We start from the raw sequence: 288,358 nt of genomic DNA on the forward strand, positions 1-288,358 counted from the left end.
TGGGATTTTGCGCAGGACATCATAGGTGCGTTGTGTGTCTGTGTGTATATATACACTCACCGGCCACTTTATTAGGTACACCATGCTAGTAACGGGTTGGACCCCCTTTTGCCTTCAGAACTGCCTCAATTCTTCGTGGCATAGATTCAACAAGGTGCTGGAAGCATTCCTCAGAGATTTTGGTCCATATTGACATGATGGCATCACACAGTTGCCGCAGATTTGTCGGCTGCACATCCCAAAGATGCTCCATACAAGGCAGGATGGATCCATGCTTTCATGTTGTTTACGCCAAATTCTGACCCTACCATCCGAATGTCGCAGCAGAAATCGAGACTCATCAGACCAAGCAACGTTTTTCCAATCTTCTACTGTCCAATTTCGATGAGCTTGTACAAATTGTAGCCTCAGTTTCCTGTTCTTAGCTGAAAGGAGTGGTACCCGGTGTGGTCTTCTGCTGCTGTAGCCCATCTGCCTCAAAGTTCGACGCACTGTGCATTCAGAGATGCTCTTAGGCCTACCTTGGTTGTAACGGGTGGCGATTTGAGTCACTGTTGCCTTTCTATCAGCTCGAACCAGTCTGCCCATTCTCCTCTGACCTCTGGCATCAACAAGGCATTTCCACCCACAGAACTGCCGCTCACTGGATTTTTTTTCTTTTTCGGACCATTCTCTGTAAACCCTAGAGATGGTTGTGCGTGAAAATCCCAGTAGATCAGCAGTTTCTGAAATACTCAGACCAGCCCTTCTGGCACCAACAACCATGCCACGTTCAAAGGCACTCAAATCACCTTTCTTCCCCATACTGATGCTCGGTTTGAACTGCAGGAGATTGTCTTGACCATGTCTACATGCCTAAATGCACTGAGTTGCCGCCATGTGATTGGCTGATTAGAAATTAAGTGTTAACAAGAAGTTGGACAGGTGTACCTAATAAAGTGGCCGGTGAGTGTATATATATATCTCTTTTAAGTATTTAGACGTGAAAATATATATTAATTCTTTACAGATGTCGACATGAATCTCTTTTAAGTATTTAGACACGATTCTTTTAAGTATTTAGGCGTATAAATATATATTAATTCTTTACAGATGTCGACATGAATCTCTTTTAAGTATTTAGACATGATTCTTTTAAGTATTTAGGCGTATAAATATATATTAATTCTTTACAGATGTCGACATGAATCTCTTTTAAGTATTTAGACACGATTCTTTTAAGTATTTAGACGTATAAATATATATTCATTCTTTACAGATGTCGACCTGATTCCAGAACCTACTACCACGGAACACAATCAGATGACCGCTGAAGACCTGTTGTACCAGACCCCCACACCGAGAAACAGTCCTGTTTCTAGAGCCCCTAAAAAACCACGAGGGCCTGCGAGCAAGAAAGGAAAAGGTAGCAATCATATGAAAACGTGTTTTTGCACAACCGCTCTGAGAAAATCCCCCTCGCCACTACTAAGTCCTATATCTTTATTTATAGCTTGAAAACTGAAGCCTAGAAGGATTTTCACAAAAGAGAATATACACCTGCTAATGGAGAACCCCACAGAAGCTCCAGAAGCTGCCACGGCAGTCATCCGCCCCATATCGCTAGCCCGTAAGTGTATATTTTGATATACGTGCACAATCTCTGTACAGTCAATGATACACGTGCTTCTCCAATGAGATCCTGATCCCACACATATCTGACACATGTATAATCTTTCCTGCAGCTATGCGCAGCGACACGCGGCGGTCGCGCACATATCTGACACATGTATAATCTTTCCTGCAGCTAAAAGCAAAGTCATGAGAAAAACACCTCCAGCACCTCTACAGCCGCTACAGCTCTCCGAGAATGGCTCAGTACCAGTGTGGACGGCAATACAGACGGCTAATGGGGTTGTTAGAACACCCCCCGGTATCAGCGAACTGTGTGGTGCAGGGCGCAGGAAACCCTGTACCGGCGGACCAGCGTGAAATATTCCATTCAAGTGCTGGACAGTCATCGACCAGCCGTGTGAATGACCCCTCGCTACTATATCCAGAAGTGGTAGAGGCACCCCGAAAACATAAGCGAAAAACAAAGCATATTACAGACCCACCAACCACATCCAGCGCCGTGGGTACCACCGCAACGATGACTCGTGAAGAGCTTGATCGCGAGATTGGTCAGCTCGCTGATGGTAAGCAATCATCCGTAGAACCGCTCATTATACGTATGGCCCACACTATGCAGCCGCCAGCGGCATATCTAACTGTACCGGCTAATTCCTCTGGTGCCTGCCCCTCAGCCGCCTCTAATTTGGGCGGCACATCTCATGACTGTGTATCTAACTCTGTTAATGTTAAGAAACGGTTAAAGAGGTCTTTACCAGTGCCTGTTAAGGTGTGTAAAAAGCCAAGGATTCAAGCGACATCTACAAATCTGTCGCGTGAATCCATCGGTTGGGGGGTTGCTGAAATGTATGTGTTTCAGGAGCAGTTCAAGTGCTTACGCTACAAACTCTGGGGCCCCAACATGTTTTTTTGTGATACTTTTGAAAAATTATTATCAACACGAACCCCAACACACGCTAATAAGGCCGAACTATATGCACTCCGGAATCTGCAGCTGGATGGCGAGACAACATCAGCCGCTAGACCATTATGACTGAATATGGTCAGCTACGGCTTGCATAAATCACCCAATCCAACACTACCCAGGTATAATAGGGCTAGAGTTATAAAGAGGGCTCTAAAATTGTTGGTCAGCACTAGACGCGCGCTATGCGCTAGGAGGCGTCGTGGCCAGCACTCACATAGCCGAGACAACTCTGCAGATGCCATGCATGCATCTACACAAAATTCACAAGCCTCAGACGTTGACACAGCCGCTGATGGTGTTGTGTTGTACCCCGATCATACAGTATTTTTACAACACATCTATCATCATCAAAGGGCTCTCCGCAATTTCAACGGGCATATACATACAAATCATTTTAGATTTGTAAATTTGGAGCGTGTACAATCATTTGTAGAGGGCGTGAATATTGTTCATGATGGCATTCAGTCATTACTGGATAGAATCATCAGGGATATTGAACCTGATGACTTTGTACAGTTAAGACTTGAAGGTGGCGATATTCTAGACCCTATTTTCGCTACAAAACAGACCAGGGAAGATTTTAATTCTGAATCTTTTTTAAATGCCATTGCCCGCACACTTCAAAGTAACGCTGAATGCATAGCAACCAATTTGCTAAAGCTAGTCGTCACCATCATTAAAAACCGCCGTGGTGGTGTAAAACAAAAAAGGCGGTTGAAATCTATAGCAAGCAGTCGGATCATTAAGCAAAAGAGGCAATGGCTGTATGATTTTAACAATTACACGACAAATCTGTGTTTGGCTGCTAGTGTGTGCGCCCTGATGGACGACACGGCTGTCGCTGATGCTGTTTTACTAAGCCGCTCTAAAAACATACACACAGCACTGGGCATCCCTGATGATCGACTAGTGAGTTTTAGCGACATCCCGGCATTTGAAAAATATTTGGGCATCACCATTAAAGTACTGTACTATAGTCAGGGTGATTGGCGTTACTTTCAGAGCGACAATACAGCTAATGGTAAAACCGTATTCATATTGTTCCATGATAATCACTACTACAGTATAAAAAATATGAAGGGTTTTATCGGCGCTGATTACTTTTGTGAGCTATGCAATTCAGTGTTTCATCACAAGAACAAGCATTCCTGTCAGTATTTTTGTAAAGCCTGTCAGAGAGAGGGTTGTGTACAAAGCAGCGTCGCCCAACAGCCCCGGTGCCCTGTTTGCAGGGCTTATTGCCGCTCGAGCGAGTGCCTAGATTATCACACACAATTGGCTGTAGGCGATCCAGCATTCTGCAGGCTTAAAACATTTTGTGATAAATGCAACCGTTTTGTTCTCAGAAATAGCGAAACTGAGCATAGATGTAATGGTTTGCGCTGTCCTGTATGTCGCAGACATATAAATAAATTTGATGCCCATCTTTGTTACATGCGGAAGTATGTAGCACAGGATGAGTCAGATTGTTATATCTTTTATGATTTTGAATGTATGCAGGAGATAGGCACGCACATCCCGAATTATATTTATGCTACAACGCTGTATGGTCACCCCTCCTGGGAGTTTGAAGGGGATACCTGTACCCATGACTTTGTACAGTTCTTTACAAGCGGTAAATTTTCAGATCATACATTTATTGCCCACAATGGCGGTAGATACGACTCATACTTTATTGTTAAGGAGCTGATTTCTGAAAAACTACAGGTACAGTTGATAACCCAAGGTGGCCGTCTCTTGTGTGTGACGCTACCCGATCTGTCTATAAGGTTCATAGACTCTCTAAATTTTATCCCCATGAAACTCAGTAAATTACCACAGGCCATGGGCTTTTCAGGAGGCAAAGGCCATTTTCCACACTTTTTTAATACCAGAGAAAACCAAAAATATGTAGGCCCCATACCAGATGTAAAATATTATGGGGTAGAGTACATGTCACCTGGTGAGAAGTCAGAGTTCCTGGAGTGGTATGAGACACAGGTAAATACAACTTTTGACTTCAAGGCCGAGCTAAAATCTTATTGCAAACAAGATGTTGAAATTCTGAGACACGCCTGCGAGATCTATAGAGAGCGTATTATGCAAATGACACAGAAAAATGTCAAAAAATACTGTAAGCGTCAACAGCAAACGATTGTAGTGAGCAGATGTGTTGATCCTTTTCAGCTCCTCACCCTGGCCTCGGTGTGTATGGCAATGTACCGATTTAAATTTCTTCCAAAAAAGACCATCGCCATTTTGCCAGGTGATAATTATCACAAGGCAAAAAAGCGCTACTCGTCACCGGCTATACAGTGGCTCATGTATGTAGCCAATCCGAGAACATCGACATACAGCACGCTTTGAGAGGAGGTGAAAAACAGGTCGGGAAATATTTTCTAGATGGTTATGCCTATGTTAACGGCCAACACATAGCCTTTGAATTTCAGGGTTGTTTTTACCACGGTTGTCCCGTGTGCTATAATGAAAATGACACGAATAAGGTCACAAACACGTCCTACGGCTAGTTATATTACACCTGTTTAGCTAAAAAGCGTTACTTACAGTGCTGCGGGTACACAGTAAGAGTGATGTGGGAGCATGCGTGGAATGAAATGGTTGAAAATGATTCTAGCCTTCAAACATTTCTCCACCAGATGGAATTTCCCGTCCCGTTAAACCCCCGTGATGCGCTTTATGGTGGCCGAACTAACGCCATTAAGCTCTATCACCATCTGGAAGAAGGGGAGACTTTACATTACTACGATTTCACCAGTCTGTACCCCTTCGTAAACAAAACTAAAACATACCCTGTAGGCCATCCAGACATCATCTATGACAATTTTGGATTCATTAAAAAATACTTTGGCATTGCTAAAGTCAAGGTCTACCCACAGATTTATTTTTTCCAGTTCTACCGGTAAAACTCAACAAAAAATTAATGTTTCCCCTTTGCTACACTTGCGCTGTAAATTCCCATGCAGGTGTTTGTGCTCATAGTGATGAAGAACGTGCCCTGACAGGCACCTGGTGCACTATAGAGCTCGAGATGGCGATAGAAAAAGGGTATCGGATCGCGCACATCTATGAAATATGGCATTTTCCTAAAACCACTGATGAACTGTTTGCTCCCTACATTAAATTACATCTTAGGGATAAGCAGGAAGCCTCTGGTTACCCTAGCTGGTGCACTGAGGAGGACAAGAAAAGGCAGTACATTGACTCCTTTCTTGAAAAAGGTGTCCAATTACGGCCTGAAAATAAAGCTGTCAATCCTGCTAAGAGACAGATCTCCAAGCTTTTCTTAAATTCTTTATGGGGAAAGTTTGCTCAGAGATCTAATCTATCATGTACCAGCATTGTTAGGGACCCAGATGAGCTTTTTAAGTATTTGTTCCTGCCTTACTATGACATCTCGATGTTACATTTCCTTGATGATGACACCGCAACCATTAACTGGAAATACGCAAAAGGCCACCACACACTCAACAAAAACACAAACATTTTTATAGCGTGTTTTACAACAGCGTATGCCCGGTTAGAGCTCTATTCGCTGCTGGACCGGCTGCAGGAGAGGTGCCTTTATCACGACACAGATTCAGTTATTTTTGTACAGCGAGATGGTGAGTGGCAGCCGCCTTTAGGCAATTACCTGGGGGAACTGACCAGTGAAATACCCGATGGTACACACATCACAGAATTTGTATCCGTAGGCCCCAAAACTTACGGATACAAACTCAACTCCGGTAAAACTGTCTTAAAAGTTAAGGGGATAACACTAAATGTCGGTAACTCTCAATCTATTAATTTCAACAGTCTAAAAGATCTAGTTCTGGACTACCCGCGCAATTCTGACACAGATACACAGAAACGTATTGTCGTACAGCAACCGGTCATTGTGAGAAATAAAAAGTGTTGGGAGATTGAAACGAGGCCATTACGCAAAACACAAAAGTGCGTTTAAACAAAGCGGCGACTAATTGACGATTTTACCACCCTGCCTTTTGGGTATTAACCGAGTGTTGTGCTGATGGATACACGACTGCAACACCCGTTCTCATGCATTCTAGCAGGACCGTCTAATTCTGGAAAGAGCTATTTTGTAAAACTGCTGTATAATATTGAAACTAATTTTTCACAGAAGCCTGATAATATTGTTTGGTTTTATTCGTGTTGGCAAAAACTATATGATGAAATCTCTCTCTCTTTTTCCCACGCCAGATTTGTGGAGAGTCTGCCGAATACATTCGTAGATGACGAATTATTCCCGCCGGAGAAGGTGAATTTGGCTATTGTTGATGATCTCATGGAGAGTGCTAGTGAAAATTGTGATAGAAAAAGCCTTTACCAAGTATGTGCACCACAGAAATCTCAGCATTTTCTACCTGGTACAAAACATATTTTGTCAGGGTAAGAAAAGCCGTACGATAAATTTAAACACAAAGTACATGGTGCTTTTTAATAACCCCTGAGATAAATTGCAAATTTTAACTCTAGCTCGTCAGATGTACCCCGGAAAAACACGTTTTTTCCTAGAAGCTTTTGAGGATGCCACGCGGGATCCTTATGGGTATTTGCTTGTAGATTTGAGAGCCAATACCCCTGAGGATCTTCGCTTAAGGACCGGATTGTTTCCACCAGCGTTGCCTGCTGTTTATGTTCAAAAGAAAAACACTTCTAAAAAGTGAATTTTACCCAGGTATCAGACATTCTACGCTGTGTGCGTTGTGCTGTAAAGATGTCTGAGAGACTCCGGCGTTAACTGGGCTCTCTTAAAAACTCTGGTGAAAGCAACCCCCGCTGTCCAAAAGTCTATTTTGCGCAATGCAAGCAATGATTTAATTACAGCCATAGGCGAGATTGCTTTAAACATCTTAAAAGGCAGGATTCCGCTGAAAGAGCACCAAAAAGGCATATTAAAGAAGTGGCGTAAAGCTATAAGAACCCTGAGCGACAGATCTCAGCCCAAAAAGAAAAAGAAGCGGCTACTAAAGCAGACCGGAGGGTTTATCGGCCCTCTTTTAGCTTTTGCAATCCCTATAATAACAAGTCTGCTTGCAGGAAGATAATGGAGCATACAGAGAAAATGTATCTAGTCCCCAAACAGGAGCTAGACAAACTAAGAACCGGTGCTACAGATAACATACGCGCCAGCGTTATTCGTCGCCTTGATGGTGAAATTAGCGACATTTTACAACGTCGCGACATTCCCGATGATGTGAAAATTAAAATGTATAGCTCTGTGTTACAGCGCTACTTGGTACATACAAGGCACAGCTCAAAAGAAGTAACGGCTTTAAATCTCGTTAGCACTCCTGATCTTGGTCAGCAACAATTGCCAAATACCGACTCTGATAAAAATCAAGAGGTCGCTGAAATTGTCAGCCATATAAACCAAAGATATAAAAAGAATGCTGAATTTTTACTAAACAGGTTACTGCAGAATAGAAATGTTACAGCCTGGAATAATAAAGCTGAATTTATTTTCAAAGGATCCGTAATACCAGGGTCTAACTTACTGGATTTGGTACGTAGTACAACGCAGAGTCATGCTCTGACCGGCAGAAATGTACCGCCGGGTTGGGATTCATTTATGCAGGCTATGGCCGAACTAAATATACCTTCTACAGTTGTTGGTAACCCCATTACTAGGAAGCTTTTAGATGAATTAAAAATTTCCAGCAGTGAGACACATGCTGTAGCTACGCCGCAGAAGCTAGCTCCGACGCCACGTACAATTCAATCTTTACATTCCCCGTCATTAGGTACCACACGCGGAACTCTGCTACCTAAAAAAAGGTCTCTACCGATGCTACAAACCATGTGGCTCACGATGTAAAGAATGTAGTGGATAAATGCTGTACATGGCTTGTAACACTATATTATTTATTTTGTAAGAAGTGTAATGATGTATGTTCATTGTACTTGTGATACTATTTATTTTGTAAGAAGTGCGTTGATGTATGATCATTGCACTATTTAATGTGTTTGCTTTTATACTCTAAGAATTTTATAGTATTGAAATGTCTTTGAGTTGTATTTATTTTACAATAAAATCTTTTAAATTTTTACAATATCGTGTCTTTGCTTTTTATAAACGTATAAAACACCGCGCCTCATACTTGCGGGTGTTGTAATATGGCCACATACATAATGTGCACATATAAATGAGACTGGTGTTATAAACCACGTGTAAAAATGAGAATCCTAGGATATAAAATTATATAATTGCACCGGTTTGTTATAAAATACAATTTTGCACTATATGTGTTCATTGATAATGAAACACATCTTACAGAATAATCCCAAGCCAGTAACGAAAAATCTAATATAAAATAAAACACAATGCGCTGATTACAGAATAATCTCACAGCAACATATAAACATCTAATATAAACACAAACAAATACTGCGATAATAATCACAGTATCAAATTAACAATATTAAACACTGTGATAACAATATCAAACTATATCAAAAGGGGAGAGCACAGGGAACAGATGCTGACAGCTGGCAACCAGGGAGGGGAGGGGTTACACACTTTGATACACTTTGATAGGGGCGTGTCCACCTGTCAAATTGAGTTTGACGAAACCACCCGATGCTACACTACTGGTGTCTAATTGCTCACAGGGGAGCCGGAATTACCCTAAGTCCCACCGCAGCAGGCAGCTGTAGGGGTCATTGGTGAAGCATAAAGAGGAGGTAGCGCCCCCCTATGGTCGATATCCCAGAGTTAGGGATGACCAGGGAACAGTGTGCATCTGGCCAACTCAGGGACTTAGCTGGGGTGACCAAATGTGTGACCGTTGAGAACGGGGTAGCTCCAGGAAAGTGGTCTGACACCTGTTTAAGTGGAGACTTGTTTGTCGAGGGTGACAGGGTGAGTAGTGGTGACTCCCATTCAGACAGTGAGTATGGAAGCCACCAACTCAGCGCAGCGGGATCAGGTGCCTCACCAGGAGTCCGAGCTTTTGGCAGCCAAGGCTCAGCTCGGAGAGAATGAAGAGCAGGAGCACAAGCTGGGAGCAGGATAAAGTTCTTCAAGAGCTCAAGATCAAGCAGGAGGCTAAGGCCCAGCTCCAGAAATACATGGAAGACCGAAAAAACAAGCTATCCGCTCTACAGAACAAACTGTTGCACTCTTTCAATTTGATCGCAAAGAAGGAGAGTGAGCTGGAGAGGCTGACCAAAGAAGTGGCCTCCAGGGAGGAAGAAATCCAGCAGGGGAAGTGCCACGCAGATGGCCGCACAAGGGAGGTCGAAGTCTTGAAAAACCACTCTGACGAGATCAAACACGATGTCCAAGAGACTTCGCTTTTCCAGTGCGTGGTAGAGGTACCTGAGGACGTGGGAGAAGCTTGTGCCAGTGAGGCTGTGCTTGAGGCATTTAGGAAGGTGGTGGAAGCGTGTAGTGTAAACTGGGCGCCAGACTCTAAGCAGTTAATTATACTGTCGACTAGAGAAGTCACATGCACCTACGCGGTCTTCGCACAAAATAGATGTTCCTGTTAAGGAATAAAGAAACCGCTCGACATCTGGAGCATGCAAGGAGAGCTCAAAGTCGTCCGGGGTTGGTGGAAGACATCGTTCAAGTGCCCAGAAATCTAGTGAGGAAACTCATTGGGAGACTTGGAAAAGTGATGCAGGAAATTGTAAGTCTGGTGTGGCGAGGATCCCAGCTGATGCCGAAGCCCAGGTAGCTGTTGAAGGTGGGATGGTTCCATTCTTTGTGGTTGGATCAAGGTAGGGCCTTAAAAATATTCAAATACTCCTGGCTTATCGCATGGCGTACCTAAGGGAGGTAGAGCAGCTAAGACTTGAGAGGGTGAAGATCAATAAACAGCTGCGGGAAATGCAAAGAAGGCAGCCACTTTCAACCCGAGGTCTGGAGAGACGAAGGGGTCCCCTAAAGGATTAAAGAGTTAGAAGTAGTGACTCCACTGCTAGCTCAGCGCTGAGTGGCCTAGGCAGGAGACCCTGTAGCAGACGTGGTGACAGAGAGTCAGACCAGACAGAAGGTATGAGGCCTAGGAAATCAACACTGTACTGACCGCCAGGGATGAGGGTGGTCTGACAAAAGGGCAACCCTATCAGAGGAGATGACGGAGTTGGATAACGTACTGTTCCAAATGGGCTCAGTAACAGGACCCGATTTTGACAGACGGATTTATTTCCAAAGGCAACCGAGAAGGGTCTTTGGTCAGGTAAGAGAAGGTACCAAGCCCCACAGCTTTAGTCAGAGGTATGTGAGGAGGCTAATTGCCGCATAATCAATGGGAGGTATGTGTCACAGGGATGGCTGCTCCCTGTGATGTATCCCAGAGTATTTTTCTTTAGTGCACGTAAGCACTAAGGTGTCATTTAGTGCATCTGGGTCTGGGTTGTGGGTAGCTATGAGATGGGTGGGTCTGGCTACCCACATACCTCACCTGTGGGTGTGGTTACAGCCTACATAATGGAGGCTGTTATTTGGCACCGGTGGTGTCTTGGGAGGTAGAAGGCCTCCTGTGTGTGTGGCTCCAGTCAGAGCCTGCGTGCTGGACATTGCCCACCTTGTGTGCCCACAGACCTGAGAGAGCAGAGAGCCTTGGCTAAGGGTACTGTCACACAGTGCCATTTTGATCGCTACGACGGTACGATTCGTGACGTTCTAGCGATATCGTTACGATATCGCAGTGTCTGACACGCAGCAGCGATCAGGGACCCTGCTGAGAATCGTACGTTGTAGCAGATCGTTTGGAACTTTCTTTCGTCGCTTGATCACCCGCTGACATCGCTGGATCGTTGTGTGACAGCGATCCAGCGATGTGTTCGCTTGTAACCAGGGTAAACATCGGGTAACTAAGCGCAGGGCCGCGCTTAGTAACCCGATGTTTACCGTGGTTACCAGCGTAAACGTAAAAAAAACAAACAGTACATACTCACATTCCGGTGTCTGTCCTCCGGCGTCTCAGCTTCTCTGCACTGTGAGCGCCGGCCAGCCAGAAAGCGAGCACAGCGGTGACGTCTGACGTCACCGCTGTGCTTTCCGGCCGCTGTGCTTACACAGTGCAGAGAAGCTGAGACGCCGGGGGACAGACACCGGAATGTGAGTATGTAGTGTTTGTTTTTTTTTACGTTTACGCTGGTAACCAGGGTAAACATCGGGTTACTAAGCGCGGCCCTGCGCTTAGTAACCCGATGTTTACCCTGGTTACACGGGGACTTCGGCATCGCTCCAGCGCCGTGATTGCAACGTGTGACCGCAGTCTACGACGCTGGAGCGATAATCATACGATCGCTGCGACGTCACGGATCGTGCCGTCGTAGCGATCAAAATGGCACTGTGTGACAGTACCCTAAGGACATTGTGTGTTGTTTTGTTTGTCTGCTTCAAAGGCAGTTTACTTTTTGTTGTTGCTACTGGGTTTAAGCAAATAAACCCGCATGGACTTACTTAAAGAAACATGGCTCCTGTCTTCCTCCTGCCGCACCTGAGTACGATCTCTACAATATATATACATCTACAGAAACATCTGTAACAAAAGTTTCTGTACACAAAGGTTAATGACTTTGTTGCATAACAAGATCTATAATGTCCAAAAGCAGACAAATAGCACAAAACAGAGGCTCATCACAAGTGAGCTGGCGCCAATTAAGCACGGGGCTCGCGAGATGCAACAAACTCAACTGAGTCGAGTGCCGACACAGCTGGAATGGCACCAGCCCTGGATGGGAGTGTGTTTTATTTTAATGGGGGCAAACACTCAGATTGAGAAGGGGGTTGTCTGAGTAATGGACAACCCTTCTGATATTAGATTGAATTGGTGGTGCACATTCCATGGTGAACATCTGCAGCAATTTACAATAAAAGTGAAGTGAATGAGGCTGGAATTTTATATGCAGTTGATGGTGCAGATTTTGAGCCAAAGCCAAACATGGATTCAAATCAAATGGTTAAAGGCAACATGTCACCAGGTTTATGTTATGTAATCTGAGAGCACCATGATGTAAAGGCGAAGATCTTGATTCCAATGATGTGCCACTTGCTGGTCCCCATGGCACACTTAGTAGTCGTAATCTCCGGTTGATTTTATTAAAACAAAAACACACAACTTCGTAAGTGACACATTACTAGAATCAGGTTGTCAGCCCCTGCATCATGCTGCTCTCAGATTATATAACAAAAACTTGCTGACAGATTCCCTATATTATAAAAGAAGGACTTTTACTTTTTCTTACTGCAATATATTTCAGATTTTTCCAGGCTTATAAATACACTTCTGGAGTTTAAATACCCATTTCCCTTTTTTTCTATTCAGTCCGACGTTTTGTCTTTCACTTTTAATATTACAAATATATAATTTAATAAAATTATTTTGTCCTACTTTTTTTTTTTTTTTTACAAAGCACATTTATTTAAAACAAAAACAAAACCTAGGAACAAAAATCCACAAATATATTTCAGTACATCATTGTTCGACCATATTATTTTTTTAACAATTAAATGTCTAAAATAAAATCTAAAAATCCAATGATTTTTATTGGTAATCTAATCTTCATCCTCTTCATCAAAAGAAAGTAAGCTGGTATTCCGAACTAGCTTTTGGCTGGATTTAGAAGACGATGATTCTTTGCTTTCGTCAGGTTTCTTTTTCTTGCTGGAGGATGCATTTAAACCTATAGACTTCTCACCCGTGGAACGTTTTGCTGGTTTTTTAAACAGAATCTTTCCATCTGCAGGGGCTGGTTCCTCATCTATAAAATAAGAAAGGCTCAAGAATTAAATACATAACTAAAACACACACATACTGTCAACATGTTTAGTTTTTTTTTTTTGCTTTTATTTTTTAAAGAGGTTGTCCACTACCCTAAGTAACTGGTTTTGCCATAAATGCTTAAGGATAATGCCCATATACATTTTCTGTCAAGTTTCAGGTTTTAAGCTTCATTTCCTGTGTCGTGACCATCAGCTCTGCTGTCATAGCAATCACTTTCTCTTCAGAGTCCTCTGCACCCTTCATACTACAATTTCCCAACATTCCTTGTGTTGGACTGCAAGCCAGCAGTGGGCACAGACCTGTAATGCCACCTAAACCCCTCACAATCTTCAAACCAGCTTCAACTCCTCTATGAGGACACTGCAGAGAATAGAACTAATGCACAAAGCAAAAGTACACGAGCCCTGACAAAGATTATCCACTACTTCTCCTCATTGATAAGAGTGATGGGATGGATGGAGACCTGAATGTATTCTTATTATACAGAGAATAAGGCAGCATATATACATTACACAAGGAATACAGCAGTGTTCGTGACCTCAAGCTGAAGCACACTTGGGTTATGCAGCAGGACAATCATCCAAAACACACCAGTAGGTCCACATCTGAATGGCTTAAGAAAAACAAAATTAAGACTTTGGAGTGGCCTAGTCAAAGTCCTGACCTTAATCCAATTGAGATGCTGTGGCACGACCTTTAAAAAGGTGGCTGAATTACAACAATTCTGCAAAGAGGAGTGCGTCAAAATTCCTCCAGAGCGTTGTAAAAGACTCATTGCCAGTTATCGCAAATAGAGATGGGAGAACCCAAACAGTAAAGTTCGGCTTCCGTACCGGACTTCTGGAGAAGTCCGTGATACTGTTCTGGTTACATGACAGCGTGACAAACACCGCTTCTGATCGGCGCTGAAATCATCCCCGCTGGTCAGAGAACCATGGTTCCCACGCTGTCAAAAGACAGCGGGAGCGCTCAGCTGTGATTGGAGGTATAAAGTTTACCTCTGGTCACTGGTGTCAGTGGAAGGGACTACAGCTCCCATCATTAAACACCTGCTGCCGCTAATAACAGCGAGAGCAGGAGCAGTGGATGGGAGTATTCATCAGCCGCTCCTGTGCTGTAAATAAATAATTAAAGAACAAAACCGGCGTGGGTTCCCCTGTATTTTTGTAAACCAGCCAGGCAAAACTCACAGCTGAGGTATGCAACCCTCAGCAGTCAGCAAGGCTAGTTATTAAGAATAGAGGGGTCCTCACTCCATATTTTTTAATTATGTAAATAAATAATTTAAAAAAAAAAGACATGGGGTCCCCCCCATTTTTGACAACCAACCTTGCTAAAGCAGACAGCTGATGGCTGGTATTCTCAGGCTGGTAAGGGTCCATGGATATTGCCCCCCTCCCCAGCCTAAAAATAGCAGCCCACAGCTGCCCAGAAAAGGCACATCTATTAGATTTTTAACAAAGATTTTACCGTGTCAGAAAACTCTTTGCAGGTGGTTATTAGATGTGACCAAGGCCCATTTTTCCACAGACAGATCCTGCATCATTTGTGTCAAACTAGTCATTTGATCCGCCATGGTATGGAGCGGATCCATAGAAAGCAGAGCAGACAAAAAAAACCCTTTTTCTGGTCAGTTATAATATCACGCTGCTGCAATGGAGGTAGGTGCAGGCTCCACTAGATGGCAGTAAAGTGGAAGCAAGACGGCACCTAAACAGAACTGACATGCAGTGCAACAGTGAGGCCACCACAGGTGGCAGCAGATTAAATCAAACAAGCGGGTAGAATCCTAAACTGTAGCGTAGTACCAAAGGCATAAGCAAACTCACGGTCAGAGACAAGCCAGGGAGTCAGTAACTGTCAGGAGAAGATAAGACAAAAGACAGAAGCAGGTCAGGATACAAGCCAAGTCAAAACCAGGGAGTAAGCACACTAAAGGGAAACACGGAGTCAAGATGGGAACAGGGTAAAACAGAGACACGGGTTCAGACAGCAAACACAGCAGGACCAATCAGAGACAGCTACAGCAGCACTAGGCAAAACCTATAACTGATATTGCCTGCAGGAAGCAGCAGCAATAAATAGCCAACCTGAACCCAGACTGAGGCTGAGAAAGGTTAACTCTTGACATGACCAGACCGGGAAAAAGGGAAAACAGGACTCAAAACCCGGTCTGGATTGTGATAATACTTTTTAAAATTGTTGTCCTTATAAATGTGTATTTACTACGGTAATTTTTTTTTCCTTTTTAATTAGTCCATTTAAGGGACTTTTATTTACTGATCTAATGCATTGCAATACACATGCACGGATATTCATACACCTGTTAGACCTGGATTCTGCTTAGGTCTAACAAGCCACCATAGCTGGCCAACCTGGAGGTCATTATTTTACCTCTGGCTGTCATGACTACGATCGCGTTATGGTGGTGCTGATGGGAGAGATTGGGAGCCCCCTCAATCTCTCACCCTTGTAAATGCTATGATCGCTATTGATCATGGCATTTAGAGATCATGGCATTTAGAGGGTTAGACAGCCAGGGGCAGTGCAGGCACCAGCCGTAGCTATTCCAGCACAGGCTCAGCTATTAGTTAAATCGAGCCCCCGGTGGAGATTGTGTGGGCACAGCTCCCGTGCTCGTCTAATCGACAACACATACTTGTACGCCCATTCATAGGACATATCAGTAAGTCCAATATCAGGAAGGGGATTAAAGACAACAATTGTTTTAAAGATACTAATGATCGATGGCCATCAGATTTTTAAGGTTATGTGCACATGTTGCGGATTTCTTGCAGAAATTTCCTGAAGAAAACCGGAAATTTTCTGCAAGAAATCCGCATTTTTTTTTTTGCGTTTTTTTTCCGTTTTTTTCGCGTTTTTTTAGCATTCTGCAAGCGTAATTAGCCTTGCAGAATGCTAAAGTTTTCCAAGCGATCTGTAGCATCGCTTGGAAAACTGACTGACAGGTTGGTCACACTTGTCAAACATAGCGTTTGACAAGTGTGACCAAATTTTTCCTATAGATGCAGCTTATGCAGCATCTATAGTAAAAGATAGAATGTTTAAAAATAATAAAAAAAATAAAAAAATGCTTATACTCACCCAGACATCTCCTCACCGGCGTCCGTTCCTCTTCCTATAGCTGGTCTGTGCGCACAGGACCTTCCGTGACGTCACGGTCACGTGAGCGGTCACATGACCGCTCACGACCAATCACAGGACAGTGACGTCATCGGCAGGTCTTTCACCGCACACCAGCTACAGGAACCGAAGCGACAGCGTGCAGTGGAGGCGGGAAGACATCGAGGGTGAGTATAGGACTGTTTTTTATTTTAATTCTTATTTTTTGACCAATTATATGGTGCCCAGTGCGTGGAGGAGAGTCTCCTCTCCTCCACCCTGGGTACCAACCGCACATAATCTGCTTACTTCCTGCATCGTGGGCACAGCCCCGTGCGGGAAGTAAGCAGATCAATGGACCCCTAGGTGTGCGGAATCCCCTGCAATTCCGCATTTTAATGAACATGTTGCTTTTTTTTCTGCGATGCGATTTTTTTCGCGGAAAAAAAGGCTACATTTGCACAAAAAATGCGGAATACACTTAAAATAATAGGAGGCATATGTAAGCGTTTTTTTCGCGTTTTTATCACGTTTTTATAGCGAAAAAACGCGAAAAATACTTAACGTGTGCACATGGCCTAAATCTTACGGACATTATGGAAGGCAAATTTAAGACATATGCTGCCAGACAGTGTATGTTATTACCCTTACTAGCTCCAACAACCAAGTTGATAATTATCTATCCTTGACACTGTGCCATTTTATAATCCAAGAGATAACACAACAAAAAACATGGATTATCGTGATCTGTTAGACCTGAATGCCAGGACCTCCATAGATCCTGAAATCGAAGGAGAAGCAATACACCCAGCCACTCAATGCACTAGGAAATACCAAACCAGCTTATTCACTAAATGAGAACAGTGTTACTGTTCTGTGTACATCAGCCGGTTGTCAGGACCACTACACAGGGAATACGTCACAGTCCCTTGTTTTTTGTGATCAATAGGAATCACAATCATACCATATGGAAATTATTTAGCAGGTGTAATATTTTTTTTTTTTTTTTTTTTTTAACTTCTCCTTCATACCATAATAGTACATGCAAAATTTTACATTTAGGGGGGCTTCGGCTAAGGAACTTTTTTATATGTTTTGTTTGCAATTAAGTCAAGCCGTCTAAGCTAGTCCCTTGCCAATGATAGAGGAGCTGAACCACCTTTTCTGTTGACAGATACTGCTACAAAACTATGGTAGGAACTTGCAAAAAAAGTAAAAGTAAAATATCCAGCTCATTTTTTAACCCCTTCATGACCCAGCCTATTTTGGCCTTAATGACCTGGCCGTTTTTTGCAATTCTGACCAGTGTCCCTTTATGAGGTAATAACTCTGGAACGCTTCAACGTATCCTATCGGTTCTGAGATTCTTTTTTCGTGACATATTGGGCTTCATGTTAGTGGTAAATTTAGGTCGATAATTTCTGCGTTTATTTGTGAAAAAAACGGAAATTTGGCGAAAATTTTGAAAATATTGCAATTTTCACATTTTGAATTTTTATTCTGTTAAACCAGAGAGTTATGTGACACAAAATAGTTAATAAATAACATTTCCCACATGTCTACTTTACATCAGCACAATTTTGGAAACAAAATTTTTTTTTGCTAGGAAGTTATAAGGGTTAAAATTTGACCAGTGATTTCTCATTTTTACAACAAAATTTACAAAACCATTTTTTTTAGGGACCACCTCACATTTGAAGTCATTTTGAGGGTTCTATATGGCTGAAAATACCCAAAAGTGACAGCATTCTAAAAACTGCACCCCTCAAGGTGCTCAAAACCACATTCAAGAAGTTTATTAACCCTTCAGGTGTTTCACAGCAGCAGAAGCAACATGGAAGGAAAAAATGAACATTTAACTTTTTAGTCACAAAAATGATGTTTTAGCAACAATTTTTTTATTTTCCCAAGGGTAAAAGGAGAAACTGGACCACGAACGATGTTGTCCAATTTGTCCTGAGTACGCTGATACCTCATATGTGGGGATAAACCACTGTTTGGGCGCACGGCAGGGCTCGGAAGGGAAGGAGCGCCATTTGACTTTTTGAATGAAAAATTGGCTCCAATCTTTAGCGGACACCATGTCGCGTTTGGAGAGCCCCCGTGTGCCTAAACATTGGAGCTCCCCCACAAGTGATCCCATTTTTGGAAACTAGACCCCCCAAGGAACTTATCTAGAAGCATAGTGAGCACTTTAAACCCCAAGGTGCTTCACAAATTGATCCGTAAAAATGAAAAAGTACTTTTTTTCACAAAAAAATTATTTTAGCCTCAATTTTTTCATTTTCACATCGGCAACAGGATAAAATGGATCCTAAAATTTGTTGGACAATTTCTCCTGAGTACGCCGATACCTCATATGTGGGGGTAAACCACTGTTTGGGCACATGGTAAGGCTCGGAAGGGAAGGAGCGCCATTTGACTTTTTGAATGAAAAATTATCTCCATCGCTAGCGGACACCATGTCACGTTTGGAGAGCCCCTGTGTGCCTAAACATTGGAGCTACCCCTCAAGTGATCCCATTTTGGAAACTAGACCCCCCAAGGAACTTATCTAGAAGCATAATGAGCACTTTAAACCCTCAGGTTGCTTCACAAATTGATCCGTAAAAATGAAAAAGTACTTTTTTTTTCACACAAAATTTCTTTTAGCCTCAATTTTTTCATTTTCACATGGGCAACAGGATAAAATGGATCCTAAAATTTGTTGGGCAATTTTTCCTGAGGACGCCGATACCTCATATGTGGGGGTAAACCACTGTTTGGGTGCACGGCAAGGCTTGGAAGGGGAGGCGCGCCATTTGACTTTTTGAATGGAAAATTAGCTCCAATAGTTAACGGACACCATGTCGCGTTTGGAGAGCTCCTGTGTGCCTAAACAATGGAGCTCCCCTACAAGTGACCCCATTTTGGAAACTAGACCCCCCAAGGAACTTATCTGAATGAATAGTGAGCACTTAAAACCCCCAGGTGCTTCACAGAAGTTTATAACGCAGAGCCATGAAAATAAAAAATAATTTTTCTTTCATCAAAAATGATTATTAGCCCGGAATTTTTTATTTTTCCAAGGGTAATAGGAGAAATTGGACCCCAAATGTTGTTGTCCAGTTTGTCCTGAGTACGATGATACCCCATATGTGGGGGTAAACCATTGTTTGAGCTCACGGCAGGGCTTGGAAGGGAAGGCACGTCATTTGGCTTTTTGAATGGAAAATTAGCTCCAATCATTAGCGGACACCATGTCGCGTTTGGAGAGCTCCTGTGTGCCTAAACATTGGAGCTCCCCCACAAGTGACCCCATTTTGGAAACTAGACCTCCCAAGGAACTAATCTAGATGTGTGGTGAGCACTTTGAACCCCCAAGTGCTTCACAGAAGTTTATAACGCAGAGCCATGAAAATAAAAAATAATTTTTCTTTTCTCAAAAATGATTTTTTAGCCCACAATTTTTTATTTTCCCAAGGGTAACAGGAGAAATTGGACCCCAAAAGTTGTTGTCGAGTTTCTCCTGAGTACACTGATACCCCATATGTGGGGGTAAACCACTGTTTTGGCACACGTCGGGGTTCGGAAAGGAAGTAGTGACGTTTTGAAATGCAGACTTTGATGGAATGCTCTGCGGGCGTCAGGTTGCGTTTGCAGAGCCCCTGATGTGCCTAAACAGTGGAAACCCCTCAATTCTAACTTCAACACTAACCCCAACACACCCCTAACCCTAATCCCAACTGTAGCCATAACCCTAATCACAACCCTAACCCACCCCTAACCACAACCCTAACCCCAACACACCATTAACCCTAATCCCAACCCTAACCCTAACCCTAATCACAACCCTAACCCTAATCCCAACCCTAACCACAACTGTAACCCCAACACACCCCTAACCCTATCCGTAACCCTAACCACAAGCCTAATCTTAACCCTATTTCCAACCCTAGCCCTAATTACAACCCTAACCATAAGGCTATGTGCCCACGTTGCGGATTTGTGTGAGATTTTTCAGCACACTTTTTGAAAAATACGCATGTAAAAGGCACTGCATTTTACCTGCGGATTTACAGCGGATTTCCAGTGTTTTTTGTGCGGATTTCATCTGTGGATTCCTATTGAGGAACAGGTGTAAAACACTGCGGAATCCGCACAAAGAATTGACATGCTGCGGAAAATACAACACAGCGTTTCCGCGCGGTATTTTCCGCACCATGGGTACAGCGAATTTGGTTTTCCATAGGTTTACATGGTACTGTAAACCTGATGGAACACTGCTACGAATTTGCAGCGGCCAATCCGCTGCGGATCCGCAGCCAAATCCGCTGCGGATCCGCAGCCAAATCCGCACCGTGTGCATATAGCCTAATTCTAACCCTAACCCTAACCCTAGTTCTAACCCTAATTCTAGCCGAAACCCTAACCCTAAGGCCAGGTTCACACTGCGCTAGCAGCAGCCCGTTCAGCACATACGTTAACGGGCTGCTGCTAGCGCAAGTGGCGACGTTTGCATCGCGCTAGCGCAGATAGAGCATCTGCTAGCTCTATCTGCGCTAGCAGTGACGGACCCGGAAACGCTGCAGTCCACCTCTCCGGGTCCATCACTCAATGACGGCACATCCCTAGCGCACAGCCATTTTGGGCGTGCGCTTGTGATGCGTCCGACATTGCTGTCAATGGCGGCTGTAACGGACTACGTTATAGCGCGTTTATGCCGCGGTGTAACGTAGTCCGTCAAACGGACTGCTTAGACGCAGTGTGAACTAACCCTAACCCAACCCTAACCCTAACCCTAACCCTAGTGGGGCAAAGTAAAAAAAAAAAATTCTTTATTTTATTTTTGTCCCTACCTATGGGGGTGATAAAGGGGGGGGGTTATTTTTTTTTTTTTATTTTGATCGCTGTGATAGAACCTATTACAGCGATCAAAATGTATCTGTAACGAATCTGCCGGCCGGCAGATTCGGTGGGCGCACTGCGCATGCGCCCGCCATTTTGGAAGATGGCGGCGCCCATCGAACAGACGGACCGACACCGGGAGGGACACAGGTCGGTAAGTATGAAGGGGGGGTGATCGGAAAGCGGGGGGGGGGGAGCGGACAGCGTGGGGAGCGCACAGGAGGACGGAGGGGAGCGGGGGGCACTATATGACAGGACGGAGGACCGGAGGGGAGGAGATCGGTGGCGGTGGGGGGGGGCTGATCACGATCTCCAGCCATGGCTGATGCTATTGCAGCATCGGCCATGGCTGGATTGTAATATTTCACCAATTTTCATTGGTGAAATATTACTATCGCTCTGATTGAAAGTGAAAGTGAAACGTCACTTTCAACAGCCAATCAGAGCGATCGTAGCCACGGGGGGGCAAAGCCACCCCCCCGGGCTAAAGTACCACTCCCCCTGTCCCTGCAGGCCGGGTGAAATTACAGTTAACCCTTTCACCCGGCCTGCAGGAGCGCGATCCGGCCATGACGCATATGCTGCGTCACAGGTCGGATTGGCACAGGTTTTCATGACGCATACGCTGCGTCAAAGGTCGGGAAGGGGTTAAGAAATTATGCACAAAGCCAAAAACTTTTGTTCACAAGCTCTTTAAAATTAAAACAATAAAATAAATAATTCTGCATGCCACATCACATAGAAATTCTCCCCGAGAAGCAGCACTTTTCTAAAGAGGAAAGAATGCCTTACAAAAGCACCAAGTGGCTGCATAAAAACATGTGGAAATTCTGGCAACAGCGGTAGCATACTCTTGTTGTATGGGGTAGCTAGATGTGTTGAAAGTCTCCGCAGGTTCTACTGTCCTACACACATGACGATTACACACCATTGGTAAAATGCTAGGTTTTGTTATGAAAAAAATCATACCAAAAATAATCATTTACAAACTTTTTTTTACTACCAGTATCACCCAGAATCTGTTGAGGATGAACTTTTTGGCCATAATTCCAAAACGTATGTTTTCTGCAAAGACAACAATGCACATCTCAAAAGAACACTATACCCACAGTGAAGCATTGCGAAGACAGCATTATGCTTTGGGGATGTATTTCAGCAGCTGGAATTGGGGCTTTAGTCAAGGTGGTGGGAATTATGAACAGGAACAAATCTCCGTCAATTTTACAACAAATCTTTCAGGCCTCTGCAAAAAAGCTGAAGATGAAGAGTAATTACCCTTTCAGTACAACAGTGGCCAAAAGCATAACCCCAAATCAACAAAAGAATGGCTTTGCCAGAAGAAGATCAAAGTTTTGGAAATGCCCAGCGCAGACCTGAATCCAATTAAAACTCTTAGTTGACCTGAAGAGGGCGCTGTACTCTGGCGATGCCCTCGGAATCTGACATATTTGGAGCGTAGTTGAATGGAAGAGTGGGTAAAGAGTACAAATTCTAGATGTGACATGCTAATAGGCTCCTACCCAAAAATAATGTATAGTGTCATAAATTCAAAGGATACTTCAACAAGGTATTAGTTAAAGGGTGAGCAGATTTATGCAACCACATTATTTTAGTTTGTTTTTTTTACATGAAAATATTTCAGTTTGTTTTTCAATTGAATTGAACAGATTATAGGTAACATTAAAGATAGAAAAAGTTTTGAAATGATTCTTCTTGGCATAATTGCATGAGGCCCCCCACAGTCTCCCCATAAACTGCATGAGTCCCACACAGCCTTCTTATATACAGCATGAGCCCCACAGTCTCTCCACATACTGAATGAGGCCCCACACAACCTCCCATATACTGCATGAGGCCCCCACAGCCTCCCCATATATTGCATGAGTATATAGCCTTCCCATAGCCTCACCATGTGCAGCATGTCACCCCCAAAGCCTCCCCATGTACAGCATGATACCCCCATAGCCTCCCCCTTGTGAAGCATGTCATCCCCATGGCCTACCCATGTGCTGAATGTCACCCCCATAGAATCCCCAAGTTCACCCCCATAGAATCCCCACGTTCACCGTCCATAGAATCCCCACGTTCACCCCCATAGAATCCCAACGTTCACCCCCATAGAATCCCCACGTTCACCCCCATAGAATCCCCACGTTCACCCCCACAGAATCCCCACGTTCATACACAAAAAAAAAAATCACACCACGTACTCACCTCGGTCCCGTTCCCAGGCGCCCTACTTCTGCTTCTGTCTCCAATGCGCTGACTCTCCGGCAGTACACAGGTGACGCAATGACATGACGTCATCGCTTCACCTGTTTCACACGCTGATTGGTGGAGGAAGTGGCCAGAGGCCCCGCCTTCACCAATACTGACTGCAGGAGACAGCAAGCGAGCGGGCGGGTACGGTGTGGCCCACGGACCTTAGGTTTTCAGCCCCACAGCCATCTTGTTTTCCAAGGCTTTATTATTTTTTAACAAGTATGAGGAACAGGGGAGGAAAAAGAGCGGAGGGGGGGGGGGGGGTAAGGGTGGACAGGAAAAAAAAAGGGAAGTGAAACAAGCAAATCACACAATAAAGTGCGGAGAGGCTACAGTAAGCCTTAATGAAGCAAGGGACGCAGCCCTTGGACAAACTGTCTAATAACTGTTCGTTATATAAAATACAATGTATAACGTAAGCAGGAAACAGGTACATTTTAACTCGTATAGAGGAAGAGTCAAGCCCTTGAGCTAGGCATACTTTGACTCATGAAAAGCAAGGGTCATGTCCCTTGGACGGGCTGTTAATTCTAACAGCAAGATTAGTGCAGAGGCTATATAAGTAGAGAGCTCCCAGGCGAGGCAAATATGCTATCAGGGAGGAATTAGGTGTGAGGCAGGCGCCATCTTATGTTACCTTATGGTAGTGAAAGTGAGTTGAGGTAGCAGCAGACATTCAAGGAGGAAAAAACTGGTCCCACTTATACCATTTCTGGTAGAACTTGCTAAACTCGTTATTGGATAAAGCGAATTTGAGTTCGAGGTCCCTGTGTTGCGACATTAATTTAATTATAGTGGTTTCGTTGGGGGGGTCGTGTTTTTCCAGTGGTATGCTATGGAGTTTTTGGCGACCATGCATAGGTGTAAGATTATTTTTACCAGAGAACTGTCTAGGAGGTGGGTGTCCAATGAGAGGAGAGCTAGTTGAGGAGAAAGGGTGACTGTAGGGCCTGGAAGTTTGGCGATTATCGAGATGTTTGACCAGAAGGTAGTAGCAATGGGGCAGTTCCAGAAAACGTGTAGCAACTCACCCCTGTGTCCGCAATTTCTCCAGCAGAGAGGGGAGATGGACAGGTTTATGTGTGAGAGTCTAATTGGGGTGTAGTACCATCTGGAACAAATTTTGAAATGGGATTCTAAAAGGGACATAGAGATTGTGGAGGAGTATGTGGTTGAAAAAGCCTCTTCCCAGTCGTCTGTGGAAGCGGATAAGTTTAGGGACTTCTCCCAGGCTAGGATATAAGCATTTTTTACAAAAAAGGTGTCTTTATTGAAGCAGTCGTAAATAAACTTATGGCCCCAGAATATTTGGTGGTTTAGGTTGGTTAAGATTTTTAAAGATGGCTCCGAAAATCTAAGTTTGAGGCCTAGAAAAAGTTTAACGTTTTCCCTCAATACAATGTATTCAAGGAAGGAGGATGAGGGTGCGTTGAAGTTGGACTTTAGGGAGCTGAAATTCAAAAGATTAGGAACATCCGAAATGTCCCCCAGGGTTAGGATTTTTAGGTCGGCCCAGAAGGGGGGCAGAGGTAGGTTAAAATATGAGTAGATAAATGCGAGAGGTAGCTTATGGAGAGTGGATCTGTTTTGGCTGCGGCCCTCTACTCTGGATACTCTGGACCAGGCAAGGGAAATTGCTTGGAATACTGGTTGCTTAGAGGTGTTTAGGTGGGAGCTAGCTATGGCTTTAACCCCTTCCCGACCCATGACGCCACATAGGCGTCATGAAAACCCGTGCCAATCCGATCCATGACGCCTATGTGGCGTCATGGAATGATCGCGTCCCTGCAGATCGGGTGAAGGGGTTAACTCCTATTTTACCCGATCTGCAGGGAGAGGGGGAGTGGTGCTTCAGCCCAGGGGGGGTGGCTTCACCCCCCCGTGGCTACGATCGCTCTGATTGGCTGTTGAAAGTGAAACTGCCAATCAGAGCGATTTGTAATATTTCACCTAAAAAACAGGTGAAATATTACAATCCAGCCATGGCCGATGCTGCAATATCATCGGCCATGGCTGGAAAACCTGAAGTGACCACCCCCCACCCCACCGATCACCCCCCCACCGCTCCGTTATGGGGTCCGGTCCCCTCCGTCCTGTGCTCCGCTGCCCCGTGCTCCTGCCCGCTCCCCCGTCCTGCTGTCCGCTCCCCCCGTCCTCCGATCACCCCCCCTGTGCTCAGATCCACCCCCCCACCACCCCTTCATACTTACCGATCCTCCCGGTGTCCGGCCGTCTCCTCGCTGGGCGCCGCCATCTTCCAAAATGGCGGGCGCATGCTCAGTACGCCCGCCGGCCGGCAGATTCCTTACAGGTACATTTTGATCGCTGTGGTAGGTTCTACCACAGCGATCAAAATAAAAAAAATAATAAATAAACCCCCCCCCTTTATCACCCCCATAGATAGGGACAATAATAAAATAAAGAAAATATATATATTTTTTTTTTCCCACTGTGGTTAGGGTTAGAACTAGGGTTAGGGTTAGAACTAGGGTTAGGGTTACGGGTAGGGTTAGGGTTATGGCATGTGCGGATTTGGCAGCGGATCCGCAGCGGATCGGCCGCGGATCCGCAGCGGATCGGCCGCGGATCCGCAGCGGATCGGCCGCGGATCCGCAGCGGATTGGCCGCTGCGAATTCGTAGCAGTTTTCCATCAGGTTTACAGTACCGTGTACACCTATGGAAAACCAAATATGCTGTGCCCATGGTGCGGAAAATTCCGTGCAGAAACGCTGCGTTGTATTTTCCACAGCATGTCAATTCTTTGTGCGGATTCCGCAGCGTTTTACACCTGTTCCTCAATAGGAATCCGCAGGTGAAATCCGCACAAAAAAACACTGGAAATCTGCTGTAAATCCGCAGGTAAAACGCAGTGCCTTTTACTTGCAGATTTTTCAAAAGTCGTGCGGAAAAATCTCACACGAATCCGCTACGTGGGCACATACCCTTAGGGTTAGGGTTGGAATTAGGGCTAGGGTTGGAATTAGGGTTACGGGTGTGTTGGGGTTAGGGTTGTGGTTAGGGGTGTGTTGGGGTTAGGGTTGTGATTAGGGTTATGGCTACAGTTGGGATTAGGATTAGGGGTGTGTTGGGGTTAGTGTTGAAGTTAGAAATGAGGGGTTTCCACTGTTAGGGCACATCAGGGGTCTCCAAACGCAACATGGCGCCACCATTGATTCCAGCCAATCTTGCATTCAAAAAGTCAAATGGTGCTCCCTCCCTTCCAAGCCCCGACGTGTGCCCAAACAGTGGTTTACCCCCACATTTGGGGTACCAGCGTACTCAGGACAAACTGGGCAACAACTGTTGGGGTCCAATTTCTCCTGTTACCCTTGCAAAAATAAAAAATTACTTGCTAAGACATAATTTTTGAGGAAAGAAGAATTATTTTTTATTTTCACGGCTCTGCGTTGTAAACTTCTGTGAAGCACTTGGAGGTTGAACGTGCTCATCACACATCTAGATAAGTTCCTTGGGGGGTCTAGTTTCCAAAATGGGGTCACTTGTGGGGTGTTTCTACTGTTTAGGCACATCAGGGGCTCTGCAAATGCAACGTGACGCCCGCAGACCATTCCATCAAAGTCTGCATTTCAAATGTCACTACTTCCCTTCCGAGCCCTGACGTGCGCCCAAACAGTGGTTTACCCCCACATATGGGGTATCACTGTACTCACAACAAACTGGGCAACAAACATTGGGGCCCAATTTCTCCTGTTACCCTTGTGAAAATAAAAAATTGCTTGCTAAAACATCTTTTTTGAGGAAAGAAAAATGATTTTTTATTTTCACGGCTCTGCGTTGTAAACTTCTGTGAAGCACTTGGGGGTTGAATGTGCTCACCACACATCTAGATAAGTTCCTTGGGGGGTCTAGTTTCCAAAATGGAGTCACTTGTGGGGAGTTCCTACTGTTTAGGCACATCAGGGGCTCTGCAAATGCAACGTGACGCCCGCAGAGCATTCCATCAAAGTCTGCATTCCAAAACGTCACTACTTCCCTTCCGAGCCCCGGCATGTGCCCAAACAGTGGTTTATCCCCACATATGGGGTATCACCGTACTCAGGAGAAACTGGACAACAACTTTTGGGGTCCAATTTCTCCTGTTACCCTTGCAAAAATAAAAAATTCTGGGCTAAAAAAATATTTTTGAGGAAAGGAAACACATTTATTATTTTCACGGCTCTGCGTTATAAACTTCTGCGAAGCACTTGGGGGTTCAAAGTGCTCACCACACATCTAGATTAGTTCCTTGGGAGGTCTAGTTTCCAAAATGGGGTCACTTGTTAGGGAGCTCCAATGTTTAGGCACACAGGGGCTCTCCAAACGTGACATGGTGTCCGCTAATGATTGGAGCTAATTTTCCATTCAAAAAGCCAAATGGCGTGCCTTCCCTTCCGAGCCCTGCCGTGTGCCCAAACAGTGGTTTACCCCCACATATGGGGTATCATCGTACTCAGGACAAACTGGACAACAACATTTTGGGTCCAATTTCTCCTATTACCCTTGGAAAATTAAAAAATCCTGGGCTAAAACTCATTTTTGAGGAAAGAAAAATTATTTTTTTATTTTCACGGCTCTGCGTTATAAACTTCTGTGAAGCACCTGGGGGTTATAAGTGCTCACTATGCATCTAGATAAGTTCCTTGGGGGGTCTAGTTTCCAAAATGGGGTCACGTGTAGGGGAGCTCCAATGTTTAGGCACACAGGGGCTCTCCAAACGCGACATGGTGTTCGCTAACGATTGGAGCTAATTTTCCATTCAAAAAGTCAAATGGCACGCCTCCCCTTCCGAGCCTTGCCGTGCACCCAAACAGTGGTTTACCCCCACATATGAGGTATCAACATACTCAGCAGAAATTGCCCAACAAATTTTAGGATCCATTTTATCCTGTTGCCCATGTGAAAATGAAAAAATTGAGGCTAAAAGAAATTTTGTGTGAAAAAAAAGTACTTTTTAATTTTTACGGATCAATTTGTGAAGCACCTGAGAGTTTAAAGTGCTCACTATGCTTCTAGATAAGTTCCTTGGGGGGTCTACTTTCCAAAATGGGGTCACTTGTGGGAGCGCTCCAATGTTTAGGCACACGGGGGCTCTCCAAATGTGACATGGTCTCTGCTAGCGATGGAGATCATTTTTCATTCAAAAAGTCAAATGGCGCTCCTTCCCTTCCGAGCCTTACCATGTGCCCAAACAGTGGTTTACCCCCACATGTGAGGTATCAGTGTACTCAGGAGAAATTGTCCAACAAATTTTAGGATCCATTTTATCCTGTTGCCCATGTGAAAATGAAAAAATTGAGGCTAAAATAATTTTTTTGTGAAAAAAAAGTACTGTTTAATTTTTACGGATCAATTTGTGAAGCACCTGGGGGTTTAAAGTGCTCACTATGCTTCTAGATAAGTTCCTTGGGGGGTCTAGTTTCCAAAATGGGGTCACTTGTGGGGGAGCTCCAATGTTTAGGCACACGGGGGCTCTCCAAACGCGACATGGTGTCCGCTAAAGATTGGAGCCAATTTTTCATTCAAAAAGTCAAATGGCGCTCCTTTCCTTCCAAGCCCTGCCGTATGCCCAAACAGTGGTTTACCCCCACATATGAGGTATCAGCGTACTCAGGACAAATTGGACAACATCGTTCGTGGTCCAGTTTTTCCTTTTACCCTTGGGAAAATAAAAAAAATGTTGCTAAAAGATCATTTTTGTGACTAAAAAGTTAAATGTTCATTTTTTCCTTCCATGTTGCTTCTGCTGCTGTGAAACACCTGAAGGGTTAATAAACTTCTTGAATGTGGTTTTTGAGCACCTTGAGGGGTGCAGTTTTTAGAATGGTGTCACTTTGGGGTATTTTCAGCCATATAGAACCCTCAAACTGACTTCAAATGTGAGGTGGTCCCTAAAAAAAATGGTTTTGTAAATTTTGTTGTAAAAATGAGAAATCACTGGTCAAATTTTAACCCTTATAACTTCCTAGCAAAAAAAAAATTTGTTTCCAAAATTGTGCTGATGTAAAGTAGACATGTGGGAAATGTTATTTATTAACTATTTTGTATCACATAACTCTCTGGTTTAACAGAATAAAAATTCAAAATGTGAAAATTGCGAAATTTTCAAAATTTTCGCCAAATTTCCGTTTTTTTCACAAATAAACTCAGAAATTATCGACCTAAATTTACCACTAACATGAAGCCCAATATGTCACGAAAAAACAATCTCAGAATCGCTAGGATCCGTTGAAGCGTTCCTGAGTTATTACCTCATAAAGGGACACTGGTCAGAATTGCAAAAAACGGCAAGGTCATTAAGGCCAAAATAGGCTGGGTCATGAAGGGGTTAAAGATCAAAGATTTGAGTGGCTTGCCCTCGTTTATTTCCAACTCCAAGTCGTACCAAGCCGGGGTTTTTTGGTCTGAAAACCAGTGGGCGCTCTGTTTAAGAAGAAGTGAGTGGTAGTGAGCATGAATGTTAGGAAGGCTCATTCCACCATGGTTTTTCTTCTTATATAGAGATCTAGTATCTGTTCTAGATTTCACAGCTATCTTGGGACTGAGACAGCCAGAGGGCCGGATGTGGCCCGCGGGCCGCACTTTGCCCAGGTCTGGCATAAGGCATTGAGATGTGCATGATCCCCATATAGTCTCGCACAAACATACAATCACATGTAATATCTTTGTAAATGTTAAATTTGTAACTCAGGGTAAAACAACAAAAAAAAACACTAGCATTTAGCTCAAATAAGTTACTGCTCACAAGCTCAGTAGTTATTTCCATTATTTGATCCATTTTGGAATCATAAAAAACAGAAAAAGTGAAACATTAAAGAAACTTCTTCTCATACCCATCGCTTGGCCCCCCAAAAATAATAAAGCTTATATTCACCTCCCGTGTCGGCACTCCGTCTCCTTGGGCTCAAGTGCGACTGTTGTGACCTGCTACGCCAGAGCCCAATTAGTGCCGGCGTCGCTGTCCCCGCCATTGTCCATTGTTTCCCACCATCAAACATGAAGAGGAAGTCCGGGCTACAGCTGATCTCGGGACTTCCTCTTCCTGCTCAATTTGACAGGAAGCGGGGACGCCGGTGTCACGTCACAACAACCACACACGAGCCCCGGGAGACAGAGTGCTGACACCGTGGGAACATCGCCAGCTCAGGAGGGGGTAAAAGCTTTATTTATTTTATCGGTGCCAAACATTTTGATCAAGGAGTTGTCCTTGTAGTGGAGAACCCCTTTAAACTACCAAATTTAAATGGGAAAGGAAGTGTCATAAAATGTTTTCTATCTTCCTCCTTTAAAGCTGCTATGCCTTACTTAGCCTGAAAATACATGTAGCCTGCACAACGTTTTTGTCCGACCATATAAACGGACAGCAACAATATCCAATTTATTCACATTGCATTCTACGGGAAATGGATCTTAATAAACGATCATCCGTTAACAGATCTGTATCGGAGCGTGTATATGCCAAGAACACTAGAGTTATTAAGAGACAGTTCTTGCAAAAATAGATCAGCTACAAAAAGAACAAATTAATTTATTTTTTTTAATACTGGATCCATTCTAAACAGATCAACACTGGACAAGCGAACAGATTCTGAATTGTCCAAAAAAAAAAGTATTTATTGGAATGTCAATTTTTTCAGCACATTAAATTCTTTAGAAAATATAATTAAAACTTCAGAAAACTGGCTCTAAGAGACTAAGTTTACAAACCTTTTGAACCTTTGATTTGTTGCTTGATGTTCATAACTTCCTCTGCTGACAGGTCGCCCTTCTTCAGCACTACAACCTGCGGTAGCTCATCCTCCTTGTCACTGCCATCACTATCATCCGCTATTACTGGGAGATCCTGTCGCTGTAGGATAGGGGGGAATTAACAATATCTGAACATTTTAATTTCCTTGTTCGGAAACTTTTGCCACAACTGCTAAGAAATGAACAGAACCAATTTTGCATGTATATACACTGCTCAAAAAAATAAAGGGAACACTAAAATTCCACATCCTAGATATCACTGAATGAAATATTCCAGTTGTAAATCTTTATTCATTACATAGTGGAATGTCGATTAAAATATAACACCCGCGCTGCCTCACCGTAAACAAACAAAATCCCTAAGCAGCAGGAAACAGGACAGGTAGGTGCCCCCACTGTCAATGGAAAAAGCCAGTAAATGTAATTATAGCTGATTCCGCGCTATAGGGATGTAGAATCCAAAGAATGGGAAACAAACTAGTATACCAATGCAGGCCCAATCCCTGGATGGACACTGCAGTGGAAAGATGTGGTAAGGCTGTACAGACAATATACGTGATGGGATCCTAGGCAAGATGCAAGTAATGATGTATCCCGTATGAACAGGTATGATGGTGTGATATGCTATGTGGGTATCATTTTTGTGTATATTTCTATTTTACTGATTATCATGGTGTTACTGCATCTTGTAGGATGAGTTGTTTGCCATCTGATATTCTCCCCACAGTTCTGTATTGTTATCTCTCCACAGGGTCAGTGAATAATGTTTTTTGCTAATATGCTAATGCCATATTGAACTAGCTTGTTGAAACAATGACCCCCTGTAGTGCCTTAACCCACCAGGCACCTTTGTCAGGTGGGGGAGGCCTGAAAACCACCCCAACCTGTTTGACTACTCCTGGACATAAGGAGAGGACAGGAGCTGGGGAGAGATTCAGATCCTGTGTGGACCCATGAGGTGAAGACAGCACTTCAGAGAGAGAAAGAAGGGAATATGGACTGTTATCCTCTGTGCTGGATTGTTGGACTTTTATTCTGTAACTGAGAACTGTATTCGCGTTCTGGAATATTTAATCCTTTGTGTGATGGATCGTATATATGGACCTTTCGTGTTTTGCCTAAATAAAGGTCTTGGAATTGTTCACTATTCTCTTGCTCTGTTGATTGTGTGATACCGGAGAAGGAACCTGTGACAACAGGGAAATACAGTTAAACACAAAACTGCAACAAAAGATATGGTCCCCCAAGGAATGAATTATAGTGGTCTAAGCGGGCACAATCCCCATCAAGAATGTGTGTAGGCACTATAGTGGGAAAATATAGTATGGCTACAAAAAGTAAAATCGTGTACGTATTTAACTAGCCCACAGGACACAAACTAACTGCGTCCTGATAGGTAAGTAAATAGGTACCAACATAAACTTATAAAAACAATAATGATGCTAAGTGCCCCAACAAGCCAGAACTCACCACTGAGATGAGTAACATGGAGTCCCTCCAGGTAAAGATAGGACAACGTGGTGTGCCGAGGAGTCCGTTCTAGTAATGCAGTGAAGGATTCTGCATGCAGGAGTGCAGTCAGAGGAACAGGTAGACCAGAGCAGTCGATCGCCGCACAGGAGCAGGCAGGCCAAAGCAGTCGATCGCCGCACAGCGGCACAACAGAATAGCTTCGCAGAGCCAGGGAAAGCCCCGGCCGGTGGCGTCCCTGGATACGAGCAGAAGAGCGAGTTGCTGGTGTGAGGCTCAGCGTGTGATGTCACACCTGCTACGGGGCGGCACAGAGACCAGAAGGGAAACCGACGCGTTTCGAAGGAGGTGCGTCCTTCTTCATCAGGGTTACCGGTCTCTACATGCGCCCATACTTATATACTCATACATCTGTCAATCATAAAAAGCAGGCACCGCCCAGCCATGTAACTCCTCGCTGCAAAGGACTACCATAATGTAGCTATGCTCCATGTCAGATGATTGTGAAACCACGGCAACAAAGGTGGTATCCAAAAGAGGAGCTGATCTGACACACAGTGTGGTATACTAAGTACCATGTATATGACAGTACTGCACCCAAACACAGTGCCAATAGAAATTGGCTATTACTTATAGAATTTTCAGCCCCAAATTGGGGAAGATTGTATCAAAATTCGAAGTAATAGAATTAAAAATAAACCTTTAATAAATAACCAAATAAAAACTACAACAAATATATGCAAATGGATCATTAAAAAAATAGAAGAAATTTTATAGGGTCGTATACACATATATATATATTTTAAAGTGTGGCATGTTTTATTAGCAGGCTCATTTTATTATCATTACTATTTATTTACTCTTCTATTTTTTAATGACCGCCTTACAAATGTCTTCAATCGACACCTCTGATCTTTCTGCCCAGGAAGTAGCCATGGCTCGAGTGGAGTGAGCTTTTATACCTTCCGGGATTTGCACGCCACCTGCTGAATAAGCTAAAGAAATTGCCTCCCTGATACATCTAGCTAATGTGTTTTTTTGGACACTCTAAGCCCCTTTCTAACTCTCTGAAAGGATACAAATAGGGAATTATCTTTCTTCCAAGCGCTAGTAGCCAAAATATATCTAAGAAGACATCTTCTTACATCTAGAGAATGGAATTTTCGCGCTTTATCATTGGTGGGATTAGAACAGAACGAAGGTAGAACCACTTCCTGTAATCTATGAAATTTTGAAGCTACTTTTGGAAGGTAAAGAGGATCAGGCTTCAAAATAACTCTATCTTCTCTAAACTGCATGTATGGAGGCTGTCTAGATAGGGCTTGTAGATCGCTAACCCTTCTTGCGGATGTGAGTGCGACTAAAAGGGCCGTCTTAAAAGATAGGATTTTAATTGGGACCGTATCAATAGGTTCAAATGGCGCTTCCATCAGAGCTGAGAGAACAAAATTCAAGTCCCATGGAACCAACTTCTGCTTAATGTCTGGTCTGAACTTAGTTGCAGCCTTGAAGAACCTAGAGATCCAGTGATTGCTGGCTAACCTACTATTGTACAGTGCCCCCAGAGGCGACACTTGAACCCTGAGAGTGCTTGTGGCTAAACCCATCTCTAATCCCTTCTGTAAAAATTCCAAACATTTTTTAATACAGATTTTTTTGGCCAATATGTGCCCGAGACCTCTAAAAATTTATTCCAAATTCTGACAAACGTTTGTCGTAGACACCTTTCTACTCTTAAGTAATGTATTTACTAGGTCTCGAGAAAAATTATTTGCTTTTAGTAATGACCTCTCAAATTCCACGCCGCTAGATGTAAATTGGCAACTCGTGGATGGAATTGGGCCCTGGGAGATGAGATCTGGTATCTCTGGAAGAATTCATATACCCTCTACCTCTTTTTCTGTTACTGTCATATCTGGATCTTTCTCTATTTGTTCTTCTGCTGTTGAATCATCCTTTATTGTATTCCCGTCTGTATGAGCGTCTTCCTAGGAAGGGAAATCGTTTCTTATTATCACCTGCTTTTTCTAACAGCTCATCAAGTACTGGCCCAAACAAGTGCGCCCCCTCACAGGGAATGCCACATAATTTTCATCTGGCCTGCAAATCTCCTGGCCAACACTTTATCCATAGAGCCCTGCGGGCCGCATTAGAAAGGGCTGAAGATCTAGCTGCCAATTTCACCGAATCTGCCGAAGCGTCTGAAAGAAAAGCTGCTGCTTCTTGAATTATCGGAAGGGAGGATAAGATCTCATTTCTAGGAACTTTGTTTTTAAGTTGATCTTCCAGGCGGCCAAGCAATACCATTAACGACTGTGCTGTACAAGTAGCTGCAATTGCTGGTCTCAGAGACCCTGCCGCCGTCTCCCAAATACCCTTAAGAAAAACGTCAGCCTTTCTGTCTAATGGGTCTTTTTTTTTGTTGTAAATCTGTTTATTAAATTTTTTAAGATTAACAAGACAAATAAACAGCAATCACAAGAACCCAAACCCTCCCCAAATCCCCTTCTCTGCATGCACTCGACAACCGAATTATGTTATGGAATTGGTGTATGACCATCCGCTGTAGTAGATACCACTGGGTATTTTCAAACTGAGCTCTATATTTTTCCTTAACCCCCAAAGGAAGAGACGGAATAAAGAGAGACCATGTGGTTAAAAATTTGCTGGACATCTTCTCCCTATTGGATAACGCGTCCAACCATTCCATTTTGAAAAGGAACATAACCTTGGCATGTATAAGAGAGTGTGGTGGGACAATCGGGCTCAGCCAGTGTTGCAATATGCTTTTCCTAGTTGCCGAGGCCCAAATCATGAGTGTTGCTTTGATATGTTTAGGCAGCCTATTATGTGCTTCCTCCAAAATGTTAAAAATGGCCCACTGTGGTGTAAGTGTGAAACTAATCCCACACAATCTCTGCAAATCATCATGTATGGTACCCCACAGCTCCTGGATCTTTGAACAGCTCCATAGGTGATGATATATGTCAGTATTGCGTGTTCTACATTTGGAGCAAAAATATATAGTTGAAGGAGACATCCGAGACTGCAAATGTGGGGTGATATAAGCCCTGTGTAGAATCAATAGAGCCATGTCGGTATAGCGGCTATATGTCAAGATTTTCCTTTGCGCTGTGGTGGCATCAAGGAAATCCCCTACCCCTAGGCCTGGAAGGTCTTTTGACCATTTTGCTAATCCCGTATCTCTCCCCTCCCATGACCATCTTTTACGTAATAGAGAATAAATACTACTTATAGATGCCAGTTGTGATCTTGTATTTCTGATAAAGCTAAATTGTTCCTCCCCTCCCCCATCCCCCCAGTCTGCAGGCATTTTTGTACCAAGCTACGTGCCTGAAAGAAAAGGGATTATTATTAAATAATGGAAAACGCTGTAATGCTACGTCAAAGGAGAACACAGAGAAATTAAGGTCCGTCAAATCTATTGCCTGCTTACATCCCTGATCAGCCAGAAGCTTATAGAGTAATGGTGGAGTACCTCTCAGAAACCCAAGGTTACCGAGAAATGATTGAAACGGGGAAAAACCAGCTCGTATATTACAAAGCCTTCTACAACGTCTCCAAGTCAGTATCGTTTGCCACATTGTCGGGTGTTCCTGTAGCTCAGTCGGAAGACCCTCCCCACCCAGATGTAGCATTGCCGACAATGTGATGTGGACAAATTTGTTGCTCTAAACCAACATTTGTGAAATGAGAGACACCTCTTATCCAATCGATGGCATACCTAAAGTTGGCCGCCAGGTTATACCTTCCTATGTCAGGGACGTTAATTCCGCCCTCTGCCCTTGATGTCTGCAGTTTTATGAGACCTATGCGCGATCTGCCCCCAACACCCCAAATAAACTTCCGAAATATTGAATTTAGTAGACTAAGATCTGCCCTAGACAGCAAAAGAGGCAGAGTCTGAAAAGCATACAGCAACTTAGGAAAGGCTATCATTTTTATCAAGTGACATCGGCCTGAAAAAGATAATGTAAAATGTTTCCACGAATGAAGGAGACCGACTATTGAGGATATTAGTGGTTTATAATTGACTCTATATAAAATGGACGGATCTGCCGGTAGCCGTATTCCCAAATATTCAATAGACTCCTGGCTCCAATGAAATGGGAAAAAGGGATCTCGCAATCTCCCAGTCCTGAATAACGCCAGAGCCTCATATTTGTTGTAATTGACTTTGAAGCCAGAGCATCTGCCAAACTCCTCCAAAATTTTCATGATGGCCAGAACTGCTTGGGTTGGATTAGCAATAAATAAAAGTATATCGTCAGCAAAAGCTGAGATTTTAATTGAGGTGGCTCCTACCTTAACGCCTTCGAACGCCATCTCAGTCTGTAGCGTTCTCAGGAGCGGATCTAGCGCCAAATTAAATAACAGGGGAGACAATGGGCAGCCCTGACGCGTTCCTCGTTGGATTTAAAAAGGCCTAGATAGAGTATTGCTTACGGAGATCCTAGATATCGGGTGTTTATAAATTGTTTTAACGGCAGCACAGAACCAAGGGCCAAGATTTCTAAATGTTAGCAGATCATACAAATAATCCCATGCCACCCTATCGAACGCCTTATCGGCATCCTGGCTAACCACAATAGTTTTCACGTGTTTATGCGCTCTACTGTAAGATATAGCTCCCAGAGCCGTTCTAATGTTATATGTAATCGATTTTCCATGTACAAATCCAGTTTGCTGGGGCATGATCAAATTTGGAATTATGATTTGGAGTCTGTCGGCTAGAATTTTCAGAGAATCTTAAAATCGGAATTGAGTAGTGATATAGGTGTATACCCCTCAACTTGCATGTGGTCTTTGCCCGGTTTTGGAAGAACAATAATAACAGCTTTGTTAAACCGATCTGGGAGATGACCACTGTTGACTATATTATTATACAGCTCACTAAGGTGAGATGCTATGTGGATTCCCAGAATTTTGTAGTGTTCATTGCTGAACCCATCCGGGCCAGGTGCCTTGGAAATTTTAAGTTTATTGATGACTTGTAAGATCTCCGTGGGAGTAATGGGGAATTGATGGCCTCCCTCTCGTCTTCCGTGAGTGTTGGGGCTAGGTGGCTCTTTAAGAAATTCTTATTTTCTCCTCCCTCTTTTGGCTCTAATTTATACAATCCGCCAAAGAATGACCTAAATTCATTCACTATCTCCTCATTGCTTCTTAAAATAGGACCGTTACGTTGCTGTATTTTATGTATTTTCGTCGCCTTCCTATACGGACACGTAAGGGATGCCAGTACCCTCCCTGGTTTGTTACCCCATTTAAAATATTTATGTTTTTGGTAATCTAAATTATGCAAGGCCACTTCATGCGCCAAAGCATCTGCCTCCTCCTTGGCCTCTAAAAATTTCTGTTTTGTTAGTGGTGTGTTGTTTAATTTAAATTCTTTATAAGCTTGGGTCAATGATTTTTGTGTTTCTAATGTTCGTTTCATTAATTCTTTTCTTTTATGACTAACAAAGGAAATAATCTGTCCCCTTAATACGGCCTTAGAAGCCATCCAGAATAAATGTGCATCGTCACAATGAGTGCGGTTGTCATTCTTATAAACCTCCCACGACAGTTGAAGATATTTTTTTAAATCGTCTGACTGGTATAGGTATGAGGGAAAACGCCATCTCCTCTCACTGTACAGGGATTGCCAAGCTTGAATTAAATGTCACTGGGGCATGGTCTGATATATGAATATTTTATATGTCCGTCTGTAGTATTAATGGTAGTAAAGACAAGTGTAAAAGCCAACAGTCAATCCTGGCATGAGAGTCATGCACATGGGAGTAATGAGAATAGTCCCTCTCTATTGGGTGCTGCAGTCTCCAGATATCTACCAAATCCAGTTGGTCCTACAGCGATTGTATGCATTTCCCCTGTGCCGTTTGTTGTGTAGTCCGCGGCCTAGATCTATCCATAGAGGCATCACATACCTCATTGAAGTCGCCCCCCATGACTACCCGAGATGTGTCCCAACCCGCCATGCTCTCCAAGATTTTAGCTTGAAATTGTGCGTCAGGAGTATTAGGGGCATAAATATTAACCAGGCTAAAGCTCATCCCCTCTATCACAACTCTAACCATGAGAAATCTTCCCTGTGGATCCTCCAGCGTATCAAGAACTTCATACTTAAGGCCGTTATGGATTAGTATGGCTACTCCCCGCTGCTTTTTTCAATAAGAAGCCTCGGCGCACAGATTATATTTTCTACTATACAAAGACGGGTGATTATTTTTTATCCAGTGTGTTTCCTGTAGAAAAATGATGTGGGAATCTTTTTTATGTAAAAAAATTAAGTACCTTTTTCCTCTTAATTGAGGTATTCAACCCGTTGACATTCCACGAGCACCAGTGTAAGGAGCGGATCGTGGAATCTCCATAATTGACCTGATCTGTCATCAACCCACACCCATACATTTAAACATTTGATCAATATGCAAAAGCTGTGTGGGGCCCCCACCCATCCCAGCAAGTGGGCGCGAGAGCTCCCGAATCTAAAGTAATATGTTTGTGCACGCAGAGACCCGCCCCCCTCCCACCCCCCTAACAATTTAAACTTTATAACTGTAACAATGATGCTCATACGCAGAATGAGCACCGCAAAAAGAATAAACGTGCCACTCATGGGCATATAGATAATGACATAAACACGACATCACGGAAGATTAGTGATCTGAAGCAGCATCTTTCGTTCAAGTTTTGCCAGGATCAGTTTGTGGCTGGAGATCCCCTTGAAGAAATTCCAGAGCCTTTACTGGGTCGTTGAAGGACCAGTCTTTCCCCGCCATACTGAAACGTAGAACTGTAGGGTACTGCAATCCAAAGCGGATGTTTTTGTCAACCAGGATTTTGCAGGCAGGGTTGAAAGCCTTGCGCCTAGCTGCCAAGGCGGCCGAATAGTCCTAAAACAGGAGAATTCTGTTTTTATCATAAAATAGAGATTGTTGCTTCCTGTAAGCTGATAAAATGCGTACTTTGTCTTGAAAGTCAAGGACTCTAAAGATGACCGGTCTTTGTCTATCTCCTTCACCACCCCTTGAGGGTCCCAAACTATGGGCTCTTTCAATAGCCATTGCTCCTGATATAGGTAAATACCTAGAGATTTTGGTAGCCATTCTGATGTTATCTTAACCAACTCTGAAGGGGGGATTGATTCCGGAAGACCTATGAGTTTTAAGTTATTGCAGCGAGATCTGTTTTCAAGATCGTCCACCTTATAAAGTAGATCTAAAATGTATTTCTCTTTGTTGTCCAGTTTTTCCTTAAGGGCCTTAGTAGAGTCCTCTAAATCAGAGATTCTTTGCTCAGCTTCTTCTATACGTCATCCCTGGGCGTTGACTTGTGAAACAATCATGTCTAAAGAAGTTTGGAAAGCTGCCAGTCGATTGTCTATTTCTGGCATCAAACGATCTATGATGGCATTTGCAATAGACTGTGGGTTATCACCTTTAACATCAGGGTTTTTTGATGTTGGAGAAGTGCTTATCTGGTTACGTGCAGAGCTCCTGCCAGACTCGACAATTTTGCCCACAAATTTATCCACGATAAGTCAGATGCTTTTTAAAATGAGCAGAGGTGTCAGTGATGTCGTAAGAATTGTTGATTACATCAGGGTTCAGGTAAATAGGGGCTTATTGTGGGTTTTAATTCAGTGTCTGCTGCTTCCCACCATGTAGAGTGGGTATTGCCCCAGTTTCTTGTAAGCACTTCGCAGCGATTAAAACACCGGGGTTCCACAAAACCTCTCCGTTTAACCCCATGTGCCTTCTATCTCTCAGTTGTCAGTCAGCGTTAGTGCAAGCCCCGGAATGTGGCACAGTGAGGTCAGCCCAGCCTGGCTTCAAAGTAGCTGGGCGCGAAACTCCCAGGCAAGATGGCGCCGGTCTGTTGCAGCCTCCCTCTCTGCTCCCGCTGCCAGCAGCCCAGGGCCGCTGCGAACTACCCCTGTCGCCTCCCACCTTCCTCCGATGAGTGCCGGGTATGTATTTTCCGGGCTATATCTCGGTAAGCCTCCTCACCGTTCTGGGGATCGCGTGGCGTGCCCTTCCCCCGACTTCTACTTCAGGCGGCTTACTACATGCGTCGCTGCTTGTGGCGCTGCCTGTGCCTCATAACTCCGAGGTGTCCGGAGAGCTGGATCCTTCGGTGTGGATCCTTGTCCGGTCCTTATCCTGGCCTCTCAACCCGGGGTATGAGGTCACATAAATCTGCTATGGCCTGGGAGCTCTTTTACAAAGCGGCCATCATCAGACTCCGCCTCCATGAAGTCACCATGAAGGCTACTGCCGCATCTAGCTTCGGGGCTTTATCCCATGAGGATGACGCTTCTTCCTCGAATGGATACCTCCTCTTAAACGCTGGTGGGAGCGATCCTTTCCTCTCAGGTTTCTTCTACTCCCTTGTAATTAAAGCGTTTATTTTATCAATCACCGGAAAAGACCTACGGGATTTTTTATCCAACCCCTTAAACATTATGTCCTGCATGGACCACTCTGACTGGGGCTCCTCAATCCCCATTGTATTATTTACTGCTTTGACCAGCAGATTAATTTTGTCTAATGGTAAACAGGAGTGACTCGATTCAGCGTCCATGGATGAAGAAGAAGATGGAGAAGAATCTGAGCTTAGGTCCGAGTCTGAACTAAAATCCGACTCTGGGGATCTAATTTTTTTCCCCTTTTTTAAATCTGTTTTTCAGGATTTAATAGAACCTCTGATTTCTTGTCTAACCATCTCTCTTAAGGTAGACGTAAGGTCAGGGGCCTCCTCCTCTATTAAGCGTTGTATGCAAGGCCTGCACAACCTTTTCTCATAACTATCCGGGAGTGGTTCCACACACTCACCACACTCCCTGTGTTTGGCCTTGGTGGAACATTTTCTCCCCTAATAAAGAGAGAGGGAACATAAAGAGGGGCAGAGGATCACTAAGTGAACTTTCATGTAGATCACTTACCCAGATGCGTAGTACACGGTACCGTAGTTAGTGGGGGGGTCCTTCCTGGCCGGTGATGTTTCACGGCCTGAGGACTTGCTCGACTTCTGAACGCTTTTGGCTCCACCAGCACGACTGCTGCCACTAGATTGCCGCTGGGAGGTAGCATGGGTCTCTTCTATGGGCTGAGGCTGCTGCTGCTTCTCCAGCTGCGGTGCTTCTTGCTCCGACGACTACATTTGCAGAAATGGGTCCGAGACACTCAGCAGCCACCATATCCTTTTTTAAATAAGCCTCCAACGGTACCGCACCCGGATGGGGGTCAGCAGGATCTCAACGTGACCTGCCCGGCACCGAGAGGATTGGCCTCCCCCTCCCGAGGCCGCGCCCCCGGCTGATAATAGGGTTCCCCCCCAGGCGCCGCACCGCCGCATGTGACACACCCCCAGCCGGCGCGGCTCCACCGCGCATGCCCGGCCGTGTCATCCGGGTACGCCGCTGGTCTCGCCAGGGAACGCCCCTTCCGGCCGCGATGAGTCCCCACGCACCCGGACATGCCGCGCCGTCTGGATCAAAGCGCCCACCACTGCAGGGCGCGATCAGACCTGGAAGGACCCGCCAGAACACGGCCCCAGGAGCAGGTACCATATACTTACCGGGTACCTGTGGCGAAGGGACACCAGGAAGCAAGCCGCTCCAAAGGCTGCTTCCCTCTGCTGCCACCTGACACAAAGCAGTCCCCCTGCTGTGTGGTGCTTCCTGCGTCATGGTCAGTCCAAGGTAGGGACCAGGGCTGTGAAGTCGGTAAGCCACAGTTGCGACTCCGACTCCTGGATTTTATCAGGTTCCGACTCCGGCTCCTTCATAAATGGCCAATTCGCAACAATAAATTTACTGTTGTAAAATATTAACATCGTGCTTATTCAGTTTCTCACCATCATATAAATAATCAGACCACTTAGAGCAAAAACTATATTTATTAGAATACAATTTGAATATAGCAATTAACTTTTATAAACTTATTTTATTAACTATAAAAATCTTGTAAGTAAATATGCAATAAACACTTATGCAGTTAATAAGAAGAAATCTATAAATTTGTCCTCAGAAAAAGTATTGCCTCTGTCAGATCCTCCTTCATGGATGCCCTCAAATCTGATCTAATTATTTTGAAAGCAGAGAACAACCTCTCTACACTAAATTGGGTTGGTGGCAAAGCAGTAACCACTCGGGCAACATCTCTGACAATGTCAGGATACAGAGGAATCGCTTGTTGCACTGTTATTTTTGATGAACGGTCAAATTTCTCAATTTCTTTTAGTGCACATGAACAATTCTGCTGAAATGTACTGGCTGTGTTCTTTGATGGGGATGACTCTTCTTCTATGCGGGAACGCTGTGCATGGTCCTTGTGATCCAAATATTTTTCGAAATTAAATTTTATATCAGTTGATGAGGGTGAAGATGTGGCAGGACGACCAAATTCTTCTTGTTCCTCCTGACTGTTCTGCAACCCTTTCATCCTTACTGCTATTTCAAACAGAGATTATTTTCCTTTAGTTAGCTGTTGATCATCTAGAAGAATCCGATGCATTGGGTCTACATAAACAGCTGCGAAAAGAATGTTATTTTGTAATAGTAGCTCCTCTCTCCGTTTCATTGATGTAGCAATGCCACTTGCAATTAACCCTCCTCTTTGGGACAGGCGAAACATCAGGTTCTTCCACTCCTTTAAGAAAATACCTGGAGTTAAGTCCTCTGCTTGTAATGTTTTAGTCAAGTTACTGTGCTCTAGTAATTTCTCCAGCTCAGTCACCTGATTCCACTGACTTTCAATTTAGCGTCAGTTGAGGGTTAGCCATGTCTACAAGAAAGGTTTTCAGTTCAACCAAGCGCTGAATCATTAAGTACTGCCCCATCGTGTGGCTTGATCAATAATTGCCCCTTTTCCAGCACGTCTCTTCAAAATTGAGTCAACTTTAGGGGTTCTGGCAACAGTAGCCAATTTTCTCACCTTGCCAATCAGTGCAGCTGCATGTCCTTCTTGCAGACTCTCTTATAGCCAGCTGTAGCGTATGCACAACGCAGCGCATGTGATGAATGAAAGAACGTATTGACACAGTTTCAACAAGATCATCTAAACTATCATGTTGCTGTTCATCTGAAGCAACTTCAGTTTGCTCCTCAGTTACAATACTGTGTTCCTCTATTTCAAACATTTCTGTGTCTGTGGACCCAGAATGTTCCTCTAGCTGCTGGTCACCATCATTACTCTCATTCATTAGCTTAATAGTACTTATCATATTTGAAGCATTGTCAGTTACGACAGAAAGAACTTGCTCTTTTTTAAGTTCATAGTAATGCAGAACCTTTTCGACCAAGACCTGGAGAAACTCACTGGTGTGATGAGCTTTGGTGTCTTTTACTGCCAATGTCTTGGTAACTATTTCATTTTTGTCACAAACAAATCGGACATTGATGGCAAAATAGTTCACTCTGTGACGTGTGCAGGCATCCATTTCAAGAAAGAGAAAGCATCCCTTGAGAGTTTTTTTAAGTTCTTCCTTTTGTTTAAAAGCTTCTTCGATTACTAATTTTCTAATACTCTCTCTCTCCAGAGAAACACCAAGCTTGCGGGCCATTTCCCAATTCAGACACATAAAAGCTGGTCGTGAAAATAATGAAATAGGCACACTATCCTTTACAACAAGCTCTATGATGTTTTTTAAATGTATCTACTGTCATTGTCACAGTAAATTTGTCACTGACAAAATATCTTGCAACTGATGGCTGCAAAGTTCTCTGCTCCTTTGTTTGGCTGGAAGAGCTGGGCACTGGTTCATTGGTTTGGATGCAGTCTTTCTCATCCACTGCTTTCAGTACTTCTGGATGAAAGCGCTGTAAATGTCTCTTTAGACTAGAAGCTCTGGTAGGAGCATTTTTATCTTTGCCTGAATATGCACTGATCTTGGCTTCACAGCATTTGTTTTCGTCTGGATCATTTGTCATACACTGACAGACATAATGTTTTCTATCTTGAGTGATGGTGAAATGTTCAAATACAGCTGATTTAATGTGACGCTTCTTTGACGTTCTCAGGTTTTTAATTCTGCATTCACAATCCAAATGACAATTGTTTTTCCTAAAAACAATTGTACAAAATTATTGCCAGGTAGTACAACTGATATAATTGGTCAGTAATACTGTTATTCCTCATGTACTCACAGTTAACTGATGCAAAGTTTGTTGAAAGGATAATACTTCTTACAGTCTTCCTCTTCTGAGTAGCAGCTGTGAGATGCTTGGAAGACGCACACGTAGTAAACATCTAGTCTAGAGGAGGAGCTTTACTACTAAGAATTTGCAACACATTTTCACTTTCAGTTTCATACATTGTAAGTAGGGGGGTTGGGGCAGCATGAGGTTAACCAAGTATAAGATTAGATAAGGGCAGTGGAGAACAGTGACACACAAGAAGTAAGAAATGTCTCTATCTCCAGCAGAACTGCTTATCACTGTTGTTCATAGTTTGATAGAACATATATATTTGAGTAACATTTATAAAATTCATATGAAAGTTCAATTATGAAATATTAATACATTTTTTTAAAGCTGGAGTCAGAGTCGGTACATTTCTACCGACTCCAACCAAAACTAACTCCGACTCCACGACTCCGACTCCACAGCCCTGCTAGGGACCCTTCCGCTACCGGCATCGGACCGCCAGGACTGGGTAGTCTTCTTTTTCTTCAACCTTCTTCACAAGGTCTGTCTGAAGAGGTTCGCCTGTCAGGGACAGGAAACCAACTGATGCAGGAGAGAGGTGCCGCCCTTTTATGTCTGTAGGTTTCCTGTCCCTGAAGGGCGGATCCCCTCTCTCGTGGTGCTGTCATGGGGACTGAATAAAATGAAGTTACAGGCTGATTCAACTTCAGTGGAAATGCCTCAAGACAAGTGGTCGGGCATCTAGGAAATAGCAACCACAATATTGTACAGTTTCACCTGTCTTTCACTAGGGGGACTTGTCAGGGAGTCACAAAAACACTGAACTTTAGGAAGGCAAAGTTTGACCAGCTTAGAGATGCCCTTAATCTGGTAGACTGGGACAATATCCTCAGAAATAAGAATACAGATAATAAATGGAAAATGTTTAAGAACATCCTAAATAGGCAATGTAAGCGGTTTATACCTTGTGGGAATAAAAGGACTAGAAATAGGAAAAACCCAATGTGGCTAAACAAAGAAGTAAGACAGGCAATTAACAGTAAAAAGAAAGCATTTGCACTACTAAAGCAGGATGGCACCATTGAAGCTCTAAAAAACTATAGGGAGAAAAATACTTTATCTAAAAAACTAATTAAAGCTGCCAAAAAGGAAACAGAGAAGCACATTGCTAAGGAGAGTAAAACTAATCCCAAACTGTTCTTCAACTATATCAATAGTAAAAGAATAAAAACTGAAAACGTAGGCCCCTTAAAAAATAGTGAGGAAAGAATGGTTGTAGATGAAGAGGAAAAGGCTAACATATTAAACACCTTCTTCTCCACGGTATTCACGGTGGAAAATGAAATGCTAGGTGAAATCCCAAGAAACAATGAAAACCCTATATTAAGGGTCACCAATCTAACCCAAGAGGTGCGAAACCGGCTAAATAAGATTAAAATAGATAAATCTCCGGGTCCGGATGGCATACACCCACGAGTACTAAGAGAACTAAGTAATGTAATAGATAAACCATTATTTCTTATTTTTAGGGACTCTATAGCGACGGGGTCTGTTCCGCAGGACTGGCGCATAGCAAATGTGGTGCCAATATTCAAAAAGGGCTCTAAAAGTGAACCTGGAAATTATAGGCCAGTAAGTCTAACCTCTACTGTTGGTAAAATATTTGAAGGGTTTCTGAAGGATGTTATTCTGGATTATCTCAATGAGAATAACTGTTTAACTCCATATCAGCATGGGTTTATGAGAAATCGCTCCTGTCAAACCAATCTAATCAGTTTTTATGAAGAGGTAAGCTATAGGCTGGACCACGGTGAGTCATTGGACGTGGTATATCTCAATTTTTCCAAAGCGTTTGATACTGTGCCGCACAAGAGGTTGGTACACAAAATGAGAATGCTTGGTCTGGGGGAAAATGTGTGTAAATGGGTTAGCAACTGGCTTAGTGATAGAAAGCAGAGGGTGGTTATAAATGGTATAGTCTCTAACTGGGTCGCTGTGACCAGTGGGGTACCGCAGGGGTCGGTATTGGGACCTGTTCTCTTAAACATATTCATTAATGATCTGGTAGGTTTACACAGTAAAATATTGATATTTGCAGATGATACAAAACTATGTAAAGCAGTTAATACAAGAGAAGATAGTATTCTGCTACAGATGGATCTGGATAAGTTGGAAACTTGGGCTGAAAGGTGGCAGATGAGGTTTAACAATGATAAATGTAAGGTTATACACATGGGAAGAAGGAATCAATATCACCATTACACACTGAACGGGAAACCATCCTAGTTAATGATAAACTTACCTGGAGCAGCCAGTGCCAGGCAGCAGCTGCCAAGGCAAACAGGATCATGGGGTGCATTAAAAGAGGTCTGGATACACATGATGAGAGCATTATACTGCCTCTGTACAAATCCCTAGTTAGACCGCACATGGAGTACTGTGTCCAGTTTTGGGCACCGGTGCTCAGGAAGGATTTAATGGAACTAGAGAGAGTACAAAGGAGGGCAACAAAATTAATAAAGGGGATGGGAGAACTACAATACCCAGATAGATTAGCGAAATTAGGATTATTTAGTCTAGAAAAAAGACGACTGAGGGGCGATCTAATAACCATGTATAAGTATATAAGGGGACAATACAAATATCTCGCTGAGGATCTGTTTATACCAAGGAAGGTGACGGGCACAAGGGGGCATTCTTTGCGTCTGGAGGAGAGAAGGTTTTTCCACCAACATAGAAGAGGATTCTTTACTGTTAGGGCAGTGAGAATCAGGAGAATGCTCCTGATTAGGCGGCGGATGGTCTCCTGAGGGATCTCCTCCCAGACCTGGACTAAAGCATCTGCCAACTCCTGGCCAGTCTGTGGTGCAACATGATGTTGGTGGATGGTGCGAGACATGATGTCCCAGATGTGTTCAATCGGATTCAGGTCTGGGGAATGGGCGGGTCAGTCCATAGCTTCAGTGCCTTCATCTTGCAGGAACTGCTGACACACTCCATCCACATGAGGTCTGACATTGTCCTGCATTAGGAGGAACCCAGGGCCAACAGCACCAGCATATGGTCTCACAAGGGGTCTGAGGATTTCATATCGGTACCTACTGGCAGTCAGGCTACCTCTGGCGAGCACATGGAGAAAGAAATGGCACCCCACACCATTACTGACCCACTGCCAAACCGGTCATGCTGAAGGATATTGCAGGCAGCAGATCGCTCTCCACGGCGTCTCCAGACTCTATCACGTCTGTCACATGTGCTCAGTGTGAACCTGCTTTTTCATCTGTGAAGAGCACAGGGCGCCAGTGGCGAATTTGCCAATCCTGGTGTTCTGTGGCAAATGCCAAGCATCCTGCATGGTGTTGGGCTGTGAGCACAACCCCCATCTGTGGACGTCGGGCACTCAGACTATCCTCATGAGGTCAGTTTCTAACCATTTGTGCAGACACATGCACATTTGTGGCCTGCTGGAGGTCATTTTGCAGGGCTCTGGCAGTGCTCCTCCTTGCACAAAGGCTGAGGTAGGGGTCCTGCTGCTGGGTTGTTGCCCTCCTATGGCCCCCTCCACGTCTCCTAGTGTACTGGCCTGTCTCCTGGTAGCGCCTCCAGCCTCTCGACACTACGCTGACAGACACAGCAAACCTTCTTGCCACAGCTCGCATTGATGTGCCATCCTGGATGAGCTGCACTACCTGAGCCACTTGTGTGGGTTGTAGAGTCCGTCTCATGCTACCATGAGTGTGAAAGCACAGCCAACATTCAAAAGTGACCAAAACATCAGCCAGAATGCATTGGTAAAGAGATGTGGTCTGTGGTCCCTACATGCAGAACCACTCCTTTATTTAGTGTGTCTTAATAATTGCCAATAATTTCCATCTGTTGTCTATTCCATTTACATAACAGCATGTGAAATTTATTGACAAACAAACAGTGGTGCTCCCTAAGTGGACAGTTTGATTTCACAGAAGTTTGATTTACTTGGAGTTATATTCTGTTGTTTAAGTGTTCCTTTTATTTTTTTGAGCAGTGTATTTTTAGATATGTAAAGAACATTGGCTTTATTTTTTTTTTTCGGAGTGAATGCTTTTGCTGGCTAGAATTATTGTTCGCAATTTGAACACTTTTACAATTGATAATGACACTAAAAACAGGCAGTTCACCAGAAGGAAATCTATATTTTATCTTCACGCTTCAAGATTTTACGAGTTTATTTTACTCATTAATATAGCGCCATTAATTCCACAGTGCTTTACAGACATTATTGGCACTGTTCCCATTGGGGTTCACAATCTAACTTCCCAACTAATATGTATTTTAGAATGTGGGAGGAAACCGGAGTACCCAGAGGAAAGCCACACAAACACGGGGAGACAAACAAACTCCTTGCAGTTGTTGTCCTTGGTGGGATTTGAATCACAAGACCCCAGCACTGCAAAATCACAGTGGCTCAGTGATTAGCACCGGAGAGCCTTGTACCTCTGGGGTCCTATATTCAAATTCCACCAAGAACATCATCTGCAAGGAGTTTGTATGTTCTCCCCGTATTTGTGTGGGTTTCCTCCGGGTACTCCGGTTGTGTCCCATACACCAAAAGAAATACTGACAGGGAACCTAGATTGAGAACCCCAATGGGACAGATATTCTGGAATTAATGGCGCTAAATAAGTTAAATAAATAAATAATAGTCATTAGCGCTATATACTATGATCATACAGTTTTTTTTACAGTACAGCCTAAGAGAACGTGCAGGGGGCGATACAAATGCACATTGGGGCAGATTTACTAAAAGTAATTTTTAGACAAATTTAGAGTAGACAGTTTGAAAAACATGCCAATTGTCTTCCACTGGCTCATAATGTTTGATGTATTTAGTGCCTCTCGACACCTTTGTCTACTTATTTATTAATACACCATCTATTGGTTGGTTTATTTTTAATCAGTATTGGGTGTCACAATTTTGGTACACTTAGGTGCACTTAGTTTCCACCAAGAATTGGAAATACTTTACTGACATATAAAAGTAGAATATTGTTCAGAGAACTAAAACACTAAGGGTATGAGAAGTTATCCCCAGGATAGTGGAGAACTTCCTGATCATTGTGGGTCCGAAAACTGAGACCCTCATTGGAGCACAGGTCAAGCAAGTGGAACTCCACTAAATTCATTCTTAAAGAGATTGCCCTTTACTTTAATATTGATGGCCTATCCTTAGGATAGATCATCAATGTCTTATTGGCCAACAAGTCCGACACCTGTCACCCACGACAATCAGCTGTTATCGGTGTTGGTGGCCGCAAGTACTTACTTGCGGAGTTGGCCGTCTACGTGTAGTGGCTACCGCTGGCTACTCCACATCCGCCTCCTATTGATTTGAATAGGAGGAGGATGTGTAGTATCCTGCGGCAGCCACTACACGTAGACGCCAGCTCCGCAAGTACTTCCATTTGGCAGCCACTAATGACCTATAGGCCATCAATGTAAAAGTAGTGGACAACCAAGCACCAGACACAGTCAAGCTCAGATCTCAGCTATCTCTGGCGTTCCCATTAAGTGGTCTGACCCCCAGTGCTCAGGAGCTTATTCCTTGTAGAATCAATGTACTAGGCTTCTACAAAAGTAAGACTAATTTAAAGTTAACGTAGAAGTCACATACCTTGGTGTCCACGGTTGGTCCTTCTTTATAGCCAACATCCTTTTTGAACTTTTTCAGGAAAGACGGCTCTGAGGGCTTCACATAGGACACTTGATTCCTCTTACTCATGGCTGAAAGGCATTAAACTAAGAGATTGTGATAAAAATACAATGAGAAATGGGAGTGTAGCAATCCCCAGAGTAAATAACTAATAATAGGACACATGGACAATTTAGTCTTTCTGGGCCTCAATTGTTATCAAGCCTCATCAAATTTTTCAACCTAATCATAGGTAAAGCGGCGTAGTGGTGGGCAGCCAGCACAGCATGTCCACTGTGATTTTTTTTAACACTGTGTAAACAGAACCGCGGTGCGTTTTTCCAATCCACATCATGCGCATTTCTCTTGTGGGTACGCAGAGTTTTCTGTGTGTAATTTTGCCCTAGACTTCATTTAGCTGAAGGTGAAAAAACCCACATGCATTTTTAGTGAGTTTACACAGCAAAAAACAAACAAAGCTGTAATCCGCACTTAAGAATGTCAATACCAGGAAGTTTCAAAAACAAAGCAGCTTTATTTAAAGCATGAAACACCAAAAAGACATAAAAACCACACAAAAACGCAAGTAAACTAACGTGCAAAAATTCTGCAGTGTCAAAAAACTCAATAAACATTGACCATGGGAACACAGCCTTAGAGATTGCGCTCTGACCTACCAATTTGTTGCTGTTTTTTGTATAATTCAGACATGAAAGGTTATACCTTGTTATAGATCTTTTTGGTTTTACTTCATTTTTAGAATGTGACATTTTATTGCCCAGTTCCGGCCTAGTCTAACCTGATCCCTAACCTAAACCTTGTTCGAAAAAGAGTAAGAATGTCTGATTTAGGCTCTCCGCTTCAATGAGAAACAAAGTTTTAAAAATAAAGGTGTTTTTTTTTGTATGCAACAAATTATTACCTTAAACCTCCGTAACCCTTACCCGTGTTAGTGCTAGAAAAAAAAGAAAAATGTAAAAGCAGTTGCTCTGAGTTCTGTGCATGTGATTCCAAACTGTCTTCATTCATCCTGTCACAGTAACTGTTTATGCTGAGTGCGGCAGTCAAGAGCAGTTTGTCATAGCCAGCTGCACTCTGCATAGGCAGCAACTGATGATATGTGAAGGATCGCTATGCGGCAGCAGTGACACTCTTCCTGGCTGCTGCGCTCTACACAAGGAGCACCGGACAGCACGGCAACAAGGAGAAGAGACACTTTCAATCAATTGACAGTGGGGGAGAATTTTTGTGCCCACTTCCCATTCTACGCCCCTATGTAGGTGTCAGAAGAATGGGGGCTTTGTCTCCCAGCTGCACTATTGGTGATTTATCATTTTTTTGATCAACATGGGCAAAACTTGTTAGAATTATCAACAGTCGCTGACAACCCTCCTCATCGCTGACAACCTCCTCATGGCCGACAACCTCCTCATGGCCGACAACCTCCTCATGGCCGACAACCTCCTCATGGCCGACAACCTCCTCATGGCCGACAACCTCCTCATGGCCGACAACCTCCTCATGGCCGACAACCTCCTCATGGCCGACAACCTCCTCATGGCCGACAACCTCCTCATGGCCGACAACCTCCTCATGGCCGACAACCTCCTCATGGCCGACAACCTCCTCATGGCCGACAACCTCCTCATGGCCGACAACCTCCTCATGGCCGACAACCTCCTCATGGCCGACAACCTCCTCATGGCCGACAACCTCCTCATGGCCGACATCCTCCTCATGGCCGACATCCTCCTCATGGCCGACATCCTCCTCATCGCTGACAACCTCCTCGTCGCTACCATCCATATCACTGACAACCTCCTCATCGCTGACAACCCTCCTCATCGCTGACAACCCTCCTCATCGCTGACAACCCTCCTCATCGCTGACAACCCTCCTCATCGCTGACATCCCTCCTCATCGCTGACATCCCTCCTCATCGCTGACATCCTCCTCATCGCTGACATCCTCCTCATCGCTGACATCCTCCTCATCGCTGACATCCTCCTCATCGCTGACAACCCCCTCATCGCTGACAACCCTCCTCATCGCTGACAACCTCCTCATCGCTGACATCCTCCTCATCGCTGACAACCCTCCTCATCGCTACCATCCATATCGCTGACAACCCTCCTCATCGCTGACAACCCCCTCATCGCTGACAACCTCCTCATCGCTGACATCCTCCTCATGGCCGACAACCTCCTCATGGCCGACAACCTCCTCATGGCCGACAACCTCCTCATGGCCGACAACCTCCTCATGGCCGACAACCTCCTCATGGCCGACAACCTCCTCATGGCCGACAACCTCCTCATGGCCGACATCCTCCTCATGGCCGACATCCTCCTCATGGCCGACATCCTCCTCATGGCCGACATCCTCCTCATCGCTGACAACCCTCCTCATCGCTGACAACCTCCTCATCGCTGACAACCCCCTCATCGCTGACAACCCCCTCATCGCTGACAACCCTCCTCATCGCTACCATCCATATCGCTGACAACCCTCCTCATCGCTGACAACCCTCCTCATCGCTGACAACCCTCCTCATCGCTGACAACCCTCCTCATCGCTGACAACCCTCCTCATCGCTGACAACCTCCTCATCGCTGACAACCTCCTCATCGCTGACATCCTCCTCATCGCTGACAACCCTCATCATCGCTGACAACCCTCATCATCGCTGACAACCCTCATCATCGCTGACAACCCTCATCGCTGACATCCTCCTCATCGCTGACAACACTGCCACCTGTCATGAACTGCAATTTCCTGCTGGGGATGTCACGTGTGTCAGTCACCAGAAATCACCACTAACCTGTGCAGCTGTGGAATAATGAGAAGCCGCAGGGAAAATAATGACTCAGAGATCAGGGGCTGTAGAGGGATAAACCATATGTGACACATGGAGGCCGGAGAAGCAGCGGAGCTCCGTAATACAAGCCTCCAGCAATCACACAGCAGCAGAGCTGACACCGAAACATACCTCTCTGCAGACACAGCTCGTCTACCCACAATTCACTGCGTGATGCCAAACAAACTCCATCCAGCAGACGGCGGCCGGGAAGTGACAATCCAACCGCAGCGAAGGAGTATCGGACTACACAAAGATGGCCGCCGGAGCCTCACACACACTAGGTCCGTTTCCGCAAGTGGGTGTGACTTACAGCTGCTATTACACAGTGACTCTGAAGCGCCAAATTTGAAGTATTCGCCATTTTGCTTTTTGGAAGAAGAAAAAGAGTGAAGCCGTATATCACCGAGAGAAACGCGGGAGGACGAGGACGATGGCGCCGGGGACTAAGGGTATGGCGGCAGTGTCAGGGTAGCGGTGTGGAAATAGAGCAGCAATGTACTTGTCACACCGCTAACGACCACCTATATGACGCGACCACCTATATGACACGGCCACACTAGGCTCTGTTCACATCTGCGCTTGTTAGTCCTTATTGTGGTTCCTCACCAGAAATACAAACCTAGCAGCAGAACTGGCCCCAGAACCGCATCAGCTCCCAGCGGCGCACAGGCTGGGCTTGTCATAGTGGCCGGCACCAATAGCGCAGCGTGTTTGTGAGCCCCCAGCTCAGGTGTGAACAGAGCCGTATCCACACCAATGGTCCTGGGCCAGATTCTCCCTCTCACCATTTATAACACACACACACGTTACCCTTTTTCTTTCTTTTTTTTTTTTTTTTATAACACCATCATGATCGGATCACTTTTTTAATGCAATGTTAGATGTTCATCTCAAAAGGTTTCCCTAAAAATTAAGATGCTGGAGTCCATTGTTCTGATGAGTTGTTACTAATGATGAACGAACGTGCTGGGATAAGGTGTTATCTGAGCATGCTCGGGTGCATCTGCGAACTTGAAAAACACGTTCAAGACCCCACAGCTGTTCGACAGCCATAAACACCTGAGGGGCGGCCTGTCTGTTGCGTAATCCCTGCATGCGTGCAGCAGTCAAAACAGCAGCAGGGACTCGAACATATTATTTGAGCATGTCCGAATCACTGTTGGCACCCGAGCATGCTCAGATAACACCTTTTTCCAGCACATTCGCTCATCGCTAGTTGTTACCAATTTTCCGCGAGATACCTGGTAGAAGAGGGGCTCCGACCACGACTGTTCTTTTTACTCACTATTGATGGGTGTTAAATCTTCCTGTTTTGCTCAGTGATGGCGTTGCACTCTTGTCATCAGATTAGTTGTCAGAGCAATAAACATGGTGGCAGATTATTACCCCGTTGATACAGTCTTGCTGCTGTTCTTCATCACTGTGCCCTCAGCACCAGATTACAGACTTTAAACCAATGTCTTACTGTTGTTGGCACTTCCAGCGTCTCCCAGGTAGTTAGGAAAGTGCATCAGTAATGTGAGAACCAAAAGGTGCCAGTAATTTTTAGGTTTTGTAGCATGGCTGAAATACTTAAAGGGGTTGTCCATGCTCAACTGTTTTTAGCTCATAGATGTAAATAACAACAAGCTGAGCTTTTCTTGCCCTCTCTGGATTTTGCACTACCTCTGCCCCTGTATTTGTTGAGACATCACTTCGACAGGGCTGCAGTCAATCACTGAGTTCAGCATCTTTGCTTGTCAACATCAGCTCATTGCTTGTTTTCAGCTCTGTTGACTTGACGTCCCTGCTGCAGCTGCTCAACAAAGAGAAGGGTAGCATTGGAGAGATCCTACTGGACCCAGGGAGGGTAAGATCTGGGCAAAGAGCAGCCTGGGGGGCACATTGACTAAGGACAGGGAAATCACATGTAAGTAGCTGTTCTGTGGCAGTCATGGGACAGGCCGAGATGCGGGTCAGGTGCACAAGCTACATTGCACGCCCGTCTATCAGCGCTCGCTGCTGGAGTAGCACATACTGACGTCCCTGCTGCACTGCCTGTGAATAGACCCAGGTCCATGGTAAGCAGCCATGCACGATAAATGTTAATGCCTCATTGAATGCTCCAAATATCTCTTCACCTGGCCCAGCGTGTGCTTCTGGAATAAATTGAGGCTCATTCAGCCCAGAGACTTATTCGCCATGTGAAAAGACACTTGGAACTCATGCAAATGTGACGTGTCACTCCATACATTTTACAGGGGTGGGACATTTTTCCAATGTTTGATTGACTGCTAGTACACCATGCAATAAAGCTTATAGTGGTAATATGAAAACATCAGGATGATTTCACATTGCGTTCTGTGTCCCCGTCGGAGCAAACATCCGAAGTTCCCTGCAAAACTGGGACCGGACGCATGTGCCAACGGGGCCAATAGACTGTAATGGTGACTGCAGAGTGAACGTGCGCTGTAACGTGCACCATTTTTGGCAGTGTACGCCTACAGGAGGCGGACACTCACACCTAGTAGACTGCATCTGAGTGTCCTCCTCCTGTAGGCGTTCGCTCTGTTGGCCCCGTCGGAGCATGCGTCCGGACCCCGTTTTGTGGGGGATTTTGGACATATGCCCTGACAGGTGCACCATGTGAATGCACCCTTACATAAGTGCTAAAATGAATATTGGGCAGAAATAAGTTAGGCCAATTGCTTCAGTCCTCCACAAGAGCTCCAATCTCTCTAGAAAATTAAAGGGATTCTGTCACCAGGTTTTTGCCACCTAATCTGAGAGCAGCATAATATAGAGATTGAGACCCTGTCTCCAGTGATGTGTCAGTTACTGGGCTGCTTGCTGTGGCTTTGGTAATTTCCTGATGAAACAGATTTTATCATTAGATGACTAGTAAACCTGCTGCTATGTAGTCCAACCACTGCCCCACCACTGAGTTTGCGTAGGCAGAAAGGTGCCAATCGGTGCAGTGTATAATAAAACCTGGCGCTCCACTTATATTATAAAAGCGTATTTATTTGTCAGCAACCAAACGTTTCGGTCATTAATCAGACCTTCATCAGTTACTGTAAGTATAAACAAAGAACAAAATATACAGGGGAACAGAAATATACAAAGGAAAAAACAAAATAAATAAAGTATATACAGGACCGGACTTCCAATATAGAGATGGCATGGCGATATGTTAGGGTTGGTACACAATTAGAGAAAGTACAAAAGCGTACAAAAAATCGTATAGAAACAACCAATCCTGGCACAATATAGAAGGAGATGTGACGTGAGTGGCTAGATAGTAAAGGATAGATAACATACCGTATAGTAAATGGTGTTTATAATAGGTGCATGCCCATGTGGGCAGAAGGAAAATAGCTTCTGTAATGAAAGGGTTAACCAAGTTAAGTGAGGGATCCAATGGTAGACTGTGTTCCCAATAAGACCAAAAAAACAAAAAACGCACCCCTGGTCTATAGAGAGACTAGGTATGCATTAGGCAGCCTATGGATTAAATGAGCGCATGTTTAAATGTAAGAATGCGGTTTGTGCAAGAGAACAGGAGGTGGAGGTAGAAATATATCTTTCCGCTGGCGTATGGCGTAGAGGACGCGGTGTCCACCGCTAGTCTGAAGCCAAGAGTGCCACTGCACGTCTTATATATGCTGAAGGAGCGGCGGCAGAGTGTACTGTAGACCGGAAGGGGGTGTGTCCGGCAAGCGGCGGTGATTCCTGGGAAGGGGATGACGTCTCCCCTAAGGTGCGTCTCAGAGAGCAGTGTTTGCGTTCCACCTCTATGGGCGTGTGCGGCATGGGGCGGTGCTGTCAGGAGGAGGGGATGACTTCACCGCTATGGCAGTGCCTTCCAGGGCTCGGTGCTTGCGTGTCACTACTGGTAAAGGGCCGTACTGTTCTGTAGGCGCTAGATACCAATGTTGAGCAAGTGCCCATGTATAAAGTGCTGGACGGAACTTACGGTGGCAGAATGTATAGAATGGTTTGGCCTATAACCATTATTTATTTATTTTTAACATTACTATTGATGCTGCATATTGCTACGTATGCAGCATCAATAGTATAGGAGTAAACCCGCAGCGGAAACCGCGATAAATCTGCAGGGATAACCGCAGCAGTTTTGCCCTGCAGATTTATCAAATCCGCTGCGGGAGAACCCGCAGAGGACCCCGCAAAGTGTGCACATAGCCTTAGAGTCGCCTATATTGATCTCCGGATCCAAACTTCCTATTGGCACCCACTATTCTTGCTGGCTCACCTTAATCCACCTGCACGTACTTAGTGAAACAATGTTTTTACTGCCTTTCTTTTCTCTTGCTTTCTACATAGGCCAAACCATTCTATACATTCTGCCACCGTAAGTTCCGTCCAGCACTTTATACATTTAATTTTTTGAGAAGGACCTGTATAAGACGTGCAGTGGCACTCTTGGCTTCAGACTAGCGGTGGACACCGCGTCCTCTACGCCAGCGGAAAGATATATTTCTACCTCCACCTCCTGTTCTCTTGCACAAACCGCATTCTTACATTTAAACATGCGCTCATTTAATCCATAGGCTGCCTAATGCATACCTAGTCTCTCTATAGACCAGGGGTACGTTTTTTGTTTTTTTGGTCTTATTGGGAACACAGTCTACCATTGGATCCCTCACTTAACTTGGTTAACCCTTTCATTACAGAAGCTATTTTCCTTCTGCCCACATGGGCATGCACCTATTATAAACACCATTTACTATACGGTATGTTATCTATCCTTTACTATCTAGCCACTCACGTCACATCTCCTTCTATATTGTGCCAGGATTGGTTGTTTCTATACGATTTTTTGTACGCTTTTGTACTTTCTCTTATTGTGTACCAACCCTAACATATCGCCATGCCATCTCTATATCGGAAGTCCGGTCCTGTATATACTTTATTTATTTTGTTTTTTCCTTTTGTATATTTCTGTTCCCCTGTATATTTTGTTCTTTGTTTATACTTACAGTAACTGATGAAGGTCTGATTAATGACCGAAACGTTTGGTTGCTGACAAATAAATACGCTTTTATAATATAAGTTGAGTGCCAGGTTTTATTATATATTAGGCTAGTTTCATACTAGCGTTGTTTGGCCTCCGTCGCAATGCGTCGTTTTGGAGAAAAAACGCATCCTGCAAAAGTGCTTGCAGGATGCGTTTTTTCTCCATTGACTTGCATTAGCGACGGATTGCCACACGTCGCATCCGTCGTGCGACGGATGCGTCGTGTTTTGGCGGACCGTCGGCACAAAAAAAAGTTACATGTAACTTTTTTTGTGCGACGTGTCCGCCATTTCCGACCGCGCATGCGCGGCCAGAACTCTGCCCTCTCCTCCCCGGACCTTACAATGGGGCAGCCGATGCGTTGAAAAACTGCATCCGCTGCCCCCGTTGTGCAGCGCTTTCAACGCTAGCATCATTGCGTCAGCACGTCGCATTGCGACGTGCAGTGCACGACGCTAGTGTGAAAGTAGCCTTACTAAAGGTGTTGGAACCTACCTGGGCACCACACACTATAAGCTGTGCACACGTTTATCTACTAAAACTAAATCGGTGCAGTGGGCGGGGGTTATACAGAGCTCAGCATTAGGGTATGTTTCCACGTTCAGGAAACGCTGCTTGTTTGACGCTGCGCAGCGCTGCAGCGTCAAACAAGCAGCGTCCAGATGTTCCTGCATAGTGGAGGGGATTTGATGAAATCCTGTCTCCACTATGCGTGGAAACCCGCACGCGGCGGCTCTGCGACTCCGGACATGCTGCGTGTCTTTTCAGATCGCAGCATGCCCGTACACCTTGCGGGGACGCAGCGTCCCCGCAAGGCATATCACAGGGCCCTATGGGACAGAGCGATCATCCCGGATGTGAAGAGTTAACACATCCGGCATGATCGCGTCCCATTAAGGGGGCGGGGCTTAGCGCCGAGCGGCTTAGCGCCGAGCGGCTTCGCCGCTGCGGCGATACCGCCGCCCATCCGTACCGTGGGGACATACCCTCAGAGAACTGCTAGATCTGCAGCAGATGAAATAGTGATTCTGTCAAAACTGCAGCAAGAAGCCCAGTAAGTGTTACATGGAATCAGGGTCTCTGCCCCTACAATATGCTGCAGTCAGAGAGGAAGCAAAATCCTAGTGATAGATTCCTTTTAATTGCCCTCCCCTGCCTTCATCCCCCATGCACATGAATGCTTGAACAGCTTATGTAACAGCACAGCAAAATGATATTTGGGTTCAAACGTCCTGATCCTTGTCTCCTCGATATCAGGTGGGTTTGGGCAGCTTTTATCTAATATGTTCCGCTAGTAAAGTATATCACTTATTCATGCTCTGTTTTGTACAAAGCTGTAGTAAAACTCCCATAGAGGTGGTGTGTGGGGTAATGTGTGTGATTTATTCTTTTACTTCTGCATAAACTGAAAAAATGATGGCATGTTTCTTTGGCCGTACATCAGTCTGTACATCGGCACACACAAGCCATGCAACTCCTTACTACCGAGCAGTACTGGCTTTATTCGTCTTAATGGGGTCTTCCATGCCTTTTATAAAGTATGTTACTTACCCCTCTGAAACCCCTCCAGTTCAGTGGTTTCTATTGGCGCCAGAGGTGAAGTCCTGTTCCATCAGACACCTGACAGCAGACATTTGGGGGGCACAGCAGTCAGGTGCTGATGACATCACATGTACATATTACTCCTTAGGGTCCCTTTCCACTTGCGAGGAAAACGGACGCGTGCAATCCGATAAAAAATCGGATTGCACTCGGACCAATGTTAGTTAATAGGTGTCTTTTGATTTGCGATTTTTTTCTCAGCCGAAATCGGACTGAGAAAAATCTGGATCGGCTGAGAAAAAAATCGCAGCATGCTGCGTATTGCTGCGATTCTCGGACGAGACTCGCCAATGCAAGTCAATGGGTGCGAGAAAAAAATCGCACAGCACTCGCACCATGCGAGTTCTGTCCGATTTTTACGCACCGGTGTCCTTTGAAAAGCCGGTAATTCAGCGCGGTGTACAGTAAAATCACACTGACAGGTTAGAATAGAGTAGATATATACACATATATATATGTCAGTGAGACACCTATATATGTATATTTATATTTAATGCAGCACTAGATAGCATTAAAGCCGCTAATTCAATTGCCGGCTTCTCATTTCTCCTGCACAAACCCGACAGGATATGAGACATGGTTTACATACAGTAAACCATCTCATATCCCCTTTTTTTTGCATATTCCACATTACTAATGTTAGTAGTGTGTATGTGCAAAATTTCAGCGCTGTAGCTGCTGAAATAAAGGGTTAAATGGCGGAAAAAATTGGCGTGGGCTCCCGCGCAATTTTCTCCGCCAGAGCGGTAAAGCCAGTGACTGAGGGCAGATATTAATAGCCAGGAGAGGGTCCATGGTTATTGGCCCCCCCATGGCTAAAAACATCTGCCCCCAGCCACCCCAGAAAAGGCACATCTGGAAGATGCGCCTATTCTGGCACTTGGCCACTCTCTTCCCACTCCCTGTAGCGGTGGGATATGGGGTAATGAAGGGTTAATGCCACCTTGCTATTGGAAGGTGACATTAAGCCAGATTAATAATGGAGAGGCGTCAATTATGACACCTATCCATTATTAATCCAATTGTAGGAAAGGGTTAAAAAACACACACACACATGATTTAAAAGTAGTTTAATGAAATAAACACAGCGGTTGTTGTAATAATTTATTGCTCTCTCAATCCATCAGCAACACCCTCGCTTGGCAACATAATAACCGCACAAGATACATACCTTCTGGTGAACCGTCTCGTCCCACGAAGTAATCCATCTGAAGGGGTTAACTAATATTACAGGCACGAGCTGCGATAAACCACTCACTGGTGCCTGTAATCCCCGGGTGCTGAAAGGAAAGCAGGATCTGTACTTACATTGAGTCGCGGTGAGGCGCCCTCTGGTGGATGTTCTCATAAACTGCAGCCTGGGAACTTTTTCCCACGCTCCAGGTCATATGAGGACATCCACCAGGGGGCGCATCACCGCGACTGAAGGAAATGTAGGTCAATGACCTACATTTCATTCATTCGCAGGGGAATTACAAGCACGAGCACACCGCTGCATTTAGCAGGGCTCCTGCCTGTAATATTAGTTAACCCCTTCAGATGGATTACATCGTGGGACGTGATCTGACATCTGAGGGTATGTATCTTGTGCGTTTATTATGTTGCCAAGCGAGGGTGTTCCTGATGGATTGAGAGAGCAATAAATTATTACAACAACCGCTGTCTTTATTTCATTAAACTACTTTGTAATCATGTGTGTGTGTGTTTTTTAACCCTTTCCTACAATTGGATTAATAATGGATAGGTGTCATAATTAACGCCTCTCCATTATTAATCTGGCTTAATGTCACCTTCCAATAGCAAGGTGGCATTAACCCTTCATTACCCCATATCCCACTGCTACAGGGAGTGGGAAGAGAGTGGCCAAGTGCCAGAATAGGCGCATCTTCCAGATGTGCCTTTTCTGGGGTGGCTGGGGGCAGATGTTTTTAGCCACGGGGGGGCCAATAACCATGGACCCTCTCCTGGCTATTAATATCTGCCCTCAGTCACTGGCTTTACCGCTCTGGCGGAGAAAATTGCGTGGGAGCCCACGCCAATTTTTTCCGCGAGTTAACCCTTAAATTTAATAGCTACAGCGCTGAAATTTTGCACATACACACTACTAACATTAGTAGTGTGGAATATGCAAAAAAAAGGGGGATATGAGATGGTTTACTGTATGTAAACCATGTCTCATATCCTGTCGGGTTTGGGAAGGAGAAATTAAAAGCCGGCAATTGAATTAGCGGCTTTTATGCTATCTTGCGCTGCATTAAATATAAATATACATATATAGGTGTCTCACTGACATATATATATGTATATATACCTATTCTATGTGTATATATCTAGTCTATTCTAACCTGTCAGTGTGATTTTACTGTACACTGCGCTGAATTGCCGGCTTTTCAAAGGACACCGGTGCGTACAAATCGGACAGTAATACGGATGTCATACGGATGATGCGATTATAAAAAACGGATGATGCGATTAAAAATCGCATTGTACTCGCATGACACTCGCATGAAAATCGCATACGTTCCATCCGTTTTTTCGGTCCAGATTACGGACCGTTTTTTATCTCGCAAGTGGAAAGGGACCCTTATAATTGTGCCCGCACGTCTCCCCGCTATTCCCCAGCCTCTCCCCTATGCCAAGCCCTTCACTGGCTTCCTATCGTCCAGAGACTCCAGTTCAAAACCTTTAGGGTATGTGTCCACGTTCAGGATTGCATCAGGATTTGGTCAGGATTTTACGTCAGTATTTGTAAGCCAAAACCAGGAGTGGGTGATAAATGCAGAATTGGTGCATGTGTTTCTATTATACTTTTCCTCTAATTGTTCCACTCCTGGTTTTGGCTTACAAATACTGATGGAAAATCCTGACCAAATCCTGATGCAATCCTGAACGTGGACACATACCCTTACTATGACATACAAAGCCATCCACAACCTGTCTTCTCCATACATCTGTGACATGGTCTCCCGGAACTTACCTACACGCAACCTTCGATCCTCACAAGGAATCTCCTTCTCTACTCCCCTCTTATCTCTTCTTCCCACAACCGCATCCAAGACTTCTCCCGTGCTCCCCATACTCTGGAACTCTCTACTCGAACACATCAGACTCTCACCTACCATAGAAACCTTCAAAAAGAACTTGAAGACCTACCTCTTCCGACAAGCCTGCAGTGATCATTAGTCTGCTGAAGCGCCGCATGACCAGCTCTACCCTCTCCTAGTGTATCCTCACCCATCCCCTGCAGACTGTGAGCCCTCGCGGGCAGGGTCCTCCCTCCTCCTGTATTTGTTAGTGCCTTGTTTTTTGCTCATGTTTATTGTATTTGTCTATATTTGCCCCCTTTTTACATGTAAAGCGCCATGGAATAAATGGCACTATAAAAAATGTATAATAATAACAACTATCTGTAGACGTGACATTATCAGCACCAGTCGTCTCCCAATGCAGAAGTGGGCAGTGCCAGTAACCCCTGTCTAACTTTTTTTTACGTTCATGTTATCTATGGTTTTTTTAGTAGAATTTCTTTGGAAATGGAGATTCAAACGTTTTTTTAATTGTTTTTTTTTTTTCATTTGTTTTTTAGGTGACCCTATTGATCATACCACATCTTTATCAAGGTATCTGTTATTGAACTAAGAATTGTTTAATCATTATTGTAAAGTATACATAGTCATATGTCTGTTAACCCTTTGACGTAGCACATAATAGGATATATCCTATGTCTGGTTTCTGTGTTGCGTAGTTGTGTATCTGAGCCCATACCTTACTCGGCAGATTCCGGCTGTGTTACACAACTGGAGTCTGCCTATACCACAGTAGTGACCAGAGCTAGCTCTGATCGCTGCTTTATATCCATTTAAGTGCCATTGTTAGTAATTGACAGATGCATTTGAATGGTGCTTTGCCTACCTGTGTACCTGATTCCCATTGACCAACCACCCTCCTATAAAAAGGAAAAATGTATCTTTGTGCCGTGTTAGCCTGTAGATAGAAAAGTATTAAAATTTGAGTCTTCAGTGGTTGTATGATACCTTGAGATGGTAACAAAGGCAAGGTTTCCAAACTACTCGGGTCTCTTCATCAGGCTCAATATAACCGAAAATCTGAAGAGTCATAGTTATACACAACAGGACACAGTGCAATAATTAAGACGAGAGACGTGTAGCAGACCTACAGTATGTTCCTTTCCCTTGATAGGTCTGCTACACGTCACTTGTCTTACTTACTGAACTATTCTATGTCCTCTTGTGTATAAATATGTGACTCTTCAAATATTGTGCGATACTGAACCTGATGAAGAGACCTGAGAGGTCTTGTAAGCTTACTATTTATTACCATCTTTTCCGTTAGCTATTAAAAGGAAAGAGACTGTGCTTCTTTTGGCAGGCATCTAGCCCTTACTACGACCATTTTAGGCTGGTTTCACACTTGCGTTTTTGTCTGCATGCGTTTTTTTAAAAAAACGCATGTGTGAAAAACGCATGTAAACGCGGTAAAACGCATGCGTTTTTTAGACGCATGCGTTTTTATAGAAAAACACAAGAAAACACAAGGAAAAACAAGAAAACCCTACCCCTAACCCTAACCCTAAACGTGACTGAAATACGTGGCACTGAAATACGTGCAACTGAAATATGTGGTACTTAAATACGTGGCACTTAAATACGTGGCATGTGGCACTTAAATATGTGCCACGTGACACTTTAATACGTGGCACGTGGCACTTAAATACGTGGCACGTGGCACTTTAATACGTGGCACGTGGCACTTTAATACGTGGCACGTGGCACTTAAATATGTGGCACTTAAATACGTGGCATACGTGGCACTGAAATACGTGGCACGTGGCACTTAAATACGTGGCACGTGGCACTTAAATATGTGCCACGTGGCACTTAAATACGTGGCACGTGGCATACGTGGCACTTAAATACGTGGCACGTGGCACTTAAATACGTGGCACGTGGCACTTAAATATGTGCCACGTGGCACTTTAATACGTGGCACGTGGCACTTTAATACGTGGCACGTGGCACTTAAATATGTGGCACGTGGCACTTAAATACGTGGCACGTGGCATACGTGGCACTGAAATACGTGATACGTGGCACTTAAATACGTGGCAATATGACTGTCAGAAAATGTTCATTAAACGGTTAGGGGTGAGGTTAGGGGTAGAGTTAGGGTTAGGGTTTGGATCCCGTTATCACCTTGATGGTGGTGGGTGGCTTTTCAGTGTGTTTTCTGTTTTTTTTCTATAAAAACGCATGCGTTTTTAGCGCAAACAAACGCATGTGCTTAAAAACGCATGCGTTTACATAGACAGCAATGCATTTTTTTGCCGCGAAAAAACGCATGCGTTTTTTCGCGGCAAAAAAACGCGCAAGAAAATACTGCAGGTAGCATTTTTGAAAATGAACGCATGCAGACAAAAAACGCATGCGTTTGAAAACGCGACCAAACGCATGTGCAAAAAAACGCATGCGTTTTCAATGTTAAATATAGGGAAAAAAAACGCATGCGTTTTTTGTGCAAAAAACGCTGCAGACAAAAACGCAAGTGTGAAAGCAGCCTTACTGCACCAAAGTTTGGATCTCCATTGACTTCTATGCGTTTCTGGTTCAGGTACCACAATCAAACTTGGGACTAAAGTTCAGTTGAACCTGAACATCCCCAGGTCCGCTCATCCCTAGTCTTGAGACATCTACCTCTTGCTTAACCCCTTCACTCCCATGCCAGTTTTCGTTTTTCCCGCCCCTTCCAAGAGCCATAACTTTTTAATTTTGTTTGTCAATATATTCATATGAAGGCTTGTTTTTTGCCGGATGAGTTGTACTGTTGAATGACACCATTTATTTTACCATGCAGTGTACTGGAAAACAGAAAAAAAATTCCAAGTGCAGTGAAATTGCAAAAAAAATCCCCGCCATTCCACAATTATTTTAGGTTTTCTAAGGTTTAGGTTCACTAAATCGTTAAGCTAACCTGGCAATATTATTCTCCAGGTTAGTAGGTGTATGCAGGTACCAAATATGTATAGGCTTTTATTTTTTTTAAGTAGTGAAAATATAATTCAGAGTTTGCATGAAAAGGTGTTTTTTTTTATAGCTTTTTTTTTTTTTTTTTTTTGTCACCATTTTCCAAGACCTGTAATATTTTTGTTTTTCAGGATATGCAGCTGGGTGAGGGTTCAATTTTTGCACCCCGAGCTGACGTTTTTATTGCCACCATTTTGGGGTAGATAAAATGTTTTAATCGCCTGTTATTGCATTTTGTTGCAATATTGCATCAGACAAAACATAATTTTGGTGTTAATTTTTTTTTCTAGTTACACCGTTTACTGATTGGATTAATTTATTCTATATTTTGATAATTCCTACTTTTCTGAAAACAGCGATGCCAAATATAGGTATTTTTTTAAAAATTGGTTTATGCATGCTTGTGGAGTTGGTAAGCCAAACCTTTGACTCCTTAATTTCCCTGACTCCGACTCCCTTATACATCGCTCAACTTTAAGTGATGAATTTACTGTAGTGAATGGTAACATCAGGCTTTTAATCACCATTATCTACTATATAATTGTCTAAGGCCATGTTCGCACGTTGCGTTTTTTTCCGCGGATCCGCAGCATTTTTGATGCTGCGGATCTGCAACAGTTTTCCATGCGGTCTACAGTACCATGTAAACCTATGGAAAACCAAATCCGCTGTGCACATGCTGCAGAAAAAAAAAAGCGCGGAAACTCAGCGTTGTTTTTTCTGCAGCATGTCAATTCTTTGTGCGGAACTGCAGCGTTTCTGCACCCATTGACTTGCATTGAGTCGGGCACATCCGCAGCAAAACCGCAGATGTAAAAAAGATCTGCGGTTTAGCTGAGGAGGAAACGCTGCAGTTCGGGAGGGGGGAAGAATGTGGACGGTGACTGTGTGCAGGCGGGGTCTGCGGGCTGTCCGTGCCGGGTCTGCGGGCTGTCCGGGTGTGTGTGCAGGCATCGTCCAATGGGACTACAAGTCCCATCGGGCTATGCCTGCTACAGTGACAGTGATTGACACATTAGCCAATGATGGGACAATAGTAGTCCTATCATCCGGCTAATGTGTTGAATGTATAAAATAACCCAACAAACATGCAACATGCATACTGCATGCAACATGCATACTGCATGCAACATGCATACTGCATGCAACATGCATACTGCATGCAACATGCATACTGCATGCAGCATGCATGTGCAGCGCCCCAGGGTCCTGGTCGTTGCAGTAATATCATTTGAGGGATGTTACATTTGAGGGCAATAAAGGAGATCTCTTTACCAGGTATCACAAACCATGCAACACACTTCACACTCCAGTCCACCATGGGGAGCTATGCTCCTATTTATTAGGGCACTCTTCACAATTAGGTAAAACTGGTGGCCTGGATAGGAAGTTAGGTAGTTCCTGTCAGGCAGACAGAGAGGAAGGAGGAACATCGAGAAGCTGCTGACAGAGATGGTCCCTGACAGGGGTGGGAGCCTGTCAGAGGCCTAGGCAGAAGGCCACGGAGCTGCGCCTGCCCCACGTGCGGCAGCATCCTAAGAAAGAGACACGAACAGCGAATTGTATTGTGGAGGGTGAGAAACTAAGTCATAGCAAAAGAAGAGGAAACCAGAAGGAGTTCTGCCCTTCGCAGGCTGCCTCCTTCTGAGGCGCAGGATCCGGTAGCCGGAACACCGAGGGAGCAACAGTCCTTTATGCCTTGCTCCAGAGACCGCCAGGACAGCTAATTCCAAGTTACTGATCCGCCCTATACCCAGGAGGCACGGTGGCAACTTGTGGGGGCCGGGGCGTGCTAGAGTCCCTGTAAAAAGCCTCAGGCCATCAGTCATACGGGTTTGTTCCTATTCATCTGAGGGACAGAGAGCGACATAACATCTAGAACACCAACATCAGTTGTGAAGACCTTACGAGAAGCTCAGCAAGAAGGTACTACAACACCCAGGCGTTGAGGAAGGCTACCGATTTCCACCTGGATAAGGGGACTCTGGATTTGCCTCCAAACCATCCGGACTCTACCTGCCCTGTGATCTGGTGCTCTGGACTGTGGATGCTGAAGCCTTCAGTAAAAAGGTAAAGAGACTGCAACCTTGTGTCCTCGTTCTTCACTGCGCCTCACACCATCCACCATCTACACACTGGGAAGCCCTGGGGACATAATTCACCTGTGGGAAGGAATACCATCTAGCTGCCATAACATCATCCCAGCGGACCCCTAAGCAGCGTCGGTCACCCTGACCGAATACCACAGGTGGCGTCACGAACATTTCCCCTTTTAAAGACCTTTCCCCTTTTACACAGACTTTCCTAGGGCCACGGACGGGGTCAGCCACCGTGACATTCCCGTTGAGAACCGAAGGACACGGTACAGAGTACCCCACTGCCCTGCGGGAGTGATCCGCATGCAACATGCGTGCAACATACATCATACAGTACATTGTTATGGACCTGGTGGTTAGGAGCACCCGGAATGACCTGATGGTTAAAACGGAAAACCTGGGACAAGCTCTGAGGAGGTGGTAACTCTGACCGCAATCCCTACTCCTATCACACACACTAGAAATAGCCGTGGAGCGTGCCTAACTCTCCCTAGACGCCTCTTCACAGCCTAAGAGCTAACTACCCCTAAAGATAGAAATAGAAGCCTACCTTGCCTCAGAGAAATTCCCCAAAGGAAAGGTAGCCCCCCACAAATAATGACTGTGAGTTAAGAGGGAAGTGACAAACACAGGAATGAAACAGATTTTAGCAAAGGAGGCCGAATCTTCACTAGATAGACAGAGGATAGGAAAGGGAACTATGCGGTCAGTATTAAAAACTACAAAAGCCACGCAGAGTGTGCAAAAAGACCTCCACACCGACTCACGGTGTGGAGGTGCAGCTCTGCACCCCCAGAGTTTCCAGCTAGCAAGGAAATATAATAGCAAGCTGGACTAGAAACATAGCATGTACTGAGAAATATATTCAAGAACCAATGAACAACAAATGAACTAGCAGGGACTTAGCTTCTGCTGGAGTAGACAGGTCATCTGAGAAATCCAAGAGAGATCTGAACCAGTACTGAGACATTGACAGCTGGCATGAACTAACGATCTGAGCAGAGTTAAATAGGGAAGCCAGCAGAAGCAATAAGTGAGGGCAGCTGAGAAAGCCAACCTCAAAGATCAGCAGTTCCACTCAAAGCCACCAGAGGGTGTCCAAGGACCGAACTCACCAAAGTACCATTCACGACCACAGGAGGGAGCCCGAGAACGGAATTCACAACAGTACATACAACATAGAGTACATACTCACCATCACTTGTCACTTTGATCCCCGAAGCCAGTGTTCCCTGTAAAAAAAAAATATTAAAATAATAAACAAACAATATACTCCCTGATCCGCAGAAATCCAATTAAAACGAGTGTCCCACGATGATGTCCCGTGGAGAGCAGCAGCATCAGCTGATGCGACTGCTCTCAGGGTCTCCAGGAATACAATGACGGACGGAATCCTTCCGCAGTGTATTCCTCCGCCACTGTAAAAAATAGTCCCTAGTCTCACTTGTGGCACTGCTGTGTGGGAAAATTCTCACACAGCTTTGCCATAAAGTGAGACCCTGAACTAAGGTAACCTCTTCAGTGATGCACTGCAGGAGCCATTGTCTCCTGTCAGAGTGTCACTGGAGGCCCATAGAGCCATGAGATCGGGGAGATCGTCGTGGGACAATCGTTATTAATTGGACTGCGTCGGACAAGGAGTATACGGTTTATTATTTTTAACTTTTTACAGGCGATCGAGTATGGTTAAATTAAGAATATTAAAATACCGTATATACTCGAGTATAAGCCGAGATTTTCAGCCCAAATTTCTCTAGTCACCTTCCACGACGGCATATGGAGGTTGTCTCTTTGCCCTAATGGGGAACAGGAAACACAAGAGAGGTTAAAAGCACCTCCCACCTCCCATTCACCAGTGTCTTTCCTGTCCCCATGGGACAGGGAGAGGTTCCATATGCTGTAGTGGCCAGTGGCTACAGTCATTTTACAGGTCTTACCTGTATTTCAGCCGGGCAGCTGGGGTCGCCTTGTGCCTCTCCGTGGGCTGCTCCCGTCGTCCTGCTTGCCAGGTACCTCGGGACCCTTCCCGGCCTTCCTGCACCCCCGTGAGGGTAAAGCAGGCCGGGATCCCCAGCCGGGATCCTCTCCGTAGCTTCCCGGCTTCCTCCCTCCATGCTGCCTGGTCGGCGTTCCGGAAGTGATGTCGGCGGTCGCGCGCGCGTCACTTCCGGTTTTCATATCACCCTGAAGCTGGCTCTTCCGGGTTCCGCCGGCGGCGGTGTCGGTGCAATGGCGTCCCACACGTGGATCCTGGAGGAGGAGGAGGGGAAATTCTACCGCTGGGACAGGTGCTAGGAGAGTTACTCCATAAAAGCCTGCTGAACCACCACTGAGGTAAGACTATAATCTGTTCAGTATGGACGGTTCTTTATGCCCTGCAACTGCAGAGCCCAGCACTGCCCCTGCTACTGTGAGTATGCAGGGTCTGGATCTGGGAGGTAGTTTTTATCTTAGGGGTAGCTCCTCATTCTTCTCTCCCTCTCTGTTTCAGGGAGAAAAATCTGCCCCTAGAGCTACTATTAGGAAGAAGTGTCCGGTCTGTTCTGCAAAGCTCCCTCATACCTGGGATAAAAAACTCTGCCAGCCATGCACTGACAGGATAGTTAAAGCAGAGCAACCATCTCTTCTAGATGAGATACGCTCTCTTGTTAAACAGGAGGTACAATCTTCCTTAGCAGCCTTCACTCCTCCACCCCCACCTCCGCCGCCACATTCCCCAGCTAAGAAGAGGAAGATTCAGGTCATAGAATCGGATTCGGATTCTGACCACTCTTTTTCTTCATCTGCTGGCTGGGAAGATCCAGCATCCCCTAGGGCTGAGGTCAGGAAATACCTCTTCTCTTCGGATTATATTGAGGACCTGGTGTCTGCTGTTCGTAACACCATGGGGCTTGAAGAGGAACCTGTACCACAGTCCATACAGGATCATATGTTTGGTGGGCTTAAATCGGAGAAAAAGGCAGGGTTCCCTGTTCATGCAAATGTGCTTAATATGATTGAGCAAGAGTGGGATCTCCCTGAGAAGCGCCTTAATATGTCTTCCGAGATGAAACATAGATTTCCTCTAGAAGGCGACCTTGTTAAACTTGACATTCCCAAGGTGGATGTGCAGGTGGCCAGAGTCGCCAAAAGAACAGCACTCCCCTTTGAGGATGCGTCGCAGTTAAAAGACCCTATGGACAGGAAGATTGAGAGTCTCCTGAAGAAATCCTGGGAGTCGTCTTCTTCTGTTCTCAAGGCTAATATTGCCTCTACATGTGTTGCGAGGACCCTTTCCTGCTGGCTGGAGAAATTAGAATCACACATTTCTCAGGGTACCTCCAGAAGTGAGATGTTGGATTCCCTCCCTATCTTACATAAGGCTACTGGGTTTCTGGCGGATGCTTCTCTGGAATCCGTTAGAATTGCTGCCAGATCTTTAGTGCTCTCTAACTCTGCCAGAAGAGCCCTCTGGCTTAAATTATGGAGTGGTGACGTCACATCTAAGGCCAAGTTATGTGCCATCCCTTTTAAGGGAGACTATGTGTTTGGTCCAGCTTTAGACGACATTCTGGATAAAGCGACCGACAAGAAAAAGGCGCTCCCGGAGCAAAAACAACCAAGAAAACGGTTTTTTCGTGCCCCACTGTCTCAACCTTCTCAGCCGAGGGGTAAAGGCAAGACCGGCAGGTGGAGCTATGCTAAAGGCAGAGGGAAAAATATCTTCGTCCTGCAACAACAGCAGCAGCAACAACAGTCATTTCAGCAAGATAAACAATGACTCCGACCCAGTGGGGGGAAGACTCTCAAATTATGTGGATCAGTGGGAAAACATCACCAGCTCCCACTGGGTCCTCAATGTTATCAAGGAGGGCCTATTGATAGAGTTAACTTCTCCCCCCCCTCAGGGTCTAAAGATTACCACCCCCTCAATGAGGGATCACAAACTGCTAACATTGGGTCTCAGAGACCTTTTAAGATCAAATGTGATCTCTCCAGTTCCACAATCAGAATGGGGTCAGGGACACTACTCCTGCTTATTCATGGTACCAAAGCCATCAGGGGAAGTACGTATCATCATAAATCTAAAAGGTCTGAATCAACATGTAAAATATCGAAGATTCAAGATGGAGTCTGTAAAATCAGCCATTCCTTTAATACATCAGCACGCCTTTATGGCGACAATCGACCTGAAAGATGCGTATTTTCATATCCCTATTCACCCGAGACATACAAAATATCTCAGATTTGCGATTCAGGGGAATCATCAGGTGGAGCACTATCAGTTCGGAGTCCTTCCCTTCGGCATCTCATCAGCTCCGAGAGTGTTCTCCAAAGTGATGGCGGAAGTCGTGTCATTCATTCGGAGACAAGGGGTTTGTATAGTGCCTTATCTGGACGATCTGCTGATAGTGGCTCCCACCAAAATGACCCTGGTATCTCATGTATCAACCACATTAGAGATATTGAAATCTCTGGGTTGGATACCGAACATAAAGAAATCCCAGCTTCAACCCTCAAGAACCAGAAGGTTTTTGGGAGTAATTCTGGACTCGGAAAAGCAGATGTCCTTCCTTCCAGAAGATCACAGACTACCATTAGTAGTAAAGGTCAAGAAATACAGGGAGATGAGATCTCCCACACTCCGGGAAGGAATGTCACTGTTAGGCTCGATGACGGCCTGTATTCAGTCGGTGGCTTGGGCTCAAGCCCACTCAAGAATTCTCCAGACTCATTTGCTAAGCAATTGGGATGGTCATCCTGGCTCTTTAAACAAGAGGATTCACACTCCAGGTCGAGTGAAAGCATCCCTAACGTGGTGGATGAAGTCCGAAAACCTTCGCAGGGGTGTGAGTTGGATTCAACTCCCGTTAACCACGATCAAAACAGATGCCAGCAAGAGAGGCTGGGGAGCCATGATAAATCATGTGCCTTATCAAGGTCTTTGGGACCCGTCAATCAGAGAGAGATCGTCAAACTTCCGAGAACTCAAGGCTGTGGAAGAAGCTCTCCTTGCAACAAATCATCAACTCTCTGGACAACATGTCCAGATATACTCGGACAACATGACCACAGTGGCTCACATCAGACATCAGGGCAGTACAAGATTCACCAGTCTAAAAAATATCTCTGCCCGAATCTTTGCCTGGGCCGAGAAACACCTACTGTCCCTGACGGCAACTCACCTAAAAGGTACTGCCAATTTTCAGGCAGATTATTTGAGCCGACAGGATATTCACCCAGGCGAATGGAGTCTGGATCGGCAAACTTTCAACTTACTGGTAAACAGATGGGGTCTCCCGGAGGTCGACCTCTTTGCTTCCCACCAGAACGCGAAAGTAGAAATATTTTTTTCCCTGGATACAAGAGGAAATCCCAGAGCAATAGACGCCTTGGTTCAAGATTGGCAATTTCATCTGGCATATGCTTTTCCGCCCATTCCGATTCTTGCAAAAGTGCTACGGAAGATTCGGATAGAAAAGACTCCAACTATTTTGGTTGCTCCATCTTGGCCCAAGAGAAGTTGGTTCAACCTGATTATTCAACTTCAGGTGGACGGACCGATAATGTTACCGATGAAGGCCAATCTCCTTTCCCAGGGCCCAGTTCTTCACTCGGATCCTCAGAGGTGGAATTTAGCGGCGTGGTTTCTGAAGCCAATGTACTAAGAGCGAAAGGGCTATCAAACCCTGTTATAGCTACTCTACAAAAATCCAGAAAACCGGTAACAAATGCTATTTATAATAAAATCTGGAAAAAATTTTCATCTTTTTGTCTGCCTAACCCTCCAGACCCTCTTAGGCCAGATATATCTAAGATATTGGACTTTTTACAAAGAGGCCTAGAAATTGGTCTGAAACCCAGTACTCTGAAGGTCCAGGTCTCTGCACTTAGCTCCATCTTTGATCAAGATCTAGCAGGACATCGCTGGATTAAAAGGTTCATGACCTCAGCAAACAGAATGAACCCTAGGAAACAAGTTATAGTTCCTCCATGGGATCTTAATATTGTGCTTCAAGGCCTTACAGGTCCACCGTTCGAACCTTTGTCTACCTGTTCCCCACAGAATCTCGCCTACAAGACTATTTTCTTGGTAACTATAACTTCAGCTAGAAGAGTGGGTGAATTACAGGCCTTATCAATAAGAGAACCTTATCTTCTGGTTAGAGAGGATTCAATAGTACTCCGTCTTGATCCTTCTTTCCTCCCAAAAGTGGTCTCTGAATTTCATCGTTCTCAAGAGATAGTGTTACCAACTTTTTGCAGTAATCCTGCAAACTCTGAGGAAAGAAAATTTAATACTCTTGATGTTAGACGTATCCTGCTACATTATTTGGATCAAACCAGTGCTCTTAGAGTTGATCACAACCTTTTTGTCCACTCTTCAGGACAAAATAAGGGGAAGAAGGTAGCCAAGAGTACCATCGCTACTTGGATTAAAAAAGCCATAACAGAAGCTTACCTTGCTCAAAATAAACTACCTCCAGTAGGAATCAAGGCCCATTCAACTAGATCTACGTCGGTCTCCTGGGCAGAGAGAGCAGGCGCAACTCCAGAGCAGATCTGCAGGGCAGCTACGTGGTCGTCACTCCATACCTTCTCCAAACATTATAGGTTGGATGTATTATCCAACAGAGATTTAGTCTTCGGCCGCAAGGTTCTTCAGGCCGTTGTCCCTCCCTAGTGCCAATTAGTTGGTATTCCTCCATATGCCGTCGTGGAAGGTGACTAGAGAAAATAGAATTATTCTTACCGTTAATTCGGTTTCTAGGAACCTTCCACGACGGCACTAATTTCCCACCCTCTATATTTCCTGGATTAATTCTGGGACTCAGAAGGTAACCGGTGCTATGGTTTCAGTTATAAGTCACTGGTGAGTGGGAGGTGCTTTTAACCTCTCTTGTGTTTCCTGTTCCCCATTAGGGCAAAGAGACAACCTCCATATGCCGTCGTGGAAGGTTCCTAGAAACCGAATTAACGGTAAGAATAATTCTATTTTTTGGGCTGAAAGTGTCCCTCTCGGCTTATACTCGAGTCACGGTCGGCGGCAGGGTCAGCGGGCGAGGGGGAGAGAGGACTGTCATATACTCACCTAGTCCCGGCGCTCCTGACGCTGTCCCTGCCTGTCACACTGTTTTCGGGTGCTGCAGCTCTTCCCCTGTTCAGCGGTCACGTGGGACCGTTCATTAAAGTTATGAATATGGACTCCACTCCCATAGGGGTGGAGCCACATATTCATTTCTCTAATGAGCGGTGCCAGTGACCGCTGACAGAGGAAGAGGCTGCGGCACCCGAAGACAGTGTGACAGGCAGGGACAGCGTCAGGAGCGCCGGGACTAGGTGAGTATTTTATATTCATTTGTCCACGTTCCACCCGCCGGACGCCGCTCTGTCTTCCCGTCCTCTTGCTCTGACTGTTCAGGTCAGAGGGCGCGATGATGTACTAGTGTGCGCGCCGCCCTCTGCCTGAACAGTCAGTGTGGAGAGACGCCGAGACTGGACGCTGAGGAGCTGCAGGCAGCAAGAGAGGTGAGTATGTGTTTTGTTTTTTTGTTTTTTTATTGCAGCAGCAGCATTATATATGGCACAGCTTTAAATGGAGCATCTATGGGGCAATAATGAACGCTATAGAGCATATATGGCACAGCTTTATAAGGAGCATCTATGGGGCCATAATGAACGCTATAGAGCATATATGGCACAGCTTTATAAGGAGCATCTATGGGGCCATAATGAACGCTATAGAGCATATATGGCACAGCTTTATAAGAAGCATCTATGGGGCCATAATGAACGCTATAGAGCATATATGGCACAGCTTTATAAGGAGCATCTATGGGGCCATAATGAACGCTATAGAGCATATATGGCACAGCTTTATAAGAAGCATCTATGGGGCCATAATGAACGGTGCAGAGCATTATATATGACACAGCTTTATAAGGAGCATCTATGGGGCCATAATGAACGCTATAGAGCATATATGGCACAGCTTTAAATGGAGCATCTATGGGGCAATAATGAACGGTGCAGAGCATTCTATATGGCACAGCTTTATAAGGAGCATCTATGGGGCCATAATGAACGGTGCAGAGCATTCTATATGGCACAGCTATATATGGATCATCTATGGGGAAATAATCAACGGTATGGAGCATTATATATGGCACAGCTTTATATGGAACCTCCTTTGGGGAAATAATCAACGGTATGGAGCATTATATATGGCACAGCTTTATATGGAACCTCCTTTGGGGCAATAATGAACTGTATGAAGCATCTATGCTTATTTTTGAAATTCACTGGTAGCTGCTGTATTTTCCACCCTAGGCTTATACTCGAGTCAATAAGTTTTCCCAGTTTTTTGTGGCAAAATTAGGGGGGTCGGCTTATACTCGGGTCGGCTTATACTCGAGTATATACGGTACTTTTTTCTGGCTGTGTCTTTATTTTTATTTTTTTAACTCTTTCACTACTCTAGAATTAATAATGGGTAGGCGTCTTATTGACGCCTCTCCGTTATTAACCCGGCTTAATGTCACCTTACAATAGCAAGGCGACATTAAACCCTTATTACCCCATATCCCACCGCTACTCGGGAGTGGGAAGAGGGGGGCAAAGTGCCGGAACTGGCGCGTCTTACAGATGCGCCATTTCCGGGGTGGCTGGGGGCTGGTATTTGTAGCCGGGGGGGGGGGGGCTATGAATATCAGCCTGCAGCTGTCTGCGTAGCCTTTCTGGCTATAAAATATAGGGGGACCCCCTTCCCAGGCTACAAATATTGGCCCCCGGCCGTCGGCTTTGCCCCTCTGGCGCAGAAAATTGCGTGGGAGCCCCATGCCATTTCTTTCTTTCTTTTTTTTTTTTTTTATTTAATTAATTAAACGTTCAGTAAGAAACAGGCCTTGCTATTATATATTTATGAATATATGTATAGATATACAGTATCTATAGTTGGATGACTATGGCTATATCGATCTATAGATATATTTATAGATAGTTATATCTATAGATCTATCCATATATGTATCTGACTACTTTCACACATCAGGTTTTTTCCGTCAGGCACAGTCCGTCGAGTTTTGAAAAAACGGATCGTGGTTTTTTTTTCGCCAGATCCGTTTTTTTCTCAGAATTGTATTGGCGCCGGATTGCGCCTGATAGCCACAAGTTTCATCCGTTTTTTGCCGGATCCGTCAGAACAGCTGTTTCCAGCGGACGGAGAAAACGTACAGAAAAACGTTTTTTTTTCTGTCTGGCAAAAAAACGCCCAGCGATGGATCCGGCAAAAAATGTATGAAACTGATATGTGAAATGATGAATCTGGCCTCCGAATCCAGTTTTTCATGCATTTTTCCATTGAAATCATGTACATTTTCCGTTCTCTCTCAAAAGAACGGATCAGTTGCATCAGTTTTTCACTATTTGCAACGCATCCGTTTTTTCAAAAATTCGCCCGATCCTGCCTGATGGATAGATGGATATATGGATAGATAGGCTACTTTCACACATCAGTTTGTTTCCGTCAGGCAGGATCGAGCGAATTTTTGAAAAAACGGATCCGTTGCAAATAGTGAAAAACTGATGCAACTGATCCGTTTGTTTTTTTAGAGAGAGAGCGAGAGAGAGAATGGAAAATGTGCATCATTTCAATTGAAAAAATGCATGAGAAGCCGGATTCATCATTTCACAACTCGGTTTCATACGTTTTGTGAGCCATGCATACAACCAGGGGAAGAAGGGAAGCTGAGCAATGTGGAACAGGGGGAGCCCCACATGCCAGGGCAGGACAGTGGGGAGCCACATGCCAGGGATGAGGGGACAATGCATACCCGGCTTATACTCAAGTCAATAAGATTACCCAGGTTTCCGTAGCAAAAGTAGGTGCCTTGGCTTATACTCTGGTATATACGATATTTATTTTATAGGACTTTTCACAATATATAGTATTTATAGGACATTTCATAACTTTCCCAAATTTTTATGAAAGACTATGCAGTACATTCTGCATTGAACTACTGTACCCAATTTATTATATACTTTAGGAGTTGCAGTAGGTCAATTTTATTCCAATTCCACCAAGATTGACATCGACATCACAACTCCACAGCCCTGGGGGCGCCAATGGGTGGGATGAATTGCTTGCTCCTGGCCAGCGCGTGTTAAATCCTGCTGCGATTGACAGCGGGATTCAGCTGGGTAACGGCCGTGGGCGACTGTTAAAGGCCCATGATGACTGGTTAAATCGGTCATTGTGTACGGGGAATGATGCGGGCTCAGCATGTGAATCCGCATCAAAGTCATGGACACGACATGTGACGTAAATACAGATCTCAGATCCTCTGAGTGTGAACAGAATGGGGTATAGACTTTCTATACACTTTACACTAGCACCCTGAGTATCAGCTGAGAACTTCTGACCCTTCGTTTAAGCGATCAGTGGATGTCTCAGAGCCTCAACACATACAAACTGCTTGACGTGTAGTTATGAAAAAGTATATAGTTCAGCCACAAAAGAGATGTTGAAGTTGGGCACCTATTCCAATACTGAGGAGTCTGCTATTCCATTACATGTTCTTAAAGGGAACCAGGCAGCATGTATCAGGCACTGACTGTATGATTTCAGCCAGGTATATTTGACTCTGAAACGCTTCAAATTTTCAAAGAAAAACATACTTTAAAACCTGCATTGGAGAGTAGTCTGATAGACTTCTCTCCACCCGCTGCCAATGACTGACAGGTCTCTTCCCTGTACACCCACACGGGGAGAGACCTTGCTCATATGTGAGATCTAATGCCACTCCTGACACTGTTTTTTTTATCCTTAGTGTTGCAACAGAGTACAGTTTTAGGTAATCACAGGTTTTGTTTTTATTTTTATAGCCCTGAAGGTGATGCCATAAAAGTTTTTGTGAGAATTCGTCCTCCTGTAGAAGGAAGTCTGGTTGGAGGTGATGGAGATCAAGGGCTATGTCTTTCTGTGTTGACCCCGAAAACAATCCGTCTACATTCTAAACCTGAGCCTAAAATTTTTACCTTTGATCATGTAGCAAATATGGATGCAACTCAGGTAAGTGCAGGGTCTGGTGGTAATTGGTGTTAAGCGAGCGTGCTCAGATAAGGTATTATCTGAGCATGCTCGAGTGCTAATAGAGTATAGGCCCCGTCACACATAGCGAGATCGCTAGCGAGATCGCTGCTGAGTCACAAGTTTTGTGACGCAACAGCGACCTCAGTAGCGATCTCGCTATGTGTGACACGTACCAGCGACCAGGCCCCTGCTGCGAGATCGCTGGTCGTGTCGGAATGGCCTGGACCTTTTTTTGGTCGTTGAGGTCCCGCTGACATCGCTGAATCGGTGTGTGTGACACCGATCCAGTGATGTCTTCACTGGTAACCAGGGTAAACATCGGGTTACTAAGCGCAGGGCTGCGCTTAGTAACCCGATGTTTAAAGAACCAAAGACAAATATAAATGGAATCCTAGACTACAAAACCAAGACAGAAGGATTCCTAAAATATAACTTTTAATATATAAAGTTAAAATGACAAAGTTCTATAATTGAGGACACCACAATGAATTAAATAACCAGCAGGGGAACTAATTGACCCCTACCAAATACCCTACTCTTGTCCACTACCTACTTGCGGGGGTAGGCACCCTAGATTTCTGCGGTTGGCGCCCCCGCTCCACGAAGACTGGCCCTGTTGGCCCTACAAATACCCTATAGTCCCTAAAAGGTAGTGTCACAGATACACATCGACCCAAAAAAACAAAAGTATCATAAAACATTAACAAAATAGTTTGTGTAAATAATTAGAAGAAAAAAATAAGAAAACAAACCCAGCAAAAAAACTCAAAAAATAGTTATAGCCAAAGGCTGAAGACCCTTGATAGGGTATTCATCTACAGTATATAGTTTTTATGAAATATGCCAAAAATATTGTTATCCCATTCATACAGAACAGTTCATATATAATATATAGTATTTATGAAGAATACAAAAGGAAAATACCATATCCTATTTATACAGAATAGTTCAATCAAAAAGGGCCACTCAGATCACAATATTACCATAATGAACATATTATAAAAAATTAGCAAAATAGTTTATATGGAAATAAGAAAAAATTAGAAAAAACAAACTAAACAAAAAAACAAAAATAATTATATAGCCAACAGGCTAGGGGCCCTTAATAAGGTTTCCGTATACAAGTATATAGTTTTTATAGAGTATAAAGAAGAGAGGTATTATTCTCTCATTAACACAGAGCCGTTCAATCAAACAGAACCCCTCCAGACACAATGCATACCATAATTTACTAATTTCGGTGGTCTACTAATTTTTTCTTTCCAAGAAGTAACGTATTATAAAAAATTAGCAAAAAACTGTATGAAAAACATAATAAAAAAATAAAAAAACAAAACTAAACAAAAAAACTGAAAAATAGTCCTGTAGACAAAAGCCTGAATACCCTTAATAGGGTGCTCAAACAAAATTATCTTCTTTTTGGGGCAAATGGAGAGGGAAAATTAATGTCCCATTTATGCACAAAACTCAATTATGGGGAACCACTCAAATGACAATAGTGTCAATATACAAATCTCACACAATGGTGAAGTCAGCCAAAACTAGATGCAAAAAGCCCTTATAGATTGGCTAGTTCTCATTTAGAGAGTCATTATACAGGGTGGAAACCCCAGAGTGTAATGAAGAAAAAATTCCTATCCCGAGGAGATGTATAAATAATAGTCATTTAGATGGCCTTATCATATGCAGTTCAAGCAGTTGTTTAGCCACATGAAGCGCTTTTACACAGAGAGGAAAAAATGAAGACGTGGTCCATCTGATCCATAGAAGTCCTTCAATACCGCTGTGGATATCAGTCCAATAACCATTTGGATGTCCACATCCTATACAATCAGAATAGTCTTTGATTAATAGCAGGCGCTGTGGATATCAATTCAATAGTAGTTTAAATAGCCATATCCCATGGCAGCCATATTCCATGCAGCTACAGTAGTCATTCCGCCATAACAGGCGCTCTTACTCATCTAATTAATCAAAATCCTTCAGCGGCGTAGCAGGTCAATTCAGCCACCAGCAAGCCTCTCCATAGGATAGTTATTCGGCCATATCAAGCGTCTTACTCATCTGGTACATAAGAATCCTTCAACCGCACTGCAAATATCGGTCCGGCCACCGACAAACATCTCCACACAGGATAGCTTCCCTTATAATACCCAACGCGTTTCCCCCCCGTGGGAGAACCGGGGGTTCATCAGGGGGTAATGACCGTCCAAATGGTGCACAGATGATAACCCGATGTTTACCCTGGTTACCAGCGTAAATGTTAAAAAAACAAAACAGTACATACTCACCATCTGATGTCCGTCAGGTCCCTTGCCGTCTGCTTCCTGCTCTGACTGACTGCCGCCGTACAGTGAGAGCACAGCACAGCAGTGACGTCACCGCTGCTCTCTGCTCTCACTGTACGGCGGCAGTCAGTCAGAGCAGGAAGCAGACGGCAAGGGACCTGACGGACATCAGATGGTGAGTATGTACTGTTTGTTTTTTTTGGTAACCAGGGTAAACATCGGGTTACTAAGCGCGGCCCTGCGCTTAGTAACCCGATGTTTACCCTGGTTACCCGGGTGCTGCAGGGGGACTTCGGCATCGTTGAAGACAGTTTCAACGATGCCGAAGTCGTTCCCCTGATCGTTGGTCGCTGGAGAGAGCTGTCTGTGTGACAGCTCCCCAGCGACCACACAGCGACTTAACAACGATCACGGCCAGGTCGTATCGCTGATCGTTGGTAAATCGCTATGTGTGACGGGGCCTTATCTCCGGCATGCTCTAATACTGTGTTTGAGTCCCCCCGGCTGTATGTCTCGCCACTGTTCGACAGCCGCGACACATGCAGGGATTACATGTTTGTTAGGCAATCCCTGCATGTGTTGCGGCTATCAAACAGTGGCGAGACATACAGCAGGGGGGACTCAAACATAGTATTAGAGCATGCCGGAGATACTCTATTAGCACTCGAGCATGCTCAGATAACACCTTATCTGAGCACGCTCGCTTAACACCAATTAAAAAAACCGACCCGAGTCATGTTCTCTGGGGTCTCAGCTGCCCCGGTAGCAGGGGGCAGCTGGGACCCTGGAGAAATTCCGACTCTGGGGGGCGATATACACTTTTTCCACAGTGTCGTTAAAAAGAGACGCTGTGGTTTAAGTACCCTTAACTCCCGCTGTTAAAAGGCGTATCAGCGGTCGTTAATGGTGTAGAGGAAATAATTTGTTTACATTGTAAAAAATATATATATGACGAGAAATGAAGAAATAAAGACCCACACCCTCAAAAAAGACATGAATGAGCCAAGTCGTTAAGATCTGAAAGGTCGCAGCACTCATCTGGGCAGCTTTCCTGGTTGTTTATTACCTGTAGTTGCACTGTAACTCGCATCTTACATACACGTGCACCATATGTCCGGTGCCAGTGTACGGAGCATATTTGGTGGCTAAACACACTCGGTACATTTTCTGTTGCCATCTTTGTAGTGAGGTTGGACATCTGTGATGTTTATTCTTCTATATTCTCATTTTACAGGAATCTGTTTTCTCAAGTGTGGCAAAGAACATAGTGGAGTCTTGTATGAATGGTTACAACGGTACCATCTTTGCTTAGTAAGTAAATGTCTTGCTAACATATCACATTACTTTTCCTGACTTGTTTTGCCAAGAGAATTTTTACCTTCTAAGTGTGTAAGCAAGAAATGGGATTTACCGTATATTCTTGAGTATAAGCCGACCCGAAAATAATCCAAGGCACCTAATTTTACCACAAAACTGGGAAAACTTATTGACTCAAGTATAAGCCTGGTATGTATGGCCCTCTCATCCCTATCCTTGTATGCATGGCCCCCCTCATCCCTATCCTGGTCTGCCTCACCCCCCTCATCCCTATCCTTGAATGCGGGGCCCATTCATCCCTATCCTGGTATGCATGCCCCCCCCCCTCATCCCTAACCTGGTATGGATGGCCCCCTGTCATCCCTATCCTGGTGTGCATGGCCCCCATCATAAAAACATTAAAAAAAAAACCATCCTACTTAACTTCCCTGTGCAGGGTCTTGTTCCGATGCCAGCAGCTGATTTATGCTTGTAAGCAGCACATGGCAGTGACGTCATGCGCTGTCTACAAGCATCAAAAACAAACAAATGCCCAGAAACGTGTAGAAGGACACAAAACTCTAGGAATATTAACAACCACAGGTGGATGAACCACACTACAACCGAGTATAATCCTCAATATAATGATTTTTATTAAAGAACAATTTAAAATAGACATAAAGTACACATAAAATGAGAATAACTGGATACCAATGAACAGGACACAACGAGAGATCGGCAAATGAAGCATATAGCAGCAGAGTAGAAATTCAATGCCCAATAAGGTGCTAGCAATAATATGAACACGCAGCAATGTCAAATATCAAAGTGTGAAAACTACAGCGATCACAACATCCAAAAAAATGTCTGGTGTCAAAGACATCCAAATGGTATTTAGTATGTGCAATGGCTAAGCTTAACACAAGGATCGACATGCTGCTGTGTAGTAAATAGGGCAACCCATGTATGCAGCTCAATACTATTAACCCACATTAAAACAAGTGTATAATGAGGAAAAGCAAAAAAACAGGTGAAAGCCCAAGATATAAAAATGAAAATAAAGCTGAAAAAGGGCATGATATACTCACTAAATATAATGAAAGCAGAGTGCCGATACCACGTTGGTCCCTGCCGCCCCAACGCACGTTTCGTAGAGACTTCCTCAGGAGGCGTGCAGGGTCTTGTTCCGATGCCAGCAGCTGATTTATGCTTGTAAGCAGCACATGGCAGTGACGTCATGCGCTGTCTACAAGCAGAGGACAGCTCCCGGAATACTCATTACTCTCCACGCCGGGACTTTGGGCATGGAGGGCAGTGAATATTCATTGCTCTTTAGTAGTGGGCACAGTAGTTGCAGCCGCTGGCTTGCTGCAGTGGCCGGGCGATCACGTGTGCCTGCTAGTTAAGGGAATAAATATTCACTGCCCTCCACGCCCATGCGAGTGGAGAGAAGTGAATGGACAAGGCATGGACATTGCTGCTTGTAAGATTGCCTTTAAATAAACCATTTGTCGGATTATTAAGAACTTCAAAGAGCGAGCATCAATTCTTATGAAGACTGATTTGGGGTTATTAACAACTGATACTGTTCAAATAGTCAGCGTAGGGTAATCCTACATTTATTAACAAATTGCCAAAGGAAAATAAACCCCTAAAGACTATAAAAGATACCTTTTAATCACACTGTTTAAAGGGGAAAAAAACTTTTTAAAAAACTGTTTGGTCAGTAAATTTCCTATAGTTTTGGTATACTAATTCTTATATTAGTATCTCAATTAGGTATCCTGATAAAGAAGTCTTCTAGTTATATTGAGATCACTTCATACTGGGATCATAATTGTATACCAACAACCGACTCCTACATGGGCTCACTCACAATTTTCCCTAACATCACAGCCATGACTAAAGAATGGTATCTGAGCAACTGCTCCCAACCATCAATGATCAATTTAGTGATGAACAATGCTTTTCAACATAGGGGGGAACAATGCTGCAAGGCAAAAGTCATAACTACGTGTCTCAGTGAACAAAACATTGACATTTTTGCAGCAATGGCCAGAAAGCTCCCTAGCTCTCAATCGCAGAGAGAATCTGTGGTCATTCTTCTTCTTCTTCTTCTTCAAAAAAAAAAAAAAATGAATAAACAAAAAGTCAGAAAATGTGATAAACTCCAAGCACTGATAAGGTAAGAATGGGTCATCAGTCAGGATTTGGCCCAGAAGCTGAAATCCAGCATGACCGAGCGAAGGGCGGAAGTCTTGAGAAATAAAGGTCAGCAATGTAAATATTGAGTCTGCACATAAACTTTATGTATTGGTCAATAAGGCTACTTTCACACTTCCGTCTTATGGCATACGTCACAATGCTTCGTTTTGGAGAAAAAACGCATCCTGCAAAGTTGCCCGCAGGATGCGTTTTTTCTCCATAGACTTGCATTAGCGACGCATTGCGACGTATGGCCACACGTCGCATCTGTCGTGCGACAGATGCGTCGTGTTTTGGCGGACGAGACGCACAAAAAAGCGTTCAATGTAACTTTTTTGTGCGACGTGTCCGCCATTTCCGACTGCACATGCGCGGCCGAAACTCCGCCCCCTCCTCTCCACTCATCACACTGGGCAGCGGATGCGTTGTAAAACTGCATCCGCTGCCCACGTTGTGCTAAATTTAGCACAACGTCCGTCGGGCCGACGGTTTGCGACGGCCCCGTACTGAAGGATGTGTGAAAGTAGCCTAAAAGTGTAAAAACGTATGAAATGGTGATAATTGTATTTCAGTAACCACAGAAACATCTGACTAAAAGATCTCAAAACAAAAGCAGCAAACTGTGTAAAAAGTTACGTTTTTGTCTTTCTTAAAACTTTTGGTCATGACGGTACAAAGAGTGAATGACGTGGAGTTATTTTGCAGATGTGTGATCTTTTTCCGTCCGGTGGCACAAATGCATCTTTTGATTGAGTACACACAACAAATTGTTATTCCTTTTTCTCTTTTAGTGGACAGACTGGATCGGGGAAGACATTTACAATGCTTGGTAAGATAAGGTTTTTTGTTTTTTTTGTTGTTGTTTTCCTATAACCCAAAAATAAACTTTACTTTTTATGGCTGGCGAGGTTTTCCTTGTTTTATCAAATTGGTAATTGCTAGAGATGAGTGAGAGTATACTCGTTGCTCGGGTTTTCCAGAGCACGCTCGGATGGTCTCCGAGTATTTGACTGCTTGGAGATTTACTTTTCCTTGCCGTAGCTGGATTATTTACGGCTGCTACCCAGCCTGAGTACATGTGGTGGTTGCCTGGTTGCTAGGGAATCGCTACATATAATCAAGCTGTCTAGTAACCGCAAATCATCCAGCTGTGGCAAGGAAAACTAAATCTCTGAGCAGTCATAAATACTCGGAGACCACCCGAGCGTGATCGGGAAAACCCGAGCAATGAGTACACTCGCTCAAAACCAGTAATTGCCTAATTGTTTGGACTATAAGATGGACCTCTGTTTTATAAAACAGAAAATGGGGAAAAACATTTTTCCTACAAATTAAAACTTCCTGGCGATGTAAATAACTTGAGGGGTCAATGCCACTAATTTTAGTGCACTAGCTTAGAATAGGCTTTATTGTGTGTTACTCTGCAGCATGCACATTATACAGGTATAGCTCACAGCACACACTATGCACTCAGCAGAGCATACACATACTCAATACTGCTGCATTCGCCCTACATACACATTCAGCTCTGCCACATCAACACACACTGCTCTTCTCCAATATACTCAGCTACATCATCAAAACTAACAGCTCTGCTGCAACATGCTCAGTTACATCAACACACACTTCATACATTATATGTGATTAATCGCATGAACTGACAGCTATTCAGGATCTGCAGCTTAGAGTTGTGTAGTTCCCTGTAGCTTTCTCCTGCCCTGCACCAATCAGAGTGAGCAGTTCTTTCAGTGGTCAGGAAGGACGCACTGTCAGTTTTCTTTTTGATCACCTTAGTCTTATATATTGTCTTTCTATTGTCCAGATTTTTCTATCAATTTATGAAGGACAGTCAGTGTATAGGATCAGGTCTATAAGAAACCACAAATAAACACCTACAAAGAAAGGCACCACACACAAACTAACGTATAAAAAGTCCTTTATTGATAACAGAAAGGCCACAAAGTGGTCATAAAATTGCCTAACCAGGCAAAGGTGAGACACAACAAACACAAAACAATGGTGGACAAATAGACCTGGAAGTGACAGCAAAACATGTATGAGCACTAAGGGTACCGTCACACAGTCACACTTTGATCGCTACGACCGTACGATCCGTGACGTTCCAGCGATATCCATACGATATCGCAGTGTCTGACACGCAGCAGCGATCAGGGATCCTGCTGAGAATCGTACGTCGTAGCAGATCGTATGGAACTTTCTTTCGTCGCTTGATCACCCGCTGACATCGCTGGATCGTTGTGTGTGACAGCGATCCAGCGATGTGTTCGCTTGTAACCAGGGTAAACATCGGGTAACTAAGCGCAGGGCCGCGCTTAGTAACCCGATGTTTACCGTGGTTACCAGCGTAAAAGTAAAAAAAAACAAACAGTACATACTTACATTCCGGTGTCTGTCCTCCGGCGTCTCAGCTTCTCTGCACTGTGAGCGCCGGCCAGCCAGAAAGCGAGCACAGCGGTGACGTCTGACATCACCGCTGTGCTTTCCGGCCGCTGTGCTTACACAGTGGAGAGAAGCAGAACGCCGGAGGACAGACACCGGAATGTGAGTATGTACGGTTTGTTTTTTTTACGTTTACGCTGGTAACCAGGGTAAACATCGGGTTACTAAGCGCGGCCCTGCGCTTAATAACCCAAAGTTTACCCTGGTTACCCGGGGACTTCGGCATCGCTCCAGCGCCGTGATTGCAAAGTGTGACCGCAGTCTACGACGCTGGAGCGATAATCATACGATCGCTGCGACGTCACGGATCGTGCCGTCGTAGCGATCAAAATGGCACTGTGTGACGGTACCCTTAGTGTGACAATATAATACACAAATGGGAAATAGGTATATTAAATAAAGCAGCAAGGCAAATAATTTGGCGTCAAATGTACAGAAAGAGACATATAAAATAACCTTAATATTGCACACAGAACCAGTGTGTATAAAAATGTAAATCCCAAGGTTAAGTAAGCCGTATACACCGGTCTGTGAGCAGTATAGAAAACGTCATTGCCTAACAATTAACCGCTAAAATGCCTAATAAACTAGTGTTTACCCAGATGGAAGAAAAGAACCAGGAGTCCACCACACCTCAGCACTGCTACTTGTGGTTATATTTTTATAAGGTAAATGTAAGTTTCTCTCTTTTAGGACCATCTGACTCAGACAACTTTACTCATAACCTCAGAGGGGTGATTCCTCGGAGTTTTGAATATTTATTTTTTCTAATAAATCGGGAAACTGAAAAGGCATGTATACTTTTGTATCCATTTTGATCTTAGTAATGTCCTGATATGACATAACCTCCTATGGTAATAATACGCAGTTAAAGTGTGGTAATGTGACATTATTTCACTCAGTTGTGGTCCGTGGCATGGTCCCTGTATCTTTTATAATAACTATATAGCAATGTGAGATGTTTGCCTATGACGCATGAGAAATGCTGTAAAACACAACAATGATGGTGTCCTTATGTTTTTCTCAGTCCGGTGATGGGAAAAGCTTTCTGTGTAAATGCTCCTTTATTGAAATCTACAATGAGCAGATATTTGACTTGCTGGACTCTGCATCAGCCGGCCTCTGTCTCAGGGAGCATATTACGAAGGGGGTCTTTGTTGTGGGAGCCATAGAACAGGTGGTGACTTCTGCAGCGGAAGCGTATCAGGTATGTATATTCAAAAAATACCAACCCCCCCATTGTACAGATTACACCAAGACATGTAGCCAGCAGTTAGATTGTTGAAGTATGTTTTCAGGCTGTGTGGTAAGTTAACATGGCAGATTACCCTAGCCTAAATGTGGATTTTGTAATTGATCCAAAATCAACTTTAAACTGTCTGTGAACATGCCCTTATACCTCTGCTATACATTTCTAGTTTGAACTAAGGTTATGGCAATGCTATATTTATATAGTCTTTTTACTACTTTTGCATAATAACACGTAAATTATTTGTACAGGTCCTTCTCAAAAAATTAGCATATAGTGTTAAATTTCATTATTTACCATAATGTAATGATTACAATTAAACTTTCATATATTATAGATTCATTATCCACCAACTGAAATTTGTCAGGTCTTTTATTGTTTTAATACTGATGATTTTGGCCTACAACTCCTGATAACCCAAAAAACCTGTCTCAATAAATTAGCATATCAAGAAAAGGTTCTCTAAATGACCTATTACCCTAATCTTCTGAATCAACTAATTAACTCTAAACACATGCAAAAGATACCTGAGACTTTTAAAAACTCCCTGCCTGGTTCATTACTCAAAACCCCCATCATGGGTAAGACTAGCGACCTGACAGATGTCAAGAAGGCCATCATTGACACCCTCAAGCAAGAGGGTAAGACCCAGAAAGAAATTTCTCAACAATTAGGCTGTTCCCAGAGTGCTGTATCAAGGCACCTCAATGGTAAGTCTGTTGGAAGGAAACAGTGTGGCAGAAAACGCTGTACAACGAGAAGAGGTGACCGGACCCTGAGGAAGATTGTGGAGAAGGACCGATTCCAGACCTTGGGGAACCTGAGGAAGCAGTGGACTGAGTCTGGTGTGGAAAGGCGTGTGCAGGAAATGGGCTACAGGTGCCGCATTCCCCAGGTAAAGCCACTTTTGAACCATAAACAGCGGCAGAAGCGCCTGACCTGGGCTATAGAGAAGCAGCACTGGACTGTTGCTAAATGGTCCCAAGTACTTTTTTCTGATGAAAGCAAATTTTGCATGTCATTCGGAAATCAAGGTGCCAGAGTCTGGAGGAAGACTGGGGAGAAGGAAATGCCAAAATGCCTGAAGTCCAGTGTCAAGTACCCACAGTCAGTGATGGTGTGGGGTGCCATGTCAGCTGCTGGTGTTGTTCCACTGTGTTTCATCAAGGGCAGGGTCAATGCAGCTAGCTATCAGGAGATTTTGGAGCACTTCATGCTTCCATCGGCTGAAATGCTTTATGGAGATGAAGATTTCATTTTTCAGCACGACCTGGCACCTGCTGACAGTGCCAAAACCACTGGTAAATGGTTTACTGACCATGGTATTACTGTGCTCAATTGGCCAGCCAACTCTCCTGACCTGAACCCCATAGAGAATCTGTGGGATATTGTGAAGAGAAAGTTGAGAGACGCAAGACCCAACACTCTGGATGAGCTTAAGGCCGCTATTGAAGCATCCTGGGCCTCCATAACATCTCAGCAGTGTCACAGGCTGATTGCCTCCATGCCACGCCGCATTGAAGCAGTCATTTCTGCCAAAGGATTCCCGACAAAGTATTGAGTGCATAACTGAACATTATTATTTGATGGTTTTTTTGTTTGTTATTAAAAAAACACTTTTATTTGATTGGACGGGTGAAATATGCTAATTTATTGAGACAGGTTTTTTGGGTTATCAGGAGTTGTAGGCCAAAATCATCAGTATTAAAACAATAAAAGACCTGACAAATTTCAGTTGGTGGATAATGAATCTATAATATATGAAAGTTTAATTGTAATCATTACATTATGGTAAATAATGAAATTTAACACTATATGCTAATTTTTTGAGAAGGACCTGTATATAGTACTGTGTAAAACTGTTGAAAAAATACTGCAATGTAAGAAGTGTAAGTAGTTGATTTTTTTATCAATTCACAAAATGCAAAGTAGGTGAACAAAAAAATCTAAATCAAATAGTAAAATCAGTATTTGGTGTTGCCAACTTTTGTCTTCAGCATCATTTTTTCTACATACACTTACGCCCAGTTTTTGAAGAGACTCGGCAGGGAGATTATTCCAAACATCTTGCAGAACTAACCATTCCACACAGATTTGATGTTGTGGGTGCTATATCATAATTTCCAGGGTTCCTTGTTCTTCTTTACTCTGGCTGTGCGTTTGGATTCGTTAGCTTACTGCAGAATAAGTTTGGAGCCAATCGGAAGCCTTTCTGATGGTCTCGCATGATGGACAAGTATCTGCTTGTATTTCTCAGCATTGAGGACACCAAGAAATAGGCACATCATGCTTGCTTCCGTTCTAAATGAGATGTCTGGCAGTGCCATCAGCTGAAAACTGGCAGCAACTAGTAGGACCAAGCTACATCGCATACTATACAGAGAAGTCTGTCCATAAATGGTCTTCGTGGATGATTTGCAACCAAAGACCATGCTTTTGACATGTAAACAAGGCCATTTAACGTCTTTGCATGTAAACATAGGAACTGGGGTGCAGAAAATGGCAGTGTGTACTCTCGACTGATAAGACAAAAAGTGAAGTTTGGCTGTAACAGAAGCCTATTCAGTAAAGTGATTTTGACTGGTACCATGAGTGTCTGCAGGCATTAGAGAATCATGGCAGAGGTTCCTTGTCCCCAAATGATAAGAAATTAAGGCAGATGCTTATCCATCACTAGATGGTGGCCCGATTCTAACATATCGGGTATTCTAGAATATGTAGGTAGTATATAGCACAGGCTACGTACTATATTGCACAGTGACGTATTATATAACACAACCAACGTAGTATATAACATAGCTACAAAGTATATAACAGAGCTACGTAGTATGTAACACAGCGTACGTAGTATATAACATAGCCACGTAGTGTATTGCACATGTATGTAGCATATTGGTCAGCCATGTAGTATATAGCAGAGCAGCCACGTAGTATATTGGACAGTCACGTTGTATATTGCCCAGCTACATAGTAATAGCACAGAGATGTAGTATATAACAGAGCCCACGCAGTATGTAACACAGCCCACGTAGTATATAGCAATGTGGGCACTATATGCGTGGTTAAAAAAGACTTAAAATAAAAAATAAACATATACTCACCTTCCGAAGGCCCCTTGAAGTCCTGGCGCCAGTGTGCGGTGCACACGGCAGCTTCCGGTCCCAGGGTTGGTATGAGCGCAGGACCTGTGATGACGTCACATGACCGTGACGTCATGGCAGGTCCTTCTCGCATAGCATCCTTGGCACCGGAACCTGCTGCTTGCAATGCCGAGGACAGCGTGCAACGTCGGAAGGTGAGAATAACTTTTTTTTATTATTATTATTATTTGTAACATTAGATCTTTTTACTATTGATGCTGCATACGCAGCATCAATAGTAAAAAGTTGGTCACAGGATTAATAGCTGCGTTAACGGAGTGCATTACACCGCGGTCCGTTAACGCTGGCATTAACCCTGTGTGAGCGCTCAGCGCTGACTGCAGGGCAGTAAAGCAGCGGCCATTTTGCTGCCAGACTATGGCCGTCGCTGATTGGTCGTGGGCGTTTTGCCACGACCAATAAGCGACTTGGATTTCCATGACAGACAGAGGCCGCGACCAATGAATATCCGCGACAGACAGAAAGACAGACGGAAGTGACCCTTAGACAATTATATAGTAGATGTAATACCATCAGGGAGGCATCCGATTGGCTGAAAATGTGTTCTGCCACAGGACAAACACAAACACACAGCCAATATCATGAAGAACTATCTTCAGCGTAAAGAAGAGCAAGGAGTCCTAGAAGTGATGATATAGTCTCCCCAGAACGCTATCAGTCATTTATTCTGTCTGGGACTATATGAAGATCTGCGGTTATTTCTCGAAGATGTGTGGAACAATCTCTGTGACGAGTTAATTCAAAAACTGTGGAAAAAAACCTAGAAGAATTGATGCTGTGTTGATGGAAAAGGGTGATTTAAATTTCTCCTTTTTTATTCATTTTATATCTTAATTGATAAAAAAAAACTATTAATACCGTACTTTTTTAAAAAAAAGTATTCTTACTGTACAGTGTTATATTTTTATTTCTCCCCATTGAGTTTCGTGATCGCTTGTTCTATTCAGGATAAGTTGACATTTTTGTTGATCCATACACAAGTGCATCAAATTTATTTTATATTTTCAGTGTTAAATGATCTGATAGAATGTTGTGAATACAGCAACACTGTTACAATTATTTGTTCTTTTCTATTCGCCACGACAGCACCCACTGAGAGAGGGGATCCGCCCCTAGGAACAGGAAACCTACAGAGAGATAAAAGGGGCGGCTCCCCCTCGCTCCTCAGTTGGTTTCCTGTTCCTAAAGGGGAACCTACAGAGAAGACTCTCTGAAACTAATTGCAAGAGGAAAACTTGCCTGGATGCCGCCTGTGCGTCTCTGCTGAGCAACAGGGGCTCCAGAGTGAGTAAACAGAGTCGGGCGTTCCTGTTGGTTCCCCCCTCATCTGTTACAGTCGGTGGACAACGATCTCCCTGCTGGGACATCGTTGTAAGGGATGGCCGGTGATGCGGTGTGCCTGGGCTGATCGACTTACCTGAAGCAAGCAGGTTTCCGGACCCAGGTGGCGATACCCTCCGAAGTGTGTGGAGTGGTCATCAGCTGTTTCCCAGTCCCTCAGGTATGGCGGTGACGTGGGAGAGGTAGCGCTTTGAAAGCCGGCCGGCTGAGACGCCGGCGCATGCGCAGTAGAGCCGCATCCCGGAAGTGGATCCCTGCCCCCAGGAGGTCAGCAGTCTATTTCCGGGGGAACCGCCATATTGGTTTCCTCTGGCGGTTTCTCCATGCCCCCTGACGCTGCACCAAGGTATCAGGTAAAAAAAAAAAAAAAAGGGGGAGGAAGTGTGTGTGTGTGAAAAGCCTACACTATAAAAGGCACATGAGCAGGGACAGACGGCGCGCTGTCATGTCGTCCCAAGAGGAAGTCTCTGTGCGCCCTATGGAGGACCTACTGATTCCCAGTAGTGATGCCAGAACTAAAGATGGTGGACACTCTAAGAGGAGTGATTCCACTGTGAAATCAGGAGGGAGATCGTCCCGTTCCACACCCCAGGCCAGGCAAACCCAGCAACCGGTAGATACATGTGCTTCTGGGTGAATGTTATATAGCTTCAAGAGAGCTTATAAGTATTTCCTCTGCTTATGTTTTTAGGCAAAGAGGACGGGGAAAACAAAGCATAAACAGTGTGCTATATGTACTGAGCCCCTGCCTGACTCCTATCTTAAAAAGCTGTGTCAAGCCTGTATAAATAATACCTTGCAGCAGGAGGAGTCGGTTAAAATGAATGACATACGGCTTATAATTCGTGAGGAGCTGCAGTCGTTAGGAGGGGGCCCCTCTGTTAATGTGGAAAAAAGGAGTAGGAGAAAGTCCTCACCTAAAGCTGACACGTCAGCAGAGAGTGGGGAGGTGGATTCGGATGTGTCTCAATCATCTGAATCATCAGGGGAACAGAACTATGTCTGTTTTCCTACTGACGGTGTCAACAGTTTAATAAAGTCAGTAAGAAGTACGATGGGGTTGGCTGAGTCAAAAGAACCCCAAACGCCACAGGAACTTATGTTCGCTGGTCTTTCTCAGAGGAAGGGCCAGGTATTTCCTGTAAATCAGGCCATAAAAGACCTCGTTAAAAAAGAATGGGGTAAAGGGCAAAAGGGGTTTGTGCCAATACCCTGCAAGAGACGCTACCCCTTTGATGACGAGGATATGGATTCCTGGGCTAAAGTACCGAAAGTCGATGCGGCAGTAGCATCTACATCTCGCCGTTCCACCTTACCCGTAGAGGACGCAGGTTCCTTGTCCGATCCCATGGACAGAAAATCGGATGCACTCCTTAAAAAATCATGGGAGGCCTGTGTTACTGCCTTCAAGCCAGCAATCTCAGCCACATGTACCAGTAGGTCTATGCTGGTTTGGTTGGAGCAGCTGGACCAAAATATCAGAAACGGGGTTTCTAGAGAGAAGTTACGGGCGTCAATTCCCTTGATAAAAGGTGCTGCAGCATTTATATCCGATGCCTCCGTGGACTCTCTCCGCCTGGCGGCCAGAACAGCTAGCCTCTCCAATACTGCTCGCCGAGCTTTATGGCTAAAAAACTGGAAGGGTGATGCCCAGTCTAGATCCAAATTATGTGCCATACCCTGTCAGGGTGAGTACCTCTTTGGAAGTGTGTTGGATGAAATTCTCACTAAAGCGGGTGAGCGGAAGAAGGGCTTCCCTAATCCATTTGTTCCTTCTTACAGAAGGGCATTCAGGAAGCCATCATTTGGCAGAAAGGGAGGCTTTAAAGAATGGAGGAACAAAGAGTTCAGGCAAAAGGGCAATTTGTTTAATAAACGTCCCTTCAAACCAGCTGAGAAATTCCGGGAACCCTATTCCACCAGTGGGCGGTAGACTTCTAGGATTTATAAATCAATGGAATGAAATAACTGTTAATCCATGGGCCTTAAAATTAATATCCTCAGGCCTCACCCTAGACTTTATTCGAAAACCTCCGGATTCCTTCTTGCTCACCTCCCTAAAGTCCAGACTACAACAAGAAGCTCTGGAGATAGAAATTAAGTCCCTTCTTGCCAAACGGGTTTTGATAGACGTTCCGTCATCTCAAACAGGGATGGGGTTCTACTCCCCCTTGTTTCTGATTACTAAACCTGACGGATCCTATAGAACTATATTTAATCTGAGAAAACTGAACACGTTCATAAAACCCACAACATTTAAAATGGAATCTGTTCGGTCAGCCATTAAAAATCTGTTCCCAAACTGTTACATGGTAGTACTGGATCTTAAAGATGCGTATTACCATCTTCCTATACACCAGTCACACCAGCAGTTCCTTCGGGTAGCAGTAATTATAGACGGGCAAATTCGCCATTTACAATATAGAGCAATGCCCTTTGGCCTATCCATGGCCCCTAGGGTCTTTACTAAATTGCTATTGGAGGTAATGTCTTTTCTGCGATTAAAAGACACTCTGGTCATTCCATATCTGGATGACCTACTAATTGTGGGAAAAAACTCCTTACAGTGTAAACAAAGGTTGGAGGAGGTGGCGTTTTCCTTACAAACGCTAGGCTGGATTGTCAACTGGGAAAAATCCAGACTCCAACCTGTCACTTGTCAGAGATTCCTAGGACTCCTTCTGGATTCAGTGGACCAAATTTGTCGGTTACCTGATGATAAGAAGTCTTCTATTGTTGGCAAAGTAAGCCTGGCAATCAAAAGACGTAGCATGTCTCTTAGAAATGCCATGTCATTACTAGGTTCATTGTCATCTTGTATCCCTGCGGTTAAATGGGCGCAATTCCATACCAGGCAGCTCCAGAAATTTATATTGCAGGAGGACATTAAAAAAGGACATTTGGACCGAACAATTTATTTATCATCAGAGGTAGTACACTCCCTTACATGGTGGTTAGATTGGGGAAATCTATCAGAGGGGGTACCTTGGGTCATCACCCCTACTACCATAGTAACCACGGATGCTAGTCCGGAAGGCTGGGGAGCACATTTTAAAGATCAGGTGGTTCAGGGCCTTTGGTCCAGATCAGAACTGACTAATTCCTCTAATGTAAAAGAATTAAGAGCCATATATTACTCCCTACTCCGCTTTCTTCCCCAACTACGAGGCTCTCACACAAGGGTCCTCTCGGACAACACCTCGGCAGTAGCCTATTTGAACCATCAAGGAGGTACACGGTCAGAGAATCTTATGAAAATCTCATCGGACATCATGACCTTAGCGGAAAGTCATCTGTTGTCCTTATCAGCGGTGCACATCAGAGGCATAGACAATGTTCGGGCAGATTTCCTCAGTCGCCATACCCTTCATCAAGGGGAATGGATGCTCAGCAGAAAGATTTTCAAATTAATAACAGACCGATGGGGAGTACCTCAAATAGACCTGTTCGCAACAAGGTCCAACCGTCAGGTCAAAACTTTTGCCTCCCTTTGCAGACTGGACAAACCCGACATATTCGATGCCCTTCAGGTGCCATGGACATTCGACCTGGCCTATGCATTCCCTCCATGGAACCTATTACCTATAGTAATCAGAAAAATAAGGGAGGAGGGAGCAAGAGTCCTGTTGGTGGCCCCATTCTGGCCCAAAAGGCCATGGTTCTCATGGCTCAGGGCGATGTCAACTACAGACCCTTGGATCCTGCCTCAGTCCAAGGACCTGTTGTCTCAGGGACCATTTTTCCATCCTCGGGTAAAAGGCATGAATCTGACTGTATGGAATTTGAGAGGCACTTACTAACTTTAAGGGGTTTTTCCAGTGGGCTTATAGATACTCTTATGAAGAGTAGGAAGCCGTCTACTACCCAAATCTATATCAGGGTTTGGAGAAAATTCCTTCAATTTCATACTACACAACTTTCCGCTGAGGTACCCATAATTTCAATATTGGAGTTCTTACAAAAAGGGCTTGAATTGGGACTGTCTGTAAATACCCTAAGAGTCCAGGTCTCAGCTCTGGGAGCACTCTTTAGTTATGATGTGGCAGGAGATAGATGGGTTTCGCGTTTTATATCAGCATGTGAACGATCAAAACCTATTCATATACCACAGGTGCCTCAGTGGGATCTATCTCTGGTCCTAGATGCCTTGACACAAAGCCCGTTTGAGCCTCTAGACGCGGCCTCAATAAAGAACATCTCGCTAAAAACGATACTGTTAGTAGCCCTGGTATCCGCTAGAAGAGTGAGTGATCTCCATGCCTTATCAATTGACCCTCCTTATCTATCCGTGACATCCGATAGAATAATTCTGAAAACGGACCCTTGTTATCTTCCTAAGGTAGCCACTAGCTTTCATAGATCCCAGGAGATCTTGTTACCTACCTTCTATAAAGACCACTCAACTCCAGAAGAAGCCAGGCTTCATACCCTAGATGTTAAGAGAACTATTCTAGCCTATTTAGAGAAGACTAGGGACTGGAGGAAGAGTAGGGCTCTCTTTGTATCTTTCCAGGGAAAAACCAAGGGTTCCAGAGTTACAAAGAACACGCTGTCACGCTGGATAAGAGATGCCATAGTCCTGGCGTATAAAGCTGGAGGAAGAGATCCTCCAATGCAGGTGGGAGCACACTCCACAAGAGCCGTATCGACCTCCTGGGCAGAAAGGGCGAACGTGCCGATAGATCTTATATGTAAGGCTGCAACTTGGTCTTCACCAAACACCTTCTATAGACATTATAGATTAGATCTATCTGCTGCTTCTGACCTAACCTTTGGGGTTTCGGTTCTTGATTCAGTTAACCCACCCAGTATATAGTCTCTGAAAATCTCTCAGTGGGTGCTGTCGTGGCGAATAGAAAATATCGGATTACGTACCGGTAATGCTCTTTTATAGAGCCCACGACAGCACCCATTCAAATCCCTCCCTTTTTTCTTTATTTAGTTGCACGTGGTGCCTTAATAGGGAGATGTATATAATAGAGTAATATGATATGAACTGGTAAATATGTATATATGCCTGAACCTGTTAACTAAAAAACCTGGCGGCGGTTCCTCCTTATTCTCTGTAAAACAACTGAGGAGCGAGGGGGAGCCGCCCCTTTTATCTCTCTGTAGGTTTCCTGTTCCTAGGGGCGGATCCCCTCTCTCAGTGGGTGCTGTCGTGGGCTCTATAAAAGAGCATTACCGGTACGTAATCCGATATTTTCTGGGCATAATAAAGCAGTTTGGGATTGGAAGCTAGTAAGGTTTCTAAGATGCAAACCATGGGGGGCGGTCGATGAGCAACCCACCTTTGTGCTGCAGGGGTGGGACACAATGGGGTGATAGGGGGAAAGCCCTCCCTTTATCTCCCCACTTGGATTCTGTAGTTGGTTTTTGGCTGCAACCTCTGATGTTCTTCACGTCACACAAGGTAATCTTTTTACTATGTACTAATTTTACAACGGGTGATTTTTAATATTTTTTTAAATATATTGTTAGGTACTTTCTACTGGGTGGCGAAACAGACGAGTGGCTTCAACTTCAATGAACCGGGAGTCCTCACGATCACATGCTGTATTCACAGTTACCATTGAATCAATGGAAAAAATTAATGAGATTGTTAACATTAGATCTTCGCAACTCAATCTTGTAGATCTTGCAGGATCGGAGAGGCAAAAAGACACACATACAGATGGAGTCAGACTTAAGGTTGGCGTCCATTTTTTATTTTTATTTACTAGAACAACTTGATGTGTGTGTATATAAAAAAACAAAAAAAAGAAAAGAAAGTTATGGGCAAGTGGCTGCAGTAAGTTATGAGCATTGTGGACTCGCTGTTTTTTCCCATCGCTGAGGTAGTATATCAGTCCATCGTTTTACCATAGTATTTAATGGGGGGATGGTCCTTTATCCTTATCAGTCATACACTGTCATGCTGAGTGAGGTAGAAGCAAGGTGCATAACAACGGGTAGGGGAGGGGAAGCCCAAACACTAGGGAAGGGGGGAGTGGAGACCTCTAGGCAGATCTAAAACACTGTCTGCCCTAATTGTTCCTAAATAGGTTCGCCGAGCAGGGTAGGGAGGGGATGGGGTAAATGCTAGTCAGCCCCCACTACAACTAAAGACAGAGAGGATGGCTGAACGAGGGGATGCAATAGCTTGATAAGACCATCAAGATATCACACCAGCAATCCTCAAAGAAGACGCTAGCCGACTGCTAGTACTTCCAACCAGACAAAGTGAATTTGAGCTAACACAGCGACCACAGGTATTTAAATCTTCAGCAAGGATGTTAATTAGCAGCAGAAGGTGGAGGTAACTTGGATCCTAGAGGGAGAAGGAAATCACTCCATAATAAAGGTGGAAAAATCAAGAACGTGCTTGTAGAGCTAATCGCAAAGACTTACAGCCGGATCCAGGATGGCTGTCTGTCACACCTGACACACCCGTGACATACACTTTGTCACATTAATATGAGAGACACGTAATTTGCATGAGATTAGAAAACTTTTATGCAATGTTTTCTTATTTGTCAGAGCCAAGTCCCCTTGACATTAATGGCGTCATATTTTCCAAAGAAAAAAGTGTTGAAACTGTATGGATTGATGTAATATTGGCCTGTGACTTAATTTCCCTTTTGGGTACTTTAACCTGGAAAATTTTTATGCCAGCGAAGTCTGACATTTGCCACATAATATGCAGCAGAGATCCAGGGCTAATCTGCATCTCACTGCCCACTGCAGTTTTCAGCGACTCACCGACAAATGTGCGATCACGTGAACCGCAAGCGATGAATGGTGTTTTGTGGATGGTTTTCTTGTGGTTTTCTTTTTGTTTGTTTTTTATATACAAGGCAAAAAAAAAGTAAAAATGCCCCTAACTGATTTGAAGGGGTGACTCGATCCCTCTTACTACCGCATTGGGAGGGTGAGTGACACTGATGACATCACGTCTACAAATATGCATACGGGAGCAACTGGTATCGAGGGCCTGGCCTATTCTAATAGGAAACTGATCTGTACCTTGCCCATGCCAGTCAGCGGATGTCTGTAGACGCAATGTCACCGACCCCACTAACCGTCCAAAGCAGAAGTGATAAGGGTTACAAATTGTAAAGCAAGCACAGATAAAACAATCTGAATCTTCTAGTTAATTATTCCCATCCACGGTACAGTCCAGGTGAGGTACGATTGCTGCAGCAACTGTATAGCCCACCATGCAGGAGTGTCACACCATTAGTTCTCATGCGGTCAGACCTTAAGTGGCGATGGCATCGCATTTTATGCTGTAAGTAATGATGAGCAAACGTGCTCGGATAAGGTGTATGATAGAGCGACTCACTCAGCTGACACCGAGGTAGGCACAGGAACACTGTCTCTTTTCAGTCCTTCACGGGTTTATTATATACATGCGGCATAAACCACGGTGAGGTAAAAATAAACACCGCCCTAAGGGCATAACAGGAAAGCAAAGCAAAATGGTATAACACAGTCCATACATCTGCGGGAAATCCGCCCGATCAGGAGAAATCGGCATCCAAAGATTCAGCTTTCCTTCACAGGACACAAAGCACTGAAGCTCCACTCTACAGGCCTACCCAATACTGACTGCCTCTGGAAGCCGACTATGTAAGCCCCAGACCACACCCTGGGGTGGACAGCCTCCCAGCCGCTCTATGGTTGTCCACAAAAAACCCAACCCTTTAAACAAATTGGTGGTTAACCCCTCGCAGCACCTAATGTGCTGGAGGAAAACTTCTGGGTTTTACATCACTTAAGCCATTAACCGCAGCAAATGATATCTCCCCTCCAGCATCTTACAAGTGACTTTGTCACAGGTGTTCTCCGAGCATGCTCAGGTGCTAGCAGTGTCTTGGGCGTGCTCGAATAATATGTTCTAGTCCCTGCGGCTGCATGTCTTGCAGCTGTTAGACTGCCGCAACACATGCAGGGATTGTCTGCTTACAGCTGCGGGGACTCATATATTTCGAGCACGCTGAAGACATTCGGTTAGCACCCAAGCATGCTCTCTCATCACTAGCCGTACAGAAAGTAATGTTATTGGGCTGATGTGAAAGGTACATTTTCTATTTCTATCCTTGTTTCGTATAGGAAGCTGGGAGCATAAACAGATCACTGAGCTGCCTGGGACAAGTGATTACTGCTTTGGGCGATGTAGCTAATGGAAGACAAAGGCATATCTGCTACAGAGACTCCAAGCTTACTTTCTTGCTGCGGGTATGTAGTCTCAGTTCAGTGCATGTTATCAAGTAAAATTTAGCTTGGAGGCTCTACTGCTTGATGTCAGCAGCGTAAATCTTTTTTAAATATATTGAACAATATTTAATTTTGAAAATTGTTTTATGCAGATATTTTAATCCACTTTTCATTTTATTGAATAGGATTCACTTGGAGGCAATGCGAAAACTTTTATTATTGCAAATATTCACCCTGGATCCAAGAGTTTTGGAGAAACCTTATCAACTCTTCAATTCGCACAGAGGGCAAAGCTGATTAAAAACAAGGTAACAGTGGTTCAATGGATGCATTTTATGTTGATTTATTATTCATTATTGTACTTCATAACCGGAGGCATTTTCTTTTTCATTTTTTGCTCCCCTTTTCCAGGAGCCATAACTTTTTTTTTTTTTTTTCTGTCAAAATGGCCCTGTGAGGACACGTTTTTTTGCAAGGCGAGTTGTACTTTTGAATGTCCCCATTGATTTTAGCATATCGTGTACTGGAAAACGGGAAAAAAATTCCAAGTGCGGTGAAATTGCAAAAAAAAGTGCAATTCCACAATTTTTTTTTTTCACCATGTTCACTAAATGCTAAGCCTGCCATTCTGATTCTCCAGGCCATTACGAGTTCATAGACACCAAACATGTCTAGGTTATTTTTTTTTCATTTATGTCATGGAAGAAAAAAAACCAAAACGCCATACTCTGAGACCTGTAGCTCTATTTTACGTGACTTGGGGCTGAGTGAGGGCTTATTTTTTGCGCGACGAACTGACGTTTTTGTTGATGCCATGTTGGTGTAGATGCGATCTTTTGATCACTCGTTATTGCATTTTTTTATTTTATGTAGCAGTGATCAAACATGCAAAGCAATGGCATGGAAGAGATTCCTACCAAGTGGCCATTGGGTCAGCCACACATTAAAGCCTGTAGTGAAAAATATATATGTATATATGTATGTATGTGTATATGTGTGTGTATATATATATATATATATATATATATATATATATATATATATATATATATATATATATATATATATATATATATATATATATATATATATATATATATATATATATATATATATATATATATATATATATATATATATATATATATATATATATATATACTAGCTGTACTACCCGGCTTCGCCCGGGTTAATGACTGCTGTTAGCAAAATAGAATGTGTTAACAAAAATTTATTCTGCACACAAAAACCACAAAACAAATAGATAGAAATGTAATTATTAAAAGGCAAAAACTAAGCAAATAGAAGCATTTCACAACATATATTAGCTTTGTTATACTGAGAATGTCTTTGTTGCCTATATTAACCAATCAGAGCTCAGGTTAATTAACTGTAGCAAAATAGAAGCTGAGCTGTGATTGGTTGCTATTGGCAGCCTGATAAATCCCCAGCCAACAGGAAGCCCTCCCCCCTGGCAGTATATATTAGCTCACACATACACATAATAGACAGGTCATGTGACTGACAGCTGCCGTATTTCCTATATGGTACATTTGTTGCTCTTGTAGTTTGCTTATTAATCAGATTTTTATTTTTGAAGGACAATACCAGACTTGTGTGTGTTTTAGGGCGAGTTTTATGTGTCAAGTTGTGTGTGTTGAGTTGCGTGTGGCGACATGCATGTAGCGACTTTTGTGAGATGAGTTTTGTGTGGCGACATGCGTGTAGCAACATTTTGTGTGTTGAGTTGCATGTGACAGGTTAGTGTAGTAAGTTGTGTGCAGCAAGATTTGTGCATGGCGAGTTTTGCGCGTGGCGAGTTTTATGTGTGGTGCATTTTGAGTATGTGCAAGTTTTGTGTGAGGCAACTTTTGCATGTGGTGCAACTTTTGTACATGTGGCAATTTTTCTGTGTGTGCAAGTTTTGCATGAGGTGAGTTTTCCATGAGGTGAGTTTTGCACGTGTGGCGAGTTTTGCGTGAGCCTAGTTTTGCATATGGCGAGTTTTGCATGTAGCGAGTTTTGAGTGGTGACTTTTGTGTTTCGACTTTTATGTGGCGAGGTTGGTGTGTGTGTGTGGTGAAATGTGTGCTGAGGGTGGTATATGTGTTCAAGCACGTGGTAGTGTGTGGCGCATTTTGTGTTTGTGTTCATATCCCCGTGTGTGGTGAGTATCCCATGTCGGGGCCCCACCTTAGCAACTGTACGGTATATACTCTTTGTCGCCATCGCTCTCATTCTTTAAGTCCTCATTGTTCACATCTGGCAGCTGTCAATTTTCCTCCAACACTTTTCCCTTCACTTTTTCCCCATTATGTAGATAGGAGCAAAATTGTTTGGTGAATTGGAACGCGCGGGGTTAAAATTTCACCTCACAACATAGCCTATGACGCTCTCGGGGTCCAGACGTGTGACTGTGCAAAATTTTGTGGCTGTAGCTGCGACGGTACAGATGCCAATCCCGGACATACACACATACATACATACACACATTCAGCTTTATATATTAGATATACCTGTATGTAATCTCCTGTATATAGTATATACCTGTGTGTCATCTCACCTATATATAGTATATATCTGTGTGTCATCTCCTGTATATAGTATATACCTGTATGTCATCTCCTCCTATACATAGCATATACCTGTGTCATCTCCTCCTGTATATACTATATACCTGTAGGTAATCTGCTCCTGTATATAGTATATACCTGTGTGTCATCTCCTCCTGTATATAGTATATACCTGTATGTCATCTCCTCCTGTATGTAGTATGTACCTGTATGTCATCTCCTCCTCTATATAGTATATACCTGTGTGTCATCTCTCCTGTATATAGTATATATCTGTGTGTCATCTCCTCCTGTATATAGTATATACCTGTGTGTCATCTCCCCTGTAAATAGTATATACCTGTGTGTCATCTCCTGTATATAGTATATAGCTGTATGCCATCTCCTCCTGTATTAGCCCTCGTTCACACGTTATTTGGTCAGTATTTTTACCTCAGTATTTGTAAGCTAAAATGGCAGCCTGATAAATCCCCAGCCAACAGTAAGCCCACCCCCTGGCAGTATATATTAGCTCACACATACACATAATAGACTGGTCATGTGACTGACAGCTGCCGGATTCCTATATGGTACATTTGTTGCTCTTGTAGTTTGTCTGCTTATTAATCAGATTTTTATTTTTGAAGGATACCAGACTTGTGTGTGTTTTAGGGCGAGTTTCGTGTGTCAAGTTGTGTGTGTTGAGTTGCGTGTGGCGACATGCATGTAGGGACTTTTGTGAGATGAGTTTTGTGTGGCGACATGCGTGTAGCAACTTTTTGTGTGTCGAGTTGCATGTGACAGGTTAGTGTAGCAAGTTGTGTGCAGCAAGTTTTGCGCATGGCGAGTTTTGCGCGTGGCGAGTTTTATGTGTGGTGCCTTTTGAGTATGTGCAAGTTTTGTGTGAGGCAACTTTTGCATGTGTTGCAACTTTTGTGCATGTGGCAATTTTTCTGCGTGTGGCAATTTTTCTGCGTGTGCAAGTTTTGCGTGTGGCGAGTTTTGCACGTGTGGCGAGTTTTGCATGTGGAGAGTTTTGCGCGTGGCGAGTTTTGAGCGGCGACTTTTGTGTTTCTACTTTTATGTGGCGAGGTTGGTGTATGTGTGGTGAAATGTGCACTGAGGGTGGTATATGTGTTCGAGCACGTGGTAGTGTGTGGCGCATTTTGTGTGTGTGTTCATATCCCCGTGGTGGTGTGATTATCCCATGTTGGGGCCCCACCTTAGCAACTGTACAGTATATACTCTTTGGTGCCATCGCTGTCATTCTTTAAGTCCCCCTTGTTCACATCTGGCAGCTGTTAATTTGCCTCCAACACTTTTCCTTTCATTTTTTCCCCATTATGTAGATAGGGGCAAAATTGTTTGGTGACTTGGAAAGCGCGGGGTTAAAATTTCACCTCACAATATAGCTTTGACGCTCTCAGGGTCCAGACGTGTGACTGTGCAAAATTTTGTGCCTGTAGCTGCGACGCCTCCAACACTTTTCCTTTCACTTTTTCCCCATTATGTAGATAGGGGCAAAATTGTTTGGTGAATTGGAAAGCGCGGGGTTAAAATTTCACCTCACAACATAGCCTATGACGCTCTCGGGGTCCAGACGTGTGACTGTGCAAAATTTTGTGGCTGTAGCTGCTACGGTTCAGATGCCAATCCCGGACATACATACATACATACATACATACATACATACATACATACATACATACACACACACACACACATTCAGCTGAGAAAAGACCGTTTTCTAGTCTGGACCCCAGGGGTCTTAGTTTTTTTTTTTTTTTTTTTTTCATGTGTTTTTTGCACTTTTTTCCAGGGTGCAGTTGGGCCCATTTTTGTCTTGTAAACTGTGGTGTCTGTTCACATGGGATGCATTTGGATAGCGCTGGGCAGGCCCGCCTGATCTAATAGAAGGGTGTCACTACTGGGCCTGCCAGGATGCTTTGCATCTCCATAGTGTGAACAGCGCCACATACAAGTCTTATGTGGAACAAAATAGAGCAAAGTGTATGCATGAGAAATGGGATCACCACAACAATTTAAAATTTTATACCAAAAACATCTTTATTTTAGGAAACAAACAAACACAACAACATAACATTTAAAACCCCCAAAATATGACCTGGGGTAAAGGGTCCATATAGATACCAGATAAATGCTATAATATTGCACACAACATTAAACAGCCTATGCACATTAATGTACAGATAACCAAACCACTATTCCCAGCATATGGGCGTTATATAATACAGTATAATATTACACATCAAGTTATACACTCTTAAATAGAGGTTAACACTCCATACCATACCCCATATATGAGGAACTAGCAAGGAAAATGGTGAATGGAATACAAAATATACTAGACACCAAGCAGATCCCTAGACCCTGCTGTGCACTGACCTAAGTCTTACCCTACCTAGCAGGCAGGCTGTACAAGGTTCCCGGGGTGGTGGGTTTAGTGGATTTCAATCAGGCTGTTCTGTTTGCTGAGACCCATGCGTATCGACTCCTGCGGCGTCTTCCTCAAGGTCAATATGCTTGCTAGTTCCTCATATATGGGGTATGGTATGGAGTGTTAACCTCTATTTAAGAGTGTATAACTTGATGTGTAATATTATACTGTATTATATAACGCCCATATGCTGGGAATAGTGGTTTGGTTACCTGTACATTAATGTGCATAGGCTGTTTAATGTTGTGTGCAATATTATAGCATTTATCTGGTATCTATATGGACCCTTTACCCCAGGTCATATTTTGGGGGTTTTAAATGTTTTTATGTTGTTGTGTTTGTTTCCTAAAATAAAGATGTTTTTTGTATAAATTTTAAACTGTTGTGGTGATCCCATTTCTCATGCATACACTTTGCTCTATTTTGTTCCATTGTTGTTTGGTATGCAGTTGGTGATCCCCTTAAATGGTAAATATTTGTAGATGGTGCCTGCTCAGCAGTGTTGTTAAAATACATACAAGTCTTATGTGCAGCAATGTGCCAAGCAGCCACCCCCTCCATTAGTTTGGCAGGTTGTGAGTGGCTGCCTCATCGGTTATGCTGCACCTCTGTTTTTTCTATCATAACCACATGGGTCCACTGCATCCTGATAGTGCATTTGTTTGGAGGCCTAGGCAGGTAAGCATCTCTGCCTTGTTTTGCTGTATTTTCTAGTTTTTGGAGGATCTTTGAATCCTCTTTTTGTGCTTTTGCGTCTTAGTAGAGAACACACAAATTGAAAACATGTCACACCTCCTAGTGTCTTTGAAGGGCAGGCGCCAAATGGGACCTAATTGCACCCTGACAATTTAATTTACTCTAAGAAAGAAAGGTCATACAAAGAGCGTTATGTTCCCAGTAAAAGCTTCAACTCTGCGCTCCCAAATCCAAATTCTGCAGTGTGCCAGAACCACATATGACCACGTGTTTGGCATTTCCGTAGTGATGAGAGCCCGCCTATCTTATGGGGTGCTTGTTTCCAGAAGCATGAGCTAGGCACAATGTATGGACACTACATTGTAATAGGCGCTACATTGTCAGATTGCAGTTTTCACTCGGCAATGTCCATTGTTTCTGGAAAATACCCGTGGAGTCCAAGTCGTTACTACACCTGTAGATAAATTCCAACAGGGGTGTATTTTCTAAAACGGGCTTCATTTGAGGGTGAATTCTACTCTTCTGACACTTCTGTGTATGGAGTCTGCAAACTATTATATCATTTGTTCTCTAAGAGTCAAATGGCGCTGCTTCTCTCGCGAGTCTCTACTGAACAGCCACATATGCAGTATTGCCATGTTCAGCAGAAGTTGTGTGACAAATTTGGTGCCATTTTTACCCATTTTCCTGTGTGAAAATGTAAAATGTGGGGCTCAGAATTTGTGGTAAAAATGACACACCTGTGGTTTAAATAGGATCCTTGCACCTTAGCGGAGTTCATTGAGTAGTGTAGTTTGTAAATTGTGGTCACTTATTGGGGCTCTGCTGTTCTGGCACCTTAGGGGCTCTGCGAATGTAACATGACACCCGCAAACCATAACCGCAAAATCTGCACAATAATATGGCGCTTCTTCCCTAAAAGTATTTCCCAATAACATGTAGCATATTGGCGCACTCAGGAGGAATTGCACAACAAACTGTGACGTACATTTTTCTTATTAGCCCTTTATAAAAATTTAAAATCTTGAGGCTAAAAAAACCCATTTTATTGGTAAAAAAGGAGATTTTTGTGTACTCACCGTAAAATCTTTTTCTCCGAGTCATCATTGGGGGACACAGGACGAATGGGTGTTATGCTGCTGCCACCACCAGGAGGACACTAAGTTAAACACACACAAAAGATTAACTCCTCCCCTGCAGTATACACCCACAGGCTGGACAATCCAGAGCCAGTTCGGTAACAAAGCAGTAGGAGTAAGCCAGTTAACAAACAGAAAACATGTCATAGTCAAAACACAGACTGAAAAGAACAATTGAGCCAACTAGGCTAACAGGGAGGGTGCTGTGTCCCCCAATGATGACTCGGAGAAAAAGATTTTACGGTGAGTACACAAAAATCTCCTTTTCTCCTACGTATCATTGGGGGACACAGGACGAATGGGACGTCCCAAAGCAGTCCCTGGGTGGGCCAACAAGAAGTCATAAATGCTGTGCGTGCCTACGAGCTACAGATGAGACACTGCCGCTTGTAGGATTCGCCTACCGACGGACGCGTCTGCCGAGGCCTGAGAGTGCACATGGTAGTGCTTCGTGAATGTATGCAGGCTGGACCATGTAGCAGCCTTGCAGACCTGCGCTGCCGATGCCTGGTGCCGGATGGCCCAGGACGCGCCGACTGACCGGGTAGAATGAGCCTTGATCCCCGGAGGTGCGGCGTGACCCTTGACACGGTAGGACTCTTGGATGGCGGGACGAATCCACTTGGCAATGGAGGCCTTGGAAGCAGGTAGTCCCTTCCGTGGCCCCTGCGGAAGAACGAACAAGGCGTCTGACCTACGGAGAGACGCAGTTCTGGAGACGTAACGTCTAAGACCCCTCACTAAGTCCAGAGTGTGGAGCGCCCTTTCCGTGCGGTGGGAAGGAGCAGGGCACAGTGAGGGAAGGACAATCTCCTCATTAAGATGGAAGGAGGAAACGACCTTCGGAAGAAAAGTCGGACATGTCCGCAGAACCACCTTGTCCTGGTGGAACACGAGGAAAGGAGGTCGGCACGACAGAGCTGCCAGCTCAGAGACACGTCTAATAGACGTGACAGCCACGAGGAAGGCAATCTTCCAAGACAAGAACAGCAAAGACACTTCATGCAAGGGCTCAAAGGGGGGCTCTTGAAGAGCACGGAGAACTAGCTTCAGGTCCCATGGTTCCAAGGGCATCTTGTAAGGCGGAGCCATATGAGAAACACCCTGGATGAAGGTCCTGACCTGCAATCTGTTTGCAATCTTTCTCTGAAAAAGAACCGAGAGAGCAGAAATTTGGCCCTTAAGAGAGCTGAGAGCAAGACCCAAGTCTACGCCTGATTGGAGGAATTCCAAAATGTGAGGGATAGAAAAACGGAGGGGGAAACGTCCCCGCTTCCTGCACCAGGCGAAGTATACCTTCCAGGCGCGGTGGTAGATGCGCATAGAAGAAGGCTTGCGTGCGCGGAGCATGGTAGATATCACCGTCTGGGGCAACCCCTTCTGCCTCAGTACCCAGGACTCAACGGCCACACCGTTAAACACAGGGCCTCTGAGTTCGGGTGGTAAATGGGCCCTTGAGACAGGAGGTCTGCGCGACTCGGCAGCCTCCAAGGTACGTCTGAGACCAGTTGAACCATCTCGGCATACCATGTCCTGCGCGGCCAGTCCGGAGCGATGAGAAGTACTGGGATCCGTTCTGCCTTGATCTTCCTGATCACCTTTGTCAGAAGAGGAATTGGGGGAAAGATGTATGGGAGTCTGAAACCCTGCCATGAGAGGACGAGAGCGTCGGCTCCGAAGGCTGAGGGGTCGTGAGACCTGGCCATGAAGACGGGAACCTGGCAATTGAGGCGAGATGCCATTAGGTCCATGTCCGGGGTCCCCCATCGAGAGCATATCTGGTGAAAGATTGCGGGATGGAGAGACCACTCTCCGGGATCGAGGCTGTGGCGACTGAGAAAGTCCGCTTCCCAGTTTTCCACGCCTGGGATAAAAACTGCTGAGAGTATGGAATGATGTGTCTCGGCCCAGCGGAGAATTAGCGTCACCTCGACCATGGCCGCCTTGCTGCGAGTGCCCCCTTGGCGGTTGATGTAGGCTACCGCAGTGGCGTTGTCGGACTGGACTCTGACCGCACGGCCGGAGAGGAACGGCTGAAAATGGAGAGCCAGTCTGATTGCCCGAATCTCTAGGATATTGATGGGCAGCTGGGACTCCTGCGGAGACCAGCGACCCTGAGTCGAGTGACGCTGGAACACTGCACCCCAACCGAAGAGACTGGCGTCCGTTGTGACAACCAGCCAGTGCACCGGAAGGAAAGACTTCCCCCGAGTCAGGGAGGACCTCTTGGTCCACCACCTGAGGGACTGTCTGGGCGAGAGAGAAGGAGACAGCGGTCGAGCGAGGCGGGATTCCTGTCCCATACTGCCAGAATGGCATGTTGTAAGGGACGGAGGTGAAAAACCGCAAAGGGCACTGCCTCCATTGCCGCCACCATCCTGCCGAGTACCCTCATGGAGAAGCGTAGGGAGTGAGAGCGAGGTTGAGTAAGCTTCCGGACTTCTCTCTGAAGAGTGGATACCTTTTCCGGAGGCAAAAGTACTAGACCCTGAGAGGAGTCTAAGATCATTCCCAGGTAGGATATGGTTTGGGCCGGGACTGGGGAAGATTTTTTGAAATTGATTTTCCAGCCCAGGCGCAAAAAGGTATTTATAGTGACGTCTACCGCTTCTGAACAGGACCGGAAAGAGGGGCCTTTTATGAGGATGTCGTCCAAGTAGGGCAACACCACTATGCCTCGAGCATGTAGAATGGCCACGGCAGCTGCCATGACCTTGGTGAACACCCGAGGAGCAGTGGCCAGCCCGAAAGGTAGGGCGACAAACTGAAAATGGTGCCCCTGGACCGCGAAGCGGAGGAAGCGCTGATGAGACGGTAGGATGGGAATGTGCAAGTAAGCGTCTTGAACATCTAGAGATGCAAGGAACTCGCCCTCTTCCAGAGAGGCAATTACCGAGCGGAGGGACTCCATACGGAATTGACGTACACGGACGTACTTGTTGAGGAGCTTGAGGTCCAATATTGGACGTACTGAGCCGTCCTTCTTTGGTACAATGAAGAGATTGGAATAGAAACCTTGGTACCTCTCGTTCTGAGGTACCGGGATGATGACCCCGTCTTCCCATAGCGATCTTATGGCCTGAAAATACTGACGGACCCTTGCTCTGGGAGGAGGGGACTGGAAGAAACGAGATGGGGGAAGAGAGACAAACTCTATCTTGTAACCGAAGGATACCAGTTCGCGGACCCATCGGTCGGGAACTACCGAGAGCCACGCGTCCCGAAAGAAGAGTAGGCGGCCGCCAACTCTGTCGGTGTCCTTTGGCGTCTGCCAAGAGTCATTGAGGTGGAGACCTGTTAGGTCTGGGCCCCCTGGACCCCTGTTGTCTGGGTCTGCCTCTCCAAGAGGGAGAAGGTTTGTAAGATGGCTGGGAGGTTCTGTCCTTGCGCTGACCTCTCCCGGCGCCGGGTGGCGCGGAGGGAGAATTGGACCAATTGGAGCCGAAACGGAAATATCGGCCTCGGCCCTGTTGGTTGCGAAAGGGGCGAAAGGTCCGTTGCTGGGGAAGGAATTTGCTCTTTCCCCCTGTGGAGTCTGCGATAATTTTATCTAGTTTGTCCCCAAAAAGGCGTTCGCCCTGGTATGGAAGGGACGTGAGAGATTTTTTGGATCCTGAGTCCGCTTTCCAGTCCCTGAGCCAAAGGGATCTGCGGATCGTGACAGCATTGGCCGCTGCCTGTGAGGCACAATTGGCCGCGTCTAAGGATGCGGAAACTACAAAGTCCCCCGCTCTGGCAATCTGAGTGGCCAGGTGTGAAACCTCGGGGGGTAAGTCGGCGTGTAGAGCTGTAGAGGCTAAAGACTCAGCCCAATGGGTCATGGTTTTTGCAACCCATGTGGCGGCAAAAGAAGGGAAGAGGGAAGCCGAGGAAGCTTCAAAAGCCGAGCGAGCCATCTGGTCAATTTGTCTATCAGTGGGATGCTTGATGGACGCGCCCTCGGAGGAGGATAGAACCGCCTTGGTGGCTAGCCGCGACACTGGCGGGTCCACGGAGGGTGACTGAGACCACTCCTTAGCAAGGTCCTGAGCAAACGGATACTTCAATTGCATAGCCTTCTGACCTGAGAAGCGTTTATCCGGACGGACCCTGTGGAGATCGACAATGTCCTTAAATTGAGGATGCGTAGGAAAAAATCTATGAGCCTTTGTGGTTCGCCCGAATGACACGGGATGAACCGCCTTGGACGGGGTTTCCTCCTCTAACTGTAGCGTCTGACTTAACGAGTCTATGAGAGAATCTAGGGTCTCTTGGTCGTGACGATACTCTGGGGAACAGGACACGCTGGATGCGTCGTCCAGAAAGGATTCCCTGCTATGAGCTGGGGATGAGTGACGAGAGACTTCGCTCTCTGAGCCGGAGGGCTGATCACGGACCGGAGATATTACCCTGGACTTCTTTCTAGATGAGAGAGGGCTTCTGGAAACGGTACGACCTCTAGGCCGAGAGGGGTTTTTAGGCCGCGTTACATCATCCGTGGAAGCGCCCTGGGTAAGGGACGGGTCACGGAGGGACTGTATCGTCCTTTCCAAGGATGCCACAGATCGAGCAAGGGAGGACGCCCATGCGGGGGTACTAGGCTCACTACATTCCGGGTCAGAGGCCGGAGTATCCTGTGCCGCAGACATTTCGCAGGCGGAGCACAGCGGGGTAGTGTGACCTCGGGGCAGAGATACCTTGCAGGAGGTGCACACAGCAAAAATAACAGAGTGGGTCTTTCCAGTCCGTTTTTGCCTAGACTGTGACATCTTTGCCATAAAGTGAGCGTACTGGCAGGGGAAGAGACAATCCTACTGAGTGCGTCTCACCAAGTTCTGCGGTGCTTGGCAGGGAGATCCTGAAGTCCTGTGCGCTGTGGTGCTGCAGAGCCGCCAGCGCACTTCCTGGTCCAAGATGGCCGCCGAGATGTGAGAAGGGCGCTTCTCGGGAACGAGAAGCGCCCAGAGAGAGAGAGAGAGAGGGAGGGGGGCGTGTCGTGGGCGGGCGGTGGATTCCCTGCTATGCGCGTCGGAACGCTGCCATTGCCACAGATTGTCCGTGGTGGAATCCGGACCAGGGCCGGTAAACTGTGCCACCGCCCTAACAGAGCGCCGGATTGCCCGTGCCCCGCGGCTGCAGCGCCGCATTAGAAAGAGGATAATGGATCCCTGAACGGGCGGTCCCCTGTCAGCTGGTCGGCCCCCGCACTTACCTTGTGCGATGGGGCCGATGCTCCATCCACCTTCACCTTAGTAGGGAGAGGGTGGAGAGCTTCTGCCGCCGTGCAACATCCGCTATGTTCAGTGGTGATGCAGTGGGCGGCTGCACGGACGCCATGGCATTCTGTCCGGCTGTGCCCTGGCTCCAGGAAACTTAGGTGGATGATTAGTCCCCGTGGTCGCCTGACAGGGAGGGAGGGAGATCGGAACGCTAGGGAACCGTCGCCACACTGGAAAGTGAGCCAGGGCTGGCATCCATCGTCGCGAGAAAGGATACAGGAGGAACGCTCCATGTACTTGCCCGTTGTTGGTGCGGGAGAGATCAGAGCTGAAAATTTGCCTGTCGCTCCCTTCCGTTAAAAACAAAAATTGGTGGGGTCCTGAGGACCCAAGTGCCTCCTGAGACACTAAGTAAGAACTGGCTCTGGATTGTCCAGCCTGTGGGTGTATACTGCAGGGGAGGAGTTAATCTTTTGTGTGTGTTTAACTTAGTGTCCTCCTGGTGGTGGCAGCAGCATAACACCCATTCGTCCTGTGTCCCCCAATGATACGTAGGAGAAATTTAATTTTTTTTTTCCTCCCTCCAAATGGTATCAAATTCTATGAGCCACATGTGGTGTCAACATGCTCACTACTCCTAGATGAATTAGTTGAAGGGTGTATTTTGTAAAGTGGGGTCTCTTATGGGAGTCTGGCGTGAAAGAGGCTATGCTAATGTGACAAGGGACTCTCACAAAAAATTCCAGCAAAATCTGCACTCCAGTATGGTGCTGCTTATGGTGCAAAGAAAACTAAATCTCCGAGCAGTCACAAATACTCGGGGACCACCCGAGCAACGAGTATATTCGCTCATCACTAAGTGATGCTGGTCAGAATTAGAAAATTTGATCTGGTCATGAAGGTGAAAACTGGCTTTTGGGAGTGAGGGGGTTAAACCACATGTATGAGAAAAAAAAATATGTGGTTAAAATGTAAAATTTTAACACTTGAAAAGTTTATTAATGACCCTTTTATAATAATTTTGTGAATTTCTCTGGAGTCTCCTGTTTTGTTTAGACATTATATTTTAAGCTTTTTTTGTATGCAACTTGCCTCATCAGAAAGGAGGAAGACTAGAACTCTAGTGCCACCTATTGGAAGTTGCAATTCTAAAAGTCACTATCAACCCTTTAAAGGGAACCTGTCACCAGGTTTGGCCAATACGAGTTACGGTCACCGCCTTCCAGGGCTTATCTTCAGCATTCTATAATGCTGTATATCTGCCCCCGATCCGACCTGCAAGATCGGTCTGGTCCGATGGGTGTCGCAGGTCGGGGTCCGGTGCCTCTCATCTTCTTGCAATGCCGCCCTACTGCTTGCTCCATGTGGATGATGCATCCGTGTGTCATCCACAAAGGCTCCCCGGCATCGCGCTCCTGCACAGGCGTACTTATCTGTCCTTTTAAGGGCAGAGTAAAGTCCTGCAAGTGCGTAGGCGCCGGGAAAGGTCAGATAGGCCCTGCGCACTACAGAAATTTGCTCTGCCCTCAACAGGGCAGATAATTACGCCTGCGCAGGAGCGCGATGCCAGGGAGCCTGTAAAGGAAGCAGGAGGGCGGCATCGCAAGAAGATGGGAGGCGCTGGACCAAGACTTTCGACACCCATCAGACCGGGCCGCCCTACAAGAGAGTATAATAAAAGGTATTTTTTTTCTCTTGCAGGTCTGATCAGGGGCTTATCTACAGCATTATAGAATAAGCCCTGAAGGGCGGTGGCATCGGACAAACCTGGTGACATGGTTCCCTTTAACTAGCCTTGCCATATGACTTGGGATAAAAGCCAAATCAGAATCTCAATTGGCAGACACAATGTTTTGCGTTATTGCCCCTCGTCATTGCATCTGATTTAACTAGATGAGAGGCTTAAGACTGGGATCTAAGGGGTAAGGTTTCTCTTTGTGTAGAGTGATGAGCCAGGCCTGGTATGTCAGAGTGAGATCTCATACTGCAAATTGAGATTCTTGTTTGGCTTTTATCTTGAGTCATATGACAACACTCGTTAAAGTGTTGATAGTGACTTTTAGAATTGTTACTTCCAATAGGTGGCGCTAGAGTTTGTCCCCTTTCCTCTCTGAAGAGGCAATTTGCATATTTAATTTCCCAGAGGAGCATGCAGACTTTTACATACCACTGTAAGCTTGGGCTGCGCTTAGCAATAGATCTTGTAGACAAAGTCCTAACAAATAATGTCCTGGTCATTCATAAATCCATAGCTAAAGGGTCATTCAGAAATTCACATCAGATGGAAAGAAGAAAATTAAGGTGTTCAAAAATGTCCCCTCCCTGCAGCTTTCTCTGGGCCTTTGTAAGTTTTGAAATGTTGATACATGTGACAAATTGAAGTGACCTAAATAGTAAAACCATTGCATCCAGGGCAGGCCAAGTTCAAATACGGTATTCCAAAACCTGTTTAGTTTTAGCTTGCATGGCTGTACAACCCTCCACCGAATGTGTGTCCAGTTCTTCTCTAGAGTTAATTGTAATTTCATGTCATTTATCACCTCCAGGCTGTAGTTAATGAAGACACCCAAGGGAATGTGAGTCAGCTGCAAGCAGAGGTGAGGAAGCTGAAGGAACAGCTTTCTCAGCTCCTTTCCGGACAGATGCCACAGGACATTTCAATTGCCAGGGGTGAGATGAGAAATCAAAAGCATTTCCTACTGCCTTCTTAACTCCTTCACCTTCACATTGTGCTTGGCATGGTAATGATGTCTTCTAGCTGTCACTACATAAATAATTTGTCACAGTGGTAAATGTCAGATTCTCAGGAATTGACATTTTTATTTGACTTTTTAATTAAGTCATCTTTTTTATTATAGTTCTCAGAATTTTTCAAACTTATTGAATTGCCTAAAACTTTATCTGACTATAAGCACATTGAGGTTTTTTTTTACCTACTGCAACATACTACTACATTTAGCTAATAGTGGAAATTAACCCAAAAGTTCTTAACTGCCGAAGATCACATTGGTGTAGTGGAGGTCACACTGTTGGGCTGTCTTGGCACATAACGAATATTCTGCAGATTTCCTACACTGGGCTTTTTTTTCGGAAAGTGCATAGTATATTAAATCAATAGTAATATGGGTGAGAGATTACAAAATGTAATTTGCATTCTCCAGAAAAAAATCTGCAGCGCTATTTGACTTGGTCTGCAGATTTTCAATCAAGAGACTGTAAGGCTAAGTTCACATTGGGTGTTTTTGCTATGTTTTTTTTCTGCATCAAAATCTGATTTCTTGGCAGGAAAGAATCTGTGGCAAAAACGCATGTTTTAATGCTTTCTTGGTGGTTTTTTTTTTTTTTTTTTTTTTTCTTCCATGCGTTTTTGGGCTTACTTGCGTCTCTTTGTGCATGCTAATAAAGTTGAGTTCCCCCAGAGGAGAGAAAAAAAATACTTCCTGTAGAACCATACCTCTAGATCCCGATCGGACTGGAAAAAAATCGCACAGCTCTCCGACCATTCTAGTGCTGTCCAATTTTTATACACTTGTGTCCTTTGAAAATATGTCACTTCAGCAGCCGCATACAGTAAAATCACAACATGACAGGTTAGCATAGAATAGATATATACACATAGAATAGATAGATAAAAAGATGTCAGTGACATATATATATATATATATATATCTGCCAGTAATTCATCTGCCGCACAGTAAAATTACAGCAGGACCCGACAGGATAGTATAGATAGATTACATACAGTATTCACACACAGAATAGATAGATAAAAAGATGTCAGTGACATATACATTTGTGCTCAAAGTTTACATACTCCGGCAGAATTTTTGCTTTCTTGGCCTTTTTTCAGAGAATATGAATAACATCAAAACTTTTTCTCCACTCATGGTTAGTGGTTGGGTGAAGCCATTTATTGTCAAACTACTGTGTTTTCTCTTTTTTTAAACATAAACAATCTCAAACATCCAAATGACCCTGATCAAAAGTTCACATACCCCATTTTTAATACTTTGTATTACCCCCTCTAACATCAGTGACAGCTTGAAGTCTTTTCTGGTAGTTGTGGAGTAGGATCTTTATATTCTCATATGGTAAAGCTGCCCACTCTTCTTGGCAAAAAGCCTCCAGTTCCTGTAAATTCCTGGGCTGTCTAGCATGAACTGTATGCTTGAGATCTCCCCAGAGTAGCTCAATGATATTGAGATGGTCACTCCAGAACCTTCACTTTGTTCTGCTGTAGCCATTGACAGGTTGACTTGGCTTTGTGTTTTGGATCGTTGTCATGTTGGAACGGCCAAGTACGTCCCATGCTCAGCTTCCGGGCTGATGATTGCAAATTTGCCTCCAGTATTTGCTGACAATGTGCTGCATTCATCTTTCCTTCAACTTTGACCAAGTTTCCTGTGCCTTTGTAGCTCACACATGCCCAAAACATCAGCAATCTACCTCTGTGCTTTACAGTAGGAATGGTGTTCCTGTTATCATAGGCCTTGTTGACCTCTCTCCATATGTAGCGTTTATGGGTGTGGCAAAAAAGTTCAATTTTGGTCTCATCACTCCAAACTACCTTATTCCAGAAGTTTTGAGGCTTGTCTCTGTGCTGTTTTGTGTATTGTAGGTGAGATACTTTGGCATTTTTGCAGTAATGGCTTTCTTCTGGCGACTCGACCATGCAGCCAATTTTTCTTCAAGTGCCTCCTTATTGTGCATCTTGAAACAGCCACACCGTTAGTTTTCAGAGAGTCCTGTATTTCAGCTGGTGTTTATTTGTGTGTTTTTCTTCGCATCCAGAACAATTTTCCTGGCAGTTGTGGACGAATTTTTGTTGGTCTACCTGACCGTGGTTTTGTTTTTACAGAGCTCCTGATTTTCCATTTGTTAATCACAGTTTGAATGCTGCTGACTGGCATTATCAATTCCTTGGATTTCTTTTTGTATCCCTTTCCTGTTTTATACAGTTCAACTACCTTTTCCTGTAGATGCGTTGACAGTTCTTTAGCTTTCCTCATGACTCACAATCCAGAAACGTCAGTGGCTGGTTGAAAGATGCAAGAGTCTGTCTGAATCCCAGAAACTGACTCGACTTTTATGCACTCACTGATTACAAGCAAATAGGTCACAGGTGAGGATGTTACCTTTAGTAGCCATTCAAACCCATTTGTGTCAACTTCTGTGCATGTTATCAGGCCAAAATCACCAGGGTATGTGAACTTTTGATAAGGGTCATTTGAATGTTTTGGGTTGTAATTATGATTTAAAAAGAGAAAACACAGTAGTTTGACAATAAAGGGCTTGACAATAAAGGGCTTCACCCAACCACTAACCATGAGTGGAGAAAAAGTTTTGGTGTTATCATTCATATTCTCTGAAAAGGTGTCAGGTGGTGACATTAAGCCCCGAGGTTAGTAATGGAGAGGCGTCTATAAGACTCCCCCATTACTAACCCCATAGTCCTGTTGTATAAAAACACACCTACTCAGAATAAAGTCCTTTTAATTGAAAGAATGACAAAGACGCCTTTAATAACTCTTAATTATACCATACTAATTATACCACACCTGTCTGTTGTTCTGTCCCACGCCATAATCAATGTCTGGGGGATAAACAGTTTTCAATCTGCATGGTGCCAAGATGAGACTGTCCAGGCTGAGAACCCCTGGTTAATGAGCTGCTGCGAACGCAGCATCAGTGATTAGCGGTGACGTCATTGAGGTTACCGCAGGTCAGTGAGGGCTGAACTGCAGTGACCTCTGTGAGATCCCCCGCTAGACCGTGAGAAAGTCTCACAGTGCAGAGGTGAGTTCACCGGGAGTGGTGAAATTCTCCCGCTGATCTCGCCTGGAAAAGCGCACGCTGTATACTGGGCTGTGACATGCAGTGAGACACAGCCCAGTCAATCAGGGGGTGTGTGTAGCTGGGTCACGCCTGGTTGAATGAAGGGATTCCAGAACTTGAAGTGACATTGGCGGATGTCAGCGTCCGTTTCAACTGCGGCTACGTGATGTGGACTGAGCAGTCAGCGATGGTGCCGCTCACCGGCACATATGACAGCAGTATGTATTTATAAAAACACTTATTTACTATGTTGGAATCGATGGGGGCATTATAAAATGTAGTGGACAACCTCTTGAACTTCATTGAGTGCGTTCCAGCCCTGCTTGCCAGTCAACGTTCTTCTGAAAATCGCCGGACATATGTATTCCTCTAGGACAGGTTTGGGGAACCTGCTGCCCAGTAGCCATTTACAGCAGAATTCCAGGGACCACCGCTCTCGGGCCAACTTTTCCGTGTTTGAGGCTTTTTAATTTCCCTTTACACTGCAAGCATGTGCAATCGGCGTTCAGAACTGAACATTGCGGCGCATGCAATAAGGGATTACGTCCTGACCCTGGCCAGTGCTCTTTGTGGGCGGAGTTAGTGCACTCTGCGCTCACATCTCTCTGATGAAGACAGCAATTGCAGTGTCTCTTATGATGTATATGCTTCAGCTCCAGTGTATCCTATTTGATGTATGCACTCGAGTCCTAGTGTATCCTTTGTGATTTATATGCACCAGCATATATCTCATGTGATGTCAATACAGCAGCCTCAGTGTCTCCTATGTGATGTATATAAAGCAGTCTTGGTGTCTCCTATTTGATGAATACTGCAGACCTCTCACTGCTTGTGTTCTATAAAGGTAACGTAAGCAGTGATAATTTTCCACTGTGAGGAGACATGCAGTGTATTAAGAATTTTTTCAGAACAACTTACTGCTGCAAAGTCTATACAAAACTTATCGCAAAGAGTTGATGAACAGGTAGCTCAACTCTTTAGAACCACTACAGTGCTGCTTTCTGATTCTGTGTCCCTCAGCTTACCCTCGATAAATTGATCAATTCCCTCTCAAAATTGGCTTTTTCGACAGCATGTTCCATTGTATGTCCTTGCTTTCATGGCATCTCTGGGCTTAGGCACCATCACCAGGGTGATTATTTTGCAGCTCCTCTGAAGAATACTTTTGATTACCGTATAGTTTCTAGATTCCCCAAAACTGTAGATGCTCTCTGCCATCTTGGTGATCTCAGAGGTTTTTCTCCTTTGCCAACTCCTCTTCTTCCGGGTGCGACAAGATGTGCTCCCTACTCTGTTATTCCAAGTAGCTCTCTATGAAACCAAAAGCTTCCTGGTATCCTGAAGGTAGAAAAGCCCTCAACTTCCAAGTTCTCCACAGGATGAAGGTCTTTCCCTTACTGAAAACATCTTTATGGGTGGGGAGACATTGTCTCTTTCAGAGATATTTGGTTGAAAACTGTTGAAGGAAAGAGCACAAATAGTGTTTTATCTAAGAAGATTGAAAGGTTAATCCATAGGATTGCACTCACCCGATGTAGCTGAGTTGAAGCATTGAAAGGATTCGCTGCACCAGATCCAAAAGTCCAGGAAGGACCAGCCATTAGATACAGATTGGGATGATTGTGGTAAATCTCTGCGCTGCTGAATCACTAGAATTAACAGAATATAAGCAATGTAATCACCCAGAAGATCTACTCTGAATGTCTCTGACTAAATATCAAACAATTAACAGCAAAGTCAGCCCTTTAAATCCTAGTAAAACTTAGCATTTATTAATACACCTAAAAATGAAAACATAATTCAAAATTGTATACATAAAGTGCTCATAATTAACAGTGCACTAGATAAAAAATGGCACAATCTCACCCAAATTGTTAGCTGGCCCTCAGATACTGCTCCATATACCAAGAGACCAGATGATGGGGAGAAAGGACATCAAGACCAAATAAACGACATAGGGGGGGGGGGGGGAGTGGGGAACACGGGGGCCTCTTTTACCCTGTCGTGCCCTCTGCAGTCAACTCCCGCCCTTACAAGGGCAGTACCCAAGTGTGAGCCTATTTTTCAGTGCCCCTGGTCAGATATAGCCTCCCTGAACAAAAGTGTGTATCTTCCCTACGCGTTTCCCCACCCGTTTGGGGGGTTCATCAGGGGAAGTTTAACCGGGCTAAAGAAAACCGAACGAAGTCACCTGCAGTGGCAGGGTATGACCTCTCTGTATGCCGAGATACTGTGTATAAGAAAAAATGGTCTCCCACCTGTTCACTATTCACTGCCATTATATAGAGAGGGGAGATGGGTTGGAGGGTGGTGCTAATTTTTAGCGTCTGACATCACTTCCTCCTACTATGCCAAGAGAAAAAAAAAAATAAAAATTATTTCTTTTCTTTATATTTAGTCTTATGTTTTCCATATATTTATTTGATACCCCTTATTCTAACTTACTTCTCTCATACCTTCTAGCGTTCTCTTTATAATCCGTTTCTACACATTTTCATTTTCTACAACTTGTGTAGATACCATAGCAACCGTACCATGTGACCTAAGGTCCTGGTCAGCGCTAGTTTCCGGGTGGAGGGGATGTATCGGCTATTGATGTCTTCCTTAATTTGGTGACGAAAGATATTAAAGAGATGAGAAAGGCACATGTACAACATAATCTTTCTAGAGAGCAGATGAAAGCCCTCCAAAATTTGGAACAAGATAACTCTATAGTAATTAAGCCCTCCGATAAGGGGGGCAATATTGTTATAATGGATATTGAACGGTATAAGGAAATGTGCCTCTCTCTTCTCCAGGATACCATGACATATGAAATCGTCAGGGGTGACCCTCTAACAAAAAGTATTGACACTCTTAAAAATTTGTTGTTTGGAGCAAAAGAGAATCAATTGATTAGTAAAGATGAACTGTCTTTTCTCTTGCCCAGGTACCCGATCATGGCCACGTTTTATAGCCTTCCAAAGGTACACAAAGGGTATACCCCTCTAAAAGGGAGACCGATAGTCTCTGGTATAGGGAGTATTTGCAATAATTTGGGGATATATGTTGATCACATCCTAAAACCCTTTGTGACAGCGTTGCCTTCACATATCCGTGATACAACAGACCTGTTACAGAAATTGGAGGGTAACCCGATTGACCAAGAAACGTTTTTGGCTAGCATAGATGTGGAGATGTTATACTCCTCTATACCCCATGATCAGGGGATACAAGGAGTTAAACATTTCCTTGGATCTAGAGGATGCCAGTTTATAAAACACAATCAATTTGTTTTGGAACTCCTAGATTTCTCTCTCAAAAACAATTTCTTCACCTTTGATGGAGACACCTACCACCAGCTCAGGGGCACTGCAATGGGTAATCCGGCAGCGCCAAGTTTTGCAAATTTGTTCCTGGGCTGGTGGGAGGACACACTAGTCTTCGCAGAGGTTATGGAGGAATTCACCAGATTTGTGGATCTCTGGGTGAGATTCATAGACGACGTTTTTGTCTTGTGGAGTGGTACGAGGGACAGGTTTGAGGCATTCGTGGTAGCCCTTAATATCAACAGAATAGGCCTTCGGTTTACCTCAGTGATTGAGACGGACAGGTTACCCTTTTTAGATGTTTGTATCACCAAAGCACTTGATAACAGGTGTCCTCACAACGTCCATCTACCGTAAACCCACATCAACAAACTCCCTATTAAGATGGGAGAGTCATCATCCGGTTGCCCAAAAAAGAGGCATACCGAAGGGGCAATACCTGAGACTAAAACGTAACTGTTCAGAGAAAAGGGAATTCAAATTCTGGGCAGACGATTTAAGAGAGAGATTTCATAGGAGGGGTTACCCGGATGGGGTCCTGAGACAATCATTCCAATTTGCACAAACTCAATCAAGAGAAGCTTTGTTGAAACCTAAAATGAGAAATGAGGAGAATGTGGGGCCTATTCGTTTAATTACTACATTTGACAATGGGACATCGTCAGTACGTGATGTCCTGAGGAAACATTGCAATATTCTCCAAATGGATCAGGACCTGGCGAAAGTAATCGGAGCGACTCCCCAAATTACATACAAAAGGGGAAGATCCCTTAAGGATAGACTGGTACACAGTCACCTACAGAGACCTGAGACTAGAGGAACATGGCTCCCGGTAAAACCCACTGGGTGCTATAGGTGTGGGCAATGTGTGGCATGCGATTCCATACAAACTGGAAAATGTTTTGTGAACAATATCACTCAGGAGAGTTTCACAATTAGACAGTTCATCAACTGTAAAACAACAGGAATAATTTATAAGGCCTCATGTATCTGTGGAAAAGCATATGTGGGAAAAACAATCAGGGAATTCAGACGCAGAGTGGGAGAACATCTAGGGGACATACGTAATGAGAGAGACACGCCATTGGCAAAACATGTGAACAATTGCCACGGCGGAGATTGTGGAGTTATCAAGTTTATGGGTATTGACCAAGTGAGAATGCCCAAGAGAGGGGGGAATTATGACAGACTGATTTTACAGAGGGAGTGCCGCTGGATCTATCGGCTGGACACCCAGTGGCCCCAAGGACTAAATGAACAACTTAACTACAGCTGCTTTTTATAAGCAAGTCTCCCCCTCTGACTAATCATTAATGAGAGTGTCCCCACATTTGGCGATGCGGTGTTCGTACTATGATGGTAGCTAAACAGGGCCAAGAGAGGCAACCTTTATACAGATCTATTTATGATCTTAAATAATAAGCCTTGGCTGCATCAAGCAGCATACATACGTGTGGATACTTTCACTGTTGTATTCTGTATCATAACGCTACACATTTGGATATATATGTAAATTGTAGCTTTTCGTTAACAGTGGAGTACTGTACAAAGTATACCTAATAGTAAAGGGGATGAAGGGTAATATGAAATGGAATAATTGGTTTCTGAGAGTAAATAGATTTATTTAGTTTGATACTCCTAGTTCAATAGAGATGTACAGAAACATGCTAAATTACATCCAGAGACATTGTAAGCGTAATAATCTATGGGTGGTACATTGAGATCTGAGGGTCATGTGACCAGGAGCGCCGTAATTATCCACTGAGTACACCCGTCAGCAACATACCAGGGTCAGTACCTGTGATCAGCTGACCGGGTGTCCGGTATGATCTGAGAATATACAAATAAACGAGTACCTACTAGGACCTGAGGTCAAATGGTATATAGGTCGTCATTGCGCCTGCACAATTTGCAGCAAATAACTAACGTACCACGGTCAGTATATGTGCTCAGCTGACCGGATAGTCTGATATTGTCTCTAGTACGCACGCGCATAAGCGAAATAGCACCGACCAGGACCTGAAGTCACATGGTCTGTATGGACGTCGCAGCGCTAGTGCAAACCCTAGCAAATAATGTAGGAAACCGTCGGGAATGTATAACGCTCGGTAATCAAGATGAGCTGACGGGTTCCTATTCTCTTATTGAGAACGCATGGGTAATAGTAAACTAACGCTGACCAGGACCTTAGGTCACATGGTACGGTTGCTATGGTACCTACACAAGCTGTAGAAAATGAAAACTAGCGCTGACCAGGACCTTAGGTCACATGGTACGGTTGCTATGGTACCTACACAAGCTGTAGAAAATGAAAACTAGCGCTGACCAGGACCTTAGGTCACATGGTACGGTTGCTATGGTATCTACACAAGTTGTAGAAAATGAAAATGTGTAGAAACGGATTATAAAGAGAACGCTAGAAGGTATGAGAGAAGTAAGTTAGAATAAGGGGTATCAAATAAATATATGGAAAACATAAGACTAAATCAGTGATGGCGAACCTATGACACGCGTGTCAGTGCTGACACGCGTAGTCATTTTCAGTGACACGCCGGCCGCGGCCCCATAGAAATTGCTTCTTTCCCAGGGTCTGAAGGAGAGGAAACTCTCCTTCATGCCCTGGGAACCATATTAATATGTAAAATAAAGAATTAAAATAAAAAATATTGCTATACTCACCTCTCCGACGCAGCCTGGACGTCCGCGAGGGAACCGGCAGCGTTGTTTGCTTAAAAATCGCGGTTTTCCTTCCTTACTTGAAGTCCCGGCTTGTGATTGGTTGCGTGCCGCCCATGTGACCGAGACGTGACCAATCACAGCAAGCCGTGACGTAATTTTAGGTCCTTCAGGATTTTAAAATTACGTTCCGGCGTTGTGATTGGTTGCGTCGCCCATGTGACCGCACGCAACCAATCACAACGCCGGAACGTAATTTTAAAATCCTGAAGGACCTAAAATTACGTCACGGCTTGCTGTGATTGGTCGCGTCTCGGTCACATGGGCGGCACGCAACCAATCACAAGCCGGGACTTCAAGTAAGGAAGGAAAACCGCGATTTTTAAGCAAACAACGCTGCCGGTTCCCTCGCGGACGTCCAGGCTGCGTCGGAGAGGTGAGTATAGCAATATTTTTTATTTTAATTCTTTATTTTACACACATTAATGTTGTTTCGATACCGATACCACAAAAGTATCGGATCTCGGTATCGGAATTCCGATACAGCAAATATCGGCCGATACCCGATACTTGCGGTATCGGAATGCTAAACAATGGCATCCGATCCGATTTTTTATCGGATCGGATGCCATGCAGGAGGTCTGTGGGTCCAAACAACAGAGCTCCGGTGCAGAGCGTCTAGGCCTGGGACTTCCGGTAGGCCAGGCGCAGCTCCCGGAAGTCCCAGGCCTCTGCGTTGGATCTGTGTTGTTTGGGCGGCATTGCGCTGCTCCCTGCTCCCTGCTGCGCCGACCAGAAGTCCCAGGCTGCACCGACCAGAAGTCCCAGGCTGCACTTCTGAGGCCTGAGGAGATTGCTGTCTGGACTCAGGCCCTGTGATTGCTGTCTGGACTCAGGCCCTGTGATAGCTGTCTGGACTCAGGCCCTGTGATAGCTGTCTGGACTCAGGCCCTGTGATAGCTGTCTGGACTCAGGCCCTGTGATTGCTGTCTGGACTCAGGCCCTGTGATAGCTGTCTGGACTCAGGCCCTGTGATAGCTGTCTGGACTCAGGCCCTGTGATAGCTGTCTGGACTCAGGCCCTGTGATTGCTGTCTGGACTCAGGCCCTGTGATTGCTGTCTGGACTCAGGCCCTGTGATTGCTGTCTGGACTCAGGCCCTGTGATTGCTGTCTGGACTCAGGCCCTGTGATAGCTGTCTGGACTCAGGCCCTGTGATAGCTGTCTGGACTCAGGCCCTGTGATAGCTGTCTGGACTCAGGCCCTGTGATAGCTGTCTGGACTCAGGCCCTGTGATAGCTGTCTGGACTCAGGCCCTGTGATAGCTGTCTGGACTCAGGCCCTGTGATTGCTGTCTGGACTCAGGCCCTGTGATTGCTGTCTGGACTCAGGCCCTGTGATTGCTGTCTGGACTCAGGCCCTGTGATAGCTGTCTGGACTCAGGCCCTGTGATAGCTGTCTGGACTCAGGCCCTGTGATAGCTGTCTGGACTCAGGCCCTGTGATAGCTGTCTGGACTCAGGCCCTGTGATAGCTGTCTGGACTCAGGCCCTGTGATAGCTGTCTGGACTCAGGCCCTGTGATAGCTGTCTGGACTCAGGCCCTGTGATAGCTGTCTGGACTCAGGCCCTGTGATTGCTGTCTGGACTCAGGCCCTGTGATTGCTGTCTGGACTCAGGCCCTGTGATTGCTGTCTGGACTCAGGCCCTGTGATTGCTGTCTGGACTCAGGCCCTGTGATAGCTGTCTGGACTCAGGCCCTGTGATTGCTGTCTGGACTCAGGCCCTGTGATTGCTGTCTGGACTCAGGCCCTGTGATTGCTGTCTGGACTCAGGCCCTGTGATTGATTGCTGTCTGGACTCAGGCCCTGTGACTACTACAGCAACCATCATCCAGTGAACTGTGGGGTGTCATTGGCCATTACTGAGATAAGTGAGAGGGAGGCATCAGTGATGGCGAACCTGTGGCAGTCCAGCTGTTGCAAAACTACAATTCCCATCATGGCTGGCCATTCAAAGCAAAGGCTTTGGCTGTGAAGACATGATGGGAATTGTAGTTTTGCAACAGCTGGAGTGCCACAGGTTCGCCATCACTGGAAGAATTCCCCCTCCCCCTCACTTATCTTAAGGTACCGTCACATTAAGCGACGCTGCAGCGATAGCGACAACGATGTCGATCGCTGCAGCGTCGCTGTTTGATCGCTGGAGAGCTGTCACACAGACCGCTCTCCAGCGACCAACGATGCCGAGGTCCCCGGGTAACCAGGGTAAACATCGGGTTGCTAAGCGCAGGGCCGCGCTTAGTAACCCGATGTTTACCCTGGTTACCAGCGTAAAAGTAAAAAAAACAAACAGTACATACTCACCTGCGCGTCTCCCAGCGTCTGCTTCCTGACACTGACTGAGCTCCGGCCCTAACAGCACAGCGGTGACGTCACCGCTGTGCTTTCACTTTCACTTTAGGGCCGGATCTCAGTCAGAGCAGGAAGCAGACGCTGGGAGACGCGCAGGTGAGCATGTACTGTTTGTTTTTTTTACTTTTACGCTGGTAACCAGGGTAAACATCGGGTTACTAAGCGCGGCCCTGCGCTTAGTAACCCGATGTTTACCCTGGTTACCAGTGTAAAACATCGCTGGTATCGTTGCTTTTGGTGTCAAACACAACGATACACGGCGATCGGACGACCAAATAAAGTTCTGGACTTTATTCAGCGACCAGCGACATCACAGCAGGATCCTGATCGCTGCTGCGTGTCAAACTAAACGATATCGCTAGCGAGGACGCTGCAACGTCACGGATCGCTAGCGATGTCGTTTAGTGTGACGGTACCTTTAGTTCACGGCACCCCACACAAGTTAAATAATAGCAAGACCAACAAAAGAAACCAACTGACAGATGAACAAAGAAGTCACTAAGCAGGTAATTTAATTCTAATTATACATATTTGTTATTTAAACTATACATGTCGCAAAATTATGTTTTTTTATCAAGGTGACACACCACCCAAGTTATGCTCGGTTTTTTGGCGAATTTTGACACACCGAGCTCAAAAGGTTGCCCATCACTGGACTAAATATAAAGAAAAGAAATAATTTTTTTTTTTTTTTTTTCTCTCTTGGCATAGTAGGAGGAAGTGATGTCAGACGCTAAAAATTAGCACCACCCTCCAACCCATCTCCCCTCTCTATATAATGGCAGTGAATAGTGAACAGGTGGGAGACCATTTTTTCTTATACACAGTATCTCGGCATACAGAGAGGTCATACCCTGCCACTGCAGGTGACTTCGTTCGGTTTTCTTTAGCCCGGTTAAACTTCCCCTGATGAACCCCCCAAACGGGTGGGGAAACGCGTAGGGAAGATACACACTTTTGTTCAGGGAGGCTATATCTGACCAGGGGCACTGAAAAATAGGCTCACACTTGGGTACTGCCCTTGTAAGGGCGGGAGTTGACTGCAGAGGGCACGACAGGGTAAAAGAGGCCCCCGTGTTCCCCACTCCCCCCCCCCCCCCCCCCCCCCATGTCGTTTATTTGGTCTTGATGTCCTTTCTCCCCATCATCTGGTCTCTTGGTATATGGAGCAGTATCTGAGGGCCAGCTAACAATTTGGGTGAGATTGTGCCATTTTTTATCTAGTGCACTGTTAATTATGAGCACTTTATGTATACAATTTTGAATTATGTTTTCATTTTTAGGTGTATTAATAAATGCTAAGTTTTACTAGGATTTAAAGGGCTGACTTTGCTGTTAATTGAATCACTAGAATTCCAGAATTATTAGTACATGTGGCTTTATTATTCTACGCGTTTCAGAGTTCAAGACTCCTTCATCAGGAGCACCACAGGAACATTTCAATACAGTTGACACCACTCTTTAAATAGACAAACAGTTCAATTAACAGCTCCAAAATGGTCACCTGATCAGCAGTGTCAAAAACAATGATAGGTTAATCCATCATTATTTTTATCATATTGTTTTTTAATAAATTGTTTATTCATTGTAACCTATCCATCATGTGCCCATTATGTGTCTTGTCAATGAACTTTGACACTTCTGATCAGGTGACCATTTTGGCGCTGTTATTTGAACTGTTTGTCTATTTAAAGAATGGTGTAACTGTATTGACATGTTCCTGTGGTGTTCCTGATGTAGTCTTGAACTCTGAAACGCGTAGAATAATAAAGCCACATGTACTAATAATTCTGGAATTCTAGTGATTCAGCAGCGCAGATGTATACCACAGTCATCCCAACCAGAGATATTTGGTTGTTTTAAGGGAATGACGACTGCTTCTGGAGCGCCCCCAGTGCCGCAGGGCTGAGGGGTACCCGGTACCGGGCCTCTGAGTCTCTTGTTCTGGGGTTGTCACGGTGGCTAGACCCGGTCCGTGACCCTGCTGGGGGGCGTCCAGTGAAAGTGTGGTAGTGAGGTTGCGGTGTTGTGCAGGTCGCAGTAAATAACGAGGACACCAGGGTGTAGTCTCTTTACCTCTTTACTGAAGATCTCTTGAGTCCTCAATCCGGAATACGGTTAACCAGGCTGCGCAAGTCCGGCCGGTCCGATGGCACCTCCAGAGTTCCCTTTGCAGGTGGAAATCTGTGCCTTCCTGCGCTATGTGTTGTGGTCCTCCCCTGCTGTGCTTACGGGATAGTCCCCACAACTGTTGTGTCTGTTTCTCGTGTTCCCTCACAACTCGATTAGATGATGTTCTGCTAATCCTCCGTCCCTCCCGGTGTTATGGTTGGGACGCACCCGTATGACGGGTAGGCTCGGCGCTCTTCCGGGACCCTAGAGTCACCCCTCTCCACAGGTTGCCCCCTATGTCTTCTTAGGTGATTTAGGTGAGACAGCCCGCCTATGACTGACTGTCCTGCCGTTGGTTTGAAGTATTGCCTGAAGCTATATATAGAAATACTTCCTCGGCGTTCCGGCCGCCGGCTGTGCGCCTCAGTAGGATGTTGCCTCGGTCTTACAGCACGACTCCTACTGGTATTCTCCTTGTTGCTTTGATCTCGTTTCTCACTCAGCACAATATATCTCGCTTCTGATCCTTTCTTAGGGCACCGCCGCTATGCTGAGCAGGCACGGTCCCATGACGTTCTCTCTCGTTGCCAGGCCTCTGTCAGGGTCCTAAACCTGACAGGGACCCTACCGAATCTTCCCCCACAACACCCTCTGCCACAAGGTGTTGCCTGGTTCCAACCCAGTCAGCTTTCTCATCTAACTTCCTGCCTGACCCCCAGTTTTACCCACCAGGTGAGGAGTGGCCTAATAAATAGCACCCTTAGCTCCCCCTGGAGGCCCGACTGTGAAATGTATTGGTGTATGTGATACCTGGTCAGATGAACTCCTTCAGTGCCATCAGACGCAACATCACTCCCCTTAGCGGCAGAGCGACATTGCTGCAACGACCAGGACTCTGGGGCGCTGCACTTCAGTGAAGTAATATCTAGATTAAATTATCCTCCCTGCCAATAAAGTTTATTTTTTTCTTCATCGCTTCTAAAGGCTCAACCTTGCACTTCTGACTCCATGGAGCTGAAGGCTCGGAAAAAGCATTGTTCCCATTCCTGACGCAGAATGGTTCTACATTCTATTTCAACCTTTTCACAGTTCTGAAAAAGGATGGTTTAGTCAAGCCCATTCTGGTCTTGAAGAAACATAACCGATATGTGCAGGTCCTAAGATTTCACATGGAATTCCTGCATTCTATAATCGTATCACTAGAGCCAGAAAAATTATTTGGTAGACTTTTACAACTCGTATTTTTCCATCATACATGACGGCACCACGAGAGAGGGGATGCGCCCATCAAGGACAGGAAACCTTCAAGATAAAAGGGGCGGCTCCTCTCTCCACATCAGTTGGTTTCCTGTCCTTGACGGGGAACCCTCAAGATGGAAGACGTCTGATGAAGATGGAAGACGTCTGATGAAGATTGAAGAGGATGCCGGGGCCTGGGTCGGGTGGATTTGGGCAGGCGCTGGTCTGCTGCACCCGTCACCACCCGTAGTCGCCTCGGGGGTCAATGTATACCATGCCCCCCCTGAGCGAAGCATGGCCAAAGCCCGCGAGGCGAACGCCCGGGTGAAGATTCTCCACGGGGGCCGCAGGTGCGCTCTCCCCCCTGTCGAGTAAAAATCCTGCTGTCCACGGGGGTCACCTTTTGGGTCCCCCCCCCCCCCGTTGACTAAAGGTGGCCATGCAGCCCGTGAGGCACATCGGTGCCCGGGCTTAGTAAGTCTCCTCGGAGGTAGGGGCCCTCCCTGTTGAGTTTCTAAAAGCAGGTCTCCCCCCCCTTCCCCCACCTCCCTGACGGTACCTGAGGTACAGAAGCGGTGTCCAGAAAGTGGTGAGGTAACTGCGGCATGGACGCTCCAGGAAGCCTCCCTCCAGCGACACCAGGTATCCAGGTACGGAGGTACGTGCGTGCGCTCGGCACGCGGAACGTTTAATGCGGGCAGAGGGGCAGGGGGACCAGAATCTTCGGCGCACACCGGCAGTAAAAGCCGGGTGCGCGCCCGGAAGTGAAGGAGCGTGCACCGGAAATAATAGCCGTGTGCATGCGTGGGACCCGGCGGCAGCACTCGGAGGCAGGATCAGCCTGGTGAATGGAGCGCGCACCGGAGGTGGTTCCCGGGTGCGCGCTCTGGCATCACTTTACTGCGGCCGACAATGGCAGGATCAACCAGGTGTATGGAGCGCGCACCGGAGGTGGTTGCCGGGTGCGCACTTTGGCATATTTACACAGTGCAGGCGTTGCGCTGGCGGCGGCAGGATCAACCAGGTGATTGATCGCATCTATGAGCACCGGAAGTGGTGCAGGCACGATCAGCCAGGTAATCAAATCATGACAGGTGCGCACATGCACCTGACTAACGGAGTAACCAGTAATGGCAGGATCAACCAGGTGATTCATAAACAAAAAAAAAAAAAGTGAATCTATTTAAACAAGCCAGAAACGCTGCCCTGTGTCACTAAAACCAGGTCAGGTTGAAGGTGACTACTCTTGCTAAGTGTTAATGTGTATAATGGAGAGCCTTTCACCAGAGCATTTGATGCCACAGCAAGAGATGCAGGAGAGGCGGTCTCGCTCAAGCGAAAAGAGCCAGTGCCGCCATGGCAGCAGCAGAAGCCGCTCGGACAGCGTACGGACGGATCGCCATACCAAGGAGGGGTCCCTAGTCTCAGTGAGAGACACGGCGAAATCCAGCCAACCTCCGGATCCGGTACCCGTACTTTGAAAACGTCCAAGTGGTGAGTGATCTGCGAGACAGTCCAGCACGCTAATGTCTGTTCTTTTCTCTTCTCTTATCTCCGTCTCTCCCCTCTTTTCTTACATACATTGCGGGGTGGAGTATAGGAGGTCCCCAAAAAGTGTAAGGGAAAAACTAAAAATAAGGAGTGTCCCTTATGTAAAAAGCCCTTAAACACATCTTTGGGTAAAAGACTGTGTCAGAAGTGTATCAACAGGACGGTGGCGGAGGAAACACCCTCCTTTACGGACAACCTAAGATCCCTGATGCAGACCGAGGTCTCGAAGTCCGTAAAAGCATTGCAGTCAGCTGACACAGATGCCAGATCTAGGGACAGATCCAGCCCTTCAGTAGGATCCCAAAGAGATTCCTCGGGGTCAGAGCAGGATTCAGATACAGGCCGCTGCTCTGATAGTAGCTGAGGAGGAAGACCTCTTTCCAACAGAGGCTACGGATAGGCTTATTAAAGCTGTTCGCTCTACCATGGGGCTGGTAGATGAGAAGGCCAAAAAGACAGCCCAGGAACTTATGTTCAGTGGCCTACAAAAGAAAAAACGGAGGTCATTCCCTGTTAATGAACAAATTCAAGAACTGATTAAAAGGGAATGGCAAAAGCCAGAAAAAAGGTCCCAGTTAACCACCTCCCTAAAAAGAAGGTACCCTTTTGAAGAGGAGGCGGCCTCATCTTGGGACAGAGCCCCAAAAATTGATGTGGCGGTCTCCAAAGTTGCCAGGAAATCCTCCCTGCCATTCGAGGACCTAGGTTCTCTAAAAGAACCTCTGGATAGGAAGGTGGACAGTTCCCTGAAGACAGCTTGGGAAGCCTCAGCAGGAGCACTAAGGTCAGCCATCGCGGCCATTTGTGTAGCCAGATCCCTTAAAATCTGGATAGACAACCTGGAGGAGCAGGTAGAGAAAAAAGTTCCCAGGGAAACTATCCTGGAGGCAATACCAACTATGAAAGCAGCGGCGGTGTTTCTAGCTGAAGCATCAGCGGACTCGGCTAGGCTGGCAGCAAAATCAGCAGCGTTAGCCAACACAGGACGCCGTGCCGTATGGCTTAAATGCTGGCCAGGAGATACTCAGGCGAAGATGAAGCTCTGCTCTTTGCCTTGTGAGGGGAACTTCCTCTTCGGACCGGCTTTAGATGAGGTATTGGAGAAAGCCGGGGATAAAAAGAAGAACTTCCCGAAACAGCCATTTCAGCCCTTTCGTCGCTCCTTTCGGAGAGGTCAAAAATTCCGGAGGCAGCAGTACAGAGACCGAGACAGGAGCAACCTGGACAAGCGACCCAGGGGAGGAAAGGACTTCTATTTTGGCAAGTCCCCCAGAGACACCAAAAAACCCTCCCAGTGACTGTCCTTCTCAGGTGGGAGGGAGGCTCTCTCACTTCCTTCCAGCCTGGGAGAGGATCTCATCCAGCATATGGATCCGGCAGATCGTAGGATCAGGCCTAAAACTAAAATTTCACCACTGGCCTCCAAGAAGGTATATGCAGACCCCGGTACAATCCTCTCAGGAGAAACAAGACAGTCTGGAAGGAGAAGTAACATCACTCCTAGACAAACACGTCTTGGAAGAAGTTCCTATAGAGGAAAGAAGGGAAGGATTTTATTCCCCTCTTTTTCTCATAAAAAAACCAGACAACTCCTGGAGGACAATAATAAATTTAAAAGGCCTCAACAGATTTCTTGTAATACCATCATTCAAGATGGAGACCATAAAATCAGCGGTGAAACGTCTCTATCCCCAGTGTTACATGTCCGTCCTCGACCTCAAGGACGCTTATTATCACGTCCCAATCAGACAACAAGATCGTCGGTTTCTCAGAGTGGCAGTCCAGATGGGGTCCCAGCTGCGTCACTTCCAGTACAGGGCTCTGCCCTTTGGGATAGCAACAGCCCCACGCGTATTTACGAAGCTGATAGCAGAGGTCGCGGCACATCTCAGGGAAAAAGACACTCTGATAATACCCTACCTGGACGACTTCCTGATAGTGGGGAAGAACTTTTCTCACTGTCAGGAGCAGGTCAGGATAGTGATGGACACTCTTCAGACACTGGGATGGCAACTAAATCTCAAGAAGTCCAAGCTAGAGCCAGCTATGGTCCAGAATTTCCTGGGGATAACGGTAGACTGCGTGGCACAGGAGTATCGCCTCCCAGAAGAAAAAGAGGAAAAAATCAAACAGATGATTATGGCCACTTTAAAAAAACCGGAAATGACTTTAAGAAGGGCCATGTCGGTGTTAGGATCCCTAACCTCCTGCATACCGGCAGTAAAATGGGCCCAGTTCCATGCAAGAGAACTGCAATGGTGTGTGCTGCAGAACGACCGGGAACTTCAGGGGCAGTTGGAGCAGAAGCTCACTCTCATACTCTCTGTGCTCCAATCTCTCAGATGGTGGTTACAGATAGTCATCCCCGAGAGGAGTTCCCTGGACATTCACTGGACATTCACTGGACATTCACAGCCTCCAAGGTGATCACAACAGACGCCAGTCCGTGGGGGTGGGGAGCCCACTCAGACACACTATGGGTCCAAGACCCCTGGGCTCAAGAGGAGAAAGATCTATCCTCAAACGAGTGGGAGCTCCTAGCAATAGAAAAGGCGCTAGAGAGATTACTTCCTCACTTGGCAGGGCATCATGTGAGAGTCCTATCGGACAACCGAACAGCGGTCGCATACGTGAACCACCAGGGAGGCACCCGCTCTCGGGCTCTGATGCACGTAACCACAAGACTCATGTCTCTAGCCGAAAGGCACCTCCTGTCATTATCGGCCCTGCATATCCGAGGCGTGGACAACATAAAGGCAGACTTTTTAAGCAGGAACCACTTGAGGCAAGGAGAATGGTCCCTAAAGTCCGTTTTTCAACGGATAGTGCACATGTGGGGAAAACCCAAGGTAGACCTCTTTGCCTCAAAAGTCAACAAGAAAGTCCAAAAGTTCTGCTTCCTGAACCCAGCAGACAGGCCGTTGGCAGTAGACGCCTTCAGCATAGAATGGACGTCAGGACTCCTGTATGCCTTCCCACCGATATGTCTAATCCCAGTGGTTCTGAGGAAGATCAGGGAGGACAAGGCCAGGGTAATTGTCATAGCTCCCTTCTGGCCGAAAAGACCGTGGTTTTACTGGCTGAGAGTGATGTCAGTGACGGACCCATGGGTTCTCCCGGAAGACCAGGACCTTCTAACTCAGGGTCCCTTCAACCACCTGCAGAACTCCGGGCTTCATTTGACAGCCGGGCTTCATTTGACAGCCTGGCTTTTGAGCGGTCGTTACTAGAGAAAGAAGGGTTCTCAGCTGCGTTAATATCCACCTTGCTCAGCAGCAGAAAACCAGTAACGACCAAGATCTATGGGAGAATGTGGAAGAAATTCCTCTCCAGCTCAGGGCCAATACAGGAAGGGGAGGTCCCAATAGTGGCAATACTGGAGTTCCTGCAGAAGGGCTTAGATCTGGGGTTAGCTGTTCGTACCCTCAAAGTACACATTTCAGCCTTAGCAGCCCTATTTAACTGGGACCTGGCAAGTAATAGGTGGGTGGTGAGATTTGTCCGAGCCTGTAGTAGAGCTGACTCTGTTCCATCTCCTACTCCTCCACCATGGGATCTAAATCTAGTGCTAACAGCCATGACGGAAAGCCCCTTTGAGCCGTTAAATACAACTTCTGATAAAATACTAACATTAAAAACAGCTTTGTTAGTGGCCCTTACATCGGCCCGTAGGGTGGGGGATTTACACGCGTTGTCAGCTGACCCCCCTTACACACAAATCATGGACGATAGGGTTGTATTAAAATTAGATCCGGCATGTCTCCCCAAAGTGGTATCGAGATTTCATAGGGCTCAGGACATAACCCTACCCTCTTTCTGTCCCAATCTCAGTAACAAAAAAGTGGAGAGACTCCATTGCCTAGACGTTAGGAGATGTATCCTACAGTATCTAGAGGTGACAAAATCCTGGAGGAAGCAAAGGGCTTTATTTGTTTCATTCCAGGGGTCAAGGAAGGGCCTTAAAGCCTCAAAACAGACTATAGCTAGATGGGTGAGAGAGGCCATTATTCTAGCGTATAGTAGTGCAGGCAGGGTTGTTCCACAGGGTCTGAAAGCCCACTCCACGAGGGCCATGGCGACGTCGTGGGCGGATAGAGCAGATGCTACCATCGACCAAATCTGTAAGGCGGCCACTTGGTCCTCTCCGTCTACATTTTTTAAACACTATAGGCTAGACCTATCTGCTACCTCTGATCTCACATTTGGGAGAAGAGTGTTACAAGCAGTGATCCCTCCCTAAAGAGAATACAAATCTCTGTAACTCTCTCGTGCCGTCATGTATGATAGAAAAACACAGGTATTACATACCTGGTAATGTGTTTTTTCGTGAGACATGACGGCACCCTTATATTCCCACCCTTTTGATCACGTCATTAGTTGGGTGCATTATTAGCATTATTTGTATTATACACTCCCTGGGGTATCGGTGAATAGAACCGTATAGGATGTATTATTTATGTGTACACTAACCAGCGGAGTTCCTCTCGTACTCTGTAAACAACTGATGTGGAGAGAGGAGCTGCCCCTTTTATCTTGAAGGTTTCCTGCCCTTGATGGGCGGATCCCCTCTCTCGTGGTGCCGTCATGTCTCATGAAAAAACACATTACCAGGTATGTAATACCCGTGTTTTTGCAACCCCTTTTTGCAAGTCTGATCAGCAATTTCTTTGCTTCACTGCTGATTCTCCTGAATTGCAGTTTGTGACACTGCCTTTTAGACTAGCTCCCAGGGCCTTCACAAAGTATCTCTCCATGACATTCCCTCATGCCAGACTGGTCAGTCATCGCTTTATATGAATAATCTTTTGGTGTAGTCACCATTCAGGGAGTAGAACCTGTCCAGTCTCCAACTCACCTTGGAATTCTTCACTTAAATCATCAACAGGCAGAAGTTAGGTCTAACGCCATCCCAGCACCTGGAATTTCTTGGCACTCGAGTGGGTTAAGTCTTCGTTTCCCCAGACAAGCTTTCTTCTTCGAGATGGAGTGACGCATTTTCAGATAGAAATCTCGCTCTCAATCTGTTTTTAGATGATTGTTCTGGGTAGTACTATGGTCTCAATCTTAAAAGTGGTACTTTGTGCCCAATTTTACACCTGTCTACTACAACATTCTATCCGGTTTCTCTGAATTTAATCAGTGGTCTCTTTGGACCGTCACATCCATCTCTTTATTCAAGTCTGCATAAAGCTTCTGTTGGTGGCTGACAGCCTACATTCTGCTTTCCGGGCAATCAATCCATCCATCCTTCCTTCCTCCCCAATTGCATGTCATTACCACTGATACCAGTCTCTCAGGCTGCGAAGCGGACGTTCAACCATCACGCCACTCTGGGTCCCTGGTTTCTAGCGGAATTCCTGCCACAAGATCTATCTTATTGAATTGAGACCCAATTTTATAGCCTTTTTCCCACTGGTACTCACATCTCAGTGACCACCTACTTCAAGTGCAGACAGGCCACTTTAGTTGACTTGTGTATCTTAACTATCCAGGAGGCACCAGGAGCAGAGAAACTCTTGATCCAGCAAAGTGGTCTTTACCCCCCTGAGCTCTCAGCAAGCTCTGCTTTCGCTGGGTCACTTCTGATGTAGACGTCCTGGCAAGTTTGAATCCCAATCTGTTACTAGTTCCTGGGACCAGAGGGTGATAATGTCACTCGTAGGAAAGAGTACTTTCTGCTCCATCTCTTCCCTTCTAGTCTGTGTTCTCAAGTGGGAGATGAGGGAGGACATTCATGATTGCTCTGGACTATCCTTGCCAGGCATGGTGCAAAAATCACAAGACGGATTTCATCAACCAAGGTATCATTATAATCAGTATAACTGTGCTGACCTGACAGTGTGTGTAGGTTACTGTGCACAATCCTGCTGACAGGTTCCCTTTACGGAGGATCTGATTGGCAGTGTGTGTCCGGCAGTGATTTCACATACTGCACTCCAAAAGCAACAAATTGGAGTATGTCTGCAATGGAGCGATGCAGAGCAACGCAGAAAGAAGTGGTAGAATCCGGGAGCTTAGGCATGACTACTAGGTATTAAACTTTTTTTAAGCTAGTGACAGGTCCTTTCTTTTTTTTTTTTTTTTTTTTTTTAGTAGACCACCTTTTTTCAGACTTAATAACAATGGTTTTGTTTGTAGGATTGGCAAGGTTTAGACATGACTGAAATGTGTTTTTGCCACTATGTTCACATGGGAATAATATATAGCTTTGTATGAACTATTTTCATTCTTATACCTAGCACCTTCTATGGATGAAAACTCTACGGACTACATGAACAACTTTTTAGAAGCAATGATGCTCCTGGAGAGGTCGGACACTGAAAAGAAGGTGAGATCAGCAATTACCTGTATGGTCATAGAACTGTTTAGATGTTGAAAGAAAGGGTCACAGGTTCAGTGAAAGTAGCTGTCCTGTCTACCAGAAGTGAGACAATGAACATTTCAATGAGTATAAGCAGTTGAAACACAATGTATATCAGAAGTAGAGTATAAAGTAATGGAGTAAAAAATGGAAAACATCTGTTTAAAATTATCCAACATCCGTTGGGATCATTTTCATATCCATAATGGATCTGGTAAAAAGAAAAGAAAATGGAAGTCACTGCTGAATACAACCGTAGGCCTCTAAAATTCTAGAGGTTGGGTTCCATAAAACAGGCAGGCTTCATGTTAGTCACGTTCAGAATATGGACAATTCTAGAAAATGGGCACCTACCTTCTGAGAATTTCTTTGGGGATGGATATAGAGATATATATATATATTTATAATCCTCAATGGCCTAATGCAGATTTCTATGAATTCTATATATAGTCTGTTTTCCTGCTGACTGCAGCGAACCTGCTAAAGCAAACCTGACTTGAGAAAAAATGCTATTTGTCTGCAAATATAGGGTTAATCTGCAGGTGAATGGCATTAAAATGCTGCCTTACTGAAAGCATTACCACTGGGAGGAAATTAACTTCTATCCTCCCAGGAGCTGCTGGCTTCACATGCACGCTGCAGACCAAGCTGTCAATCAAAGTGCCAGGGAGTGACCATATTTGCAGCTCACAAAATTGTGGGTGTAATCTCTCCATGCACGTCCTGATGACCGAAAGCAGCTCCCGCAATGATACAAGATCATTTCCCCTCGGGAGCCATTCTTTCATTAAAGCGACGGCTGCATTTTAACTCTATTTCTGTAGATTAACCCTATCTGCAGGTAAATAGCTGTTTTAGTTCAGGACAGATTCTCTTTAAGCAAGAGTCCGTCGGGGAGCCCACTATGTTGGAGAGTTGGTAACCTTTGTCTTCTTGGCTTCTCTGTGCTTATATGACCACTGACCAAATGAAGAATGCGCAGCTCCTTGATATTGTAATAAATCAGCAGAGGGTCTGTGTTGAATAGTGAGGAACTGTTCTCAGTACAAGCTCACCAACAGATTCTCAATTAACTCAGCCAGCAATGTGAAGGGAAACTTAGCCTGCAAAAGTCTGCAAAATTTTTATTTATACTTAGTCTAAAAATATGTTTAGCTGAAAACGCATGTATTTCAGTGAATTCAAAAGAAATTTCTCCCAAAGGTGGCCGTATCCTTTAACCCATTCGTTACGCCTTTTAACAGCAGCAGTTAAGGGACCTTATTCCTCAGCTCCTCTTTTTAACCATGCTGAGAAATAGGTTAGTAACTCCCCACAGCATCAGAACACCTCTGGGGTTTCAGCTGCTGGAGGTAGGCGAGACCTGGAGAACATGATTAGGGCTGGTTTTTCCGGTCCTCTGTCACGTGATCAGTTATTCGTTGAATAATGGTGATCACGTTAAAAAGGAAAAAAAAAAGTCCTATTTCAAATTATTTTTCCCTCCTCTGACATGATCTAACATGTCAAAGAAGAGAGAAATGATGTCCCCAGGCACCCCCCTTCGGTATCGGCAACGCCATCCCCCAGCCCTCCTCCTCCTGTTCCCGCCGAGATCTGCCGGCCAGCCACAGCAGGGATTTTTTCTATTAGTCCCTGACATTGTGATAGAATCTATCACAGTGTTCAAAAGCCCAATATTTGTCATCCCCAAAGTCAGATAAAAAAAAAAATTATAAAAAATTACTACTATTGCGTTAAAGTTTTCTATTATTAGTTTAGTTTTTTTTTTGGGGTAGGCATTCGTAAAATAAAACAATGGCCCACAGAACGTTTACCACGGAGCAGGCGTATGCCCCGCTTTGCTTCAGCAGTTCCAGGCGTGAAACCAAATCTGCTTCTGAAGCAGAATAGTTTTCAGCCAGTGACGACGACGACTCTCCCTCCACGGGATACCACAGCCTGATGATAGGGTGGAGTCTGTCGTCACTGCTGAGTCTGCAGGGCCAGGTTCCGCATTATCCATTGTCATATCCTGACAATGCATTTTCCCCTCCATTTCCCCCATTTTCAGCAGCCTCTGGAATAAAATTAGATGTCTCCAATTTTACCCCCTTTTAGTTTTTCCAAATTTTTGTTACCCCAGAAACCCTACAATTAATTGCGCACCAAATCGCTTTATATACCAGACAATATATTTTACAAAAACCCACTGCCTTTCATTCCCGTTCATTGATCACCACAAATGTCCCTGAAATAAAAAATGTTTTGGGCCTTACCCTCAGCATGGGTTTAGTAAAATATGACCTGACCTGACTAGGTCCCTAAAGAGACAGGTTTTGGAAACTTGTTGAAAAAATGAAAAATTACTGCTAAACTTTTAACCCCTCTAATATCCTAACAAAAAAAAATTATGCTTAAAAAATGATGCAGATGTAAAGTAGGCATATGGGGAATGTAATTTATTAACTATTGTGTGTGTGGTATAACTATCTGATATAAGGGCAAAAAAACTTAGTTTGAAAATTGTCAAAAATTCAATATTTTCATAAACTCAAATCATATCAACCAAAATTTACCACTAATATAAAGTACAATATGTATGTCTCGAATAATCGATCTCTGAATGTCTGAAACATTTCAGAGTTATTACCTAATAAAATGACACTGGTCATATTTCTAAAATTTAGCTTGGCTATTAAGGTCAAAATTGACTGTCACTAACGGGTTAAAGAAAACCTGTCGTCTGATTCATGATGCTCAAACCCCGGGCAGCATTAATAAGATGCTGGCTGCATTATTGAAGGCAGATATATTTTTTTCCGAAACACTTTAGTGTTTAGAGAAAGTCGTTAGAAGATCCAGCCAAGGACTAAAGATGAGACTAGTCCGACTTAATCGCCTCTCGCAGTGCTAAGAAAAGTCGGCCAGGGATGGGACAGGACTAATATCATTTTCAGCTATGGTCCCATTTTTTTTTTTTTTTTTTTTTTTTTTTAAAGTACGTTTTCTCTGAAATACCAGTGCATTTCCAAGAATAACATACCTGGTGCATCACTAATTCATGTTGCCCATGACATGTCCTTTATACAGGTGTACAATTCATCTGTATGAGGCGCCTCCTTTTCTCTTCCTATTTTTGTGCTTAAAAGAATACAAGTGTGATTACGGGAAGTGTTAGAGCAGTTGCTTGTAATAGAGGCTGTCACTCCAGGGAATTTGCTACATAAAATACGTTACAGAAATAGAATTTAAATAACTATTATTTCAGGATCATGTTTGCTTTCTCTACCTATTTTTGGATTAGCTAAATATATCGATCTATATAACTTAAAGGAAAATTAGGAATTTTTCAAAGGAAAGAAACCTTGTCACTGTCACATTGTCGCTTTAATAAATGTTTCATAGGCGCTGTTACAAAAAGTTGCTCAGCTTGAAGATCTCTGTAACAAAAAAGAGAAGTTCATCCAGTCCAACAAAATGATAGTAAAATTCAGAGAAGATCACATCGCTCGACTTGACAAAACCCACAAAGAGGGCCGAAATTCACTTTCAAATAATGAACATGAGGAACTGATTGCCGGAATGAGGGAAGAGCTGCTTGTGTTAAAGGAGCAGGTACAAGTTGTTTAGTTTTTCTTCCACAGTTTTGCTGGTATTTCTGATGAGGTCAGATACTAATGCATGACCACTTTCTTTTTTTTTTTTTTCACACATTGCATTCTTGCGGTGGAACTTAGCATTTTACAGTACCAGCAAAGAGAATTAGATTTCTTAAAGGGAACCTATCGCCCCCAAAATCGAAGATGAGCTAAGCCCACCGGCATCAGGGGCTTATCTACAGCATTCTGTAATGCTGTAGATAAGCCCCCGATATATCCTGAAACATGAGAAAAAGAGGTTAGATTATACTCCCCTGGGGGGGGGGGGCGGTCTGGTCTGATGGGCGTCGCGGTCCGGGGCCTCCCATCTTCTAACGATGATGTCCTCTTCTTGTCCTCACGCTGCGGCTCCTGCGCAGGCGTACTTTGTCTGCCCTGTTGAGGGCAGAGCAAAGTACTGCAGTGCGCAGGTGCCGGGAAAGGTCACAGAGGCCGGAACCGCAGCGTGAAGATAAGAAGAGGACGTCATCTGATGAAGATGGGAGGCGCCAGACCGTGACGCCCATCGGACCGGACCACAGCGGGACCGCCCCTGGGTGAGTATAATCTAACCTCTTTTTCTCATCTTTCAGGATACATCGGGGGCTTATCTGCAGCATTACAGAATGCCGTAGATAAGCCCCTGATGCTGGTGCGCTTAGCTCATCGTCAATTTTTTTTTTTTTTTTTAAGGGAGGGGGGGACAGGTTCCCTTTAAATCTCATGTACACACTGCTTTATTTTTCCTTTTTCCTTGCAAATTTGAACCTTCAAAGCATTTTTTCAAAGCTGCACAGGTCAATTCTTTAAGCGTTTTTGCAGCATTTTGTGATCTTTCAAGTCAATGGGTTAAAATTGCATGCAAAAACACATTTCACACAGCATCTTTGAGGCACAAAAATCAAATCTGCTGCAAGTACTCAACATGGGCACATAGCCTTAGTCTTACATCATAGTGGTGTAGTGTGGATACAGATTACTGTTCACATAATGCAGTATTAGCCACTTAGGATGCGACCAAATAGCCAGACAATATCTGTGTCCATGTTCAGCCGCTTCATCTTATAAGATCCTTAATGTACATGTAAATCTGTTTAGATTACCTTTTAGGTTTTCCTGTGTTTCTTTTTGTTCCTATCAATTCTAAACTACAGGTATCTCTAACCTCTCCTAGGATTTTTTTTTTCCAACAAGAGCGTTTGTTTTGTATATGTTTGTTTTTTAACTTATTTTATTTTGTCCTTTTTTTAATAACCAATCACCAGATTGAGCACCACCCCCGCGTAGCAAAGTATGCCCTAGAGAACCATAGCCTTAGAGAGGAGAATAAAAGCTTGCGTTCTCTTCAGTCTGTAAAACGGGCTCAAGAAATTCATAGTCAAATGATTGCAGATCTTGAGAGAGCTTTCCAGGAGGCATCTTCAGCAATTAAGAGCAATGGAGGTAAGAAAAAAAAAATGTTGCAAAATTCGTTTCATGCACAGGATATGCTGGCTTTTTTGTTTCTGTATACATGCTCCCTTTCTATCACTCCATTGCATATATATTAGAATATAGATAGAGAGATATAGATATATATAGATGTGTAAATATATATAATATAAATATTCAGCATGCATAAGCTTGGCCGATGGTAACACAGTAGACCAATTTAAAAATAAGGGGAGACATCAGTGCCGCATTGCGATTTCTTATAGCAGTCATAAATGTTTACAAAATGTGTTGTATTTTTCTGTCACCCATGACCGCACCAATAAACGGGAATATAAGGGTGCTGTCATGGGTTCCAAAAAACCCACATTACAGTTAAATAATATACGTGTTTTTCTGTCACCCATGAGAGCACCCTTATATTCCTGTTTGGTGCTGTCATGAGTTCCAAAACAACACATTACCAGTAAGTACCGGTAATATACATGTTTTTTTTCTCTATGGCTGCAAGTTAGAAGTGACTCACATGCTATAGGCTTCAATGCAAGTTCTATCCAATTTTTTTCGGCTAAATCATAGCCCTAAAATAGTGGCATGAGAGCAAGTCGCAGATAAGATAGACAGATGTTATTTGTTGCATGACTTTCCTGAGCATTGCTGTTGCATGACCCGTTGCCCCAGCTTGTTATATTCAGGTTGCAGGGTGTATTCTTCGCCTTTTGGTGGGGCATCATGATAGGGCTCAGACTATGGGCAATAAGCCTCGTGATTAGCCAGATTTCATGTAAACATTTATAACTTGTTACATAGAACTGGAAAAAAAATAAAAAGCACAATTCAGCAGCTTTCGGTAAGCAAATAATTTTGTTATATTTGTATATGTTTCCATGGCAAAGTATTTGCTTTTCCATTTTAGCTCCTTGATTTGAACAAATCTATTATATCACTATTTCTGTAGTTTATCACTGTATTCCGCGTCCCAGAATGTTGTACAATTCTTTGGCAAGTGGTAAGACCGTGAATGCTCTCACCAAATGCTGATCTTAAATGTTTTAATACTGTTCTAGGCGCTCAGTATAAGCCTACTATAAGCAGATGAGTTACATGATACTATTCTATCTGTGATGAGAGGTAACCAACATGAAAGTTGTACTTGTGCCTAACTTCTTTTCCTCACCAGTTCGACCCCTGCAATCGGCACCAATAGCCACAGATAATAATTTGGCTTCTACTGAAAAGTTGAAGGAAAAACTGTTGCAACTCCAGAGTGAGCTGGCCTCCGCAAAACAAGAATATGAAGAATTCAAAGAGCTGACCAAGTGAGTTATAATGTTTAGAGGACCACTCGGTTTATGTACAAGGTTTTATGCACTGATGATTAAGCAAAAAAAAAAACGTTCCTGTTCAGCTCTACCTTTCAGAAGAGATCAATACCTGGTGCTTACATCTCTTTATGTAGATGCTTTCTTTGCACTGATTGGATGGAAAGAGACTCTCCAGAATTTGTGCTGAGCTCTATGCAACCAGGACACTTTCTGTCACTTATAAAGAATGGACCGATTCATCCAGATTGGTGTGTGTGTGGTACTCCAGGCTTGATGAATAGTGCCATTGATTAACACTTACCAAATTAATTAATAGGCATGCTCCTCCTAATGAATTTGGCAAATTTTTTTCTTACATGAGCCACCAAAAATATTGTACTCCAGCCAAGGACTGGAATACATGTCTGTCATAATTTACACCACTTCTGTGGAGTATATTATGACAAATTTGATGGGCGCCCCCATGACGACGCCATGCTTTTTTTTCATTTTTCAGAAAGTTATTTGAACTGAAATTAAAAAGTCAAAAGCTGCAAGATTTTTGCGCAACTTCCATAGTCTGGTGAAAAACTGGGCAATAAAAAGGCCTCAATGAGTATAGGAGCTTTCTTAATTCCATTGCGGAGTAACTTTTTTTTTTTTTTTTTTCAGGTGCTTCTCACAAAATTAGAATATTATCAAAAAGTTAACTTCAGTTCTACAATGCAAAAAGTGAAACTCCCATGTTATATAGATGATTATGGCTTACAGCCAATGAAAACCCAAAAGTCATTATCTCAGTAAATTACAATACTTTTTAACACCAGCTTGAAAAATTATTTTAAAATGCGAAATGTTGGCCTACTAAAATGTATGTTCAATAAATGCACTCAGTACTTGTTCGGGGCTCCTTTTGCATCAATTACTGCATCAATGCTGCATGGCATGGAAGTGATCAGCCTGTGGCGCTACTGAGGTGTTATGGAAGCCCAGGTTGCTTTGATAGCAGCCTTCAGCTCGTCTGCATTGTTTGGTTTGGTGTCTCTCATCTTCCTCTTGACAATACCTCATAGATTCTCTATGGGGTTAAGGTCAGGCGAGTTTGCTGGCCAATCAAGCACATTGATACTGTTTTTAACCCCTTCATGACCCAGCCTATTTTGGCCTTAATGACCTTGCCGTTTTTTGCAATTCTGACCAGTGTCCCTTTATGAGGTAATAACTCAGGAACGCTTCAACGGATCCTAGCGATTCTGAGATTGTTTTTTCGTGACCTATTGGGCTTCATGTTAGTGGTAAATTTAGGTCGATAATTTCTGAGTTTATTTGTGAAAAAAACGGAAATTTGGCGAAAATTTAGAAAATTTCGCAATTTTCACATTTTGAATTTTTATTCTGTTAAACCAGAGAGTTATGTGACACAAAATAGTTAATAAATAACGTTTCCCACATGTCTACTTTACATCAGCACAATTTTGGAAACAATTTTTTTTTTTTGCTAGGAAGTTATAAGGGTTAAAATTTGACCAGTGATTTCTCATTTTTACAACAAAATTTACAAAACCATTTTTTTTAGGGACCACCTCACATTTGAAGTCATTTTGAGGGTTCTATATGGCTGAAAATACCCAAAAGTGACACCATTCTAAAAACTGCACCCCTCAAGGTGCTCAAAACCACATTCAAGAAGTTTATTAACCCTTCAGGTGTTTCACAGCAGCAGAAGCAACATGGAAGTAAAAAATGAACATTTAACTTTTTAGTCACAAAAATGATCTTTTAGCAACAATTTTTTTATTTTCCCAAGGGTAAAAAGAGAAACTGGACCAGGGACGTTGTTGTCCAATTTGTCCTGAGTACGCTGATACCTCATATGTGGGGGTAAACCACTGTTTGGGCGCACGGCAGGGCTCGGAAGGGAAGGAGCGCCATTTGACTTTTTGAATGAAAAATTGGCTCCAATCTTTAGCGGACACCATGTCGCGTTTGGAGAGCCCCCGTGTGCCTAAACATTGGAGCTCCCCCACAAGTGACCACATTTTGGAAACTAGACCCCCCCAAGGAACTTATCTAGAAGCATAGTGAGCATTTTAAACCCCCAGGTGCTTCACAAATTGATCCGTAAAAATGAAAAAGTACTTTTTTTCCACACAAAATTTCTTTTAGCCTCAATTTTTTCATTTTCACATGGGCAACAGGATAAAATGGATCCTAAATTTTGTTGGGCAATTTCTCCTGAGTACACCAATACCTCACATGTGGGGGTAAACCACTGTTTGGGCACATGGTAAGGCTCGGAAGGGAAGGAGCGCCATTTGACTTTTTGAATGGAAAATTAGCTCCAATCGTTAGCGGACACCATGTCGCGTTTGGAGAGCCCCTGTGTGCCTAAACATTGGAGCTCCCCTACAAGTGACCCCATTTTGGAAACTAGACCCCCCAAGGAACTTATCTAGATGCATAGTGAGCACTTATAACCCCCAGGTGCTTCACAGAAGTTTATAACGCAGAGCCGTGAAAATAAAAAAATAATTTTTCTTTCCTCAAAAATGATTTTTAGCCCAGAATTTTTTATTTTCCCAAGGGTAATAGGAGAAATTGGACCCCAAATGTTGTTGTCCAGTTTGTCCTGAGTACGATGATACCCCATATGTGGGGGTAAACCACTGTTTGGGCGCACGGAAGGGAAGGCACGCCATTTGGCTTTTTGAATGGAAAATTAGCTCCAATCATTAGCGGACACCATGTCGCGTTTGGAGAGCCCCTGTGTGCCTAAACATTGGAGCTCCTGCACAAGTGACACCATTTTGGAAACTAGACCTCCCAAGGAACTAATCTAGATGTGTGGTGAGCACTTTGAACCCCCAAGTGCTTCACAGAAGTTTATAACGCAGAGCCATGAAAATAAAAAATAATTTTTCTTTTCTCAAAAATGATTTTTTTAGCCCACAATTTTTTATTTTCCCAAGGGTAACAGGAGAAATTGGACCCCAAAAGTTGTTGTCCAGTTTCTCCTGAGTACGCTGATACCCCATATGTGGGGGTAAACCACTGGTTTGGCACACGTCGGGGTTCGGAAGGGAAGTAGTGACGTTTTGAAATGCAGACTTTGATGGAATGCTCTGCGGGCATCAGGTTGCGTTTGCAGAGCCCCTGATGTGCCTAAACAGTAGGAACTCCCCACAAGTGACTCCATTTTGGAAACTAGACCCCCAAGGGAACTTATCTAGATGTGTGGTGAGCACTTTGAACCCCCAAGTGCTTCACAGAAGTTTATAACGCAGAGCCGTGAAAATAATAAATGTGTTTCCTTTCCTCAAAAATATTTTTTTAGCCCAGAATTTTTTATTTTTGCAAGAGTAACAGGAGAAATTGGACCCCAAAAGTTGTTGTCCAGTTTCTCCTGAGTACGCTGATACCCCATATGTGGGGGTAAACCACTGTTTGGGCACATGCCGGGGCTCGGAAGGGAAGTAGTGACGTTTTGGAATGCAGACTTTGATGGAATGGTCTGCGGGCATCATGTTACGTTTGTAGAGCCCCTGATATGCCTAAACAGTAGAAACCCCCCACATTTGACCCCATTTTGGAAACTAGACCCCCCATGGAACTTATCTAGATGTGTGGTGAGCACGTTCAACCCCCAAATGCTTCACAGAAGTTTACAACGCAGAGCCGTGAAAATAAAAAATCATTTTTCTTTCCTCAAAAAATATGTTTTAGCAAGCAATTTTTTATTTTCACAAGGGTAACAGGAGAATTTGGACCCCAATATTTGTTGCCCAGTTTGTTGTGAGTACGCTGATACCCCATATGTGGGGGTAAACCACTGTTTGGGCACACGTCAGGGCTCGGAAGGGAAGTAGTGACATTTGAAATGCAGACTTTGATGGAATGGTCTGCGGGCGTCACATTGCATTTGCAGAGCCCCTGATGTGCCTAAACAGTAGAAACACCCCACAAGTGACCCCATTTTAGAAACTAGACCCCCGAAGGAACTTATCTAGATGTGTGGTGAGCACTTTCAACCCCCAAGTGCTTCACAGAAGTTTATAACGCAGAGCCGTGACAATAAAAAATAATTGTTCTTTCCTCAAAAATTATGTTTTAGCAAGTAATTTTTTATTTTTGCAAGGGTAACTGGAGAAATTGGACCCCAACAGTTGTTGCCCATTTTGTCCTGAGTACGCTGGTACCCCAAATGTGGGGGTAAACCACTGTTTGGGCGCACGTCGGGGCTTGGAAGGGCGGGAGCACCATTTGACTTTTTGAACGCAAGATTGGCTGGAATCAATGGTGGCGCCATGTTGCGTTTGGAGACCCCTGATGTGCCCAAACGGTGGAATCCCCTCAATTCTAACTTCAACACTAACCCCAACACACCCCTAATCCTAATCCCAACTGTAGCCATAACCCTAACCGCAACACACCCGTAACCCTAATTCCAACCCTAATCCTAACCCTAATCCCAACCGTAACCCTAATCCCAACCCTAACCACAAATGTAACCCCAACACACCCCTAACCCTATCCGTAACCCTAACCACAAGCCTAATCTTAACCCTATTTCAAACCCTAGCCCTAATTCCAACCCTAACCCTAAGGCTATGTGCCCACGTTGCGGATTCGTGTGAGATTTTTCCACACGATTTTTGAAAAATCTGCAGGTAAAAGGCACTGCGTTTTACCTGCGGATTTACAGCAGATTTCCAGTGTTTTTTTGTGCGGATTCCTATTGAGGAACAGGTGTAAAACGCTGCGGAATCCGCACAAAGAATTGACATGCTGCGGAAAATACAACGCAGCGTTTCTGCACGGAATTTTCCGCACCATGGGCACAGCGGATTTGGTTTTCCTTAGGTGTACATGGTACTGTAAACCTGATGGAAAACTGCTTCGAATCCGCTGCGGATCCGCGGCCGATCCGCTGCGGATCCGCGGCCGATCCGCTCTGTGTGCACATGCCATAACCCTACCCCTAACCCTACCCGTAACCCTAACCCTACCCCTAACCCTAACCCTAGTTCTAACCCTAGTGGAAAAAGAAAAAAAAATATTTTCTTTATTTTATTATTGTCCCTACCTATGGGGGTGATAAAGGGGGGGGGGGGTTATTTATTATTTTTTTATTTTGATCGCTGTGATAGAACCTACCACAGCGATCAAAATGTACTTGTAATGAATCTGCCGGCTGGCAGATTCGGCGGGCGCACTGCGCATGCGCCCGCCATTTTCCAAGATGGCGGCGCCCATGGAGAAGACGGCTGGACACCGGGAGGGACATGGAAGCTAGGTAAGTATGGGGGGGTGGGATTGGAACACGGGGGGGGGGGGATCGGGGGAGCGGACAGGAGGGAGGAGGGGAGCGGACAGGAGATCGGGGCAGAAAGGACGACTGGGGGGGCGATCGGTGGGGGGGGGGGGCAGATCGGGGTCTCCAGCCATGGCAGATGCTATTGCAGCATCGGCCATGGCTGGATTGTAATATTTCACCATTTTCATAGGTGAAATATTACAAATCGCTCTGATTGGCTGTTTCACTTTCAACAGCCAATCAGAGCGATCGTAGCCACGGGGGGGGTGAAGCCACCCCCCCTGGGCTGAAGTACCACTCCCCCTGTCTCTGCAGATCGGGTGAAAATGGAGTTAACCCCCTTCACCCGATCTGCAGGGATGCGATCTATCCATGACGCCACATAGGCGTCATGGGTCGGATTGGCACGGGTTTTCATGACGCCTACGTGGCGTCATGGGTCGGGAAGGGGTTAAACCATGTATTGGTACTTTTAGCAGTGTGGACAGATGCCAAGTCCTGCTGGAGAATTAAATTTCCATCTCCAAAAAGCTTGTCAGCGGAGGGAAGCATGAAGTGCTCTAAAATTTCCTGGTAGATGGCTGTGCAGACTTTGGTCTTGATAAAGCACAGTGGACCTACACCACCAGATGACATGGCTCCCCAAACCATCACTGATTGTGGATACTTCACACTAGACCTCAAGCAGCTTGGATTGTGGCGCCTCCACTGTTCCTTCAGACTCTGGGACTTTGATTTCCAAATGAAATGCAAAATTTACTTTTCTTTGAAAACAGCACATTAAACCACGGAGCAACAGTCCAGTTCTTTTTCTCCTTGGCCCAGGTAATACACTTCTGGCGTTGTCTTTTGGTCATGAGTGGCTTGACACAAGGACGGTGACACTTGTAGCCCATGTCCTGGATAAGTCTGTGTGTGGTGGCTTTTGAAGCAATGACTCCAGCAGCAGTCCACTCCTTGTGAATCTGCTCCAAATTTTTGAATGGCCTTTTCTTAACAATCATTTCAAGGCTGTGGTTATCCCGGTTGCTTGTCCACTTTTTTTTTTTTTACCACACTCTTTCCTTCCACTCAACTTTTCATTAATATGTTGGATACAGCACTCTGTGAACAGCCAGCTTCTTTAGCAATGACTTTTTGTGGCTTGCCCTCCGTGTGGAGTGTGTCAATGACTGCCTTCTGGACATCTGGTGTTTTTTGTTAATTATAATTTACTGAGATAATGTTGGGTGTTCATTGGCTGTAAGCCATAATCATCAACATTAACAGAAATAAACACTTGAAATAGATCACTCTGTTTGTAATGACTCTATAAAATGAGTTTCACTTGTATTGAAGAACTGAAAAAATTAAACTTTTTGATGATTTTCTAATTCTGTATATGGAATAATACTTGAGCAGTCAGACTTTTATACATTTCTTTATCTACAGTTACAAATGATATCTAAATTCCACAGATAAAACAGATATTTTAGTACTCCAGCATAACCATATAATCGTGTTTCTATCAAGGAAGAAGCAAGTGGAGCAAGAATCAGAGCTTCAGTCTCTATCCAAAACCAACAACCATCTTGAAAATATTATAGATGCCATAAAGTCTCATAAGAGGAATGAAGTGTCGCAGCTGAACAAAATGCATGTAGAGACAATAAAGGTAAAGTGAAAAGAATTGAAGCTTGTTTGATTTACTGCTAAGGACCTGTGCAGACAAGCGGAGTATACAGACATGCGCTCTCTCGCTACAACTTGGACAGCACACTGGCAAATGTATTTAAGGCTGTTCAGAAAGTGGCCAAACCAAACTAAAGGGGTCATCTGTGCAAGAGCGGTACAGGTCCCTTTTGTGTGTCTGTGACAGAAGCTGCTGGCTGCTTTTGAGTTGCAAGTGGGCCCCTGTACAGAAGCACAGGTTGCACCAACTTTATGCCTTGCCGTGTGCAGATGAGGTTTTTTCTGCATGGACAGTGTCCATGTAAAAAGGAAATTGCAGCATGCATTATTCTGTTCCCTATATCAGATGAGACTCACCCATTCAAGTCTATGGGTGCCCAACAAAAATCAGATGCTGTATCAATCATCCATATTGATAACCTATTGAGTCCAAAGAGAGCCAATGGGATCCAGGTATTCAAAACCAGTATTAAAGTTTATTTACAAATAATTCTACATACAGTGGTGTACCTGAATAGGTTACCACATGAATAGTTCACAAATAATGGACAAAATACAGAAGCAACAAATGAGAGGGAGAGAGAGAGATAATATTATTTTTTTTTTTTTTTTAGTTTCCCGGATTTGAAAAGCCTTCCGGGCATGCTCAGAGTGGAAAAACGTAATAAGTTGCTGGATTCCTGTGTGTGTGACGGTCAGCGACGGATCCTGTGTCCATAGGCTTCTATTGTAGCCGACGACGGGCAGCGCAGGATGCGTCGCTGACCGATTTTCCGACGTGCAGAAAACGTTCCTCTGAACGTTTTCTCTGCACGACGGACCGCTATTTTCCGACGGATCCAGTGCGCGACGGATGAAATGGATGGCAATCCGTCGCTAATACAAGTCTATGGGAAAATGCAGGATCCTGCTAATTTTTTTGCAGGATCCTGCATTCGCAAAAAAACGACGGATTGTGGTGGAAGCGGAAAGACCGAAGTGTGAAAGAGGCCTAAGGCAAAAGGAGTCACAATTCCCTCAAGCAAAGTGGTCATCACATTATACTTCAGTCTCTGCATAGAGCTGTTTGGTGGCAACTGAATTCAACCGCTTGGTTACCCACCCTGTTTCCTGAGTCAGAACACTACTTCAAAGAGCAGCTCTCATTTTGTAACCCAGGCTTTTTTCCTCTGAAAAAAAAAACTGCGTTTATGGGTGTTCAGTACCATTGGATCCACGTGATAATCACAAGATGTGTGGTCCTTACACTATGTTACATTGGCTTGTGAAAGAATTTAAACAACCCCCTCCCCTGGCATTTTATGCGTTTTTCTACCTCACACCCAAAAAAACTGGCATTTCTGTTTTGTTTTGTTTTTTTTGGGTTTCCAGCAGTTCAAATATTATTATTATTTGTTATTATAGCGCCATTTATTCCATAGCGCTTTACATGTGAGAAGGGGTATACATAATTAAAAACAAGTACAATAATCTTAATCAATACAAGTCACGACTGGTACAGTAGGAGAGAGGACCAAGCCTGCGAGGGCTCACAATCTACAAGGGATGGGTGAGAGTACAGTAGGCAAGGGTAGAGCTAGTTGTGCAGCGGTTTGGTCTATCGGTGGTTACTGCAGGTTGTAGGCTTGTCGGAAGAGGTAGGTCTTCAGGTTCTTTTTGAAGGTTTCCACGGTAGGCGAGAGTCTGATATGTTGGGGTAGAGAGTTTGAGTATAGAAGATGCGCGGGAGAAATCTTGAATGCGATTGTGGGAAGAGGAGATAAGTGGGGAATATAGAAGAAGATCGTGTGAGGATTTGAGTTTGCGTGCAGGTAAATACCGGGAGACGAGATCACAGATGCATGGAGGAGACAGGTTGTGGATGGCTTTGTATGCCATGGTTAGGGTTTTGAACTGGAGTCTCTGCGTAATGGGGAGCCAGTGCAGGGATTGACAGAGGGGAGAGGCTGGGAAATAGCAGGGGGACAGGTGGATTAGTCAGGAAGCAGACTTTAGAATAGATTGGAGGAGTGCGAGAGTGTTAGAGGGGAGGCCACAGAGCAGGAGGTTGCAGTAGTCGAGGCGGGAGATGATGAGGGCATGGACTAGGGTTTTTGCAGATTCTTGGTTGAGGAATGTATGGATGTGGGAAATATTTTTGACCGGAAGTGGAAAGGGCTTGGATATGTAGTTTGAGGGAGAAATCGGTGTTAAAGGGCCACTGTCACCCCCTCCAGCCCCGTTATAAACTAAAAGAGCCACCTTGTGCAGCAGTAATGCCGCAGTCTAACAAGGTGGCTCTTTTAGTTTTTGATTCAGTAATTACCTCAATAAAGCGTTTTAAAAATTGGCCACAAATACCAGATTTTGTACCTGGAGGCGGTCCGAAGCGTCCTCTATGAATCTCCCAACTGCCGTCACTCTTCTCTTCAGGGGCGATGGTCGCCGCCCCCTTCGCGCTGTTTCTTCTTAAATCCGGCGCCTGCGCTGTGCGTGCCTGCCTGGGGCCTGCGCAGTGTTCATTGTCAGTCACAGCTCAGATGCCGGGTGCCTGACTGCGCCTGTGCGGGCAGTGCGGCCACCCTGTTGCTGAATCCCCGCCCCGCACTGTGTTATTCATTATGCACAGTGCGGAGCTGGGGGAGCGTCTGAGCTGGGGGAGCGTCTGAGCTGGGGGAGCGTCTGAGCTGGGGGAGCGTCTGAGCTGGGGGAGCGTCTGAGCTGGGGGAGCGTCTAAACAGCGCAGTGCGCATGCCCAGGAACCCCAGCCCCGCACTGTGCATAATGAATAACACAGTGCGGGGCGGGGATTCAGCAACAGGGTGGCCGCGCTGCCCGCACAGGCGCAGTCAGGCACCCGGCATCTGAGCTGTGACTGACAATGAACACTGCGCAGGCCCCAGGCAGGCACGCACAGCGCAGGCGCCGGATTTAAGAAGAAACAGCGCGAAGGGGGCGGCGACCATCGCCCCTGAAGAGAAGAGTGACGGCAGTTGGGAGATTCATAGAGGACGCTTCGGACCGCCTCCAGGTATAAAATCTGGTATTTGTGGCCAATTTTTAAAACGCTTTATTGAGGTAATAACTGAATCAAAAACTAAAAGAGCCACCTTGTTAGACTGCAGCATTACTGCTGCACAAGGTGGCTCTTTTAGTTTATAACGGCTGGAGGGGGTGACAGTGGCCCTTTAAGGATTACACAGATGCATGTAGAAAAGCCGCGGAGACACCATCACGTGTTTCTCAACGCAAGCAATGAATAGCCAGGTCTTTCACCGGGAAGGAGCAACCACAGGAAGGGCAGCATCCTTGAAAGGAAAACCACCTATGCCAAAACATGGTATCCATCCACAGACAGCTGTTCCGGGGTATTTGCCCCTTATCAGTGTGGAGTAGGAAACTGGCTATTAGGAGCAGTGCCTAGTGAAAAGACTATAAACATAAGGATGAATGACCTCGGGGAGATCAAAGCATCCAACACCGCAGAGACACCATCACGTGTTTCTCAACGCAGTGATCCAGAACACTGCCCCATCCCTAAACTGAAATATGCAAATGCATGTAGAAAAGCCGCGGAGACACCATCACGTGTTTCTCAACGCAAGCAATGAATAGCCAGGTCTTTCACTAGGCACTGCTCCTAATAGCCAGATTCCTACTCTACACTGATGAGGGGCAAATACCCCGAAACAGCTGTCCGTGGATGGATACCATGTTTTGGCATAGGTGGTTTTCCTTTCTTGGATGCTGCCCTTCCCATGGTTGTTCCTTCCCGGTGCAAGACCTGGCTATTCATTGCTTGCATAGAGAAACACATGATGGTGTCTCCGCGGCTTTTCTACATGCATTTGCATAATTCCCTTTTAGGGATGGGGGCAGTGTTCTGCATCACTGCTTTGAGGAACACGTGATGGTGTCTCCGCAGTGTTAGATGTTTTGATCTCCCGAGGTCATTCATCCTTATGTTTAAGGATTACACAGAGGCAGCGAGCTTGTGTGAATGGGGAGAGTGGGCAGCCATTTACTTTAATGGATAGGTCTGTTGGGGAGTGAAGTGAGGTGGGGGACAAATGATGAATTCTGTTTTGTCCATATTAAGTTTTAGAAATCTAGCAGAGAAGAAGGATGAAATAGCAGACAGATATTGTGAGATTCTGGTTAATAGGGTGGTGATATCTGGTCCAGAGATGTAGATCTGTGTGTCGACGGCATAGAGATGATACTGAAAGCCGTGAGATTCTATGATCTGTCCCAGGCCGAAGGTGTAAATGGAGAAGAGCAGGGGCCATAGGACTAAACCTTGCGGGACTCCGACAGATAGAGGACGAGGTGAGGAGGTGGTGTGTGAGTGGGAGACGCTGAATATCATAAAGGTATGATGAGATCCAGGATAGGGCCAAGTCTGTGATGCCAAGGAATGAGAGGGTCTGTAATAATAGGGAATGGTCCACTGTGTCAAAGGCCGAGGACAGGTCCAGGAGGAAGAGGACAGAGTAGTGTCGCTTGGCCTTGGCGGTTAATAGGTTAGTTTCAGTGGAATGGTGTGACCGGAAGCCAGATTGTAAGCGGTCGAAGAGGGAGCAAGAAGAGAGGCGGGAGGACAGTTCAAGATGGACATGTTGTTCCAGTAGTTTTGAGGCATAGAAGTTATATGGGGCGATAGCTAGGTACAGTGGATGAGTCAAGAAAGGTCTTTTTGAGGATTGGTGTGATTGAGGCATGTTTAAAGCTTGAGGTGAAGACACCAGTTGTTAGTGATAGGTTGAAGAGATGGGATAGGGTTGGGATGAAGACTGTGGTGAGGTTTGAGATGAAGTGGGATGGTGTCAGGTTAAGTGCACAGGTGGTGAGATGCAATCTTGAGAGTAGAGTGGAAAGTCCACCTTCTGTAATGGTTGAGAAGTTGGTTTTGGAGGAGGAGGGCTGGGCAGTTAGGAGAAAGGGCTCTGGGGGTTGTTGACCAAAACTGTCTCTGATGTTATCAATCTGCTTGAAAAATGAGGCAAAGTCTTTGGCTGAGATGAGTGGAGACGGAGGAGAGAATTGAAAGTGTTGAATAGCTGTTTAGGGTTGTGAGACAGGGAGGATATGAGAGATGAGAAGTATGTTTGTTCTGCTGCAGCGAGTGAGGCCTTGAAAGTAGCGAGGGACTGTTTGAATGCGATGAAGTGCTCATTGGAGTGGGATCTTTTCCATCTCCGCTCAACAGCCCTGGAAGCTTGCCTCAGTTCTTTGGTCAGGCTGGTGTGCCAGGGCTGTCTGTTGATTTTGCGAGCTTTGGTATGTGAGAGGGGCAACCGATTCGAGAGCTACAGCTATTGTGGTGTTATACAAAGCTGCAGCCGCATCTGCATTGTGTAGCGAACTTATGCCTGTAAGAGGGAGAAGGGATTCAGACAGTGAGTGTAGATTGAGGTGTTTAAGATTTCTCCGAGGGTGTGCAAGTTTCTGAGGTGGGGATTGTGGACAAGGAGTGGAGAGGGAAGAGAATGTGAGTAGGTTGTGGTCCGAAAGAGGGATAGGCGAGTTAGAGAGGGAACAGAGGCGGGTGAAGATGAGGTCCAATGGGTGGCTGCAGAAGACCATTGAGCCAGGCAGAAGGAGGAAGTGAGAGATAGAAGCTAAGTGGCAGCTGAGAGGGAAGTGTCAATGGGAATGTTGAAGTCGCCTATTATGATAGTGGGGATGTCCGCGTAAAGGAAATTAAGTAGCCAGGTGGTAAAGTGGCCAAAGAAGGTGGTGGCTGGCCCTGGGGGATGGTAAATGACAGCCAGTTGGAGGGGGAATAGATGCGCACAGAGTGCACCTCAAAGGAAGGGAGGGTAACAGAGGGTGGCAGTTGGATTGGGGTGAAGGAGCAGTTATCTGACAGGAGAAAACCAACTCCTCCACCATGCTTGCTGCTGGGGCGGGGTGTATGGGAAAGGTGGAATCCACCATATGAGAGAGCAGCAGAAGAGGCTGAGGCAGAGGGGGTGAGCCAGGTTTCGAGGATGGCGAGGAAGGAAAGTGTGTGAGTAATGATAAGATCATGAATGTGAGAAAGTTTGTTGCAGACAGAGCGAGCGTTCCACAGAGCTGTTAGTGGAACTGGGGAAGCGGGGGCTGGGCGAATGGGTATAATGTTAGAGAGGTTACGAAACGACGTGATAGAGCGTCGATGGAAGGTAGAAATGACTGGGAATGTGGTGAGGAGGGCCAGGATTTGGAGGGATATCACTGGCAGTGTGGAGGAGCAGGGAAAGTGTTAGCAGGTGGGAGCAGGAGAGAGCATGAGGGGACTGTCTGTTTGGAGACAGAGGATTGTGTGTTGAGGATCAGTTCAGAGGAGGAGATCAGATGAATGGGGAGGATTGAAGAAGAGATGACCAGTTCCTTACTAGGTGTAGAGATTAAGGGGGTTAGTAGAAAGTGAAGGATTATAGGGGTGAGAGTGAAAATAAACAGAAACATTGTTTACAGTGACTGTATCCAGTTACCTTCAGTTCCCTTCTGGTTCAATTCTGGAATTAATTCTGAGTATTGCACTTCTATGATACACTGCTATGATACACTGGGCAAACTTATGCTATACAATATGGGTAAGTTCACACAGGGCGTTTTTGCTGCTTTTTCCAGGACGTCCCCCTGACAGCACACTGGAGGACGTCCTCCTCCTCCTTGCAGGGACAGGAAAAACAACACGAGAGGTTAAAAGGTCCCACTCCGCCCCCTTTCCTTCAGTGTTTTTCCTGTCCCTGCATGGAGGGACACACGAGCGCAGCGCAGAAGCTTACCGATCCAGAGGGCTCGGGGGGGATCGTGCGACTAGGCCAATATCCTCCCCCCCGCGATGATAGCCCAGGGCAGAAACTTCCCGATGGGGAGTCCCTCTGCCCAGAGACCAGTCGAGCGGACGAGCTCCTGGGTGAGCCACTTCTTCCCAATGGGGGGCTCTCTGCTCAGGCGCCATGGCAGGACAAGAGGCGCCGCATAGGAATGCAGGAGTATGCGGCAGCAGCAGGCTCAGCGTGCATTCCACAAGGTGGAACGCGGAAGTAAGGGAGTCAGATATCTAAACGTCACTTCCGGTGACGTCGTGAAGGTAGGTCTGCTTCATATCCGGTGTCGGCGGCATCCCAGCATGCATTCCACCTTGTGGAATGCGGAAGAAGGTTGAATAACAGGTGCAGACCCTGGACTGCCACAAATATTTCGCCCAGCGTTCTGCAGAGCGAGGGACGTGGAAGGCGCCAGGATTCGTATACCGTGGCGATTTCCAACTGCAGGGCACGAAATTATCGTGGGGCAGTCTGTGCTAGCCGAGCACATAGCTGTTACGGATGCCGGAAACTAAGGGTGAGTGCAGCAGAAGCTGCTATACCCTTTATTTGTTTGTAGAGATTACACATTCACCCTGGGTGTCAAGCAGTAAGGAATACCATGCAGATTAAGGAAGAACCACGTCCAAAATCTAGACAAGATCTGATGTTCGGAGGTCTCACATCTCAGAAAGTGTTCCCAGTGAGCGAACACATTAGATTGATGATATCACAGGAATGGAAGGATGCGGAACGTAGATTGGTGATGTCTCGAGAGTTTAAGAACCGCCTACCGTTTGACCCAGAAGAGATCAAGTCTTGGGAGGAAATTCCTAAAGTGGATGTTCCTATAGCCAAGGTTACAAAGAAGACATCCATCCCCTTTGAGGATTCATCCAGCCTCAAAGATGCAATGGACCGCAAAACAGATATCCTTTTACGTCGAGCCTGGGAAACTTCAGCGGCCCTAATAAAGACTAACATAGCAGCCACTTCAGTGGCAAGGTCCATGTTCCTGTGGATGGGACAATTGGAAGAACATTTAATTAATAAGACCCCGCGGGCAGATATAATTGCTTCTCTGCCTATTATAAAGTCGGCCACGGCTTTCATGGAGGACACTTCAGCTGAGTCTGTTAGATTTGCAGCTAGAAATAGCTCTTTATCTAATGCAACCTGCAGGGCTGTTTGGCTTAGCTCTTGGTCAGGAGATAACACCTCTAAAAATAAACTGTGTGCCATTCCATTCACAGGTTCCAGAATATTTGGTCAGGCTTTAGATGACATTTTAGAATTTGCGTCAGATAAAAAAGGGTTTCCCGAGGATAAACCTAGGAAATTTCAGCCCTTTCGAAGAAGGCCTCCTCCTCCCCCTCCCACCCAAAGACAACCTGACTATAGAGAACAATGGAGATCCAACAGGGGGACCTTTAAAGGTTCCTACGCTCAGAACAGAAGGGGAAGAAGTTCCCTTTTTGGTTCAAGTTCTAGACCGAGAAGACTATGACGCCATAGGTATAGGGGGGAGATTAAGCCTCTTTCTAGACAACTGGAGTCTGATCTCGTACAACAGTTATGTCCTCAATATAATATCAGAGGGTTACAAAATAGAGCTGGTATCTCACGCTCCTCAAAGGTATATCTCACCAACAGTAGTAACTCCAGACTCCCCAATGTTCTCAGACCTTCAGAAACTGTTCAGCTCCCAGGTCATAGTGCGGGTTCCCACTCCAGAAATAGGAGTAGGTCACTATTCCTCTCTATTCTCAATCCCAAAATCTTCAGGGGAAACCCATGCAATAATAAATCTAAAGCCTCTGAATGTATACGTCAAATACAAAAGATTCAGAATGGAATCGATAAGGTCAACTATACACCTTATAAAAAAAGATTCGGTGATGTGCACTCTCGATCTGAAGAGTGCGTATTATCAGGTTCCAATTCATTCATCATCTCATGAGCTGCTGAGGTTCTCGGTGACAGTTCCGGACCAAACCTGCCACTTCCAGTTTCAATGCCTCCCATTTGGTCTAGCATCAGCTCCAAGAATATTCACGAAATTGGTAGCAGAGGTAGTGGCTTACCTAAGAAACCAAGGAATAACAATAATTCCATATTTAGACGATTTTCTCCTGGTAGCACGAACAGAGGACATTTTGCTGCGGCACAGAGATAGAGTCATAGCAGTATTGGAACATCTAGGATGGGTGGTAAACCGAAAGAAGTCACGCCTAAGACCCGAATCCCGAAAAATATTCCTGGGAGTACTCTTGGATTCTAAGACAATCCTTTTTGCCAAGAGACAAACAGATCTCGATAAAGATGATTTTAGAGTTCCTGAGGAGTCCAGTTACTATAAGATCAGCCATGGAAATCTTGGGGAGGATGACGGCCTGCATCCCTTGTGTCCGGTGGGCTCAGGCTCACTCAAGGCCATTACAAAACCAGGTCCTTACGGTATGGGATCGTCGTCGATCATCGCTGGACAGAAAGATACAGCTATCAACAACTGTAAGAAGGTCTCTACGATGGTGGACTCAATACAGCAACCTGGGAAAAGGTGTACCTTGGATCTCAATCCCTTGTGTGGTAATCACCATGGACGCAAGTCAGTGGGGATGGGGAGCACACTTGGGAGGAAGATTCTTTCAGGGCAAGTGGCCCGAAGAGATCAGTCATATGTCATCAAATTACAGAGAACTTATCAGACAACGTGACAGCAGTATCCTTTTTGAGACACCAAGGAGGCCCCAGACACAAGACACTTCAAGATCTAGCACAAACAATATTTGCTTGGGCAGAAAACACAGTTCTGTCAATTACGGCAGTGCATCTAGAAGGATCTCAGAATATTCTGGCCGACTACCTGAGCAGAAGAAAGGTTTGTCCAACAGAATGGGAACTAAATCAGGAAATTTTTCAAATGCTATGTCATCGTTGGGGAACTCCCAGGATAGATCTGTTCGCCATGAGAAAAAATTCGAAAGTGCCCAGATTCTATTCCCTCAACCCTTCAGACATGCCAGAAGCAGTCGACGCTTTAAGTCAAACATGGAACGAACCTCTCTCTTATGCATTTCCCCCAATAGCGGTAATTCCAGTAGTGCTCAGGAAAAGTCAGGTGGACCAGGCAACAGTACTAACGATTGTACCATTCTGGCCAAAGAGAAGTTGGTTTCCATTGTTGGGAGCCATGACAACGGAGAACCCTATCAAGCTTCCGTTATGGAAGAACATCATTCATCAAGGGCCTGTATTACACCAAGATCCGGGAAGATTACACCTATCAGCATGGATCCTGAGAGGACATTTTGAAAGCCCGAGGTCTATCTGATGAAGTAATTACAACCATCCAGGCTAGTAGGAAACCTGTGACTGCAGCCATCTACCACAAGATCTGGAAGAGGTTTTGTACGGAGAGTGGCAGGTCGGCCGTGATGCCGGGAGCCTTGGATGTTCCTAGAGTTTTGAATTTTCTTCAATCCGGCTTCAACATGGGGCTTAGGCCGAGTACTCTTAAAGTTCAGATCTCAGCCCTCAGTACTTTCTTAGATTATCCATTGGCTTCCCACCCTTGGATAATTAGATTTGTGAAAGCCATTCAGAGATTACGTCCTACCTTAAGACAGTTAGCACCTACATGGGACTTAAAATTGGTCCTCAGGGCTCTATGTAAAAGCCCTTATACTCTTGAGGAGGACATGCCTATTTCAATACGTACTTGAAAGACAGCCTTTTTAGTAGCAATTACAACAGCTAAACGCGTGGGTGAAATTCAAGCTGTCAATTAAAGATCCATACCTTCAGGTCCGTGATGACCATATAGTACTAAATTTAGATCCATCATTTATCCCTAATGTATCCTCAGTAAAAAACCGAAACCAAGAAATAATTTTACCTTCCTTTTGTGAAAACCTTTCTAATGTAAAGGAACAAGCATTACATTCATTGGATATCAGATAGGCAGTATTAAACTATCTAGAGGCCACTAGTTCCTGGAGGAAGGATTCTAACCTTTTTGTTTGTTTGGGGGTAAGAATAGAGGTAAAAAAGCTTCAATAGCTAGATGGATAACTACTTTAATTTCAAAAGCCTACTCATCAGAAGGGGTAAACTGTCCAACAGGGATTAAAGCTCATTCTACTAGGGCTGTCACAGCATCATGGGCTGAACGGGCAGGGGCATCCCTAGATCAGATTTGCAAGGCCGCAACTTGGGCCAGGGTAAACACATTCTGCAAGCATTATAAACTTGACATATTAGCAGCTCAGCAGACATCATTTGGGAGAAAGGTTCTCCAAGCAGTTGTCCCACCCTAAAGGAGGTTTCTTGGGTATTCTCCAGTGTGCTGTCAGGGGGACGTCCTGGAAAATGGGTATTATACCTACCGATAATTCGGTTTCCAGAGTCCATCCTGACAGCACCGTTATTTCCCCCTCTATGTATACTATTTCATGTACGGTAATATGTTGGTTAATTAACATTTTAATTTGCATCTATCCATAGTGTGGTACTTGTCAAAACACTGAAGGAAAGGGGGCGGAGTGGGACCTTTTAACCTCTCGTGGTGTTTTTCCTGTCCCTGCAAGGAGGAGGAGGATGTTCTCCAGTGTGCTGTCAGGATGGACTCCTGGAAACCGAATTATCGGTAGGTATAATACCCATTTTTTCCTGCAGCAAAACCTGATCATCTTGGCAGGAAAGAAACTGCGTCAAAAACGCAGGTTTAAAAGCATTTTTGGTGCGGTTTTTTTTTTGTGCTTTTTTTTTTTTTCTTTGTCCATGCTAATGTCCTTATTCAGCTGCAAAAACGCAGCAAATGATACCTGCGTTTTTGCTGCGATTTTTCAACACCCATTCAAGTCAATGGGTGAAAAAACGCAGCAAAAACGCTGAAAGAAGTGACATGCTCTGTCCAAAATACGCAGCAAAGCACAAAATACTGCTCAAACAAAAACCAATGTGTGTGCATGAGATTTCTGAAATCTCAGGCTTTGCTGGTACTGTAAAAAGCAGCTGAAAATTGGCATAAAAATCGCAGCAAAAACGTCCTGTGTGAACTTGCCCTTAATGTGCAATAAAGTGCATTCAGGTGTGAAGCAGAGGGGAGTGGTCTGTGCTCCTATTGGTCAGATAATTAAGAGAGCCAGATGTATATGATCAAAGCAGAGTAAACAAGGTCATAAATAACATTGGGGATATTGCATGGTTCAGTTGAAAAGCATACCAAGTTTTGTTACAGGCTGAGATAGGAAAGTTCAGTTTGGGAAAGCTGGATGACATACCTGCAGGGAGAATAGATAAATATACATGCTGATTAGAGTGCGATGATGTCAGATGGCAGGGTACTATCTCTATACATCATTCTGGAATTAGTTCTGAGCATTACACTTCTATGATAAACTTATGTGATACACTGGGCAAACTGAAAGAACATGCATTCAACTGTGAACATTTTTATTTTATTTATATTGTGATGTAAACAACAAAAAGGACAAAATAACTGAAAACTTCAGTGTGCACAACTATTTAACCCCCTAAAGGCAGTACTTTGTAGAGCCTCATTTTACAGGAATTACAGCTGCAAGTCGCTTTGGATAAGTCTCTGAGATTACCTTATCTTGCCACTGAAATTTTTGCCCATTCTTCAAAGCAAAACTTCTTCATCAGCTTCAAGTTTATTGTTCACCAGAGGAAACCATCTATCTTCATGTTTGACCACATATTCTCAATTGGATTAAGGTCTGGGCTTCGACTAGGCCATTCCAAAACATTTACACGTTTCCCCTTAACGTCCAATGACTGGCAGAGTCCATCATTGCACGCCTCCCACCTGTTTTGGTGCAGGCTCCAGCACATGACAACTGATCTGGTCAGTTGACATGTGTTCCTAACAGCTGCTGGTGGAATTGCGATTTACCCGTGGCTGTTAGCATGTTAAATGCCTCTGTCGAACGCTGACAGCGGCATTTTACATACACGCGCAGGAAGCGCGTCATTACCTCCTCCCATCAGCGCATGTGTCACATGACCGGGGGTCGCCAATGGGTTGCATGACAACCAGGGGTCAGCAGGAGAACCCTCTGGTTGTCATAGCAAGTGAGCATATCTGCTACATAGAGCAGGGCTGTAGCACAAGCGATCGGATGATCGCAGCTTCTAGTCTCCCCAAAAAAAAAAATTTTAAAAAATATTAAGTTCAAATCATCCCCCTTTCGCCCCATTCAAAATATAACAGTAAAAAAAAAATCGCATATACACATACCGTATATACTCGAGTATAAGCCGACCCGAGTATAATCCGACCCCCCCCCCCCTAATTTTGCCACAAAAAACTGGGAAAACTTATTGACTCGAGTATAAGCCTAGGGTGGAAAATGCAGCAGCTACCAGTGAATGTCAAAAAAAAAAATAGATACCAATAAAAGTAAAAATTAATTGAGACATCAGTAGGTTAAGTGTTTTTGAATATCCATATTGAATCAGGAGCCCCATATAATGCTCCATACAGTTCATGATGGGCCCCATAAGATGCTCCATACAAAATACGCCCCATATAATGCTCCATATTATGCTGCACAAAGGTTAATAATGGCCCCATAAGATGCTCCATAGAAACATTTGCCCCATACAATGCTGCATAAAGGTTGATGGTCCCATAAGATGCTCCACACATTATGGCCCAATAAGATACTCCGCACATTATGCCCCATAAGATAATCCATACATTATGGCCCCATACAATGCTCCATACATTGTGGCACCATACAATGCTCCATACATTGTGGCCCCATACGATGCTCCATACATTTGCCCCATATGGTGTTGCTGCGATTAAAATTAAAAAAATCACATACTCGCCTCTCTTCGCTCAGGCCCCTGGCACTTGCGATAGTCACCTTCCTCGTTCCACGCGCCGCTCTGTCTTCCATCCTCTGCACTGACTGTTCAGGCAGAGGGCGGCGTGCACACTAATCGCGTCATCACGCCCTCTGACCTGAACAGTCAATGCAGAGGATGGAAGACAGAGCAGCGCGCAGCGTTGGAACGAGGAAGGTGACTATCGTGCAATGCTCACCTCCCCTATATACTCACCTGCTCCCGACGCAGTCCCTGGCAGCATCTCACTGTCAGATGGTCTCCGGGAGCCGGCGGCATCTTCCTGTGTTCAGCGGTCACATACTGCTCATTACAGTAATGAATATGCGTCCATATTCATTACTTTAATGAGCGGTACCATGTGACCGCTGAACACAGGAAGAGCTGCCCGGAGACCATGGGACATGCAGGGACAGCGCCAGGAGCAGGTGAGTATGTCACCACGCCACTGTTTGCTGCAACAATGCAATAAAATGCCATAACAGGCGATCAAAAGATCGTATGTACACCAATATATCAATAAAAACGTCAGATCAGTGCGCAAAAAATAAGCCCTCACTCGGCCCCAGATCCCAAAAAGTGTAGACGCTGCAGTCTTGGAAATTGGCCTTTTTATTTTTATTTATTTTTTTATTTATTTTTTTTTTTACAGCCTTTGGATTATTTTTTCACTACTTAAATAAAAAAAGATTCTAGACATGTTTGGTGTCTGTGAACTTGTAATGAGCTGGAGAATCATAATGGTGGGTCAGTTTTAGCATTTAGAAAACATGGTAAAAAAAAATCCCCCAAAAAAATTGTGGAAGAGAACTTTTTTTTGCAATTTCATCGCATTTCAAATTTTTTTCCCCAATTTCCATTACATGCTATAGTAAAATCAATGGTTCCATTCAAAAATACAACTCGTCCCACAAACAACAAGCCCTCACATGGCCATATTAACGGAAAAATAAAAAAGTTATGGCCGTGGGAAGAAGGAGAGCAAAAAATGGAAACACAAAAATGGAAATACCCCTGTCCTTAAGGGGTTAAACCACTAGTGTAGCTTTAGCAGTATGCTTTGGGTCATTGTCTTGTTGGAAGGTGAACCTCTGTACCGGTCTCAAATCACTGACAGACTGAAACAGGTTTAGCTCAAGTACAGGTCCTTCTCAAAAAAATTAGCATATAGTGTTAAATTTCATTATTTACCATAATGTAATGATTACAATTAAACTTTCATATATTATAGATTCATTATCCACCAACTGAAATTTGTCAGGTCTTTTATTGTTTTAATACTGATGATTTTGGCCTACAACTCCTGATAACCCAAAAAACCTGTCTCAATAAATTAGCATATTTCACCCGTCCAATCAAATAAAAGTGTTTTTTAATAACAAACAAAAAAACCATCAAATAATAATGTTCAGTTATGCACTCAATACTTTGTCGGGAATCCTTTGGCAGAAATGACTGCTTCAATGCGGCGTGGCATGGAGGCAATCAGCCTGTGACACTGCTGAGATGTTATGGAGGCCCAGGATGCTTCAATAGCGGCCTTAAGCTCATCCAGAGTGTTGGGTCTTGCGTCTCTCAACTTTCTCTTCACAATATCCCACAGATTCTCTATGGGGTTCAGGTCAGGAGAGTTGGCTGGCCAATTGAGCACAGTAATACCATGGTCAGTAAACCATTTACCAGTGGTTTTGGCACTGTCAGCAGGTGCCAGGTCGTGCTGAAAAATGAAATCTTCATCTCCATAAAGCATTTCAGCCGATGGAAGCATGAAGTGCTCCAAAATCTCCTGATAGCTAGCTGCATTGACCCTGCCCTTGATGAAACACAGTGGACCAACACCAGCAGCTGACATGGCACCCCACACCATCACTGACTGTGGGTACTTGACACTGGACTTCAGGCATTTTGGCATTTCCTTCTCCCCAGTCTTCCTCCAGACTCTGGCACCTTGATTTCCGAATGACATGCAAAATTTGCTTTCATCAGAAAAAAGTACTTGGGACCACTTAGCAACAGTCCAGTGCTGCTTCTCTGTAGCCCAGGTCAGGCGCTTCTGCCGCTGTTTATGGTTCAAAAGTGGCTTTACCTGGGGAATGCGGCACCTGTAGCCCATTTCCTGCACACGCCTTTCCACACCAGACTCAGTCCACTGCTTCCTCAGGTTCCCCAAGGTCTGGAATCGGTCCTTCTCCACAATCTTCCTCAGGGTCCGGTCACCTCTTCTCGTTGTACAGCGTTTTCTGCCACATTGTTTCCTTCCAACAGACTTACCATTGAGGTGCCTTGATACAGCACTCTGGGAACAGCCTATTTGTTGAGAAATTTCTTTCTGGGTCTTACCCTCTTGCTTGAGGGTGTCAATGATGGCCTTCTTGACATCTGTCAGGTCGCTAGTCTTACCCATGATGGGGGTTTTGAGTAATGAACCAGGCAGGGAGTTTTTAAAAGCCTCAGGTATCTTTTGCATGTGTTTAGAGTTAATTAGTTGATTCAGAAGATTAGGGTAATAGGTCATTTAGAGAACCTTTTCTTGATATGCTAATTTATTGAGACAGGTTTTTTGGGTTATCAGGAGTTGTAGGCCAAAATCATCAGTATTAAAACAATAAAAGACCTGACAAATTTCAGTTGGTGGATAATGAATCTATAATATATGAAAGTTTAATTGTAATCATTACATTATGGTAAATAATGAAATTTAACACTATATGCTAATTTTTTGAGAAGGACCTGTTTATCCTTGTATTTCGCACCATCCATCTTTCCCTCGTCTCAGACCTTTTTCCCTGTCCCTGCTGCCGAAAAGCATCCTTACAGCATGATGCTGCCCCCACCATGTTTTACTGTGGGGATTGTGTTCTTGGGCTGATGAGCTGTGTTGGTAGTTTTTACCTTGATTGCCAAAAGTTAAATTTTGGTGCCATCTGACCACAGCACCTTCTACCATACATTTGGAGAGTCTCCTACATGTCTTTTAGTAAACTCAAAACAAGCCTTACAATTTGTGTATAAGTAAAGGCTTTTTTCTGCTCACTGTTCCATAAAAGCCAACATTAAGGAGTGTATGACTTATTTTGGTCATATGGACAGATACTCCAATCTCTACTTGTAAACTTTGCAGCTCCTACAGGGTTACCTTTTTGTCTCTGTGCTGCCTCTCTGATTAATGCCCTCTTTGCCTGGGCTGAGTGTGTTGGTGGGTGGCCCTCTCTTGGCAGGTTTGTTGTGTTTGAGTCATGTTTGGATATTTCCTTGGTCTTCATGTTGTTGTTTGGTTAGTGGTATCTCTTGCTTAATGGTGTTGCAGCCTCTGTGGCCTTTCAGAAAAGGCATGTATATATTGTGACAATTAAACTTCGCACAGGTGGAGGACTTCTTTCAATAAGCTTGTGACTTATGAATAGAGTTGCTTGCACCAAAAATTTGTAGGGGATTTATAGCAAAAGGTGGGAATACATATGCACACGCCAATTTTTAGGTATTAAATTATATCTATAGAATTAATCTATATATTACTTATACTTAGACTATTTTGGATCACACGCAAATCAGATTACAAAAACATTTACACAGAGGTGGTAATGTAACAAAATGGGTAAAAAGCCAAGGGGCTGAGTACTTTTGCAAGCCACTGTACATTTGCTATACAGCACATATGTAGGTACATGCCAAGGCACCCACTTGGAGCATTATGTGCACAGGAAAGGTCTACGCCTGGGGAGAAAAGCCGTTTTCACTTTCATGGTCTTCCAAAAATTTTTTTTTCTGCTATTAGAACATGACGACTCCCACAAGAGCCTACAACCTGAGGTCTCGACTTGTGCCACGTTCCAGCCCAGATTGCTTGCAGCCTGACTTTATGGATACACCCAAGTCACGAGGAGATGATCTGGACAATATTGTTGATGAACCCATCCCTCCAGAGATGAGTGAACAAGCCTATGAAGCTATTGCTGAGGAGCTAAGAATGGTGCAGGTATGCTGAAAACTTAGTAGAGCTCACTATTGGGGTTCTCCTACTATGTAAAACAAAAAAAACTAATTTCTTAACTGAAATTGAAGTATTGTGTTTTGCTGTTTCTTTAGCTCCAATACTCCTTCACAGACCCACAATGCTAACTTTTGAATCTGGAGCTAGTAGGCGCATGGGAGCTCACTGCACACTATGTTCAATGGGTAACCAGTTGGCCGGCACGTTTTATTTTAGATTTATCTATGCATGGATTTGGTAACTGTGTATCTGATAAACCCAAGCATAAAAATTACATTAAGAAGTTAATCGCTGCAGAATTTTGAACATATTCAGAAAAAAAGAAAAATTGTTCACTGTGAGGGGCAGTAGCATAATTTTAAATGGCAAGTCTCAGGAATACAAAATTTTTAGTTAATATTGAAGCTCCTGTCAAAATCTAAGAATTCAGCCACATTCATGGTACTGCCCATCATGTTAAAAGTAAATAGCAGGGTGCTCTGTAATCACATAGGTAGGGCAGACAGCCTCTGAAGGTGTGGATGGTGGGTTTGTAGCTGATTAGTGGACCCCTGAGCTGGTTCCGCAATTTTGTCTTGATTTAGCCTACAAGCACAACAGACTAGTATTGGTAATATATTTATAATTATTGGACTTTTCCAGGAACAAGTGACAACTTTACAAGCCAAGCTGGATGAAGAAGAGAGCAAAAACTTGAAGCTTCAGCAACAGCTAAATAAGATGGAGCATCATTCAGCACAGATGGAAGAGGTAGGGAGAATGCAAACTGATGGCACTGATTGTGTGGTATGTCACACATGAATCATTTATACTGGCAATAAGGTGAGTTATCATGTCCTGCAGTATCCCAATTGCAAGGGATACCGATGGGTTACCACGGCAACTGGGGGCCTACTGCAGGCCCAGATGGATGCCATCTTGGGGCTTCTAGGATGCTTTGCCGCAGGTGAAGCTTCATAGGAGACAATGATTTACACTATATACTGCAATACCTTTGTCTATAGCACAAGCGACCAAATCCCTTAAAGGGAACCTGTCACCCCCAAAATCGAAGGTGAGCTAAGCCCTCCGGCATCAGAGGCTTATCTACAGCATTCTGGAATGCTGTAGATAAGCCCCCGATGTAACCTGAAAGATGAGAAAAAGAGGTTAGATTATACTCACCTGGCCGGGCGGTCCGATCCGATGGGCGTCGCGGTCCGGTCCGGGGGCTGCCATCTTCTTACGATGACGCCATCTTCTTGTATTCACGCTGCGGCTCCGGTGCAGGCGTACGTTGTCTGCCCTGTTGAGGGCAGAGCTAAGTACTGCAGTGCACAGGCGCCAGGCCTCTCTGACCTTTCCCAGCCCCAGTGTTGCGATCGCCGTTAATAACCGCGACCGCAAAAAAAAGTCCAATTTCCCATTTAATTTCTCTCTCCTCTGATGTGATCGCACATCAGAGGAGAGAGAAATGGGGTCCCCTGATCCCCTCCCACGGTACCTCTATTGTCCCTGCATCCCCCCATGAAGTCCCCTGGCTGGTGGCATCTTCTTCTGGGAAGAAAATGGCGGGCGCATGCGCAGAACGGCCAGCCAGCACCCGGACATTTTTCCTGTTGGTTCATTTTGATCACTGTGATAGACCCTATCACAGTGATCAAAATACAAAAAAATAGTAAATCAAACTCCCCTTTATCACCCCCTTAGGTAAAAATTAAACATTTTTTTTAAATTTATTTCCATTTTTCCGTTAGGTTAGGAAGGGTGGATTGGGGTTAAAGGTTGGAGTTAGAATTGTGGGGTTCCACTGTTTAGGTACATCAGGGGTTCTCCAAACGCGACCTGGTGCCAACATTGATTCCAGCCAATTTTCCGTTCAAAAAGTCAAACCGTGCTCCCTCCCTTCTGAGCCCTGCCATGCGCCCAAACTGTGGCTTTCCCACAAATACGGGGTATTGGTGTACTCAGGAGAAAATGGACCACAAAATTTGTTGTGTAATTTCTCCTGATACCCGTGTAAAAAATTAGTTCCAAAGTAATTTTTTTGTGAGAAGGGTAAAATGTACATTTTTTTTTTTCCTTCCACATTGCTATATTTTTCTTGAAGCACCTGAAGGGTTAATAAACTTCTTGAGTGTGGTTTTGTGCACCTTGGGGGGTGCAGTTTTTTTAATGTCACTTTTGGGTCTTTTCTGTTATATTGACCCCCGAAATTCACTTCAAATGTGAGGTGGTCCCTAAAAAATGGTTTTGTAAATTTTGTTGGAAAAATGAGAAATCTCTGGTCAACTTTTAACCCTTATAACGTCCTAACAAAAAAAATTGTTTTCAAAATTATGCTGATGTAAAGTTGACATGTTATGTATTAACTATTTTATGTTACACCACTCTCTGATTTAAGGGTGCAAAAATTAAAAGTTTGAAAATTGCAAAATGTTTGCCAAATTTGTTTTTGTTTTTTTTCATAAATAAGCGCAAGTTATATGGAAGAAATTCTACCACTAACATGAAGTGCAATATGTCCCGAAAAAACATTCTCAGAATCAGTGGAATATGTTGAAGCATTCCAGAATTATAACCACATAAAGTGACAGTGGTCAGAATTGTAAAAATTGGCTTGGTCATTAACCCCTTTCTGCCATCGGATGTACTATCCCATCCATGTGACTTGGGACTTAAATCCCATGGACGGGATAGTATGTCCTACGCAATCAGCCGCGCGAACAGGGGATCACGGCCGTGTGTCAGCTAATTATCACAGCTGACACCTTGGGCGTTTTGATCGCATCGTTCCGGTGGCATACACGGGGCCGCTTGCGTGCTTCCCTGAGACCCTCAGAACAATGCGATGCGATCACTTTCTGAGGCTCTCCCTGCCTGCAAACCCCCAGATCCAAGATGGCCACGGGGTCCTGCAGGGTCCTGCAGGGAGGTGGCTTGTCAGCGATCTGACTTTATACAGTGATGTCCCACCCCTGACAAAAAGTTAAAAAAAAATATATATACTGTGTAAGAATATTTTTTTATAAAATTACTAAATAAAGAAAAAAAAAAAAATATATATATGTGTGTGTGTGTGTGTGTGTATATATATATATATATATATATATATATATATATATATATATATATATATATATATAATTTCCAATAAATACATTTCTCTATGTAAATAAAAAGAAAAAACAATAAAAGTACACATTTAGTATCGCCGCATCTGTAACGACCTGACCTATAAAACTGTCCCACTAGTTAACCCCTTCAGTGAACACCATAAAAAAAAAAAAGGCAAAAAGCAATGCTTTATCATCATACTGCCAAACAAAAAGTAGAATAACACGCAATCAAAAAGACGGATATAAATAAACTTGGTACCGCTGAAAACGTCATCTTGTCCCGCAAAAAACCCGAGCCGCCATACAGCGTCATCAGCAAAAAATAAAAAAGTTATAGCTCTCAGAATAAAGCGATGCAAAAACAATTTTTTATATAAAATAGTTATTGTATAAAAGCACCAAAACAAAAAGATATAAATGAGGTATCGCTGTAATCGTGCTAATCCAAAGAATAAAGCTGCTTTATCAATTTTACCACACATGGAACGGTATAAATGCCCCCCCCCCCACAAAGAAATTCATGAATTGCTGGTTTTTGTTCATTCTGCCTCCTTAAAATCGTAATAAAAAGCGATCAAAAAATGTCATGTGCCCGAAAATGTTACCAATACAAACGGAAAGAGATATATCTTGGTACCGTGTTAGCCAGTAGATAGAAAAATATTTAGAATTGAGAGTCCTCAGTGGTTGATACCTTTTAATGGCTAACTGAAAAGATGGTAACAAATTGCAAGCTTTCGAGACTACATACGTCTCTTCATCAGGCAAAGACTAAAACAAATTCTGAAGAATCACATATTTATGCACAACATAGTATAGGGGGGAAAAAAAAAAGGGAGAGGGAAAAAAAAAACCATGGATAAGCCAGGTGACATGAAGCAGAATTACCATGGGTGATAAACAGTTACGTCCATAAATATTGGGCCAATTCTTAGATAAGGATTGTTTTATTGTCCTGTGATTAGGGTCTGTTGTGATGACCCCATATGGTCTGATGGGCAAGTTCCTTAGTTGTAGTTGAATTTATGTATTTTTACATCAACTGTGTGACACATTCATTCCTGCATTTAGAGTGTCAAAGGTCGTCATCAGTTTATATTCCCAGACTCTCCTCTCTTTCTGCGATTTGAAGTTACCCTTTAATACAAGTAATTTCATGTTCATAATGTTATGATTTGGGAGACAGAAATGTATTGCCACAGGTAGATCATTCTTTTTTCTCTTATTGTATGGCGACGAGAGTTCATCCTTGTTCTCAGTTTCTGCCCTGTCTCCCCCACATACAGACCCCCAGTTGGACATTTAGTACAAATAATTAGGTACACCACATTAGAAGTGACGCAGCTGAATGTACCTGGTATCTTGTAGTCCTGATGTGAGTTGGGGATCTTTATCTTGTCGGTGGTCATTATAAATGGACAGGTTTTACATTTTTTCTGGTTGCAGGGAAAAGTACCTGCAGCTGTTGGAGAGGACAAGGAGCTCTTGACAATGATGCTTTTTAGATTTGGGGGCTGCCTAAAACACAGTAGTGGGGAGTCTGGAAAAATGGATTGTAATCGGGCATCTTTTTGCAGTAAAGGTTGTAATTTCCGTGCAGCTCCCCTTAGCGCCTCCAGATTTGGATTGTAGGTAACTACTAGAGGTACCCGGTTATTTTCTTCTTTAGTTTTGTAATGTAGCAGGTGATTCCTTGTTATTCTGGTGGCTCTTGTGATCTGATTTTCAATTGTTCTTGGATGGTAGCCCTGATTCAAAAAGGTCTTTCTGAGGCGACCCAGGTGTTCATCTCTATCCATTGGGTTGGAACATATACGATTGTATCTGATGGCTTGGCTGTAGACAATGGAGTTTTTTGTGTTTTGGATGGAAACTGTCCCATTTAAGGTATGTTGGACGGTCGATTGGCTTCTGATACAGTGATGTCTCTATTTTATTGTTCTGCAGCTTAATGATGGTGTCCAGAAAGTTAATTTCAGTGCATGAGTAGTTGAGTGTCAAGTTGATGGTGGGATGAAATTGATTAAACTGTTCATGGAACATCTTTAGCTGTGGCTCAGACTCCGTCAAGATGATTAAAATGTCATCAATGTAGCGGTAGTACGCCAGAGGCCTGATGGGACATGAGGACAAAAAGTCGCTTTCAAGCTTGGCCATGAACAGATTTGCATACTGTGGGTCCATTTTACTTCCCATTGCTGTGCCAGTCTCCTGTAGATAGATCTTCTTGTCAAACTCAAAGTAATTGTGGGTGAGGATGAATTTTATAAGTTTCACCACAGAATTTGCATCAGTCCCTGTGTTTTCCAGGAAGAATTTGCAGGCATTTAATCCATCCTGGTGTGGGATATTGGAGTACAAAGATTCCACATCCATGGTGGCCAGGATGGTTCCTTCTGGTAGAGGACCTATTGCTGATAGTTTATTCAGTAGGTCAGGTGTGTCCTTTACCAAGGGTTTAAGAACACCCTCTACCCATCCAGATACCTGCTCAGTAAGGGTGCCCACACATAATACAAACGTCAACTCGTCCCGCAAAAAACAAGACCTCACATGACTCTGTGGGCCATAGTATTGAAAAATATAGTGATGCAAAAACTTTTTTTTTGCAATAAAAAGCGTCTTTTAGTGTGTGACAGCTGCCAAACATAAAAACCTGCTATAAATAGTAAATCAAACCCCCCATTATCACAGCCTTAGTTAGGGAAAAATAATAAAATTAATAAAAAAATATTTATTTCAATTTTCCCATTAGGGTTGGGGCTAAAGTTAGGGTTGGGGTTAGGGATTGGATTACGGTTGGGGTTAGGGTTGGGATTAGTGTTAGGGGTGTGTCAGGATTAGGGGTGTGTTTAGGGTTGGGATTAGGGTTAGGGGTGTGTTTTGGTTAGGGGTGTGTTGGGGTTAAGGGTGTCGTTAGGGTTGGGACTAGGGTTAGGGGTGTGTTGGGGTTAGGGTTGGGGGTTTCCACTGTTTAGGCACATCATTAGGCTCTCCAAACAAGACATCGCGTCCGATCTCAATTCCAGCCAATTCTGCATTGAAAAAGTAAAATGGAGCTCCTTCTCTTCCGAGCTCTGCTGTGCGCCCAAACATTGGTTTACCCCCACATATGGGGTATCGGCGTACTTGGGACAAATGGGACAACAACTTTTGGGGGCTAAAAAATCATTTTTGCTGGAAAAAAATTATTTTTTATTTTCACGGCTCTGCGTTCTAAACTTTAGTGAAACACTTGGGAGTTCAAAGTTCTCACAACACATCTAGATAAGTTCCCTGGGGGTCTAGTTTCCAATATCGGGTCCCTTGTCGGGGGTTTATACTGTTTAGGTACATCAGTGGCTCTGCAAACGCAACATGATGCCCGCAGACCATTCCATCAAAGTCTGCATTCCAAAACGGCGCTCCTTCCGAACTCTGCCATGCGCCCAAACGGTGGTTCCCCCCACATGGGGTATCAGCGTACTCAGGACAAATTGCACAACAACCTTTGGGGTCCAATTTGTCCTGTTACCCTTGGTGAAATATAACAAATTGGATCTGAGGTAAATTTTTTGTGAAAAAAAAAGTTAAATGTTGTTTGTTTTTTTTGTTTTTTTAAACATTCCAAAAATTACTGTGAAGCACCTGAAGGGTTAATAAACTTCTTGAATGTGGTTAGAATGGTGTCACTTTTGGGAATTTTCTATCATATAGACCCCTCAAAGTGGCTTCAAATGTGATGTGGTCCGTAAAAAAAAAATGGTGTTGTAAAAATGAGAAATCGCTGATCAGCTTTTAACCCTTATAACTGTTATGATCTGGTGACTTTGGAGCCGCATGAGACTTTCTCAGGAGAAGTGGAATCTATACTGACCGCAAACCCTGAACTAACACCGCAACTAGAAGTAGCCGTGGGGTGTGCCTAACAAAACCCTAGACACCTCGACACAGCTGGAGGACTAAATACCCCTATAGATAGAAATAGGAATACTAACTTGCCTCAGAGCAGAACCCCAAAGGATAGGCAGCCCCCCACAAATATTGACTGTGAATAGGAGAGGAAAGACACACACATGCAGAAAACAGATTTCAGCAAAAGAGGCCACTCTAGTTAAACAGGGAAAGATAGGACAGAATACTAAGCGGTCAGTATTAAAACTCTAAAAATATCCACAGCAGAAAATACAAAAAGTTCTACAATCTAACTAAAGACATGGAATGTATATCTGCAACTCCTGAGAATCCAACAAGACTGAGAAAATACTGATACAATCTAAGCTGGACAAAAAAACACTGAATAGCACTAAATTGTTAAGCACACAGCATGTGTGCCACAAAATCCAGACACTTATCTTTGCAGATTTGGCAGGAAGGCAGAAGGAACCAGGCAAGGACAAAACCTCCAAAAACAATGGACAACTGGCAAGGACTAATGAATCCTGCAAGCCTAAATACCCCAGTCAGAACTGCAATTAGCAGAAACACCTGACCAGGACTGCAACTCAGGGACAACTGCATTACCACCTACAACCACCGGAGGGAGTCCAAAAGCAGAATTCACAACAGTACCCCCCCCCCCTTGAGGAGGGGTCACCGAACCCTCACCAGAGCCCCCAGGCCGATCAGGACGAGCCAGATGAAAAGCATGAACCAAATCAGCAGCATGGACATCAGAGGCAAAAAACCAAGAATTATCCTCCTGGCCATAACCCTTCCATTTGACAAGATACTGACGCCTCCGCCTTGAAAAACGAGAATCCAAAATCTTCTCAACCACATGCTCCAACTCCCCATCAACCAACACAGGGGCCGGAGGATCAACAGAGGGAACAACGGGTACCACATATTTCCGCAATAAAGATCTGTGGAAGACATTATGGATAGCAAAAGAGGCCGGAAGCGCCAATCGAAAAGACACCGGATTAATAATCAGAAATCCCATAAGGACCAATAAACCGAGGCTTAAACTTAGGAAAAGAAACTTACATAGGAACATGACTGGAAGACAACCAGACCTGATCCCCAACACGAAGCCGGGAACCAACACCCCGACGACGGTTAGCAAAACGTTGAGCCTTCTCCTGAGAAAACACCAAATTGTCTACCACATGAGTCCAAATCTGCTGCAACCTGTCAACCACAGAATCCACACCAGGACAGTCAGAAGGCTCAACCTGCCCAGAAGAAAAACGAGGATGAAAACCAAAATTACAAAAAAAAAAAAAAAAGGCGAAACCAAAGTAGCCGAACTAGCCCGATTATTAAGGGCAAACTCGGCCAATGGCAAAAAGGCCACCCAATCATCCTGATCAGCAGACACAAAGCATCTCAAATAAGTCTCCAAGGTCTGATTAGTTCGCTCGGTTTGGCCATTTGTCTGAGGATGAAATGCAGAGGAAAAAGATAAATCAATGCCCAGCCTAGCACAAAAGGCTCGCCAAAACCTAGAAACAAACTGGGAACCTCTGTCAGACACAATATTCTCCGGAATACCATGCAAACGAACCACATGCTGGAAAAACAACGAAACCAAATCTGAGGAGGAAGGCAATTTAGGCAAAGACACCAAATGAACCATCTTAGAAAACCGGTCACAAACAACCCAGATAACCGACATCTTCTGGGAAACCGGAAGATCAGAAATAAAATCCATAGAAATATGCGTTCAAGGCCTCTCAGGGAACGGCAAAAGCAACCCACTAGCACGGGAACAACAAGGCTTGGCCCGCGCACAAGTCCCACAGGACTGCACAAAAGAACGCACATCACGTGATCAAGAAGGCCACCAAAAGGACCTACCAACCACGTCTCTGGTACCAAAAATACCTGGATGACCAGCCAACACAGAACAATGAACCTCAGAAATCACTGGACTAGTCCATCTGTCAGGAACAAACAGTTTCCCCACTGGACAGCGGTCAGGTCTGTCAGCCTGAAATTCCTGAAGAACCCGTCGTAAATGAGGGGAAATGGCAGAAAGAACCACCCCTTCTTTCAAAATACCGACCGGTTCAAGGACCTCAGGAGAATCAGGCAAAAAGCTCCTAGAAAGGGCATCAGCCTTAATATTCTTAGAACCCGGAAGATACGAGATCACAAAATCAAAACGGGAAAAAAAACAAAGACCATCGAGCCTGACTAGGATTCAACCGTTTGGCAGACTCGAGGTAAATCAGATTCTTATGATCGGTCAAGACCACAATACGGTGCTTAGCTCCCTCAAGCCAATGTCGCCACTCCTCAAACGCCCACTTCATAGCTAACAACTCCCAATTGCCGACGACATAATTGCGTTCAGCAGGCGAAAATTTACGGGAAAAGAAGGCACACGGTTTCATCAAGGAACCAGCAGGATCCCTCTGAGACAAAACGGCCCCTGCCCCAATCTCAGAAGCGTCAACCTCAACCTGAAACGGAAGAGAAACATCAGGCTGACGCAACACCGGAGCAGAAGTAAATCGACGTTTAAGCTTCTGAAAGGCAGAGACAGCCGCAGAGGACCAATTCGCCACATCAGCGCCTTTCTTAGTCAAATCGGTCAAGGGTTTAACCACGCTGGAAAAGTTAGCAATGAAACGGCGATAAAAATTTGCAAAACCCAAAAATTTCTGAAGGCTCTTTACGGACGTGGGTTGAATCCAATCATGAATGGCCTGAACCTTAACCGGGTCCATCTCAATAGATGGAGAAAAAATAAAACCCAAGAAAGAAACCTTCTGCACCCCAAAGAGACACTTAGACCCCTTCACAAACAAAGCATTGTCACGAAGGATCTGAAACACCATCCTGACCTGCTCCACATGAGACTCCCAATCATCAGAAAAAATCAAAATATCGTCCACATATACAATCAAGAATTTATCAATAAGTCCGGAAGATATCATGCATGAAAGATTGAAAAACAGATGGAGCATTAGTGAGCCCGAACGGCATCACAAGGTATTCAAAATGGCCTTCGGTCGTATTGAACGCAGGTTTCCATTCATCACCCTGCTTAATACGAACAAGATTATAAGCCCCCCGAAGGTCAATCTTTGTAAACCAACTAGCCCCCTTAATCCCGGCAAACAAATTGGAAAGCAAGGGTAAAGGGTATTGAAATTTGACCGTGATCTTATTCAAGAGGCGATAATCAATACAGGGTCTCAAGGAGCCATCCTTCTTGGCAACAAAAAAACCTGCTCCCATCGGTGAAGAAGATGGCCGAATATGCCCTTTCTCCAAAGACTCCTTAACATAACTCCGCATAGCGCTATGTTCAGGCACAGACAGGTTGAAAAGTCGGCCCTTAGGAAACTTACAGCCTGGAATCAAATCAATAGCACAATCGCAGTCCCTGTGTGGTGGAAGAGAACTGGACTTGGGCTCATCGAATACATCCTGAAAATCAGACAAAAACTCTGGAATTTCGGAAGAGGAAGAAGAGGAGATGGACATTAAAGGAACCTCATTATGAACCCCCTGACAACCCCAACTAGTCACAGACATAGACTTCCAATCCAACACAGGATTATGTACCTGCAACCACGGAAAACCCAGCACGATAGCATCATGCAAATTATGCAACACCAGAAATCGACAATCTTCCTGATGGGCTGGCGCCATGCGCATGGTCACCTGAGTCCAAAACTGGGGCTTATTTTTAGCCAAAGGTGTAGCATCAATGCCCCTTAAAGGAATAAGGTTCTGCAAAGGCTGCAAGGGAAAACCACAACGCCTGGCAAACTCAAAGTCCATTAAGTTCAAAGCGGCGCCTGAATCCACAAACGCCATGACAGAAACTGATGACAATGAGCAGATCAGGGACACAGATAACAGAAATTTAGGTTGTACAGTACTGATGGTAAATGAACTAGCGATCTTCTTTGTCCGCTTAGGGCAGACTGAAATGACATGAGAAGCGTCGCCACAACAATAATAACACAACTTATTTTGACGTCTGAATCCTTGTTGTTCTGTTCTAGACAGAATCCTATCACACTGCATTGGCTCAGGACTCTGCTCTGAGGACAACGCCACAGTACGCATAGTTCTGCGCTCCCGCAAGCGCCGATCAATCTGAATGGCCAGAGACATAGAATCACTCAGACCGACAGGCGTGGGAAACCCCACCATAACATCTTTAACGGATTCAGAAAGACCCTTTCTGAAAATTGCCGCCAAAGCATCATCATTCCATTTAGTCAACACAGACCATTTTCTAAATTTCTGACAATACAATTCTGCCGCCTCTTGGCCCTGAGACAGAACCAACAAGGTCTTCTCCGCTTGATCCACAGAATTAGGTTCATCATACAATAGTCCTAAAGCCTGCAAAAAGGAATCTACATTAAGCAAAGCAGGACTCCCAGATTCCAGAGAAAATGCCCAATCCTGTGGATCGCCACGCAGCAGGAAAATAACGATTTTAACCTGCTGAATGGAATCACCAGAGGATCGAGGTCTCAAAGCAAAAAACAGTTTACAGTTGTTTTTAAAACTCAGAAATTTAGACCTGTCACCAAAAAACAAATCAGGAGTAGGAATCTTCGGCTCCAAAACAGGAGTCTGAACAATATAATCAGAAATTCCCTGCACCCTAGCAGCAAGCTGGTCTACACGAGAAGCTAATTCATGAACATCCATGCTAACACAAGACTCCTCAGCCACCCAGAGAAAAAGAGGGAAGAACAGGCAAAGCACACTACAGAAAAAAAAAAATGACTCAACACCTTTTTTCCCTTCTTCTGAGATGCATTTAACTCCTTATTGGCCAGTTGTACTGTTATGATCCGGTGACTTTGGAGCCGCATGAGACTTTCTCAAGAGAAGTGGAATCTATACTGACCGCAAACCCTGAACTAACACCGCAACTAGAAGTAGCCGTGGGGTGTGCCTAACAAAACCCTAGACACCTCGACACAGCCGGAGGACTAAATACCCCTATAGATAGAAATAGGAATACTAACTTGCCTCAGAGCAGAACCCCAAAGGGTAGGCAGCCCCCCACAAATATTGACTGTGAATAGGAGAGGAAAGACACACACAGGCAGAAAACAGATTTCAGCAAAAGAGGCCACTCTAGCTAAACAGGGAAAGATAGGACAGAATACTAAGCGGTCAGTATTAAAACTCTAAAAATATCCACAGCAGAAAATACAAAAAGTTCTACAATCTAACTAAAGACATGGAATGTATATCTGCAACTCCTGAGAATCCAACAAGACTGAGAAAATACTGATACAATCTAAGCTGGACAAAAAGACACTGAATAGCACTAAATTGTTAAGCACACAGCATGTGTTCCACAAAAACCAGACACTTATCTTTGCAGATTTGGCAGGAAGGCAGAAGGAACCAGGCAAGGACAAAACCTCCAAAAACAATGGACAACTGGCAAGGACTAATGAATCCTGCAAGCCAATACCCCAGTCAGAACTGCAATTAGCAGAAACACCTGACCAGGACTGCAACTCAGGGACAACTGCATTACCACCTACAACCACCGGAGGGAGCGCAAAAGCAGAATTCACAATAACTCCCTAACAAAAAAAAAAAAATTTGGTTCCAAAATTGTGCTCATGTAAAGTAGACATGTGGGAAATGTTACTTATTAAGTATTTTGTGTCGCATATCTGTGATTTAAGGGCATAAAAATTCAAAGTTGGAAAATAGCTACATTTTTGCCAAATCTCCGTTTTGTTTTTTTTTCCACAAATAAACGCAAGTCATATCAAAGAAATTTTACCACTAACGTGAAGTAAAATATGTCATGAGAAAACAATGTCCGAATCAGTGGGATCCAAGCAAGCGTTCCAGAGTTATAACCTCCTAAAGGGACAGTGGTCAGAACTTTAAAAATTAGCCCGGTCATTAGCGTGCAAACCACCCTCGGGGGTTAAGGGGTTAAGTACCAAATTGGCTGTCACTAAGGGGTTAAATTACTTGTTTTGTTTTTTATGCCATATTTATGTCCTTACAGCTCTTTACTTCAGAAAAAGCCACCTGGAGCTCAAAGCAACAGGAGCTTCTTGAACAAATGAATGGTTTTGAAAAACAGAGACAAGAGTTTAAGAGCAATGAGGACGGTAAGTTGTTGTCTACTGTAGGTTTTGGGTAGATCTTCAGGTAGCCACTTCTTTTTACAATAGCCACTTTTTAGTTTTCAGTCATCATGGCATACATTCTTAGAATGTAACTTTGTAATGTTTACCAGGTAACAGTATGAAACACAAATGATTTCTTTCCCATCACTGTGCAAGCACTTGAGACCTTATGACATTTATTGTTGTCATTTATTCTTTACTGAGTCGATTCTTTTTTTAGTATTAAAAAGCGAGGTCCATGACCTGCGAGTGGTTCTTCAGTCTGCAGACCGCGAGCTTCGTGCTGTGAAGATGGAGTACAGTCTGTTCAAGGAAAAGCAAGAGAAAGAGATGAGCCATCTGTCTGACCGACACATCAATGTCCAGCTGCAACTGGATAATGTCAGGTATTACCTAGTGAATCGGAGTGGCACATAAGTACTATAGGACTTTCTCCTAGTCTAACACCTTGTATCATTGAACAGTCATACCACCCAACTTTGAATCATAAGAGAGACCCAACGTGGTGTGTATTGTACTCTGCGGTAATTTTTTTTTACACTAAGCCAGGCCACACAGAAATATTCTTCCTAGTGAAAACCATTAGTGTTCCCACACAGTGCCAAACCTCTTTATAGTGCCCCTTACGCATTGTATAATTCCCCCACATGCAGCATAATGAAACCTTATAAGGTCCCTGCAGTGCCCACTACAAACAGTATAATAATGTCCCCATAATGTATTCCCCGCACACAGTATAAGAATGTCCCCATAATATAATCCCCCCCCACTCACAGTAGAATCTCGACACACACACTATGATTCGCGCCACACATAGTTCTGCCTCGCCAACGCACGTGCCCACAGCTTACCATTGTCCTGTTCCTCATCCCAGTTGCCTAGTCTCGTGACCTGAGAATGTAATGAAACCCATAGGACCTGGCAGGACATGAACTGAACAGTGCATAAAGTACCTGTCGGCACCTTGCTCCACTATTGTCACCTGTATCTGTGCCCTCAGGTCACAGATAAAACAGAACCCCGACCTCGTGGGACCGCTCCCTCAATTTGTGACATTCCCGCTGGATCTGGGACAGTTGGGTTATGCAGAACAGTGATAGTCTAATATTACAATGTTCACATGATGCATTTTTGCTGCTTTTTTAGGCAAATTAAAGCGAGCCTGTCAGCAGTTTTGGTCGATATAAAATACGGCCACTGCCTTTCAAGGCTTATCTACAGCATTCTATAATACTGTAGATAAGTCCCTGGTTCCTCCTGAAAGATGAGAAAAATAAGTTTTATTATACTCACCCAAGGAGGGGGGGGCGGTCCGGTCCGATGGATGTTGCAGGTCCGAGGCCTTCCTCCTTCTTGTGATACCGCCCTCCTGGTTGCCTCATCGCTCGACGGCGTCACGCTCCTGCGCATGCGTACTTATCTGCCTTGCGGAGGGCAGACCAAAGTACTGCAGTGCGCAGGCGCCGGGAAAGTTCAGAGCGGACCAGCGCCTGTGCACTGCAGTACTTTACTCCTCACTCAACAGGGCAGATAAGAACTCCTGCGCAGGAGTGCAATGACGGGGAGCGATGAAGCAACAGGAGGGTGGCATCGCAAGAAGGTGGGTGAGTATAATAAAACTTATTTTTCTTTATCTTTTAGGATGGACCGGGGCTTATCTACAGCATTATAGAAAACTGCTGACAAGTTCCCTGCTTTTTACAGTACCAGCAAAAGCTATGAGATTTCAGAAATCTCATGCACACACGTTGTTGTTTTTTTTTCCCTGACTGAATTTCAAAACTGCTGCGTTTTTGCAAACTGCAGCATGTCTTTTTTTTTCAGCGTTTTTTCACCCATACAGAGCAATGAGTGTGAAAAAGCAGTAAAAATGCAGCAAAAAACATTGTCATCAGTTTCTGCAGCTTTTTTAGTGAAAAACGCTGTGAAACCCATTTATTTTTGTGACTTTTCTCAAGTTTAAATCAAAATGTCTTGTGTCCTCCCTCACATGAAAATGGCTGTTAAGATTAGTACAGTTTAATTAAATTAGTGATATGTGTAAAACTAAACATGGCCTGACCAATACCTGACAAACTTGATGACCCTGACCAATGTGTGAAGTAAACAGTGCCCAACCTACAAAATGCTCTGCCATTGTCTTAGGTAAACTATTCCTGACCAATTCAACTCCCCACGCTGCTGTTGCATTTTGTAATTATATATTTTTTCATGAACTTTTTTGTTCACAATAGTCAATATCTTTTTGCACTAAATAATTTGATCAATTTGCCCTTTTTTTCCAAAAATGTTTTATGGTTTCACATATGTGTTGCATTGGTGGCCTAATACCTTGCATTGTTCATGCTTGCATAGTGTCTAAGGGAAGTTGAACTTTATGATCCTGAAGAAAGTCTACCAAGAGATCTGGCTTTGGCTGCAGGAAAGAAAGCAGCAAAAAAAGCAATTTTTGAACATACCCGTCACAAGGTGACGCTTACTCCAAAGATTAACTATAGCCATTTAGTCTGCAGACATTTACTGAATTTGTTGCAATTGGGTAGCAAAAATTCATATAAATAGTCTCATGCATTTTATATTAATGAAGATCATTTTTTCCAAAAACACTAGGTTGGAACATGAGACTTTATTGGAGGAGAAGCGATCCCTCCAAGATGCATATGACAACTTAGAGGAAGTGATGAAATTTGAGATTGACCAACTGAAGCAGGAGCTCTCTGATTGGAAGAGAGAGAATGAAACACTGAAAGCTGAACTTGGCGTAAGATCATTTGTTTTATATCCGGATCTTGCATTTTTTTTATATCAACTTACATTATCCTGGTACGTATTGCAATCCACTCAGAGAATATATGAAGAACTCTGCTGTGCATGTTCTAGGAGCTGAAGTTCTTCTCCAGTGCCTCTCACAATGCTGTAAGGCAACAGGCTTTCTGCAAAAATTCTAAAGGCTGATTTATTGGTATATGGTTCCTTTAGCTGCAGTCCCCCAATAGTGACCACTAGAAGCTACAGAAAACCTTACCCAACTAAGGCTACGTTCACATTAGCGTTGTGCGGCGCAGCGTCGGGCGACGCATGCGTCATGCGCCCCTATATTTAACATGGGGGGCAAATGGACATGCGTTGTCTTGTGTTTTGTGACGCATGCGTAATTTTGGCGCAACTGTCAGGGCGCAGAGGACGCTGCATGATGCAGTTTTTTCTGCACCAAAAATCATGCAAAAAATGAACGCATGCGTCACAAAACGCTGTGTTGTGCATGCGTTTTGCGTGCGTTGTGTCGCCGACGCTGCGCCGCACAACACAAATGTGAACGTAGCCTAACCTGTCTGCGATGAAGACCAAACAAGCCAAAGATGTTTCCCCTTCAGATAATGCTCACCCTTTCCTGACAATGTTGTTCAGCATTTGTTTGAAGAGCAGAAAGCATAGGTTTCTGTTGTCTTTTTAAAGGGGCTTTCCGGGCTTTAGTCAAAATTCTGCAGTCACCTTGTGATTGTAGATTACCGAATAATGTTGGTGTGCAATGAGTACACTGTTACAAATCCTTTATAATCCCATGGGAAGGTGTCTGAACAGTCAGGCTTTGTTCTGCTCTGCCCTTCTCTACGCTGTGGTTGGCTGACAAAAGGTAAGGTATTCTAGAGACAGGACAACACCATCCCGATTGGGTACACCTTGTCGCGGTGAGATTACTTTTATGCTTTTTTTTTTTTTTTTAATCAAAATACTTTTAACGAAGTACTCCATGTTATTTACTATTTATTTACTATATGATAAATGCTGAATCTGTTTTTCTTTGGTTTTGTTTATGTTAAAGTTGACAATTTTGGTGTTGACTATCCGCTATAAAACACTGCTGACATAAAAATAAAGTAGTATGGCCGTTTATAATAGATTATGAATTGAATTGGTTCACTGTAAGCACTTTTTACATGGCATGAAACTCAGGGAAAAAAAAATATTTTTTATTTAACAGAATCTACTGCAGCTTTTAGAAACTGAAAAGGAGCACAGACAAACCCTGAAATGTCAGCTAGAGGAGGATAAGGAGAACAAGTCAAAGTATGTGACACAGTAGAAATAATGTAGTCAAATCTAATGTATCTGGAGCTGCAGAATTATAACTTTAGATGACTATTTGCAGGGAGCTGGTGAAGGTTCTGGAGGAGAATGTGAATCTAAAGAAACAATGTTCTGAGCTTCTGACAAAGTGTGAACTGCAGGTAATGTGTGAATCAGACAACTATGAACATATCGTACATATCTTTTGAAAAAAACTTTTAGGCTATGTGCACACGTTCAGGATTTTTAGCGTTTTTTCGGCTGTTTTCCGAAAAAAAAAAAAAAAAAACAGTAAAAGAGCTTACATAAGCATCCCATAATTTTTAATGCATTCCGCATTTTTTGTGCACATGCTGCGTTTTTTTCCGCGGCGGAATCGCATTCCGGAAAAAAACACAGTACGTTCATTCTTTGTGCGGAATCAAGGGGATTCAGCACACATAGGAATGTATTGATCAGCTTACTTTCCGCATGGGGCTATGCCCACCATGCAGGTAAGCGGATCATGTGCGGTTGGTACCCAGGGTGGAGGAGAGGAGATTCCTCCAGGCCCTGGGAACCATGTAATTGTAAAAAAAATGTAAGCAAAAAATCGTGATTCTCACTTTCCGGCGTCCCCCGCAGCTTCCCGTTCCCAGTAATGCCTTGCGAAAATGTCCTGTGATGACGTAGCGGTCTCGCGAGACCGCTATGTCATCTGGGGTCATTGCAGCGAGGCATTACTGGAAACTGACGGAGCGGAAGGCTGCGGGGGACGCCGGAAGGTGAGAATATCACAATTTTTTTTATTATTATTATTTTTAACAGAACTTTTTACTATTGATGAGTAAAAAATTGGTCACACTTGTCAAACGCTATGTTTGACAAGTGTGACCAACCTGTCAATCAGTTTCCCAAGTGATGCTACAGATCGCTTGGAAAACGCTAGCATTCTGCAAGCTAATTATGCTAGTGTTTAGCGGGAATACGCATGCCAATTCTGCATGCGATATACCCGCGGAAGGGATGCAGAATTGCACTTAGTCTTAATGTATACTATTCAATTACAATAGATTAAATACAATGTTACTCATTTCAGGTTGTCAATCTCCAGACATTAGAACTTGGCTTAATCTCTTCCAAAGAAACCATCCATGAACTGGAGAAAAAATGTTCCTCAGATAAGGTATGTTATGCCAAAACGCCACCAAAAATATAGTTTTCCTATGAAAACGTTTAAAGAGCATTTACACTGCCAGATAATCGGCAACTTTTTACTATCGCCTTGCCACGTAAACAGGTTGCTAATCACCTAATAAACATGCAAAACACTTGTTCATCAGATGAAATAATCTTTAAAGCAACACAATTGTCGTTCTCATTTGTTCATTGTCCTGTGTAAACAGGACTCGCACTGCTGAGAATAATGGCAGCCTATGTGCACTGAGCAATCTAATATGGATCGCTGAACATGCATTGTTTACTTTAGTCTGCTTGTGTAAGGAGGAAATCAATTGACTGCCGAACTGTATTTTGCTGCTGGTCGGTCTGTGTAAACTGGCCCTTAGGCTTTGTTCACACCTTCCATAAATAGAACACACTTTTAAATGGTTGTTTGGTAAGAGCATGGCTCGGTTAGCTGCTTTTACCCATCTCCTCCATCAGCGTTTTGCAAGTCGGCTTTGAGTTGGAGGGCAGATTGTTTATTTAAAGTCTGGTTGCCATAAAGGTCTAAGGGGTAAGGTTTCTCCTTGTGGAGAGTGACATACCAGCTCTGGCTTGTCAAGGTAAGGAGGCTTATTCGCCGTGCAATGCTCCTCTGGGAAATTTAATATGCAAATTGCCTCTTCAGGGAAAGACTACTTGAACTCTACAGCGCCCCCTGTTGGAAGTAGCGATCCTACAAGTCACAACCAACAAGTCGTGCAATCTGACTTAGTATAAAAGCCAAATCAGTATCTCAATTCGCAGACACAGTGTTTTGGGCTATTGGCCTTCGTCAGTGCGAAGCATGAGAACGGATTTGGCTAGGTGAGAGGCTCTGGACTGAGGTCTAAGGGGTAAGGTTTCTCCTTGTGGAGAGTGACATACCAGCTCAGGCAGGTGGCGCTATAGAGCTCAAGTCCTCTTGGTTGCCATAAATGCATAGATTAGGGCTACATGACAGATTTGGTCTCAGATCATCACGTGTACCTCTGAAGAGCAAACTGCAAGGGGCAGCATGCATTTCACTGGCACTCAGTTTACACTGCACACTGTGATGGAAAAAACAATGCGATCTTGTTGTGCCGATGATTTCCATGGTAACCTCGGGCCACAAGATGGTCGCAGGGTCGTTCAGGGAAGGTGACCTGTTAGCACCTGCTAAGAGCAGGAGCTGGCATGTCTCCTCCCTGCCTGTCAGACGCTGCTATGATGCCCTGCAGTGCAGAAACATTGCAGAGTATCAGATCAGCGATCTGTCAGTGTAAGGATAATGTAAAACAATTATTAAAATTTTAAAATATATTTTGTTAAAACTCCCAAAATAAAGGAACAAAAAAGAAAAAATAATAATCCAATACATTTTATTTATGTAAAAAAACTAAACAAAAAAGTATGCATATTTGGTATTGCTGTGTCCAGAACGACCCGACCTATAAAACTGGTACACTAACTAACCCCTTCAGTGAACACCGTATGAAAAAAACAAATACTGAAAAACAAGGCATAAAACTATGCTTTATCATCATACCGTCGATCAAAAAGACGAATGTAAATAACAATGGTACCGCTGTAAATGTCATCTTGTCTCGCATAAAACATGCCGCCATACAACTCCGTTGGCAGAAAAATAGTAAGTTATAGCTCTCAGAATAAAGCAATGCAAAAATATTTTTTTTCTACAAAAGTTTGTGTAAAAGCGCCAAAACCTAAAATATAAATCTGGTATTGCTGCAATCGTACTGACCTGAAGAAAAGTTGTGTAATCACTAATATATAAATAAAACCAATTAATCACCTGCTGTTGATTTGTTCATTCTGCCTCCCAAAGATCGTAGTAAGACTAGGCTCACATTTATCCTCTGTGCTGAATGCTTACACCACGGTTTCTATGTAATTCTCTGAAATACGTGATTCAGACTGAATCCCCGGCAGACTATTCCCAATAATGATGCAGATGGAAGCACTCTGGACGCTAAAGGACCTGTGATCCGGCGGTGTTTGTCTTTTTATTCTAGCATAAAAGCGCAGTCGACCACAGTTTTGTGCACTTCTGAAAAGGACACCGCTGAACAGAGTCCAGAGTAACTCTGCTGCCTCAATATAGTGAATGGATCCTTCGGGGTTTCATCTGTTGCGTCACACAGAGATTTATATGGAAACCCCAAAGTAAGTGCTCAGCATAGAGCGCCGGACAAATGTGAACCCAAACGTTATATAAATTGTTCCCCAAAAAGCTTCAACTCAATCCACAGAAAAAGCAAGTCCCCCACTCAGGTCTGTCATCTGTTAACGGAACTATAGGGGGCTTTCACGTTGCTGGTGCTACATAGGCTTGCACCAGTGACCCCATTCTGTCACATCTCCTTCAGTCCCTTTCCCCTGCTGTCACCTCTCACCTAGCAAAATATTCAACCTCTCTCTTCCGGTATCTTTCCCTCATTTAAGCATGCCATCATACATCCATTACTTCAAAAACCATCCCTCAACCAAAACTGTGCCGCTAACTATAGACTTGTCTCTAATCTTCCCTTCATCTTTAAACTCCTCGAACGCATGGTCCACTCCCGTCTTATCCGCTATCTCTCAGATAACTCTGTCTCGACCCTCTTCAGTCTGGTTTCCGCTCCTTACACTCCACTGAAACTGCCCTCACTAAAGTCTCTAATGATCTACTAACAGCTATATCTAATGGTCACTACTCCATGCTAATTCTCTTGGATCTCTAGGCAGCATTCGACACTTTGGATCATCAGCTCCTCCTCACTATGCTCCGCTCCATCGGCCTCAATGACACCGTTCTCTCCTGGTTCTCCTCCTATCTCTCTGACCGATCCTTCACTTTATCTTTTGCTGGTTCCTCCTCCTCTCACCTTCCCCTTACTATCGGGGTTCCTCAATGATCAGTCCTAGGCCCCCTCTTCTCTTTGTATACTGCCCCTATTGGACAAACAATAAGTAGATTTGGGTTCAGTACCATCTCTATGCTGATGACACCCAATTATACACTTCTGCTCCTGATATCACGCCTGCCTTTTTAGAAAACACCAGCGATTTGTCTTGCCACTGTCTCTAACATCATGTCCTCCCTCTATCTGAAACTGAACCTGTCAAAAACTGAACTCCTTGTGTTCTCTCGCTCTACTTACTAGCCTACCTTTGCCTGACATTGCCATCTTCGTGTGTGATTCCACCATTACTCCCAAGCAACATGCCCGCTGCCTTGGGGTCATACTTGATTCTGAGCTTTCATTCACCCCCCACATCCGATCACTGGCTCGCTCTTGTTATCTGCACCTCAAAAACATTTCTAGAATTCGACCTTTTCTTACTTTCGACTCTGCAAAAACTTTCTGTTTCTCTTATTCATTCTCGTCTGGACTATTGTAATGCTCTACTAATCAGCCTCCCTCTTACCAAACTCTCCCCATTCCAATCTGTCTTGAATGCTGCAGCCAGGATCATATTCCTCACCAACCGTTTTCCCGATGCCTCTACATTGTGCCAGTCATTACACTGGTTACCCGTCCACTCCAGAATCCACTACAAACTTATTACCCTTATCCACAAAGCACTCCATGGCTCAGCACCACCCTACATCTCCTCCCTGGTCTCAGTCTACCACCCTACCCGTGCACTCCGTTCTGCTAATGACCTGAGGTTAGCATCTTCAATAATCAGGACCTCCCACTCCTGTCTCCAAAACTTTTCACGTGCTGCGGCAATTCTTTGGAATGCACTACCCAGATTAATATGATTTAATCCCCAATCCCCACAGTTTTAAGCGTGCCCTAAAAACACATTTGTTCAGACTGGCCTACCATCTCAGCGCATTAACCTAACTATCAGGGCTGTGGAGTCGGTAAGCCACAGTTGCGACTCCGACTCCTGGATTTTATCAGGTTCTGACTCCTTCATAAATGGCCAATGCGTAACAATAAATTTACTGTTGTAAAATATTATCGTGCTTATTCAGTTTCTCACCATCATATAAGTAATCAGACCACTTAGAGCAAAAACTATTATTTATTAGATTACAATCAGAATATAGCAAATAACTTTAATAAACTTTTCTAAACTCTTGTAAGTAAATTTGCAATAAACACTGTTATGCAGTTAATAAGAAGAAATCTATAAATTTGTCCTCAGAAAAAGTATTGCCTCTGTCAGATCCTCCTTCATGGATGCCCTCAAATCTGATCTAATTATTTTGAGAGCAGAGAACAACCTCTCTACACTAACTTGGGTTGGTGGCAAAGCAGTAACCACTCGGGCAACATCTCTGACAATGTCAGGATACAGAGGAATCGCTTGTTGCACTGTTATTTTTGATGAACGGTCAAATTTCTCAATTTCTTTTAGTGCACATGAAAAATTCTGCTGAAATGTACTGGCTGTGTTCTTTGATGGGGATGACTCTTCTATGCGGGAACGCTTTGCACGGTCCTTGTGATCCAAATATATTTAAAAATTAAATTCTTCATCAGTTGATGAGGGTGAAGATGTGGCAGGACGACAAAATTCTTCTTGTTCCTCCTGACTGTTCTGCAACCCTTTCATCCTTACTGCTATTTCAAACAGAGCTTCTTTTCCTTTAGTTAGCTGTTGATCATCTAGAAGAATCCGATGCATTGGGTCTACATAAACAGCTGCCAAAATAATGTTATTTTGTAATAGTAGCTCCTCTCTCCGTTTCATTGATGTAGCAATACCACTTGCAATTAACCCTCCTCTTTGGGACAGGCGAAACATCAGGTTCTTCCACTCCTTTAAGAAAATACCTGGAGTTAAGTCCTCTGCTTGCAATTTTTTTAGTCACTGTAAATGGGTGCTCTAGCAATTTTTCCAGCTCAGTCACCTGATTCCACTGACTTTCAATTTAGCATCAGTTGAGGGTTAGCCATGTCTACAAGAAAGGTTTTCAGTTCAACCAAGCGCTGAATCATTAAGTAAGTACTGCCCCATCGTGTGGCTTGATCAATAATTGCCCCTTTTCCAGCACGTCTCTTCAAAATTGAGTCAACTTTAGGGGTTCTGGCAACAGTAGCCAATTTTCTCACCTTGCCAATCAGTGTAGCAGCATGTCCTTCTTGCAGACTGTCTCTTATAGCCAGCTGTAGCGTATGCACAACACAGCGCATGTGATGAATGAAAGAACATATTGACACAGTTTCAACAAGATCATCTAAACTATCATGTTGCTGTTCATCTGAAACAACTTCAGTTTGCTCCCCAGTTACAATACTGTGTTCCTCTATTTCAAACATTTCTGTGTCTGTGGACCCAGAATGTTCTTCTAGCTGCTGGTCACCATCATTACTCTCATACATTAGCTTAATAGTACTTATTGTAGCGCCCCCACTGCCGCAGGGCCGAGGGGTACCCGGTACCGGGCCTCTGAGTCTCTGCTCTGGGGTTGTCACGGTGGCTAGACCCGGTCCGTGACCCTGCTGAGGGGCGTACAGTAATAGATGTGGATAGTGGTGGTGGTGCGGTGCCGGTCGCAGTAAATAATGACACCAGGTTGCAGTCTCTTTACCTCTTTACTGAAGATCTCTGGGTCCTCAATCCGGAATACGGTTAACCAGGCTGCGCAAGTCCGGCCGGTCCAATGGCACCTCCAGAGTTCTCTTTGCAGGTGGAAATCTGTGCCTTCCTGCTAGCGCTATGTGTTGTGGTCCTTCCCTGCTGTGCTTACGGAAAGTCCCCACAACTGTTGTGTCTGTTTCTTAGGTTCCCTCACAACTCTATTAGATGATGTTCTGCTAATCTTCCGTCCCTCCCTGATGTTACGGTTAGGACGGCACCCGTATGACGGGTAGGCTCGGAGCTCTTCCGGGACCCTAGAGTCGCCCCTCTCCACAGGTTGCCCCCTATGTCTTCGTAGGTGATTTAGGTGAGACAGCCCGCCTATGACTGACTGTCCTGCCGTTGGTTTGAAGTATTGCTTGAAGCTAGATTTATGAATACTTCCTCGGCGTTCCGGCCGCCGGTTGTGCGCCTCAGTAGGATGTTGCCTCGGTCTCACAGCACGACTCCTACTGGTATTCTCCTTGTTGCTTTGTTCTCGTTTCTCACTCAGCACAATCTATCTCGCTTCTAATCCTTCCTTGGGCACCGCCGCTATGCTGAGCAGGCACGGTCCCTTGACGTTCTCTCAAGTTGCCAGGCCTCTGTCAGGATCCCACCCCCGACAGGGGCCCTACCGAATCTTCCCCCCACAACACCCTCTGCCACAAGGTGTTGCCTGGTTCCAACCCCGTCAGCTTTCTGTTCTAACTTCCTGCCTGACCCCCAGTTTTACCAGTATGTGAGGAGTGGCCTAATGAATAGAACCCTTAGCTCCCCCTGGAGGCCCGGCTGTGAAATGTATTGGTGTCTGTGATACCTGGTCAGATGAACTCCTTCAGTGCCATCAGACGTACCATAGCTCCCCTTAGTGGCGGAGCCACAGTACTGCAACGACCAGGACTCTGGGGCGCTGCGTTATCATATTTGAAGCATTGTCAGTTATGACAGAAAGAACTTGCGCTTTTTTAAGTTCATAGTCTTGCAGAACCTTTTCCACCAAGACCTGGAGAAACTCACTGGTGTGATGAGCTTTGGTGTCTTTTACTGCCAATGTCTTGGTAACTATTTCATTTTTGTCACAAACAAATCGGACATTGATGGCAAAATAGTTTACTCTGTGACGTGTGCAGGCATCCATTTTAAGAAACAGAAAGCATCCCTTGAGAGTTTTTTTAAGTTCTTCCTTTTACTTAAAAGCTTCTTCGATTACTAATTTTCTAATACTCTCTCTCTCTCCAGAGAAACACCAAGCTTGCGGGCCATTTCCCCATTCAGACACATAAAAGCTGGTCGTGAAAATAATGAAATAGGCACACTATCCTTTACAACAAGCTCTGATCTGTTTTTTAAATGTATCTACGGTCATTGTCACAGTAACTTTGTCACTGACAAAATATATTGCAACTGATGGCTGCAAAGTTCTCTGCTCCTTTGTTTGGCTGGAAGAGCTGGGCACTGGTTCATTGGTTTGGATGCAGTCTTTCTCATCCACTATTTCAGTACTTCTGGATGAAATCGCTGTAAATGTCTCTTTAGATTAGAAGCTCTGGTAGGAGCATTTTTATCTTTGCCTGAATATGCACTGATCTTGGCTTCACAGCATTTGTTTTCGTCTGGATCATTTGTCATACACTGACAGACATAATGTTTTCTATCTTGAGTGATGGTGAAATGTTCAAATACAGCTGATTTAATGTGACGCTTCTTTGACATTCTCAGGTTTTTAATTCTGCATTCACAATCCAAATGACAATTGTTTTTCCGAAAAACAATTGTACAAAATTATTGCCAGGTCGTACAACTGATATAGTGGTCAGTAATACTGTTATTCCTCATGTACTCACAGTTAACTGATGCAAAGTTTGTTGAAAGGATAATACTTCTTACAGCCTTCCTCTTCTGAGTAGGAGCTGTGAGATGCTTGGAAGACGCACACCTAGTAAACATCTAGTCTAGAGGAGGAGCTTTACTACTAAGAATTTGCAACACATTTTCACTTTCAGTTTCATACATTGTAAATTGGGGCACCATGAGGTTAACCAAGTATAAGGCCGGGTTCACACCTTGCGGTGTGCTCTGCGGGTTTATCCCGCAGCGGAATTGATAAATCTGCAGGGCAAAACCGCTGCGGTTATCCCTGCAGATTTATCGCGGTTTGTTTTGCGATTTCCGCTGCGGGATTACTCCTGTACTATTGATGCTGCATATGCAGCAATATGCAGTATCAATAGTAATGATAAAAATTAGTTATACTCACCCCCTCTGATGTCCGGATCTCCTCTGCGCTGCACGCGGCGGTCCGATTCCAAAGATGCTGTGCCGAGAAGGACCTTCGTGACGTCACGGTCATGTGACCGCGACGTCACCACAGGTCCTGCTCGCACAGCAAGTGAGACCGGACGGCCGCGTGCAGCGCTGAGAGGTGAGTATATCATCATTTTTTATTTTAATTCTTTTTTTTTTTTACACTATTCATGCTTCCCAGGGCCTGGAGGAGAGGAAATAATGACGTTTCGGCTCTACCAGAGGCGGTGAGCCTCAGTACCGCCGGTCACTCTACACTGGCACAGCAGGGAGCGGGAGCGCCGCTCATAGATCGCTACATCCAGACCCCACACCTGGGCTCTCATCAGTCCCACCATTGCGTCATTAAAACGCCTATAAGTTCATTCTACGTATCCACAAGGATCCTTATCCTCTACTCTATGCGTAATAAAGCGATTATATGATTAAGGCTCTGGTAGAGCCGAAACGTCATTATTTCCTCTGGTCGCTTTCAAACACGCATGTGTTCACATCATTAATAAATTGTAAATATTGCATTTCACATACCTAGAGTGTGCGGTGTATATATACTCTTCATTGTATTTAGGGCTTTTTACAGCCCATTACACCAGCACCTCGCTCCCTTTAATACCTTGAGTGCGCGCCAATTTTCTTTAACTATTAAGATTAGATAAGGGCAGTGGAGAACAGTGACACACAAGAAGTAAGAAATGTCTGTATCTCCAGCAGAACTGCTTATCACTGTTGTTCATAGTTTGATAGAACATATATATTTGAGTAACATTTATAAAATTCATATGAAAGTTCAATTATGAAATATTAATACATTTTTTTTTAAGCTGCCGACTCCAATCAAAACTAACTCCGACTCCACAGCCCTGCTAACTATCCCTGTGTGGCCCATTCAAAAAACTTAAACCATAATCAGGTTCCTCGCTTCATGTTCTGTTACCATCCACCTTTCATATCTCCCCTTTTTCCTCATAGTTTGTAAGCTTGCAAGCAGGCCCCTCATTCCTCTTGGTATCTGTTTTGATCTGTGTTTATTGTTGTGCTGTATTGTTTATCGTATGTACAAGTCCCCTCTATAATGTAAAGTGCTGCGGAATATGTTGGCGCTATATAAATAAAAAATTATTATAGGCTCAGGAAAAGTGATATGGCAAAAAAAAATGTATTGAATTCTGCATACCAAATGCCCCCTCGCTTCTGAGCCCCAGTGTGCCTAGCCACATTTAGCATCCACATGTTTCCGTAGCAATGAAAGCCCTCCTAATTTACGGATGCTTGTCACCAGAAGCACAAGCTGGGCATAACGTACTGTTGACTACAACATACTATGCACTACAATGTATGGACACTAAAATACTGTAGCAGATTAGCAATCTGCTATTGCTCAGCAACATCCACTGCTGCTTGTTTCTGAAAAACACGCACCTGTAGATAAATTCCCAAAGGGGTATCATTTCCAAAATGTGGTCACTTGAGGGGGGATTCTGCTCTTCTAGCACTTAGGGGCTGTGTCTATGGAGTCCGCAAACTATTCTAGGAAAATCTGCACTCCAGGAGGCAAATGGCGCTCCGTCCCTCCCGAGTCTCTCTGTATGGCTAAGCAGTACTGTATTGTCACATTTGGTAGAAATTGTGGGATAATCAGTACTATACAGCTACCTATGGGGTATTTCTCCATTCAGCTGAAATTGTGGGACTATTTTGGTGCCATTTTTATCCATTTCCCAGTATGAAAATGTAAAATGTGGGGCTAACACACAATCTTGGTGGTACATTTTTTTTCTTCACTGCCCAATGGTATAAAATTCTGTGACACACCTGTGCTGTCAAGAAGATCACTGCACCCCTAGATGAATTTATTGAACGGTGTAGTTTGTAAAATTATGTCACTTACGGGGGGTTCTGCTGGTCTGGTGCCTCAGGGGCTCTACCAATGTGACCATGGCACGGTCAAACTAGTCCATCAATTTCTGAACTCCAATATGGCGCTTCTTCCCTTCTGAGCTTTTGCACTGTGCCTCAAAAGTAGTTTTTGACCACTTAAGGGGCATTGGTGTACTCAGAAGAAATTACGCAAATTTTGGGTTCCATTTTCTCCTGTTACCCTTGTGAAAATAAAAAAAAATTGGGGCTAAAAACATTTTTTTGTGGGGAAAAATGTGATTTTTTTTTTTTTTTCTTTTCTGTGTATTTTCCCGGCTCAACGTGCTGTGAAGCACCTGGGGATTCAAGGTGCTCACCGCACATCTAGATAAGTTCCTTGAGGGGGTCTAGTTTCCAAAATGGTGTCACTTGTGGGGGGTTTCCACTGTTTAGGCACACCAGGGGCTCTCCAAACGCGACATGGCATTCGCTAATTATTGCATAAAATGTTGCATTTAAAAAGTCAAAATTTTGCCAGTTCTTACATTGTCTGCATGGGCTTGGTGGTGTATCACAGTCCCTCCTTCATAAATTAAACCGGATGTGTGTCACACACCACATACCCATATAGGGTAATAAAATGTTAAAATTATATTTACTGGGAAATGGGTTTTTCACCATTTAAAGCAATGCGAAAGTGCAATAGCCCTATATGTGAACATACCCTAAAGGGGTGGAGGAGGCTCTTTTTTTTTCATTCTTTTTTTTTTTTCCTTATATGCAAGTCATTATACAGGAAAGAATGTTTCCTAGCATTTTTTCCTGTAAAATCCATATTTGCTTGGGGTTTGGTTTGTTTTTTTTCAGTAAAAGTGGAGTAAAACTCTAATAATATTGTTGCCAGAAGCAAACTGGGAGTCAGATGTGTGTTCCCATTATATTTGAGCACTTTTTCCATCAATTTCAGCAATTTTTATGCTCCTCAGACATCCTGGCAAAGTCCTTCTGAAAAATGCTCGAATTTACCATTGACTTCCATTATACTTGTTACTCAAGATGAGCACTGGAGCAGTATGACGTGCTCGATACGAGTGATGAGCACCCCCCACAATTTTGTGCTCGCTCATCACTACTTAACAACATCACTTGTTGTCAACTGTGTCTCATTATCAACCGCTTGAGGCTCTAATTGACATAGCACAGAGTCGTCTTTTGACAATGTCTGCACAAATATTTGGCCATCACTAAACACGTTTTCCCCATGTCCCTCTTGAAATGACCAGGGCGAGAGGCCGCAATTAATAAATGAAAATGTCAACATTTGCTCTTCAGAGTGTGGGATCACTTGTCTGCTGGCATTTGCCATGGTGGGAGGAAAAATGATCAGGTTGATGGCTAGGTGGTCCAGAATCTTTGCTAGTGAGACAGGACTGTGTGAAAGACAGAATAGTGGTGAAAAACAGACTGAAAGCATTATGTGCCATGCAACTGAACACCTATTTGCATATATCTGCCTTAAAGGGAATCTGTCGCCACACTTGACCTATCTAAACTATTAGTATGGGCATACAGGTTATAGAATGCTGATAACAGCCCTAGAAGTATGTCTTATATTAGCTGTGTTGTTGCTGAGAAATCCTCTTTCATCACTTTATATAAGTGACAGATTCCCTGTAAAGAGTGTTGTTCCGCGACCCCCCTCCACCCCTGAAAAGTGGAACAGGAAAGCGTTCTCAAAGCATGGGTCGAAAAGTGTGAATAACCAGTAATAGGTGTTGTCCAAACTGTATATAACATGTGGGACACCGAAAAGGCAGCAGTACATAAAGTAAGCCATATCTGCCAGAGTCCCAACAGTCAAGATTTCCCTGTCCCCACAAGTAGGAGGACTCTCCCACTCACTCTCCTCCTCTTAACATTTCAGTATTGTTGCTGGTCATAGATTTAAAAAATAAAATAAAATTTGCAAAAAGCCTGAGAGGCAGATAATTTACAATAATTCTATCACTGTACGCAACCATGAGGTTGCGGGAGCCCAAAGTGTCCACAACCGTAAACTGTAAGGTTTCCAGGTCAAGCAGTCTGTAAATGTGTCCATTTAGTGTTTGGGCCTGTGGGTGGGTGGCTGGCTGGCTGGCTGGCTGGGTATGGTCTTTGAGTTTCAAGACCTGGGGTAGGGATAACTGAACGGCTGCACTGAGACAAGGAAGTGGACGTGGTTGCTGATGGTACTTGTAAATGTGCAAGGACAGTTGCAGTGCTGGATACATCCACGCCTGTGTCCTAAAAAGGGGTTTGGCAAACATGCAGAAACCTGTGTACTTTCTTCCTCCATCTGCGCCTGGTCCACACGCAATGCTTCCATTATTGCCCTCTACTCCTTTTTGGTCAGCTCTTATCTGGAATACTGTGTCCGGTTTTGGGCATCACATTTTAAAAAAGACATCAACAAACTGGAGCAAGTTCAGAGAAGAGCGACCAGAATGGTGACCGGTCTGCAAACCATGTCCTATGAGGAACGGTTGCAGGATTTGGGAATGTTTAGCTTGCAAAAAAGAAGACTGAGAGGAGACTTAATGGCTGTCTACAAATATCTCAAGAGCTGTCACATTGTAGAAGGATCATCTTTATTCCCATTTGCACAAGGAATGACTAGAAGTAAAGGGATGAAACTGAATGGGAGGAGACACCGATTAGTTATTAGAAAAAAAAATTTCACAGGGTGATCAATGAGTGGAACAGGCTGCCACGAGTGGTGGTGAGTTCTCCTTCCATGGAAGTTTTCAAACAGAGGCTGGCCAGACAATTGTCTGGGATGATTTAGTGAATCCTGCTTTGAGCATGGGGTTGGACCAGATGACCCAGGAGGTCCCTTCCAACTCTATCATTCTATGATAATAGTTCCCACCGAACAACAAGTGACAGGTAACACACTGACTCACCAGTGACGTCTCTAGCTGAAGTCCTTAATATTCACTTTTGTTCTTCATCCAGCACAGACCGCCATCACTTCTTCCAGCCAGGACTCGTCTGCATAAAAAAACACACCGTTATCTAGAGCACCGCTTCAGAGCACATTCCCCACTTTTTCCCTTTCTTCTACACTACACAGCTGAATACAGACGTGCACCCACAATTAATACATAATTAGTTATTATGCAACCCACCATTCCAAATATAAATTATAATCCACAACTGTGCCCCTATTAACTATAAATAGCCACTTTCCCCACCTAATACATATATAACTTAATTAGCACGTGTACTCTTTTACCTAATTCATTACGAGTCACTGCATCCTCAATGTCCCCATTCTGTACCTCCTGACACCCCGATTCATTAGATTTACATTTTCCTTTCCACCCCAATTCATTGTCATGTCCTATGTCTCTCCCACCCTATATTAACAACTGCTCTACCCCACATTCAATAAATCACTTACTACTGCCACCCTCAAAATTCATCATTATTTGCTCTCCCCCAGGGTAGGTCATCATTTGCCCTTCTCACCCCCACCTTCAATTCAATTACTGTCACCTGTCCCTCACCCTCAATCCATCATTTGTAGTCCCTCATCACTTCATTATTACCCCTCATCCATTAATTTTATAAAGAAAAACAAAAATGTTTTTCTCTAGTCACCTTCCACGACGGCATATGGAGGTTGCCTCTTTGCTCTGATGGGGAAGAGGAAATTGTGAGGGAGGGCCTTTTAACCTCTCCATCTCATCAGTGTCTTTCCTGTTCCCCATGGGACAGAGAGAGGTTCCGTGTGCTGTGGTGGCCGGCAACTACAGTACCTGTTTGCCAGGCTTTGCCTCTCCTAAGCTGGGCAGCATGTGGTCGCGTCTGCCTCCCCTTCTTGCTGCTCCTGTCGATCCGCTGTCGATCCCTTGAGGGTAAAGCAGGCCAGTGATCCCGATCGGAGTCCTCCCTGAGCTCTCCGGTTTCCTCTCCCTCCTCGCGCCCAGCCAGCGTCCCGGAAGTGGCCACACGCGTCACTTCCGGGTCAATCTGTTCCATGGAGCGCAACACTTCCGCCGACGGCTCCTCGTGCAAGGCACCGTCCTCTGCTCTCTGACCAAAAGGGGAGGAGGGAACATGATCCTCGCTGGGGGGCAGGGGCCTACTATTCAGTATAAAACCTGCCTGAAGACGTCGCAGGTAAGACTATGCTTCAGCATGGAAGGCAATACCTGTCCTGCGCCTGCAGAGCCCAGCGCTGCCCCTGCCACAGTAAGTGTGCAGGGATGGGTCCTTACATAGATAGTCTAAGGGGTCTCCCTATTTTTCTGACACTACTCTCCCTCTCGTTCCAGGGAGACAAGTCTACCCCTAAAACTACTATAAAGAGGAAGTGTGCCATCTGTAATATTAAATTGCCCTCATTATGGGATAAAAAACTCTGCCAATCATGCACTGATAAAATAGTCTGAGCAGAGCAACCCTCCCTATTGGAAGAAATCCGCTCACTTGTTAAGCAAGAAGTGCAATCTTCCCTGGCAGCTTTTATCCCTCCACCACCTTCTCCAGGGAAGAAAAGGAAAATTAAGGTTGAGGACTTTGAATCAGAATCAGACCTCTCCTATGCTTCATCCTCTGGTAGACAAGAAGAACCCATGTCACCCATAGCCTCTGAAACCGGGAAATATCTCTCTTCCTCAGATTGGATTGAGGATCTAGTATCTTCAGTACGCAGCACTATGGGGTTGGAGGAGGAGTCAGAACCTCAGTCCATTCAGGACCAGATGTTTGGCGGAATAACAAAGGGTAAACGTGTGGGGTTCCCTGTACACTCTAATATACTCGACATGATCTCTCAAGAGTGGGAATCTCCAGAAAAACGCCTTAGTATTCCCTCTGAGATGAAACACAGATTCCCCATAGAAGGTAATTCTGTTAAATGGGACGTTCCCAAGGTTGACTCACAGGTGGCGAGACTTGCGAAATGAACCGCCCTCCCATTTGAGGATTCTTCGCAGTTGAAAGATCCGATGGACAGGAAGATTGGAAGTGTCTTGAAAAAATCCTGGGAGACTTCTTCGGTAGCCTTAAAAGCTAATATTGCCTCAACCTGTGTAGCTAGAGATCTATCCCGCTGGTTGGGGGAACTAGAGTCGCACATATCTCAGGGTACCTCCAGAGGTGAGCTGCTCTCTACCTAGCCTCCTTAGGGCTACTGGGTTTTTGGCTGATGCCTCCATGGAAACCATCAGAGTTGCTGCTAGATCCCTAGTGAAAACTAATTCAGCTAGGAGAGCTCTCTGGCTAAAGATGTGGTCTGGTGACATCACCTCCAAAGCCAAATTATGTGCTATACCCTTTAAAGGAGACTGTTTTTGGACCTTCTCTAGATGAAATCTTGGAGAAGGCCACGGACAAGAAAACAGCTCTTCCAGAACAAAAACAACCTAAGAAAAGGTTTTTTCGTCCCTCACAGCCCCAAGCCTCTCAGAGAAGAAAAGGCAAGACTGGGAGGTGGAGCTATCCAAAAAGTGGAGGAAAGAATATCCTTATCCCCCAACAGCAGCAGTCCCAACAGGAGAAGCGGTGACTTCGACCCGGTGGGGGGAAGAGTCTCAAAATTTTTCCTTCAGTGGCAAAATATCACCAGTTGTCACTGGGTCCTCAATGTCATCAGAGAGGGCCTGTTAATAGAGTTCATCTCCTCCCCTCCACGGCGTCTGTCACCTCCCTTCCCTCCTTGAGAGACCAAACAACATTGTTAGTGGGTCTCAGAGACCTAACAAGATCAAATGTAATATCTCAAGTTCCAGAATCCGAAAGAGGTCTAGGAAATTACTCCCGACTGTTTCTAGTACCCAAGCCTTCGAGCGAGTCTCGTATCATTATAAATTTGAAAGGACTCAACCAGCATGTAAAATACCGCAGGTTCAAAATGGAGTCGGTAAAATCGGCCATTCCTTTGATAGGTCCTCACTCCTTTATGTCGACCATCGACTTAAAGAACGCATACTTCCATATTCCAATTCATCCGAGACACCGAAAATACCTCAGGTTTGCGGTACAGGGGAATCACCTGATAGAACATTATCAGTTCAACGTTCTCCCATTTGGAATCTCCTCTGCACCAAGAGTCTGTTCCAAGATAATGGCGGAGGTGGTGTCCAATATCCGGAACCACGGCATCTGTATAGTTCCTTACCTGGACAACTTGTTAATAGTGGCCTCCACCAAGACGACCCTAGAATCTCATGCATCAAAGACTCTCGATACTGTAACATCCCTGGGGTGGATCCCGAATTTGAAGAAATCTGTTACGGCCCTCCAAATCCAGGAAATTCCTGGGAGTTCTTTTGGAGTCCGCAAAACAAATGTCTTTTCTTCCAGAAGACCACCGTCTAACCTTGGTAACAAAGGTCAAGACATTCAGATTCACGAAATCTCCTACGCTCAGGGAGTGCATGTCGCTTCTGGGTTCCATGACAGCCTGCATCCAGTCAGTACCCTGGGCTCAGACCCACTCCAGAATCTTTCAAGCTCATATTCTAGAGAATTGGAACGGCCATCCCAGCTCTTTAAACAAAAGGCTACACACGCCGGGTCGAGTCAAAGCCTCCCTAGCATGGTGGGTAAACCTATGAAATCTCCACAAAGGTGTCAGCTGGACTCAGATGCCACAGACTACAATCACAACAGATGCCAGCAAGAGGGGCTGGGGGGCGATGGTAAACAACATCCCTTTCCAAGGACTCTGGGAACAGACAACGAGCAGGAAGTCGTCCAACTACAGAGAACTAAAAGCTGTAGAGGAGACCCTTCTTGCAGCAGGTCGACTTATCATGGGACAACATGTCCGAGTATATTCGGACAATATGACTGTAGTTGCTCATATTCGACACCAGGGAAGTGCAAAGTTCAACAACTTAAAGAATGTCTCCACCCGAATATGCTCCTGGGCAGAGAAATACCTACTGTCTGACAGTGGTCCACTTGAAAGGCTTGTCCAACACCCAGGCAGACTATCTGAGTCGTCAAGATATAGAGCCAGGGGAATGGATCCTGAACAGTCGAAGCTTCAAGATGCTTGTGGACAGATGGGGTCTGCCGGAAATCGGCCTCTTCGCTCAAAACACTCAGGTCGAAGCTTTCTTCTCTCTAAATCCCAGGGACGGTTCCAGAGGAGTAGATGCTCTAGCCCAGAGGTGGAATTTTCACCTGGCCTATGCGTCTCCACCAGTCCCGATTTTGGCAAAGGTTTTACGGAAAATCCGAGAACAAACTCTGACTATTAGTAGCCCCTTTGTGGCCAAAAAGGAGTTGGTACAACTTGATCATCGATCTACAGGTAGACGGCCAGATCCAGTTGCCAGTAGAGAACGACCTACTCTTGCAAGGACCCATTTATCACCTTAACCCCCAGAAATGGAATCTAGCGGCATGGTTACTGAAACCCAGGTGCTGAGAGCTAAAGGGATGTCGGACTCAGTAGTTGCTACACTTTAGAGATCAAGAAAACCAGTAACCAATGCTATCTATAATAAGGTCTGAAATAAATTTTCATCTTTCTGCTTTCCTAATCTACCAGACCCCCTCTGTTCAAATTTGTCAAAAATTCTAGATTTTTAACAGAAAGGCTTAGAGATAGGCCACAAGCCTAGCACATTAAAAGTCCAGGTCTCCGCCCTCAGTTCTATCTTCGACCGGGATCTGGCAGGTCATCGCTGGATTAAGAGGTTCTTGATATCAGCCTCCAGAATGAACCCTAAAACGCAGTCGGTGGTTCCCTTATGGGACCATAATTTAGTACTCCAGGGGCTTACAGGTCCACCATTTGAGCCCTTATCCTCTTGTTCTCCGCAAAATCTTATATACAAAACAATCTTTCTGGTGGCTATAACCATGGCAAGAAGAGTAGGAGAACTTCAAGCCCTATCAATAAGAGAGCCCAACTTGTCTATTAGGGATGACTCCATAGTACTTCGTCTTGACTCTTCCTTTCTTCCAGACGTAGTCTCCGAGTTCCACCGCTCTCAGGAAATCATTCTACCTTCTTTCTGCCAAAATCCAGCAAATACAAAAGAAGAAAGATTCCATACTCTTGATGTCAGACGTATTGTACTACATTATTTAGAGCAAACCAGCTCTTGCAGAATAGACCAAAATCTATTTGTCCATCTCTCTGGACAAAATAAAGGGAAGAAAGTAGCGAAAAGTACTATTTCTAACTGGATCAAGAGAGCTATAGTGGAAGCATATCTCGCAAGACAAAACTCCCCCAGTGAGGATCAAGGCCCACTCAACTAGATCCACTTCAGTCTCCTGGGCAGAAAGAGCAGGTGCATCAGCAGAACAGATCTGCAGGGCAGCTACATGGTCTTCCTTACATACTTTCTCCAAGCATTATAGATTGGACATCTTGCCCAATAAAGACTTAGTCTTCGTCCGGAAAGTTCTCCATGCCGTTGTCCCTCCCTAGTGCCAAATTAGTTGGTATTCCTCCGTATGCCGCTGTGGAAGGTGACTAGAGAAAATAGAATTGGACTTACCGGTAATTCAGTTTCTTGGAACCTTCCACGATGGCGCTAGTTCCCTCCCTATACTCCTGGATATAATATCTGTGATCCGAGGTAAACTGGTTTTATGGGTTTTCAGTTACAAGTCACTGACGAGTGGGAGGAGGGAGGGCCTTTTAACCTCTCCATATTTCCTGTTCCCCATCAGGGCAAAGAGGCAACCTCCGTATGCCGTCGTGGAAGGTTCCTAGAAACCGAATTACCGGTAAGTCTAATTCTAGTTTTTCATACTTACCACCCTGACGATCCCCTGCAGGCGCAGCTCTGGTTCTAGCATCCTCGTATATGTCGGCACGCATCACGTACGTGCCATCACCTGACCGGAAGTCCAGAGGAGGTGGAGGGAGTGGGTGCTGCGCTGCCGTCAAGGTTAGACGGCCATGGAGCTCCGAGAAAGCTGCCACCACCAAGCTGTGTGCCGTAGTGCACAGCACTTTAGTGTACTATGGGGCCCGGTGAGCAGAAGCATAAGAGACAGGGCCCCACTCTGCACTGCTGCTAAAACTCTGATGGCGGCCTTGGCCAGCCCAATGCTCCAGATAAGTGAGGTGATCCATTCCTCACTGCTTACCTTAACGGCAAGGTGCACATTCCCACCATTACCTTAAAATAGACATCATGCTTCATTATCTGGCAATCGTGATAGATATGGAGGAAAAATATATATATATATATATATATATATATATATATATATATATATATATATATATATATACACACACACACATACACACATACACACACACACACACAGTCGGGGGTCTTCTTATATGCCGGGTACGGCATGTGCGAAGCTCTGAAGTCGCCGCATATGGCACAGGAAGCGGTCCCAGATGGTTCCCAGGGCCTGGAGGAGAGGAGACTCTCCTTCAGGCCCTGGGATCCATATTCGTGTAAAAAAAAGAAAAGAATAAAAATATGGATATACTTACCTTCCGACGGCTCCCGGAGTTCTCCCGGCTCTCCGCGATGCATGCGGCGGCTTCCGTTCCCAGAGGTGCATTGAGCGCCACGAAGGACCTTTGTGACATTTATTAATGGGTGCGCCTGTGAATTGTACACAATTTGCACAATGAATGGCAAATTCAATGCACTTGAACACATTTCAATAAATTATATGGTCAAATTACTGGTGTCAGTGAAAACTCTAACTCGTCCCGCAAATAACAAGTCTTCATACTGCTATGTAGATGGAGAAATAACAAAAGTTATGATACTTGGAAGAAGGGGATGAAAAAACAAACTAAAAATTCCTGGGTCGTTAATAGGTTAAATACATGAGCCTGTTTCCTGCTAAGACAACATTTTGCTGTTAGAATCCATTTGCAATGTCTGTGCATGTATAGTAAGTAATGAGTTTGTCACACGTGGGTCAATAGTATTATCTCTACTAGGCCACTTCAATTCAATTCACACTAATGTCTTGGATATTTTCTATACACTGTGATATGATGCCTCATTTAACTGAATCTAAAATAAAATGTTTTCCCTTTTGCTGCAAGGAAATAATGACTGATCTTATGAACCAAATTCAAGGACTAAGAACAACAATCATGCACAAGCAGGAGTCAATAGATGTCTTTACACAAGAGCTGGAAGACCTAAATGTATGTGCCCCACTTTTTTGTTCTAAGCACAATGTTTTTGGTTGGGTTTAGCAGGATCTGTCGTGCTGATGGTTGTAACTTTTGCTTCATTGTTGGAAAAGGGGGAAATTCAGTCCAAGAAAAATTATCGTCTTTTTTTGTTAGATGGTTGACCTCTACTCTTATTGATCTGAGTAAATAACAAAGAAATGTGTTGTTTAGAGCAAATATGGTTCCGCATTATCTGCTAAAGAAGAAAGCAAAGCTGTTTTAGAGAAGCAAGAAAAAGAAATTGAGGAGCTGAAGGAAAATTTGGAAAGGAAGAAGTCTGCTGATAGCATTGAGGTAAGTCATCTGTCTTTATAGATCTTCCATTGTAAAATGATCCCCTTGCTTGTGATGCTTTTTGCATGCGCACTAAGCTGAGGAGCTTTGTGTTAGAGCTATGTGTGCAATGATAAATTCATGGCTTTCTTCTAAACAGAGGGAGCTTATATGCGATGAATTGATTCATGCAACTGAACAGCTTGGCAAGTTAACCGAGGATTTTAACAAGCAGGAGGCTTTGCTTATAGACCAAAATGAAGAATTGCTCAAAAAGGAACAGATAATTGCAGAATTGATTAACCAGGTAAACAGCTGAATACAGGTAGAATACTGTGGCTAATGACCTTTTCAAAGGTTTGGACACACAAGGATTTTTTTTAAGTACCTGGTTACTTCCAGATAAGTTTAAGCCTGCTAACGTCATTTCTTCACTAATTTCAGACATCTTGTTTTGCTTACAACTTGCTCCTTGTTTACTCCGTTTATGACATAGTTATTGTCCCTCTTTCCTGACCATACACATTTTAGTGGTTTATTGCACATGCCCTTTTAACATCACTATATAATTTTTTTTCTTGTTCAGATATTCAAACAAAGTTTGCCTCTTTTTTTGCAACCCATAGGGCTTAGTTGTTTTGTAATTTTAATGTTCCGTTTTAATCTGGTGAAATGTAAAGAAAAATTGGAAATTGTTTTGATTTTCACAGTTTTATTTATTTTTTTACACGTACAAAGAACAGCTAAAATAAATTTAAAATTGGGTTCCCCTTTCCGTTTAAAACCCTTTATTCGCTAAAACATTTTTTTATAGGGGCAGGGCTAGAAACGGCAATTAAGTCTCAGTGTTTTTTTTTTTATATATATATATATATATATATATATATATATATATATATTTAATACACTGTGCCACAAATAAGATCTTAAAAGGGGATGAGGTGCATAGCAGAGCTTTCTGGGTATCCTAGAAGCAACTCCAGTTCCTTCACAACACCCAGTGATTACATGTTCACTGGGTCCAGAGGAGGAAGCACTGTCAGTGCTTCCTAACCTATATACAGAAGCACTGGTTCAGCACTGTGTAAACCGAGATTGAGAAGGTAAACATGATAATAACCATACTTTATCTTTTCTTTGCAAAGTCGACTCTGTGTGACAGTCAGCTGATCTTGCCCATAGCTACACCATCTAATGCTAGCTGCTTACAATATATTAACGTTTTAAAAGGTAATTGCAGTGATAGGTGTGGATTCCCCGGATGTTTCAAGCCCTGTAGATAAGCCAGTGGCTGCATCTTACAGTGGCAAAATCTGCTGACCGATTTTTTTTACACTTCCGTTTAATGGCCTATTCTGACGAGAGGGTCATTAATAAAAACCTTTTTAACTGTATTTTTAAAAGTGGACTACACATAGATAAGAAAAACAAATGTGTCAACATAGTCCTACAAGGAAAGGGACAACAAAGAACGTTGCTTTTAAAAAGCTAATAACGGTAAAGCAATAACAATTACAAAATTGTGTTTTTTTCTTAAATTCATGTATTTTAGCATGTATTTTGTGCAGTTGGGTTTCAGTAAGCATTTTGTAATGTTTGCCGTTTATAGTCTGTATTTCACTGACTATTGCTGACTACAGAAACATTCAGTTGAGAAAGCCGTATGATGGTTTCCTCTCCCAGGAGAGTTTTTCTAACTCCCTCCTGCTTCTGACCACCTCTCTTCTTAGAGAAAATAAGAAGTAAAATAAATGTTATATAAATTCGACTTCTTAATCTGCAGCCAGCAATCTGTGATAAAAAAAAGTCTTGCTGGCTTTGCTTATAACAGCCAAGCAAATCCAAATTAATGGAATAGTGATCAAAACCCTTACTGTGGACTTAAAAACATTAGGTGAGTTATTAAGTTTGCAACTTTAGTTGCAATCAAAATCATTGAAACCCCCCTCCGAGTGCTGGAAGATTCTGGAATGGCTGTCAGTCACTTGACTGGAACCATAGAAAAGCATTGATGGGATTTGTAGAAGGACTTTTCTGCATGCAAACTCAAGAATATCAGTAAACTGAGGGCCACTGCACACAAAGAATGATCTAGAGTCTTCAGGAATGCTGCCAGAGGCTGGTCTTTGGCTATTCATCACATTTGGAGCTGGTCATTACTGCCAAGGGGTGCTTGACATGAAGGGGGTGGGATAATTCAAAGATTGCAGTAGCCATTAATCCTAGCAGTGTGTACGTCAGACACTGTTGGGACTTGATAAGTAGCAGTGAGTGGCTGAAAATTTTCTAAGGTGTGTACAACCCTAATTAAAAAAAAAAATACAAGTTTAGTATTGACTAGGGTTGAGCGACCTTTACTTTTATAAGATCGGGTCGGGTTTCACGAAACCCGACTTTTTCAAAAGTCGGGTCGAGTGAAATCGGCCGATCCTATAAAAAAGTCGGGGTCGGCCGAAACTCGAAACCCAATGCAGTGCATTGGGTTTCCAATGGTTCCCAGGGTCTGAAGGAGCGGAAACTCTCCTTCAGGCCCTGGGATCCATATTTAAGTGTAAAATAAAGAATTAAAATAAAAAATATCGCTATACTTACCCTCTGACGGGCCCTGGTACTAACCGGGAACCTTCCTTCCTTAGAATCAGCCTTCCAGGACCTTGCGGTGACGTCACGGTGACGTCGCGGCTTGTGATTGGTCGCGCGGCCGCCCATGTGACCGCTGCGCGACCAATCACAAGCCAAGACGTCACCGTGACGTCACCGAAGGTCCTGGAAGGGCTGATTCTTAGGAAGGAAGGCTGCCGGAAAGAAGCAGGGCGTGTCCGAGGGTGAGTATATACCTAATAGGAATATACTCACCCTCGGCTTCGTTCCGGCAGCCTTCCTTCCTAAGAATCAGCCCTTCCAGGACCTACGGTGACGTCGCGGCTTGTGATTGGTCGCGCAGCGGTCACATGGGCGGCCGCGCGACCAATCACAAGCCGCAACGTCACCGCAAGGTCCTGGAAGGCTGATTCTAAGGAAGGAAGGTTCCCGGTTAGTACCAGGGCGCATCAGATGGTAAGTATGGCGATATTTTTTATTTTAATTCTTTATTTTACACTTAAATCTGAATTCCGATACCAATTCCCGATATCTTAAACATATCGGGAATCGGTATCGGAATTCCGATTCCAGATTCAGAAGATCGCCGACTTCATGGCCGACCCCACACAGGGGTCGGGTCGGGTTTCATGAAACCCGACTTTGCCAAAAGTCGGCGACTTCTGAAAATTGCCGACCCGTTTCGCTCAACCCTAGTATTGACATCATTATACTGACATAGAAAATCCAATTGCCAGGTCACTTTACATTGTAAAAGCAAAACACAATGGACCCGATTTATCAGAGCTTTTACATCAGACTCCTGGTGTGAAAAGCTTTCAAAAGTTTTGGCACAATTCGAATCAACTCTAAAATTTTGTGACTTCTGGAGTTCCTACGCCATTTTTATCCAGCTTTTCCAAAGAGGGCAAAGCTGAGGCCGGTGGAGGGTGGCGACTGCCAATCGTCAAAACTCAAACAGTGGCATTCGCTACACCACAAATCTTACTCCAGCATGGACTCAATTGAGATTTGTGGCGAAGCGCGCACGGAGCCACATTGCACTTGTCAAATGTTCTTGATTCAGGAGCCCCGTAACCCAACCCACACCCACATCAAGACCTTGTTGAATCAGAGCCAGTGTGTCTTTTCAAAGCACTTAGAAAATTTCACCTGTTTTACATCACATACGGTAAAATGAATAGTGTAATTCAAAACTACATCTCGTCCTGGAAAAATCATGCCCTCACTTGGCTATGTCAGTAGAAAAATAAATAGTTACAGATTTTGCAAGAGTGGGAGTAAAAAAGGAACGCACAGAAAAAGGCCGGTTCAGAGATGAATTAAGTGACATCTTGTGTGCAATGGAGAATTTACTTGTTATATTAATTGTATTGGGCTATTTACATTGTTCTTGTTTCATTGGTTTATCACAAACACCAGAAAGTTTGTAAATTTAGCTAATGAACCTAATTTGCAGTGGTGGGGTGAATAAGTCTGACTACAACTGTCGCAGTCTGTTACATGGACGGTGGTTTCCTAGTCTCAACTAACAAAATCCAGGTTTAAAATAATAATATGGACTTGTCAGGATGATAAAACAAAGTCCTAAGACATTATCATTATTCAGTTTCTGTTTCTTAATATTTTGCTATTTTAAGTTAAAACAAGAGAATGAAACGGGAAAGACTGTGGATGATGAAATGAAGCCCCCCGACTGTCACAAGAGCCCTCCTGCCATGCTTCCTAAGGTACTTTTTAGACATTAGAAATGGCAGATTTTTTTTCTTATTACATATTAAAGGCTTGATACATAAATAAATCATATTTTATAATAAATCCTTTACTTATGATTTTCTTACCCTACTGCTTAGTATAGTTTTCTTACAGTTGCATGTGAGAGCTCCTTTTACATTATAACATCTCATGGGACATTCTTGAATAGACCATTTTAAAGACCCTCGTAGCATTTTTCTTTTTTTTTTTTTTATTCTTTTAGGACGCATTGATAAATCTCCCTAACATGTGTTTTTTTGCTCTGTAGACCCCAAAAACGCCTTTGGGAACTCCATTTGAATCTGAGCTGACACATCTTTCAAATAAAAATTCAGTATTAGAAAAAGTTGTAACTGAGCTAAATGAGGAGCGAATGACCAAGAATGAAGAAATCCTCAGACTTAAGGTACGTCACTTATATGTAAGAAGTACAAAATCCTATCCCCAACATGACAGCCCCTTTTATCGTTCGCTTCTCCTCTCCACAGTATGATTTATAAAGGAGCATGTGACCAAACCTGTCCATCAGTCTACTCCAATTGAAACACCCTGGCCCCAATTGGTCAAGATTGGCGATGTTCACACCAGTCTTAATTAAGGGGTGTGCTGGAGTCAGACGCTCCTAATCCAACAAGCAGCTCATGCCTTTTAATGAATCAGGAGCGTCTGACAGTAACATGCACTTCGCCACTAATCTTACTCAAGTCAGAGACTGGAGTAAGATTTCTGGTATATTTAAGGCCACAGCTCATCACGGATTAGACAGCTGTGGTGCGATGCCTTCCCCGCATTGTGTTGGAACTGAGCTTAACTGAAAGAGCCAAAAGTCGCAAAATTTTCGCAAAGATGTTGCAATTCTTTACAAAGGTTTTTATGCCAGAATTCTAGAGTAAAAGTTCAGATGTGTATGGGAAACCTAGAATACATATATATTGATAAGTACTACAAAATCATGTCCCATGCACATGTTAAGGTAATCATTCAGGGTTTTATGGACAGCACACTAACACTTTTGTGTTTGGGGCTTTTCACATATTAGATTTATTTTTGCTGGTCGAAACATTGGTCTGATCTGCAAGTGCATGGATCAGTCGAAAAAGATGACAACTGTATGCTATATTTTTTTTACCGAGTGATTGCTAGGAGAAGCTTTCATGCAATTGTATTAATTTTTTTTTTTGCGGATAAAATAATGACACAAAGACAGAACAGTACACTGATAAAAATGGGCCGATTTATGCAGCCATGAAAAAAAATCACTGACATGAATAAGGTGACCAACTCTATTAACTGCAGTGTTACCTTCTGTATCACTGTCATTATTCCTCTTACAGACTCAATTGTGCGAAACAGAAAATTTGCATCTTGAAATCCAGAATCTGCAAGAACAATGCAAGGATTTAAAGCTTCAACTGGAGACTAGCAAGAGACAAGACACTAGTGTGTAAGGACTTTGTTACCAGTTTGTTTCTGGTTGCGATAACTGAATTAACATGTTAACTTTATGTGTGCTGGAGTCGTGTGTATTGCTCCAATTTTGAGAATACTGCTTTTTTTTTTTTTTTAGGTTTTACTAATTTTGCACTATTAAAAAAACTTTTTTTTTTCTTATTTTTGACTTTTCTTCTGTCCTGTTCAACACAACATGATACAAGCTGTATAGCTCTGCATGCACTAACAGTAGCAGGCACCATCACAGTGCCATAGTAGTACAGTGGTTTATAAGAACGACTTGCTCACGTTACTTTGTAGGATTGGAGAGTTTAATTTATGAATTTTTCACTGTTTTTGATACAGAAAATGTGCATAAATACAGAAAATGTTTCCTCCGTTTTAAAGGGACTCTGTCAGCACAGAATGACTGTTCAAACCAAGTACAGACGCTTGGCTCAACGTGGCCTGAACAATCATTTCCATACTCTCCCAACTGCTTGTTTTTCCTCTTTCTCCACCCTCACCCTTATTTGATTCACAGCTCTGGCTTCATAGATCCAGAGAAGGGAGGAGATAGACGGGAAGGTCTATTTAAAGGGACTCTGTCAACACAGAATGACTGTTCAAAATAAGTCCCGCTCCTTGGTGGTTAATGCTGCATCCAATCATTCACATACGCCTTCCCATCTGCTTGTTTTCCATCTATCCCCCCCACCCCCTCTACCCTGATTGACAGCTCTGGCTTCATAGAGCCAGAGAAGGGTGGAGATAAATGGAAAACAAGCAGGGGAGAAGGTGTATGTAAGTGATTGGCCTCACCATGAAGTGCCTGTGCTTGGTTTGTAGAAGAAGGCTGGCACTCGACTTCTGTGGAGGTGACGGTGCTAGTGAACGGAGCCAGTAGTCCCATCGATAGTAAAATATATAATGACTGCACTCGTACAGGAGAAGGTTTGCTTCAAGTGAATAATTTATTGGTGAAGAGTGAGGCGACAGGAACAAAAAAATAACGTTCCGGCCAATCAATGGCCTTGATCACAATGTCGCCTTTCGTAGGTTCTTTTCTAGTATTTGAACATGTAGTATCGTTGAGGTAGATAAATATGAGGGTGTAATACATAAAATCCACACTGAGGGGAAAAAAAAATTTTTTGCACTGGGCTCCAAAAGGCACCAAGGTAGGAATGCATACAGTGTGCACAGACAGGCAATAAGATTGGTATTTGGTTCTGAAAAAAAGACGCGTCCGTGTTTGAATGGAGTTACTGAGCTGGCCAGCGTTGGTGATACAGTGGAAATGCTGAGATATATATATTTTACGGTGCTTGGTTTGAACAGTCATTCTGCGCTGACAGTTACTTTAATGTCCATTATTAATTCATGTTAGAATCCTAAAACTTTGGGTTTTTTTCCCTTCCCCGATCCCTAGTAATGAAGATAAAAAATCTGACATGATAGACCTTAAGAAAGAGATTGAAAAGGAAGTTTCTGAACGAATGGAGAAGGTATCTAGTATGTCTTTACTATTCCTGTTTATGTTTATTAGCCTAATTGTTTATTCGAAGAAGAAAATGTTATCTAATCTACTTCATTTCATGAGATTATTGCTACTGGGCACCTACTATTTACTGATGGGTTGTGATGTCCCTAGTCTGAAATGAAGCCTAAAAACTTTTTTAATAGAATGTCATTAAGTATTAAAACACATTTTAAAGGATAATTAATAAAGAAAAAACTACACACATTGGGTATCCACATGACCGTAATAATCTCAAGAAGTCATCAGGTTATGTGTACAACATTGTAAAAGAAAATCATTGTCAAAATCTATTATCAAAATTTCTGTTGCAAAGCCTCATACACTATATTAGCGTATATTAAAGAAAGGAGACAATGTGGCTGCAGAAAGGAAAAAAAAATGACGGTCTCTTGCCATAAATATGTCTTGTTTTTCCTGGTTTAAATGCTGCTGTTCTCATAAATCTTGCATTATATTCAGTTTTTGGTCCTAAACGTCTCAGTTCTCCTCTCCCCTATATGTAATTCATGGTGGTGTGATTGTCATGAAGACTTCCAAAGAGAAGCGCGGACGACCACAACCATTTAGCTAACAAAGCTAGACTAAATACAGGAAAGAGGAGGCTATATCTGAGGTTACAGAGAGGTATAGGAAATGAACAGCCACATTTTATACCAGAGAAAACAATTGCACATTCATTACAAGGGACAAAACCTGTTTAGAAGGTTCTTCCCATCTCATCAGTTTTTAACTAAGGCGAGTACATGTCTCTTCCAGATACAAGTAGGCTGGGCTTCGCAAACAGCCAGATAAGCTGCCTTATACGGTTTCTGGTAATTCCCATAGAAGTGAATAAGATTTACAAGTTAATTTTTCAGATCCTCTTACATCTGCCCCTGCGTTCATTTGGCTAAAATTCAAATTATTGTGTTCACATTGTGTGTTATCATTTTTCATCTAATCATTTGCTTTCAATAGGGCAAGACTGTTGACCAACTTCTGAAGGTGCAGAAAGAGTGAGTTAGATGATCGTTCCTTATTCTTTCTGAAAAAAATAAATATATATGTATATATATTTTTTATAACACACATTTTTATATAAACAGTACAGACCAAAAGTTTGGACACCTTCTCATTTAAAGATTTTTCTGTATTTTCATGACTATGAAAATTGTACATTCACACTGAAGGCATCAAAACTATGAATTAACACATGTGGAATTATATACTTAACAAAAAAGTGTGAAACGACTGAAATTATGTCTTATATTCTAGGTTCTTCAAAGTAGCCACCTTTTGCTTTGATAACTGCTTTGCACACTCTTGGTATTCTCTTGATGAGCTTCAAGAGGTAGTTACCAGGAATGGTCTTTCAACGATCTTGAAGGAGTTACCAGAGATGCTTAGCACTTGTTGGCCCTTTTGCCTTCACTCTGCGATCCAGCTCATCCCAAACCATCTCGATTTGGTTCAGGTCTGGTGACTGTGGAGGCCAGGTCATCTGGCGTAGCACCCCATCACTCTCCTTCTTGGTCAAATAGCCCTTACACAGCCTGGAGGTGTTTTGGGGTTATTGTCCTGTGGAAAAATAAATGATGGTCCACCTAAACGCAAACCGGATGGAATAGCATGCCGCTGCAAGATGCTGTGGTAGCCATGCTGGTTCAGTATGCCTTCAATTTTGAATAAATCCCCAACAGTGTCACCAGCAAAGCACCCCCACACCATCACACCTCCTCCTCCATGCGTCACGGTGGGAACCAGGTATTTAGAGTCCATCCTTCACCTTTTCTGCGTTGCACAAAGACACGGTGGTTAGAACCAAAGATCTCAAATTTGGACTAATCAGAGCAAAGCACAGATTTCCACTGGTCTAATGTCCATACCTTGTGTTGTTTAGCCCAAACAAGTCTCTTCTGCTTGTTGCCTGTCCTTAGCAGTGGTTTCCTAGCAGCTATTTTACCATGAAGGCCTGCTGCACAAAGTATCCTCTTAACAGTTGTTGTAGAGATGTCTGCTGCTAGAACTCTGTGTGGCATTGACCTGGTCTCTAATCTGAGCTGCTGTTAACCTGCGATTTCTGAGGCTGGTGACTCGGATAAACGTATCCTCAGCAGCAGAGGTGACTCTTGGTCTTCGTTTTCTGGGGCGGTCCTTATGTGAGCCAGTTTCTTTGTAGCGCTTGATGGTTTTTTCCACTGCACCTGGGGACACTTTCAAAGTTTTCCCAATTTTTCGGACTGACTGACCTTCATTTCTTAAAGTAGTGATGGCCACTCGTTTTTCTTTACTTAGCTGCTTTTTTCTTGCCATAATACAAATTGTAACAGTCTATTCAGTAGGTGTATCCACCAGACTTCTGCACAACACAACTGATGGTCCCAACCCCATTTATAAGGCAAGAAATCCCACTTATTAAACCTGACAGGGCACACCTGTGAAGTGGAAACCATTCCCGGTGACTACCTTTTGAAGCTCCTCAAGAAAATGCCAAGAGTGTGCAAAGCAGTCATCAAAGCAAAAGGTGACTACTCTGAAGAACCTAGAATATAAGACATATTTTCAGTTGTTTCACACTTTTTTGTTAAGTATATAATTCCACATGTGTTAATTCATAGTTTTGATGCCTTCAGTGTGAATGTACAATTTTCATAGTCATGAAAATACAGAAAAATCTTTAAATGAGAAGGTGTGTCCAAACTTTTGGTCTGTACTGTACATACAATACTGTACATATAATCAGCTGGTGGAAGAAGTACTGAATAATGATGAGCGAGTATACTCGTTGTTCGGGTTTTCCTGAGTACGCTCAGGTGGTCTCTGAGTATTTTGGCATGCTCAGATATTTAGTTTTCCTCTACGCAGCTGGATGATTTGCGGCTGCTAGACAGCTTGAATACATGTGGGGATTCCCTAGCAACCAGGCAACCCCCACCTGTAATCAAACTGTCTAGCAGCTGTAAATCATGCAGCTGCGCCAACAAAAACTAAATATCCGAGCACTTCCAAATACTCGATCACCCGAACATGCTCGGGTAAACCCAAGCAACGAATATATTTGCTCATCACTAGTATTGAACACTTCACCAGTTTTCTAAGTAAATCTATTTCTAAAGGTGCTATTGATGAAATTCTCTCCAAATGTCTGTAACAACCATCCAGTTCACACAGGCAAAGAAATCACGGCATAGATGTCCATACATTAAGATGTGTGTAAGACTATTTACACTAGTACTATGGCCTATGTTTATACCAGAACCCATTTTACTGACAGATCCACCTTATGAAGAATCAAGACAGTCATCAACTTACCTATTTGATGATGAGTATATAGGGCATACTGACATTATTTATGGCAGTAATAGCACTGCAAGCTGCACTATACTTCCGGTTAAGAGCAACACGGTGGCTCAGTGGCTAGCCTTGTTGCTTTGCAGCACTGGGATCCTGGACAAACATCTGCAAGTTTGTGTGTTCTCCCTGTGTTTGTGTGGGGGGGGGGTTTCCACACTACAATAACATACTGATAGGGAATTTTGGGTTGTGAGCCCCAATAGTAACAGTGATGATGATGTATGTAAAGAGCTGCGGAATTAATGAGGTGTATAAGAAGTAAATAAATAGTACTTGCACGAATCCCACTAATATCAGCGAAGCTTTGTGGGTAGTTAGTGGGTGTAAATGGGGAAAAAAAACATGTGAAGAATATCACCATTGGAAACAAAAAAAAAAATGAAATTTAACTCAAGTAAAGTGTATGCATAACAGTATTTAGTGATCAGATGGTCAAAGTCAGGTTATGACATGAAAATAAAATATGTAAGATATTTCCCCTAAGCATAATGCTGTGTATTAAACTGGGTGCTGTTTGGCTTCATGGAGTATATATATGGAGTATATATTGCTGCTGCTTCGTTTGCTGTTTGTAGGTTAGAAGAGGTAAGGACCATGTTGCGAAATAAAGAGCAGTCCATTTCGGAGATGAACAAGGAGATAGAACGGACGCGAGCTTTAGAGCTAAAAGCCTTCGAGGAGAAAGAAAAAATCCGTTCACTATTAGAAGCAAAAAATGAGGAGACCGAGAAGAAGTTACAGGTACTTTGTAGTGTTACATATATAGTAGAGGTTCCAGGTAGTCACAGAAAACAATATAAAATGTATTCACAAAAGAAAAAACTTTAGAGAGAGGCCTTAACTCTCTTCCACTGCCCTTTTTATTTAAGAAGACAGTGATTAGACGCAGACATATAATTTTATTACATATCACTTATTAAAAGGAAAAACGCCTGTAACAGCCCCTATTTACAAATAGAAGAGTTCTTGCACTTTGACAATAAGAGTAGCTGTGGCTGTTCGTGGGATCCCACTCAGTATGATAGGATCGCACAACCTGGAATCTAGGGTCTGATTTTTGCTAGAAAGTTTGCCTCCTTTCCACGGTAATTGGGCATCTTTTTGATATTTTAGTGTCATCTCTCTGTGGCCATCCACTACTTTCATGAATAATAAGGCCAGCCACAAACAGATATATATAAATAAATCAGTTAATATGGTGCACTTTAATTTAGCTATACAGACACTTCTGGAGTTGACCCATCACATTCCTGCATTGTACAGGCCATGGAAATTAGCGTATTTTTTCTTTTCTTTTTTTTTTCCTTTTGAATTCATCTTTCATCACATTAGGATACTTCTTTGACAATATTGTTACATTTTGACTATATAGTATTGGTGTAGTATTTTTACTACAAATGTATAATACACAAAAGGTCAGAATTTTTCATATTTCAAACATTTCTGAAAATTGCTTTTCAACAGGAATCAGAATTACTGAGGAAGCAGATTGCATCCCTAGTAGAAGAAAATGGGAAGCTTCTTGGACACCAGAATCCACAACAGAAAATCCAGTATCTTGTGAAGCTTAAGAAGGAGAACAACAAACTTGTGGAGGTTTGAAATATTGAAGCCAGCATCTAAAATCGCAAAAAACTCAAACAAAGAAGTTCTAGTCAAGAGCTTTATGGTTACTAAACTAATTACATTGCGGGACAGGGTAGTAATTGACAAGTTTTTTTCCTGGCCGCCATTGGCTATTCCATTGCTGAGAAAAAAATCTTCTTTGACTTCTTTTATAAGTGATGCCGCAAAAATTAAAGTAATGTTTAGTGACCCTGATTAAAGGAAATTGTCACAAGCTTTAAAGGGAATCTGTCACCCCCAAAATTGATGGTGAGGTAAGCTTACCGGCATCAGGGGCTTATCTACAGCATTCTGGAATGCTGTAGATAAGCTGCCGATGTTACCTGAAAGAGGAGAAAAAGAGGTTATAATATACTCACCTGGGCGGTCCAGCTGCTGGTCCGCGGTCAAATGGGCGTCTCAGGTCCGCTCCGGCGCCTCCTATCTTCATTCCATGACGTCCTCTTCTGGTCGCCGCGCCGCGGCTTCGTTTCAGGCATACTTTGTCTGCCCCGTTGAGGGCAGAGCAAAGTACTGCAGTGCGCAGTTGCCGGAAAGGTCAGAGAGGCCCGGCACCTGCGTACTGCAGTATTTTGCTCTGCCCTCAACAGGGCAGACAAAGTACGCCTGCGCCCGAGCAGCGGCGCGAAGACCAGAAGAGGACGTCATGGAATGAAGATGGGAGGCGCTGTACCGGACCTGAGACGCCCATCGGAGCGGGACCGCCCCTGGGTGAGTATAATCTAACGTCTTTTTCTTCTCTTTCAGGTAACATCGGCGGCTTATCTACAGAATGCTGTAGATAAGCCCCTGATGACGGTGAGCTTACCTCACCATCGATTTTGGGGGTGACAGGTTCGCTTTAAGCCGATTTCACACATCTATGAAATGGCAGGAGTACGGACCATGATTCATAGATCAGACATCACAAAATTGGTGAAAAATGAAACAATAATAATTTTATTAACTTGTTGTTTTTTTTACTTTTTAGGAAGTAAACCGTCTTCAAACAGAAAATCTTAAATTCAAAGAAAGCAGTATAGACAACTCTTGAAAGGAGATATCTTAGAAGGTGAACAGAGGCACATCTTTCCCTGTAATCACCAGACCGGTTCTGTAACTCAGCATTAAATGGACAAGCTCTGCTTTGAAGAAGTTGAAAATTCTATCAATTTTATCGTAATAGTGTAATGTCATTGATAATTAGGTTGTACAAACTCAAGCATTCTAAGCTTAATGGAACTTTATCTTGCTTTTCCAGGTTCCATCCAGTTTATTACTCCACGGTCTTGCTCTCTCTAAAAAGAACTTACCCCTTTGCTCCTCCAGTGGCCCACTTTGCCACTGAGCTCAGTCATTGGTGACATCTGCAGCCACTCACTGGGTTCCGGCGTCATGCCAGTGCAGACGGCACAAGATCGCTAGGCTCCGTGATTGGCTGCAGCTGTAACATGTTGTACTCGCAACATCATCACTGCAGCTGTGTCAGCAAAGACCTGAAGCGACAGGGCTGAAGACCCATTTTTTTATTTTTAGATAGAGCACGCCTGTGAAGAAAACTGTTTCTAAGTAAATCTACTATTAGAGTTGACCAAAAATAGTAGTCGTAGGACAATGGCCCAGCGGCCACACTGTTAGTCCTTGGTTGCCAGACCAAAGCTGTGCAAACCTCCTACAATCTGCAGTATCCCTGACACCTCTTCTAATTAGTAGTTCCTTCGCAACATCGTGTATATGTTACACTGCAGCATAAGGACTATAAACTCAAAAGTTAAGAGGCGTAAAATGTGTGTTTTAAATGTCTTTGTTCCAGGATGGAAAGTTTGAAAAGACTTATTAACTTTTTGAATAGAAAATTAGTATTACTCTACATGTAGGTTAATATTTCATCTATATTTCCTTCCCACACCCCAAGGTAAAAAATGGCGGCTCTATCTGATACAATGTAGAAATGTAAATATGTATCGTGTGTCATCTTTGTATAATATAAATGTTTATACATGTTGAGTGATGGGCTTTTTCTTTTCTTTTGATAGCTCACATTTTTGAGAAGGTGGTAACAATTAATCACATTTTGGGTTTGATTTTCCCATGATGAAATTAGAATCATGTACGAAAAATAAAATTGGAATCTTAAACTTTGCCTTTTGTCAGAATTGATTCCAACATGTAAGTCTTGCACGGTTTGCATCATCTATCTGTAATGGATGGCAAAGCTTAGTTTTTTCTCTATTCATACTTTGTGCAGTGTTCAGTAAAACCTTTTTGGAAATGTGCACACGCCATGCCAGGAATTAATTGATTGTATCTTGGACTCCAGAGAATGCAGCATAGAATATACAGGCTTCAGATGTGTCCCAGCAGATGACAGTGTAGATTCTCTTGAGTTATGGCATTCAGGTGAAAGAGTTTTCAAAAAATTTGCAGAACATGGGCTGGGCCAAACATTGAATATCCTGTAACTGAATTGCAATCTTAAGTGCAAACTGCCTCTTCTGATCACATTGTTAGGAGGTGGTGTGTTTTTTTTTTTTTCCACAAAGTGAGATAAACTGGCAGATCTAAGGCTAGGTCCAGGTTTCCGTCAAAATCCCCCTAAAACTGTATTCAGACAGGAACTCTTGCAGAACCCCGATGGGGCGGTTCACTTGAATGAAGCAGATGGGAGTTACTGTGGACACTGTCTGGCCTCCCACCTGACAAGATTTGTATTTTTCAGACATTCATATAGACGTGGTTAACATCATCAGTTTCATGAATTTCTGAAAAAGATCCAAATTGCCATTTGGGAGGCCAGACAGCATCCATAGTGACTCCATCGGCTTCATTCAAGTTAATGGCTCTGTGGGAATCCTCGAAACCTGTACTCCGATGGAGCCATTCACTTGATTGATGCTGACATATTACTCGGCATATAGCTTTAACCCTTTCACCCCTGAGACTGTTTTCACCTTCCTGACAAGGCCAGATTTTTCAATTCTGACCAGTCTCACTTTGTGGCAATAACTCGGGAACACTTCTACGGATCCCACTGATTCTGAGATTGTTTTTACGCGTCAAACTGTACTTCATGGTAGTAGTAAATATAGAATGTGATTTGTGTGTATGAAAACATTAAATGTGTACATTTTTTTAAATTTGGCAATTTTTGAACATTGAATTTGTTATGCCCTTAACCCCCAGAGCTATTTTCGGTTTTGCGTTTTTGTCTTTTGCTCCCCTTCTTCCCAGAGCTATAACTTTTTTATTTTTTCGTCAATATGGCCATGTGAGGGCTTGTTTTTTCGGGACGAGTTGTACTTTTGAACAACATGATTGGTTTTACCATGTCATGTACTAGAAAACAATTCCAAGTGCGGTGAAATTGCAAAAAAGTGCAATCCTACACTTGTTTTTTGTTTGGCTTTTAACTAGGTTCACAAAATGCTAAAACTGACCTGTCATGATTTTCCAGGTCATTATGAGTTCATAGACACCAAACATGTCTAGGTTCTTTTTTTTATCCAAGTGGTGAACTTTGTTTTTAAAAAAATGCGCCATTTTCTGATACCTATAGCATCTCCAATTTTCGTGATCTTGGGTTAGGTGATGGCTTATAATTTGCGTGCCAAACTGACCTTTTTAATGATGCCATTTTGTTGCATATACAATCTTTTGATCACCTGTTATTGCATTTTAATGCAATGTCGTGGCAACAAGAAAAAAAGGAATTTTGACTTATCCCTACGCCGTTTAGCGATCATGTTAATCCTTTTTTTTATTCGGACTCACGTGACAGCACTACGAGAGAGGGGATCCGCCCTTCAGGAACAGGAAACCTACAGATACAAAAAGGGCGGCACCTCTCCCATGCATCAGTTGGTTTCCTGTTCCTGTAGGGACAGGATCCTACAGATGAATCCTAAGGATCCCCGGCCAGCCGAATCAGGTAGCGGGGGGTGTCTCCTACCTCGGCCGGTGCGGGAGTTCCTGGAGACGCCACGGTGGTCCTGGCTGGGCTGCACGTCGGTGGTGTTTTTACGCAGGGAGCAGAGTCCGGAGGATTCCTGTCTCCACCAGCGCCGGTAAGTATTCCCCCATCCCCTTCAGGTCTGTGCAGTATGCGGTGCAGCAGGTTTGCGGGGTGCCGGCGTCACTGGGTGGTGCTCACAGTAATCTGGCACTGACATCCATAGAGGTCTCCAGGAGACCTCAAATTGTCATGCTGAAACACCGGTGACCCGCAATCATGTGACGCAGGTCATCGGTATGCGTATTTCCAGCGCGATTGACGAAGGCGCCATTTAAATGCCACTGTCAGTTTGACAGCGGCCGGCATTTAACTAGTTAATAACCGCGGGTGGAATCAAAACAGCTGACATGTCCCGGAAAAGCTGTGGGCTTGCTGCCGGAGCCCACATCAAAGGGAGGGATACCGATATCGGTGTACTATTACATCTGATGTCTGTAAGGGGTTAAACCTGGTAGTCATAACATATACAATAGCTAAAGGGAACCTGTCACCCCGTTTTTTGAAGATGAGCTAAAAATAGCGTTAAATAGGGGCAGAGCTGGGCGTTACATTAGTGTCTTTTGTGTGCCTTTATTTACCCACCTATGCTGCCGAAATACCTTTGTAAAGTCGCCGTTTTGGGCTGTCACTCACGCTGGTCTGGTCCTATGGGCGTGGTGACAGCGCTGTTTCTCCCCAGATCAGGCTCATCATTCCGTTGGTGGCGTAGTGGTGTGCGCATGTCCAACAGAAAATATCCACTGCCCAGGTGATGAGAGAGCGCGATCTGCGCTATTCAGCAGTTTACCGTGGGCGCGGCCATCTTCCTGTGGCCGCGCGTGCGCAGGTGGAGCGCTCTGCTGCCTGGGGCTTCAGGAAAATGGCCGCCGCGATCTCCATCTGCGCATGCGCTGCATCCCGCGGCCATTTTCCTGAAGCCCCGGGCAGCGGAGCGCTCCATCTGCGCACGCGCGGCCACAGAAAGATGGCCGCGCCCACCGGTAAACGGCTGAATAGTGCAGATTGCGCTCTTTTTCATCACCTGGGCAGTGGATATTCTCTGTTGGACATGCGCACACCACTACGCCACCAACGGAATGATGAGCCTGATCTGGGGGAGAAACAGCGCTGTCACCACGCCCATAGGACCAGACCAGCGTGAGTGTCAGCCCAAAACGGCGACTTTACAAAGGTATTTCGGCAGCATAGGTGGGTAATAAAGGCACACAAAAGACACTAATGTAACGCCCAGCTCTGCCCCTATTTAACGCTATTTTTAACTCATCTTCAAAAAACAGGGTGACAGGTTCCCTTTAATAAATATCATTTATCACTTTTTTCTCCAGATCATTATTAAAATTTTATTTTTGTTCATTATGATGTGAGAAGGGTTAACAGTTTTAGCGGAGGTGTTTCAATGAAATTTACCATTCCAGTATTTGTAGGGACCTCTTCACTTTTGAATTGACTTTGAGGGGCCTATATGTCATATAATACACAAACCAGACCCCACATTAAAAATTGCACCCCTCGAGGTTTTAAACTACATTCAGGAAGTTTAACCCTTTATGTGCATTGCTGAAATTAATGCAAATTAGAAGTGAAATTTTTTTTTATAAAATTTCACTTGAACCCCAATTTTTTTTTTTCATTTTCACAAGGGTAAAAAAAAAGAAAGTAAACACCAGTTTGTAGTACAATTTTTCCTGAGTACACTACTACCTTATTATGTAGTTATGAACTTAAAAGTCACGGATTCATACCGAAAGAGAGAGAAAAACATGTCTTCGATGGAGAAGAAACATTTTTTGGAGCATAAATTTGGCTGGAATAGATTGTGGATGCCATTTTGCATTTGCAGAGCCGTCAACAGCAGAAACCTCCCACCACTTCCCATTTTGGAAAGTACACTCCTAAGCAAATTTATCTGGGGGTGTGGTGAGCATTTTAATCCAGCAGGTGTTTAGCAGAATTTTATAACATGGAGTAATGAAAATGAAAGACTATATTTTTCCACACAAGTTTTAATTTTCAGACTGGCTAAAATGGATCACCATTGTTAAGCAATTTCTCCTGAGTACGTCAATATCCCGTTGGAAACTACTTTTCAGGCACAGTGCAAAGCTCAGAAGGTAAGGAGCGCCACTCTTGTAGTTTTTTTTTTTTTTTTCCTTTTCCAGGATGTCCCTCCTGACAGCATCATGGAGGTCGTCCTCCTCCTCCTTACAGGAAGAGGAATGCACATAAGAGGAAGATAGCCGACTCAGGCGGCGCATGCGCAGATTGGGATCTTGGCTGAGGTCCTGCAACACTGCCCCACTTCCGCTGCTGGCTTCCTGCAGCAGGGACCCTGCCTCCTCCCCCAATAAGCTATGTTTGGACTCTAAGACACACCCCAATTTTCCACCCAAATTTGGGGGTAAAAATTGCCTCATCTAATCAGAAAAATATGCTAAAAATGCTGCAGAGGACAGGAAAGAAATTGTCAGTGAGATCTGAACGATTTAGTGCGCGTCTACTAGTGAGGACTTTGCTGCAGTTTATTTCCCCAACAAAATTGCAACGTGTGAACATACCCCAAGCATTAGAAATACAAATTCAACCTATAGTTCTCAAACAGTTTTATTAAAAATACAAATAAGTCTAACAAAAAGGAGAAAGATATAAATATATTTACACATACAAGTCTATAACAAACTTTACAAATCAATATGTAGACCTAAGCCACGTTAGAGATAACAAAAAGCACCCTCTACCCCACCAACATGCAGCCTCACACGAGACTGACATTACCCACTTGACGACACAGCCACGAGGGATTTACAAATGAGAAGAAAATCCAGCTTCTTGGAAATTGCTAAATGTATTGGAAAATAGGTAAAAAATGAAAACATGCTAAATTGCAGAGACAGCACAGAAACGCGTTTCAGATGCACATGGCCTCGTGTGTGTGAGGCACGTTGCTATGCTGTCTCTGCAATTTAGCACGTTTTGATTATAATTTTTCAATAAATTTTGCGATTTCCAAGAAGCTGGATTTTCTTATGTTATTTACATTCAGTTTCAGGGATTCTGTGCTTCTAGAGCTTGAGTAAGCTGTTCTTTTTCTATTTATGTACAAGAGAGTTAACATCACCTCAGAGCGGTAGCTAGGGTTTTGGTTCGGGGGGGACGAAGTTTCTGAGTGGGTAACCTTGATTACAACTCAGTGACGCTCCCTAATAGTGGAGGAGAACCTCAGCAGATGACCTCCCAGTTACTGAAGATAATCTCTATATAACGACCATCATGGATATTACCGCCATATGGCCAGTGGTAGATACCAGCCCTACAGGACATATAAGAGATCACTGCACAGTTACAGATAATGTCTTACCGCTGACGTTCTTTCTGATGGAGTCGTTCATTTTTCCCGTCTTTTCCATCTGGCCCAGACCGACATGACAACTTCTTCCAGTACAACTCGTCTGCAGAGAGATTACAAGAAAGACACATTTCACTTCTCATATTCCAGCCCCATCACCATCTATTCCCAACCTGCACAAACTCCTCATCCTACTGATATCCCAATACTGAGCCGCTGCTGCCATATGTGTCCCTATTACTGAACCTGCTTGTGGTTCTCTGTGCCCTCTAAATTCTAAAGCAAAAAAACCAAAGCACAGGCAAAGATGCTTACCTGTCTGAGGCCTCCAACTAATTACACTAACCAAAGTGCAGCAGACCCAAGTTAAGATGGTGGATGACTGATGCACAGGTGCAATAATACCGATACTGCAGCCAGCCTACAATCAGGATTTGGCCGCCTGGCACACCTGTGCAAAAATGATCTGTATGTGGCATGTTCACACAGAAATACAAAGCATATGGCTCTGGCCTATTAGTAACGCCATATAGCGGGCCAGCCATTGCTATCATGCATCCTGTGTGAACAGAGGCCACAGTATACAGAGCCATCTATTATTGCACCTGTGCATCTGTCATCCACCATCTTAACTTGGGTCTGCTGCACTTTGGTTAGTGTAATTAGTTGGAGGCCTCAGACAGGTAAGCATCTTTGCCTGTGCTTTGGTTTTTTTGTCTTGAATAGTGGAATTTTTTTTGTCCTCTTATGGTTTTTTTCTTGTTGTTAGCGTTAGGACCGGCAATATGTGAGGACCCTTGACGCGGGTTGCCGGCTTACAGTATTGTGGCCATAATACCAACTAATACCTTACATACATTGTTATGTTTTTGGACACGTCATTTTTTCAGGGTGCAGCTGGATCCTAGATGGCTCTGTATACTGTGGCCTCTGTTCACACAGGATGCATGATAGCAATGGCTGGCCCGCTATATGGCGTTACTAATAGGCCAGAGCCATATGCTTTGTATTTCTGTGTGAACATGCCACATACAGATCATTTTTGCACAGGTGTGCCAGGCGGCCAAATCCTGATTGTAGGCTGGCTGCAGTATCGGTATTATTGCACTTGTGCATCTGTATTTATTTCTTCAGCAAGGTAGGACTGTAGTTAAATCATAAAATATAACTTTTAATAAATATTACTATAAAAAAGCCCCAGGCTCATAAAACAACATGAATCACAACATACAAATACATATGCTGGCTGCAACAACCAATGAGCTATAAATGATAATGCTCCAAAAAACCAGCACGGTGGGAACACACCACCACCTTGTTCATAGAGACTGACAATGTGCAAGAGGTATCTTATCTCCTAGACCTCCTATATAAAACATGTCATCAAAAAATTAATAAATTAAACTCAAGGGGAGTATTTAATTGCTGTCAGTAATCAGAACAATCTCACCCAAGAAGAAGGTTGCTTCACGAAGAGGCTGTGGTCAGGAAATCCATATATGTAAGGTGGCACTCTGCGTGCCCGTTCCAAACCTCACTCGTGTGGATCCCGCCACCTGCTTATTCTTCCCTCATTCAGAGTTTCTCCCAACGCGTTTCTCGTGGCGGTATCATCAGGGGAGAGGCCACTTCACAAAATTCATTTAGAATGTGTGTCGTCCATCCGGCACACCTAGGAGGGTCGGCTTTCCCGTGTGCAGCTCGTACCTTTATGCACTGTGCCGCCATCACTGAATGTGTGACGCGTCCGACGCTGCACCCGGGTTCCGGTTTGCATGCGATCACATGATCCTAAGTGAAAGGACCATGTCCGCGTGAAGCGCTAGTGACACGCAAGCGTCACTTCCGGTCACAGAAAGAGGTGGAAAGCTCCACCCACCGGAGAGATACTTAGCGTTGTGTGCATGTAAATGGACACACGCAGTGTCCAAAAGCAGATAAAGAGAATTTTAACCCCTAAGATACCTTAATCACAGGTATTGTAAGTCTTACTCCCATGGGGGAAATCAGTACCTCAAAAATATAAAAATGAGAATAAGTCCTACAACCTCCATGTCCCGGAGGGAGAACATAAACTGGCATTGGTGGTCACTGAAGCACCGGGTATCAAAACTGCAGCCTAGAAGCATTTGTAAGGGGTACAAAGAAAATGGCAGAATCCTCAAAAGAATATATAACACTATGCCACAAAAAATCTTATATTCCCACCCCAGAGAAGTCACCATTAGAAAAACATTATTTATATCACAGGAGTCAGTTACACCATCATTAGGAGTCAGAGCCATATGCTTTGTATTTCTGTGTGAACATGCCACATACAGATCATTTTTGCACAGGTGTGCCAGGCGGCCAAATCCTGATTGTAGGCTGGCTGCAGTATCGGTATTATTGCACCTGTGCATCTGTCATCCACCATCTTAACTTGGGTCTGCTGCACTTTGGCTAGTGTAATTAGTTGGAGGCCTCAGACAGGTAAGCATCTTTGCCTGTGCTTTGGTTTTTTTGTCTTGAATAGTGGAATTTTTTTTGTCCTCTTATGGTTAAATTCTAAAGCACCCCTCTATAATATAGTAATGCCGGGTGCAAGTGCCCTAGAAAACAGTGCCCATATTTTGCCCCCTAGAAACTAATATTGCCCTGTGTGCCCCTTTGATAGTTACAGTAACCTGAGTTCCCCTATAACAATAAGTGCCCACTTCACATTTAATAATGTCCCTAGTCTCCCCTTCCCCGTACAGCTCTTTTATACACAGTATAATGCCCCCTCACTGTATAGTACCACCCACACAGTATACTAAACCCTTAGTAGCCCCCAAACTGTTTGATGGCTCCAACAATGTATGACCCCCACACTGTAATCTCCATACTGTATGATGGCCCCCTAGATAGCCTCCATATACAGTAGCATAATGCACCAAATAGTCCACAATATAGTATAATGCACTCCCCATAGGCAGACTCCATAGCATAAGGCAGCCCCCATAGGCAGACACTGTAACAAGGTGGCAGACCCTGTAATAAGGCAGCACCCCCATAGACAGACCCTGTAATAAGGCAGCACCCCCATTGTCAGACCCTGTAATAAGGCAACACTCCTATAGACAGACCCTGTAATAAGGCAACACTCCTATAGGCAGACCCTGTAATAAGGCAGCACTCCTATAGGCAGACCCTGTAATAAGGCAGCACCCCCATAGTCAGACCCTGTAATAAGGTAGCACCCCTATAGGCAAACCCTGTAATAAGGCAGCCCCCATAGGCAGACCCTGTAATAAGGCAGCACCCATAAAAAATACCTCTTCTTCCTGGTTCCTGCGCTGATCTGACAGCGGGCGCCGGGCAGTGACGTCATCACGCCCGCTGTCAGTGTCGGCGACGTTAGTCGCCGACACGGACGGGGATGATGGGAGAAGGAGCGCAGCACTCCTCCCATCAATGCGATCAGCTGTATCGGCTTAATGCAGGTACAGCTGATCTTCCGATGACGGCGGGGGGGGGCTCACTGCTGGCCCCCTGGCGGGGGGCCTGCTCAGGGGCCCCATAGCGGCCAGGCGGCAGAGCAGGGAGATCGATTCATCCTGCTCTTCCGCAGAAGGCTGCACGCGCCGATACAGTTACAGTAGCGTAGCTCCGGGTGGGCCCCCTCTGCCGCCCCCCCTTCCCCCCTTCCCCCCCGATAGCTACGCTACTGCATCACCCTGCAGCCACCTGGTATGTATCATTTCCCACTTCCCCACACAGCCCCTCCTCATCATCCCCCCCTTCTCCCCGCACAGCCCCTCATCATCCCCACTTGTCCTTGCACAGCCCCTCAACATCCCCCTTCTCCTCGCACAGCCCCTCATCATCCCCCTTCTCCTCGCACAGCCCCTCATCATCCCCTTCTCCCCGCACAGCCTCTCATCTTCCCCTTCTCCCCGCACAGCCCCTCATCATCCCCCCTTCTCCCCGCACAGCCCCTCATCATCATCATCCTCTCTTCTCCCTGTACAGCCCCTCATCCCCCTTCACTCCACAGCCGCTCATCATCCTTCCTTCTCCCCACAGCCCCTCGTCATTCCACTCACGCCGAGTCCTGTGTCCTCATTCCCATGTGTACAAGGGTCTATGTAGTGCAGTCTCTGTCCTCTCCTCACACGGCCCCATGGTGTAAAGCCTCGGTCCTCTTCTCACACGGCTCCATGGTGCAGCCCCTCATTTCCTGCATCTCTTCTCCAGCTATCAGCCGCACAGCACTGCACTACTTAGCTCCTGCTATCGGGTCTACACAGCAGTAGTGATGGGTAGTTCGTCAGTGAGTAGTTCAAAATGAACTAATCTTCAGAGTGAACTAGTTCATCTAGTTCACCATCCTGATTCCTGACAGAGATTAGTTCATTATGAACTAAACAGGAAGTCGGAGGAGACAGAGAGTGATCCCTCATACAGCTCCTCACACTGAAGATCCCTGGTCTCACACTTGCTCTTTATAGCTCCTGATGCTGGAAAAGAAGGTAGTAAAACACTATACCACACATCAAATACAAATATAATAGTAATAATAAAAACTGAAATTGTACAGTAGACAGACCCAGCTCATGTGTGTATGAGAGAGTGATTCTGTGGTGTGGTTCATGCCCCTCACCAGTCTTTATGATAAGATCAGCCTCCTGTACAGGATCAGCCTTGCTACAATCTTTACCACTGGCTCCTGTTCTGTTCTCAGGATGCTGAACGGCTTCTCAGCTCCCCCATACACAATCATTATTAGTCAGTACTCTACACTAATACAGGGGGAACTGCTGCTGGGCTCAGTGAGATGCATCACGTTGAACTAGGCTGTCCTGAGTCATTCTCAACAGAACATCTAGTTCAGCAGCTCATTTAGTTCACATAGTTCATTTAGTTCACAGGTCACATGACATGATGCATTTCCTATCAGCTCCTCACAGGATAGGGTGGAGAATTATCAGGCTGTCTAATAGGAAGATTTTCTTTGCCCCATAGCAACCAATCACAGGTCAGCTTTCTGATACTGCAGTAGTGCAGTGCTCTGGCAAGTGAAATCTGAGCTGTGATTGGTTGCTATGGGCAGCAAAAGATCCATTTACTGTAAGGGTATGTGCACACATCAGGATTTCTGGCAGAAATCTGCATGCGCTTTTACCGCGATTTTGACGCGTTTTTTGTGCGTTTTTTCCCAATGCATAGAATAGCTGGAAAAACGCAAAAAAACCGCAAAATTAATGAACATGCTGCTTTTTTTTACCGCGATGCGTTTTTTTCGCGGAAAAAAACGCACCATGTGCACAAAACACGCAGAATGCATTCTAAATGATAGGATGCATAATGTATGCGTTTTTAATGAGTTTTTATAGCGTTTTTATTGCGAAAAAACGCGAAAAAACCTGAACGTGTGCACATACCCTAAGGCAGCTTGGTAAATCTGTAGTTCTGTGTAGTTTCACCACATCTCTTCCTTTTGTAACCCATTGCAGTGGTGTGAAATGAATACTGTCTGCCTGCTCAGTGCTCAATACCAGAGACACTGCAAGTGACCATAATGTGTGCAGATAATACACTGCGCACTGGGAGGTTTGAATATTTCACAAAGAAAAAAAAGAAATTACTAACTTGAATAAATAACTTTAGAATTTTTTTTCTCCAGACTGAGTACCCCTTTAACAAGAGTTTTTTATGTAATGATCAGATGTATTAACTATTTCTGATCATTTTAACAAAACTATAAGTCATCCTAGGAGCCACAGCTTCTGTGTAACGAACTAGAACTGATCCATCTCTTCTCAGCAGAATCCAGAGCAATACTGAACTAAATGAACTAATCTTTTGAACTAATCTTTTCAGTGAACTAGTTCATGGTGAACTAATCACCAAAATGAACTAGATTTCCCATCACTACACAGCAGTCGGACTGGACTGAATGAGACTCCGCCCCTTCCGGTGACATCATTACCTCAGAAAATCAACTCCGTTCTAGTCGCTGCCCTGCTGTTCAATGTGGTCCACCTGGGGTTGCTGCGCGGCGGCCGGGCTCTTGGGGGCGCTGTCCGCCTCCTCTGCTAAATTTGCCCTGGGTGCGGATTATATGAAGAACTTGTGTGAAGTGGCAGCAGGGGAGCGGGCAGAAGTCTGCGAGTGGGTGAGTGGCTGGCTGCGTGCTGACGTGTTCTGAGTGGAGAATGCGTGTCCTGCTTTCAAATCTACAGCTATTCCTGCTGTGTGTGAAGTGCTGGTACATTCAGTCTTTTAGTAGCTATATGTGTGACAGGAAGGTTAAGAGTTAATACTGACCATCCTCCAAATGTCATAGTCTAGTTCTTATAAATAAAGTTATTGAAATGTAGTTTATAATAATCCTGCCCAAAATTATAGGTTTATGAAATCCTGTTCATTTATTTCCAGAGCCCTGGGGCAACATACTTTATATACCTCAGCACAGCTGGGTGCGACCCGACCGTGCCGCCAGTGGGGCTCAGCTGGGTGCGACCTGACCGTGCCTCCAGTGGGGCTCAGCTGGGTGCGACCCGACCGTGCCTCCAGTGGGGCTCAGCTGGGTGCGACCTGACCGTGCCGCCAGTGGGGCTCAGCTGGGTGCGACCTGACCGTGCCTCCAGTGGGGCTCAGCTGGGTGCGACCTGACCGTGCCTCCAGTGGGGCTCAGCTGGGTGCGACCTGACCGTGCCTCCAGTGGGGCTCAGCTGGGTGCGACCCGACCGTGCCTCCAGTGGGGCTCAGCTGGGTGCGACCTGACCGTGCCGCCAGTGGGGCTCAGCTGGGTGCGACCTGACCGTGCCTCCAGTGGGGCTCAGCTGGGTGCGACCTGACCGTGCCTCCAGTGGGGCTCAGCTGGGTGCGACCTGACCGTGCCTCCAGTGGGGCTCAGCTGGGTGCGACCCGACCGTGCCGCCAGTGGGGCTCAGCTGGGTGCGACCCGACCGTGCCTCCAGTGGGGCTCAGCTGGGTGCGACCTGACCGTGCCGCCAGTGGGGCTCAGCTGGGTGCGACCTGACCGTGCCTCCAGTGGGGCTCAGCTGGGTGCGACTGTACCGCCAGTGGGGCTCAGCTGGGTGCGACCTGACCGTGCCTCCAGTGGGGCTCAGCTGGGTGCGACCTGACCGTGCCGCCAGTGGGGCTCAGCTGGGTGCGACCTGACCGTGCCTCCAGTGGGGCTCAGCTGGGTGCGACTGTACCGCCAGTGGGGCTCAGCTGGGTGCGACCTGACCGTGCCGCCAGTGGGGCTCAGCTGGGTGCGACCTGACCGTGCCGCCAGTGGGGCTCAGCTGGGTGCGACCTGACCGTGCCTCCAGTGGGGCTCAGCTGGGTGCGACTGTACCGCCAGTGGGGGCCGGGCGCAACCCGACTATGCCGCCAACGGGGTTCTGCTGGGTGCGACCTGACTGTGCTGCCATGGTGTGTGATCCTGTTCTGGACATTGCTATCTTTGTGCCCAGATACGCTCATGAAAGGCTTCTGCTAGAATGCTGCTCCCCTTGTTATCTGCTCCACTGTAACTTAGGATGACAGAAGAACTCATCTCTTGTTTATTGGATGATACTTGCCCAGAGAAATGCAGGGTACGTGTGTATATATATATATATATATATATATATATATATATATATATATATATATATATATATATATATATATATATATATATACATATACATACATATATATACATATATATATATACACACACTCACCGGCCACTTTATTAGGTACACCATGCTAGTAACGGGTTGGACCCCCTTTTGCCTTCAGAACTGCCTCAATTCTTCGTGGCATAGATTCAACAAGGTGCTGGAAGCATTCCTCAGAGATTTTGGTCCATATTGACATGATGGCATCACACAGTTGCCGCAGATTTGTCGGCTGCACATCCCAAAGATGCTTCATACAAGGCAGGATGGATCCATGCTTTCATGTTGTTTACGCCAAATTCTGACCCTACCATCCGAATGTCGCAGCAGAAATCGAGACTCATCAGACCAAGCAACGTTTTTCCAATCTTCTACTGTCCAATTTCGATGAGCTTGTACAAATTGTAGCCTCAGTTTCCTGTTCTTAGCTGAAAGGAGTGGTACCCGGTGTGGTCTTCTGCTGCTGTAGCCCATCTGCCTCAAAGTTCGACGCACTGTGCGTTCAGAGATGCTCTTAGGCCTACCTTGGTTGTAACGGGTGGCGATTTGAGTCACTGTTGCCTTTCTATCAGCTCGAACCAGTCTGCCCATTCTCCTCTGACCTCTGGAATCAACAAGGCATTTCCGCCCACAGAACTGCCGCTCACTGGATTTTTTTTCTTTTTCGGACCATTCTCTGTAAACCCTAGAGATGGTTGTGCGTGAAAATCCCAGTAGATCAGCAGTTTCTGAAATACTCAGACCAGCCCTTCTGGCACCAACAACCATGCCACGTTCAAAGGCACTCAAATCACCTTTCTTCCCCATACTGATGCTCGGTTTGAACTGCAGGAGATTGTCTTGACCATGTCTACATGCCTAAATGCACTGAGTTGCCGCCATGTGATTGGCTGATTAGAAATTAAGTGTTAACAAGAAGTTGGACAGGTGTACCTAATAAAGTGGCCGGTGAGTGTATGTATATATATATATATATATATATATATATATATATATATATATATATATATATATATATATCCCAGCCATATGGCATCTATTTAAGAAAATATATATATATTTTTTTTTTAAACTGTGGATGTAAAAATTGGATCTCATACCGATGTGAATATACTGATTTTTTTTTTTTTTTCTGAACGTGACTCTGTGTTTGATATGTTAGTAACTGATTTTAGGGTTTGTCCACTATATATTTTTTATTTTAATTGAAGCGGGCCAATGGTGGTCCTACAATAAAAAAAAAAATACACATACTCAACTTCTGGAGCCGTGCATTTCCTCCACACTACTGTCTTTGATTCCTACCAGTGTCCATTTGTTTTCTTTTAGTGGGGAAAGTCACATGATTGCTACAGGCAGCATTGTGGAGGAAGGGTGATGGAGCATGAAATCAAATTTTCATTTACAGTCCTTATGAATCACACATTCACCATGTGGTAGACTTTATGATGACATGAAACACAGATTTAACCTTTTTGCTCTGTCTGGACTGGTTTTAGGTCCACTTTGTCCTCCGCCTGGGCTGTGCCGGACTGGTATTTGCATTTAATGCTGCCATGTGGACCTTCTTTGCCAAAGCTTTAAGATATTCTTCATCCTCAGCTGCTGCCACTGTGACAACCACCGCTTCAAATTTTGTGTCTTCGGTGGGTATCCTTGTACTTACAAATGTGGTAGATACTGCTCTAATTAAACAATAAGGCTAGGGGCTACATAGCAGCTTGTCATTGTGCAACCTCAGATCACAATGTTGTGCTACTAGATTGCAAATAATGTTAGGGAATATGGCCGCATTGCAACTCGCAAGGTGAGAAAACTTGGCATTGACTGGAAATCTAGTACTGCTGTATTTTTGTGCAACCCCATTCACTATCATTAGTTTCAAATGTCTGGGTAACATCAAAATGATGTGTGGCCACAAACCTAACCTGACACGTCATTCAACAGTCACATTTTAATGCGTTAAATGCCTTTAATGTCATAAAGGAAAAGCTACGGGGAGTGTAACTGTTAGGGTACTTTCACACTTCCGTCTTTTTTGGTCCGTCGCAATCCGTCATTATGGGCAAAAAACGGATCCTGCAAATGTGCTTGCAGGATAAGTTTTTTGCCCATAGACTTGAATAAGCGACGGATCACGACGGATGGGCATACGTCGCATACACTGAATTTCCTTCATGCAGTCTCACAGTGGGCAGATGGAGCTGAGGCAAGTACAGCTCATTATAGTGAAGCTCAGGAAGCCATTTCTAGCATGGCTTCAAATGACAAAAATTGCTTTACACTATATGGACATAATTACTGCCTCCGGAACAGCACTGTCAAGATTATTATTTGGAAGTAATGAGCATATAGAGTGGATTAAAAAAAACTAATTATTTCTCTATATTTTCTCTCCCTTTTAAGATCAGTTCTTCCATACCTTTTTGAAGTGAAGTCCTTAGTAGTGATGAGTGAACATTCTCGGATAAGGTGTTATCCGAGCATGCTCGGGTGCTAACCGAGTGTCTTTGACATGCTCGAATAACATGTTTGAGTCCCTGTGTCTGCATGTCTCGCGGCTGTTAGACAGTCACAACACATGCATGGATTGCCTGCTCTTTAGGTTTCCCTGCATGTGTTGCAACTGTCACAGTCGCAAGACATGCAGGCACAGGGCCTCAAACATATTATCAGAGCACGCCGAAGACACTTGGTTAGCACAGAAGCATGCTCGGATAATGCCTTATCTGAGCACATTCGCTCATCACTAGTCTTTAGACAATGAATGTAATCTATTTATTAGGTTGTCCACATTTGGGATTTTTATGGTCTTGTTAATTATTGATAAATGCCTATATAATCTTTTCAAGTTTATTGTGCTAAAGCAAGGAAATGTGCAATACATGAAATGTGAACAGCATAATGGCTTGTGAAATTTATGAAAAAACACATGAGATTTTTAGCACAAAATTTGGCCAAATATTGTGAGCCCATTCACCAAACGTCAAGGTAATCTCAGATCGAATGGGTAACTAACCTGTCTGCCTAGTGTGAACACTTACCTATGGCTAATAAAATGGTAAAGCCTGTATTTATAGAGGAGGTTAGAACCAACTGTGTTTGGATGTAGTTAAAATTACAGCATGGTGAAGGGCGGGGCGTTCAACTCAGAAAAAGCAATACATAGTAAATATAGAAAACCTGACTGAACAGCCATCTAGTCTGAACTGGTGCATAACCAAAAAGTCTTACATAGCAAATAGATAATGGCTGCACTCAAGTTTATTGTGCTAAAGCAAGGAAATGTGCAATACATGAAATGTGAACAGCATAATGGCTTGTGAAATTTATGAAAAAACACATGAGATTTTTAGCACAAAATTTGGCCAAATGTTGTGAGCCCATTCACCAAACGTCAAGGTAATCTCAGATCGAATGGGTAACTAACCTGTCTGCCTAGTGTGAACACTTACCTATGGCTAATCAAATGGTAAAGCCTGTATTTATAGAGGAGGTTAGAACCAACTGTGTTTGGATGTAGTTAAAATCACAGCATGGTGAAGGGCGGGGCGTTCAAGTCAGAAAAAGCAATACATAGTAAATATAGAAAAACTGACTGAACAGCCATCTAGTCTGAACTGGTGCATAACCAAAAAGTCTTACATAGCAAATAGATAATGGCTGCACTCAAGTTTATTGTGCTAAAGCAAGGAAATGTGCAATACATGAAATGTGAACAGCATAATGGCTTGTGAAATTTATGAAAAAACACATGAGATTTTTAGCACAAAATTTGGCCAAATATTGTGAGCCCATTCACCAAACGTCAAGGTAATCTCAGATCGAATGGGTAACTAACCTGTTGGTTCTAACCTCCTCTATAAATACAGGCTTTACCATTTTGTTAGCCATAGGTAAGTGTTCACACTAGGCAGACAGGTTAGTTACCCATTCGATCTGAGATTACCTTGACGTTTGGTGAATGGGCTCACAATATTTGGCCAAATTTTGTGCTAAAAATCTCATGTGTTTTTTCATAAATTTCACAAGCCATTATGCTGTTCACATTTCATGTATTGCACATTTCCTTGCTTTAGCACAATAAACTTGAGTGCAGCCATTATCTATTTGCTATGTAAGACTTTTTGGTTATGCACCAGTTCAGACTAGATGGCTGTTCAGTCAGTTTTTCTATATTTACTATATAATCTTTTCAACAGGCCGTCCTCGGAAAAGTTCTGTTTGGAGAATCTCGTGCCATGCTGTGGTGGGTCGGAATATCTATTACACTCTGTGGATTGGTTTTGCTTCACACGTCATCTTCACCGACAGAAGATGCAACAAAAAAGGAGAGCTAACTTGCGTTATCTATAACCATGGACTATCAAAAACCATTCTTTTCCATACCTTGCTCTAAGGCCAACTGCAAAAGACGAACTATGCTCGGATTGAAAGACCCCACCTGACCAATGAGTCTTCAGATCTGAACTAACTGCCTCATATATGTCTATACAAACACAGCCGTGTTTCACAGATGCGTGAAACCGGCCTACAGCGAAAGAATCTCTGCTAAAAAACAGGAAAATATGTGGTCTATTTCAGATAACTTTAAATGGACATCGATTTCCCTGAAATTACTGCAGTGATTTAAGCTATAGACAACTCCAACACTTTTATTCATGGTCTGCACTGTATTTTTTATCATTATTATAAATCTGGTTCAAGCCATTTACTCACACACCCTCTCTTCTGCTGTTATTCCCCTTTGTTTAGTAGACAGGCTTACCTTTGTCTGAAATCAAATGGACTGATCTAATATTTATGGGAGTAGAGTCAAAACTGGACCATAATTTCTTCCAGCCATTACATTTTTTTTTTCTCTGTGTGACACACTTCTTTTATGGAAGTAAAGATATTTTTATATTTATTATTATTACATATTTTTGTGCCATATGTTTCTACAAAGATCTTATCCTGCCAGAGCCCTGACTTAAACCCAATTAAAGGGAACCTGTCACCCCAAAAGTGGAATATAAACTAAGGCCACCGGCATCAGGGGCTTATCTACAGCATTCTGTAATGCTGTAGATAAGCCACCGATGTATCCTGAAAGATAAGAAAGGAAGACGAGAAGAGGACGTGATCGTATGAAGAAGGGAGGCGCCGGACCCGGACCACGACGCCCATCGGACCGGACTGCAGCGGGACCGCCCCTGGGTGAGTATAATATAACCTGTTTTTCTTATCTTTCAGGATACATCGGGGGCTTATCTTACAGCATTACAAAATGCTGTAGATAAGCCCCTGATGCCGGTGGCCTTAGTTAATAGGCCATTTTTGGGGTGACAGATTCCCTTTAAAGGGAACCTGTCACCTGAATTTGGCGGGACCAGTTTTGGGTCATATGGGCGGGGTTTTCGGGTGTTTGATTCACCCTTTCCTTACCTGCTAGCTGCATGCTGGCTGCAGTATTGGATTGAAGTTCATTCTCTGTCCTCCGGAGTACACGCCTGTGCAAGGCAATATTCAAACACCCGAAAACCCCGCCCATATGACCCAAAACTGGTCCCGCCAAATTCAGGTGACAGGTTCCCTTTAAGCATCTCTGGAGAGACCTGAAAATTGCTGTCCACCAACGTTCACCATCCAACCTGGAACTGACTGGAGAGGATCTGCAAGGAAGAATGGCAGATGATCCCCAAATACAGGTGTGAAAAGCTTCTTGCATCATTCCCAAGACGACTCATGGCTGTACTAGCTCAAAAGGATGCTTCTACTCAACACTGAGGAAAGGGTCTGAATACTTATGACCATGTGATATTTCAGTTTATCTTTTTTAATAAGCAAACATTTCTACATTTCTGTTTTTTTTTCAGTCAAGATGGGGTGTAGAGTGTACATTAATGAGAATAAAATGAACTTTTTTGAATTTACCAAATGGCTGCAATGAACCAAAGAGAGAAAAATTTAAAGGGGTCTGAATACTTTACGTACCCACTGTATAAAATTTTGTCATGAATGTTAATTCATGTGATCAGCACTTGGGATTAGTATGGAATAATCTGCACTTTTACGACAGATTACTTGATGCATTATCACTTTAAATCCTCTCCTTTTCCTCAGTTAAAGTTGATGTACATTTGTCTTTTTTTTGAACCAGATCAAATTGTAGTGTTAAGGGGGTGGAGGGAGATCCAAATCGCTTTTCCATCCAAGAGTTGACGTCTGACATGTCAAATTTGTATATTCTTATAATAGCAAAGGCTTTAAATGAATTAACTTTTTCCCTCTCTTCCATGACAGTACCACATGAGAGAGGGTATTTGTCCATCAAGGACAGGAAACCTATTGAATAAAAGGGCAGTACCTCTCCTCCGCATCAGGTTTGGTTTCCTGTCTTTGGTGTGGGAACCTGAAAAGTGAGCGGTACTTGCACTTACCCAGGATCTGGAGGATTTCCAGGACGGGATGCCTTCCGGAGAGTGAGGTACCACTGGCCAGGAGGTCGGTGCAACGCCGCGTAGGCAGAGACCTCTTGGAACAAAGTCTCTGGCCAACAGGAGGTCCCGGGACTGCATGCACTGGGCCTGCGGGAGTGCCCCGGGACTTGCTTCTGGGGCTTCACACACAAAATCTGTGCTGGCCAGGGTCACACTTGCGAGAAACTCGCACGAGTCTCGCACCTCAATACCCAGCACTGGCACTGGGACTTGAGCGTTCAGCTACATAGAAATACATGCAGCCGCACACTCCGATTTCAAGTGCCGGCGGCAGTGCTGGGTATTGAGGTGCGAGACTCGTTCGAGTTTCTCACAAGTGTGACCCCGGCCTTAAACGCACTGTTTAATTTAAAAAACATGGAAAAAAAATTGCGTGGGCTCCTGCGCAATTTTCAAGTCCAGAGTGGGAAAGCCAGCGACTGGGGGCCAATGTTTGTAGCCTGGGAAGGAGTTAATACCCATGGAGCTTCCCAGGCTATGAATATCAGCCCGCAGCTGTATATTTAGCCTTTACTGGCTATTACAGAAAGGCTATGCAGACAGTTGCGGGCTGATATTCATAGCCTAGAGAGGGGTCATGGATATTGGCCTCCCCCAGCTACAAATACCAGCTCCCAGCCGCCCCAGAAATGGCGCAATTCTTTCACGTAGCCTCTCTCTTCCCACTGCCCTGTAGTGGTGGCATATGGCGTAATAAAGGGTTAATGTCACCTTTGTATTGTAAGGTGACATCAAGCCCGGTTAGTAATGGAGAGGCGTCAATAAGACACCTATCCACTACTAGTCCTATAGTAGTGAAAGGTTTAAAAAAAGACACAGCCAGAAAAAAGTATTTTCTTTCTCTTAACCCCTTCCCGACATTTGACGTACTATCCCGTCGAGGTGGGGTGGGCCCGGATGACCACCGACGGGATAGTACGTCATACGCGATCGGCCGTGCTCTCGGGGGGAGCGCGGCCGGGTGTCGACTGCATATCGCAGCTGACAACCGGCACTATGTGCCAGGAGCGGTCACGGACCGCCCCCGGCACATTAACCCCCGGCACACCGCGATCAAACATGATTGCAGTGTACCGGCGGTATAGGGAAGCATCGCGCAGGGAGGGGGCTCCCTGCGGGCTTCCCTGAGACCCCCGGAGCAACACGATGTGATCGCGTTGCTCCGAGGGTCTCCTTCCTCACTGCAGGTCCCGGATCCAAGATGGCCGCGGCATCCGGCTCCTGCAGGGAGAAAGGTGGCTTACCGAGCGCCTGCTGAGAGCAGACGCTGGTAAGCCTGCACCGATGTAAGTGAGATCGGAGATCTGACAGAGTGCTGTGCACACTGTCAGATCACCGATCTGTAATGTCCCCCCCTGGGACAAAGAAAAAAAAAAAAATTCCACATGTGTAAAAAAAAAAAAAAAAATCCTAAATAAATAATAATAAAAAAAATATTATTCCCATAAATACATTTCTTTATCTAAATAAAAAAAAAAAAAACAATAAAAGTACACATATTTAGTATCGCCGCGTCCGTAACGACCCAACCTATAAAACTGCCCCACTAGTTAACCCCTTCAGTAAACACCGTAAGAAAAAAAAAAAAAACGAGGCAAAAAACAACGCTTTATTACCATACCGCCGAACAAAAAGTGGAATAACGCGATCAAAAAGACGGATATAAATAACCATGATACCGCTGAAAACGTCATCTTGTCCCGCAAAAAACGAGTCGCCATACAGCATCATCAGCAAAAAAATAAAAGTTATAGTCCTGAGAATAAAGCGATACCAAAATAATTATTTTTTCTATAAAATAGTTTTTATCGTATAAAAGCGCCAACACATAAAAAAATGATATAAATGAAGTATCGCTGTAATCGTACTGACCCGAAGAATAAAACTGCTTTATCAATTTTACCAAATGCAGAACGGTATAAACGCCTCTCCCAAAAGAAATTCATGACTAGCTGGTTTTTGGTCATTCTGCCTCACAAAAATCGGAATAAATAGTGATCAAAAATGGTCACGTGTCCGAAAATGTTACCAATAAAAACGTCAACTCGTCCCGCAAAAAACAAGACCTCACATGACTCTGTGGACCAAAATGTGGAAAAATTATAGGTCTCAAAATGTGGAGACGCAAAAACTTTTTTGCTATAAAAAGCGTCTTTTAGTGTGTGACAGCTGCCAATCATAAAAATCTGATATAAAAAACGCTATAAAAGTAAATCAAACCCCCCTTCATCACCCCGTTAGTTAGGGAAAAATAATAAAATTAAAAAAATGTATTTATTTCCATTTTACCATTAGGGTTAGGGTTGGGACTAAAGTTAGGGTTTGGATTACATTTACGGTTGGGATTAGGGTTGGGATTAGAATTATGGGTGTGTCAGGGTTAGGGTTGTGGTTAGGGTTACCGTTGGGATTAGGGTTAGGGGTGTGTTTGGGTTACGGTTTCAGGTAGAATTGGGGAGTTTCCACTGTTCAGGCACATCAGGGGCTCTCCAAACGCGACATGGCGTCCAATCTCAATTCCAGCCAATTCTGCGTTGAAAAAGTAAAACAGTGCTCCTTCCCTTCCGAGCTCTCCCATGCGTCCAAAAAGGGGTTTACCCCAACATATGGGTTATCAGCGTACTCGGGACAAATTGAACAACAACTTCTGGGGTCCAAGTTCTCTTGTTATCCTTGGGAAAATAAAAATTTGGGGGGCTAAAAATCATTTTTGTGGGAAAAAAAATGTTTTATTTTCACGGCTCTGCGTTGTAAGCTGTAGTGAAACACTTGGGGGTTCAAAGTTCTCACAACACATCTAGATAAGTTCCTTGGGAGGTCTAGTTTCCAATATGGGGTCACTTGTGGGGGGTTTGTACTGTTTGGGTACATCAGGGGCTCTGCAAATGCAACGTGACGCCTGCAGACCAATCCATTTAAGTCTGCATTCCAAATGGCGCTCCTTCCCTTCCGAGCTCTGTCATGCGCCCAAACAGTGGTTCCCCACCACATAGGGGGTATCAGCGTACTCAGGACAAATTGGACAACAACTTTTGGGGTCTATTTTATCCTGTTACCCTTGTGAAAATACAAAACTGGGGGCTAAAAAATCATTTTTGTGAAAAAAATAATAATTTTTATTTTCACGGCTTTGCGTTATAAACTGTAGTGAAACACTTGGGGGTTCAAAGTTCTCACAACACATCTAGATAAGTTCCTTGGGAGGTCTAGTTTCTAATATGGGGTCACTTGTGGGGGGTTTGTACTGTTTGGGTACATCAGGGGCTCTGCAAATGCAACGTGACGCCTGCAGACCAATCCATTTAAGTCTGCAATCCAAATGGTGCTCCTTCCCTTCCGAGCTGTCATGCGCCCAAACAGTGGTTCCCCCCCATATATGGGGTATCAGCGTACTCAGGACAAATTTGACAACAACTTTTGGGGTCCAGTTTATTCTGTTACCCTTGTAAAAATACAAAAGCTGGGGGCTAAAAAATCATTTTTGTGAAAAAAAAAAAGAATTTTTATTTTCACGGCTCTGCGTTATAATCTGTAGTGAAACACCTGGGGGTTCAAAGCTCTCAAAACACATCTAGATAGGTTCCTTAGGGGGTCTAATTTCCAAAATGGTGTCACTTGTGGGGGGTTTCAATGTTTAGGCACATCAGGGGCTCTCCAAACGCAACATGGCGTCCCATCTCAATTCCAGTCAATTTTGCATTGAAAAGTCAAATGGCGCTCCTTCCCTTCCAAGCTCTGCCATGCTCCCAAACAATGGTTTACACCCACATATGGGGTATCAGCGTACTCAGGACAAATTGCACAACATTTTTTGGGGTCCAATTTCTTCTCTTACCCTTGGGAAAATAAAAAATTGGGGGCGAAAAGATCATTTTTGTGAAAAAACGATTTTTTATTTTTACGGCTCTGCATTATAAACTTCTGTGAAGCACTTGGTAGGTCAAAGTGCTCAACACACATCTAGATAAGTTCCTTAGGGGGTCTTCTTTCCAAAATGGTGTCACTTGTAGGAGGTTTCAATGTTTAGGCACATCAGGGGCTCTCCAAACGCAACATGGCGTCCCATCTCAATTCCAGTCAATTTTGCATTGAAAAGTCAAATGGCGCTCCTTTCCTTCCGAGCTCTGCCATGCGCCCAAACAGTGGTTTACCCCCACATATGGGGTATCAGTGTACTCAGGACAAATTGTACAACAACTTTGGGGGTCCATTTTCTCCTGTTACCCTTGGTAAAATAAAACAAATTGGAGCTGAAATAAATTTTGTGTGAAAAAAAATTAAATGTTCATTTTTATTTAAACATTCCAAAAATTCCTGTGAAACACCTGAAGGGTTAATAAACTTCTTGAATGTGGTTTTGAGCACCTTGAGGGGTTCCGTTTTTAGAATGGTGTCACACTTGGGTATTTTCTATCATATAGACCCCTCAAAATGACTTCAAATGAGATGTGGTCCCTAAAAAAAAAAATGGTGTTGTAAAAATGAGAAATTTCCGGTCAACTTTTAACCCTTATAATTCCCTAAAAAAAAAAAAAAATTTTTGTTCCAAAATTGTGCTGATGTAAAGTAGACATGTTGGAAATGTTACTTATTAAGTATTTTGCGTGACATATGTCTGTGATTTAAGGGCATAAAAATTCAAAGTTGGAAAATTGCGAAATTTTCGCCAAATTTCCGTTTTTTTCACAAATAAACGCAAGTTATATCGAATAAATTTTACCACTAACATGAAGTACAATATGTCACGAGAAAACAATGTCAGAATCGCCAAGATCCGTTGAACCGTTCCAGAGTTATAACCTCATAAAGGGACAGTGGTCAGAATTGTAAAAATTGGCCCGGTCATTAACGTGCAAACCACCCTTGGGGGTGAAGGGGTTAATTTCACCATACTTACAACCACGCCTACTTCCCCGAAGCCATCGATCACCTCCAAAAAATAATAAACCAACTGTGTACTCGGGGGATGTCACTGCTCTGTAGGCCTCCCACGATGCACTGACAGGAGATAATGGCTCTTGCACGGCATCGCTGAAGAGGTTACCCGAGTTCATTCTCTCGCTTTATGGCAATGCGTGGGAATTTTCTCACACAGCGTTACCGGCGAGAAAATGAACTTAAGTGACCTCTCTCCCAGCAGCGGCGGAGGGATATACTTTGCAGAGGATTACCCCCACTGTCAATTCATCGGGGGGCCCCTGAAAAGCAGGGACATCACCCGATGTCACTGTTCTACAAGTGAGATCGTCGTGGGACACTCGTTATTAACTAGACTACGGCAGAAAGGTAAGTATAGGTTGGTTTATTATGTTATTTTTATTACAGGAGAATCGAGGGCTTCGGTGTCTAGGTGATTGGTAAGTATGTATTGTATGTTATATGTTTGTACTGTATGTTATAAGTTGTATGTTCTGTATTTTTTCATATTTTATTTTATTTTTTACAGATTATTTTTTACTACTGAACACAGCCATTGTATGATTGGACTACTTTCCCATCATTGGCAATGCTGTCACTGTGAGCATTCATTGCCGGATCAGTAATCTCATCAGACAATGGATGCCTACACTGACACACAGGGACACACGCACACACAGGGACACACGCACACACAGGGACGCCCGCACACACACTATTCACACACGTAGCTTAGCCGACACTCCGCCCACACAATTCCCTCCTCCTGATCTCCAGCGTTTCATCCACATCTAAACCGCAGATACTTTTTACATCTGCGGGTTTGCTGTGGATGTTCCTGACTCAATGGAAGGCAATGGGTGCAGGAACGCTGCAGATCCGCCAAAGGAATTAACATGATGCGGAAAAAAAAGATGCGATTCTGCGTGTTTTTTTCCGCAGCATGTGCACAACAAAAGTCAATTTTACATAGACTAACATTGGCTGTGCACTACACTGCGGATTTGATGTGAATCCATGCGGCCAAAAACGCCACGGAAACACATCAAAATCTGCAACATGTGCACATAGCCTGACTGTATGGTGATAAAGATGAAAGCAGCACCACTGATCCACAACTGCAAAAATATATTCAGTTGAAGCCAGAAGTGTACATACACTATATAAAAAAGACACATATGCATGTTTTTCCTCAATATTTGACATAAAATCAGAAAAAACCTTTCCCGTTTTAGGTCAATTAGGGTATGTGTGTGAGCAGGGTACGGGATGCATTGAGGCAGAAGAGGCAGAGCAAGGGTTAATGACTAATTGAACAGGGGGATACTCCAAGCAGGGAGATAGGTGATTATATGCAGGGTTAAAGAACAGTGAATGTAACAGCAGAAGTTCTTTTAGGTAACTTATCGTGCGGATTGGTCATCAGGTCGTGGATGTTGCTGAGCCGAAGATGGCGCCCACAATGCCGGGTGCGATGCTGGTCTGATGAGGTCCTATGGGTAATGAGGATCTGTCTTTTGGCGGCAGCGGTTGGTCTCTGGTACCTTTCGCTGAGCCCCTAGTCGATATACACTGTGTGCAGAATTATTAGGCAAGTTGTATTTTGGTCGCATGATACTTTTTATACATGTCCTACTCCAAGCTGTTCAGGCTTGAGAGCCAACTACGAATTAAGTAAATCAGGTGATGTGCATCTCTGTAATGAGGAGGGGTGTTGTCAAATGAGATCAAAACCCTATATAAGGTGTGCTTAATTATTATGCAACTTCCTTTCCTTTGGCAAAATGGGTCAGAAGAGAGATTTGACGGGCTCTGAAAAGTCCAAAATTGTGAGATGTCTTGCAGAGGGATGCAGCAGTCTTGAAATTGCCAAACTTTTGAAGCATGATCACCGAACAATCAAGCGTTTCATTGCAAATAGCCTAAAGGGTAGCAAGAAGCGTGTTGGGCAAAAAAGGCGCAAAATAACTGCCCATGAATTGAGGAAAATCAAGCGTGAAGCTGCCAAGATGCCCTTTGCCACCAGTTTTGCCATATTTCAGAACTGCAAGTTACTGGAGTAACAAAAAGCACAAGTGTGCGATACTCAGGGACATGGCCAAGGTAAGGAAGGCTGAAAAACGACCACCTTTGAACAAGAAACATAAGGTAAAACGTCAAGACAGGGCCAAGAAATATCTTAAGACTGACCTTTCAAAGGTTTTATGGACAGATGAAATTAGAGCGACTCTTGATAAGCTAGTTGGATGGGCCAGAGGCTGGATCAGTAAAGGGCAGAGAGCTCCACTCCGACTCAGACGCCAGCAAGATGGAGGTGGGGTACTGGTATGGGCTGGTATCATCAAAGATGAACTTTTGGGACCTTTTCGGGTTGAGGATGAAGTGAAGCTCAACTCCCATACCTACTGCTAGTTTCTGGAAGACAACGTCTGCAAGCAGTGGTACAGGAAGAAGTCGGTATCGTTCAAGAAAAACATGATTTTCATTCAGGACAATGCTCCATCACATGCCTCCAACTACTCCACAGCGTGGCTGGCCAGTAAAGGTCTCAAGAAAAAATAATGACAAGGCCCCCTTGTTTAACTGATCTGAACCCAATAGATAACCTGTGGTCTCTCATAAAATGTGAGATCTACAGGGAGGGAAAACAGTCCACCTCTTGGAACAGTGTCTGGGAGGCTGTGGTGGCTGCTGCACGCAATGTTGATCGTAAACAGATCAAGCAACTGACAGAATCTATGTATGGAAGGCTGTTGAGTGTCATAATAAAGATACGTGGCTATATTGGTCACTAATTTTGGGGGGTTTTGTTTTTGCATGTAAGAAATATTTTTTTCTAAATTTTGTGCAGTTACATTGGTTTACCTGGTGAAAATAAACAAGTGAGATGGGAATATATTTGGTTTTTATTAAGTTGCCAAATAATTCTGCACAGTAATAGTTACCTGCACAAACAGATATCCTCCCAAGATAGCCAAATCTGAAAAAAAAAAACACTCCAACTTCCAAAAATATTAAGCTTTGATATTTGAGTGTTTTGGGTTGATTGAGAACATAGTTGTTGATCAATAATAAAAATAATCCTCTAAAATACAACTTGCCTAATAATTCTGCACACAGTGTACTGAGGCAGTCATGAATGTGTAGGCCTCAACACTGTCCGGGTCCAATGCGGCCCGATGGACATACACGGGGGAATCAGGGCACAGCTTGCAGTCCCACACTGAGTCTCTCTTTGGGTGGAACATGGGTGGTTCTCATGGGCCTGGAGCGTTTGTCTTCCTGCTTTGTGGTAATCAATGGGCGTACTTGCGCGTCTCCCCTCCCAGGCTCGGCTGGTAGCTGTGGGGATGCTCGGGCGCGGGGTTCTGAACCAGTGCTCGAGGGACAGAGCACCCACTTTTCCCTGCTGCACGCTGTCTGCTCCTGCCAATACTGACTGCTTCCGTGCCCACTGTGGCTCCAGCCACTTGGCCATCTGAATAACTCCCCCTGACCAGATTCATTTATAGTTGCAGACAACCAGAGATTATTATTACAATAGGGGGAATTTCCTTACAAGCCTGAAGTTACTCCTGGCTCTTACAGAATGTTAGACTATTCTCGTAGCGCACAGCCTGAGCACACCACAAAGTGGGAAACTGCAGGATTTTATGGGTAAATATATTTTTATTAAAGAGAAGAGAATTTTACAAGAAAAACAGTAGTTGAAAACTACGACAATAATCAAAGTACTTTTTCTTATAATATACAATTCGAGAAGAGTAACACAAAAAACACTCGTTCACAAACCTTGCATAAATCTTACATAAAAGAAAGAAAAAAAAAATTAGAGGGAGTAAACCCTCTAGAATGACTACGGTAACTTTAACATATAAGCAATAACTCCTTGCCCCCGCAACAGGCGAGGACTTTCATTACCGTGAATAAAAGAAAGCATACCTAAAATCAGTTCGCCCATGTCCCCTAGAGCGAGACATGCACGCAAATAGTAACATTATAAAAGTAACTGGTAAATCATGGTACAGACCTATCACACCGAGCTGGTGGAAGGTGAACAGCTCACCCAGGGGGGAGATAGAAAGAGGAGGAAATAGAGGGGGGAGCCCAAGTAGGTGGGGCTCAAGAAAAGAAATATAAAATGAGAACACGAAAAGAAAAGAGTAGCTTAGTAATCGACTGTAGAATAGACAGGTGTATTCAGGTAAACAGGTCAGGAAAACGAGCAGAATCTTTAAATAGAATCCATTCAGTCCAGATACCTAAAAAGGAGACCCTTGTCTGTGAAAGGTCTGCATCAATTTCCTCTATCCTAAAGATGGTTTCAAATTCTGAAAACCACTCCACAAGATCGGGGGGAACCGGGCCTCGCCAACGGCGGGGGATCACTGTCCTAGCAGCCGCTAGGCAAAATTTAAGGATGTCCTTTTTTTGGGATCCCACCGAACCGGGAATCATGGAGAGCAATGCAATCTCCGGAGTACCGGTGATGTGCTTGCCTGTGATCAAACCATAATTTCGGAACACTTGGTCCCAGAATGTTCTAATCAAGGGGCAGCCCCACCAGATATGCAAAAGGGAGCCAATGCCATTTCCACACCTCCAGCAGCAGTTTGAAATTGAGGGAGAAAATTTGTGTAACCTGTCAGGTGTGAGGTACCACCTATATTGCAGTTTATACCCCTTCTCCGAGGCCTCACTGGAACTCGGGAGTTTATGGTTCATCAGGAAGCAACGCTCCCATTCCTCATCCGACAAAGTCCGCCCTAAATCCTTCTCCCAAGCAGACTGGAAATAGAGCTTTGCGTCAGAGTCGGGTGTTGAAAAAATTGAGAAGAGGGAAGAGATTCCCCTGCTCGGGGCGTCTCCACCGGCAAACAACAGTTCCAAGGGAGAGATCTACAGTTCGAACCCCTTGGCAAATTCAAAGAGGCTAGGAAGGACCGGACCTGCAAGTACTCCCACCAAAGAAGTTTAGTGGAGGGAGATTGGGTTTGGAGGGAACAGAGGGTGGGAATCTCGCCACGCTGTAAGATATCACCAACCCGAGGAGGAGCGGACCCCTTCACACCACTGCAGTGCCATGCCCTCATAGCCTCTGAGGTTAAGAAGGAAAATCTCCCCCATTGAAGAGCATATTGCTTTGGGATCCACTGAAGATAATGAAGAGGCAAATCGGACCATTCTTGTTCCAACTCTACCCATTTTTTAAATTTAATTTTATATTTCCAGTCCAAGAGGCGAACTAATATGGCCGCCCTGCAATAGTTTTGGAGGTTGGGTAGACCCACCCCACCAAACTGGCGTGGCCTAGATAAAGCCTTGTAACTCACCCTCGGTGTTTTCCCCTTCCAGATAAAACGGGAAATCAAGGACTGTATTTTAATAAAAAACGATTTATGTGGCCAAATGGGAATCGCCTGAAAGATATAAAGAAATCTCGGCAGGATATCCATTTTAACCACCTGAATCCTACCAAGCCACGACAGCCTCAATGGGCCGTAAGACTCCAGAAGGGATCCCACCCTGTTCAAAATGACCTGATGGTTCAAAGAAAATAATTGAAGAGGATCCGAGGTGAGGTTCACCCCGAGATATGAAATCTGATCCTGTTGCCATCTAAAGGGGAAGGCCCGCTTCAAGGAAGCCACCACGGAAGAAGATAGAGAAATGTTTAGGACCTCAGTTTTGGAGTAATTAATCTTGAAGTTACTTAAATCCCCGAAGGATTCGAACTCCTTCATAAGCACTGGAAAAGAGACGCCTGGGTTAGAGACGAAGAGGAGGATGTCGTCGGCAAATAGGGCCGTTTTATGGTTAGAGTTTCCAACCTGAATCCCTGAGATACTGTCATTAACTCGGATAGCCTTAGCCAAATGCTCAATAACTAAAACATATAATAGGGGAGACAACGGGCAGCCTTGTCTAGTACCGTTCTGAATATAAAAACGATCGGACAAAGATCCATTGACTCTAACACGAGCTGAGGGTTTTGAATATAATGACATAATTTTCCCCAGAAAATTGGATTGTAAGCCAATATGGGTCAGGGTCTCCCGTAGAAAGTCCCAATGGACTCTATCAAAGGCCTTTTCCGCGTCAATCGACAGAAGACAAAGAGGGGACTTTTGCATCTTGGTCCTCTCAATAAGGAGAAGAGACCTGATAATGCTGTCCCGCGCCTCCCGGCCCTTGACAAAGCCCACCTGATCAAGGTCGATAATAGATGGGAGAAGTCCCGACAATCTGTCAGCCAATACCTTGGCAAATAATTTTACATCGACGTTGATCAGGGAGATTGGCCTATAACTCCCGGCCAGCAGGGGATCTTTATTAGGCTTTGGCAGAACAGAAATATGAGCCTCTAGGGACTGGGGGGTAAAGCTATTCTCCTCAGAAATCGCATTAAAGGTGAGGACCATTTGGGGAAGCAAGTCAGAAGGGATTTATAGAATAAGGGAGTGAACCCATCCGGCCCAGGACATTTAGAGGTGGACGTGGATTTAACAGCTTCTGACAGCTCCTCAGGGGTTACGTCCTTTTCCAGGACCGCCAAATCCGCCTCAGGGAGGGACGGGACCTTGATCCTATTCGATTTAATTTTTCAACGTGGTGGGATCCAAGTCAGCGAACCTGCCCCTAATGTTGTACAGGGATTTATAGAACTTTTGAAAGACCTCTAGGATCTCATTACTATGGACCAGTTGGCCCTTATCATTTTTGAGTGATGAGATAAGGGTGGGACCCGATCTGGGATGAAGCAGTCGTGCTAGAGGGCGCCCACAAACATTAGCTCTTTTGTAGAAAAACCCTTTAGTTCTTTCCTTGTCACTAGTGTTGAGCATTCCGATACCGCAAGTATCGGGTATCGGCCGATATTTGCTGTATCGGAATTCCGATACCGAGATCCGATACTTTTGTGGTATCGGGTATCGGTATCGAAACAACATTAATGTGTAAAATAAAGAATTAAAATAAAAAATATTGCTATACTCACCTCTCTGACGCAGCCTGCACCTTACCGAGGGAACCGGCAGCGTTGTTTGCTTAAAATTCGCGCTTTAACTTCCTTACTTGAAGTCCCGGCTTGTGATTGGTCGCGCGCCGCCCATGTGACCGCGACGCGACCAATCACCGCAAGCCGTGACGTAATTTTAGGTCCTTCAGAATTTTAAAATTACGTTCCGGCGTTGTGATTGGTTGCGTCGCGGTCACATGGGCGACGCGACCAATCACAAGCCGTGACGTCACGGGAGGCAGGAGACGCGCGCATTTTTGCGCGCGTCTCCTGCCTCCCGTGATGTCACGGCTTGTGATTGGTCGCGTCGCCCATGTGACCGCGACGCAACCAATCACAACGCCGGAACGTAATTTTAAAATCCTGAAGGACCTAAAATTACGTCACGGCTTGCTGTGATTGGTCGCGTCGCGGTCACATGGGCGGCGCGCGACCAATCACAAGCCGGGACTTCAAGTAAGGAAGTTAAAGCGCGAATTTTAAGCAAACAACGCTGCCGGTTCCCTCGCTGAAGTCCAGGCTGCGTCGGAGAGGTGAGTATAGCAATATTTTTTATTTTAATTCTTTATTTTACACATTAATATGGTTCCCAGGGCCTGAAGGAGAGTTTCCTCTCCTTCAGACCCTGGGAACCATCAGGAATACCGTCCGATACATGAGTCCCATTGACTTGTATTGGTATCGGGTATCGGTATCGGATTAGATCCGATACTTTGCCGGTATCGGCCGATACTTTCAGATACCGATACTTTCAAGTATCGGACGGTATCACTCAACACTACTTGTCACCCATAAACCGTCTATCCAGCAGGCCTTTAAGTTCAAGCTTTTTTGTAGTGAGCTCGACCAGAGTCTCAGAGGACCTCGAATTCTTATGCCTGCTTTCCAGTGTCTGAATTTGTGACAGCAAAGCGTCTATTTCCTCAGTCTGAAGTTTTTTGATTCTAGCCCCATGTTTGATTAAGGTGCCTCTCATGATGCACTTCAGTGCTTCCCATTTAATTGCCTGAGGTGTGGGATCTGACGCATGAGTATGGGCGAACGCTGCAATGTCAGATTTCAAATCACTCAAACAGGTGGTGTCTCGTAAAAGGTTGCCATTCAATTTCCATGAGAATTTTTTCATAGCCAGCCCGGGTATCTCCAAGGATAGAAAAATAGGGCAATGATCCGATTGAACCATATTACCAATCTTGGCATCAGGCCTCCAAGATAAGACCCCCCTGCTGACCAGAAAAAGGTCAATTCTGCTGTAGGAGTTATGTGGAGTTGAATAAAAAGTATAATCCTTACCTCTAGGATTGAGGATTCTCCAAACATCTATCAGATGTAGTTTAAGTAAGAATTTTTGTAGGGCTCACCTTTCTCGATGGGACCGCCCCCCGACCAGAGGAGGTATCTAGTTTGGGATCAAAGACAAAGTTAAAATCACCACCTATCACAACCTGGCCCTCCGCAAATGAACACAGTTTCAACAATAGAGACTTGCAGACCTTAGGCTGTTCCCGGTTCGGGAGATACCAGTTAACTAGGGTCAGGATCCGTTCAGCAACTTTAACTTTCATAAAAATATAGCGTCCCCCTTCATCTATGACCTTGTCTATCAATATGATATTTAAATTCTTACAAAAGGCTATTGAGACACCTTTTGTCCTCGATTCGGGGTTGGAACTATGGGACCATCTATCATAAAGTTTACCCCCGACAACTGGTATCCGGTCAGCTCTAAAATGAGTTTCTTGAAGAAAAAGTATCTGAACCCCTAGCTTGTGCATATCTGAAAGTACGTGGCTTCGTTTTTGGGGAGTATTGAATCCCCGTACATTTAGGAAACCAAATTTTAAGGAACCCATTTTTCAATAGAACGTCGAGTACCCAACCGTTAGGCCACAAAAAGGGGTTATCCTGCCACCTGAGAGATGAGAGCAGAAAACAAGACGCAGCAAATTAGAAGAAAAAGAAGAGAAAAAGAGTAGGCAAATATAGAAGAAAAAAGGAATGTAGCAGTAAATTGTACCCCTGGGGGAGCTGAAAATTAAAAACTCTTACTTAAGATATGGGGTATAGTCGTTTCACGAATATCACGGTTTGGACCAACCGTATAACCCCTTAACGGGTCGTGTCCTTTCCACTGAAGAAAGGAAGAAAGTCAAAACAATATATAACAAAATAAATCATATACCGACGGATTCGACAAACAATATAGCTGTATAACACACCATGTTCCCCGGCGAACTTCCCTGAGACAAAAAAAATACACAAAATTACCCAGTACAACCGAACTACCAGAGGGGGAGGGAAAGGGAGAAGAAAAAAGGGGGGGGGGAAGGGGTAATCAAAGGAGAGGAGAGGGAAGGGGAAGAATAAGAAGGGGGAAGGAAGAGAATGGAATAGTGGAGAGGGAAGGGAAAATGACCAAGGGAAAAGAGCAAAGCATATATCATCAACACGGCCATTACTGCCTAAAGCTAGACCAAAGACCTAACGGTCTGCAACCGACTGAACCAAAAATACTGGACGCTTGCATATCAGCCGTCTTCAGATACATCATTACAGTTCTGTCCTCTACCACGAGATCTAGTGCGGCCCCTTCCACGGTTGCGACGCGCCCTCTTTCGGCGCTGTGGCATAGGGCCCATATCCTGACCAACGGGATAAGGCCAGTCAGGGAATTGTAGGCCCGGATCCTCGAGGTTCAGAAGGGAGAGAAATGAACGATGCTCCCTGGGGTGAGATAAGGACACCATCTGGGTTCCCCGCCGAACCTGAAGGCGGAACGGATATCCCCAAGAATAGGGGATCTGGCTCTGGCGAAGGAGGTTAAGTAGAGGTCGCAGAGCTCTCCTCTTTTGGAGGGTTCTCCGTGACAGATACGAGAGGAACTGTAATTGGCAATCTTGGAAACGGATCTCCTGGGTCTTTCTGGACCAGTTGAGGATTTCTTCCTTCACTTGGTACCTATGAAAACGACAAATCACGTCTCTAGGCAGACCTCCATCCTCAGGGGGAGGACCCAGCGACCTATGAGCTCTGTCAAATTCAATACCCAACTCTGGGACAGTGTTCCTAACGGAATTGAACAAAGCTTGAAGAGTCGCAGTTAGGTCACTGGCTTGGACTGATTCCGGTAGTCCCCTCACTCTCAGATTTTGCCTTCTCTCCCGATTCTCCAAGTCCTCCATATGGTCTAGAAAGCTCTCAAAGGTGGACGTCAGGGCTGACAGTTTATCCTCAAGGGCTAGGATCTTGCTGGAGAGATTTTCCACAGTAGTGTCAGTAAGTGTGACTCTGCCCGCTAGAGCGGAGACGTCCCCTCTCAGGGCCATTGTTTCAGCTTTAAAGGAGTTCTCCACCCTGGAGATAAAACCCTCAAGTTCCTCTTTAGTTGGAACGTTGCTAATACGGGCCTTAAAAGCTTCCCACATGTCTGGGTCAGGGCTATCTTGTGGCCGCATATTTGGTAAAATAGGGGAACCACTGGGGCCTCCACTGATGGTCGGCTCCACTCGTCGCTCACCCCCTGTGGCTTCTGTGGGGTGATTTAGTAGAGGGGGGGGAGAACCTGCTCCACAGCCCGGTTTCTGAATAGAGAGTTGTTGAAGCACCCCCTCTGCAGGTGTAAGTGGCCGAGGTGACAGGCTAGGAGGCAGCTGAGTCTCCTGCAGCACAGGCCACTCAGTTTGGGAGGGGTAGAGATCAGCTCTCTGTGTCCAGGACCTCACCGCTTCTCCCTCTGTTTGTACAGTCTCATGATCCGAGCCCCCACCATCCTCCCTCTCCCCTGCGGTACCTTCATCTGAGACCCCCTGCAGGGGGGCCTCCAGGGGCCTCTCCTGAGTAAACAGTCTGGTGACAGATGCTCTGGAAACCTCAGTGCAGGCCTGCAGTGTCTCCTTCTCTCTCTGTTTGTTTTTTGCCTCGTGTAGTGCTGCAGGGCTTGGGGGAGGGATCAGCCATCTTAGGATCAGTGCAGCTGCAAGGCCCCTTCCCAGAGCTTCTTAAAAAGCGAGATATACTTGCAGAGAACTCCACAGGGGGTCCAGAAGGGGTGTTGGGGCGTGCAGGCCTCCGTTTAGCAGGCATAGACTCCGGTAAAGTCAGTTTCTGGGCTGTTGCAGGGCTTTATTCGGCCGGGGAAGTAGGAGCTCAGGGACTAGCAGCCTTCCTCCATTATGGCCAGGACACGCCCCGCCGGAAACTGCAGGATGTTTATCACACCTTCATCGCAGATTGTATTTTATCAGTAATATTCTTGTTATAATCAATAGTCCACGCGTTTTTCATACCAGGTTAGCAGTGTAATTCTAACCTCTCCCCCACAGATGCCTGTTTCCAATGTTTCTCTCCTCACCTTTGCTCACACCTCCTTAAATTTCCTTTTCTACTCTACTGAAACCTAGATTTCCCACTGTTTTGCATTATAGTTTCATTGGATATAAAGTCTATACACCCCAGTTAAAATGCTAGGTTTTGTATTATACAAGAAAAATCATACTTTTTTCACCTTTACTGATACCCATAATGTACAATTTCATTGATTAATTAGCTGAAATCTTTTCGGGGGAGGAAAAAAGAAAAAATAATAAAATAATTTGGTTGTGCACCCTTTGAATTTCTGACAGCATTCAGTCATTTTGGGTAAATAGCATGGCAGATCTGGAATTGGCAATCTTTGCCCACTCTGCCTTGCTGTAGGTTTTCAATAGTGTTGTATTGTGAGGGCATCCATTGTTTCAGTCCTCAAGTGTGTTGAATGAATCCAAGGAGTTTGTGTCCAGAAGTCTCCTGCTAAATAACTAGTAAATGCATGTGGGGTATTGTTGTGTAATTTGAGAATATCTGCAAAAGCACATTTTTCCAAATATTAGATTCATTGGTACTGACCAGGGCTGTGGAGTCGGTAACCCAAACCTCCGACTCCTTAATTCCCACGACTCCGACTCCCTCATACATGGCTCATGTTTAAGTTTAAGTGATAAATTTACTGTAGTAAAATGGTAACATTTCCTTCAAAAAGAACCTGAAGACCTACCTCTTCCAGCAAGCCTACAACCTGCAGTAATCACCGATCGACCAAACCACTGCAAGACCAGCTCTATCCTTACGTGCTGTATCCTCACCCATCCCTTGTAGATTGTGAGCCCTCGCGGGCAGGGTCCTCTCTCCTCCTGTACCAGTTGTGACTTGTATTGTTCAAGATTATTGTACCTGTTTTTATTATGTATACCCCTCCTCACATGTAAAGCGTCATGGAATAAATGGCGCTATAATAATAAATAATAATAATAATAATCAGGCTTTTAAACTTTATTATGATACAATAATCAAGCCATTTAGATAGAACATAAAATATATTTATTGGAATACAACTTTAGAACAAAAAAACTTTGCATATTTACAATTTATTATACACTCTGCAGTAAGTGGGAAAAAAAACAGTTTTCAACCAAAACCTAGTGAATAGCATTTGTGCAGTCTATGAATTTGTTCTGAGAAATAGTATTGCTCCCATCAGATCCTCCTTTATAGATGACCTCAAATCTGTCCTAATTATTTTAAGGGTAGAGAACAACCTGTCTACACTAACTTGGGTTGGTAGCAAAGCAGTAACCACATGGGCAGTATCTCTCACAATTTTAAGGTGTAAAGGAATTGCATCGTGCACAGTTTTGATGAACAATTGAACTCTTCTACTTCTTTGAAAGCAAGTGAAAAATGTTGCTAAAATATGGTCAATCTGTTTTCTATGGGAGTGGAATCTTTTTCCCTGCAGCAACGCTTTGCCTGCTCCATGTTGTCCAAATACTTGTCAAAATCAAACTCCTCATCTGATGAGGATGAAGGAACGGCAGCAGCAGCACTGGCAGGACCCGAGTCCTCTTGCTCTAGGCCATCCTGTAAGCCCACTCATCCTGCTACCTCAATCAAAGCTTATTTTCCTTAAGTAAGCTGTTGATAATCCAGCAATATACGATGACTCGGGTCCACATAAACAGCTGCCAGAAGAATTTTATTTTCTAATAGCAGTGTCTCTCTACATTTCGTTGAAGCAGCAGTGCCATCTGCGATTAAACCTCTTTGGGACAGGCAAAACAACAAGTTCTTCCACTCCTTTATAAAAATGCCAGAAGTTAAATGCTCAGCTTGTAACTTTTTAGTCACTGTAAATGGGTGATGAAGCAATTCCTTCAATTCAGCCACCTCTTTCCATTGACCTTCATGTAGTGTTACCTGAGGGTTGGCCATATCTACAAGGAAGGGTTTCAGCTCAATCACTCAATCATTAAATAGGTGCTGCCCCACCGAGTGGCTGGATCCACAATTGCCCCTTTTCCAGCACGTCTCTTCAAGATGGAATCAATTTTAGGGGGTTCTGGCAGCAATATCCAATTTCCTCACTTTGCCAATCAGAGTTCCAGCATGTCCCTCTTGTAGACTATCTCTTATTGCCAGCTGCAGCATGTGCACAACACAGCGCATGTGATGAATAGGAAAGAGGTGTGAAGCAGCTTCAACAAGATCTAATTGTAAAGAATCATTTTGCTGTTCTTCTGTAGTAATATCTGTTTGTTCCTCTGTTATGGGAATAGGACTGTGGCCTTCCATCTTCAAAATACTGAGTGTGAAATGTTCTAGATGCTGTTCACCTTCGTTATTCTCATTCATCAGTTTAATGGTACTTATCATGTTTAAAGCATTATCAGTTGCAATAGCCAGAACCTGTTCTTTTTTGAGTTCATAATCTTGCAGAACTTTTTCCACTAAGGTCTGCAAAACTGTCTGCTGTGATGAGCTTTAGTATCTTTTACTGCCAGTGTCTTAGTAACAATTTTTTTGTTGTTACAAACATCTAACGTTGATAGCAAAATAGCTCACTCTGTGACGTGTGCAGGTATCCATTTTAAGAAATACAAAGCGTCTCTTGAGAGTCTTTAAGATCTTTCTTTTGGTTAAGGGCTTCTTCAATCACTAATTTTCTAATTCTTTCTCTTTCAAGAGAAACACCAAGTTTGTGGGCCATTTCTCCATTAAGAGCTGTAAAAGCAGGTCCTGCAAATAATGGTAATGGTACACAGTCCTTCACAAAAAGCTTGATGAGTTGTCTTTCAAACACATCTTCTGTCATTGTTGCAGTAACTTTGTCACTTACAAAATATCTTGTAACTGATGTTTGAGACACTCTTTCCTCCTCCTTTGCCAGGCGGGAAGTGTTGGTCTCTGGTTTCTTGGTGCTGCTGTGCTCTTTTTCAATAACAGCTTTGTAAACTTCTGGGTGACAATGTTATAAATGTCTTTTTAGATTGAAAGCTCTTGAGAGAGTATTTTTACCACTGCCTGAGTATGCACTGATTTTGGCATCTCAGCACTTGTTTTCATCTGGGTCACTTACTCACTGACACACAAAATGTTTATCTTGAGTCACTGTAAAATGCTCACATACAGAGGACTTCATAAGATTTCAGAAGATGCTTCTTAGACATATTTTAATTATGTGAATTCGCTCTCAAAATAATTTTGTCCTGCAAAAAAAAATAAAGTATATTGTAGTTCTTGCAAGAATAGGGAATCGTGCACTGTATAGTTTGGGATACAAATAAAACAATCTTTGCATAAATCAATAGGACAGATAAGTATAAAGTTTGTAAAATGTGTTGTTAACCCCTTTCTGCCATTGGACGTACTATTCCGTCCATGTGGGGTGGGCCCTAATTCCCAAGGACGGAATAGTACGTCCAGCACGATCGGCCGCGCTCATGGGGGGAGCGCAGACGGGTGTCAGCTGCCTATCGCAGCTGACATCCGGCACTATGTGCCAGGAGAGGTCACGGACCGCCCCCGGCACATTAACCCCCGGCACACCGCGATCAAACATGATCGCGGTGTGTCGGCGGTACAGGGAAGCATCGCGCAGGGAGGGGGCTCCCTGCGGGCTTCCCTGAGATCCCCGGAGCAACGTGATGTGATCGCATTGCTGCGAGGGTCTCCTACCTCCTATCCCTGCAGGCCCCGGATCCAAAATAGCCGCGGGGCTGCATCCGGGTCCTGCAGGGATTACTTCCGGGTGCAGAGCAGGCTGCAGATGAAAGCTGCAGCCTGCACGGCTGTGAGATCGGTGATCTGACAGAGTGCTGTGCACACTGTCAGATCACCGATCTGTAATGTCCCCCCCTGGGACAAAGTAAAAAAGTTAAAAAAAAAATTCCCACATGTGCAAAAAAAGAAAAATAAATTCCTAAATAAAGGAAAAAAAATATATATATATATTATTCCCATAAATACATTCCTTTATCTAAATAAAAAAATTCAAACAATAAAAGTACACATATTTAGTATCGCCGCATCCGTAACGACCCAACCTATAAAACTATATCACTAGTTAACCCCTTCAGTGAACACCGTAAAAAAAAAAACGAGGCAAAAAACAACGCTTTATTCTCATACCGCCAAACAAAAAGTAGAATAACACGCGATCAAAAAGACGGATATAAATAACCATGGTACCGCTGTAAACGTCATCTTGTCCCGCAAAAAATTAGTTGCCATATAGCATCATCAGCGAAAAAATAAAAAAGTGATAGTCCTCAGAATAAAGCGATGCCAAAATAATTATTTTTTCTATAAAATAGTTTTTATCGTATAAAACATAAAAAAAATGATAGAAATGAGGTATCGCTGTAATCGTACTGACCCGAAGAATAAAACTGCTTTATCAATTTTACCAAACGTGGAACGGTATAAACGCCTCCCCCAAAAGAAATTCATGAATAGCTGGTTTTTGGTCATTCTGCCTCACAAAAATCGGAATAAAAAGCGATCAAAAAATTTCCCACATGTTACCAATAAAAACGTCAACTCGTTCCACAAAAAACAAGACCTCACATGACTCTGTGGACTCAAATATGGAAAAATTATAGCTCTCAAAATGTGGTAATGCAAAAAATATTTTTTGCAATAAAAAGCTTCTTTCAGTGTGTGACGGCTGCCAATCATAAGAATCCGCTAAAAAAACCGCTATAAAAGTAAATCAAACCCCCCTTCATGACCCCCTTAGTTAGGGAAAAAAAATGTATTTATTTCCATTTTACCATTAGGGTTAGGGTTAGGGTTGGGGCTAGGGTTAGGGCTAGGGTTGGGGCTAGGGTTAGGGTTGGGGCTAGGGTTAGGGTTGGGGCTAGGGTTAGGGTTAAGGCTACAGTTAGGGTTGGGGCTAAAGTTAGGGTTAGGGTTTGGATTACATCTATGGTTGGGAATAGGGTTGGGATTAGGGTTAGGGGTGTGTCTGGGTTAGAGGTGTGGTTAGGGTTACCGTTGGGATTAGGGTTAGGGGTGTGTTTGGATTAGGGTTTCAGTTATAATTGGGGGGTTTCCACTGTTTAGGCACATCAGGGGCTCTCCAAACGCGACATGGCGTCCGATCTCAATTGCAGCCAATTCTGCGTTGAAAAAGTAAAACAGTGCTCCTTCAATTCCGAGCTCTCCCGTGCACCCAAACAGGGGTTTACCCCAACATATGGGGTATCAGCGTACTCGGAACACATTGGAGAACAACTTTTGGGGTCCAATTTCTCCTGTTACCCTTGGGAAAATACAAAACTGGGGGCTAAAAAATAATTTTTGTGGAAAAAAAATATTTTTTATTTGCATGGCTCTGCGTTATAAACTGTAGTGAAACAACTGGGGGTTCAAAGCTCTCACAACACATCTAGATGAGTTCCTTAGGGGGTCTACTTTCCAAAATGGTGTCACTTGTTGGGGGTTTCTACTGTTTAGGTACATTAGGGCCTCTGCAAACGCAATGTGACGCCTGCTGACCATTCCATCTAAGTCTGCATTCCAAATGGCGCTACTTCCCTTCCGAGCCCTCCCATGCGCCCAAACGGTGGTTCCCCCCCACATATGGGGTATCAGCGTACTTAAGACAAATTGGACAACAACTTTTGGGGTCCAATTTCTCCTGTTACCCTTGGGAAAATACAAAACTGGGGGCTAAAAAATAATTTCGGGGGGAAATTTTTTTTTTTTATTTTCACGGCTATGCGTTATAAACTGTAGTGAAACACTTGAGGGTTCAAAACTCTCACAGCACATCTAGATGAGTTGCTTAGGGGGTCTACTTTCCAAAATGGTGTCACTTGTGGGTTTTTTTTACTGTTTAGGTACATTAGGCCTCTGCAAACGCAATGTGACGCCTGCAGACCATTCCATCTAAGTCTGCATTCAAAATGGCGCTCCATCCCTTCCGAGCCCTCCCATGCGCCCAAACAGTGGTTCCCCCCACATATGGGGTGTCTGCGTACTCAGGACAAATTGGACAACAACTTTTGGGGTCCAATTTCTCCTGTTACCCTCGGGAAAATATAAAACTGGGGGCTAAAAAATAATTTTTGTGGGAAAAAAATGTTTGTTTTATTTTTACGGCAATATTATAAACTTCTGTGAAGCACTTGGTGAGTCAAAGTGCTCACCACACCTCTAGATAAGCTCCTTAGGGGGTCTACTTTCCAAAATGGTGTCACTTGTGGGGGGGTTCAATGTTTAGGCACATCAGTGGCTCTCCAAACGCAACATGGCGTCCCATCTCAATTCCAGTCAATTTTGCATTGAAAAATCAAATGGCACTCCTTTGCTTCCGAGCTCTGTCATGCGCCCAAACAGTGGTTTACCCCCACATATGGGGTATCGGCGTACTCAGGACAAATTGTACAACATCTTTTGGGGTCCATTTTCTCCTGTTACCCTTGGTAAAATAAAACAAATTGGAGCTGAAGTAAATTTTGTGTGAAAAAAAGTTAAATGTTCATTTTTATTTAAACATTCCAAAAAATCCTGTGAAACACCTGAAGGGTTAATAAACTTCTTGAATGTGGTTTTGAGCACCTTGAGGGGTGCAGTGTTTAGAATGGTGTCACACTTGGGTATTTTCTATCAAATAGACCCCTCAAGATGACTTCAAATGAGATGTGGTCCCTACAAAAAATGGTGTTGTGAAAATGAGAAATTGCTGGTCAAATTTTAACCCTTATAACTCCCTAACAAAAAAAATTTTGGTTCCAAAATTGTGCTGATGTAAAGTAGACATGTGGGAAATGTTACTTATTAAGTATTTTGTGTGACATATCACTATGATTTAATTGCATAAAAATTCAAAGTGGGAAAATTGCAAAATTTTCAAAATTTTCGCCAAATTTCCATTTTTTTCACAAATAAACGCAGGTAATATCAAAGAAATTTTACCACTATCATGAAGTACAATATGTCTCGAGAAAACATTGTGAGAATCACTGGGATCCGTTGAAGCGTTCCAGAGTTATAACCTCATAAAGGGACAGTGGTCAGAATTGTAAAAATTGGCCTGGTCATTAACGTGCAAACCACCCTTGGGGATAAAGGGGTTAAATAGCTTTACTCTGAACTTTCAATGTCAAGGCTTGTCTGAGCAGGGTACAGCTCACTAAATGCTTCACATCATATTTCGTCACAGTCTATGAAGAGGGAGGGAGCATGTTTGTGCTGAATCACATTCCAGAACACACACACACAAATATATATGTTCTCATCGATCCTGTTACTGTATTGCCGAATTTGAGATGCTAGAAAACATTTTTCCCCTTATATTATATGTATAGTGCATATAAGTCATCAGAGCAGCTAATTTCTCCAAACATGAACTAAGAGGAAAAATAAACTAAAACATCAAGCATATAGTGACAACATATACTGGACTATTGATTTATGCACAGTTTATTGAAAGTTTAGATATGCTTTAGGAAGTACTTACCTTTAATCCTGCTTTCCTGTTCACTCCAGAAGTTCTGAGATGAATGTAAGCTTTCCTTCCCTGTGTGTTTATTTTTCCCCTTATCTGTAGAGGAGGAACTTCACTTCTTATCATGAACAGGAACTGCAGCACAGATTCATCTCAGCTAAAAGTCTAGACCTTAGATCAGGAATAGGACAGACATTTATAGGACATTTCATAACTTTCCCAAATTCTTATGAAAAAAATATTCTCCATAAACTGCATTGAACTTCTGTACCCAATTTATTTAGTATTTTAGGAGTCAGTCGGACCATTTTACACCAACTCTGACTCCAACAAAATGGACTCCGACTCCACAGCCTTGGTGCTGACTGTCAGTGTTTTACAGTTATTTTACTTCATTTGTGTTTAAAAACACTTAAAATATATGCCATGGATAAAACCACATCCAACAAAATCCAGTTATTTAATGTAGATTTTGCCACACATTTAATCCTTTGCATTTGAAGATAAGAACAATCCTTTAAAATCTTTTCTGATGTTTTCTGCTGGTTGGCACAGTATTGCTTTGCACTTAGGATAGGAGTGACTTTTGAACGGCACAATGGGTAAGTCCCTGATCTGATCAATTATTGGCATGGGATACCATTTTGAAAAAAGTGCCAACAAAGTGAAAATGAGAGGAAGAGTGTAGAGTCTCAATTGGTTTAGGGGATTCTGTCAGCACAGAATAACTGTTCAAACCAACCACAGGTGCTTAGTTCATCATGCTGGGGCCAAACATTTATATATATACCTTCCCACCTGTTGTTTTCCATCTATCTCCTCCCATCTCTGGCTCTATGAAGCCAGAGCTGTCAAACAAAGAAGAGGAGGTGTAGAGATTGAGGGAAAACAAGTAGGTGGGAAGATGTAGTTAAATGTTTGGCCACCCCATGATGCACCAAACGTCTGTACTTGGTTGAACAATCTTTTTCTACTAAGGGTACCGTCACACATTGAAATTTTCATCGCTGCAACGGCACGATTCGTGACGTCGCAGCGTCGTATAATCATCGCTCCAGCGTCGTAGACTGCGGTCACACGTTGCAATCACGGCGCTTGGAGCGATGCCGAAGTCCCCGGGTAACCAGGGTAAACATCGGGTAACTAAGCGCAGGGCCGCGCTTAGTAACCCGATGTTTACCCTGGTTACCAGCGTAAACGAAAAAAAACAAACAGTACATACTCACCCGTCAGTGTCCTTCAGGTCCCTTGCCGTCTGCTTCCTGCTCTGAGTGCAGCCGTACAGTGAGAGCAGAGCGCAGCACCGCTGTGATCTGCTCTCACTTTCCGGCCGGCACTCAGAGCAGGAAGCAGACGGCAAGGGACCTGAAGGACACCGACGGGTGAGTATGTACGGTTTGTTTTTTTACGTTTACGCTTGTAACCAGGGTAAACATCGGGTTACTAAGCGCGGCCCTGCGCTTAGTTACCCGATGTTTACCCTGGTTACAAGCGAAGACATCGCTGGATCGCTGTCACACACAACGATCCAGCGATGTCAGCGGGTGATCAAGCGACGAAAGAAAGTTCCAAACGATCTGCTACGACGTACGATTCTCAGCAGGGTGTCTGATCGCAGTAGCGTGTCAGACACTGCGATATCGTAACGATATCGCTAGAACGTCACGAATCGTAACGTCGTAGCGATGGAAATTTCAATGTGTGACGGTACCCTAACAGTCCCTTTAAGCTAAGTTCACACTGGGCTTTTTGCTGCATTTTTTATGCTTTTTATGCTAATTTTCAGCTTCATTTGACAGTACCAGCTATGTCTGAGATTTCAGAAATCTCATGCGCACAGCTTGTTTTTTTTGTCATCAGTATTTTTTTGCTTTGCGTGGATTTTTGGACAAAGATCATGTCAATTCTTTTAGCGTTTTTTTCAGCGTTTTTCACTCATTGAATTGAATGAAAAAAAGCGCACCAAAAAACGCAGCCAAATCTGCTTTTTTTGCCACAGCTTCTTTTCTATCAAACGCAGCAAAAATGCCCAGTGTGAACTTAGTCTTAAGGGGAAGTTGTTCTTAGACTTAAAGGGAACCTGTCAGCAGGATTGCGCACGGTAACCTTCAGACACTGTCAGGTCGGCAGCGTTATACTGATAAGGTCGAAGTCACACTTGCGAGTGTGATGCGAGAAACTTGCGTGAGTCTTTTTATGCAGTCGCACGCTCCGGTCTGGGTGCCAGCGGCAGTGCCGGGTATTGATGTGAGAGACTCACGTGAGCTTCTTGCATCACACTCGCAAGTGTGACCTGGTCTTAAAATGATACCTTAGTTGATGAAATCCGTCTTGTGGTTGTTGTTTAATCTTTATTTTCATATTTGAGTTAATAATATGCTCGTGCTTCGGGGCGGCCTGTGGGGAGGTCTTTATGTTGTGCTCTACTTACATATGCATCCTTGTGGGCTTATGACTGATCCTTCAGTGACCTGCCTCCTATTTTACATACTGCGTAGAATATTGTGTGGGAAAAAATAACATTCAGCAAAATGGCACCTGCACTGTAGCATGATACAATAATTTGTATGCATATATTCATTTATGATTTAGTCATTATAGTATTGTGGGGAGAAAAAAAAAAATTATATTCATCAAAATGGCGATGCCTGAGCAGTAGCATCTATCGCATTCCAATAGATGCTACTGTGCAAGTGCCGCTGCCTTTTTGCTACAGAAAAAATTTGGATCCATCAAGATGGCGGTGCATGCGCTGTAGCATACTGAATTTTTCGGATTATAAGACGCACTTTTGTTCCCCTAAATTTTGGGGGAAAGTGGGGGGTGCATCTTACAATCCGAAACTGTGTGTTGTGCTGTAGAGGAGGGAGGCGGCTCTAGAGTGGTGTCAGGGGGCTGGGGTTGGCTGGCTGCAGGCTGCAGAGACAGCGGGAGGTCACATGCTGCCACTCATTAGTCTCATGTAATATTCACTGCACCCGCTGTCCATCACTTCGGTGCTGAAGCCGCGCCAAGTTGGTTGACAGGAGCAGCACAGCACATATTGCATGTGCCTGCAGTCCCCCAACATGAATATGCCCCCCTCGGTCACTCTATATGCCCCCTGCTGAAACACACCGGGCCCCCCGGTCACTATATGCCCCCCTGCTGGCACGCACATGATAAAATAAGAAACATTTAACTCACCTTCCGATGATGGCCCCGTGCTCCCAGCTGCCCTGTGCCTCTTCCTGCATCTGTGCCGACATACGATCGGCACAGCACAGCGATGCCATCACTGTGTGCCCAGGTCACATGATCGGATGCCCAGGAAACAGGAAGCGCAATCGAGGAGCTGGGAGCACGGATCCATCATCAGGAGGTGAGTTAAGTGTTTGTTATTTTATCATGTGCGTGCCAGCAGGGGGGCATATAGTGACCGGGGGGGATCATGTGCATGCCAGCAGGGGGGCATATAGTGACCGGGGGGGCCATATGTGTGCCAGCAGGGGGCATATAGAGAGAGGGAGACATGTGCTTGCCAGCAGGAGGGCACATAGAGAGAGGTGGGGCCATGTGCTTGCCAGCAGGAGGGCATATAGAGAGAGGAAGGCCATGTGCGTGCTAGAAAGGGGTCATATAGTGATTGAGGGGGCGATATCCAGAATGGGATGGGGGGCTATGTGCCAATGTACCAGCATAGGGGGGAAATGTACCAGCACAAGGGGGCCATGTGCAAGAGGGGGCCATGTGCAAGAGGGGGCAATGTGCCAGCACAAGGGGACAGTGCCAGCACAAGGGGGTAATGTACCAGCACAAGGGGGCAGTGTGCGAGGAGCACAGGGGGGCAATGTGCCAGGATGGGGGTTATATATATGATTTGTAAGACGGACACTAGCATTATAAAACAGACCCCCATTTAACATAAAAAAAAAATAATTAATTTTTCTTCACCAAATTTGGGGGTGCGTCTTATTATCTGATGCATCTTGTAAAGCGAAAAATACAGTATATTGGAACACGATAGATGCTACTGCGTAGGCACCATTTTGATAAAGATAATTTTTTTTTCTCCCCACAATACTATAGTCATGACTAAATCATAAATGAATATATGCATCACCCCAAACTGCCCCTTTCCATATCTGCCCCACATTGCCTCTCTGCATACTGTCCCCACTGCCCCTCGCTATACTGTGTACCCTTTCACAATCTGCAAATTGCCCGATAATGTCTTCCATTGCTCCATTATTTGAACTTGCAGTGGTAAACCCAACCCTTAATTCTCTCCGCCCCCTCATTTAAAATTAAAGCACATTTCACCTTCAGCTCCTCCGTGGAGCGCTTACCAGTATCCAACGTCTCCGCTGCCTGCATCACACTGCTGTACATTGGGCCAGGGCTGATGCACTCACTGCCCCAGTCACAGCAGCACAGTGGGCCGAATGCGACCTGCGTGCAGTATGTTGTGCAGGCCTGGCTTAGATCCTGAGAAACTGCACAACTCCCAAATCTTTAGTCCTCAGTTTTGGCATCAGTTCACATATACACACAAATCATACATGTGACTCTTGGCTAAGCTGCTCTGTTTGACATTTGGTAAGGATGTTCTCCAATAAATGCAGTGACCCATTTTACACCTTTTGTGAAAGTTTAATACTGTATTTGTATTAATAATCAAGCCAATATATAAGTAGCAAATAACAAAGACTCGCTCACCTTTTTCCCAGCTGTCATACACAGTATATACATGGGCAGATTAATTTCCACAAGGTACTAAGTTCTGTGTTTAACCCCTTTACCCCCAAGGGTGGTTTGCACGTTGATGACCGGGCCAATTTTTACAATTCTGACCACTGTCCCTTTATGAGGATATAACTCTGCAACGCTTCAATGGATCCTGATGATTCTGACATTGTTCTCTCATGACATATTGTACTTCATGATAGTGGTAAAAATTCTTTGATATTACCTGCGTTTATTTGTGAAAAAAAATGGAAATTTGGCGAAAATTTTGAAAATTTTGCAATTTTCCAAATTTGAATTTTTATGCCCTTAAATCACAGAGATATATCACACAAAATACTTAAAAAGTAACAATTGCCACATGTCTACTTTACATCAGCACAATTTTGGAAACAACATTTTTTTTTCTTAGGGAGTTAAAAGGGTTAAAAGTTGACCAGCAATTTCTCATTTTTACAACACCGTTTTTTGTAGGGACCACATCACATTTGAAGTCACTTTGAGGGGTCTATATGATAGAAAATACCCAAGTGTGGCACCATTCGAAAAACTGCACCCCTCAAGGTGCTCAAAACCACATTCAAGAAGTTTATTAACCCTTCAGGTGTTTCACAGGAATTTTTGGAATGTTTAACAAAAAATGAACTTTTAACTTTTCTTCACAAAAAATTTACTTCAGCTCCAATTTGTTTTACTTTACCAAGGGTAACAGGAGAAATTGGACCCCAAAAGTTTGTTGTGCAATTTGTCCTGAGTACGCTGATACCCCATATGCGGGGGTAAACCACTGTTTGGGCGCATGGCAGAGCTCAGAAGGGAAGGAGTGCCGTTGGACTTTTCAATGCAAAATTGACTGGAATTGAGATCGGACGCCATGTCACGTTTGGAGAGCCCCTGATGTGCCTAAACATTGAAACCTCCTACAAGTGACACCATTTTGGAAAGTAGACCCCCTAAGGAACTTATCTAGATGTGTGTTGAGCACTTTGACCTACCAAGTGCTTCACAGAAGTTTATAATGCAGAGCCGTAAAAATAAAAAATCATATTTTTTCACAAAAATGATCTTTTCGCCCCCAATTTTTTATTTTCCCAAGGGTAAGAGAAGAAATTGGACCCCAAAAAATGTTGTGCAATTTGTCCTGAGTACGCTGATACCCCATATGTGGGTGTAAACCACTGTTTGGGTGCATGGCAGAGATAGAAAGGGAAGGAGTGCCGTTTGACTTTTAATGCAAAATTGGCTGGAATTGAGATCGGACGCCATGTCGCGTTTGGAGAGCCCCTGATGTGCCTAAACAGTGGAAATCCCTCAATTCTAACAGAAACCCTAACCCGAACACACCCCTAACCCTAATCCCAACCATACCCCTAACCCCAACACACCCCTAACCCTTATCCCAACCCTACCCACACCCCTAACTCCAACACACCCCTAACCCTAATCCCAACCATAAGCCTAACCACAATCCTAACCCTGACACACTCCTAACCCTAATCCCAACTGTAAATGTAATCCAAACCCTAACCTAACTTTAGCCCCATCCCTAACTTCAGCCCTAACCCAAACTTTATCCCCAACTCTAACTTTAGCCCCAACCCTAACCCTAACTTTAGCCCCAACCCTAACCCTAATGGGAAAATGGAAATAAATACATTTTTTTATTTTATTATTTTTCTCTAAGTAAGGGGGTGATGAAGGGGGGTTTGATTCACTATTTATAGCAGGTTTTTTTAGCGGATTTTTATGATTGGCAGCTGTCACACACTAAAAGATGCTTTTTTATTGCAAAAAATTGTTTTTGCATCTCCACATTTTGAGAGCTATAATTTTTCCATATTTTGGTCCACAGAGTCTTGTGAGGTCTTGTTTTTTGCAGGACAAGTTGACGTTTTTATTGGTACCATTTTCGGGCACGTGACATTTTTTGATCGCTTTTTATTCCGATTTTTGTGAGGCAGAATGACCAAAAATCAGCAATTCATGAATTTCTTTTTTGTGGGGGTCATTTATACTGTTCCACGTTTGGATAAAGCAGCTGTAATCTTCGGGTCAGTACAATTACAGCGATACCTCATTTATATAATTTTTTTATGTTTTGGCGCTTTCATACGATAAAAAATATTTTATACAAAAAATAATTATTTTTGCATCACTTTATTCTGAGGACTATAACTATTTTATTTGTTTGCTGATGACACTGTAAGGTGGCTCATTTTTTCCAGGACAAGATGACGTTTTCAGCGGTACCTTTTTTTTATATTCCTCTTTTTGATCGCGTGTTATTCCACATTCTGTTCAGCAGTATGATAATAAAGAGTTGTTTTTTGCCTCGTTTTTTTTTTTTTTTTTTTACGGTGTCCACTGAAGAGGTTAACTAGTGGGACAGTTTTATAGGTCGGATCGTTACGGACGCGGCGATACTAAATATGTGTAATTTTATTGCTTTTTTATTATTTAGATAAAGAAATGTATTTATTGGAACAATTTTTTTTTCTTTATTTAGGATTTTTTCTTTTTTTTTTTACACATGTAAATATTTTTTTTTACTTGTTTACTTTGTCCCAGGGGGGGACATGACCATATAGTGTCAGATCGCTGATCTGACACTTTGCAATGCACTGTGTCAGATCAGCGATCTGACAGGCACTGCAGGAGGCTTGCTGGCGCCTGCTTTAAACAGGCGCTTGCAAGCCGCCTCCCTGCAGGACCTGGAAGGAGCCCCATGGCCATTTTGGATCCGAGGCCTGCAGGGAGGAGGACGGAGGAGACGCTCGGAGCAACGTGATCACATCACGTTGCTCCGAGGGTCTCAGGGAAGCACGCAGGGAGCCCCCTCCCTGCGTGATGCTTCCCTCTGCCACCAGAATGCTGCGATCGTGTTTGATCACTGTGTTCCAGGGGTTAATGAGCCTGGAGAGGCCCGTGACCGTTGTCACAACTCTATTGTTTTAATATATGTTTACAGCGGCGCTAGTATGTGAAGTATCCTATTGCTGCAAATCTAGACAATAACCACAATGTTATCAAAACGATATATAATTTAGCAAGTATTAGATTTGATGACGGAAAGCGTACTTTCCGAAATGCGTAGGAATTGAATGGTCTCTGTTGCACCCTGTACCAGACGAGCGGAAAACACACAGCGGCTCTACGTGGTTGATGACGTCACGCCAGGTCCTGCCCTGACCATCGCACACAGCACATCGAGGCAGTAACCGGCAGCTGGCTGATCTGAGCCCCCACACACCGCCTGATCTCCCTGCCGCCCGCACTGCTAGGATAGAAGAAGCGGTAGCGCCTTAACAGGAGCTCCACAACAAGGTAACAGCGGAGCGTGTACAGATTTCCGACCCAGTTAATCTGCACAAAGCACGCCGCATCACCTTAACTCTTAGAAGCACTGCCACCAGCCGGGGTATCTTCTATTAAACCTCTACTACTGCATTCATAATTTGACTTCTACAGGACTCTTCATTTTGGACTAAGGATCCAGAAGGTCACTCAGTATCAGGGGTTAAAACCCTCTTCAATAGACTCCAATTGGACTCTCTATAGACTATTGTACAACCTGTTGCCCCTTTGTTGTTCCACTTTCTACTACACAGGTTTCCAGCATATATTCCTTGCAATTTTCATTTTAGGTGGCTGCATTCATCCACCAGATATTATATAACACATCACATTATCCCATGCTTGAGCATTTCTTCCATTTTTTTCCACAGGTGTCCAGCGCTGGTTAAATAAGTACTGTACATGTTGTTTTTCTTCCACAGCGTTACAAACTAAGTACTGTTGGTTTTATGGGCGTAGTGCAATCTATTCATATACAACTAGGAAACTGTTGTCTCTATAATGTATTTTTTCTGCATTTTTATCACCCTTTTGTTCCTACAGCATACAACTTTAAAATTATATATCCTCAGTAAACGTACATTTTTACTATTTAGATCCCATCTAGTGTGTTAATCGCATTCTGGGGATAAAACAGTATTCCCTTCTGGTTTCTTTTGCGCAAATCTAATACTTGCTAAACTCTATTGTTTTGCATACAGTACTTTTAAGTAAAAATGAACAGATCTTTTGAAATTTGAACTTGCCACCTTCGCCGAATTTCACCATAAAATTCAATTCACTGTGAATAAATTCATAAGAATTGCATAATTAAAGGTTTCTAGTTGCCTGGACAATATGTGTAGAAGACCGATGTCACACTTGCAACTGCAATGTGAGAAACTTGCGCGAGTCTCTCGCCTCAATACCCGGCACTGCGCCGGCGGTTCGGACCGGATCGTTCAGCTGCATAGAAATACATGCAGCCACATACTCCGGTCCCGAGTGCCGGTGGCAGTGCTGGGTATTGAGGCGAGAGACTTGCATGAGTTTCTCGCATTGCAGTTGCAAGTGTGACACCGGCCTAACACTGTGAATTCCCCTCGGAGTCAGTTGAACACTAAGCCTTTTCAAAAATTAGCCCTATTTTGTTTCTTGAGGTCAGAGGTGTATCTAGGTTTTCCAGCACCAAGAGTAAGAACTCAGTTTGGTGGACCCCAACCACCCTCCCAAGCAAATATGCAAGGTGCACATGCCCACAAGCTGCTCTTTCTAATTCAATGTTCAGTGAAAAACAGAGAAGCAGGAAGAAAAGCCAGTTGCCACGTGACCATAAGTATGAAAATTGCATATGAGTGAAGAGGCCATGTGATGACTGATGAAACCAGCAAGCAGAGCTGAATCCCGACAGTGAGTATATTACTCGCTGTTAGGATTGGTGTTCTACAGAGCTTAATTTTATACTTAAAGACCTTGTGCAGATTGGAGATGAAAATCTGCAGTCACTATAGGTAGCTGCAAGCTTCTGAATTCTCACAGCTCATGCATTGCACACTTTTAGGATTCTACCTTGCACAAGTATGTGATTTGTATACTTCTGGCCATGTTCTGACTAGACGTGTCCAGCCCCACTCAATTCTTTTTCATTGGGGCCACACGCATGTCTAGTCGGCATGTGACCGCATGTATGCAAATTACCGGCACCAGAAAATCCTCACAGCGTGCAGTGCGCACTGCGAGGGTTCAGAAGTGTGCAGTCATATAGAAAGACTGCAGACTCATCACAAACTTGGACAACCTCTTTAATGCTCATAAGATAAATAAAAATATGAGAATTAGTCAGTATCACAAAAAACATTTACATTCAGGTACTTGATAGATGATGTTTCCTCTGGAGTTGGTCTTTTTCTTTTCTTCATCTTGTCCAGACAGAATGATTATTTTCTAATCCACAGCAGACGTCCATCTTCTCCAGCCTTCTGCAGCACATCCCAATACGATGCCCTTAAAGATAGCAGTGTCATTATAATGCTCCTGAATAAAAATATTTGCCCTACACTGAGCCCCAGGATAAATAATTGCCCCTCAATATATTTACTGCTCAAAATATTTACCACACTGTCCCTCTTATGGTACATGCCCTCCACACTGCTCCCTCCTTTCCATACTGGGCCCCCTCTTGACTCTGGGTCACCCCCTATAGTGCCCTGTCTCTATACTATGCCACACTCCCCTCTTAGGTATGCTGTGCCCTTACACTGTTCTCCTATGCTACCCTCCACACTACTAAGTCTCTATTCTGTGCCCAGTCACACTTTTCTTTTTCTACATTGTCTACTCGCTAGTGTTGAGCATTCCGATACCGCAAGTATCGGGTATCGGCCGATACTTGCGGGTATCGGAATTCCGATACCGAGATCCGATACTTTTGTGATATCGGGAATCGGTATCGGGATTAATACCAATGTGTAAAAGAAAGAATTAAAATAAAAAATAGGGATATACTCACCTCTCCGACGCAGCCTGCAGCTTACCGAGGGAACCGGCAGCCTTCTTTGCTTAAAATGCGCGCGTGAATGGCCTTAGATGACGTCACGGCTTCTGATTGGTCGCGGCCGCCCATGTGACCGCGACGCGACTAATCACAACAAGCCGTGACGTAATTTCAGGTCCTGAATGCCTAATTCTAGGCATTCAGGATTTGAAAATGATGTCATGGCTTGTGATTGGTCGCGTGCCAGGCCATTCACGCGCGCATTTTAAGCAAAGAAGGCTGCCGGTTCCCTCGGTAAGGTGCAGGCTGCGTCGGAGAGGTGAGTATATCAATATTTTTTATTATAATTCTTTATTTTACACATTAATATGGATCCCAGGGCCTGAAGGAGAGTTTCCTCTCCTTCAGACCCTGGGAACCATACAGGATACCGTCCGATACTTGAGTCCCATTGACTTGTATTGGTATCGGGTATCGGTATCGGATTAGATCCGATACTTTGCCGGTATCGGCCGATACTTTCCGATACCGATACTTTCAAGTATCGGACGGTATCGCTCAACACTACTACTCGCTCTATTCCTCTAAATAGTCTCCTCACACGTTTCCCCCTCCTTCCTCATACATTTACCCTCTCATGTTCCCTACTGCCTTCTCACATGTCCCCCAAGCTCCCCATACTGTGTCTGCACCCATCCCATCCCCCTCGCTCCCCATCCTGTGTCCGCATACATTTTCCCCTCGCTCCTCATACTGTGTTCGCACCCATACCCTTCATACATGCCCCTCATCTCACCTCTTCCTCTTGATATTTTGTCTTCAAATTTCTTCCACTCCCTATATTGTGTCTGTATCTGTCCTTTCTTTGCTACACAAACTGGTGTCCTCAAACCATCTCACCGTTGCACTCAATCTTCTCCAGGCACATTACACTAAATACCCCCATTGCAGTAAATCTTCCCCAAGCACAGTACAGTAAGTCTCCCACAGACAGTAAATACCCCAAACAGTAAATACCTTCCCCACACACATACAGTAAATACCCCCTCTACACAGTAAATACCTCCCCCCACAGCAGTATATACCTTCCCCATACAATAAATACCTCCCCCACACAGTAAATGCCTCCCCATGGCAGTAAATACCCTCAGACACACAGTAAATACCTCCCACGCAGTAAATACACCCACAGTAATTACCCCACACACACACACAGTAATACCCCACACAATGAATACCCCACACACAGTAAATACACTCAAACACACAGTAATACACCCGCAGAGTAAATACACACACAGTAATATCCCACATACAGTAAATACCCTCACACAGTAAATACAGACAGAACTACCCCTCACACAGAAAATATACACACAGTAATACCCCCAACACAATATATACCCCCCACACAGTAATACCCACACACAGTAAATATACACACATGCACACACAGTAATACTCCCACACAGTAAATACACCCACACACAATAATCCCCCACACAGTAAATACACACAAACAGTAATACCCCCACACAGTAAATACACACACACAGTAATACCTCCCACAAAGTAAATACCCCACACATAGTAGTTACCACACACACATAAACACAGGAATCACACCCTGAAGGCAGTAAATACCCCCCAATATTCGGTGTCTTCAGCTCCACTAATGTGGAGCACTTACCACCAATGCTCTCCAAATGCTCTCCGAACTGGTGAGTGATGTCGGCAGTGTGATCACATGACCTGATAATGCTACTTACATCGCTCTGACCCTTGACATCTGGCTCAGAGAACTGCTGACTCCCAGTCCGGGGGGAGGCAGATTGCAGCCTCCAGGGGAGACTTCGGACTGCTGCATTAGGTGGCCCGACTGAGCCCTCCTGCCGGCTGCACCCGGGGCACATGCCCTGGCTGCCCACCCCTACATACGCCTCTTCTTGAGGTTATAAAAACATGAAAGTTTTCCAGCATCAGTACGTATTGCCTAGCAGTATAAAACACAGTCATGAGGTATGTGGCTGGTCGGGCTGTGCCCAGTAGCTTAGCTACCTTTGTGGGCAGAGGGAGCAGTCACCATGGGCTCCATGCTCTGACGTGCCCACCTGGACCTATTCTACTGTAACTGTATTGGCATGTCATCGGAAGTTGAACTGTATCAACTGGATGCCGATATACAGTACAGACCAAAAGTTTGGACACACCTTCTCATTTAAAGATTTTTCTGTATTTTCATGACTATGAAAATTGTACATTCACACTGAAGGCATCAAAACTATGTGGAATTATATACTTAAAGGTAAGGTACCGCGTTTGTAGATCATTAATAAATCACTGTAATGTAGCATAACATGCTGCTATAGCCAAGTTTTAAATGCATGTGAAACAGATTTCGTGTGTTATATGTGTTTAAAGAAGGAACTGGGGGCTGACATCTTGGTTTCACAGCAGTTCACGACACTAACAGTGTCATTTTACAGCACCCCATGGACATAGGAGATAATAGACCGGCGCTGACCCTATCTTTAACATTGTAACTGCATTAGCAGAGAGCTGGGCACGCCTCTGTGGGCTGCACACTTCACTGCTGTAGGTGTGACTAGCTGCCATTTTATTATAGCCCAGTGCTCTCTGCCAAGCTCCACTTACTCTCTATCACAGGAGCTCCATTCACTCCATTAAGCTGCATTCACACCTGACACCTCTCTCTGCCATACAATGTATCTCTCCCCTCCCTCCACAATGCCTGGCCATTCACTGCAGACCTGGAGCTCCTTCTTATCTTACTGAGGGATGAGTCACAGACAGCTCTGCACAGACAATGCTGCTCCATACACACCACATAAACTATGTAACTGTGCTTCTGATGCAGTAACTGCTGGTGATAGCAGATCACAGGGCAGTCACACACAAAATGGCTCTGCCCTGTGATGCTGCTCTTCATTCTGCCCCAGGGATATTAGACCACCCAAAAGGGGAGGGAAATAGTGATGTCAGCAGGTACTGCCCCAATTTTCCAGCTAACAGTAAAGCTGGTAAGTCTTACTATAGCTGCTTGAGGTCTAAAATGGAAAATGCTCCCCCTAGTGGTCAATATATATATTTGTAAGAAAATATATAATATTTTTCATATAGAAATGTTTGCAAACAGTGCAAACATTGCATTAATACATTTTATTTACTATTTTAAGCTTAATTTCACAAAAAAACAAACTACAAGAAAACTGGTGGCACCTTCCCTTTAACAAAAAAGTGTGAAACAACTGAAATTATGTCTTATATTCTAGGTTCTTCAAAGTAGCCACCTTTTGCTTTGATGACTGCTTTGCACACTCTTGGCATTCTCTTGATGATCTTCAAGAGGTAGTCACTGGGAATGGTCTTCCAACAATCTTGAAGGAGTTCCCAGAGATGCTTAGCACTTGTTGGCCCTTTTGCCTTCACTCTGCGGTCCAGCCAGGGGCTGACTGGCCCAGGTGGCAAAGAGGCAAATGCCCCCCGGGCCGCTCCCCCAGCAGCTGTTCAGGGCCGGCTGCCTGGTGGTGGCTACAGCCACACAGCAAATTGTGCGCAGCCATGTCTGCTGTACTGTGACGCGGCTGGCAGCAGACACAGCTGCATCACAGTTAGCGCACACGTCTGCGCTGGGGCCAGGAGCTATGCTTGGCTGTCACCTTGATGGCTGCGCAGCTACTGCTCCCTTCATGTTCTCTATACTTCCAGGTTAGGTGTTGGGCAAGCGCGATGGCGTCCTCACACACATGCCGACATGACCCAGACTGGTGAGGTAAGTATGAAGAACTTTTTTGTTTTCTTTAAAAAATAAATTTACTGGTGGGCAACTGCAAGTTATGAAGTGGGGGGTGTAAGGAGGCTGCACATTATGGAATTTGGGGGTAAAGGAGACTGCACATGATGGAGTGAGGGGGTAAGTGGGGCTGCACATGATGAAGGTTGAGTGGGGCTGTACATGATGGAGTGGGGCTGCACATGATAGTTTAGTGGATAAAGGAGACTGCACATGATGAAGTGGGGAGAGTGGGCTGTACATGAAGGAATGGGGCAGCACATGATGATGTGGGGGTAAGGGGGATTGCGCATGATGAAGGGGGAGTGGGGCTGCACATGAAGTGGGGGGTAAGGGGGACTGCACATGATGAAGTGGGGGGTAAGGGGGACTGCACATGATGAATTGGGGGTTAAAGGGGACTGCACATGATGAAGTGGGGGGGTAGGGACTGCACATGATGAAGTGGGAGAAGGGGACTGCAGGACTGCACATGATGAAGTGTGTCTGATGTGGGACTGCTCATGATGAAATGGAAGGGGGATAGGGGGCTGCAAATGATGAAGGGGCACTGCAGATGAAGTGAGGGGGTGATAGGGGACTGCAATGAATGAAGTAAGGGGACTTCAAATTAAAGTGGGGGGGACTGCAAAATGATAAATTCAGTGTGAGGGACAGGGGACAGCAATTTAATTGAAGGTGGGGGTGGGGAGAGCAAATGATGATCTAGGGGAAGAACAAATAATGAATTTTAAGGGTGGGGGAGTAAATGATGTATTGAATGTGGGGTAGAGCAGTTGATAATGAATAGAGGGTGAGAGAGAAAGACATGACAATGAATTGGGGCGGGAGGGGCATGTAACTATAATGAATCGGGGTTAGGGTACCGTTACACTAAACGACTTACCAACAATCACGACCAGCGATACGACCTGGCCGTGATCGTTGGTAAGTAGTTGTGTGGTCGCTGGGGAGCTGTCACACAGATAGCTCTCTCCAGCGACCAACGATCAGGGGAACGACTTCGGCATCATTGAAACTGTCTTCAACGATGCCGAAGTCCCCGGGTAACCAGGGTAAACATCGGGTTACTAAGCGCAGGGCCGCGCTTAGTAACCCGATATTTACCCTGGTTACAAGTGAACACATCGCCGGATCGGCGTCACACACGCCGATCCAGCGATGACAGCGGGTGAGCAGCGACCAAAAAAAGGTCCTGATCATTCCCTACGACCAACGATCTCCCAGCAGGGGCCTGATCGTTGGTCGCTGTCACACATAACGAGATCGTTAAGCGGGATCGTTGCTACGTCACCAAAAGCGTGACGTTGCAACGATATCGTTAACGAAATCGTTATGTGTGAAGGTACCTTTAGGGTTAGAGTGGCAGGTACATAGTGGGTTGGCATTGAGGATGAAGTGACTGGTAATGAATTGGGGGAAAGAGTGCAGGTGCTAATTAATTTATTAAATGGGGAAAGTGGCTATTTATAGTTAGTGGGTGCACAGTGGTGGATTATAATTTATATTTGGAATGGTCGGTTAATAATAATAATTATGATAATTTTATTTCTATAGTGCCAACACTTTACATTTTAGAGGGGACTTGTACAGACAATGGACATTAAGCATAACAATAAACACATAGATCAACAGATACCAAAAGGAATGAGGGCCCTGCTCGCAAGCTTACAATCTATGAGGTTGCATAATAACCAATTATATATTGTTTGTGGGTGCACCTCTGTATTCAGATGTCTAGTGTACACCATGTTCCAAATTATTATGCAAATTGGATTTAAGTGTCATAAAGATTTATTTGTTTTGTTTTTCAAATAAACTTGTAGATGGTATTGTGTCTCAGGGCTTAATGGATCACTGAAATCAATCTTAAACACATGTGATCATTAGTTTTCCAGGTGATTCTAATTAAAGAAAAACTACTTAAAAATCATGTTCCACATTATAAAGCAGACCACAGGTTTCAAGCAATATGGGAAATAAAAAGGATCTCTCTGCTGCTGAAAAGCATTAAATAGTGCAATGCCTTGGTCAAAGTATGAAAACATTAGATATTTCACGAAAACTTAAGAGTGATCATCATACTGTGAAGAGATTTGTGACTGAAACAGGGCACAGACAGAGTTCATGCAGATAAAGGCATAATGAGGAAGGTTTTCTGCCAGACAAATTCATTGGATAAAGAGAGCAGCTGCCAAAATACCATTAGAAAGCAGCAAATAGTTATTTGAAGCTGCTGGTGCCTCTGGAGTCCCTCAAACCTCAAGGTGTAGGATCCTTCAAAGGCTTGCTGTGGTGCATAAACCTACTATTCGGCCACCCCTAAACAGTGTTCACCAGCAGAAACGGTTGCAGTGGGCCCAGACACACATAAAGACTGATTTCCAAACAGTCTTGTTTACTGATGAGTGTCGAGCAACCCTGGGTGGTCCAGATGGATGGTTGGTGGATGGCCACCATGTCCCGACAAGGCTGCAACGTCAGCAAGGAGATGGAGGAGTAATGTTTTGGGCTGGAATCATGGGGAAACAGCTGGAAGGGCCCTTTAAGGTACCTGAAGGTGTGAAAATGACCTCTGCAAAGTATATAGAATTTCTGACTGACAACTTTCTTCCATTGTATAAAAAGCAGAAACGTGTCTTCAGGAGCAAAATCATCTTCATGCATGACAATGCACCATTTCGTGCTGCAAAGAATACCTCTGAGTCATTGGCTGCTATGGGCATGAAAGGAGATAAACTCATGGTGCGGCCACCATCTTCCCCTGACCTCAACCCTATAGAGAACCTTTGGAGTATCATCAAGCAAAAGATCTATGAGGGTGGGAGGCTGTTCACATCAAAACAGCAGCTCTGGAGGCAAAGAAATACAAGCAGAAACTCTCCAAAAACTCACAAGTTCAATGGAGGCGAGAATTGTGAAGGTGATATCAAAGAAGGGTCCTATGTTAACATGTAACTTGGCCTGTTAGGATGTTTTGGAGTTAAATATTTTTTTTGTTCAGTGAATGTGACCTCCTAATGCTGCAAATTCCACAAATGAGCATTTTCAGTTCTTTAAAACAGATCAAATGTTTAGAAATTCTACTTTGCCTAATAATTTGGAACAGTGCATTTTGAGTTTTTATTCATTTTGGAGATTATACTGTTATCATTGGGAGGTTTCTCCAATAAAATTCGATGTACACTCTAACGGGTGATGACTTTTATTAGACTGACTGTCATTTGCACCGACCATTTAGGAAAATCCGAGAAAAATATAATTTGCATAATAATTTGGAACATGGTGTAGAAGAAAGGGAAAAAGTGGGGAATGTGGTCTGGAAGCCGTGCTCTAGGTAACTGTGTTATTTTATGCAGAGACGAGTCCTGGCTGGAAGAAGTGATGGCAGTCTGTGCTGGATGAAAATGAAAAGCAAAGATGAAGGACTTCAGCTAGAGACATCACTAGTGAGTGAGTGTATTACCTGTACACTGACACTATACACTGTATACTATATACAAAGCTCCTGTGTATAATGTCACTGGCAGTGGTGATCACTGTATTACCTGTACACTGACACCTTATACAGATCTCCTGTGTATAATGTCACCAGTGATCACTGTAATCCCATAATCCGAAAAAAGATTTAATGTAGGCAAGGCATTAGCACTTCAATTATTGATGCATAATTAAATTACCTATTTAAGGTATGAAGTGACACGTTAAGAAACAATAATAAAAAAGAAAGCTTTATTAACATATAGTTTTAAAAGATTTACAATTTTTTAATAAAAAGACAGGATGATGTAGGGGAAGGACCTCCAAAATACAAACAGGGGGTGACCCACAAGTTCCCAGTTATGATGTATAGTTATAAATTGAATATACGTATAACGTATTAAAATGCTTTAATCAGTAACCCTATGGAGTGAAAAGGAAAATAAAGACCAGTCTATGTGGATGGACGGAATCAGCGTCTCTTTAGAAATACCATATAGCGGTCTGATGATTTAAATAAGGGTATACCTGAATAATGAGCAGATGGTAATATATCTGTGCACCCAGCTAAATCTAGTACATCAGAAAAAAAAATATATATTAATAATGAAAAATGGCTCTAAATAGATTTGGAATGGTGATGGAGAGAGATGGTATTTGCTAATAGCATGAATTGCTGTGCATAGAAGGAGCGTAATGCTAGAACCATGAAAAGAATTGGCCGCTAGGTGGCAGTATGGTAAAAGAAATGTATTCCTAGGTGAGACAGCCTCGCAAGAGGACGGAGGAAAACACAAATGAAACCACGGCCAAAATAAGTGTTTTACCTGATGGTAGATAGGAGTGGGTGCGGATGAACTGGGAAGTCCGGTCACCTCCTGTGCCCGACGAGCGCCGTTTCGCCTTTCGGCTTCTTCCAAATCAGGAGGGGCAATGGCAGTGATCACTGTAGTATCTTTACACTGACCGTAAATACAGAGTTCCTGTATACAATGGCACTTAGTGTTGTGCTTTTTTAAAATTAATGATCAGTATTGTAGTATAATAGTAGTAAAAGTTGTACACTCCCTTACAGAAGTAATGTCGCTTATCCATGTTATGTAAATAAAAGCTTATAACCTGATGTTAAATTCATCCATTGGTTGTATAAATTATTCATTTGAAAGCTAAAACCTCCAAAATGTGGTTTAGGTTAAGAAAATAAATTGACATCAATGCAGAAATATTGATCAGTTAATGGACACAGAATGGTCAGATTTTAGCAAGACAAAAGTTTTGTCGCTTGGTAATATAATGCACCCAATCCTAGTTTACACCCTCACCTGTGCTCAGTAAATGATAGGTTATTTAGTGTGTGTGTGTGTGTGTGTGTGTGTATAAAAAGAAACCCAGCACCCCAGACCTTCACTTGAACTGCAACTTGAGCTCTTGACAACATGCCAAAAATCCACCCTGCGACCAAAGCCTGGATTATCAAGAGGCTGAAGACCAGAGCCACTGCAGAGGTGGCGGGCACCTTTAATGTGTCTCAGCGTCAAGTACAAAGAATTAAAAAAAAAAGATTTGAAGAGACTGGAAAGGTGTTTGACTAGCCCAGGTCCGGCGGACCCCGCAAGACAGCTGCTCAGGAGGAATGTTTTTTGGTTAGAAAATCCAAAGCAAGCCCCTCTTCCACTGCAGCAGAGCTCCAACAGGTCTGGTCACCTCAAGTCCCTGTGTCAACTAGTAAAAGTTAAATTCACCGAACGTGACACGCCGATCGTTAGCAAGGCGCGGGAGCGCCGCTTGTCATAACAGACACTGCAGGTCCACACTACTGGACAGGATCTTCCATAGGCGGACATTTAGATTACAATAGAGCTTATATTGCACCGCTGGGACTTTCCGCCTTCTCTGTATATCACTATCTTAGCTGGAACAAGCGATTATGTGACAAAGGCTCTGGTTGAGCCGAAACGTTGTATATAAAAAATCACAGATGTTGTAATATTCTGTTACGCTCCCAGTTTATGTATAATAAATTTATACCAGACTTTGCATAAGAAACCTAGATAGAGTGCAGTGAATTTAACTTTTACTGTTATTCTGGGCCATTGGTCCGTTACACCAGCACCTCGCCATATTAAGGCTGAGTGCACACCTAAACCTTTACCTGTGTCAACTAGAACAGTTTGTAGGATTCTGTCTCAAAATGGCGTCCATGGTGGAATCAGTGCCCAGAAGCCAGCACTAAACAAAAGGCAAATAAAAAACCGTGTGGCATTTGCAAACGCCCACAGCCTGCTAAATAGATGGACACTGGAAAAGTGTCAGAAGATGGATTTCTCTTCAGAAGAATTACACCACAGCTGCCACAAACACTGCAGGAGACTTACTGGAGCCAGTATGGATCCAAAACACACCCAGAAGACAGTTAAATTTGGTGGTTGAAAGATCATGGTCTGGGGTTACATTCAGTATGGGGGTGTGCGAAACATTTGCAAGGTGGAAGGCAATATCAATAACCTAAAATATCAAGAAGTATTAGCTACCTCTTATATTCCAAATCATAAAAGAGGTCAAATTCTGCAGCAGGATGGTGCTCCATCTCATACATCCATCTCTACAACAAAGTTCCTCCAAGCAAAAAAGATCAAGGTTCTCAAGGACTGGCCAGCCCAGTCACCAGACATGAACATCATTGAGCATGTTTGGGGAAGGATAAAAGAGGAAGCTTGGAAGACAAAACCAAAGAATCTAGATGAGCACCACAACTTCATTCACCAATGTTATGCAACATATATTTGTATTTTAAGTTAATTATTTGTCTGTGGGCAACAAAAATTTTGTCTTGCCAAAATCTGACCATTCTGTGTCCATTACCTGATCAATATTTCTGCTTTGATAACAATTTATTTTCTTCACCTAAATCACATTTTAGAGGGTTCCAGCTTTCAAAAGAATAACTTATACAACCAATGGATGAATTTAACATCAGGTTATAAGCTTTTATTTTCATAACATGGATAAGCGACATAACTTCTGTCAGGGAGTGTATGGTGGCATCATTGGTCTTTGTATAGAATGTAGCTTCATGTAGAGGTAATGGTGATATTATAATATTATGTATTCTCTGTGTAGTAGTGATAGTACTAGGCACTGGGTAGATGTATTGTGTGTATGTTTGTAAGCAAGCTCAGTTATGGCACCATATCTAAGCAGTAAGCTTGGTTCTGGTACTCTATCAATGTAGTAATCTAGATTATGGTACTGTATGTATGTCGTAATCTCAGTTCTGCTCCAGTTTCTATGTAGCAGACTTGGTTCCATGTAGTAGACTTATTAACCTTGGTTCTGCTCCCTTACCTCTGTAGTAAGCTCGGTTCTGCTCCCATATCTCTGCAGTAAGCTCGGTTCTGCTCCCATATCTCTGTAGTAAGCTCGGTTCTGCTCCCTTATCTCTCTAGTAAGCTCGGTTCTGCTCCCTTATCTCTGTAGTATGCTAGGTTCTGCTCCCATATCTCTGTAGTAAGTTTGGTTCTGCTCCCATATCTCTGTAGTAAGGTCGATTCTGTTCCCATATCTCTGCAATAAGCTCGGTTCTGCTCCCATTTCTCTGCACTAAGCTCGGTTCTGCTCCCATATCTCTGTAGTAAGCTTGGTTCTGCTCCCATATCTTTGCAGTAAGCTCGGTTCTGCGTCCATATCTCTGTAGTAAGCTCGGTTCTGTTCCCATATCTCTGTAGTAAGCTCATTTCTGCTTCCTTATCTCTGTAGTAAGCTCGGTTCTGTTCCCCTATCTCTGTAGTAAGCTTGGTTCTGCTCCCTTATCTCTGTAGTAAGCTCGTTTCTGCTGCCATATCGCTGTAGTAAGCTTGGTTCTGCTCCCATATCCTTGCTGTTAGCTCGGTTCTACTCCCATATCTCTGTAGTAAGCTCGGTTCTGCTCCCATATCTCTGTAGTAAGCTCAGTTCTGCTCCCATATCTCTGTAGTAAGCTCCGTTCTGCTCCCATATCTTTGCAGTAAGTTCGGTTCAGCTCCCATATCTCTGAATCTAGTAAGTTCGGTTCTGCTCCCATATCTCTATAATAAGCTCTGTTCTGCTCCCATATCTCTGTAGTAAGCTCTGTTGTGCTCACATATCTCTGTAGTAAGCTCCGCTCTGTTCCCATATGTATGGAGTAAGCTCCGTTCAGTTTCCATATCTCTGGAGTAAGCTCCGTTCAGTTTCCATATCTGTGTACCTGTTTTTAAAGCCTGTTATCTCTGCTATTTTAATGCAGTGGCCAGATATAAGCAGGGAAAAGGAGGGCCACCGCAACTCGAGGGCCACTGCCTTGTAATTGCCCCCCAGGCTGAAAATTGCCAGCCAGCCCCTGGGTCCAGCTCACCCCAAACCATCTCGATTGGTTTCAGGCCTG

At 44.1% G+C, this 288,358-nt stretch overlaps 3 protein-coding genes across 6 annotated transcripts; 2 read left to right on the forward strand and 1 right to left on the reverse strand.

Moving 5' to 3' along the window:
• Window positions 1–13,063: 13,063 nt before the first annotated feature.
• Window positions 13,064–53,803, reverse strand: KIAA1143 (KIAA1143 ortholog). Of its 4 annotated transcripts, none has more exons than XM_077269094.1 (4): window positions 53,642–53,803; window positions 50,635–50,759; window positions 31,298–31,439; window positions 13,064–13,297 (listed from the first exon to the last, which is right to left on the reverse strand). In XM_077269094.1, the coding sequence occupies exons 2-4, from the start codon at window positions 50,740–50,742 to the stop codon at window positions 13,092–13,094; spliced, it is 456 nt and encodes a 151-aa protein (XP_077125209.1). In that variant the 5' UTR covers window positions 50,743–50,759; window positions 53,642–53,803; the 3' UTR covers window positions 13,064–13,091. The 4 variants fall into 4 exon arrangements, with proteins under 4 accessions (XP_077125209.1, XP_077125212.1, XP_077125210.1 ...); XM_077269097.1 differs by having other exon boundaries at window positions 50,635–50,744; window positions 53,642–53,759; XM_077269095.1 differs by having other exon boundaries at window positions 53,474–53,667.
• On the forward strand, window positions 53,720–223,070 carry KIF15 (kinesin family member 15). The gene is made up of 35 exons (XM_077269093.1): window positions 53,720–53,961; window positions 63,718–63,751; window positions 79,132–79,318; window positions 82,862–82,938; window positions 85,920–85,957; window positions 88,282–88,379; window positions 88,616–88,795; window positions 98,821–99,030; window positions 101,434–101,559; window positions 101,724–101,846; window positions 116,128–116,251; window positions 138,953–139,041; window positions 142,462–142,671; window positions 143,960–144,137; window positions 145,306–145,444; window positions 152,256–152,397; window positions 169,848–170,048; window positions 170,706–170,813; window positions 183,105–183,210; window positions 183,449–183,614; window positions 185,839–185,989; window positions 187,211–187,296; window positions 187,379–187,457; window positions 188,375–188,461; window positions 208,253–208,357; window positions 208,559–208,681; window positions 208,821–208,967; window positions 212,902–212,991; window positions 213,285–213,422; window positions 214,351–214,460; window positions 215,880–215,955; window positions 216,948–216,985; window positions 219,899–220,064; window positions 220,788–220,919; window positions 221,920–223,070. Exons 1-35 carry the CDS (start codon window positions 53,943–53,945, stop codon window positions 221,980–221,982), a joined length of 4,146 nt encoding a protein of 1,381 aa, XP_077125208.1. The 5' UTR covers window positions 53,720–53,942; the 3' UTR covers window positions 221,983–223,070.
• Window positions 223,071–234,226: 11,156 nt separating this feature from the next.
• TMEM42 (transmembrane protein 42) lies at window positions 234,227–240,836 on the forward strand. The gene is made up of 3 exons (XM_077269098.1): window positions 234,227–234,422; window positions 237,426–237,572; window positions 240,129–240,836. Exons 1-3 carry the CDS (start codon window positions 234,279–234,281, stop codon window positions 240,264–240,266), a joined length of 429 nt encoding a protein of 142 aa, XP_077125213.1. The 5' UTR covers window positions 234,227–234,278; the 3' UTR covers window positions 240,267–240,836.
• Window positions 240,837–288,358: the final 47,522 nt, after the last annotated feature.

Source organism: Ranitomeya variabilis, chromosome 6 (genome assembly GCF_051348905.1).
Source record: "Ranitomeya variabilis isolate aRanVar5 chromosome 6, aRanVar5.hap1, whole genome shotgun sequence".
In the NCBI taxonomy this organism is placed as follows: Eukaryota; Metazoa; Chordata; class Amphibia; order Anura; family Dendrobatidae; genus Ranitomeya; species Ranitomeya variabilis.

What these genes read in the sequence shown, in the direction of transcription:
- KIAA1143 (XM_077269094.1), bottom strand. Translation starts at nt 50,742, where the DNA reads ATGAGTAAGAGGAATCAAGTGTCCTATGTGAAGCCCTCAGAGCCGTCT. An exon ending in GACCAACCGTGGACACCAAG is followed by an intron (nt 31,440 to 50,634) that starts GTATGTGACTTC and finishes CCTATCCTACAG; the next exon opens with CGACAGGATCTCCCAGTAAT. An exon ending in ACAAATCAAAGGTTCAAAAG is followed by an intron (nt 13,298 to 31,297) that starts GTTTGTAAACTT and finishes CTTATTTTATAG; the next exon opens with ATGAGGAACCAGCCCCTGCA.
- KIF15 (XM_077269093.1), top strand. An exon ending in AACGGTACCATCTTTGCTTA is followed by an intron (nt 82,939 to 85,919) that starts GTAAGTAAATGT and finishes TTTCTCTTTTAG; the next exon opens with TGGACAGACTGGATCGGGGA. An exon ending in ATTCAGCACAGATGGAAGAG is followed by an intron (nt 170,814 to 183,104) that starts GTAGGGAGAATG and finishes ATGTCCTTACAG; the next exon opens with CTCTTTACTTCAGAAAAAGC.
- TMEM42 (XM_077269098.1), top strand. Translation starts at nt 234,279, where the DNA reads ATGTGGTCCACCTGGGGTTGCTGCGCGGCGGCCGGGCTCTTGGGGGCG. An exon ending in GGGCAGAAGTCTGCGAGTGG is followed by an intron (nt 234,423 to 237,425) that starts GTGAGTGGCTGG and finishes GACTGGTTTTAG; the next exon opens with GTCCACTTTGTCCTCCGCCT. An exon ending in CTTCAAATTTTGTGTCTTCG is followed by an intron (nt 237,573 to 240,128) that starts GTGGGTATCCTT and finishes TCTTTTCAACAG; the next exon opens with GCCGTCCTCGGAAAAGTTCT.